The 243,793-nt window shown below is 39.0% G+C and overlaps 1 protein-coding gene across 2 annotated transcripts; it reads left to right on the forward strand.

The window, feature by feature from the left end:
- The first annotated feature begins 109,848 nt into the window (after positions 1-109,848).
- smox (spermine oxidase) lies at positions 109,849-236,702 on the forward strand. 2 transcript variants are annotated; one of them, XM_039751818.1, is made up of 7 exons: positions 109,849-109,937; positions 208,183-208,417; positions 224,875-225,101; positions 225,637-225,810; positions 226,196-226,904; positions 233,852-234,012; positions 236,239-236,702. In XM_039751818.1, the coding sequence occupies exons 2-7, from the start codon at positions 208,210-208,212 to the stop codon at positions 236,389-236,391; spliced, it is 1,632 nt and encodes a 543-aa protein (XP_039607752.1). In that variant the 5' UTR covers positions 109,849-109,937; positions 208,183-208,209; the 3' UTR covers positions 236,392-236,702. The 2 variants fall into 2 exon arrangements, with proteins under 2 accessions (XP_039607752.1, XP_039607753.1); XM_039751819.1 differs by lacking the exon at positions 109,849-109,937 and adding an exon at positions 112,194-112,302.
- The last annotated feature ends 7,091 nt before the right edge of the window (positions 236,703-243,793 follow it).

Raw genomic sequence — 243,793 nt, forward strand, 5'->3', positions numbered from 1 at the left:
CGGAGTGCAGCCAGAAACTTTTAAGTGCCAGGTCTTAGCTAACATTAAATTAAGCCGTGGACATCGCAACATCACACAAGAGAGCAGCTCACGTGAACTTACTGAACGCAGTACGAGTGATCACTTCCATGCATCAAACCCGTTCAAAAAACGCATTACACAATTGACAAGGTGATGGCTTTATATGACATTCGTTTATAAAGCAGCGGAGGGGCTGTGTGAAGGCAGCTACACAAAAAAACAGAGCGTCACACTCTGAATGTATTCCTGGCATCACCGTTATACCCTCTGATCTCCCATTTCAATTAAAATGCCTCAAATTTCCAGTAAGGCTCTGCTTCGCGATGACAATTAGTAAGTCTCAGTGACACACCCTACAAAAGGTTGCCATTGATTTGAAGCAACATTGCTTTCCTCCTGGACAAAACTATACATTGCATTCAATATATATATCAGCGCTTCCCGATTCATTTTACCCTCGCACCCCCTTGGTTTGGGAAGAAGTATGAAAAAATATGAGGTTAACGCAGAAAAACAGATCACCAATTTAACCTTTATGAATAATAGATACTTTATTTACCATCAATAATTGTTTTGGTAAAGCCATACTCAGTGTAATCCTCCTTCCATGTTATAATTTTTCCGTGACTAGCCATGATTAAATAAACGGTAAAAAAGTAAGAGCGAAGCGAGGGTGACTTATTCAGGCAGGCAGGCGACAGTTCAATAGCTCGAATTTGAATATAAGTAGGTTCTATTTAGTCGGCAGAAATATCTTTGGTAGGAATGGAAGTTGGATTTAGTCTTTAAATTTCTATGGTGAAGAAAAATTAATGCAATGATGATTAAATTTAACTTTCATTCCTACTAAACATATTTCTGTCGACCAAATAAAAATTACTTATATTTAAAATTTAAATAGAACCTGAACAAATACGATAGTTCGTAATACCCACGCAGCACTAAGTGCATGTAAGATTAGGAGTCATCCGTTTTAACAAGCAGTGTATTGCACTGATACGAAATAGCCTGCCCATTTAATTATTTAGGAATGGATAGATAAATTAAGATTTTGTACAAAAAATGTTTTTAATTTTTCTTCCTCAATGGATTCTGGCACCCCCAGCAACAGCTGCTCGCATCCCAAGGGAGATATATATATATATATATATATAGTGAACCCTCGTTTATCGCGGTTAATCCGTTCCAGACTCTACCGCGATAAATGAATTTTCGCGAAGTAGGATTCTTTATTTATAAATCGAACATTTTCGCAGTTAGAGTATAGAAAACCTGTTTACGACCTTTTAAATACGTTTTTTAACATTATTAGAGCCCTCTAGAATTGAAAAAACCACCGTTAGTCACCATTACATGCGTATTACCCAATATATTACACAAAATAAGAGAAAATAAGACATATTAGATGTTACAAATATAATATTATTATTGTACTGTACAATTAATTACACACACACCGTTCTTACACACAACCACTAACCTATGAAGGCATGACCTCAGTAGGAGAGTCTTAAGGTGGTTCAGTATCTTCAGCATGTGCATCATTGCCTTCTTCCGCTGAAGCTGTACTAGGAGTAGGCAGTGGGTGTCTGGGTGCGCGGCTGAAAAACATCGTGATAGGCAGTTGCTGGCGCTGTCTTTTCATTTGCGCGAGGAGGCTTTTGTATGGTTCGATCGCTCCATCAAGCGCATTCTGGAACTGCAATGCATGCATCATTTGTGGGTCCCATTCGCCAATCATGTCCTGTACTATATATATATATATATATATATATATATATATATATATATATATATATATATATATATATATATACAGTAATCCCTCGCTATATCGCGCTTTGACTTTCGCGGTTTCACTCTATCGCGGATTTTAAATGTAAGCACATCTAAACATATACCACAGATTTTTCGCTGGTTCGCCGCTTTCTGCGGACAATGGGTCTTTTAATTTAGGTTACATGCTTCCTCAGTTTGATTGCCCAGTTCATTTCATACAAGGGACGCTATTGGCGGATGGCTTAGAAGCTACCCAATCAGAGCATGTATTGCATATTAACTAAAACTCCTCAATGCTATAAGATATGCTTCCGCGCTGTGCTTGTTTGCTTCTCTCTATCTTTCTCGCTCTCTCTGCCTGACGGAGGGCGTGTGAGCAGAGGGGCTGTTTGCACAGAGGACACGGACGCTCCTCTACAAAATGCCGCTTTATCGCGGTGCTTCTGTATACTTAAAAGCATGTATTGATTTTTTGATTGTTTGCTTTTCTTTGCGAGCGCTCTCTTTGACATTCTCTGCTCCTGACTCGCTCCTTTATGACGGCGCTCCTTTGAAGATAAGATATGTTTGCTTTCTTTTAATTGTGAGAAAGAACTGTCATCTCTGTCTTGTCATGGAGCACAGTTTAAACGTTTGACTAAAGGGTGTTATTTCATGTCTAGAGGGCTCTAATAATGTTAACAGGGTGGGAGAGTTTATAAGGGCTTAAAATATATAAAAATAACCACACAAACATATGGTTTCTACTTCAGATTTTCACCTATCGGGGGTCTGGAACAACCCCCAGATCGAGGAGGGATTACTGTATATATATATATATATATACAAAGTATATAGATAGATAGATAGATGGATAGATATATACATAGATAGATAGATATAGATATATAGATTATATAGATAGATATATACATATAGATAGATATATAGATATAGATATATATATATATATAGATATATATATATATATAGATATATATATATATATATATATATATATATATATATATAGGTGTATGTATATGTGTGTGTGTATATATGTAGATATGTATGTATATATTAATGCAGTTATATTGAATGAATGAATCAGTAAGTGTGGTGGTATGCATGAAAGTGGCCAAAGACTGACTTGAATCTCTCTGCATTGTTGATTTCTGTGTTGAGCCTAATGCTGTCAGAGTAAAAGATCCTTATAAACCTTTAAAGAGGAGTACTACAATTACCTAGTGTCCTGGAGTTTCTCATAGCAGGTAAAGAATGAAAAACACCCTGCATAAGGAGGTCCTCCTGGAGGATTACAGAATCTGTCCAATTAATGTAAGTTAGGAGAGACTATGTACAGCAGAGAAATTGAGGAGGCAAGAGTCAAGATCCCTGAGAATTCACATACTGGAGTAGGGACCTTTTAAGGATAGCAAGCCACCTAAAAGAGCCATGTAAAGCGGAAAATGGATTCATCCTGGCACTCAGCACTGGTCGAGGAGAAGACCTGCTGTCCAATTTAGCAAAGCACAGAGTGCCTCAGAGACCACAAAAACATTTGCTTGTCTCTAGTAAGGAGCTGCTGGAGAGTCTCAAGGTTGACATCCAGGATCCTGAGTGATGCTTGGAGTTTTTGCAGAGGAAGACAACTGAGAGATTGCTACCTCTGCAGCTCCAACAATGCTTCTCTAGTGGCTAAGGTCCATTGGCCTTGGTGTATGGTCGCCAATGTAGGTTCTGTTTCACACAGCTAGGAAAAGGTGTGGCAGATCAAGTTATCACTGACCCCAGATTAGCCTTGTAAATCAAGACTGGTGGTAAAACTGCAATTTTGGCAAAACTGGGCAGCAATGGAGACAGAGGGAGAGTCTCAAAGGTGAGATCCAGACCTGGAACAGTGTTTGCAATGTTAATTGACTGAAGTAAGACAGCCAAGAGACCATTTGCAGCTCCAGACACCTGCTCACTTGCATTTGATAGATCATTGCACAGAAGTGCAGCAATACCCAGCCCTGCTGCACCACATTCAACACCCTTCTGCATCACCTAGCAACTCAAGACCCCTACTGATGTGCTTTTGTCACCAGTGACAAGACCACAGCAGAAATGAAGATCCATTCTGGCACTCAAAGCTAGGCTATATATGTAATGTGATTGACCCAATTGATGTATTAGCATTTCAACTGGGATGGAAAGTGGTGACTTACCTGGCTGGGAGGTGATTACAGAAGGATGGCACGGTTGGTTGTGCTTCTCAGCCAAGATGGCTGCCATTCTCTTACCCTGGTGGGGAGAAGATGTAATGGAGAGATGTGGGGAGAAAGCCTACCAATAACAGTTGTTCCACCAGTATGATTGGTGGCAGAGCTCCTCTCTGTCTGACTCCAGTTGCAACACTCACAGGGATGCTTGGGACTTGTAGTTCAGAAAGACAGCCCTGTTGGGGTCCCCAGGAGCCACCAGTGGGTACTGCTGGGAGAAGACTTCTTTATTCTATGGAAGTTGTACCTGACCTGGAATTACTTCCTTGAGGCAATGTTCTGGCATCAGAACTACCAACAGGTCTGGCATACAGGCAGTCATCCCACCTTAATCACGGAGTTGGAATACGGAGGTGGACAAGATTTGTCTTGGTGGAGGGAAGGAAAAAAGAGAAAGACAAAAAGGAAGGCTAGAAAATAATGGAGGAATCACACAATCTGATTGTGTTGACTTTGGAAAAATAAGCCTGTATAGGGCATGTTTCTTTAAAAATACTTATTTAAACCTGTGACTGAATCTATGTGGTTATATCTGGGGTGTACGGCTCTTCTATTACCCCTTTAGACCACAAAAAATATATACACTGCATATTTAACAGTTTTATGTAGATCATAAAACTTCCCTAATGACAGTACAATAATAATGGAATATTGAAGGTGAAGCACAACCACAAACCCAGTTTCTGTTTCCTTTGGAGTGGAGGAGAATGGCCCAGAAGATACCTTTTGACATTAGCTCTGTCAGCCCCACCTCATCCACATTGTCTTGGAAGTCGTTGATCATCAGAGGAGCTGCTTCTGAAAAGCACATTTTTTATAGCTCGGAGAATCTAACCAGAGTGACAGACAATGCTACATTTATTCATTTTTCATTTCATTTTTTATTTTTTCAATTGGACATTAACTGGTGTGGATGCTGAAGTCGAAAAAATGATGGGAGACAAAATACCAATCTAAAATAAAAAAAAACAATTTCTTTATTCTTGGTGAGTTTTAAAGAGACTGCAGACCCCCAGCTCAGTCAGCCTGGTCAGATCAGACAGCCTCACATTCCAAGGAGTTTCTCTCTTTTATAGTAGATATGTGTTACATGTTCAAAGCAGCACTTAACATAGCAAGCTGATTTCGTAATATAACAGGTTGTTCTGGTATTATCAAGAGGTCAGCAGTTTCTTATAAATGATGCAAGTTAGTCACTTAATGTTGTTCAAACAGCTTAATTCTTTTTCTGCATAAATGAGGAACAAATCATATAGCTCTCTGCAGCATGATTAATTCAAAATACAGTCCTTGATATCGTGAGTTAAATACTGATAATCATTACAGTTAATAATGTTTTTCTTTCTCACTGGGGTGTTCCTTTGGATTCCCAACTTTTTATCTTGTCATTTGTGTTTCTTTCAGTGTTCTTATAACAAGATACCCAAAATTTAACAAAGTAAATTGCCCAGCATTAATAACTTTCAATTTTTATTCCTGCTTTACTGCATACTCTAAATGGGATAAACATTTTCTAAAAGTAGTCAGGTATAATGACTTCAAGGGTTTATAGAACAGCAGGAAGGATTTGAAAAGAATTTTAAAAGTGACAGGAAACTGATGTTATCTAATCAGCAATGTCACTTGAGTCTTATGCACGTCAAGTCTCTAGTAGAAGCATTTTGTACCAATTATAGCAGTAACTCTCCTGTGGGAGGACCACTGAAAAGAGCCTGACAGTAATCCAAATGAAAAAGAACTTCTATTTCTAAGAATGACAATAAAAATATACTTCCAAAATACTTTATATACAATATACAATAAAGTTTTAAAAAGAACTGAGCTTGGAAGTCAAAATTCAGACAGCTGTCTAGGAGCAAAGCCGAGCACAAATCTGACCTAATATTAGTAGTATTTTGTTTTTTGACATCTTCAGAAAATAAGAATATCTGGAATCCATGGCAGGTAAGTTCCAAACAAGAAAGCAGAAATAAAGTGACCTGTGATTGTGTGTTTACTACGGCAAAGTGATTGCAAAACTGTGTGACATGGCAGAAAGTCAGAGAAGGGCACTGACATCTACAAGTACTGAGCAACAAACAAATTGCAAGAGCCAATTATGTGATGATGAACACCATTATAGAAAAAAGATGAAAAAGCACAGCAACACTGGATGAGTGTCAGGTGCAGGATACAGAATACAAGAACAACAAGGACACAGAAATGCATGCCAATAATCAAGAAAATGATCAATTACACATTCAGAATTCATAATCAAGTGTAAGTTCTTACATGTGTAAACAACTGAGAGTTCATTGCTGCTTATATCTAGACTGTTGTTGTATCACACAACTCTCCTCCTAACTAGAAAGGCTCCTTACTTTACCAACTAAAAAAAGTGTGCTTATAACAACATCCTATTTTTAACGTATTTATTGAACATTGAAGATTTAACTTCATATTAAACATACACAAAAGATGTATGTTTGTGGCAAAGTGAGTGAAAACCACTATAATGTTAGAAAGAAGATTATATCTGCTGAGGGTGAAGCAAATCACAGAAGACACAAGTGACAAAAAATAAGAAACAATAAGAAGACAAGACATTGAAACTCAAGCATTACGTTATTTTGAATCCAAAGTAGTTTAGCAGCCGGCAAACACGATGGGTCATAGACATACAAGAAAAAGTCCAAGATACTGAATGCAAGAATGAAAACAAGAGAGAAATGCATGCAGACAAATGAGAAGATCATGAAATGCTCTAAACTTCCAACCCTATTCAACCATTGTTTTTAAAGTGTGCCTTGGGCAGTTAAAAGATAACCTAGAGAGGTGGAGCTCCCATTCCAACATTGTAGACAATGGACTTTTTATAAACTGAAGCCTCCATGAATGCAAAAAGGGTGTGATGCCTCCAAAAGGCTCTGCTGGCCAGGACAAGTGTCATCTGCCTGCATGGAATGAGCCTCATTCTGATGGGCTAACTCCATACTCCAGTGGCCTGCCTCTGGCTTCACAGGCCTAAAAGGGATGTTAGCCACAAAATAATTTTAAATGTCCCTAAACATTACAGAAAGCCCCACAAATGTAGGGTAACTTTCAGCCTTGGCTTGTGTACAGATGAACAAGCAAATAATCATCATAAATAAAAGGGTTTATTTTCAAAAAAATGTAAAAAGAATTAAACAAAATCTCACAAGAGCAGAAAAGAGGCACAAAGGAGTAACCAAAAAGGCAATCTACAGTGAACAAGTCAAAAAAACACAATTGAATACAGGCAGAAACAGAGAAATAAATAATCAGAAAGACAGAAAATTCAACAACAAACAGTAATACTATACTTACAACTCCAACTCACATTTACAATAAAGAATGATTCCCACTTGAACTGCCTGTCTCCACCACCTTTATAGGGCTATGGGCACTTCCCCAATGAAGACAGGGGGCCCAGCCTCTTGGGATTCCACCCACAAAGTACATGGAGCTCAGAAACAACAAAACAATAAAATACATAAACACATGAATGTAATACAGTAGCAGGACTACTCTCAGCTTTGTATTAGGCTGAGAGTTTGAAGTTTCTCACTTCGCATTGTTAAAACTTGCCTTTGATCATATTGCTTGGATATTGTGGGTTATAGTTTTGTAAGGGCTTCTTTAATTTTTTCTGTGGGTTATGGACTTTTGCTTCTGTATGGATTAAGATTTCTGCATTACAAACTGGCTTTGTTTGCTTTAGCTTGCCTTTTATTTTGTTTATTGCTTTTTAAATATTTGTTAAATAAATGTTTAAATAAAAATTAACACTTTTTGTTATTTGGAACAAGGGTTTTGTTACTCCTCTCTCCCAATTCTGAAGTTCTTTTTTAGCCTTTATTCCTTTTTGTTCAGTCGTGCAGGCAAGAAGCCTGCTTTCAGATTTTGATGTAGGGTTATTTTTTGCTGATAACCCTCATTGGACCTTTGGATGCAAAGTCTGAATCTGAGTTTCGAGAGCCAGGCAATAACTATTTGATCGGATGTTAATGGCAGAGATATGTTTTTAAAATGAAAGCCAAGTCTTTATTAAGAATTATTATTCCTCTATTTTATGCAAAGTTTGAATGAGTTCTATGGCCAGTATTATTTCACACTTTAATGTGTGTGTATGTGTGCACACTAGGCAATGAAGGCCATGTTTGTGGAAATACTTGTGACTGTAAGAATGTCAATGACATCATGGAAACATGATATCAGAAATTGATATTTTCTCAAATGTTAAGGTTTTATTTAAAAAGTGAAAATGTTTACAGAATCTGACACAATTACTTCAACTTCCTTCTTAGCATAACGTTTGATAATATTCCATAACCTCCTCTTTCTACTATCACAGAGACACCAAACTTGAACTCCACCTACATGCCCCATCAATATCGCTTAAGTGCACAGGTGAGGAGTCGTCCGCATCCATAATTGATGCCGGGATCTGCTAATTGCCACACCTGATCTACAGCCCTGTGATAAATAATATTAGCACAAGGTGGTTAGGGAGGAGAAAAACGGAAAAAGATAAACAGAGGTTACATGAGAAGAAGGAGAAGGCAGGAAGCAGGGAGGAGAAAGCTCGCTCACAGTATAGAGTGGTTGGCAGCTGGACAGTGAGCCCTTGGTGTTTGGACAGTATCTGGGGGCAATCAGTAGTGGTCACTCCCACTGAGCGTTAGTGAGGAGCGGGAGTGACTGGAAGATGGATGGTTCGTCGCATAAGGCTGAGAAAACAGCGGGAGTCGGGACTTGGGAAGTGAAAGCCCCAGTGTGAGCGCCCTGGTCACTGGGGAGCCCAAGTCACAGTCTGATGATGCCCAACAGAGCCAGGGGTTGGAAAGGCTAACAGACCAGCAGTAGAAAGCAGAGAGAAGGTCAGCTGCATGTAGGGTGGCTTTCCTGGTGCATAGCTTGGACGGGAGAAGCAGGGGAGGCACCAGTAGAAAGGCACTGGGCTTTGTTTTTAAAAAGGATTGCTTCCAGCCGTTATTTTAACCTCATCAGATTTTAAAGGAATTATTTATTGTGTTTTAACCTCCACTGTTCTCTCATTTCTATTGGATTATTTATCTACACTTTGTTTTGATTTGCTGCTTTAATAAAAGCACTTTTGCACTTTTTGTACCATCCCCTTGCTTTATTGTTGTGCCTCACTGTCCAGCTCATCGGTGACATTACCAACGATGTAGGGTTCAAGAACTCCCAGAAGGAAGATGGGAGCATGGAGTAGAACCCACATCGTCACAATGGTTCAATAGTTTGTTCCAGATTCCCACTAGTCTTTGCTCAAAGTGCTTCCTGTCTTCAGTCCTAAATGCACCTCCTCTTAATTTCCAATGTTTCCTTGAGTACTTGATTCATAATTAATTTCAAAGAATTTTGCTGGATCTACTTTATCAATGCATTTGAGAATTTTGAAGACTTGGATTAGGTCCCCACACAGTCTCTTCTTCTCGAGTCTAAACAGTTTTAATTCCCTGAGTCTGTTGGAATGGGGCTTGTCCTTAAGTCCACTGCCTTGCTTTCCTCTGCACAGCTTCAAGTGCTGCCTTGTCTTTCTTTTAGCATGTTAACCAGAACTGTACCCACTAGTTCAGAGGTGGTCTCACTAGTGCATCATGTAGCCTCAGCATAACATCCCTCAAGTTATTTTCACATTTTTACAATATAACCTACATTTTTTTGACCTTTAATAGCTTATGAGCATTGCTTAAATGATAAATACTGTATGTTGTATTAACATAAATTGCAAAATCCTTTTCAGAAGTTGCTTCCTGTAGAACAATGTCTGGAATCTTGCATTTAAAGTTGATGTCCTTTTGCCCATGTGTAGCACTTTGTACTTTTCTACATTAAATTGCATCTTCCAAGCGTTTACTAAGTTCCAAACTTGTCCAAGTCTTCTTGAATTGTTTTTATTGCCTCCACAGTGTTTGCCATCCCTCAATTTTAGTATGAACTGCAAATTTCCCAAGTTTACTAACTATAATGGAATCTACGATAGTAGCATAAATCAGAAAACGTAATGGTCCAAGGATAGACACCCCCGAGGGGCTCCACTGATTACCTCACTCAGCGTGGAGCATTCCCCTCATATCTGCACACTTTGCCTCCAGACAACCAGCTTAAGATCCAGTTTTGTATGTTACTTCTGATATCTGCAGCTTCTACTTTCTGAATTAATCTTCAGTGTGGGACAGTATCAAAGGCTTTTTGAAAGTCTGAAAAAATTGTGTTGTATTGCTTTGCTCCTATCATCTATTGCAATTGCCTATTCAAAAAAATCTAAAAGATTGGTTTGGCAAAATCTTCCTCTAATAAATCCATGTTGGCTTATATTTAGTATATTATTACCATGGTGATACTTTTCTGATTTATTTTTCATTACAGTCTCCATAAATATGCATGGTACAGGAGTACGACCTATTGGTCTGTAATTACCAGGATCCATTTTGTGTCTCTTCATGAAGATTTAAGTCACATTTTCAACTTTCCAGTCTTCATATACAGTACTTCTCCTTTCTATAATATAGACAAGAATAAGTTTACTATTATGAAAATAAGGACGTCTGAAGAAAAAAATGAAAGCAAAATAAATCAAGAAGAAAATCTTAGTGGAGCAACTTTATTTTTGAGAGAAGCAAAAAAAACAAAAAACAAAACACAACAAACCATTGTAATTTTGAAACGGACAGTCTTTACTTTATTACGATAATTAAAATTAAATCATCCCTGGACCAAGGTGTCATGGATTGTCTTATAAGTTTAATTTTTTAATATATTTTTTTCCTTTTGGGCATTGCCATGTTGTAGACAGGTGGCCAGGTTGCCAGTTGCTGAGATTGGTTCCCAAAGGTTGTGTGTCATGACATCACTAGCGCAATGTTAAAACAAAAATCGGAGTTACGCATACCAATCATCCAAGACTTTGATTCACAAGAGGAAAACCTTTGTGTCATTATTAGTTTTTGAATTCACTAGTTACAACTTTTTTTTCTGTCCTCCAATTAAGAGTTATGTGTCTTGTTTCTTGGTATTGGTTATGTGTTCCATTTTTTGGCTAACATACCACTCTGTTCTGTAAATCCTGTTCTGGGTAAAGCTGAGCTTTGTTATTTAATTATTGTCTTCCTGGTTACAAACCCTGTGTGAATTCTGACTTCTCTTTGCCATCTCCTGATTCTATTTTCCCTCAAAACTGTTCTCAGTTTTGCACAAGTAGCACACACGGTGTAAATTAAGTAATTTGTTTCTCATGCATTTATTATTTTTCCAAACTCCCATCCTTCCCAATTCTGTATTCCAATGTAGAACTGAGGAGCATGGGAGGCTATTCTGGCAGAATCTGTGGCACGGCAGAACCTAATCCTGGATGGTATACAAGTTAATGCTATATGACACACTCATACCCGCAATCAGACCAGGCCAATTTTAATTTGGAAATTAATTTAAAAGCATGTATTTGAGATGTTGGAGGAAACCTGAGTACCAGAGAAAAGTTAAACACAGACGGTAATCAGGCTAGAAAACAAGCCTAGGTCCCTGGAGCAGTGAGGAAAAAGAAAAGAGTTCATAAATACTACTTTGGAACATTTCAATCTCTGTTTTGCATGGTATGTATGGTCTGACCATTGCCTAACTCTTGACAAAATATTTAAATATTTTTCTGGTTGAGAAAACAGCTAAATAATTTATATTCCATAATTAGCTCCTAAGGTGTGTGATCTATATATTTTAAAACTTTAATAAAAGCATAACTGGTGATAGTGTACTAGGCAGATATTTTCTCCAAAAACAAAACTTCAGTCATCCCACATTGGAACTTACTTTACGCTTCCCATCCTATAAAAGCAAATTGGTGCCAAAAGTGAAAATAATGTTAATTGGGTTTGCTAACATTAATGATCTCATTCATTTATACAAATAATAAACTATACAAAGATTCCAGAATGAAGAAAGGCAAAGAAAGCTAAATACTAATGTTGAATCAGAGAGCCAAAACTACAACAAAACCAAATCTGACAGTCAAAGAGTAAAAACCAAGAAGTTCAATATATTGGAGACCAGAAAATACAAACAAATATGTCAGAGACAACCCAAACTTATTTTGGAATAATCAAAAGAGGAGCCAAATAATACCAGAAGCAGTTAATGGCTCAGCAATAGCCTTATAAAGGCCACTTACATCATAAGAAGGACCTGTCCTCTTAAGCTCAATATGCAAACAACAGGAAATGTAACAAGTAACAACAGCAAAAACAGAAGGCAAAAGGAAAAGTGCTAAATATTGAATAAGCACTAAATAACATGCTATTGAATATCACAAGAAAAAAGACAAAAACATATGCAATCCCATACATTTAAAAAAGCAAAACTATAACAATTACAGTAATGCTCTTGAATATCAATAGTTCCTTGAATTTGGGGTTTTTGAGCATATTTTTGCTCTGTTTTTGATACCTTTTTTTTGTTTTGTTTTGTTTTTCAGTTTAATTGGTTTCCATTCTTTGTTCTGCATGAGTGTTGGGAATTGTGGCGTTGCATGTTAATTATCTTACCCGGGCACACAGTTGTTAGTGCCTGCTTTGCCATGTCACGTACATCATTTTATGGCATGCATACAGTACATGATTTTCAGGTGTGATGTCACAGCAGGAGAAGAGATGACTACTACTAAAAAAAAAGAAAGAAAACAACAGTAATGATGTAAAAATACAAGCACAGCCCTCAAAATCCAGACAGTTAGAGGGAGACCGCTTTAAAGTGGACAGCTTGGGGAACTCTTTAAAATGACATGAGTTTCTCTGTTAGCCTAGGACAAGTGATAAGAATACATATTTTACTTTAATTAATTTCATTAATCATTAATTACAATTGCCATACATAAACTAGCATCCCAGCTGTGATGAACTTCCGTACCTGGCAAACAGAACAGTAAAATGAATGGGCAGGAAGAGAGGAATGGCATTTCCTTTCTAAGCCAGCAGGCAGGTATGAAGGGGCACTTTAGCAGATGGTACACTCGAACTGGCGTCCTGGCCGCAAGGGTGGGAAACCTTTTACTTGCATTTTTAATACAGTATCTTTTAGCCCAAAATATGCCCTTAGATTTTGTTTCATAATAGAAAAATCCATTTGCATGTTTAATCCCAAGTAAAGAAGGAAAATCTCAAAATTATTTTTCAGCAACTGACATGGTGCAGAATGTGACCATTCCTCTGGCCATATGGAGGCTTAATTAAAAGTAATACGGTATGGGTTTGGGGGTTATACCACTTCAGTAGTAGTGACATGCCCATCAATTTTCGTTACACCCTAGAAGTCATTGACCTGGAGGAAGTCCATAAAAAGGTTGATTTTATTTTATTTTAACATCATCAAGGAAACAGAAATGATCAACGCTGAGAATGTCTCTGATGGCTGCACCAGTGCTAGTTCAGACACACTTTATTTTTTCCATTCTATACACACATGCAATAAACAAGAGTTTTTCCAATTTGGGAGTCCAACTATCTTTAGTGTACTTGTTATCTTCACAACACGAATATATAAATATATAAAAAAACATGCTTAGAGAATCATACAAGGAGCTGCATTCACTGTAACATAAATGACATGGAAAAGGATGAAGAATTCAAAGAAAATATACTGAAAATGCACTTTACAGACAACATCTTACTAGGCTTCCACAGGCCCAATTTATGTCTTGAGTCAGGCCTTCTGCAATTCTAATATAACAATTTCAGACTCTACTTTTTCAGATTCCCCAAGCTCATCTAAAAAACTCTTACACTAAGTGCAAATGAGCTGCAGTATAAGCAACTAGTTTGGGACCATTTAAACATTATGGCAGAATATCATATTCCATATCTACACTTTACTCTATTGACTACACACAGGAGGCAGCAGTAAAAGTGGAAATTAGAAGTACTGTAGTCAAAATGGCAAACCAAAAATCACAGCCAGAAAATCAAGATACTAAACAAGGCTCAATATGTGTGACAATTATTGTTCAAGTCAAGAGAAATAGCACATAGCCAGAGCTAAATTAGTAGTTTTAGGTCATAGTCAAAGACGGAGGTGAAATATGTTAATTGGACTTTCAAACACACCAAAAATCTACAAATGTTTGGTGTGACTCCACAGTTTGGGACCAAAAGCCTAAACAGCATCACCCTAGTGATGTCATGTGACATGACTTCAATGAGTGTGGACGAACTGCATCTTAGCAATGGGGACCCAAAATGGTGGCTCCATTATTAAAAAAAAAAAACAGATTATTACTCCTAACAGCTAAACATGTGAAACATTAGATTGAACCATAACAGGTCTGTGATGCACACAAGTGTCTGCATATGCACTACACTGAATGCATCAACATAAGTCATTCACTGTGCTGAGAGGTGTGTGTAAGCTGTTGATCCTCATTTGTTACTGATACTGGGGCTTGCACTGAGTAACTCTCTAATCTTTGTTCACACTGCCAATTGGATGATGTTGTGAGGTCCTCGGATCAACCCTGCCACATTTTCTGGCAGAGCACCCAGAAGATGATCACACTTGACTATAAAGGCAGTAAAAGTCATAACAAGGTTTCCATAGTCGAACCTGTGGAAGGATTGTTGCCAGTCCTCGACGGATGAGAATGATGGGCCAGCACATCCACCTGATCCCATCTCCCCATGTTGGTCCTCTTCCTGAGCTGGCATCTCTTTGGAAAATAATTAAATTCTTCCCAAAGAACTAAGGCTTCAGTATCTTTAGAGTTTTTCAGAAACATAACTCCAACAGATAATGAGATACAGACTTACTGTTCATAACATAAATATTTTAATAGAAAACACAAGTCATCTTACCTTATATTCTCCTTGTCTGTTAACTTTTTTATGGCTCTACATATTTTTGGAGAATAAAACATTGATATTTTCTAGAAAAAAATGCCTGTTTTTTGAGGTAACAGTGTCATAATATACAGTCCTTGCCTTTCATCTATCTATCTAATGTCATATTTTGATCTGTTCTAAAGTTTTGAAATAACTTTAGGTGGCTTTAAAGTCACACTCTTTCTTCTATATAAAACAAAAAGTTATTTTTACACCTACAGACTTTTTAAAATTTATATAACAATAAAACATTTCTTTATTTTTTTGTTATCCATCACCAGTACAGGTCTAAAAAGCAGACATGACTCTCTTATTTTGTTTTGTTCCTTAACTATGAATTAATTTTTTAAACACATTGCACAATACAGGACATGACATGACTTATTTCCTTATCAGCTGGATAGGAGGATCCCTTCCTTGAGATTAATGATTGTGACACCCATATCCTGGCAACTGTCTTCTATATAGAATCTTTGCTTTTTCGGTTAGCACGCCAGAAAATATGCAGTGCAAAGAAATGATTTATTGTTGTGTTCAAACTAAAAAAAAGTCTGTCAAGATGAATTACTTTCTAACAATAAAACAAAACCTAATGCTTATAATTAAAAGCATACAGAAATTTGCATTTACTAAGTTATTACACTCCAACTTCTCAAATAAATTTCTCTTAAACTTATTATGGACTCAACTTACTATTACACTTCCAAAATAAATTCAATATGGAACAAAAAGGTAATAAATGACAAATAACCAAATAAAGCAAATAATTTATAAAGAACAAAATGATGACACCTGCACTCTTCAATATTCTGTCATGCTGGTAAAAGAAGGGAAAGAGAGAAATGTATTGTTTCTGTATTTCTTTATCCCCCATTTTGGTAAGTGTCAGTTCAGGTGGTAGCACACTAATGCAACAAATATTTGAAATTAGTGTTAAAGGTGAATTCTGAAAAAAGTTATTGCTTTTACCTAAGATCACAAAATTTCCCCTAAAGCTCAGACACAGTAGATTTCTGATAATCATTGAACTTTGCAAGCTGGAATGTCAAAGGTCTCAATCACAACCTTAAGAGAAAAAAGTATTCTCCAGTCTCACTGGCTTAACTTCCTTAGTGTTGCATTTTATTCCAAAAAAACATGTAAAAAGCATTGTAATTTTTTTGGCATGAAAAATTACATTTAAATCTCAAAAGAACAATAATGATAACAAATAATAATAGTGATGATGAATAAAAATAATAATATGACATGAACAATAATAACAAAAATAATAATGACAGTAATAATATTATTACGAATGATGCCAGAACAGTATATAATCTCAAAATTGAGTTCTTTGTGTGGTAAATCTTAAAGCACAGGGATAGAAAGTCAATTCTTGATCCACACGATCTGTGTTGCCCATCGTGTTATTGTAGTCGACCACAGCACAAGGCTTCGTAACCTGCTTGTTGCCTTTTGCCTGAACAGTGACCGTAGCAGCATTATGTGCAGTGCTAAAAAGACAAATATGTTTCTTGTCTTTCCATTTCAGTGCAAGTACTTCACCCTTTTGCCAAGCTATTAGCACACTTCTCTGTAATTTAGCTCCGCCATAAATCTTCAGACATGCCATGATGGTTCATGTATCATATGCGTCAGTCTTTCTTTGCAGCAAGATGTCAAATAGCTCTGGCGAAGTATTAAAATTGTCCATGGTTACACAGTAACCTTAATCCAGCAGAGCATCTATCAAAGTCATCACCAATGATGTAGCAACGCTCTACTGATTATATTTTGGATTAAACATTGTCCCTTTCCCTGTGTACAGAACAGAATTTCAAATGTATCCCATTTTATATTCATAAAGCTCATAAAACTTTATGCCAAATCTTGCTCTTTTTGACGCATTGTACTCTATCCATGATAGTATGCCCTTACAATCCATGATACTTTCATAAATACTGACATCATGGTCCGGAATGTAAACGCTCCAAAATTTTGCTGCAATGGCCTGGTAGCTCCCAAATTTTCTTCGGTTTGGGTGCTGGATGGGTATTCTCATCAATGTGTTCATTATTGGTAAAGTGCAGATATTTCATAATTAGTGAAAACCTGCACTCAGACATAATTTCTCCAAAGAACAGCAGCACTGACAGCATTTTTACATCCCGAGTGATTCTCAGTTCTAACGCTTACACGAGACACATATGTACAGTTGCCTGAATGACACTCGGAACTAATGCTTTTAGCACGGTTTTTGCAGCCCGAGCAACATTCTGGTCAAACACTAAGGAGGTTAACGGAAAAGACAGTTTTCACAGGAGGCTGAACTTAAGGATCACTTTCAAATAAAAGGAGAGTGAATTGGCCACTTTTTTTCATTCCAGTTATAATAAGAAAACTAGAGCAGTAGGAATTTTAATCCATAAAACAATCTCAATGGCAGCAACAGAGGTAGTATGTGACTCCAAAGGGCACAATCTCATAGTTGTGGGGAATCTATACGTTGGTAAATATATTGTGGACAAAAGAGAAGGTATGCAAAATGTATTTGCACTGGTTCCCTAATATACTCATAAAATTATAAAATCATAAAATTATAATGGCTAGAGATTTTAATTGTGTTTTAAATGCAGACTTGTTTAGGTCCTCAACATCATTTACCACAACATCTAAAGCTGCTGAAATAATTTCACATTATTCATTGAGGACCACAATCTGTCAGATTCCTGGAGACTTTTAAATCCATATTAAAGAAAAATATTCCTTCTTCTCACCTCTACATCATAGTTAATCAAACATGTATTAGTTATTCATTGATAATAGTTTTGTGCCCACTTTCAAATCTTATAAATATGACTCCATGACTCCATTGTCATCTCCGACACGCTCCTCTTAATCTGGACCTCAATTCACTTTGCAGTACATATTCGACTCCCAACTGACTGAAATTGACTGTTTCATTTAAGAGACCAATGCATTCTCAGAATTTTCTGTAGGAACATTTTGGGAAACCATGAAGGCTGTCTTAAGAAGACTAATTATTTCTCATTTCTTTCACAAAAACAAACTAGAGACTTGGAAGGTGTCAGAACTACTTAAAGAGATTTCCAGAACAGATCATGAATATGCAAGATCTCCTAATGAAGCTCTCTATAAGAAAAGACTGACTTTGCAATCAGAATTGAATCTCTTCACAACAGCTGAAGATTAACAGATGTCAGTTATCTCTTTAAGTTGTTATGCTCCTCTCAGTGTAGAAAAGATAAGACACAAGCTAAGGTGTTTTTGCAGGCCCAGATGGGTACCCAGTTGAGTTTTATAAAAAAATTCTAAAATAAGCTGGCTCCTTTATAGATAGCATTTACAGAAGATAAAGAATGCAAAATTTTACCCCAAATATTCTGCCAAGCATTAATAACGGTTTTACCAAATAAAACGAAACACTTACTACAATGTGCATTATTCACCCATTTCACTCCTGAATGATGATGCTCAGATACTAGGGAATGTCCTACTTAGAAGAATTGAGAAATCTCTAGGTAATATCACAAGATCAAACAGCTTTATTAATGGCAGACATTGAGCATCAAATTTTCAACGCCATTTTACGTAATATAAACTCTCACAAAATTTCATTCAAGACAACAAGTCTTAATAATAATAATAACAACAACAACAACAACAACATTTATTTATATAGCACATTTTCATACAAACAGTAGCTGAAAGTGCTTTACATAATGAAGAATAGAAAAATAAAAGACACAGTAAGAAAATAAAATAAGTCAACATTAATTAACATAGAATATGAGTAAGGTCCAATGGCCAGGGTGGACAGAAAAAACAAAAAAAACTCCACACGGCTGGAGAAAAAAATAAAATCTGTAGGGATTCCAGACCATTAGACTGCCCAGTCCTCTCTGGGCATTCTACCTAACATAAATGAAACAGTCCTCTATGGATTTAGGGTTGTCACGGAAGGACTTGATGATGATGGTCACATAGACTTCTGGCTTTTAATCCATCCATCATTGTTGGAGCATCATGATGCTTTGAGTAGGTGGTGGTGGTGCAGGCCGGAAAAAGTAACAGAAGAGAGAGTAGGGGTCAGTACGGATTTTAGTGCCACCATGAATAGTTATTATGATGAATTGAACATACAGAGTATCAGGATTAAGTTAAAGTGAAGTAATAATACATTTTATTTATATAGTGCCTTTCCCATGCTCAAGGCACTTACAGAATATAAGAAAGAACGGCAGGGTATACAGTATATATCCATCCATCCATCCATCCATTCTCTTCCGCTTATCCGAGGTCGGGTCGCGGGGGTAGCAGCTTAAGCAGAGATGCCCAGACTTCCCTCTCTCCGGCCACTTCTTCCAGCTCTTCCGGGAGAATCCCAAGGCGTTCCCAGGCCAGCCGGGAGACATAGTCCCTCCAGCGTGTCCTGGGTCTTCCCCGGGGCCTCCTCCCGGTTGGACGTGCCCAGAACACCTCACCAGGGAGGCATCCTGATCAGATGCCCGAGCCACCTCATCGGACTCCTCTCGATGCGGAGGAGCAGCGGCTCTACTCTGAGCCCCTCCCGGATGACTGAGCTTCTCACCCTATCTTTAAGGGAAAGCCCAGAAACCCTGCAGAGGAAACTCATTTCAGCCGCTTGTATTAGCGATCTCGTTCTTTCGGTCACTACCCATAGCTCATGACCATAGGTGAGGGTAGGAATGTAGATCGACTGGTAAATTGAGAGCTTTGCCTTACGGCTCAGCTCCTTTTTCACCACGACAGACCGATGCAGAGCCCGCATCACTGCAGATGCCGCACCGATCCGCCTGTCGATCTCACAATCCATTCTTCCCTCACTCGTGAACAAGACCCCGAGATACTTAAACTCCTCCACTTGGGGCAGGATCTCCCCCCAACCCTGAGAGGGCACTCCACCCTTTTCGGCTGAGGACCATGGTCTCGGATTTGGAGGTGCTGATTCTCATCCCAGCCGCTTCACACTCAGCTGCGAACCATCCAGAGAGCTGAAGATCACGGCCTGATGAAGCAAACAGGACAACATCATCTGCAAAAAGCAGTGACCCAATCCTGAGTCCACCAAACCGGACCCCTTCAACACCCTGGCTGCGCCTAGAAATTCTGTCCATAAAGTTATGAACAGAATCGGTGACAAAGGGCAGCCCTGGCGGAGTCCAACTCTCACTGGAAACGGGCTCGACTTACTGCCGGCAATGCGGACCAAGCTCTGACACCGGTTGTACAGGGACCGAACAGCTCTTATCAGGGGTCCGGTACCCCATACTCCCGGAGCACCCCCCACAGGATTCCCGAGGGACACGGTCGAATGCCTTTTCCAAGTCCACAAAACACATGTAGACTGGTTGGGCAAACTCCCATGCACCCTCCAGGATCCTGCTAAGGGTGTAGAGCTGGTCCACTGTTCAGCGACCCGGACGAAAACCACACTGTTCCTCCTGAATCCGAGGTTCACTATCCGGCGGACCCTCCTCTCCAGAACCCCGAATAGACTTTTCCAGGGAGGCTGAGGAGTGTGATCCCTCTATAGTTGGAACACACCCTCCGGTCCCCCTTTTTAAAGAGGGGACCACCACCCGTCTGCCAATCCAGAGGCACTGTCCCGATGTCCATGCGATGTTGCAGAGACGTGTCAACCAAGACAGTCCTACAACATCCAGAGCCTTAAGGAACTCCAGGCGTATCTCATCCACCCCCGGGGCCCTGCCACCAAGGAGTTTTTTGACCACCTCGGTGACTTCAGTCCCAGAGATGGGAGAGCCCACCTCAGAGTCCCCAGGCTCTGCTTCCTCATGGAAGGCATGTTAGTGGGATTGAGGAGGTCTTGAAGTACTCCCCCACCGACCCACAACGTCCGAGTGAGGTCAGCAGCGCACCATCCCCACCATATACAGTGTTGACACTGCACTGCTTCCCCTCCTGAGGCGCCGGACGGTGGACCAGAATCTCCTCGAAGCTTTCCGAAAGTCGTTCTCCATGGCCTCTCAAACTCCTCCCATGCCCGAGTTTTTGCCTCAGCAACAACTGAAGCCGCATTCGGTACCTATCAGCTGCCTCCAGAGACCCACAGGACAAAAAGTCCTATAGGACTCCTTTTTCAGCTTGACGGCATCCCTCACCGCTGGTGTCCACCAACGGGTTTGGGGATTGCCACCGCGACAGGCACCGACCACCTTACGGCCACAGCTCCGGTCAGCCGCCTCAACAATAGAGGCACGGAACATGGCCCATTCGGACTCAATGTCCCCACCTCCCTCGGGGCGTGGTTGAAGTTCTGCCGAGGGTGGGAGTTGAAGCTACTTCTGACAGGGGACTCTGCCAGCCGTTCCCAGCAGACCCTCACAACACGTTTGGGCCTACCAGGTCTGACCGGCATCTTCCCCCACCATCAAAGCCAACTCACCACCAGGTGGTGATCAGTTGACAGCTCCGCCCCTCTCTTCACCCGAGTGTCCAAGACATATGGCCGCAAGTCCCGACACAACCACAAAGTCGATCATCGACCTGAGGCCTAGGGTGTCCTGGTGCCAAGTGCACATATGAACACCCTTATGCTTGAACATGGTGTTCGTTATGGACAATCCGTGGCGAGCACAGAAGTCCAATAACAAAACACCGCTCGGGTTCAGATCAGGGGGCCATTCCTCCCAATCACGCCCTTCCAGGTCTCACTGTCATTGCCCACGTGAGCATTGAAGTCTCCCAGCAAAACGAGGGAATCCCCAGAAGGTATGCCCTCTAGCACCCCCTCCAGAGACTCCAAAAAGGGTGGATACTCCAAACTTCTGTTCGGTGCATACGCACAAACAACAGTCAGGACCCTTCCCCCCACCCGAAGGATTGTACAAACCACATAAATAAATAAAGAAGATTATGACAGTGAATTCAGAGAAAAAAAGCCTAACAGACAACACAATTGATTGTCTAACACACACACATACTTGCTATCTTTGAATGGATAAAAAGCCTTTGATTGAATTAAATGGAATTTATCATTTAACTATAATGCAGAGATTTGAATTTGGCCCTAATATACCTGCAGGGATTAAATTACTGTGTACCAATCTAGATTTTAGACATGGTGCCCACTTTCACCAATGCTTTTTTCATTAACGATTGAGCCACTGTCTATTTATCTTCAGAGAAACCAGAGATAAAGGGATTATTGGAGAAGGAATCCAACAGAAAATATCACTATATGCAGACAGTTTGGTGCTTTATATGTCAGACTCACAGTCATCTTTATCATTAGTCTTAAACACATTAGATGAATTTCATAAGATCTCTGGATTTAAAGTTAATCTGAATAAAAGTGATCTTTTCCCAGTAAACTCTATAGCATATCATACTAGACTGGCTAATCCTCTATTTATAGTATCAAAACAGTATAAATATCTGTGGATAACCATCACAAGTAAATATAAAGTTCTTTTCCAATAGAATTTTGGAAGTACCATGGATAAAATCAAATAGGATGTTAATAAATTGTCCACCCTGCATCTCACCTTAGTGGGGAGAGTTAATACTCTCAAATGAACATCCTCCCTAAGCTGCTGTGTTTATTCCTATACGCATAAATAAAGTATTCTTTAAAAAACTTAGACTCAGTTGCAACAAATTAGTCTGGAATCTGAAAAATCCATGCATTCAAAAGGCGACTCTACATAGATCTAAGGCAGAAGGTGGCATGGTAGCATATATCTTTCAATTCTACTACTAAGCAGCAAATATATACTCAGTAAAACCTTGGAAATCATCAAAAACTCATATACTCACTCCAGAATGGCTTGTAATGGAAATCAAATTGGGTTATAATAATTACTTGCATTTATATAGCACCTTTCTCACTATTCAGCAATTGCAGGTTAAAGGCCTTGCTCAAGGGCCCAACAGAGCAGAGTCCCTATTGGCATTTACAGGATTCGAACCGGCAACCTTCCGATTGCCAGTGCAGATCCCTAGCCTCAGAGCCACCATAAATGTTCCTTGTATGCCCTGCTTTGTGCTCTATTCAATATGTAAAAATATTTCAAAGAATCTTGCTTTCAAAGATCTTAGGTAATAGTGGAAAAGGGATTTCTCAATTAGCATTTGAGAAAAAGAGTGGAACTCTGCCATATATAAAAATGCACTCCAGTTGTATCTATGGCAAGCATTCCATAATTCAGTTAAAGGCCACGTCGTATTTATCTCCTATAATGCCATCCAAAATGTACCCAGGACAGGACTTAACTTGAGGTTGGGAGCATGCGCAGATAGTGCATTGCCACACCCACCACACAACAGACCAACTGGATTGGGATCAGAGTGCAGTGGGTGACACCTCAGCACCATACTGGAACAGTGTGAGGTTTTTACGGTTGCTGGAGTGCCAATCCTGTCACCAACCTCCAACCTGAAAGTGTTGACATCTAGCTCCAGTGTCAGTAGGTCGTTTTACAATCACTTCAAACTCATTAACAGCAACATTTGGCACACTCCTTAATGGCATTACAGTGCATAAGGAAAAGTTGTTTGCAATAGCGTACACGGAATTGCCAGGTCCACAGTTTTCTATCCTAGTTGAAAATACAGTTGTGGGTAAGTATTAGGAGGTCGCAGGTGGAGGATTTTTGGGCTGTTTTCGTGATGTTCCACTGCAACGGTCTCTAAGGGGAAAATCAAATTAATTATTTTGGATGCAAGTGGCTCCTAATGCTGAATAATACTGAATCACTAGCAAGCGAAAGTCAAAGAAAGACCCACACGGAAAGGAGAATGCATCCGTCTGCAGGACATCATTCATAGTGTAAGTCTTCACCCGGTACTGTTAGCTAGGGTTATAAAGACAACAAGCAAAACCTCTGCTTACTGTATGCGATTTGAATGAGATCAAGGAATTACTAATTGGCTGTGACATCATATAAAAATACACACAAGGGAAACAGAGACAAGAAGTGAGCGAGACAGGAGAAGACAGAAAGAGAGAGAGGCAAACCTAAAAACATTGCAAGGTGAAAGAGTGACGTTAGTTTGAAATCTAATGTTAATTGCTTAACAATGCCAGGTAAATGGGGAATATATGGGAAAAAGTATGGCAAGGATTATAAAAAAGAAAGGGGTTTAATGGAGTGGACAAGTGATGCAAATCAGAAAAACGGGCATGCTACAACAGAGAAGCATGAAAAGAATGCTGCACCATTTTCAAATGTAAGAACACTGTTTGATACGAGCTGTTCATTTATTAGAATTAATGTTCCTGTGAAGGAGGTAGAGTTGCAGCTGGCTAGTCAGTTTGCTTGTCATTTGCCTATCTGTATTGATCATTTTTAGACGTGTAGTGGAAGAGTTTTCCAGGAAAGGGATAGGTTTATATAGAATGAAATGTACAAAACTAATCAATTCAGTGTTAGGGCCTATGGCACCTGAAGATCTTCTAGATGATATAAGGAAGAGTCTGGTGACCCTGTGTCATTCAGAATTGACTTTAAAATTCTGCTTATGGTTTATAAAACCTTAAATAATCTCGCCCCATCTTTTATATCGGAATGTCTGACACCTTATATTCCAAATTGTAACCTCAGATCCTCAAATGAGTATCTCCTTAGAATTCCAAGAACAAAACTTAAAAGTGGTGAGGCGGCCTTCTGCTGCTATGCACTTAAAATCTGGAATAGCCTGCCAATAGGAATTCGCCAGGCTGATACAGTAGAGCACTTTAAAACACTACTGAAAACACATTACTTTAACATGGCTTTTCTATAACTTCAATTTAATCTTAATTTAACTTAATCCTGATACTCTATATGTTCAATTTCCTCATAATAACTATTCATGGTGGCTCTAAAATCCGTACTGACCCCTACTCTCTTTTCTGTTTCTTTTTCCGGTGGCTGCGCCACCACCACCTACTCAAAGCTTCATGATGCTCCAACAATGATGGACGGATTAAAAGGCAGAAGTCTACGTGAGCATCATCATCATCAAGCCCTTCCGTGAGAACCCTAAATCCAAAGAGGACTGTTTCATTTATGTTAGGTAGAATGCCCAGAGGGGACTGGGCGGTCTCATGGTCTGGAATCCCTACACATTTTATTTTTTCTCCAGCTGTCTGGAGTTTTTTTTGTTTTTTCTGTCCCCCCTGGCCATTGAACCTTACTCTTATTCGATGTTAATTAATGTTGATTTATTTTGTTTTATAATTGTGTCTTTCATTTTTCTATTCTTTAATTTGTAAAGCACTTTGAGCTACTGTTTGTATGAAAATGTGCTATATAAATAAATGTTGTTGTTGTTGACCCTAACTGAAAAAACAAAATGAAATTTGGCAAAATAATAGGTGTGTTTAAGCACAACAAAGGCTTCGCTGTGAAGCACTACTCTTCCCAAGCATTTTACGTTCCCACATGTGGGAAGTTTCTATTCCAAGAGGTAACAATGTTCATGGTGGTCAGAAACTCAGGCATCTTCTGCAGCTTGTACCTCCAAGCTGTGGGTTATGTTGTTAGCATCAGCGCCCCCTCCTGGCCCAGAATGGTATCACTTACTTCGTCAGAGCCCTTCAGGTGTCCCCTGTGTGTGAATGTGTGACACTTTTAAGGTTGTCTTTTACTGTTTTTTGCAGTTCTTGCCATCTTACACTGTATTTCCCTGTTTAGTTTTTCCTAATAATCTGTTTGGTGGCGTTTTATGAATATTCCATTTTACTTAGTACTGTCCTTGTTTCCATTCCATGTTAAGGGATGGGATAACTGTAGAAATAATTTAAGATTAAATTGATGGTGAGAGAAATGACCACCTATGCATACTGTTCACTCATTGCACCAGAAGAAGGAAAAAGAAAAAAAAATCATTATTGCTACTTCTGTATTTACATAACAGGAAATGTATCACACGATAGCAGCATCAGGGCATATGCATACATTAATATCTCAACAGGTACTTTTTTGGTTCCTTTCAGTTTTTTTCTTGAATCATCCTTTTAGTCTTGCATTTGAAATTGCAGTTATTCATAGTTGTCATTAACATGTGCTCTGGCTTCCTTGGAGTCTTTAACTATATTTTTGGAGTCTTTATGAATATATTTCTTGTTCTCCATTATTTTAATATTATGATGGTGTTGTTAGTACTGTGCAATTTTGAATGTATTTCTTGCATTTCATTTTGGGATATTTTTTCCTGATCATGGCCATATTGTTTCCAGTTTGCTATGGTCATTTTCAGTCATATGACATAGACGCCATGTGACAGACTACATAATCTTTTTTCACAAATTAAACATATTGATGCACATCTGGAACAATGTTAGACCAATTTTGTACGTACTATCTTCATGCTCATACTAGTGTCATTTAAGGGATAGAAACCCTTTAAGTCAGAAAGGCAGCCTTAGAATATTTCCAGAGTTTGTAGACTGAGTGCCATCATCACATTTTATCTCAATCTGGCTTTGTTTTAAATTTTTTATGGTTGTTCCTTGGCCTCTAAAAATATTTTATATACCATTTTAGGGTTTTTATATTTCATGAAATACAGTTTACATTTACTTTTAGATATGAAATGTTTTCACTATTTTAAAACAAATTACTTTTCTCAATTTAAAGTAGGTCTCATCCGTTGTGAGATATGGATGTCTAGGACAGAGCTCCACTGGTGGTGGTGTTATTTTACTTTTTTACTATTATTCAGAATTTTTGCTGAATTTAGGCAACACGACAGGATCTAATTACAAGTATATACAAGTATTAATGGCAGAGCAAGGGTTCAGAAAGAGAAGTAAAAGACAGATAATGCTTCATCAAACTCTTAATCAGCTTCAAGTTCAAGTTCACGAGACAGCCTGCCAGAGAGTTGGAAGCAGCATTGGCTCCGGCACAGAGCAAAACTGGGAGCAAAGCTGCGTGAGGTAGGCAATGAGAATTCACTGATCCCAGGCGAATTATCAGAACTAAGCATGGCCTCTTCATCTCCACTGTCAACTACTACCAACACCTTGAGTGAGCCAACAGCAACAACTCCACTATTGGAGCGTGGGGAAGGTGGAAATGAACTGTCCAAACTGAAGGTAATGATTACTGCACTCAGGGGGAATATAAATGATATAAAGAGTGATATAAAGAAGGATATGAAGGATATAAAGAAGGATAAACACATGAAAAATGACAAGCTGCTTCAAGATATAAAAGACCAGGAGGTCCGCTTACATGATAAATTTGCTGAAACCTTTAAAGAAATTCTAGCAAGAATTGATAAAAAATAGGGCAAAATATGAATAAGTATGACAATAAAATGAGTGTACTTGGTGCTCAGTTTGAAGAAGTTAGGCAAACGTTTATGAATCGTACTAGCGTAGTTGAAGAATGGACATCCACCACTAATAAAAAAGCAAGTGCTACAGAATCCAAATGCAAAGCCCTCCATGATTCTGCTTGCAACTGTGTCTATTTGTAATGCGACATTTGCTATGACCATACATTCCTTTTTGGTCATTATTTTTTTATTTTAAATTATACTATTGAATTGTTTTCTTGTTTTGTATATTTTATTTTTGGCAACCACTAAGTAACTAGTTATTTACAGTGTTATTAGACCTTTTTTCTAAGGGGTCTGTTTAACATTATACACAGGTTTATTGCATCTGGACTGTACTATCATAAGATATGTCAGTTTCAATCTTTACTACACCGCTGCTAGGGGTTTGTTTTGTTTTGGACATGTTCTATCTCTTGGCATGTCAGAGGACTGGGACTTTGTAAAGTCTGGTTTAGCCTCATTTGGGAATGCAAAATGGGGGAGGACTGGATAGGGAAAAGAGAGCAAGTTACTTCTTATTTATCCTTCTTACCCTGAAAACTATAAGTGCTAACATGATAAATGGCTCTGTAGCCACAATACTCTGCAACAATATGAAATCAAGGTTAAAGCTGTTGTAGAAGACAATGTGATACTTTTACAAGTTTACAAAAAGGTCTTAAAGGTTCATAAGCAGTGTCTCTCTGACTGAACAGTGAACTCTGTGAGCTGGAATGTCAAAAGTCACAATCATGACATAAAGAGAAAAATGTAGTTTCTTACTTAACAGGTCGAAATGCCAAGATATTACTTTTACAGGAGACTCACTTAATAAGTAAGGACCAGCTTCTGCTGGAAAGAGATTGGATTATCTTTCACTCCAGCTACACAAAGCAAACTAGAGGTGTGAGAATCTTAATACACAAAACAATCCCATTTGCAGTATCAGAAATAGTATTTGATCCCAAAGATCAATTTGTCATGGTGATGGGTAATCTATTTTAATCTAAAGTAATTTTGATACATATCTATACACCTAATGTGGATGATTCAAATTTCATCCAGTGTTTTTTAACTATTCCTAATATGAACACTCACACAATTATAATGGCTTAAATTGTGTTTTAAACCCTAACATGGATCTTCATCTATGGTGGCAATAACATCTAACACTGAAAACATAATCACGCAATGTGTAATAGATCATAACTTATCAAACTTATGGAGATTTTTAAATCCAAACTCAAGAGCATATTCTTTATTCTGACCAGTACACCACAGTTATTTAAGAACTGATTATTTCTTTTGATAATAATTTATTGCCCTCTATCAAATCTTGCAAGTGTTTTATTGTTATCCCTGACCATAGCCATCTGATCATGGAACTTAAATCACAGCACTCTACACACTCATCTTGTAGCTGGTATCTTAACCTTCTGTCACTAGCTGATGACAACTGTACAAAATTAATCTCCGACCAAATTTGGTTTTTGTTGGAATACTCTGGGAAACTCAAGGGTTTTTTAAGAGAAATGATTATTTCATATCTTTCCCACAAAAATAAATTGGAAACCAAGAAGGCTTCAGAGTTAATTAATTAATGAATAAATGAAGAATAAGCCAGGTCTCCAAATGAGACACTTTATAGGATAAGGCAGTTCTTGCAATCAGAATTTAACCTCTTGACAACAAACGAAATGGAACAGCTCATCTTTAAATCACTGCATCAATAGTATGAACATGGAGAAAAGGATTATAAGTTTGCAACACAATAACAGAAATTATCAATGTAGATGGAAATACAATCATTGACCATACAAAAATAACCCACACATTTAGAGAATATTATAAGTCCTTATATTCTACCCACTTTAAAGATGTTAAAACACACTCTAATGAGTTTTTTTTGACACATTACAAATACCACAGCTAGATACTCTTAATGCAGAGGAACTGGTCAAACCTCTGACACTCTCAGAACTACTGAATGGTAAACTCATTCCAAAGTGGGAAAGCAGCATGCCCTGATAGTACCCAGTGGAATTTCAAATAAATTAGCTCCACTATTATTAGCAACATTTACAGATGCTAGAAACAAAATATTCTACCTCATCATTTTCACCAATTGTTAAATACTGCCTTTCCAAAGAGAAATAAGGACTTACTACAGTATGCATCATACAGAGCAATTTCACTTCTGAATAATTATGTTAAGATACTCTCCAAAGTTCTATCTAGAAGGACTGAGAAAGTGTTTACCTCTATAAAACAAATTACTTTTTCTGCAGTTCCTTTTTATTTTTGTTATGGGTACCACCATTTTGTGCTCTTTGTTGTCTCTGTGTCTAGAAAGTTGCTAGGCAAGGCCAACAGTGTGTAATGCTTGATCATCATATCTTATCACACCACTGCCGTATCCAGGTAAGAGCAGCGTCATTAACATCCTTAAGATCTTCATCGGTACATGTAGGGCCTCAGGAACATTCATGGAGAATGTGGTCCATTGTTTGGGTGGGCTCACCACAGGGACATTCAGCGCTTGTTCTGAGGCCCCATCTAAATAGGTTGTCACTTGTTTTGCCCACCTTTGACCTAGCTCAGTTAAGTGCGACCCAGTCCTTCCTACAGAGGGATGTTCCTTTGGGTAGATGCTCTTGAGGTGTAGGAGGGCTACAGTCATTCTCTTGCCATCTCTCGAGCCTATGTTTTGTGGACGCTTTGGATTAAGGGGTTCCACTGTGGCAAAATTCTGACAAGAAGGTAGTCAGCGATTTACCTCCTGGTGATGGTGAAGTGGGTGTCTGGAGTCCATCAGTTGCTTGAACCTTTCTACTCTTGAACTACTTTCTCATTGTATATGGGGAGGCTTTCTGAAAGTTAAACCTTGGTTTTGATTGTGTATCTCTAGGTCTTATTATGGGCTTGATGTCAATTAGGATCGGTAGGTGTTGGGATTTAGGTAGAGGAATTGTGGTGGACTTTTCGAAGTTTGGGTAGTGTCTTGATGAGGCAAAAACCAGGTCTGGAGTGTACCCTCGTTTCCAGCAAGCAAAGGATGGCTTGTCTTTACCATTGTAGAGAATTGTGAGGTTATTAGCTACTGTCCATTCTTTATTGATTATTAGCTAGTGCCCAATCTGTACTGGTTTGACTCTATCTCCAGATGGTATTATGACTATTAAAGTCACCTACTGTGAGCTTTTGGTTCAAGCTGGACTTCCTGGGGCCAATTAAATGGGGTTGGAAGTGGCTTGTACATGATGATGTTCAGGTGTTTCATTTCCACAGACTGGATCTCAGTCCCCTCGTTTGTAAAATCTCTGCTTGTCAGGATGGTGGATTTGTACTGGATATATATCGCACTTCCATGAACCGAGCTTGGATGGAAGATGACAAGGTCCACTCCTGGTATTGTGGGAGGTGCAGAGGTCTTATGGGTCTCCTGCAGGCATATAACGTCAGCATTGAGTGATTTAAGGAGTTGCGTTTTGTTGGCAGACATGCCTTCATCATTGAAGGTAACAGCTCTAAACTTGGACAGCTTCGGTGCTGAGGGCTTATCCTTTTACCTCCCCTGGATGAGTGCAGTGGACTGTGTAGTGTAGCAATTGGTCTCTGTCTGGCAGGACAGATTAACAGGGGCACCATGAGAAGGTTTGCTACATGCCCCCTGTAATGCTTGATGAGGTCATAGATATAAAACTTGCCATTGGCCACTTCCTATTAGGTCCAACTTTGTTGTTTCAACCTAAAAATGAAAAAGGCATTTTTTTTCTGTATATTTTAGTTTAAATTCTGGTTTCAAACTTTTTCTATCCCTTTGACTTGCACTTTGGCTGAGTTTATGTGCAATTTTGTGGTTTTGACTCTCTCTCTTTTGAAAACAGGCTCTACTTTTTGCTTCAGTTCAGGGCTCTGTTACTTCATTCTCACTTTCTGGTTTTAACCTTTGATAATTTATTTTACCACAGCCATCTGCTGATTCCATTTCTCTCTGTCACACATTTCACTACTTTCTAAAATCTATTAGACACCACACAACTCAATATTGTCAAAGGCTGAGCTTAAACTTAAAAATATACTCCTGTAGATTCCTATGACCATTTGTATACAATACGTCTTGAATGCAGTTTCTTTTAATAATCTTAATTATGATATGAGATTTGCATTTTAATTGTAAATCTTCTGGATCACACTTAGTATAGTATAGACAATTTTTGCCACAGTTTGCTTCCTTTGCAATACATTTAACAATCTGTCCATTAAGATTGCCAGGAATACTGTTATTTGAACAGGAGAATACCAAAAGGCATTTGATATTTTGAAAAATTGTTTGACTGTTTTTCTGTTCTTCAATGTCCAGACTTTCAATAGAAATCTGCGCTACAGTAGGATGCATCATCAGTGGGCATTTGAACTGTACTGAATCAAGTGAAAATAGAGGAGGAATGTACAGTATTATATCTGAGTTGGAAGCGCCTTCTATGTGAAATCAGATACTCTACCACAGAAAAGCAATGCTTAACAATATATTGATCTTTGGTGAAGAATTTGATTTGTACACAGATCACAGAGTCCTTACCTGGCTTTAAACACTGAAAGATCAAAATGCCACAGTGACAAGGTGGTAATTAGCATTGCAGCCTTATAAATTTAATATTCAGAATGAGACTGGAAAATTGAACATAACTGAAGACCTGGGCATTACAGGAAAAGGAGAAGGTAATGTGGGAAAAACTTCTGTGTTAGCGTATGTTTGTCATGTTTCAGCTAGGTTTTCTCCTCTGGCATCGGCTTATATGTCCCCTGGTTGGGGTTCAAAGTCATGTTTCTTGTCTGTTTTGTCCATTTTTGTGGTAATTGTTTTATGTAAATGTTGCTTTGCTTTATTATGTGCATTATTCTTTGTTTTTGTCTATAATAATAAGCTGCATTTGTTATCTTTCATGTGTTTAGTTGCTGATTTCAAATGGGTGTGGAGTGTTTACTTATGTTTTGTGTATGTTTTGTACCTTTTGCGATTACTGGATTTTTGAACTTGTGCTCTGTTTTTAACTTCCTTTTGTATTCTGTTTTGGTACTGTGTTTGCCTTGCTTTCTCAGGCAATTCCTTTTGTACTCCACAGAGTTTCTTGTGCTACTGAGCATTGTTTGTTAAAAATAAATCTTGTATTTTTTAAAGATTCTTCAAGGCCCTTTTTGTTTCTAGACATGGTTTTGACAGTAACCATACCGTGGTTATTTCTGGTATACTATTATAGGAGCATGCTTAGTATACTTTATTAAGGTTGGATAGATATTTTAAAAATCTTTTAGCTAGGAGGAGGTAAAACTATATAAAGAAACTCTTCTGAGGGTAAAGGGGAGTTTTAGAAAAATTGGTAGGTAGTTTAATCAGGAGACGTGGATCTAAATTGATTTATATATATATTTATGTTTACTGTTATTTGGTTTCTTGCCTTACATTTTAGTTTTGTCTTTTGTCTCAATATTTTTATTGCTTCCCTTAAATTTTATAAGTTTATAAGCACTGTGAAAATAAATTTAAACTTTAACTGGCAAAAAATGGCCAAAATAGTGTTAGATAAAATCATGGTCACACCCTTATACAGTATTTTCATCAGTTTACTAATCTTAGGAAAACCAATTGGTTCAGTGCAAAAAAAAGATTATAAAGGATTTGCTTATGTTTCACAATGACCAATGCATTATTTAATACATCACTTTGCAGCAGTATGCAAAAGTTTGGGCACCCTTGCTTAAAATTCCTGTTACTGTGAATAGTTAAGTGAGCAGAAGATGAAACGATCACCGAAAGGTATAAAGTTAAAGAAGACACATTTCTTTAATATTTTAAGCAAGATAACATTTTTATTTTCATCATTCACAGGTAAAAAATACCAAAAAAATGAAAAGTGACAGAAGCAAAAGTTTAGGCACTCGACATGGTTAGTACTTAGTAACACCCCCTTTGGCAAGTGTCCTAGCTTGTAAACGCTTTTTGTAGCCAGCTATGAGTCTTTCAGGTCTGACTTGGGGTATTTTCGTCCATTCGGTCTTGCAAAGGGCTTCTAATTCTGCAAGATTCTTGGGCCATCTTACATGCACTGCTCTTTTGAGATCTATTCACAGATTTTCAATGAAGTTTAGATCAGGGGACTGTGAGGGCCACGGCAAAACTGTATTTTGCGCCTCCTGAGGTATTCCCTGCGGTGGGCTGGCTCCGTGCCCAGGGTTTGTTTTCTGCCTTGCGCCCTGTGTTGGCTGGGATTGGCTCCAGCAGACCCTCGTGACCCTGTGTTAGGATATAGCGGGTTGGATAATGGATGGATGGATGAGGTATTCCATTGTATATTTTGAGGTGTGTTTCAGAACATTATCTTGTAGTAATACCAATCCTCTTTTTAACTTCAACTTTTTGACAGAAGGTGTGATGTTTGCTTCCAGAATTTGCTGCTATTTATTTGCGTCCAATCTTCCCTCTACTAATGACATGTTACTTGTGCCACTTACTGCAACACACACCCAAAGTGTGATCGATCCACCCCATGCATAATAGTTGGAGAGGCACCCTTTTTTTCTCCAAACATACCTTTGTGGCCAAAAAGTTCTACTTTAACTTTATCAGTCCATAGGATTTGTTTCCAAAATGCATCAGACTTGTATAGATGTTCATTTGCAAACTCCAGGCACTGAATTTTGTGGCTAAACCACAGGAAATGGTTTCTTCTGCTAAATCTACCATGAAGGTCATATTTGTTCAGGTGTTGTTGCACAATAGATCAGTGCATCACCACCCCAGAGTCTGCTGAATCTTCCTGAAGGTCTTTTGTAGTCAGATGGGAGTTTTTATTTGCCTTTCTAGTAATCCAACAAGCAGTTTTTTCAGATGGTTTTCTTGGTTTCCAGACCTCACCTTGTCCTCCACTGTTCCTGTTAACTGCCATTTCTAAATACAAATAACATTACGAACTGAGGAAACAGCTAGCTGAAAACACTTTGCTATCTTATTGTAGCCTTCTTCTACTCTGTGAGCATCAATTATTTTATTTTTCAGAGTTCTAGGCTGCTGCTTAGAGACATTTGCATTATGTGACACACATTACATATGTTAAACCTTAAAATGATTTCAGTGGGGTTACTACTAACACGTTAGTATTTAAAGAAGACATTTTATTACATACTGTAACACAGCAAAAGAACCACTATGAACTTCACAAAATGCATTCTGTTGACACAATGTGTAGTCATTCCAAATTTCAAGAGGTTTTGTTAAAGCTTATACAGAATATCCATGTACTGTATTTGTATTCTCACTGTGACTGTGGCTGCCAAGTATTCGTTTGTCTCAGTAATTCTGGTGTGTGTTGAGACCACAGTGTGCATGTGTGTATATATATATATATATATATATATATATATATATATATATATACACTACGGGGTTTGCCCCTTGCTCGCTTTGCTCGCCAACAATGGCCTGTACTACGCCCCAACCACTTCGCGTCTCTGACACTCACATTGTGAAGAGGGGGGTTGAACGCACCCCAAGCAGACGCGGTTACTCCTCTGAAGCCCCATCTTAAACGGTGATAAAATTAGAAACAAATACAGTTTTTTTTTTATCTCCTCTTTGCTCGATCAGCTGCTGGATTGCTGATTTGCATCTCGCACGGTGCTTCGAATATTCAAAAGCCTGTACAGCTGTCCTACTCTTTGTCTTTTATTTCCAGCCCCGGGCGTGGTTACATCTCTTGGCACAAAATCTCGTCTCATGGGATATGAATTCTTGATTTGTTTTAGTTTATAATTTAAAAACAGAATAAATATCTGAAAATCTAACAACATTACATTAAAGTTCGATAAATTCTGAAAAGAATGATACCAAACATATATATGTAGGTTTTAAAGTAAGCCTGATTTAAAGCGTGACAAAAAAGTTACATATAAACATCACATACAATCGTTTCATAAAATTGTTGCACTTTTAGACTTAGGATTTTATATATATATATATATTTATCTAATTATGTATTTATTTAGTTAAACACCTTCTGTAAAAAAACACATTTAAACAAAATTCTCTTTATCTAGCACAGCGGTTAGGACTGCTTATTCAAAAATCTAGCATACTGGTTTTCAATTTTGCACCGGGTCATAGTTTAAGCATTAATTGCTATTAGTATAAGTATTAATTGGTTGGGTTTTTTTATGCCAATGCTAAAATCAGTAGTTTATTTTTCCTTCTATCTTTTACTGTAAACCTATGTTTCTTATAGAAGCATACAATAAGGCAGAGGAAGGCAGTTATTAAGAGAATGTGGCAAAATTTATGTTTGCTTTTTGAGTCAAAATATAAACTCACCATGAAAAAGATAAACTATCTAATTTTATGTGTAGACTTATTGTTAACTAGCAAAATACCCGCGCTTCGCAGCGAAGTAGTGTGTTAAAGAAGCAATGAAAAAGAAAAGGAAACATTTTGAAAATAACGTAACATGATTGTCAATGTAATTGTTTTGTCACTGTTGTGAGTGATGAGTGTTGTTGTCATATATATATATATATATATATATATATATATATATATATATATATATATTTACACACACATACATATACATACACACATACATACATACATACACACACATATATACACACAAATACATATATATATACATACACACACATATATAAACATATATATACATTGTGAGCTGGAGGGCCGATCGCACCCCAAATAGAGACAGACGCCCCTGGGAAAACCACAAACCCTGAAACACTGACTACACATTGCTCCTTATCCTTGCACTATAACGCGTAATACAAGCCTCGCGTACTCCTCCGACTTATAAGCCTTGCGCAGCCCTGTCAGTTTGGGAATTGATTGTTTGCTTTTATCTCTCTCTGCTCCTAGCGGAACTGTTATATCTGACTTGTCATGGAGCACGTTTAAGCTCATGTGTTTGCGGTGTCTGAATAAAAATCCTTCTTTTTTTCTACGACCTTCTGTGTCTCTGTGCAAATCTGTGACCCAAGCGTGACAAGTGGTACCAGAAGTGGTTGCACAGATGGATGCCGCCGAAGACTTATTTCAGAAGTCTAAAACATTTGCACTTAAAGACTGGAAACTAAACATGGATGACCCAATCCGTGCGCAAATTCAAGATTTGATACATAAAGTGCACTGTTGGTTTGAAAGAGACGTGATGGAAACAGTTGTCGTGAATATATTACTGGCGGCATACCTGAAGTTCTTGAGATGAATTTCTACGCCATGATATTAAATCATTAACGATTATGTCCAGGCGATTAGAGGGTTCACAGTCCACTTGGAGAAAGAGCGGTGGATTTCGTGCTGCTTCGCAACCTGTGAGCGAGCGTCCAGGACATTCTCGCGCTCGATCGACAAGCTGCAGGACCTGAAAATCTAATGGGGTCAGGTAGGACCCGGAAATCCAGTCGTAGATGGGGCGCCTGTTTCTGGGGAGACAGCGGCAACAGCGGTCGACAAGACCGTGGAGGCTACAGAGCACGTCGGCGTGGGCGTCATGAGAGGATATTTCGAAACGGAGCCGACCGTAGATGTTTCCGATGTGATCAGCTCGGCCATTTGGCAAGAGATTGTCGCTTGTCTCCAGCTCATTCAATGGGATTGGACTGGCGAGATTTGTTGCTCAACTATTACATATCCGGATGGAAAAGATGGCTTGTTGATCCGGTGAAATTGGGACACAGAAATCTCAGCATTGTTAGATTCGGAAGTGACCTTTGTATTGTGAGACGAGACTGTCTTAATGAACAATGCCTTAGAGACTGTGAGACTGTAAAAATACGCTGTGTACATGGTGATGTTAAAGATTATCAGACTTTACTTCTTCCTTTAACTTATAGGGGCCACTTTAAGGTTTGGTCTGCCGTTTGGACTCGTGCCCTTGGCCATTACTCATAGGACGGAGAAATGCCCTTTTTCGAAACTGATTAATAAATGTAAGGGACCAGTAGTCCAGTCCACTAATGAACTTGGTGGGGGGGGAGAAGAAGAAGAAATCCAAGACGAAGAACTGGTAGCGGCGGGGAAAATCTAGAGCCCAACTTAGATATTGAACCCGATCTCTCCAGCGAGACGGAGGAGGTCACCCCCGACAATCTTCCAGAATGGGCTGCTCCTTCTACATCTTCCCAGATTGCAAACGCCTCGAACACAAACCGAGTGTTAACGAACAATCAGATTTTGTGCGTTTGCAGCATACTGATAGCTCATTAGAATATGCATTTAAACAGGCTCGCCCTGCTAATGACTCTTATTACCAAGAGCGTAATTCGGGGTGTGAAAACCCCACACTTTATAGAAAAGGACGGTTGCCTTTTCAGAGTGATCTCAGATCATTTGGAGGGAATTTATTGAACAACTGGTGGTACCTGAAGCACATAGGGAAACTGTTTTGCATCTGGCACATTCACACATCTTGGGGGGGCACCTCGGTGCCGACAAAACTAGAGACCGGTTATCAAAACGATTTTATTGGCTTAATATGGGAAAAGATGTTGAACGATTTTGTACTTCATGTCCAGACTGCCAGATCGTCTCTGCTTATAAGCCTCCTCGGGCTCCCCTTTGTCCTATGCCCATATTGGAAGTTCCCTTTCAGCGTGTGGGATTAGATATTGTGGGACCATTACCTAAGACTAAGGATGGGTACCAATATTTGCTGGTGTTGGTTGATTATGCGACACGATATCCAGAAATGATCGCTGAAAAGGCCAACTCTTCGGCTGTAGCCAAAGCACTATGTGAAACTTTTACTCGTATTGGTATCCCTAGAGAAATCTTAACTGATCAGGGCACACCTTTCACTTCTCGCGTGATGAAACAATTGTGTGACAGCTTTGCTATTAAGAAATTGAGTACTACTGTTTACCATCCTCAAACGAATGGTTTAACCGGCGATTTAACAAAACATTGAAACAGATGATCAGGCGAGTTGCTCATAATGATCCCACAACATGGAACACTGTCCTACCGTTTGTTTTGTACGCGTGCGAGAATCACCACAGGCGTCCACTGGCTTGAGTCCCTTGAGTTGTTATTGGCAGGCGGCGCGAGGCATCCTTGATGTGATTCGTGAGGAATGGATAGGAAACGAGAGAGCAGCTAAGGGTCCAAGCTTTGCAGATCGACTAATTTCGTTGCAAGACAGAATTTCTATGCTTTCCTCTATTGCTGTGGAACACCAACAACGAGAACAGGAAACTCAGAAGCGTCTTTACGATAGGCGCAGCAAGCTCCGTGAGTTCAAACCTGGCGATCGTGTTTTGGTACTGGTTCCCTCGGATCCACACAAATTCTTAGCTAAATGGCAGGGCCCGCCATTATTGAGGAGCGTATGAGTCCGTAAATTACAAGGTTAGAATACCGGCGGCGCAAACCATTCCAGATTTTACACATTAACCTCTTGAAGGAATGGCACGACCGACAAGAGGTTAACACTTCCTTGGCTGCTGTTTCTCAGTCCGATGTTACCATTGGTAACGATCTTACTGACACGCAAAAGACAGAACTGTTATCTTTGATAGAACGGAACACTGATGTCTTTTCAGATTTACCAGGCAAGACTAACATTACAAAACATAAAATTACCACTGCACCTGATGTTCGTACAGATGCGGCCGTTCGGATACGGAAGCGCGAAATATTGTGCTTGAAGAGGTAAAAAGATGCTGACACTGGGTGTAATTCGTGAAAGTAAAAGTGACTGGTGCAGCCCAGTCGTATTAGTCCCAAAGCAAGACGGTTCGGTTCGGTTCTGTATCGATTTCAGGCGCTTGAATAAGGTCTCTAAATTGATGCTTATCCCATGCCCGTGTCGATGAACTGTTGGAAAAACTGGGTCAGGCGAGCTATATCTCCACGCTAGATCTCACGAAAGGCTATTGGCAGGTGCCTTTAGAGGCTAGCAGTTGTGAGAAAACGGCATTTGCGACTCCTGACGGACTCTATGAATTTACAAGACTCCGTTTGGTCTTCACGGGCACCTCTAACTTTTCAGCGTATGATGGATCAGATCCTCGTCCTCACTCTGAATATGCTGGGGCATACCTTGGCGATGTCGTGATTTTTAGCAATGATTGGAAAACACACTTAGAGCGGCTTCAAGCCGTTCTTGAAAGCTTGAGACAGGCTGGCCTTACTGCTAACCCTAAGAAATGTAAACTAGGCATGTCCGAGACTCATTACTTAGGCTATTCTATGGGCAAGGGTTTACTTAGGCCACAATTAAGGAAAATAGAAGAAATGCTTGTTTACCCGAGACCTGAGACACAGAAACAAGTACGCGCTTTCTGGGACTCGCTGGTTACTACAGAAAATTCATTCCAAATTTTGCACATAGAGCTGCTCCTCTTACAGAACTTACTAGAGGCAGAAAAAACCGACCTGTCCTGTGGACAGAAAATTGCGAACGTTCTTTCAACGATTTAAAAAAAGCATTGTCTTCTTACCCGGTTCTAAGGAACCCGGATTTCACAAAAGATTTTATCTTGCAAACAGGCAAGTGCATTTGGTGTGGGCGCAGTCCTGTCACAAATTTTTGATGGAGAAGAACATCCAATCACATATTTGAGTAGGAAATTACTTCCTAGGGAACGCAATTATTCTACAATTGAGAAAGAATGCTTGGCAATTAAGTGGGCTGTGGAAGCGCTTCGCTATTACTTGTGGGGACGAAACTTCACTTTGGTAACTGATCATGCTCCACTCCAGTGGTTGTACCGACAGAAAGATACAAACTCGTCTAATGAGATGGTTTCTGGGTTTACAACCTTACAGTTTCACAGTAAAGCACCGACCAGGTTCTGAACACGTCAACGCAGATGTATTATCACGACTAAATGAACCTAGTACAGAGAGTTGCTTGATTCACAGGAATGTGAATAAAGCTGAGGGGGAGGGTGTGAGCTGGAGGGCCGATCGCACCCCAAATAGAGACAGACGCCCCTGGGAAAACCACAAACCCTGAAACACTGACTACACATTGCTCCTTATCCTTGCACTATAACGCGTAATACAAGCCTCGTGCGGTACTCCGCCGACTTATAAGCCTTGCAGCGCCTGTCAGTTTGGGAATTGATTGTTTGCTTTTATCTCTCTCTGCTCCTAGCGGAACTGTTATATCTGACTTGTCATGGAGCACGTTTAAGCTCATGTGTTTGCGGTGTCTGAATAAAAATCCTTCTTTTTTTCTACGACCTTCTGTGTCTCTGTGCAAATCTGTGACCCAAGCGTGACAACATATACATACATATCTACATATATACACACACAGCTATTTCGTATCAGTGCAATACACTGCTTGTTAAAACGAATAACTCCCGCTCTTACGTGCAAGTCTGCGTGGATATTATGAACTATCGTATTTGTTCAAGTTCTATTTAAATTTTAAATAGAAGGAATTTTTATTTAGTCGACAGAAATATCTTTGGTAGGAATGGTAAAAACAGACAGGAATATTATTCCTGAATAAATCAACTCAAACCTTAAACAACTTATAATATTTTGCTCTCCATAAAAATATATCCTGTCTAAATTATACAAGTTAGAAATAAAGTAAACGTTAAAAGAACAAACATTCAAATTTCTTTACTCTTATGTAATTTTATATAAAAAATAAACTTAGATTTTAAATATCCCAAAAGATTTTGCTCTCCATAAAATATATCCTGTCAAAATTATACAAATTCAAATATGAACATGCTGCATAACAAAACCTGGAAATATAAATAAAATGTGTTCCTTTCAGCAATAACAAATCAAATCATTCAGTTGTCTTTGCTCATATGTCATTTTAGAGCTGGACACCTGGCATCTTTTTTTGGCCACAGGTTCGTTTCTGTTTGGTGTGAGGTTCTGTGTTGTGGAGATTCTCAGGATGGATTGCAGGTGCTCATCAGTGAGGCGACTCCTGTGTGCTGTTTTGTTAGTCTTTATCACTGAGAAGAGCTTCTCACACAGATATGTGCTACCAAACATGCACAAGGTTCGAGCCGCATGTAGACAGACTTTTTTTGTTCTTCAAAGTCACCAAAGCGTGCAAACTCAGTGCGCGCGCTCAGTTTATCAGCAAAGTGCGTATTTGGGAACACCGTAGTGACGACTTGGTTTAACATTACTTGGCAACAGGGAAAGTGGGGCAAGGTGCAAGGGTGCATTTGTGTCTCCCATAAAAGCAGCTTCACTTGAAATCACTTTGTGATTGTGCACGGGTAAAACGTCCGCTGAAGTGTCAGATTCTTATTTAATTATTCTGCTTTCTGTATCTTCTGCATTGCATTCAGGTTACCCTGATGTTTTGTCTCATAGTGCCGTCTTAGATTAAATTCTGTAATTACAGCCACATTAGCTCCACAAATGAGACACACGGGTTCAGTAAACATATACTCAGCCTCCCATCGGTTTTAAAGGCTCTATTTTCAGAATCAACTTTTCTCTCAGCATCGTGTGAGCTAGCTTCGCAATAACTTGCAGCATCATAAGCTAGACTTGATTAACGCGGTAAGTGTTCGGCAAGGCAGCTGAAGCGCTGCATTATGGGATCTGTAGTTTATTGTGTTACCAGCGCTTCATATACCCGGGCCATTAATAACAATAATACAGTATATAAAATGATCTCGCGGGCTGGATATAATTACACGCCGGGCCGGATGTGGCCTGTGGCCCTTGAGTTTGTCACATATGGACTAAATAGAACTTGAAAAGATATATTTTTTCAAATGTGATCGCGCAATTCAGATAGAGTTGGCGCACTACAGCCTGCATGCCTCAATAAGTCATCCTCCCCTCGCTCTTACTTTTTTACCGTTCATCTAATGAATACACTGAGTATGGCTTTACCAAAACAATCATTGATGGCGAATAAAGTATCCATTATTCGAGTATGTAGATCGGGATATATATATACATATATATATACCCACGTATCAGCGAGAAGTAGTGTGTTAAAAAGCTAGAAAAGAAAAGGGAACATTTTAAAAATAGCGTAACATGACTGTCAATATACAGTATTTGTTTTGTAAGTGTTACTGAGTGTTGCTGTCATCAAGGATTTGATTATCATTATTTCTTTCAATCAGGTTCGTATTTGTAGGATGTGTTGTGTTCAAGTTACATTCCGTGTTTGTCAATCGTTGTAAAGATGACAGGTTTCTTTCATCGATTCGTTTCTTACTGCATCAATAAACAGCTTGTCTTCTTCTTTATCTGAGACCTGACACACTGCATGCACGGGTTTTTTTTTTTTTTACACTGTCTTCCTTTAGCGGGACATTGACTTTTTCCACTGTGTGCTTTGTTTCCGCAGTAGCTGGATTTATGAATATGCTTATCAGACGCTTCATATTTTTTGCTGCCTTTTCAATTGTGTAATTCGGTTTTGTTCAGCTCTTTGGAACTGTTGCTTTTATCTGTGCACTGTGTCAGTTCACGTGAGCCACTCGGTGTACATGCATCGAAGGTTCCCAGCTGTGCTGGTGCCATCTCGTGCTATGTCCATGGCTGTATTTAATGTTACCTTAGTCCTGGCACTTAAAACTTTCTCTCGCAGTTTCGCTGAGTTTGTGTCAAATACCACCCTGACCATCTCATCTTCCTCTCCATAAGCACAGTCCTTAACCCGTGAATATTTAGTGGGAGTTTGCTATTGGATTGCCGCTGACGGACGGCCTTATATGGGCAGGCACTAAATTACAAGCGCCAGCAGCCTGTCTATGAACTTAATTTAAAGTGTAGGTTTACATAGTGCTTTGTTTCCAGTAGCAGAACTCATGAATATGGTTGTATATGTCACTTTCGCTTCGCTTCTTATTGTTTCGCTGCCTTCTCAATTATATAATACATGTTTTCTTCAGCGCTTTTTGGAGGTCTTCCTGGTTTTCTATGTACTGCGTGATTACGTGGGAGGCGTGATGATGTCACACGAAACTCCGCCCCCACGGCGTTCAAGCTCATCTCCATTACAGTAAATGGAGAAAAACAGCTTCCAGTTATGACCATTACGCGTAGAATTTCGATGTAAAACCTGCCCAACTTTTGTAAGGAAGCTGTAAGGAATGAACCTGCCAAATTTCAGCCTTCCACCCACACAGGAAGTTGGAGAATTAGTTATGAGTCAGTGAGTGAGTGAGTGAGTGAGTGAGTGAGTGAGGGCTTTGCCTTTTATTAGTATAGATTACTCCTTTCCAAAACAGAACTGGGTTTTAAACTAAACAGTACTTAAACTATGTAAGGTTTTATTCTCTGAACTATAAAGGAACTCATTTTGGTGATAAAAAGCCTGCTGGCATTGATTTGTAAAGTAGGTTTTACAGATGTGGCACAGCAGTGCAAGATCTGCAGTATTAAGTGAAGCAGTACCTCTGAATTTTAATTTTCTTCATTTGGTTCATTAAGGAGAGATTAGTAATAGCAAATGTTTTCTGTAGCTGGGTAAACTGTAAAGATGCCACAGTCTGCAGTTTGTGTCTTTTGGAGTATTTTGTCTTTGTTTTTAAAGAAGAAACATATTAATTTCTAATAACCATTTATTGTTTACCAAAGTATAATTTTGATGATTTCTATTCATTTTAAATGAATTGCTCATCTCTTGAAACTCTGGTTATTACATTTTATATCTGTATATAGGTTTTTTGGGTTGCAAAAATCAATTATTTCCATTCAATGTTGGGTTAGACATTGCTTTGTATTATTTGTATGTTTTTGTGTCTTTTTACAGTACTGCCTTTGTTTTCCTGGGTGCCACTAGTTTGAACATTAATTGTTATGGCATTACTATGCAGTGACAGTTAGAGGTGACTGATGTTGATATTATCACCACAACAGGATAAAGGTTGGCACCTTACACTTTCTTATCATCTAAGATTTCAGATAAATCAAAGAGAAATCTTTGTGCAAGGTTGTTAGCATTCTTTATCAGTGCTACAAACTCTTTTTCTGGTTTTGACTTTGATTTTTGATTTAGCAATTTGATTTAGACAATAATAGATCAGTGGCAGTTTGCAATTAGGGGTGCTGGGGTGCCCAGTCCAAATATTTTAAAAACTTTAATTAGGTAATGTGAAATAATCATAAAATATATTTTTTTATTTGTACAGTGTGCCTGAGGTCAGCGCATGTCAACATGCATTAAAAACTGGTTCTGACTTGTATTTGTTTAATTACTGTAGGAATAAAAAAAAAAATCTGTGTGCATACCTATATTTCAGGAGTGAAGGATGCCAGCCGAATGAGAGTTTATGTCAGTCCTTCATATTTTGACAAGCAGGTAACCTGAGGCTCCCCTTTAGTTAATTGCTTTCAGATTTTTCTGGGGACGCAGCTCTGTGTACTCCAAACGCTCCCACATTTATTAGCAGTGACTTATCGTTGTTTTAGATTTTTTTAAACTAATGTGATTGGACAATCGTCAGCATACTATTTCATGTTCACGTCCATTGGTTTACACTTCACACCCACGTAACTAACGTACATAACTACAGATTAGCAAGCTGTATTTTAGGGAAATAGCAACTTCAAGTGGCACTTCAGAAATGAAGGAAAATTTGGTTATTTATTTAACGAAACACCCCTCCAGAAATCACTCACTTAAAGAAAAAACAAAGAGCTTACACATAGACATTTTGTCACTCTTGTTATGACAAATGGACTTGGAAAACTGGATGCCTTTTTTGCTTTTCCTGTTTGCTGTTACAACTGGTGGATGGTGGGCATACGAGTTGCCTCTTAGCCATAGAGGGGTGGGCAAGGCAGCTTGGAGATGCCACCAAAGTGGTCACAAAGTACCGCGTCTGCAAACAATGATCTCAGAGCTCAGGGCAGTTGAACAATGGTATGAGATATACTGTATATGTGTTTTTGGTTTGTAAGATGGTGGCATGCCTTGTGCCACTACAGGATAAAAATGTTTGTAAACATTGATCTAGACAATAGCATGAGGATACATTTTTTGACATGCTTAGTGAAATGACTCAATTTAGGCAGAAAATAACTGATAAGTTTTCTGGCCAAAATTCATGTTCAAGGAAATAGGTATCCTAACCATAAAGACAGAATATGGTTGAGCTTGGACTTGTCCTGTAGGTGTAGTTCAAAACAGGTTTTGCAAGTTATGTTTTAAGATGTGGAGGGTTTGTGGATCTTACAATGTGAATTTGTGCCCAAGTGCAATGAGTTAATCTGGACTGGACAGACGGGCACCATGTGTAGAATAAAATTAGGGCGGAAATGACTCTGTTGGCACCCTAAATGATAAACTGGGGTAAAAGACTTGAGAAAAATCAGAAAACTAGTAATTGTATGATGTGGATTTATGAAATACAGTGGAAATGGCCAAGGACTGAGCTCTCAATTAACAGAAGCAGAATAAGATTTGGATTTGACTTATGCTATGGATGTGTTATAGGACAGACAGAAGTCCTTGTTATTGGAAGATTACGGAGGTGGGGTTGCAGACATTATGGTGTGGGTTTTGGCAGAATGGATTTCAAAGGCAGAACTATGGGCAAGAACTAAGAAGGGCAACTAGGCAGGTTGGCAAAGAATTTGGCAATTTAGAGACAGGTGTAGTATAAAATTTGGGTGGCAGGTGCCCCTGTTTCTTTCCACATCTATAGGGCAGGTTATGGGAAGAATAAGGGGACTGTGTATGTCACGGACTGAAGTTTTGCAGCACAACAGAAATGGGAACGCTGGCATCAGACTGGGCAACGTGGTGGAAAGGGTATAATACATTTTAATCTGGATTTGTCCTATGGGTCTGGTACTGGACAGTCCAAGTTGTTCATTGACACTATGGTGAGGACCATGAGAACATGTGGAATGACCAGATAGATATGAAAGGCACTATGGAATAGAGAAGTGCTACTTCAGTTTGTCTCTACCAATACTGCGCCCCTGCCAAAATTTTAGATATATAACATTTTCGGTGTTGACTCTTTTTCTGGTTTTCTGATGTTTTTTCTCCTGGTCACCTACATTATTTCTAGTTTGCCCTTCTTTCTTTCAGCAAACATAACAATACAATGATGCCTCATACTTTGAATGATTCTAACTTTGAATGTTCCAGAGTAAAGGCTGTAAAACTACCTTCTTAAGTTTGAGCTAGGCTGCTTGGGACCTGTGATGAAAGGCAGGTTTTGCTTTTGTTATTATGAACGCGCAACATTACAACATTTTAGTAGTTTCTGAAAGACCGTTCTACTTTTGCAAAATTATAAATGATAGTGAAAGAAATTCAAGAATATCATCCTTAACTATTGACAGCCTCTTAAACCCAGCTCAGTTCATGGAATGGATGCTTAAACTGTCAGTATCAAAATGGGAGGCTTTTATAACATTTTGTTGCATTTAAATAAAGAATATAACATGTAGTATAACACAGTTTAAGAACAAACCTAACTCAATCACAATGTAGTGAACATAGTGAATTAAACATTTTTTAGTAAAATAAGCCTACCTGATCTCTCAGTTAACATTATAAATGGGTGTTTGTGTCCCTACAGGCTTTCTTTGAAAGAAATTACTGTCTCAATAATCAATAGTGTACTCAACATAGATACCAGTTCATTGGTTCTGGAATTTTCCAAGATTCCTTTAAAAAACAGTATTTCATAACAAAAATAGCCTTGACATTGCGGCCTTGGACGATTTTAGACATACAGGTATCTCCAAACAGCCATTTTTGAATAAAAATTCTGAAAAAGTCATTTTTCAACAGTTTAATGATTACTTGAATAGCAGTTCTCTTCTGGATAAGTTTCAGTCAGTTTGTAGATTGAAAAATTGTACAGAAATAACTTTGGTTAAAGTAGTTAATGACTTGGTGCTTATTCTATTGCATCTGTGTAAAGCATTCAATGCCATTGATCACGGCATTCTTATTAATAACTAGCAGAATACCCGCGCTTCGCAGCGGAGAAGTAGTGTATTAAAGAAGGTACGAAAGAGAAAAGGAAAAATTTTTAAAATAACGTAACATGATTGTTAATGTAATTGTTTTGTCATTGATATGAGTGTTGTTCTCATCTCTCTATGTATATATATATCTATATATATATATCTATATATGTATATATATATCTATCTATCTATCTATATATATATATATATATATATATGTTGTTCTCATATCTATCATATATATATATATATATATATCTCTATCTATATATATATATATTGTCACGCGACGAGTAGGAGGCATGGATTGATTCGATAACACCTGGGAAACCATTACGCCAGGGAATGGTGGGGTATTAACTTTCTCCCTCTGCTTCCTCATAGAAAGAAAGACCTTCCTGCACCATAGGCTGGATTGACCGCAGTCGCGTACTTCCGCCCTTCCTCCGCCATCTTGCCCTGGCGTCATCCTTCCCATCCTCCCTTGCGGTCCTTCCCAGCATTCCTCCACTTCCGGCTCCTCCCCAATAAAATGGCCGCGGCGCCAGGAGTCGGCGCGCGCATTATGAACTGTTTGTTTATAATTTTGACCTTTTTTTTGTGCTGTGTACAATATCACGGGGCGGAAACCCCAACCCTTGCTGTCTCCTCGGTCCTTTACATCTGGCGTAGCGGCAGGATAGAGATCCCGGAATGCGGAGGGACAGGACCTCAACACGTGCTGCAGGCGATGAATGACCAGCTCCAGGCGCTGCAGCTGCGCAAGCCGCCACCACCGGGAGCTGGAGGCCACGAAGGCCAGGTTAGTGGAAGCCCAACGGGCGAGACCAGACCCGCCCAGGCAGCCGCCTCATCCTTTAGTCCGATGGGCCCTTCGAGGACGCCGATGCCTACCTGGGCATGTTTGAGAGGACGGCCACCGGAGCGAGTGGCAGCGGTCAGTGGGCGTCCATCTTGGCGCCATACCTGAAGGACCAGCGCTGCGGCCTATTATGACCTCCCTGAGGAGGAGGCGCTAATTACGACCTCCTCAAGCCCGAAATACTGGCCCGCTACGGCATTAGCCGGGCCAGCAGGCGGCGAATGGCGGAACTGGGTCTTTGACCCGAAAAGCCCTTCGCGCCCAGGCGTTGAGTTCTGGGGCAAGATGGGCGCTGGCTACGGCCAGAGGCCCGGCAGGCGGAAAGTGGTCGGCGGGTGGCCTGTGAAGGCCTGGTCAATCGCATGCCCAGTTCCCTCGCCCAGCAGGTCGGGGACACGCCTATCAGAACATGTCGGGCCTCCTCGGCGTCCTGGAGCGTCAGTTGGCGGTCCTCCGACTTGGGGTCAGAAAAGCCTGCTCGCGGGAACCGCAGGGGCGGGCGGCCACCCCGAGCCCCCGGCGCGCTGCAGAAGCGCCAGCCAGAGCCAGAGAGAGGCGGGTCCGCGCTGTTTCAAGTGTGGCGAGACCGGCACCTGCTACCAAACTGCCCCATCACATCGCCCGGAGCCTATGGACTGCAGCTGGACATCGTCGGAGAGGTATTGTACCCGCCGCATCCCTTGGCGAGTCGAATCTGGGAGTGGTGTTGCTAAATGGAGCGCGCCGTGGTGGCTTTGTTTGATTCCGGCAGCAACATTACCATTGTTGCTCGCCGTTTTGTCTTACCGCAACAGTGGTTAAAACAGCATTTGTTGGTCACCTGTGTGCATGGGGGGACTAGGTCATATCGTTCAGCTCACTGTTATGTCACCTGGAAAGGGGAACCAATCAAATGGCGGTCGCTGTGTTACCTGACCCCCTTCCCAGTGATTTGGGACAAGACTGGTCTAAAAGAATCAGCGGTAAGCCATTACGCGCTCGGGGCCTCGTTGGCTGTTGTTATGAGGGGAAAAGGCACCGCTCCAGCGGCGTCCACGCCGCTGCACAAGGGCAGGCCCTATGGCTGGTGTCTCGGGGACCTTTCGTGGCTACGGACCTTGACCGGAAGATTCCGCGGAGAAGGGACTAGCCAGGAACTCTTCCCGGGCCCAGGCCCCAAGACCCTCTCGGCGGCCTGGACCATCAATTTCGGTCCACGCCGGCCTCCTTTAAGAGGAGCAGTGGAATGATGACTCCCTGCGCTTTGCCGAATGCGTCGTTCTGCCTAACAGCTCAACAGCGGACGGATCCACACCGCGGGAACCCTTCTTTGTCCTTGAGAATGATCTGTTGTACCGGTGGCTACCCATGAGGCGAGGTGCGGAAGTTGTTGCTAATTCAGCGTACCTTCCGGCGGGAGATATGCGAGTTGGCACATGCTCACCTCCTAGGCGCCCACCTCGGGGCCGAAAAAACACTGGAGAGGATTAAGCTCCGCTTTTACTGGCCTGGGATCAATGAGGAGGTCCGGCGGTTCTGTCAATCCTGTCCGGAGTGCCAGACCCGCCAGATTCCTAGGAGGGACCGTGCTCCTCTAGTCCCTATTCCCTCGTGGACATCCCCTTTGAAAGGATAGGGGTCGATTTGGTGGGACCCCTGGAGCCCTCAACCCGTGGCCACAAGTATATCCTAGTCATGGTGGACTATGCCACCCGGTACCCAGAGGCGGTTCCCCTGCGCTCGCTAATACTAAAAGCATCGCGGGAACTGGTTAATTTGTTTTCACGCGTGGGCATACCCAAGGAGGTCCTCACGGACCAGGGTGCGCCCTTCACTTCGGATCACGTTCAAGGAGGTAGCCAAATTACTGCAGATAAAGCACCTGAAAGCGTCAGTCTATCACCCGCAAACTGGCGGGTTGGTGAGCGTTTAATCAGGCGCTTAAGCAGATGCTCCGCAAGGTAGTCAGCGGGGACGGCAGGAACTGGGACCAGCTCCTCCCGCTCGTGCTTTTGCCTACGGGAGGTACCCCAGGCCTCTACAGGCTTCTCCCCTTTGAATTACTATACGGGCGACAACCCGGGGAATCCTCGACATCCTAAAGAAGGCTGGGAGGCGAGGCTCTTCCCTCCTCTAACATTTTGGATGCGTGGCGCAACTGCGACCGACTCACAAAGATCAGGCCCCTCCTAAAAGAGCACGTGACTCGTGCGCAAGCAGCGCAGGCCGGTGTTACAACCGCAACTCCGTCCTCAGGGAGTTCGCCCGGGGACCGAGTTATGGTGCTCGTCCGACCTCCCACTTTCGAAGCTGCTCGCTCACTGGCAAGGGCCTTACGAGGTTAAGGAGAGAAAGGACTCGTCGACTATTTGGTGAAACAGCCCAATGCGTCGACCGGTGAGAGGATCTATCATGTCAACCTGTTAAAGCCCTGGAGATAGAGAGGAGCTCCCAGCTCCCAGGTCACTCTCCCTTTCGCAAGCACAACTGCCCTTAACCTCGGCGAGAGCTGACCCCAAGCAGCGGCAGGAGTTAGCCCAAACACTCCGAGCCATCCCGAGGTAGTGGCGAGTCACCCGGCGGACGCTGATTGAGCACGATATAGTCACGGAGCCGGGGTAATCGTCCGGGAGAGGCCCTACCGACTCCGGAGGCAAAGCAGCGCAGAGGTCGAACTGGAGGTGAAGCGTATGTTGGACATGGACATAATTGAAGAGAGCCATAGTCCCTGGTCCAGCCCTATTGTCCTCGTCTCCAAGCCAGGCGGCTCCTGGAGGTTCTGTAATGACTTTAGGCGTCTGAATCAGATCTCAAGTTCGATGCCTACCCCATGCCCGCATTGGCGACCTCCTTGGCGGCTGGAGTGCGGCTCGATATCTGACTACCCTTGACATGACAAAGGGTATTGGCAAATTCCTTTAGCGGCATCCGCAAAGGAGAAAACGGCCTTTAGCACCCCTAGCGGGCACTGGCAGTACAAGGTCCTCCCATTTGGGCTGCACGGGCCCGGCGACCTTCAGCGTCTGGTAGATAGAGTGCTGAAGCCCCAAGTCCTATATTTAGGCCCCACCAGTCCTATAGTGCCGCCTACCTGGATGGCGTTGTCATCTATTCCGGCACCTGGGAGGAGCATCTACTGCAGGTCGCAGCTGTCCTCCTAACACTGGCTAAAGCCGGCCTCCGCATAAACCCCGGAAGTGTTTTTGGATTAAAGGAGGCCAAATATTTAGGCTACCTCGTGGGACAAGGACAGGTGCGGCCACAGAGCTCCAAAGTTAAAGACATCTTAGAATGGCCCGTCCGAATACCAAGAAACAGGTGCAGGCTTTCTTGGGGCTTGCGGGTTACTACCGCCGGTTTGTTCCCGTTTCTCGAAGAGCAGCACCCTTGACTGACCTGACAAAAGGCTCCCTATCGTGGTGTGGACCGACAAAGCAGAACAGCGTTCAGTGACCTAAAGAAGGCCCTAACGTCGGCACCTGTGTTACGGACGCCCGATTTTGGGCTCCGTTTATTCTCCAGACCGGCGCGGACACAGGCCTGGGTGCCGTGCTGAGCCAAAGCGTCGATGGTGTCGAGCACCCTGTGATGTACCTTAGCGGAAACTGATGGACGGGGACCGGTGCGCGGCAGTGGAGAGGGAGGCCTTGGCCATTAAGTGGGCAGTGACCCACCTCCGTTACTACCTGCTGGGTGGCATTCGCTCTGGTGACTGATCCGCTGCACTTCAGTGGATGTCCCTACACAAAGAGTGAATCCGCGGGTCACCAGGTGGTTCCTGGACTTACAGCCGTATAAGTTCACTGTCACTTATCGGCGGGGCACCCTTCAGGCCAATGCCGATGCCCTCTCTCGTCTTCCACGACCTCTCGGTTAGGTCCGCCCGACCTGGCGGTCCTGGGCTAAGGGGGATCGTGTCACGCGCCGAGTAGGAGGCAGCGGATTGATTCGATAGCACCTGGGAAACCATTCGCGCCAGGGAATGTTGGGGTATTAACTTTCTCCCTCTGCTTCCTCATAGAAAGAAAGACCTTCCTGCACCATAGGCCTGGATTGACCGCAGTGCGATACTTCCGCCCTTCCTCCGCCATCTTGCCCTGGCGTCATCCTTCCCATCCTCCCTTGCGGTCCTTCCCGCATTCCTCCACTTCCGGCTCCTCCCCAATAAAATGGCGCGGCGCCAGGAGTCGGCGTCGCGCATATGAACTGTTTTGTTTATAATTTTGACCTGTTTTTGTGTGTGTACAATATCACGGGGCGGAAAACCCCAACCCTTATATATATCCTCGGTCCTTTATATATATATATATATATATATATATATATATATACTTGCAGCGGAGAAGTAGTGTGTTAAAGAAGTTATGAAAAGAAAAGGAAACATTTTAAAAATAATATAACATGATTGTCAAAGTAATTGTTTTGTGTATTTGGCGGCAGCGTCACAAAGTTTTTTTCGTCTAGCTGCATCAGAAAATGTACCACGACGTCTGACACGCCTCCTTTTAGTGTTTTCTCACAGCTTGGATTGCTGCTGTCATATATACACACACACACACACACACACACACACACACATACATACACATACATACATACATACATACATACATACATATATATACACATATATATACACATACATATCTTCATATCTACATATCTATATACATATCTACATATACACACATATATATATATATACATACCTATCTACATCATATATACACACACACATACATACATACACACACACAAATTATATATATGTGTGTATGTATGTTATGTATGTATGTATGTATGTATGTATGTATGTATGTATGTGTGTGTGTGTGTATATATATATATATATATATATATATATATATATATATATATATATATATATATATATACACATACATACATATATATACACATACATATACTTGTGTGTATAGCTTTTATATATGTGTGTGTATAGCTTTGGTCACTGAGTGCAAGGGAGAAATAATAAAATATAGTCTATAAGTTATTAAACAGTAAAACATTAACGTTTTAAGAAGTACAGGTACATTGAGCACTACTGGAGTGGTTTGGGTAAACTACATTTTAAAGACTGTGTAACACAACAGGTAAGTAACTAACAGCAGCTAAAATATATATGGATCATCTCTCGGTAGTAGATCCCTTTTGAAAGGCGCTACACGACGGCTGTGGTATAGAAATTACATTTTCTATGTGAGCGTTCAAATTTGTGCCTCTGGTAATGTGCCTTACCGGCATTTAAAGAAAATTAGTTTTGTGTCCTCTGCAGTGTTAAGCGAGAAAGGCTTTAGTTTGGGATAAAAGGAAAAAGTTGTAAAGAAAGGAAAGTTGCCTTTTCCTTTTATATAGTATAGAGAGATGTGTTCGCTGGCGTTATGATCGCCTTTTGGCGACAGTCGCGTGGGTCTTGTGTAGACTGGTGAGACGTCCTCGCCATTAATCGGCTGTGATGGCACTGTCAGTCCTCTACTCGTGTGCGTGTCTTCATAATCCGGGGTGAGAACCTCATAATCGTATATGCAAAAGAAAGTGTGAATCACCTTAATATTATTTTGCCGTGGTGTAGAAAAGGGGTCCCGTGTTTGCACTTGTCTGGGCTATAGCGCAGGGGGAGGATGAAAAAAATTAAAAGTGCTCACTTTGACTTAAGGCAGAAGCGCAGTCAGCGTCTCAAAGGCCGGCACAGCTATGCACGCAGCGCTGGCTGCTCGACTTTTGCAGGGCAGGAGACCCCTTTTGTACACACGTTCATGATATCAAAAGTCTCAGCGCTTTGGAGGTCATTCATATATTATATGATATATATGTATATATATATATATATATCAAAATACCCGCCCCTCGCAGCGGAGAAGTAGTGTGTTAAACAAGTAATGAAAAAGAAAAGGAAACATTTTAATAATAACGTAACATGATTGACATTGTCATGAGTGTTGCTGTCATATATATGCCTGCCTAAATAAGTCACCCTCGCTTTGCTCTTACTTTATTTACCGTTCATTTAATCACGGCTAGTGGCGGAAAAATTATAAAATGGAAGGAGGATGGCTTTACCAAAACAATTATTGATGGCGAATCGATTATTCATAAAGCTTGAATTGGTGATGTTTTTCTGTGTTAACCTCATATTTTTTCATACTTCTTCTCAAACTAAGGTGGTGCGAGGGTAAAATGAATCGGGATGCGATGATCAAAGTAATCGGTGTACCAGGAAATCATGCATTGACAAAAGCTCCCCTGTGCTTGTAATGCAAAGTGTGATTAAATGCATTATTTTTAACGCGTTATGGAGCACATGCATGAAGCTTCTCAGCTGTGCTTGTGCTAAGAAAAGGAAAGATTTTAAAAATAACGTAACAGGATTGTCAATGTAACCTTTTGTAAGTAGTGCCTGGAGGATTCAGTGTGGAGAAACTCTATAGAGACAGCGTGTGTATTAACTTGTGGATTTTTCTGTGAGTATTTGGTGGCAGTCTGACCAAGTTGCTTCGGAAGACGGCGTTAGCTGCAGAGCTCAGCTCAGAGCCAAATGAGATGAATGGGAGGGGAGATGATGACGTGACTCCCCCACCCGCCTTAACTGTCAATCCCCCACAAACACAGTCTCTCGGAATTTGCATAAGCACACCCCTTCACCTACAATTTTAACTTAGTTATAAAGTGATCAAAACTCGTTTATATCCTGCGTCCTCTCATTAAACTTGTATCCCGCATTACCTGTGGGCATGTGAAACGCCAGCTGTAGCCTGTCTATGAACTTAATTTAAAGTTTAGGTTTACACCTTGCTTTCTTTCCGAGGTAGCAGCAGTCATGAATATGGTAGTATATGTCACTCTCTCGCTTCTTATTGTTTCGCTGCCTTCTCAATTATATAATGCATGTTTTCTTAAGCGCTTTTTTGGTGGTCTTCCTGGTTTTCTAGGCACTGCGTTGACAGTCAGTTCACGTGATTACATGAGAGGCGTGATGATGTCACACGAAACTCCGCCCCCCCACGTCATTGCCAGCTCAACTCCATTACAGTTAATGGAGAAAAATACCTTCCAGTTATGACCATTAGGCGTAGAATTTCGAAATGAAACCTGCCCAACTTTTGTAAGTAAGCTGTAAGGAATGAGCCTGCCAAATTTCAGCCTTCTACCTACACGGGAAGTTGGAGAATTAGTGATGAGTGAGTGAGTGAGTGAGTGAGTGAGTGAGTGAGTGAGTGAGTGAGTGAGTGAGGGCTTTGCCTTTTATTAGTATAGATCTTAGATGGTGGGAGGGTATTTTTTACACTGCCATGAGCTGGTTTGTCTCCTATACAATGAGAAGAAAATTATTCTGTGGTGATTTTACTTCAGAAAGTCAGGATATTACTTATAGTGTGCCACAGGGGTTTATTTAGGTCCCTTAATATTCTCAGTCTCTAAACTACCATTAGGTTGGATCATTTTAAAACATAAAGTGAGGACCACACAGATTTATTTATTGATAGCAGCAGATGACCCTCAGGTTTTAAATCATCTGATCCTGTGTCTTAGTAGCACCATAGAACTGATGAATAGTAATTTCCTTAAACTAAACAAGAAAAAAAACAGGAATATTAATAGGTAGCAAAACAAAAATCAAACATGTGAACTTGATTCTCTAGTTTTACAGATATGTCTAGAAGCAAAGAATCTAGGCATCTGTATGGACTTTGACTTAAATTTTAGATCAGACATTAAATATATTAGTAAGACTTTGTTCTTTAATTTAAGAAACATAACAAGGCTCTTATAACTCTTATATCACTGCAAGATGCTTAGCATTCAATACTCACTTTTGTCTTTAGATGTCTAGAGTATTGCAGTTGTAAAAGACGAATCAAGACACAGCATAAAGGTTTGGGGTTTCCGGCCCCGTATACTGTAAAATTCTCCACAGCAAAATAAATCAACTGGTCAAATACATGAAACAAAACTTTCACATATGCACGACACCAAAGATGGCGTCGGCGGACATTTTATGGAGGAGGAGCCGGAGTTGGAGGAATGCTGGGAAGGAACCGTGGGGGATGATGGGATCGATGATGTCAGGAACTATGGACAGAGAAAGGGCGGAAGTAACGTGCTGTGGGAAGAATGAGGCTTATGGCGGCGGAGCGTTTTTTTTCTGCAGGAAATAAAAGGAGAAATGTTAGTACCCGCCACTCCCTGCCGGCGAATGTCTACCCAAGCGTATTAAGGTCCGTCCGCGGTCCCCTACTCACGCATGCGTGACACGACCCCCTCAGCCCAAAACCATCAGGTCGGGCAGACCTAACCGAGAGGTCGTGAATACGAGAGAGGGCATCGGCATTGGCCTGAAGGTTGCCGCGACGATAAGTAACGGCGAACTTATATGGTTGCAAATCCAGAAACCACCTGGTGACCCGGGGATTCGACGCTTTGTGTAGGGACATCTACTGAAGCGCAGAGTGATCAGTCACCAGAGTGAATTCGCGACCCAACAGGTAGTAACGGAGATGGGTCACTGCCCACTTAATGGCCAAGGCCTCCCTCTCCACTGCCGCATACCCGGTGCCCCGGTCCAACAGTTTCCGGCTTAAGTACATCACGGGGTGCTCGACACCATCGACGCTTTGGCTCAACATGGCGCCCAGGCCTGTGTCCGAAGCGTCGGTCTGGAGAATAAAAGGAAGACCAAAATCAGGTGTCCTTAATACTGGTGCCGACGTTAGGGCCTTTTTTAGGTCACTGAATGCATGTTCCGCCTTGTCGTTTCATACCACGTATAAGGGAGCACCCTTCTTTGTTAAATTGGTCAAGGGTGCTGCCCTTCGGAGAAGCGAGTGCGAACGGCGGTAGTACCCGCCAACCCCAAGAAAGCCTGTACCTGTCTCTTGGTATTCGGACGGGGCCATTCCAAGATGTCTTTGATTTTTGAACATTGTGGCCTCACCTGTCCTCGTCCCACTAGGTAGCCTAAATACTTGGCCTCTTTCAAGCCAAAAAAGCACTTACAAGGGTTTATGCAGAGGCCGGCTTTAGCTAGTGTCGCAAGGACAGCGGAGACCTGCAATAGATTCTCCTTCCAGGTGCCGGAATAGATGACTACGTCATCCAGGTAGACGGCACTATAGGACTGGTGGGGCTTCAGCACTCTATCCACCAGACGTTAAAAGGTCGCCAGGGCCCCGTGCAGCCCAAATGGGAGGACCTTGTATTGCCAATGTCCGCTAGGGGTGCTGAAGGCGGTTTTCTCTTTGGCAGATGCCGTTAAGGGAATTTGCCAATACCCTTTCGTCTTATCAAGGGTAGTCAAGTATCGAGCCGTACCCAGCCGCTCAAGCAGGTCATCTATACGGGGCATTGGGTAGGCATCGTCTAAAGTCGTTACAGAACCTCCAGGAGCCGTCCGGCTCTGGCTCTCCTCAACAATATCCATGTCCAACATCCGTTGCACCTCCAGTTCCACTTCAGCGCGTTTTGCCTCCGGGAGTCTATAGGGTCTCTCCCGGACGATTACTCCAGGGTCCGTGACTATGTCGTGTTCAATCAGCGAAGTCCGGCCTGGTGATTCGCTCACTACTTCGGGGACGGCCAGATTTGCGTGGGTTAACTACTGCCGCTGTAGGGGTGTCAGCTCGTCACCGAGGTTAAGGGCAGACGTGCATGTGAATAGGGAGAGGGATCTACGAGTGTCGGGAGACTCCTCCCTGTCTTTCCAAGGTTTTAATAAATTTACGTGGTAGATCCTTTCAGTCGACCGACGATTGGGCTGTTTAACCAAATAGAAAATTATATAACTGAACAGCAGTTTCTGCAAAGTGAAGCTGCTAAAATATAAAATATAAAAAAATCTGAACACATCAGACCAGTCTTAGTATAAGGATTTTAATGGTTACTTGTGTCCTTTAGGATTAACTCTAAAAAATGCCTCATCCTATTTAAAGGAACTACAAGAGTAATGCATGAAAGTGAAGTGTGTTCATGTGAATTTCAGCTTTACTGGAGACAAGATTGACCAGTAAATAAGGTAGGAGGCGCATCTTAAATTCAGAAGCTTCAATTTGCTTGAGCGCAGTTTACTTTCAAGGAAATGTATGGCTCTGTTTATTTAACAATATTTTAACAAAAACATCTCATGTTTTGGATGTTGTGAGCAAATAACCGGGTAAGTGATGTGAATTTTGTGACATGGGTAACGTAAGATTTTATTCATAGGCATCTAAATAGCATTTGTTCTTTTTCATCATTGACCCCATTTGAAGCCAGTTGTATCAGAAACTTTATTTCTCTTCCCCATGAAAAAATGTAAAACGTTCTTGGACATCACTACGAACAACATGAAGTAACTGTTTGGGTGGAGTAGTCCTGTGAGGCTCTGAACAATTTAGCACCTTTCTTATATTTTGGAGTGTCCCAACATAATGATGATTTAATTGATGGTTGTTATAAATGCAATTGTTTGATAGACTAGTCACTAGTCACTAATTTTGTATTTTTAATGAGATCATTCCTGTATCTGGTGGTGGTGCGCTGTGCCACTTCCACTTGATCAAAGCATGTTCCACCTATGATGCTGGGAAGAAATAAGAAGCTTAAACAAGGCTATTCACATATTTCAGTAAAAAATAATACTTGACATATTAATGCCAGTTCAAAAGTCCTGAGGGGACTGGTCAGTCTTCACAATGTTTAAGTTCTCCAGTGTCTTCACAGGGTGGAGATTTTCTTTTTTTCTCCCTCATGCCATCTGAACGTAGCATTTCATTATAAGCTGGATATTTACTGTTATTTTTCTAAATAATTGCACTTTAGTTTTTTACTTTCATTCTCCTGCTGTGGGCTGGTGCCCTGCCCAGGGTTTGTTTCCTGACTTGCACCCTGTGTTGGCTGGGATTGGCTCCAGCAGACCCCCGTGACCCTGTCGTTAGGATATAGCGGGTTGGATAATGGATGGATGGACTTTCATTCTCGTTATCATTGTTAAGTGCTTTGAGATACAAATGGGTATGAAAATGTGCTATTTAAATAAATGTTGTTGTTGTATAAAAGTGTGGAAAATTTATATAATGGTAGTTCATCAGATACAAATACAAAACTAGTGGTGATCCAAATAACAATGCTTTTAATGAAAATACAGAAAATGATTCTTGATATTCTGTTCAACCTTCTAGCAGAATTTTAATAACCCGCTCATTCTTATCCTTGCATGATCCTTTGTGAGATGTTCAGTTTCACACTGCATTAGTTTTACTGTGACATTGGTATGAAAATAGTGAGTTAATTTGTAAACCCTGCAAAAAATGAGATCTAAGCAAGTGATAAGTTTTTATATCAACCCAGTAAATCTTGTTTTCTTTTTGTTAGGCTTATTGACTTATAAAGAAATTTATAATTAAGGTTACGTAACTTAGTTTAAGAAATTATATTAAGTACATTTTGCCTACTCCATTGGATTTTTTTTATTGCTACATAAAAGGAAAACAACTCCCTTTTCAAATTTGTGTATAGCTATATGTTAAGTCACAAAGGGCTAACCGAGTCATTTAGAGAAATGAAATCTAAGGAAGACAAAAAACAGCAAGAAAAGGGAGAACTTGGTCAGGAACAGGCAGGAGTCAATACAAAAAAAAACAGTTAAATCATAATTAATGAATCAGCAAAGACATCAGAGGCATCAGAGCAGAATAAACAAAAACACCCAACCACTAAGAGGATGAATGGAAAATGGACTGAGAGAAATCTGAATGCACGTTACTCACTTCAATAGTTCCCTAGTTAAAATATATTTTAATGATACAAAAACAGAAACACAAAACAAAGTAGAATAGTGCAGTAACTAAGATGTCTTGAAATTTTAAATCCCTTGTAAGATCCTTTTGTTTTCATTTGTAATTTTTACAAGTCTCATTTTCCCTCTAGAGGCACACTTCTTAAAATCTATGTTGCTTTAAGCACAGTGATAAGTGTGTCCTGAGTTTCATGTTGTAAGGTGTCGTGCTGAAAAAGACATAAAGTCAAACATTTTGAATATATAATGTTAATTGGACATCCTGTATGTTAATTCTTTGTTTTAAAATCCATCTATCTTTTTTTCAAGCCTGTTTTACTCCAGTTAAAGGTCCTTTGAAGGGCTATGCCTTGCATGAGCCTGGGCAAAGCTGAGTAAAAGATGGGAGTACATTTTCAAAAGATTTTAGACTAAACGTTTTGCTACGCTGAGCATTCCAATATAGTAGTTTTTCTGACATTGCATCACTGGGGCTTCTTCAGAGGATATGGAAAGCAAAAAATGTGAAAGACACAATGTTGATTTGGACTGTGCTACTCCATATGTTAATAATAATAATAATAATAATAATAATAATAATAATAATAGTTCTTGTCAATCCTGCAAGAAGTACTGGGCTCTAAAGCCATTCTGACTGTTTACAATTGTTCTATTTCATCTCATGATTCTCTAAATTTACTTGCTTCTTTTACAATTATCCTTTACCAAGTATGAGATGGTCTTTCTATTCTCTTGGATTTTAGTAAAGTACTTTTTTGTTGGGTATATTGTCTCCGTTATGAATTAAATGCTCTATCCAACCCCATTTATGTCACTTGACTTTAGTCGTAATGTTGCCCTGCTTAGTTCTTGCACATAGTTCTGCCTTTGAAATCCATTCAGGTCTAAATATTTGACAGTTCTTCTCAGGCATCAATTTATCTTTATCTTAGAGGTGACTTGCTTTGCCATTTTCTATGACTCACAAACATGCTCAAAAGTAGACACTGATATAGTGGAAGCCCCTGCAGGGCCACCAAACCCAAAGAGCCCTCTCCACAAAGTCAGCCAAACTATATCTAATTTTTAAACAAGAAAAAAAATAATTTGTGCATGTGACATTACAGATAACAGATGGGTGAATGCAAGAAAATCTGCAGCAAAAAAATAATTAATTATAAGAAAAATAACTAAGCAGAAGGTGCACAAAACAAGCAACTGCCACAAAAGGCTATTGCCAAACTATCAAAGATAACATACATGCTTAAAGCATCAGTTAAAGGGAGAATTGGCTAAATGCTTCCTGTGTCATAAACGGAGCGAATTATTATACTATACATCAAGTGTTGTGGCAAGTGTGACAGGCATTTACTGCTTGTCCTCCTGGCTCACGTCTTCCCATTGCAGAGAATCAAAATCTTATTTATGATGGCCTGTGGGACAGACTGACATTGTTCATGTTTTGCTATGGCTAGACCACAAGTCCTGGCATAAAAGCCAGGGCCAGACATTCTTAATACCATCTAAAAAGTCTTGGTTTACCTGTTGGAGCTGATCTCTGTAATGCAAACTCCACGTCTTCTTCTGATAAGATGATCGATCACAGACCAAGTAACATTTAAGGATAGCTCTCAGAGTTATAAGCTAGATAAGCTAGATACTAAAGTTCGAACAAAGACCCATATCTCAAGGGCTGGCAGCCTTGAGGGACAGGACATTGCACCAAAGGTCAGCCTTAAAAGGATGGGCTAATGTGCACCCAAGAAGCTAATGGCAAAACCTCAATTCCTTCCTTTAAAAACCCTAGTAAGACCCTAACTCATTGCTCTCTTCTTTCAGCTCACTGCTCAATCTGGTTGTAGCTTCTGCTGTGTAGCAGAAACCCCAGCCCTTAGGGTATGGCGAAGTTGGATCAATCTGAGTAAAGTGCTGCAGCCACCGCTTCATGAAAAGTTGCCTTTGCACTCTTTTTGCTTTTTAAGTAGTTATTTTCTGTGAGTAATGCAATAAACAAGAATCTATTTGCACTGATTACAAGAATTAACAAAAACAAACAGTGGGACATCAAGCTTTTAGTCACCAGGGGCCTCATGCATAATGTTGTGCGTAGAATTCGCACTGTAACATGACGTAAGCACAAAAGCCGAAATGTGCTTACGCACAGAAAAATCCAGATGCAGGAATCTGTGCGTACTCCAGCTTCCACGTTCTTCCGCTACATAAATCCCGGTCAGCGTGAAAAGTAACGCATGTGCACGCGCCTGCTGTCCCGCCCCAATTCCTCCCAGAATTACGCCTCTTTGAATATGCAAATCAATATAAATAGCCCTTAAGCTCAGCGTTCTGTGAAAAGACAATGGGAAAAGCACAGGGGAAAATATAAGAATTTCGTTGGTTTAAACAGTGGTATAATCAACAAAAGGAAGTGGATCGAGTGACATAACGTGTCAGAGAAACTCGAAAGCTCAACTTCACAAAGTCGCACAGTGCCAAAATAAAAAAGAAGTCACATATCAAAGTTACCGTGAAAAGGGGAGTTGTAGCCCACCATCTGAGCTTATTAGAGTACAGACACACAGTGGGAAAAAAGCACGAAATGTCAACTTTAATCTTGAAATTTCCACTTTAATCATGTAGTTTATTTTGTCATTGAAGTAGAACATCATAAACTTCATCTTAAAATCATTTAATTTACTAGATTCTCAAATCCCATCATAACTAAAGTAGCATGTTAAATGCTTTGTTTTGTATTTGATCTTCAATGTGCTCTATGTGTGTGAATCACTACGTGCTTCCGTTCTTTCTCTGTCTCCGACAGTAACAGAATCCATTACATTCGTGATATACAGCTCGCTGAATAATTAAAATACTGAGATGTATACGTGATATCATTTTCATGATGATTGGAATGAAAGCATGTTATTTAACATGGGAACACGATGGCGCAGTGATTGTTCATGTCTCACACAAGATGCTTCCTGCGCCATGCGCGACCTTCAATGAAATAATTTATTGCAGCAGTACTGTCTCTTTCAAACGTACTAACCTCCAATTCCTGTCCTTACTTTTCTTTCCCCAAATACCCAATCGCCACACAATCAGCTCTGTAATAGACGTTAAGCCACCTGTAAGCTTACAATGACAATTCTTCAAAACTTTTAAGGAACATTGAAATATCTTCGTAGTATGTGTTTAATTATTCTATCCGTCTATCCTTCCAGTGTCGCACCAGCCTCAGCAAATATACAGCGCAAGGCAGGAGCAATACGTGAACTTGCTAGCGCTGCGGCACCGTGTCCTCACATGTTTAATCATTAACAATACAGATTATTTAAATGAAGTTAAAGTTTTATCTGTATAATATAATCAACATATTTTGCTGTATTTCATCTTAAAAATGATATTGTCATCATATGTAAATACGCACTTTACAAAGTGGCGCAGGTTGTGCAATATTATAACTGTAGTGCAAGTTTACAGTGGGGTGATTATACTTATAAGTACAAACAGTTCTACAAGGAGCAATTGATTGAGTGCGTTTATAGTTCTTGGGATGAAACTGTTTCTGAACCGCGAGGTCCGTACAGGAAAGGGTTTGAAATGTTTTGCTGTGACTGAGGCAGTGTGTGTTTGATGCTGTATACTGATAATTCTCTTTCCGATCAGCTGCTGCTGTGATTCCCCACTCAGATATAGTGATATAAATACTCCGACTGGTGCAGTGAGAGTAATATGGAAAAAGATGATCTGCTGTGGCAACCCTTAAAGGGAGCAGCTGAAAGAAAAAAAGAAGAAGAAGAAGAAGGTGCAGTGAGAGTAACAACGCTAAAGCAGTTATGGTATTTGGAATACTACGGCTATTCCCTGGGCCATTATAGTGTTACAGGTTAATTGCAATCAGATGCATTACACTAATAAACAATATGCGGTTAGTTTTAGTGTATTTATAAAGCCGCGTCAGGAATGTGGTTCTAAGAAATAAAGGGTAACCACACAGGAACACTAGCACTGCTTTGACACTGGGTGCCGCCAGTCTACAAAACTGAGTAGAGAACTTGCGTACGACAGGGTATGAGGTACCATGGAAAAGTGTGTGGCTTTACACTAAGTGTAGGTTTTTATACATCGCGATCTGAACGTGGAAACGTTCTTACGCAACATTGCTGTGCGTTCGCACTGTTTATACATGAGGCCCCAGGTGCTGAAGCTGTAGAATGGTCTGCCTGATACTATAAGAGGTGCCCCTCCACTCTCAGCCTTTAAGTCCAGGCTGATAGCATACCCTGACTAGACCTGCCAATTAGAGTAGCTTTGTATACTGCATCTCTGTTGTTAGTCATTAGTAATAAATTATAAATAATACAATATTTATAAACTGTTACTTACCCTCCCCTATTCAGTTTCTCTTCTCAGTATCCTGATGTGGTACTTGGTGCCACTGCTCTACTACAGACTTCCCGCATTCCAAAATTAACGTTTGGAGTAGTGAGCTGCTCTTATTGATACTATTATACAATAAAAACAAACATTTGATTTGAGTCTGTAATCAGCCAGTGTAAATGTATGGTACTTGTAAAAGTTAGCATTTTTTTTTTTTATTCAGTTTTATTTTAACAGTCGCGTTCAAGGTTCCCCCGATCTGACACTGCTGTTTTCAAATAAAGACGTGCTATAACAGAGGTGAATCTCAGATGAGGACGAGGGTTCTACATTGGAAAAAGAGAACAGAAGCCATCCCCGCAAGAAACGTCCACTCACATATAAGAACAAAGCAGCTGCAGCAGGCGTAAATGCAAAAGATGGCACTGTTGGGGTGCAGTAAGAGGTTCTGCGTCATCCTGTCAGTGAATCTGCCACATGCATGTCCTTCAACAAAACAGCACGGCTTACAGAGCTCGCCAAGGTATCATGCAAAGTCCAGTTTGTGATTATGTTTTGTGATGATCTTTATATAAAAACATTTGTATGTTACTTATATAAAATCCAGATTGAATGTTATCTACCTTGAATTATTTACATATCTTCCTACAGCGTAAAGTCACAAGTAAACTGCAGAGCTTCCTGTGTTTGATTGACACGGGCACGCTCACAAATTACATGTGTATTGAAGTGACTTCAGCTGCAGGTGGAAGCTCCACACAATTGTTGTTGAAGTTCTGCCTTTGTCCGGAAACAGTTTCATAATCTTTATGACCTTAGTCTCGGAAGGTCTTTCTCCCATGGGGCGACTGGGATCTTTTCCTGAATAAGATCAAGCACAGTTACTGTATGTAGGGTGCGACAGGAGCTTACATTTTTGTAACATTCTAATGGGTGTAGTTCTTTGCTGGTTAGCATTCTTTTTTTCTTTTTTAACTTTGGTCATTAAGTCTCCATGGGCTTACCCAACTACATAAGCTATTGAAATATTAATTCATTTTTAAATTGGTATGTTACTGAATATGTTGACACAGTTGATCTGCTTTTTTAAAACTGTACATGTGGTTAAAATCAGCACTACATTTCAAATTCAAGGTGTGAGCACAAACACTGAAAATGATTCCTTCATTCATTCTCCCAGCTCTATTTAATTTAGTTCAGGGTAACAGAGGCTGGTATCATTAACTAGGCAGGTACCAACCCAGACCAGAGCAGCAAACCTTTTCAGGCTCTTGAACACATTCATTTTGGACAGTCTCTAAACATTTGTCTGACATTGTTCTCAATCAGGGTCCAATCCCTGATATACTGTGCTTTGAAGAAGTGTGTCTGGTGTACACTTTCCAGCTGAATTACAGTAAGTATGAGCATTGGTGAAAGATTAGCAAAATTGGGATAATTCTTTTTTAAAAAGTTCCTAACTTATAAATAGAACAATAATGCATGTGTTGAAAGAATTCCATATTTACAATCAAGCTAATCAAAAGGCGCAAGCACATAAAGATCTCTAAAGGTTGAGATTCCTAATGACTTCTAAGACTTAAATACTTTGCAAATGAGGAGGGCTTGAAAGACAGAAATGTCTTTTCCTTAAAGCAGAGGTGTCGAACTCCAGTCCTGGAGGGCCGCAGTGGCTGCAGGTTTTCATTCTAATGATCTTCTTCATTAGTGACCAGTTTTTACTGCTAATTAAGTTTTTTTTTGCCTTAGTTTTAATTAACTTGTCTCAGGCCCCTTAGTTTTTCCTTTTTTGTTAAATAGCAGCCAAACAATAATGAGACACAAAACAAGCCACCACATTACCAGCTCACCTCTGCCCCTCACACAATATCTGAAAATAAAGAAAGGTGTAGGTCTCGGTAAGGCTTATCTGCTCAGGTCACCATAACATCTTGATGGCATTCTTAGAAAAACTAGAAGATGAACTGTTTTGTAAATGTCTACTGTGGCAGAATGAGAGCAGCAACAGGCCACAGAATTAAATAGCGGGTTTAATGAATGACAAGAATCGGCTTCTCATTAAGAAACTGGTTGGAATGAAATTGGTTAGAGTTTGGAGAACAAAGTCATCTGTAATCTTGTTTCACATCTCATTTCTGCTTAGCTGTCATTTAATAAAGAAACAAATCAATTCAGAGGACTGAATCCTTAAAAACAGGGCTATTAAAATGAAGGGAAAAGGAGTTAATTAGCAGTGAAAACTGGTCACTAATTAGTTAAAGGGTTATAATGAAAACCTGCAGCCACTCTGGCCCACCAGGACTGGAGTTCGACACCCCTGCCTTAAAGTTTTTTCTACATTCATTATTTTGAGTGATTGTAGCACAATTTTATTGCAAGCAAATTGGAAATAATTATTCATGACTGGAGTACAGAGAAGAGCAAACAGGGTGACTCCATGTTTTTCTTTGCAGTTCCAGCCAAGTTGGTGCAGATTCAGCACTTTCTTTTTCTTTCTATTAAATTTAATTCTATTCAATTTAATTGTTTATATTTGTGTAGCACTTTTCACTGTGTTTCACTATGACTGGTTCTCAGGTAAAATGCAAGTATAAATTCTACAAAGTAGTAATTACATAAGGAGTACACATAAAGATACAGATTTGTTTAAATTGACAGGGAGACAGAGAACTTTGAAGCTTATTAATGTAAATTCTGTCCAGCAGTATCTGTCCATTAATTCATTGTTGTACTATTGTCTCCATTTATGGATATTCTCAACCCAGTAGTACAGCTGAAGGTAATCTCATGCCATACCACTTTTTGCTTTGAAATGTTAATTTTTTAAAATGTGGTCTTTTTGCCATCCACATACAGTACAGGCCAAAAGTTTGGACACATCTCCTCATTCAATGTGTTTTCTTTATTTTCATGACCATTTACAGCACTCCATCACTCTCCTTCTTGGTCAAATAGCCCTTACACAGCCCGGAGGTGTGTTTGGGGTCATTGTCCTGTTGAAAAATAAATGATCGTCCAACTAACCTGACTTCTGCACAACACAACTGCTGGTCCCAACCCCATTGATAAAGCAAGAAATTCCACTAAATAACCCTGATAAGGCACACCTGTGAAGTGAAAACCATTTCAGGTGACTACCTGTTGAAGCTCATCAAGAGAATGCCAAGAGTGTGCAAAGCAGTAATCAGAGCAAAGGGTGGCTATTTTGTTTTCAGTTATTTCACCTTTTTTTGTTAAGTACATAACTCCACATGTGTTCATTTAAAGTTTTGATGCCTTCGGTGAGAATCTACCAATGTAAATGGTCATGAAAATAAAGAAAACACATTGAATGAGGAGGTGTGTCCAAACTTTTGGCCTGTACTGTATATACAAGCCTTATAACAGAATCAAGCTTTTTTTAAAAATAAGCACGACAAGGCTGCCCCATGGGACTACAGCAACTTCTGGGTTTATGGGTGTCTGTTTCAAGAGAGGTAAGTGTCTTCAGGTCTAGATTTCTATTAGTGATTTGTACTTGTGCATTTCAATTGCATCTTTGTTTGTTTGCCTGCTTACTGCATGGTTTCGATCTGTTTAATGAGTGCTGCCCCTTTCGTTAGTGTTGCTAAATCATTCAAGATTTGCAACTGAACTCACTCTGCTGCACCCTACTTAAGGCGACTTAAGGCACTATTGCTAAAACACTGTGTGAAGAACTACTTGTGTAAACGTTGCGAGTCAACCTGTGAGAGTCCACCAAGCAAGGACACCAGACAAGGTAACAGTCACTCCTGCTTGAATAAGGTAATATTTTTTGTTTTTCTTTCAATGTCTTTTTCAGCATGTGTCAACAATATTCCATTAATAACACAAGATGCTTCACTCGCCCCTTTAGCAGGAAAGGGAGAAATCCAGACCACCTTCGTCCGCTGCGTAAACCAACACTTCAGACACCTTCTTCTCCTTTGACTTGTGGAACTGTCAGTATGCAGTCAACAAAGCAGACTTTATTTCCAGCTTTCGCCACCCAAAGGGGTCTTCAAGTGGTATCTCTGATAGAAAAATGGATTTGACCAGAAAATACAGTAACACTGATAGCACTCCATTGATAGGGATGGGTGCTCCATTGGTAGGAGTAGGGGGACAAGTATCCTAATGCCTATGAGCTGGAGATTCACTCTCCTACGTAATGTATGCAACTTCACTACTTTTGTATACCATGCAATTACTGTCTCCTTTCCAATTAACATGAACTTTCTTTTTATTTATCGCACTCCAGGTTTGCTAATTTTCTTGATGAGCTGGATGGACTTCTTTCTTCCCTCCCATATGACAGAAGCTCACTTCTAAATCTCGGGGACCACATCCATCTGGATAGCCCTCCAGCTGCTGACTTTTTCATTCTTCATTCCTCCTTCAACCTCACACAGTTCCATACCCCACCAACTCACAAGGCTGGCAATCTGCTTGATTTTGTTCTCTCTCACAGCTGCACCCCACAAATGTAACTTCTGTACACACACCTGACCACTTCTTCATTCAGTTCTCCCTGTTTCCTTCTTCTCACTCTTCTTCTTCCCCCACTGTTTCCTTTCACTGACCCCTCCATTTCTCCTCTTCCACACATTTCTCTTATATAGTTTCCTTTGTTCTACCTCCTCCTGACCACTTCTCCTCTCTTGACACCAGTACTGCCAAAGACACCCTATGCTTGACTCTGTCCTCCTGTCTTGAAAATGTTTGTCCTCTCTCTTCCAGGCCTGCATGTGAAAGACCCTCCTGTCCCTGGCTTTCTGAAGCACTCCACAATCAACGGACTGAGCTTAGGAGAGCCGAAAGGAAATGGAGGAGGTCAAACGCTCAGGCAGACTTGGCTAAGAACCAATCCCTTTTTGCATCATTTTCTTCAGCCACCATCAATGCTAAGATAAGGTTATATCAGAGCAGAATTAACAGGTCCACCAACACATGTTCTCTGTTCTCTGCTTTCACTTCCCTTTTTAACCCTCCTCCCCAAATCTCCTTGCCTGCTGATGACTTTGCCACTTTTTTTCAGCAAAGGGTGGCTGCTATCAGCAGTCAGTTTTCACCTTCATTGCCACCTATTTTCCTCCTCCGAAGCATCATCCAACATTCTCTCCACATCCTGCCACTGATGTTTCCGACCTCCACTCCAATCACCCCACTACCTGTCCACTTGACCCCATCCCCTCACATCTCTTCCAGGCCACCCCCAAGCACCCCCACTCATCTCTGTAATTCCACACATCATTAACACTTAGGTCAGGCACATTTTCTACCATCTTCAAACACACTCTGATAACTCCTTGAAAAAGCAACACTTGATCCATCCCAAGTTACAGTGCATCCGGAAAGTATTCATATCACATCACTTTTTCCATATTTTGTTATGTTACAGCCTTATTCCAAAATGGATTAAATTCATTTTTTCCTCAGAATTCTACACACAACACCCCATAATGACAACGTGAAAAAAGTTTACTTGAGATTTTTGCAAATTTATTAAAAATAAAAAAATTGAGAAAGCACATGTATATAAGTATTCACAACCTTTGCCATGGAGCTCAAAATTGAGCTCAGGTGCATCCTGTTTCCACTGATCATCCTTGAGATGTTTCTGCAGCTTAATTGGAGTCCACCTGTGGTAAATTCAGTTGATTGGACATGATTTGGAAAGGCACACACCTGTCTATAGAAGGTCCCACAGTTGACAGTTCAAACCAAACATGAAGTCAAAGGAATTGTCTGTAGACCTCGACCTCTGAGACAGGACTGTCTCGATGCACAAATCTGGGGAAGGTTACAGAAAAATGTCTGCTGCTTTGAAGGTCCTAATGAGCACAGTGGCCTCCATCATCCATAAGTGGAAGAAGTTCGAAACCACCAGGACTCTTCGTAGAGCTGGCCGGCCATCTAAACTGAGCAATCGGGGGAGAAGGGCCTTAGTCAGGGAGGTGACCAAGAACCCGATGGTCACTCTGTCAGAGCTCCAGAGGTCCTCTGTGGAAAGAGGAGAACCTTCCAGAAGGACAGCCATCTCTGCAGCAATCCACCAATCAGGCCTGTATGGTAGAGTGGCCAGATGGAAGCCACTCCTTAGTAAAAGGCACATGGCAGCCCGCCAGGAGTTTGCTAAAAGGCACCTGAAGGACTCTCAGACCATGAGAAACAAAATTCTCTGGTCTGATGAGACAAAGATTGAACTCTTTGGTGTGAATGCCAGGCGTCACGTTTGGAGGAAACCAGGCACCGCTCATCACCAGGCCAATACCATCCTTACAGTGAAGCATGGTGGTGGCAGCATCATGGTGTGGGATGTTTTTCAGCGGCAGGAACTGGGAGACTAGTCAGGATAAAGGGAAAGTTGACTGCAGCAATGTACAGAGACATCCTGGATGAAAACCTGCTCCAGAGCGCTCTTGACCTCAGACTGGGGCGACGGTTCATCTTTCAGCAGGACAACGACCCTAAGCACACAGCCAAGATATCAAAGGAGTGACTTCAGGACAACTCTGTGAATGTCCTTGAGTGGCCCAGCCAGAGCCCAGACTTGAATCCGATTGAACATCTCTGGAGAGATCTTAAAATGGCTGTGCACCGACGCTTCCCGTCCAACCTGATGGAGCTTGAGAGGTGCTGCAAAGAGGAATGGGCGAAACCGGCCAAGGATAGGTGTGCCAAGCTTGTGGCATCATATTCAAAAAGACTTGAGGCTGTAATTGCTGTGAAAGGTGCATCAACAAAGTATTGAGCAAAGGCTGTGAATACTTATGTACACGTGATTTCTCAGTTTTTTTATTTTTAATAAATTTGCAAAAACCTCAAGTAAACTTTTTTCACGTTGTCATTATGGGGTGTTGTGTGTAGAATTCTGAGGGAAAAAAAAGAATTTAATCCATTTTGGAATAAGGCTGTAACATCACAAAATGTGGAAAAAGTGATGCGCTGTGAATACTTTCCGGATGCACTGTAACAATTATAGGTCTGTCTCTTGTCTTTCCTTTCTTTCCCAAACACTAGAACATTCTGTTTCTAACCATTTCCCTTCCTTCTTTGTACAGAATGGATTGCTCGATACCAACCAGACTGGCTTCAGAGGAACCATCCAAATTTAGATGGCTCTACTGACAGTGGTCAACCACCTACAATTTGCTAGAGCTACCAACATGTCATCGGTCCTGATCCTTCAAGAACTCTACGCTGCCTTAGAGAGGGTCAGCCACAACATCCTTCTTACCACCCTCTCTGATCTGATCCGATAGTTTTAGTCGAGCAGCTCCTTTAGACATGCACAAGGGTGTCCCAAGGTTCGGTGCTGGGTCTTCTATTTTTCCCTCTGTACACCACCTCACTCTGCTCCATCCATCTAATCCCATGGGTTCTCTTATCAGTGTTATGTTAATGATATGCAGCTGTTCCTGTCTTTCTCTCTTAAGGACAACCAACACATTATCAGCAAGAGTCTCTGCTTGTCTTAGTAATATCTCAACCTGGCAAAAACCAAGCTTCATGTTATCCTTGCCAGCCAGTCTGTCCTGCCAAGTCAGTACGCAACCTTGGGGTGGTGATTTATGAGCTGTTATCTTTTTCTGACTACATTTCTACAGTTTCTCGTTTATGCTGTACAACATCCGCAAGATCAGATTTTATCTGATAGAATATGTAGCACAACCTCTGTTCCAGCATTTGGGCTTGTCATGTATGAACTACTGCAACTCACTTCTGGCAGGAGTACCCACATGTGCTATCAAGCCACTGCAGATGATCCAAAATGCAACAGCCTGTCTTGTATTTAACCAGCAGACACGGGTATATGTCACTCCTCTCTTCACGTCACTACATTGACTCCCTGAAGCAGCATACATCCAGTTCAAATCCCTGATACTTGCCTACAGAAGTCAGTGGGTCAGCACCTTTGTATATGGAGACACTGGTAAGGTGCTATGCTCCTTCTCACCCACTCAGATCTGCCAGTCAATAGCATCTGGTGATGCTACCTCTGTGTGATGCCAAGTTTCAAGCCAGACTCTTTTACTGTGTAGTTCCTAATTGGTGTAACAAGCTACCTACCTCAATCCGAACTGATGTCTCCTTCAATGTACTGTATTTAAGAAGTAATTGAAAACCCAGCCTGCTGTGAATATCTAATTGATTGAAAAAAAAAAACAACCTTACCTCTGTGACCTTGCATACTGTTGGTTGATTTGTTACATTAAGTTTATTTGATTTATTGATTGTAATTCTTAATTGTATATTTATTAGTTATTACATCTGTTCACTTGTGGCAATCATCTTTTGTTATCTGTCCTACTACACTTGCAGAACAAACAGGCCCTAGCCTAATGTTACTCAGTTATGTTTACCTCTTTTGTAAGTCACTTTGAATAAAATAATTTGCCAAATAAATAAATGAATGTTGCCAGCTAGTGTATTGGGGAGCATGTAGTCTTGATAGGCTGCCCTCCCTGTTTTGCATCACACTGGCTTCCCAGAAGGGTATTGATCCTTCCCCATCCCAGACAGGATGCGTGCTGTCCATCACAAACTATATTAACTCTTCCCGCTAGACAGAGGTGAAGTGTTACCCTTCAATTGAACTCTTGTATAGTGATTTTCATGAAAATGACAAATTGACTTTAAAAAGATCTTTAAGCCTTCTTTTAAGTCAATGGGTATGTTCATGGTTTTTTCCTGGTTAAATCCAGTATGAAAGTTATTTCAGCAAACAGCAGCAAACATTTGATGATAGCAGCCTTTTAGTTTGACAGTTTGGTGATGTTAGTATAGGCAACAATTTCTCAGTTTTATGGTCAATAAGATGCACTTTCCAAAGAGTGATTTTCAGTGTCTGCTGTAGGTTGTGGGTAGAAAACTGTTGTTGTCTTTTGTTTCTTCAAACATGGCTAACATTAATGGAGGAAGTTTAGATAGACTTTGTTTGTCCCCAGGATAAAATTTGGCTTATTTCAGAAGCACTTTAAATAAATAAATAAATGCATAAGTAGGTAGATAAGTAAGTAAATAAATGAGCTCACATTATGGTCTGAACACACACCAGAATGACTAAAAAGGAAGAAAAATTTATAAAGAAAAGAAAATTTCTAACGGCAGTCATGGTCACAGAGATGCATTATGCATATTTTTGTTGAATAATTTATTGGCTGAAAGTCCTCAGTGTTGGTGTGTCAGAGAGAGGATGTGCAGCATTGTTCATAATGGCACTCAGTTTTCTTTTATTTCTTTCCTTTGCAATGACCTCCAGGGGGCCCAGAGTGTGCCCTGTAACTGAGCTTACCCTTTTAATTATCTTGTTGATTTGGTGGGCCTCTCATAAAGTGTAGTTATCAGTCCAGCACACCACAGCTTAGAAAATTGCATTGGCCTTCACAGAGTTAAGGAAGATGTGAAGGATGTCACTTTCCACATTAAAGAAGCGCAGTCTCCTAAGGAAAAAGTGTCTGCTTTGCCCTTTCTTATATATTTCCTCTGTGTTCAGGGACCAGTCCCACCTTTCTTTAGTGTGATCCCCAAGTACTAGTAGCAGTAGACCACCTCTACATCCACTCCCTAAATAGTGACCAGACATTGAGGTTCTTTGGTGCTGTGAATGTCAATAACCAGTTCATTGGTTTCCCTGATGTTAAGATGCAGACACTTCTCTTTGCACCATGAAACAAACTTCTCTACCTGACTCCTATATACTCGGTTTCATCCCCTTTATCAGTACACCTCATAAGTGCAGAATCATCTGAGAACTTCTGCAAGTGACATGCCTTGGTGTTATATTTATTGTGAGAGGTATACAGTGTGAACAGAAAAGGAGATAAGGAGACTTTATCCTTTACTTTTCAACTTTATACGTTGATTGTCTCTGACACTGTTTTTCTTTAAGAACATTTCTATGTAAAGTATATTTTCAGCTAGATTTTATCATTAACGTGCATATGTGCAGAAAATATATGTGCTTTTGAACCCATGTAGTCCTTTACAAGGTTCACAGAGTCCCAGATCAAGTTCTTGTAATAAAATGAATAGCAAACATTAGCAAAACATGGATGGAACACCAGACCTGTGCAGGCTGTATTCACACACATCTCCAAACTTACTTATACTGGGACAACTTAGTGTTACCAAGTAGCATAACACATTTTGCATGTAGGAGTAAATGCAGAATCTTCATATAGTGAGAATGTGCAAATCCCACCCAAACGGACACTAGGCTGGGGATTAGCCTGACAATGTGGAGCTGTAAGGTTACAGTGCTAATCACTTGCACCACTTAGCTAACCTTTTTGGCATGGTGCAGTAGTCCAAGACAGAATGCTTGAAACAGTATGCTGTAATCAGAGTCTGTTGTATGATATTCTCAATAGCAGACATCATAAATTAATATTAATGAAAGGATGTGAAGAAGGACAGCTCTGTTAGAGGTTACAAATTAGGTGAGGAGAAGTAGAAACCTAAAGTGGTAACACTGTATTAGCATAGTATTAGTATTAGTTTTACAATGAAGTTGTACATTTCTGTTCTTAAATGGTAAAAACATTTTGCATGACATTAATATGATAATGATATGGTATGTATGAACAAATAATACAGTAATATTATGCATCACGCAATGTGATACAGTTGCTGATTTGCTTTTACTTTTAGGTGATAATGATTCCATATGATACATCTGCCTGTACATTTTAAAACCTGTTTAAACCACCTCAGGTTTGCTGGAGTTCAGAGACTATCTATACAGCATCACACACAAAGCAGGAGATTTAAGGAAATTTAAGAAATCAGTCTACTGTATACTGTGAAATGTACAATTAATATATTTTGTTAGATAATGGGGACTAATATTTTTACACTTATAAAATATGCTTATTTTTGAGAAAAAAATATTCTATCTTGTTTGAGAGCTTCTATTAATGCCAGTGGTTCTGTGGATGCAGGCAATGTGGCATAGTGGTTGAGGCTTTGGACTTCACACCCTGAGGTAGTGGGTTCAAATTATGCTACTGGCACTGTATGACCTTTAGAATATCAACTCACCCGCTTGTTCCCCAAATGGAAAAGCAAAAAGAAATGTAACCAATTGTATCTCACCAAATAAGTAAGTAATAATAATGGAGTGTGCACAAAGTATTCCAACAAATTAAAAAAGCATGATACTTCAACTTCATATGTATAGTCTCTCACAGACAAGGTAAGAACATATATATCACAGACATGCTATCTAAAAGGTTTTTGTTATCAACCAAGGGATATGTATGCAATTATACATTAAATTCAGTAAGCTTTGTGTGAGTAATGCAACACCAGTCTTAAAAATAAGTAAAACCATACAAGATGCCTTCACATCAAAGACGAATTTGTTGCTTACAGGGTCCTTTTTCCATAGTATGGTCTTATTCTTCCTTTCTCAGTTTGCTGATAGGCTCTTTGCAGTGTCCTATGTAATTTCATAGAGAAAACTATTACTCTTTCTGGCACAAGATTATAGGAGTTGAAGTTCCCTTGTTGAAGTAATGGCTGCTTTCCAGTCATCTCAGACAGGACTCCGTCACTTATACATAGAATGGGTTGGCAGAGTGGATCTTAGAGCTAAATCAGGGTGTTTATCTCCAGTGTCCTGCCAAAGAAAGTTTGTGAGCTTTTGGCTCCAGAGAGAGTGGATGGCGTCTTACCCCAAAGCTTTCAGCACACAAACAAAACAGATTGTCAGCTTTTCAGTTTCCTCATAGCTTTCTGGTCCCCAAAAAGAATGGACCTTATAAAAGCAGAAGGTGTAAACTTTGGTAATTAAATCAAGGTTCCTTACAGATATATATCCAGTGCTTGATTATTGGAGTGTTATATTGTCTGTCACATCCAGCCAGAGTTCAGTTTGCAGTTACAAGCATTATATGAATGTTCATTTATACACCTTTTTTGTCTGAAGTAGCCTCAATAGAGATGTCAGCTCAAATTTGATTTACTCTTTTGTTATCAGGTACAGAGCGGACCAAAGTGATGATGGAGCCAAAGTTCAGCCATTTGCTCTTGAATGCAAATGGATGAAAGGGTGAGGATGCAGATGAATGTCCTTGTTAAATTTGTTTAACAGGCTTAGTTTGTCACTGAATGCCTAGTAAAATGGGCAATGCCCACCTTGTCCTATACTACTGAACATTGGCTTATTGATATGTTGTAAGATATATGAGAAATAGGAATTCTTTTTTGTTAATGAAGATAGCTTTTCACACTCTTAGCACTTAATTATATAATAATGTATAATTATTCATCCATTGATCAATATATCTTTAGTGCTTTTTACAAATTTTGCACTTTGAGATTTTTTTTCTTTTAAAATAATATTTTTTCTCTAGCCCCTTCTATGTGGGTTCTTCAATGTTATGTTTCCTGAATTTAATGATTAATTATTTACAGTACTTTTGGTCTCGTCCGATGCGAAAGATGGACGTCTGAAGTGGAGCTCTGCTAGCAGTGGTGTTATTTTTCATATTATTTGCTTATTATCCTGAGATATCCTGTATTTATTCAACCCGAGAGGGACTGCTACAGTATATGTAAGCACATATAAACATGGCCAACAAGAAGGGGGGTTTAAAAGAATCAAAAGCTAAAGCTACCTCCAAGCTGCGATCAGCAAGCCCCAGTTCAAGATACAGCCTTTCAGAGACAGACCTGGATCAGATGGGCGAAAGCACAGACTCCTCGGGACCACGGTCTACTACATCGCCGGCTGAAAGCGAAAAGGGGAGCGAAGGTGCGATCGTGAGTGCAGATCTGGATAGCTCGGCGATTGGAGAAGATTACCTGAAACTGGAAAGGGCCGTGAAGTCCGCGGCTTCAATTACGCAATTACGCGAGCCTGGAGCTGCGGGGACACCGGCTACAGCAAAGTCTGCTTCATCTACGGTACAAGAAAGCACAATTGAACTATCTGAACTGAAGGTGTTGCTCGCTGAGCTCACGCAAGATATAAAGAAAAGCGAGAAGGCTAATGAGAAAGCAACGGCAAAGGCACTTCAGAGACTGAAACAGGAATTGAAACAGGAGATAAAACAGGCCAATGAATGGCTGCGACAGGAATTCCAACAGGCAAATGAAAGGTTGCGACAGGAACTCCAACAGGCAAATGAAAGGCTGCGTCAAGAGGTGCAACTTGAGCTTCGACAGGTGCTGGGTAAAATTGAAGAGCGCATTCAGGAAAACTCGGTTAAACTGAGCACGCTTACTGATCAATTGGAGGATTTCAAGGAGACATTCACGAATCGGATTGAAATGGCCGAACATTTAGCTGCCAGTGCCAAGGAAAGAGCAGTAAATGTCAGTTCCGAATGCAAAAAACTCGGAGAAAAACTTGGAGACAGACTGGCTGCTTTAGAAGATGGGAGTAGAAGGTATAATGTCAGAATCGAAGGTCTGCCGGAGAATCGAGAAAGTTCAAACCCTGTGAAATTCGCAGCTGAACTTTTTTCTAAAATAATCGGAGACGACTTTAAAGCAGAATCTGAGATAGCAGCGGCTTACCGCGTATGCCGATCAAACACCGTCAGACCCCAACCAAGATCTTTTATAGTTAGTTTTGAACGATTATCATTTAAGCTAGAGGTGATGGCACTCCTCAGAAACAAGGAAGATATTATTTATGAAAATAACCACATTCGTATCTTCCCTGACTTCTCTCCAGCAACAGCTACTAAACACGCAACCTTCTATAATATGAAACAGCGGCTACGCAAGCCAGTGTCAAATACAGCTTCCTGTATCCGGCAAAACTGAAAGTGGAATGGCAGGGTCAATTCTATGTCTTCGCTAGCAAGGAAGAAGCAGAAAAGGAATTAAGAAAGCTGATCCCGGGACTATTCTGATACATAATAGCGAGTCATGGCGGTTAATTATAAAGCAAAGATTAATAATCTTTTGTCTGATCTATTCGTTTTAAAATACAGGTTTTTATCAGCATATATTCTAATATATTCTCATTATTACTTAGTATTACTAGGGCACTATCTGTTTATGTTTTATTGTGCTTAATTATTCTTTTTCCTCCTTTTTTTCTCTTTTTCTTTTCTAATTATTTCATCTCTACCCTAAACGAGACTGTTCAATATCATACCCTTGGTTTACTGTTATTGCTATTACTGCATTAAGACTTGTTATGCTTCTTCTGGACACATTTTTAACACCATCCCCCGGGTTTATTATCTGGGTGTATCATCTTAATGCACTAAAATTGCTGAAGACTATATATATATTTTAAGTGCAAAACTCCTTTTTTTTTAGAGATATCTCTATCTTTTAACCCTAAAGCACCGCTGCATTGGAGCTTGTTTTGCTTTGGACGTACTCTGTCTCTGGGTATGTCAGAGGACTGGGACTGTGTGAAGTGGGTTTTAGCCTCACTTGGGAGGCAAAAAGGGAGGGTGGGGGGTTAAGGGGGGGAGAGAAAGAGAGCAGGCCTGATCTATACCTAATCTATCCTCTCAATCTTTATAATTATAATAAGACTATAAAATGACATCAAAAACTCAGAATCAGTGTCTCCATGATGGGACAGTTAACTTCGTAAGCTGGAATGTTAAAGGCCTGAATCACGAATTAAAGAGAAAGAAAGTACTCTCTCACCTAACAGGTCTAAATGCTAAAATAGTATTTTTACAGGAAACCCACTTACTATGCAAGGATCAGTTCCGCTGCAAAAGACTGGACTGGCCAAATGTTCCATTCTAGTTTTACAAAGAAAACTAGAGGTGTGGGAATTCTCATACATAGAACAGTACCATTTGTAGCATCAGATGTAGTATTGGATCCTGAAGGGAGATATGTAATGGTCATGGGAGACTTATCTAACTGTAAAATGATTTTGATAAATGTTTATGCACCTAATGTTGATGATAAGGAATTTATACAAAATTTATTTGCATCCATTCCCAATCTGAACACTCATAAAGTTATAATGGCTGGGGACTTTAATTGTGTTCTAAATCCACTTTTAGATAGGACTTCCTCCACAGGGGAACGCATCTAACACTGCAAAATAATTACAAAGTTTATAACTGATCACAACTTATCAGATCCCTGGAGGTTTTTAAACCCAAATTCAAGAACATATTCTTTCTACTCACCAGTACATCATTGCTACTCAAGGATTGATTACTTCTTTATAGACAATAACTTCTTGCCTAAGATTAAATCTTGCAAATACGATGCTATTGTTATTTCTGACCATGCACCTATGATCTTGGAGCTAAAATTACTAAGCCCCATACACTCACCCCGCAGATGGGCCTCAACCCGCTTCTATTAGCTGACGAGAATTGTACTGAATTTATATCCAAACAAATCAAATTCTTTCTAGAGACAAATACATCCCCGAGATCTCTGCAGGAATACTCTGGGAAACTCTTAAGGCCTTCTTAAGAGGACAGATTATCTCATATCTTTCCCACAGAAATAAATCCGAGGCCAAGAAAGTAGCAGAGATAAAAAGCGAAATTACTAAAATAGATGAAGAACATGCCAGACTACCAAGCGAGACTCTACATAGAGGAGGCAGGCTCTACATTCAGAATTAAACCTCTTGACAACTAAAGAAACTGAACAACTAATTTACAAATCCAGACATCATTATTATGAACATGGAGAGAAAGCTAATAAGCTTTTAGCTCAACAAATTCACAAGCAAGAAGTGCGCAACGCAATCTCGGTAATCACTACTACGAACGGAGATAAAATCATCGAACACAAAAATATAATGCACACTTTCAGAGACTACTATAAATCCCTATATACTACTGAGTTTAAAGAAGACAATACACAATCTAATGCATTTCTGGATACATTACAGATACCACAAATAGACGCTTTAGTGTGGAGGAACTTGATAAACCTCTGGCATTATCAGAATTACTAGATGCTATAAAGTCACTCCAAGGTGGAAAGCAGCAGGCCCTGATGGCTACCCTGCAGAATTTTACAAGAAATTCTCCGCTCAGCTAGCTCCTCTCCTATTAGCAACATTTACAGAAGCCAGAGATAACCAATCTCTTCCACAAACCTTTCGCCAAGCACTAATCACTGTCTTTCCAAAACAAAATAAGGACTTATTACAATGTGCATCATACAGACCAATTTCACTTCTGAATAACGACGTTAAAATACTCTCTAAAATCATAGCTAGAAGGATGGAGAAAGTGCTCCCTCGTAATATCACAAGACCAAACTGGATTTATTAGGGGCCGGCACTTATCTTCAAATCTTCGACGCCTGTTTAATGTAATATACTCAACAACTAAATCAAACACCCCAGAAATATTATTATCATTGGATGCAGAAAAGCATTCGACATGATTGAATGGAAATACCTTTTACTACATTGGAGAAGTTTGGGTTTGGCCCAACATTTGTGCATGGATTAAATTACTGTATACTAACCCAGAAGCTTCAGTTTGCATCAACAACATTTGCTCAGACTACTTTAAACTAGAACGTGGCACTAGACAAGGATGCCCTTGTCACCGCTGCTGTTTGCATTGCCATTGAACCACTGGCAATACATTGTCGAAATACTGATCAGATAAAGGGGATTAGCAGAGAAGGACTGGAACAGAAAATCTCATTATATGCAGATGACATGGTACTGTATATATCGGACCCAGAAAATTCTGTGCCTGCAGTCTTAGCAGCACTCACAGAATTTCAAAAGATCTCTGGTCTCAGAATTAATCTGAATAAAAGTGTACTCTTTCCAGTGAATTCTCAAGCATATAATATTAGATTAGATACCCTACCTTTTATCATTGCAGAACAGTTTAAATACCTAGGGTAAACATCACAAGTAAACATAAAGCTCTATATCAACAAAATTTCGTCTGCATGGAAAAAATTAAACAAGACTTGCATAGATGGTCAACCCTTCATCTCACACTAGCTGGAAGAATTAACACTGTTAAGATGAATATTCTTCCTAAGCTCCTTTTTTATTTCAAAACATCCCAATATACATTAATAAATCATTTTTAAGCAATTAGATTCAACAATAACCTCATTTATTTGGAATTCAAAACATCCACGCATCAAAAGAGCGACCCTACAAAGACAAAAGGCAGAAGGCGGCATGGCTCTACCTAACTTCCAGTTTTATTACTGGGCAGCAAATATACAGGCGATAAGAACCTGGACACAAATAGAAGAACATACACAGGCTTGGACCGCAATAGAAGTAAAATCCTGCAGTACTTCTTTGTATTCCTTGCTCTGTGCTCCAATAAACACACGTTATCGGCAATACACTAATAACCCAATTGTGCTCCACTCACTTAGAATCTGGAACCAATGTAGAAAGCATTTTAAGACGGAGAAGCTTCTATCTGTGGCACCCTGCAAGAGAACCACCTCTTTCAACCTTCACAAACATATGCAGTTTTAATATCTGGAAAAATTTGGAATTAACTTGCTTAGAGATCTTTATATAGACAACGTCTTTGCATCCTATGAACAATTACATTCCAAATTTAACATTCCAGCTACACATTTCTTTCACTATCTTCAAATCAGGAACTTTGTTAAACAGAACCTTCCAGATTTTCCTCATCTTGCACCCTCATCCATGCTGGAAAAAATATTGCTCAATCTCAAGGACTTAGACTCCATCTCTACAATATATAAAATCATTTTACAATCCCTCCTTTCAAAGATCCAAGAGGACACTGGGAAAAGATCTCTCAATTAATATATCAGAAAAGGAGTGGAAAGTAGCAATGCAGAGAATTCACTCGAGCTCCATATGCAAAGCATACAATTATACAACTTAAAATTATATATCGAGCACATCTGTCTCGACTAAAACTCTCCAAAATGTTTCCAGGGCATGATCCAACCTGCGAACGTTGCAACCAAGTCCCAGCGTCACTAGGTCACATGTTCTGGGCCTGCACCAAATTAACATTATTCTGGACAAAATTTTAATTACCTTCAGACAGCCTTGGACTCACAATCCCTCCTAACCCATTAACAGCTGTGTTTGGGGTTCTTCCAGATGGGTTTAAAGTGGAGAAAGACAAACAAATTGTGATTGCATTCACTACACTTTTGGAACGCAGACTTATTCTCATAAACTGGAAGAACCCAAACTCTCCTCTTTAAGTCAGTGGGAAACTGATGTGTTATATTATTTGAAATTGGAAAAATCAAATACTCAGTTAGAGGATCTACAGACTTTTTCAAAACATGGCAGGATCTAATCAGTAATATTTTAAAATAAGTTCATAAAGCACAGAGAATTTATTAATTTTGGTATGTTTACAAGCCTTAAATTTAACGCTTTGGCTTGCTCTCTCTCTCAGGGGTGGGGATCGACCTGTTCTTAACTTAATTTTTCTCTTTGTAAAAACTTGATTGTTATAAAATTAATAAAAAATAAATACCGTAATAAAAAATAAATAAATAAAAAAAATTATTTACAGTACCACCACAATTTTTTGCTTATCAATAGGGCCCTATAGGGTAATTGTTTCTGTAACCATTACGTGGTTCAGTGTTACCACAGAAGTTACGTAGCATGACACTGCTCCTTGTGTCATCAGTGCGGCCCTTTAAATCCAGGGTATTCATGATGGGGATTATAAGAATATCAAACAAAATGTGTATTATTTCTCTACTTTCTAGTTTCAGATTGTATATGTCTCTGACTTTGATTTCTGGTTAACGGTTAAGCTTTGATTTTTAGGATTTCATCTTTACAATTTTGACTCATTTCTGGTGTAACAAATCTCCTAGTCTTCTTCTCACCTTTGGGCAGAATAAGTGTGGTATAAACATCATCAGGATAGAGTTTGGTAGCCTCTGTACAAAACCCAGGTAAGTGTCTACTGTATGAATTTCAGCTACTGTCACAGATCTCTAAATGGCCTGTTTGTTCAAGTGCAATGATTATTTTTCCATGCCTTCAGTGTTGTAGATCAAAGTGAGGCCATCAGATATTTGCAACCAAAGAATTCTGAAGTACTAACGAATAGCACTGTTGTCCCTTCATAGTTATGCACTATGTAATTGTCTGGGATTTTTGCTGGATCTCATAAACATAACATCTTTAAGCAATCTAATAGCTGTTGATGGTTATCTCAATTACTTTGCAGTCTTAAACCAATATGTCAATAAAAATGGTAATGTTGTTGGAGGTGCAATCATGGATGAAGAGTGAGTGTAATTTTGGGTTTAATCAGTAGTCTTCAAAAGCTGTAGTGTTCAGGTTCTATAAGGGTGACAGTTTATTGATAGATAGATACTTTATTAATCCCAAGGGGAAATTCACATAATCCAGCAGCAGTATACTGATACAAAAAACAATATTAAATTAAACAGTAATAAAAATGCATGTAAAAGCAGACAATAACTTTGAGTAATGTTAGCATTTACTGCCCCGGGTGGAATTGAAGAGTCGCATTGTGTGGGGGAGGAACAATCTCCTCAGTCTGTCAGTGGAGCAGGACAGTGACAAGAGTCTGTCACTAAAGCTACTCCTCTGCCTGGAGATGATACTGTTCAGTGGATGCAGTAGATTCTTCATGATTGACAGGAGTTTGCTTAGTGCCCGTCGTTCTACTACAGGTGTTAAACTGTCCAACTTTACTCCTACAATAGAGCCTGCCTTCTTAACAAGTTTGTCCAGGTGTGAGGCGTCCTTCTTCTTTATGCTGTCTCCCCAGCACACCACCTCATAGAAGAGGGCACTCGCCTCAACCGTCTGGTAGAACATCTGCAGCATCTTATTGCAGATGTTGAAGGACGCCAACCTTCTAAGAAAGTCCTTTCTTACACAGAGCATCAGTATTGGCAGTCCAGTCCAATTTGTCATCCAGCTGCATTCCCAGGTATTTATAGGTCTGCAACCTCTGTACACAGTCACCTCTGATGATCACAGGGTCCATGAGGGGCCTGGGCCTCCTAAAATCCACCATCAGCTCCTTGGTCTTGCTGGTGTTCAGGTGTAAGTGGTTTGAGTCGCACCATTTAACAAAGTCTTTGATTAGCTTCCTGTACTCCTCCTCCTGCCCACTCCTGATGCAGCCCACAATAGCAGTGTCATCAGTGAACTTTTGAACGTGGCAGGACTCCGAGTCGTATTGGAAGTCTGATGTATATAGGCTAAATAGGACCGGAAAAAGTACAGTCCCCTGCGGCGCTCCTGTGTTGCTGACCACAATGTCAGACCTGCAGTTCCCAAGACGCACATATTGAGGTCTGTCTGTAAAATAGTCCACAATCCATGCCACCAGGTATGAGTCTACTCCCATCTTAGTCAGCTTGTCCCTAAGGAGCAGAGGTTGGAGGTTGATCTTTATCTTTACTAAATATGGCACATACAATAAAAAATCCCACATCCCATTGCAGCTGGAGTTTCAAAACCTCAGGTCACTATGCTGTATTTCTAGACCAGTTTTGAGGAATCATGAGTATTACTACAGAACAGTTTCCTAACATATGTAACTCATTTGTCAAGCTGTTCAAAGGTAATGTTTAGAATCAAATTTATGGTGACATCCAGCAGCTTGTTGTTGAGTTGGAAAGTGAAATTGAACTAAATAACCTGGAAAAGTTATCGCCACATAAGTATATGCCAAAATGTGGCAGCAACTCAGGTATGTTAGTTTGATTTTCAGGTTACAACAGTAAAGGCTTGAAAATGTCTGTGAATACAAAATTTAGTTGATTAAAAAGACTTTAGAGAAGTAAGGTGAAAATCCATTTTGTAGGTTTCATTTTTTAAGCATCCTGCATACAATATATTCACTAAGATACTGCACCACACAAGATTACTGGGTTCATTGGCAGCCCTGATGGCACACTTGGAATGTTGAGCTTTTAAATGTGTGCAACATTTATTTGTCTTATCTGAACAATGTCAGTTTCACTGGAATCCAATGTATAGGCTGTAATAGTATACAGATTCTGACAATTTTTAAATGAATTAGCGCACTAAACTGTGCCACTACCATGATTGCACCAAAGGCATTATTGTGATTAGCAGAAGTCATATTTACATCTCCAGCATCTCACCAGCTGGAAATTTTACTTTCCTCACCTCTCTCGTCATCTATTCTGAGCATTGGACTTGATGTTTAGTAATTTATTTAGTACTTAAGGACAGTTCTGTTGCTTACTTGTTTATCTGTACCATGTATGTTTGTATTAATTTATTGTTTTTATGTATTTTTTGATTTATTTAATTTTATATTATTTTTGTCTTCTTTTTTTCTTTAAATGTTCTGTAAAGCTCTTTGAGCTACATATTTTGAATGAAAAATGGGCTATATATGTTTTTGTTAACACATACAATCAATGACAATAAAACTATATGACAGGTAATGCTAATACTGATCAGTCATAACAGAATGAATTATGTAGAAACATGAAAATAAGAAAACAACTTATTCTCAACATCTCAGTATTTTCACTTGTATTGTTTTGAGTAGAGAATCATTATTTTAAATACCATGTTTGCTTAAAAGTGTAATCTTCAAATTTCTTATATTTTTTTCTAATCTTTCCTAGTTATTATTAAGTAGCGTTTATGCATTAAGGGCAAGTGGGTCTGTGGCCCCATCCATCTGCAGCTGGCTCTGTTTTGCAAAAACCGAATAAGCGGTAAACTCACGTAAGTGATTTATGATATTTTAAAACAAATTTGCAGCAAACTCAACGTAATAATCATAATCAAATTTTCAGATTTTTCTATTAAATGCTCAATGCAATTTCTCATCTCAAAAAAAAAAATTCTTTTTTGTGTCTGGCACCACCAGCCTTTTTCTTGCTTCTTTGGACATTTTCTTTGAACGACTATTGGACGATTAGATTGAAAATAGACTCAAACTCCTGTATTCCTCTTTCATAGGTTTTCAATATCAGATGTTTTCAAACAAAGACCTTTGTTTGTCTGCCAAGTTTGTTGTATACCAGGCTATGTGTGTCTCCACCTTTGAGACATGGACGCTTTATTGCCATCACATAAAACGTCTGGAAGCTTTTAAAAAATGTTGCCTCCAAAAGATTCTGGGATTCATGTGGCGAGAAAAAGCCCCCAATATTTAAATTCTCAAAAGAACATGATCTTAGAAAATGGAGTCAATGATAATCGGTAGCCTGCTTTGGCGAGTCGAACATGTCATACGGATGCCTCAATGTCATTTAACTGGTATTGTTTCGTGTTGAGAACTGCAATCTGGCCCCAAGAGACCTGAAGAACAGCAAAAGTGATTTAAAGACTATCTGAAGAAAACACTGAAGTTACAGTATGTAACTTCTCATCAGATGAACTAAAGAAACTCACAGAAGATTGTAAAATTTGGAAAATGGTAAGTAAAAAGGACATAATGTGTTTTGAAACAACAAAAACATGACTTGGTGAGGAGCATCACAGAAGGATTCAGCAGCAATGAATGAATTATCTGATGAACCTATGTTTGGGAAAGTTTTCAAAATCAGAATTCTCTCTAGACATGCATAATGTTAGTTCATTTATTCACAATTTTTGATGCTAAAAAAATTAATTGTAATGGTTTATAAAGCATTGTGTCAATGATGTCAGATAGTGCAGCTTCTGGAACTGCATCTCCTACAACCAGCAGCTGCCTCTTGATTACAGTAACATTAAAATGGTTGTGCTCAATAAACAAAACAAAAAAAGAACAAAACAAAAGAAAATGGTGTTACTGTAATGGAAAAGTATAACAAAAATAAAATATATTTCATTTCAGAAGTGATCTATATAAAAACACAAGATTACATCTTGCCTGAAGAAGGGGCCTGAGTTGCCTTGAAAGCTTGCATATTGTAATCTTTTTAGTTAGCCAGTATAAGGTGTCATTTTGCTTGGCTTTTCTCTACAAAACACATCCAGAAATGATTTCCAATATTCAGAACCTCTAAAACACCAAAAGAGATTCCCAGAAAAAAATACACATTACATACATAATACATTTTTGAAGTAGTCTGCTCGTATAATATTTTGATGGCACTTTATCTATTAACTTAATACTGTATACTGTTTCTCCCCTGTTTCTTCCCAAGAGGTTTACTGAAAACTATCTACTTCCTCAGCTGCCTTCCAATGCCATTGCCGCTGTTCCAATCTCTCACAGCACTTTCCATGCAGCTCCAATAATCTTTACTCTGCAGTGTCCACTGCCTGCCAATTTTCACTGTGGACTCTGTCACACCACTCACCTGCGAACATAGGCAACATCATCTGTACTTTCCCCAACTCTGTCGGCTGAACAAAGCCAAATTCTTTCCCAAACCTGCCAATGGCCACTTGCTCACGCATAATGGATTCAAGAAGTGGAGTGAGTCTCTTAATTGCTGTCCTTTCAGTGCTTGATCATCTCTTTTTCTCACACTCACACACTTGTAGTGCACACACACAAACACACATCCTCTGCGTAGCTTCTCAAGATAGTTCTGTCCCTCCTGACAGCATCACTTCTCCAGGTCTGCATGGTGTTACCAGAATACTCACTCCACAAACACCACTGTTAGTGTTAGCGGATAGCTGACTGGGTTCATCACAGTCAATCTTCCTGACTTTAAAACTGGTTCAGACCTCCTTTTGTTCAATTCCTAAGGGGTTCAAGGTCATCTAAGATGTATAATTTCCCCGAGAATAACCTGGGTCTGCCCATGGTTTTCTTCCTGTTGGTTGTCTTTAATATTCTCCCCAGTGAAGATGCCCCATCCCCAGTTACCTAAATCACTTCAACTCACCCCTTTATATCCAAAGATGTAGTGGTTCTACTTTGAAGACCTACTATACTTCACATCCAGTGACAAAGAGTGAGCCCCGCAATGATGTACAAGAACAATGAATTCGGCCACTTCTATTCATGATCTTTTTCTTTTGGTCACTACTTAGAACTCTTAATGACTTAACTCCAGCTTCACCACCTCCACCATCCAGTACAACACCCACAATATAATGGGCGCTGCACTGATTGATTAATCAGCTGTCTCCACAACACTCCTTTACAAGACCATCAAGATTTCCACTTATGACAGCTATTCTAGCCTCATTCACAATGGGCTAGCCACCGTTGTCTGGGCCATTACAAGGAGATTATTCTCTTCCCAGCGATATCACACATGGCTCCAAACTACTCTAATATGCATTGGAAATCTCACTCAAATGTCAATGGCATGTCCATAACATCACAAACTTGAGAAGCTGAGAAGAACCACCCTTGAAGTGGAGTTGTGGCCACTTTAAATTGATCCAATTTATTGTTGTATATTCAAATACAATTCCTTGCGCTTAAATATACTGTTTGTTTTGAACAATGTATGACACGCACTGAAATATAACAACAGTTTACAACTCTCATTCACATTTCTCGGTCATTCCTCAAATGAGTCTTAAAGCTTTCTAATTATACTACAAAGTATGTAAATGATATCCATGTGAGAAATGAGTTCAGAAAAGTATACAAAAAGGCTGAATATTTCCTTGGCTCATACTGTACACGTGAACAAATGTCATAGCTTCCGTTACTGCAACCTCCACTTATCTATCAGAACTGTACAGTAAGGTGTTCATCCAGGAGCTTTGGAGTATCCCCATACCTGTCCAGGGGTCCTCCTATGTGGAAGCTCCAAATCAGGAGAATGACCTTCTTTGATTGATGTAAGACATTTTATGTTAGGTAGAATGCCCAGAGGGGACTGGGCGGTCTCATGGTCTGGAATCCCTACAGATTTTATTTTTTCTCCAGCCGTCTGGAGTATTTTTTGTTTTTTCTGTCCCCCCTGGCCATTGAACCTTACTCTTATTCGATGTTAATTAATGTTGATTTATTTTGTTTTATAATTGTGTCTTTCATTTTTCTATTCTTTAATATGTAAAGCACTTTGAGCTACTGTTTGTATGAAAATGTGCTATATAAATAAATGTTGTTGTTGTTGTTGTTGATGGGCATTGAGGTCTATCTGACTTTCCAGGTGTTATTTTTAAACTTTTTACATGAGCCTTAGCCAATCCTGCACATGTGTTATGTGCCAAGCTGTAAAATCCAGTTTCAATTACCAAGGAATAAAAACATCCATATTTGTCCTGGACAGACCCTTCACCCAACAGGCATGGGATTGACAGGGGACACATATTCCCTGAGAATGTGTTCTTTTTAAAATTGTAGCTAATAATTTGAAACTACACATATTCATTCCCAGTAAACATGGAAGAGCTATTAAAACAAGAGAAATATGGTACAAAAGAAATGATATATTTATCTTGGTTTAAAATGCAGCTTTCACTCCTAAAATGTATTGCAGAATAATAATTTTTATACATATATACAGCTAAAAAGAAGTTATTGGAACAACACAACTGTCTTACACTTCTTCAGTGGGGTCTTTAAAGATTGTGTTTTCCATCTTTTGGTTGAGACTTGAGACATTCTTCTTGGCACAGAGTCGATTTCACATCTGTGCTGATGGGATTCTGGCTGCCTGACAGGATTTTATACCCACACTTTCCACTGACCAATACTATGTATGGATTAGCATCTAATTTAGATAATTCAGTAAGCTATTTGCAAGTTGTACTAACCAATGCTATGTATAGATTAGCTCTCCAAGACCCTAAAATAGCACATTCTTTCATTCTTTTTATCTGCTAATGGTAAATCTGCTCTAATTACTTAACATCGCAGCTTGAAAGAATTGTCATCTTCACTTCAGTATACTAAACCTTAGACTTTTAAACAAAGCCATGCTCACGAATCACAGTATCACACAGTTATTTTTCAACTCTAGTTACATTGCCTCACCCGTGATCTCGACACTTCATATTGTTAGTGCTTGCCCCAAATGATTTGTTAGGGCTGAAAGTCACCTTAGGCCACAGGAATCACCTGGACACTGGGTATTAATGCTCCTGGTGACATTTATGAGATTTATTGAGAACCATTGTGAAAAATGTATTTTTGGGTGGCTGTTTGTCTGGCTGCTTCCCTAACACCATCTTGTCGTGAGTAACATTACAAGGAGACTACAGCTCCCAAGAACATAGCTTTAAAGATCACTGAGGTGCACAAACCACTCCATCTTGCCATGGTCACAGTCCCTGAAGGGAAAGCATAATCTAAATAATTTAAAAAATAACAAAGTTTTTAAGAAGTGTATTGAGATTCATTAGGCTATGAAAAAGATATAACTGAATATTGTGTTACAGCCAAATACTGTATGCATTCTTTGAAAACGTAAGTAGCTGTTCAATTTCAGAAAGGTGTAAACAACATTTTTTCTTATATCAAAAAGAATAAATGCAAGTAGTCTGAACCTAGTCAAGAAGCAACAAGAAACATGGCAGATATTTTCTCTGAATAAAACAGACATCTGCCACAGGTTAAGTGCCACACTTTTGATCATTTAAAGACACTCATAATATTGGCTTCAAACTGTATTCAATCTGATAGATTGTTCATTTAAGATTACTCCCTTATTTCTGTGCTCAATATGACATGTGTATCTGTGGAAAAATATTCACCCAGAGAAGAGTATTATATTGTCATTATTAACTGCAAATCATTTTAAAAAACCAAATGCTTGCTTCTATCTAAATAGTTTCAAACAAGAGCCAGCTATAAATCTCAAAGGTATAAAAGCAGCAACTGTATCTAATCACAAATGCTGGAACCAACATAAATCTCTGCATATATTTTCCAACTCATAATGTCAGTCACTGTTGAATACAAAAGAAGTAAAAAAATAAAAAGTTAACAAGCTATTAATTCAGTGCCATGCATGATTTAGACACAAATTAAAAGATGGTCCCAATGCTGCATAGCCGAATTTTCTCATTTTTAACCTGAATTGTTTCAATTCCCCCTTATTACAAGCAAAATTATAAATCAGGAATGATTAATAACTGCACATCTTAATTATGGCATATCAAAATCTTTATGACTTTTTAGGCCCATTACTTGAGATAATGAAGTAAGATGTTAATGGATCACGTTCTTTACACACTATCTCTTTATTTCCAAAGATTTTTATTAAATACCAATCAAAGTGGAATACAAGAGCCATCTCTGAAGTGGCCAGTGTCAATAAAACCTACCTGAGCAAATGCAAACCTGACATTTTAGTTTACAGAATAAACTCTAGTAACTATTTCACAAACATTGTAAGTGTGCTCATAAATGTTTAATACAGAAAATGCACTTGTGAGCTGTTACAAGTTTGCCATCAATGACCAGCCTTATCTATACTAATAAAAGGCAAAGCCCTCACTCACTGACTGACTGACTCACTCACTGACTCATCACTAATTCTCCAACTTCCCGTGTAGGTAGAAGGCTGAAATTTGGCAGGCTCATTCCTTACATCTTACTTACAAAAGTTGGGCAGGTTTCATTTCCAAATTCTACGCGTAATGGTCATAACTGGAAGCTATTTTTCTCCATGTACTGTAATGGAGTTGAGCTGGATGGTCGTGGGGGGCGGAGTTTCATGTGACATCATCATGCCTCCCACGTAATCACGTGAACTGACTATCAACGCAGTACGCAGAAAACCAGGAAGAGCTCAAAAAAGCGCTGAAGAAAACATGCATCATATAATTGAGAAGGCAGCGAAACAATAAGAAGCGAGCGACTGACATATACAACCATATTCATGAGTGCTGCTACTTCGGAAACAAAGCACGGTGTAAACCTAAAGTTTAAATTAAGTTCATAGACAGGCTGCCGCTGGCGTTTGTAATTTAGTGCCTGCCCATATAAGGCCGTCCGTCAGCGGCAATCCAATAGAAACACTGTCGCTAAATATTCACGGGTGAAGGACTGTGCTTATGCAGAGGAAGATGAGATGGTCAGGGTGGTGTTTGGCACAAACTCAGCGAAACTGCGAGAGAAACTTTTAAGTGCCGGTTCTTAGCTAACATTACATACAGCCTTGGACATCGCACGAGATGGCACCAGCACAGCTGGGAACCTTCGATGCAAGAACACCAAGCGGCTCACGTGAACTGACGCAGTGCACAGATAAAAAGCAACAGTTCCAAAGAGTGCTGAACAAAAACCAAATTACACAATTGAGAAGGCAGCAAAAAAATATGAAGCGTCTTATACATACAATCATATTCATAAGTGCAGCTACTGCGGAAACAAAGCACACGGTGGAAAAAGTGAATGTCCCGCTAAAGGAAGACAGTGTAAAAAAAAAAAACAGTGCATGCAGTGTGTCACATCTCAGATAAAGACGAGCTGTTTATTGATGCAGTAAGAAACGAATCGATGAATGAAACCTCTTATCTTTACAACGATTGACAAACATGGAATGTAACTTGAACGCAACACATCGTACAAATAAGACCCTGATTGAAAGAAATAATGATAATCAAATCCTTGATGACAGCAACACTCAATAACACTCACAAAACAATTACTGTATATTGACAATCATGTTACGTTATTTTTAAAATGTTCCCTTTTCTTTTTCATAACTTCTTTAACACACCACTTCTCTGCTGCGAATATATATATATACTCTGATCTACATACTCTCAAATAGACAAGCCACATTCCGTGGCGCAATTGTAGAGGCTTCGCCTCTAGCGCTGACATCTGAGGTTCAATTCCTCAGAGGGGATGCACTGAGTATGTACGCGCGCTTCCTGATTCATTTTACCCTCGCATCTCCTTGGTTTGGGACGTATGAAAAAATATGCGGTTAATGCAGAATCATGTTACGTTATTTTTAAAATATTTTCTTAGTACAAGCACAGCTGAGAAGCTTCAATGCATGTACTCCATAACGCGTAAAAAAAAATAACGCATTTAATCACATTTTTAATTCCAAGCAAAGGGGAACTTTTGTCAATGCATGATTTCCTAATACATCGATTACATTGATGCACACTTCACAGCTACAAAAATGTTAGAGTCGGAATAAAGCGCGTTCCTACGACTGATCGGAGGAAAATTTTCATTTCAAAAGACTACCCGAGCGAAGCCTTGATAAAAGCATGGTTTTGTGCACAATGAAAACCAAGCAAAATTAGATGCATTACAGAAACGGACTTTGTGGCTCTTACTGGGGATCATTGGACTTCCGTGACCGTTAGTAATTCTAATTACATCTAATTACAAAATGTTCAATGATCACACTGTTTTAGCCTAATGTACAAAATAATTTTGGCTAATGTTACTCAGAGTTTAAAGAGTAAGCTGGTCAAATTACCTTTTATGTTTCTGACTTATTTTTTTAAGAAGAAAAACTGCACTTTATGTTGAAATTTTGGTTATTATTATTTAAAGACAATACCATTCTGAAAATGTACTTAAAGTACTTAAACTACCACTTTATTTTTAAGTCTGCCCAATTTTAACCAGGGATGATATTTTTGTTTCTGTTTTGAATTCAAATGCAGTTTAAAAGCATTTTTTTTCAGAAATTAAAACAGCTTGAGTTTACAATATTCATGTCCATGTCTATTATTTGATTCTGTCGCCCACTAAAACCCTTTTAAATTAAAAAAACATTTGCGATTTGGGGCAAATTTACGTGTGCGATTACATACGATTAATCAAGATTAATTCTTACACAGCCTCTAATTAATTGGATTAATTTTTTTAATCGAGTCCCACCCCTAATATATATATATGTAGATTTGTATATATATGTGTATGTACAGTATATATGTAGATATGTATATGTGTATACATATGTATATATGTTTGTGTGTGTATATATATGTGTAATATATATGTATATATGTATATTTATTTATATGTATATATAAAAATATATGTATGTGTGTATATATATGTTTATATATGTGTGTGTGTGTGTGTGTGTGTATATATATATATATATATATATATATATGCCAGAAACACTCATGACAATGACAAAACAATTACATTGTCAATCATGTTACGTTATTATTAAAATTTTTCCTTTTCTTTTTACTTCTCCGCTGCCAAGCGCGGGTATTTTGCTATATATATATATATATATATAATAGATAGATATTGATAGATAGATATGACAACAACACTCCTATCAATGACAAAACAATTAAATTAACAATCATCTTACGTTATTTTTAAAATGTTTCCTTTTCTTTTTCATAACTTCTTTAACACACTACTTCTCTGCTACGAAGCGCGGGTATTCGGCTAGTTCTTAAATATATTTTGTTAATTCAATGCATTGTGACCCCCAGGGGGCGCCAGATAGTCCCAAGCCACTGACTGATGCAACACTCGATGTATGAATAAAATAGACTATTTAATCAGACAGGCACCTTAAAACACAATACTCTCCAGATATAAGCCACCATACCACAATAAATCAATACTATTCTTCCCCCTTCTCTCCGCTGAGTGTCACCTGCTGCCTCCCAACTCTGACTCGTTCATGTGTGGCAGCAGGCTTCCTTTTATGCCAGACCCGGGAATCTTTCCGGTGTCATGTCACATCTCCCATGAAGCATTTCTGGCCCATAACTCCAGAAGAGATATTGATCAGTCTGGGGCACTCAGACAGCATTTCTATAATATATAAAATCATTTTAAAGTCCCTTCCTTTTAAAGATCCCAGAGTATAGTGGGAAAAGGATATTTTACTCAACATTTCTGAAACAGAGTGGAAGGCAGCCAAGCACAGAATTCACTCGAGCTCCATATGTGCAAAACATTAAATAATTCAACTTAAAATCTTTTATCGAGAACATCTGTCTCGTTTAAAATTGTCCAATATGTTTCCAGGGCAAGATCCAACCTGTGAATGTTTCAATCGAGCTCCAGCTTCACTGGGCCACATGTTTTGAGCCTGCACCAAATTAACATTATTCTGGATGAAAATTTTTAAATGCCTTTCAGACAGCCTTGATGTCACAGTTCCACCTAATCCACTAACAGCTGTGTTTGGTGTACTCCCAGATGGACTTAAAGTGGAGAAGGATAAACAAACTGTAATTGTCTTTACTGCACTATTGGCACGTAGACTTATCTTGCTCAACTGGAAGAATTCTAGCCCACCTTTTTTAAGTCATTGGGTAAATGATGTTATATACCATTTGAAATTGGAAAAAAATCGAATTCTGACTTAGAGGATATGTTCAAAACATTTTTAAATCCTGGCAGGAACTAATCAATAGCATTTTTAGAAAGTAGAGAGGTCCTCCTCTGATGACACCCTCTATTGGAACATAGGGACCCCGAGAGGCCTGCACCTGCAGACTTTATATCCCAAGCACCTCTGTGGGAGTTCAAACTGGGTTCCCATATGAGGACCACTCCCACCTTGCGTATGGGAGATGAAGCCTATACCAAATCTCAGCTTCCACTGTTCTGTTCATTATCTCCTGCTATCCAGTTATTTCTCTACTCTGCTGGCCAACTTGCCATTGCTCTGGCCTCCTGTCCGGCTAGTGTATTTTTCCCTGTCTCATCCTGGATGCCCGTTCTCCTCCTACAACATACAAAATGCCGTGAAGAAGTATTTACCACTCTGATGCTTAATTTTATTATTACATTTTGTTAGATTTTCAACCATAGCTTTGGCAAGTTGTTATGTCTGTGACTTCCTGGTTCTGCAATTTGATCACATCCACCTGCTACACCACATTTACTAGGTGGTAGATTAACTTTCTTTTTTCAATAGAATGAAGTTATGTGTTTTAATAATTTTTTTTCTCATTGTGCTGGAGAGTGACAGTGTGTTTGTTGGACATTTTGAATGAACTCTGTACATGTTACACTACTACTACTGATACCACTACTACAACAATAAATGCATCCATAAACTTCCTATAGTTGCTGGTCTGGTTACTGTATCATAGTATACCATGATCATCAGGAACATTCTAGTAGAACAATGTGAACTCAGTGAAGTTTTTACACATGAACTGCTCGTTTCTGACCCATCCCAAGATGTCAATAGGGTTTTGGTCCAGAATTGACTAGGCCATTTAAAAACTCTGAGCTTGTTTGTCACGCATGGGTGTCGGAGGACTCCTCTAAGGGAAAGGTACACAATAACCCGAGACAAGAGGGGGGGCTCCCGCTGACTTTGTCCTGTTGTTCTTCTTCCCTCACAGCTCTGAAAAGGGCACTTAACCCCTCCCGTTCTGGTAGTTGCGCTATAAAAGAAGCACCGGTAAAGAAAAAGGTGTTTTTGCCGGGAGATCGGAACAAGCCCCATGGCAGAGCACGTGATTCTCAAAAAGATTCCTAAGGAGAAAGAAATCCCTGATCGGCATCGCACATTGGTGCCATTTTCGTTGCTTTTGTTTCATTTGCTTGTTTCGTCTTACGATGATTAAAAGGGACGACCCGGTTGGCGTCCCAACATTTCGACTGTTTCCAGTCTGTCCTACCACTGCCCAACTACACTGTTTTACTTCATATGTTCTGATATACACTTGCTTGTGTGTTTCACAATATTTTCTTTCTGCTGCATTCTCAACTCATCAAAAGATTACCTTGCATTCCCTGAGAAAGAAATTATCCAATCATGACCAGCCAAAGATCTTGGCAATTTTATGAAATTTTTACGGGAGCCAAAAATAAAACAAAGATGCCTGTTTAACAAAAAAAAAAGAATTATTAAAACACATTTGCACAATAGATTTGAATGTTTTCTGTGATTATATCTAATATTTTATTTTAAACTGTGCTAACATATATATTGTGATAAGAATGAGTCGGAGACATCATAAAGATTTGGGGAAGCCACCCGTATAATTGAATTGGCTGCAAAAGTAGTTTTAAATTGCACGATGTGCTTAGTTCAGAGTTCAGAACAGAACTGCCTGTACTGAGGCAAGATGGCAGTTTTAAAGGGCTGGAAGGGAAATGACGTCATCTATGCCAGAACTGGGAGTGGTGTCCTTGTGCCCAGAAGTGACGTCATCCATAGGGCCAGCAACAGGCGGGATTTCCCGGAAAAGGTCTGCAAGGGACTGAGAGAGATAGTCAGTACATTCCGCCACCCACTGGCCTGGCGTAGAATTACTAGTGTTTAGGCCCTTCAGCTGATTCCCATGCGCACGTGTGTGACAAGGCCCCACCCCTTAGCCCAGACCCACCAGGTCGGGCGGACCTGTCCGAGAGGTCGTGGACTCGAGAGAGGGCATCAGCATTCGTGGCCCAAGAGGTAGTACCTCAACTGTGTAATTGGACATTTTATCGCAAGAGCCTCCCGTTCCACTGCTGCATACCTGGTTTCCTGATCCAGCAGTTTCCGTCTCAGGTACATGACGGGGTGTTCAACACCATCAACGCTTTGGTTCAGCATGGCCCCTAGGCCTGTGTCCGAAGCGTCCGTCTGGAGTATGAAAGGAAATGAAAAGTTGGGTGCTTTCAACACAGGTGCTGACGTAAGGGCCTGTTTTAGGTCACAAAATGCAGCAGCAGTCTTGTCAGTCCATACCACGTGGTTTGGAGTCCTTTTCTTTGTTAAGTCTGTCAAGGGTGCTGCTCTCTCAGAGAACCGGGGTACAAACCGGCGGTAGTACCCGGCCAAACCGAGGAAAGCCTGCACTTGCCGCTTGGTAATCGGATGGGGCCAGTTTAACATGGCAGTAACTTTGGAACACTGTGGCTTCACGGCACCCCGACGCAACAGGTAGCCCAAATACTTACCCGCTTTTAACACAAAGAAACAGTTCTTGGGATTAATTCGAAGCCCGGCGTCACCCAGCGTCCGCAATACCGTTTCCACCTGCCTCACATGGTCCTTCCATGTGCTGGAATAGATGACAACATCATCCAAATAGGCAGCACTGAACGCGTTATGAGGCTGGAGCACTCTATCCACCAGAAGGTTGCTGGCACCCCATGTAACCTGAATGGGAGGACCCGGTACTGCCAGTGCCCACTGGGAGTGCTAAACGCGGTCTTCTCCTTCGCGGAGTCCGTTAAAGGAACCTGCCAGTACCCCTTCGTCATGTCAAGTGTGGTCAAATATTCTGCCTGTCCCAACCTCCAACTCCCGTCGGGCTTACTGACCAAGACAATTGGACTGGACCAGGGACTATAGCTTGCTTCAATCACACCTAGATCCAGCATGCACTTGATCTCAAGCTCCACTTCTGCCTTCTTTGCTTCAGGAAGCCGATATGGGCGTTCTCGCACGACAACCCCAGGTTCTGTCACTATGTTGTGCGCAATCAGAGAGGTCCGTCCAGGCTGCTCACTCACTACCTCCGGAACTGACGAGATCGCTAATTCTAGCTCACGTCTCTGTTTAGCACTCAAGTCGGGTCCGAAGTTAAGGCGATCGGTCTGAGCCAAGAAAGAGCGGGGCTGAGCAGATGAGGGATCAGGATCCCTCTCCTTCCACGGCTTCAGCAAGTTGACATGATACACCCGCTCGCTCAGCCAACAATTGGGTTGTTTTACCAAATAATCAACGAGCCCTTTCCTCTCCTTAACTTCATACGGGCCTTGCCAGTGGGCAAGCAACTTAGAATGTGAGGTAGGAACCAACACCATGACGCGATCCCCCGGTTGGAACTCCCGGAGAGTCGTGCCACGGTCATAATAGTGGGCCTGTGCTGCTTGCGCATCTTCCATGTGACTTTTTAACAAAGGTCGGATTTTTCTGAATCGATTATGTAACTGCGTGATATACTCCAATATACTGCTAGAGGGGAGAGCTTCTCCTTCCCATCCCTCTTCTAAGACATCCAATAGCCCTTGGGGTTGTCGGCCATATAACAGTTCAAAAGGGGAGAACCCCGTAGAGGCTTGTGGAACTTCCTGATAAGCAAAGAGCACGAGGGGGAGGAACTGTTCCCAGTTCCTCCCGTCCCCGTTGACCACCTTGCGTAGCATCTGCTTGAGAGTTTGGTTAAACCTCTCGACAAGACCGTCAGTTTGAGGATGATATACTGCGGTCTTTAGGTGCTTTATTTTTTATTTTATTTTTTTTTAATTTTTTAAAATTTTATTACAATCCATACATAGAAATCAAGTTTTTACAAAAAAAAAGAATTATGTTAAGAACAGATCGATCCCCACCCTGAGAGAGAGAGCAAGCCAAACGTGTAAAATTTAAGGCTTGTAAAATACCTAAATTAATAAATTCTCTGTGCTTTATAAACTTATTTTAAAATATTACTGATTAGATCCTGCCATGTTTTGAAAAAAGTCTGTACAGATCCTCTAACTGAGTATTTGATTTTTCCAATTTCAAATAATATAACACATCAGTTTCCCACTGACTTAAAGAGGAGAGTTTGGGTTCTTCCAGTTTATCAGAATAAGTCTGCGTGCCAACAGTGTAGTGAATGCAATCACAATTTGTTTGTCTTCTCCACTTTAAGCCCTCTGGAAGAACCCCAAACACAGCTGTTAATGGGTTAGGAGGGATTGTGAGTCCAAGGCTGTCTGAGAGGTAATTAAAAATTTTGTCCAGAATAATGTTAATTTGGTGCAGGCCCAGAACATGTGACCCAGTGAGGCTGGGGCTTGGTTGCAACGTTCGCAGGTTGGATCATGCCCTGGAAACATTTTGAGAGTTTTAGTCGAGACAGATGTGCTCATATATAATTTTGAGTTGTATAATTGTATGCTTTATGCATATGGAGCTCGAGTGAATTCTCTGCATTGCTACTTTCCACTCCTTTTCTGATATATTAATTGAGAGATCTTTTCCCAGTGTCCTCTTGGATCTTTGAAAGGAAGGGATTGTAAAATGATTTTATATATTGTAGAGATGGAGTCTAATCCTTGAAATTGAGCAATATTTTTCCAGCGTGGATGAGGGTGCAAGATGAGGAAAATCTGGAAGGTTCTGTTTAACAAAGTTCCTGATTTGAAGATAGTGAAAGAAATGTGTAGCTGGAATGTTAAATTTGGAATGTAATTGTTCATAGGATGCAAAGACGTTGTCTATATAAAGATCTCTAAGCAAGTTAATTCCAAATTTTTCCAGATATTAAAACTGCATATGTTTGGAAGGTTGAAAGAGGTGGTTCTCTTGCAGGTGCCACAGATAGAAGCTTCTCCGTCTTAAAATGCTTTCTACATTGGTTCCAGATTCTAAGTGAGTGGAGCACAATTGGGTTATTAGTGTATTGCCGATAACGTGTGTTTATTGGAGCACAGAGCAAGGAATACAAAGAAGTACTGCAGGATTTTACTTCTATTGCGGTCCAAGCCTGTGTATGTTCTTCTATTTGTGTCCAGGTTCTTATCGCCTGTATATTTGCTGCCCAGTAATAAAACTGGAAGTTAGGTAGAGCCATGCCGCCTTCTGCCTTTTGTCTTTGTAGGGTCGCTCTTTTGATGCGTGGATGTTTTGAATTCCAAATAAATGAGGTTATTGTTGAATCTAATTGCTTAAAGAATGATTTATTAATGTATATTGGATGTTTTGAAATAAAAAAAGGAGCTTAGGAAGAATATTCATCTTAACAGTGTTAATTCTTCCAGCTAGTGTGAGATGAAGGGTTGACCATCTATGCAAGTCTTGTTTAATTTTTTCCATGCAGACGACGAAATTTTGTTGATAAAGAGCTTTATGTTTACTTGTGATGTTTACCCCTAGGTATTTAAACTGTTCTGCAATGATAAAAGGTAGGGTGTCTAATCTAATATTATATGCTTGAGAATTCACTGGAAAGAGTACACTTTTATTCAGATTAATTCTGAGACCAGAGAGCTTTTGAAATTCTGTGAGTGCTGCTAAGACTGCAGGCACAGAATTTTCTGGGTCCGAAATATACAGTACCATATCATCTGCATATAATGAGATTTTCTGTTCCAGTCCTTCTCTGCTAATCCCCTTTATCTGATCAGTATTTCGACAATGTATTGCCAGTGGTTCAATGGCAATGCAAACAGCAGCGGTGACAAGGGCATCCTTGTCTTGTGCCACGCTCTAGTTTAAAGTAGTCTGAGCAAATGTTATTGATGCAAACTGAAGCTTCTGGGTTAGTATACAGTAATTTAATCCATGCACAAATGTTCGGGCCAAACCCAAACTTCTCCAATATAGTAAAAAGGTATTTCCATTCAATCATGTCGAATGCTTTTCTGCATCCAATGATATTAATATTTCTGGGGTGTTTGATTTAGTTGGTGAGTATATTACATTAAACAGGCGTCAAGATTTGAAGATAAGTGTCGGCCCCTAATAAATCCAGTTTGGTCTTGTGATATTACGAGGGAGCACTTTCTCCATCCTTCTAGCTATGATTTTAGAGAGTATTTTAACGTCGTTATTCAGAAGTGAAATTGGTCTGTATGATGCACATTGTAATAAGTCCTTATTTTGTTTTGGAAAGACAGTGATTAGTGCTTGGCGAAAGGTTTGTGGAAGAGATTGGTTATCTCTGGCTTCTGTAAATGTTGCTAATAGGAGGGGAGCTAGCTGAGCGGAGAATTTCTTGTAAAACTCTGCAGGGTAGCCGTCAGGGCCTGCTGCTTTTCCACCTTGGAGTGACTTTATAGCATCTAGTAATTCTGATAATGCCAGAGGTTTATCAAGTTCCTCCACACTAAAAGCGTCAATTTGTGGTATCTGTAATGTATCCAGAAATGCATTAGATTGTATATTGTCTTCTTTAAACTCAGTAGTATATAGGGATTTATAGTAGTCTCTGAAAGTGTGCATTATATTTTTGTGTTCGATGATTTTATCTCCGTTCGTGTTAGTGATTACCGAGATTGCGTTGCGTACATCTTGCTTGTGAATTTGTTGCCTAAAAGCTTATTAGCTTTCTCTCCATGTTCATAATAATGATGTCTGGATTTGTAAATTAGATGTTCAGTTTCTTTAGTTGTCAAGAGGTTTAATTCTGAATGTAGAGCCTGCCTCCTCTTATGTAGAGTCTCGCTTGGTAGTCTGGCATGTTCTTCATCTATTTTAGTAATTTCGCTTTTTATCTCCGCTACTTTCTTCGCTTCGGATTTATTTATGTGGGAAAGATATGAGATAATCTGTCCTCTTAAGAAGGCCTTAAGAGTTTCCCAGAGTATTCCTGCAGAGATCTCAGGGGATTTATTTTAAGTAACTTGGCCGTTTCCTTGAACATCGCTGAGGTAAATGGCGTCCCTTGATCCGTAAGGACTTCTTTAGGGATCCCTACACGCGCAAAGACTCCCACTAATTCCTGTGCGATCGCTTTACTGGTAGGAGAGTGCAACGTAACTGACTCTGGATATCGGGTAGCATAATCCACGAGGACTAAGATATATTTGTGTCCTTGGGCTGAGGGCTCCAGAGGTCCTATTATATCGACCCCAATATGCTCAAAGGGAACATAAATCTGGGAGGGGAACGAGAGGAGCACGGTCCCTCCTAGGAATTTGCCGTAATTGACATTCTGGACAAGATATGCAAAAACGGCGAACCTCCTCGTTAATTCCTGGCCAATAAAATCGGAGCTTAATTCGCTCTAATGTCTTTTCGGTGCCTAAATGGCCTCCCATGAGGTGGGCGTGTGCCATCTCGCAAACCTACCGCCGGTAGGTTTGTGGGATTAGCAACAACTTCCGCACCCCGCCCTCATGCTCTGTTATTCGATATAACAGATCATTGTCTAATACAAAGTGGGGCCCACGTGGCATGTGCTGATGAGTGCGTTAGCAATTGACAAGCACGACTGCAGTTTTTGCAAACTTCAGGGAGTCATCATTCCATTGTTCTCTCCTGAAAGATGCCGGTGTTTGGTTGAATTGGAAGTGCATGTCGGAGAGAGGGTCCGGTCTGACCTCAAGGTTGATGACGTATCTAAGTGCGACAGCCTAGGAGCCTCCCCATCCTCCTCGCAGTCTTCCGTACCCGTCTCTGCCGGCTGTTTACACGGCGTGGAATCAGCTTGAGTCGGGTTATCCCCTTCCATGACTAGGCCTACAGGAACAAGGGGAGCAGTTATCCGCACTCCGCACTTACTGTCAGACCAGTCCCGCTCTAGGATCACAGGAGAAGGTGGTGGACCGCCACGGGGAACTTTTTTACTAAGCCTTCGTAACTAATAACACAGAGGGCGGTTTTGTATGTCCGTGTTTCCCCATGTATGCAGTGTATACTGGTCTTTTTCCTCGTCCACTGTCATGGTAGTACGTAACAGCAATCAACAATGGAGATGTTGCTGCCGGAGTCTAGAAGGGCTGTAACTCGAAATCCATTCAGAATCACTACTCCCATATGACCAGTAGCCAGGGGGTTCATAAGTGCACATAACCGTCCTCTCCCCTTCCACCTGCATTCCCCTGCTCTCCCGTGTGAGCGGCCCACCCCACGCCCCGGGGACATCAGAGCAGGCTTTGGTTTATGTGGAAGGGACTTATATGGTGGAACGTAATCCCTACGGAGTCCTCTAGAGGACCGTTCTGCTCTCACAGATTGTGAGGCTGGCTTAGCTGTTAATTGAGTTATTAACTCATCTATGGAATTAAAGTCTCCCCAGACCGGCTGGGTAAAAGTAGCAGGAAGACCATTAATTAAGATGAAGCAGGCCACCTGCTGCACAATTTGCAGGGTAGTTAATTCGAATGGCTTCAGCCATAAACCTACTGTTTCCTAGAGAGCATAAGCTTGCTCCCGGGTTGATCTCTCCGGATCATATTCCCAGCTTTGTAGGTGCTTTACCTGCTGGTCTGGGGACAGCCCGTATGTCTCTGGAACCGTGGTCCCAACGGACGGCTCAGTCCTCTTCTCTGAGAGAACATAGTAAGCCCTTTTCGTTTTCCCCACAGGAACCAGTCCACGTCGGTGGGTATCTTCCACATTCTTCTTGTGTAGGGCTAGGGGCTCGTTTTCCCTTGCTGGAAGCGAAGTCTGCACCGTGTTGCTCCGGACCGCTGAGCGTGCCCCCCACCCGGAAACACGGCCCCGGTACTCTCCTACCTGAGTAAATCCATGGTTACTTCCCGGTTTCTTCTGGGAAGGTTTCATCCTGCCAGCTACGCCACTGTAATAAGAATGAGTTGGAGACATCATAAAGATTTGGGGCAGCTACCCGTAAAATTGAATCGGCTGCAAAAGTAGTTTTAAATAGCACGATGTGCTTAGTTCAGAGTCCAGAACAGAACTTCCTGTACTGAGGCAAGATGGCAGTTTTAAAGGGCTAGAAGGGAAATGACATCATCTATGCCGGAACTGGGAGTGGTGTCCTTGTGCCCGGAAGTGACGTCATCCTTGGGGCTGGCAACAGGCGGGATTTCCCGGAAAATGTCTGCAAGGGACTGAGAGAGATAGTCAGTACTATGACAAACATGTGGTTCGTTTATTTGACAGCCTGTAGACCCAGAGTACCTGGTAGGTAACCACCCACACAATTCAGGTCGGGACACAGACTACAGGCTGTCAAATAAACGAATCACATGCCGTGGCGCAGCGTAAAGGGGCTTCATGATGCCTGAGAGGGGAGCAGTACAGTGTGTATGCCTGATGAGCCCAAATGAGGGCGAAACACGTGTTGCGTACTCTTTGCATTATTTGACAGTAAACTATGCAACATATATATTATATATATATATATATATATATATATATATATATATATATATATATATATATATATATATGTATATATATATATATATATATATATATATATAAAATCCAACATCTGTCTGTCTGTCTATCTGTATGTCTGTCTGCTTTTCACGAGAGATAGTTAACAGATTCAGATCAGGTTTTTTCGTATAATTTGCTTGAACATTTCGGTTGCTTTTGCGACTTCTTTCATTGTGCTAAGTATTATAGTTTGCTTGCGGTACAGATTTATTTGCATGAATCTGAGAGAAAGGCTGCGGGCTGAGGGGAGAGGGACGGGGCCCTCCTCACTCACCCACCAGCCTCCATTCCATTTGGTCTACCTCTCACCACGTGTTGGAGCGTACCTTGCCTCCACTTAGCTAACGATACCTGTTTGTTCAACAGACATTATCATCTACAGATTGTTAAGGAGTAACATTTGACATTTTTCAGAGAGAGACATCACAGCTACATGTGTTTTAGAGGGTAGCTGCTGATTGCCAGAGATATCACGGCAACATGCTTTTCTACCCACGCAGGGGACACTCTCCTGTCAGAGCTGAACACGATCAGATGCGGTGACAATGTTTGATGTTGTAGCTTACCTACCTTCCACTTGGCCAGAATTACATTTTTTTTAAATTTTTGTATTGATTTTTAAAAGTTTCACTACTATATGGGCGGAGCCATGGGGGGCAGCTAGTCTAAAATAAAATGAAATTCGCTATTTTCTTGCCCTAATTGGATAAATGATCTTTTCCACACTCCTTTAAAAAAAAATAGTCATTTGGCACTTGCAAAGCCTCGACAACCGCATAAGTCATAACACTTAGTTTGGTAAAGGTTTATGGATGCGTCCAGTTATGTGCCCTGTTTAAAAATAAATAAAAACATTCTCCAGTCTATGCAGAATCGTTTTTCTCACAAACGGATCTACAATCCATTCACCACAAAGTGAAAGTCATTTATGGTTCATTCAAAACAGACTTCTTCTCATTTACATTGTTGACAACAGAGCTCAATTGTAATGTATATCGAGGGAGAATGTAAGTTCAGAGGGAAGAAACGCTGCTGACTGCGATTTACAATGGATGGAAATTTGAAGGGAACAAGGATTTCTATCATTTCTCATGTTTACGTTGAATTGGTATGCTAGAAGAGAGAAATGATGAGTACCCTTGCTACGCCACTGCAGCAGTGCAGCTCAGTGTTCAAAATAACTGAATGATGGCCATGCAATAACCATCTGAAAAAAAGTTGAACAACGAAAATTACAATTCATTCTGCTGATTATTTTGATATCAACAGAAAGGTCCAGTTCAGTGCTCCACTGAATGAAGCAAATAAACATAGACTTATGACTATTGACATTAAATAGTTTGTTAAATCTATCAAAAGCATTTAAATGGCTTAGCAACTCTTCCAACTGAACACCAATTAGCTCAAGAAGTTGGTCTGAAAGAAATGGTTAATATATATGCACACCACAAATCACAAAACGTATCCCTGGAACACCAGTAAAAGGAAAAAATATACTTGACACTTTATAGGCCTACCTTGTAAATAATCTATATATATATAATTCACTAAGGGCACGCAAGACAGTGAGCGCAAAAGAGAGTGCTACGCCCGCCAACTCACAGAGCCCCGCCCACCAACTCTAAGACCATGGGATACGCATGACAGAGCCCCGCCCGCCATCTCTAACCCTCCTCCCGCGTCATGGGATACGCAAGACAGAGCCCCACCTGCCAACTCTAACTCTCCTACTGCGTCCACCCTCGCTCTCAAGGCATGTGTACTGCCTGCTCATGTGCCTGCATGGAACACCTCACCAAACACAGCCTCAGTGGCTTTCGTCTCTGCTACAGTCCATATGAACCTCAGAGCCATGTTGACTTTTCATTGTTCTTTTCGATACTGGCTGCTTTTCTATATATATAATCGACCAAGTGGCCCGACCATGGGGTATGCAGGACAGAGCCCCACCCGCCCACTCTAACCCTCCTCCCGCGTCATGGGGAATGCACGACAGAGCCCCACCCACCATCTCCATCTCTAATCCTCCACTGTCGCTTTCGAGGCTAAAGAGAAGGCTAAATCAAACAGCTATAATTAGCAAACAAACAAAGATAATTGGCAGTAATAGTGCAAAATTCACAATTGGTATGCCAGTTTGAAAAGATAAGTTTTGAGGGTAGTTTTAAAATGTGTTATTGAATCGAGCTGATGTATATGAGAGAGAAGAGAATTCCCGAGTTGAGGAGCACTTTGAGAGACGCTCATTTAATAATAATAATAATTATTATTATTATTATTATTTAATAATTGCCATTATTAGTGTATAAATGGATATAAATAATTGCATGTAAACGATTCACCAAAATCTGTTCTATGTAAACGATACTGTTTAAAACGTTATTGTTTTTTCATCAGAAAACCCTGTTTCCACGTCTACCTGTATTAGTTTAAATGGCATTTTTAACACTTGCAATAGGGCAGACGCGCTGACTTATCGTGTTGACTAAGCAACACAGTGAATGCGGCGTCTATCTATATATGTCTATGTTTTTCGTAGCCTGCTACAGGAAGGTACTCTCGACCATTGGCATTGGTTTCGCTCCTTGCTATTTTCGTTATACTGCGACGGTGGTTTCCTAAGCCTTTGTTATACTGAATTCCTTTCTCACCGTTTTCCGTTCCTATTCTTACACCACCGTATGCTACGGCAGGCTTCAGCTAGTATGTTATATTACCATGCAGCTATAACAAGACTGTATAGCATAATGCTAACTGGTATGTGATTGAAGGCCAATTTTGAATAAAGTGTTTTCTGTCAGCATTTTCTTATTTAAAAAAACTATAATAGAATATGTTTCTGGGAAGACCAAATGTGTTCAGAAAGCTAAAAAAATCCATAAGAAAAAGGCATCATTTTCTAGATGGTCCGGACCCTTTAGCTATTCTGTTGGAAAACACGTGGGCACTCCTTGGTTGTATGAGCCTCTTTCACACTCTTTCAGCAGCTTGGATGTCCTCCTCATTAAATTATCTTGTCTAGTGTTCCAGAAATCCCTGAGCCAGCCAGGTCCCTAATACACAGTAGGAGTAGGATTCTTGGTTCCAAAATGATTGGAAGTCCCTCAGCCACTGATGGAGCAAAGCGTACCACAAACTCCAACATGTTCACTACTATGCTTGACTGATGGTATGAAATTCTTGTTTGGAAAAACAGGGTTAGTTTTTCTCCAGACACAATGGGGTGTGCAATAGTTCAAACGTCACTAATGAGCTGTCTGTTACCTGAGTATATTTTCAGACATCTTGAAGATCATGTAAGTGTATTTTGGAATTCCACATCTTAGAGAGATTTTGGTAGGATGACTCATTTTGGAAAGATGGACTACTGTCCAAGACTCACCTCATATGAACAACATGGCTATGAGTATGGTTTGGTAATACCCCAGGTCCTGTGATACTGATAAACATCAATGACATTTTTTCAAAGGATTTAATGATTTGAATGATATGCCTCTAGAACCTGTCTGCAACAACACTCACTCTGATGGTAGGAGACACAGCTATTGAGATTTACATTCCGCAGGCCTGGCCTAAATCGGGCTATGTAGTTAACCAGTGCATTAAAACTGGCGACCTTAGTTAAGATATTCCTGTAATTGTTTTAATTCCATATAGAGTGTAGAATGATGCCTTTTTCACACTGGAAAAGTGTTGATTTGATTGCTTTGTGCACCATACAAATGAAAGAAACCCCACAGTTTGGCAACATTTTTATTTCTTGGCCTCGACTCACAAAAAGGCTTGAGAACCTCATTATGAAAAATATATAAATATGAAAAAAATCAGGTGGATTTAACATTTTTCATAACATTGAATTGCTGAACTCATTATTAAGTTTGAAAAATGAGAACTTACATTAACATTAAAGCACTGTAATATAGACAGGCTCACACTTGACACATGCATACTCTTTGACACATGTGTCCTGCATTTCTTCATATACAAAGTGCCAATTTCACCAGGTATTTCTATTAATAATTTGTACAGACTCTTGAATGCTCAGATTTTAGCTTGTAAAGTCTATATTAATGGAACACAATGATTGGAAATGCATTGCATTTTTTTACTATTCAAATATAAACTTAAATACTCTGGTCGAAATGATTTATGCATTTTCATATTGTGGTTTACTTATATGAGATTTTTTCTTTTATTATACATATTCTAAAATTATAATTGATATTGTGATGTGATTCAGCAGTACACAAACCTGTATAGCAGATTTTTCAAATGATATATATAACCATTTTAGAGGTAAATTGATTCTGACAGAAAAGTGGCTACACACGGCAGTAGTGCTATTGGAAACAGCTGCAAAAAGTACAGAAGAGTCTGACGCACAGTCAATTACGGTGTTATCTCATATGAAGACAACAATATGTTTTATTAAAATGCACCAATTTGTACAAAACTGCATGTACATTTGTGTTACTTTTATTAAACTCTGATGGAAACCAAATCTTTATATCTGAACTAGCTACTTCCAAAAAGCACAACTTTTCACCTTTACTCTCTTTCAGATCTGAACCACAGTATAAGACCTCTTGACTTGGATGCTTCCTTGTAAATTTAATAACATTTGTTTTATATATTACACTTGGTCTAAAACAGTTCTAAGTATTTTTTATATTTCTCAGCTTCTGGAAGATAAGATGAGCTTCAAGGTAAGTTTTGATGATTTAGACATTTGTGCTGAATTGTAGTTCATATCATTCATTGATAACACCTCTTTTGTCTTTCACAAGCGTAATTAACATTTTACTTGAATTCAGAAATCTGTGTAGTTCATAAGTCTTTTAAGGTTAAGGGTCGTTTAACTTTCTGACTTAAGTAATGAAATGGGTTTTCTTATGCTTTACTATTTCAATACATACATATACTATCCACACCAATACTCACACACGCACACACATATAAAATATACACGCATCTTGGAGTGGAATAACATATTATTCAAAACACAATAGAGTATAATTTTGGCTTTTACTTCAGAAATCTGATCTCTATGCAGAAAACTCTAGGAATTACTGATCGAACGATGGCGCGCCTGAGCCAATCAAGTGCGCGAATTGCACACAATGTGCTTGCGAGGAATTCTGCCAGTCGGCTAAAACGCTGTAAATTGGCCACGTATATCATAACTGTGAGGCGAGCGACGAAGTCACCAACTTTATTCCCTTGTTATATTGTAAGTTTTCTCTACCTTTTTCATTTTCGGTGTATCTGATTTCTTTTAAAATTGCATTTAAAACTTTAAAGTAATCTTTTTAGCAATCTTATGAATGCTTTCAACTTGATTTAGGAGTATTTAGCAAGAAGTGCTTCTCTATAGGTGCATGATGACGAAACAAATAGTACTGAAATGCAAGGCTATTTTGTTGAACTGCATTTTTGGAATTTTTCCATTGCGTGTTAATGTTAACGTGTGCGTGTGTTTAGCAATGTTATCTAAAAGCTTTATATGAAACTTTTTCATATAAACGATTTTTTTCAGCTTGTATACGGACAAATCAGAATACACACTAAATTATGCTGATTTAAGTTTTTATTACCTCCAGTAACTTGCAGCAGTGCTTAACATAAGCAATGCTAATGTCGTTGTTAATCGTTGTTTGTATTTTAGCGTGTGTAAAAACCCGTTACAAATTATACGCAAAGTTGGCTTTTCTCATATTTTCTGATTTTTATTCATATCGGTGTCCTTTAGATTTCTTTTCATTTTAACTTTGTTAGTCAGTAAAGAACTGCAGCCCTGCCCAGGGCTGCTTACTGCCTTGTTCCCAGTACTGCAGCCCCGGCAAGTCTAATATGAACTAAAAATAACTTGCAGAAAGTTCTGTTATTTCGTTTAGTATGGCGTCCCGCTCAGGCCAGGTTCCTGCCTTGTTTCCATGTCTGTTGGGATTGATCGTGGCTCCTTTGGAATTCTTGCTTGAGAAAGGGGCCATGAAAATGCAGATTGGAAAGGGAAATCATTGTCATAATGTAAAAGTTACGAAATGTTTTCTGTGTAAGTGCTGATTTTGCGTAACTATGCATGAGCGGCAATGCCACTGAACGTCGCATTCCACGTGTCACTGTGTACTGGGATAAGGGAAAGTTTCAATAACTGGTCTTTCTTAATGAATGGCGAGTAGTGTAGTGTAAAAACAAATCTTGCGTTTTTCCATGGCATGTAAAAAGAATTAAATAATTACCAATGATATAAATAATTACAGATGTGTATACATTTAAACATAAATAAGACCGCGATATAGGCAACGGGGTGTCATTAAACTAAAAGGTTGGTTGTTGTTTATTCCAAACATACATGTACAGTACTAACTTTTTTTGCCAGTCTTTACCTTGGGGGTTGAGAATGCGGACACGGTTTGGGTATGTAATATAATATAATATAATATAATATAATATAATATAATATAATATAATATAATTTTGAATTGATTCCGGTACCATCAGCTTCAAAGCAACAACCATCATAGGACTGTCCGCCACTCTCCCGCCAGGCATATACTGTATTAATGAATTATATTGTGTTAAATTCCCTTGTCAGACTGGCACGATGAATAGCGATTTGCGATTTCTGGCTCTGTCTAACAATGTATCGAATTTTCAGGTCATGCTGCGTGTTTTCTTTCTCCGGTCACGTCACAAAATGACGGGTGTGATGTTAGGTGGATTAGTTCTGAATTGACAAAGTTCGCGCTAATGTGCCACCGGCAAAGTAGCGTGCCGTTAGGGTTAATTTCTGTCTAGTGTCAACATAGTTCCCTTTTAGTTATTCTGTATTAGAATAAGGTGCTCAACAAAGGGGTATGTGGATTTTATGTAACATTTTGCACTACTTTTATGAAATCTACTGTACTTTTCAAACGGAACTACATTCTCCTGACTTATTTTTCAAATACTAAATGTATTAGGAATTTTTGGAAAAACTCTGGCTGGATCCATTCCAACTGTCTGATCATTTTGAGGTTCCCAATTGCCAGGGGGCGCGAATTCCCTGTGGACCTTTCATAAAAGCGCAGAGTTCCCCGCCCCCACCGGTCATTGGCAGTTGAGGGAGATTTTTTTTTTTTCGAAGAAGGTATTACATAGGCAACGGGAAAACAGATTAATTTTGTGGCCGCCGTAAGGGTAAAAAGTAAGTTAACTGAAGCAAGAGGTAGTGACAGCTGCTGCTGACTTGCAAAGTACTGCACTGCACATGTATGTTAATAAGCAAACTCCTATTCCCCCGACACTATGTACGTCTCCTCTCCTTCATGCTTTTCAAAAGACCATCGCGATGCATGTGTCCGTCCATTTATTCTTTTTTAATTCAGATTAAGAACTGTAAAGAAGGGCTCAGATTCGTTCGCAAAAAGGGGCGGTGAGTAGGCGTGCCCTTCGACGATGACGTCACCACCACTCATGATTATTTAGTGACACATAGGCAAGCAGGACTAGGAACTGGCTGCTTCTGGTTTGTCTGCGTTCAACTACAGGAGCTGGTGGGGGGGGTTCCAGCCACAAACAAAGAACCGGCTTTCTGACGACGATCGGAGCGAAAGGTACCTTACAAATGCATGTATCTTTGAATAGTTTTGATGAGTGACATGAGTTGTGTTAGTGAAAGGCGAACCGGAGCTGGCGACAAGAAAAAGAGCGAAGCACACGCTACTCCGCTCTGTAGCGTCACAACTTATCCATAGCCTTTAGGCACTTATTTTGTTAGCACTAGTCAAACTGTATTTTCTTGTGGATTGGCTTTAAGCTGTCGGGCATCGCCTTTTTAAATGTGGAGGAGTGTAATCAATGCGGTTAACTTGATTGCCCGAAGAGGGCACGGTTCCATTATTTGTTAAATATACGTGCTTGACAGCAAGTGACAATAATCCGCGGTTGGTTAAGAACAACAACAATTATCAATTATCCTGCGCGCGCCGTGACGACACTGCGGACTGAGTTGTGCGCCTAGCAGCCTCTCTCACGTTATTTTCATTATTTAGACGTGAGAGTGAAGAAGGGGGCGGGCGCTGTTTTCTGCAATTCTACTCTTTATTCAGATTTCAGCCTTCTATATAGCCGGGAACACTCTGTGCCCTACCTGCTATTCAGACCCTAAATGTGCAGGAAGCGCGAAGATCGCACCTTGCGTCTCGTAGCATCTGATAAGACGTGTAACTGGAGACAAAGGAACTAGACGTTTTAATTTACATTGTTGCTAACATAAGGGAAACTTTGGGAAACTAAGTTGGCATCGTCGATACAGAAACGCGAGCTCATTTTATTGATTAGCTCTGAAGTGTTACAAGCTACAAATAAGATTTATGCCAGGTGAGTGGCAAACCGGGCACGCACCTGCAGTTTATCTGAAGCAGATGCGCACGTTGTGTCCTCCCGAGTGTACCCGCGGCGCTACTGACTCGCAGGATGCTGCTGCCTGCTGTCACTCACGCATTAAAGGATTTGTAGCGTACTTACTACAAAAGCAAGCGTTTACCATTCCGAGTAAACATTTGCAGAAAGTAATCTTCTATGTTTTATGTCGATAGCGCTGTCATTTCCACAGTAAAGAGAACTCTTGAAAATCGGAAGCAGAGAAACCCCAAGTGAAGCGGTCAAGAAATGAAGCCACATAGGCGTAGTGCACACGGAGGATTACATATCTTTGTAAACATCTGTCGTTTTGAACAGTATGAGATTGCAGCTGTGAAAAGACAGGAAATGTGAAAGAAATTTGGGCTCTACAAGAAGATGTACATGTGCGCATCTCTCCAATTCAACTGCTTTAAAATAATATTTTTAAAGGGAACTCAAAATTGTTTCCCCAAAAAGAAAAACATCTGCGTAAGTCGTGATCCTCAGGGCACTTTCCAAATACACTACTGTTCTCCATGGTTTTTAGCAACAGCATCAAATGTAAGTGTGAGGCAAGGAGTACAACTGGACTGTGAGCTTGAGGTGTGTAAGAACAGCATTATAGAGAAAAAGGAAAAAAAAAAGTATGCATTGACCTTTGTGCCTCTTTCCAGCTGCACTATTTTAGATTATTACAGGGCCAAAAGTGTAACCGGGCTGGAGACTGAGATGAAGAAAAAAGAAAATGTATGTAGTGCTGGAGAGCTGCAGTTAAATGTTTGTTTGAATTTAGGTAAAGGTGCAAATTTTGGTGATGTTATATAATCAAAGGTGACAGGCTTCAACATTACCATTGAACACTGCAAACCACTGATGCTTGTAGTTTAAAAAGCTTGCACTGATGGAGTGTATAGAACATTTCTAGTGTTTTGCTGCTTAAACAATGTTTAATGTGCTAGAAGGAAAAAATATATACAGTATATATAATTTTACAATTATTTGAAAAAGGCTGTGGCTTTCATATGGTTCAAAACGTTGGGTTTGGATTATTAGTGTGTTAAGTGTTTTGTCATATGTGGAGTACAAACTGGAACAGAAATGTGTGCATATTTTTATTGTTATTGGAAATTTACTATTTATTATTGACAGTGTGAAGTTTTCCTTTTTGTGTGTGTGACCCAGGTTTACATTTGATTTAAATTCTGTTATGACAGCAATAGGTGCAAGTCTGTAACTAACCCAAAATGAAAAACCAGTCCCCTGCAGAGAACAACTGAGTACACCTTGGTTCTCATTCACACTTGAATAGTTTAAACTTGCCAGTTGACACAATAGCTTGTTTTTAGTGTGTAGGAAGGAAGAGCAATTTATTTGTACATCTCACAAATATTGTGGATGGGAAGTGAACTTGGTATTTTAGGTGGCAGCAAATACCTTCTTCATCACCATGTAACCTATATTATTGTGGAGTGTCATATACATTTTTTTTTCAGAAAAAATGTATTTTAATAACAAAAGAAAGTGTTCACATGATTTCTTTTTATGTATAACCCACTACCTTTTTAAATGTTTCTGTTAAGGTTATTCTTAGGTCAAAATGGCCCCGCATGAGTGTGGATTGCTGTGTGTGAACGTGGCCTGTAATGGGGCTGTACTCCAAGTGCGGCTGGTTGTCTGGCTGCTGTGATGGACATGATTTCAAAAAATGAATGAATCAGTCAAACTAAATACATATTTTTATTAGTAAGTGAGAAACACATAATATTAGGCATTTACATGTTCATTTCTGACTGAAAAGTATATCTGAAGGTTATGCTTTCCCTGACATTGGTAAGCAGCACTTGATCAGGTTTTTATTTTATTTTTTTACCCTGGATACTTGCAATGTGTTAAGTATATTTAAAGTGATTACTCTTATCAGATCTGTTGAACTCCTTACAAAAATAATCTTGCACATGTGGATTCCATCCTTAAGTTATAATTTCCTGTACTGAGTTCCTAGGCGTATACTGTCAGGCAGTGTTTTTTATTTTTTATTTTCTCTCTGTTCCCTTCCTGCCTCTTGTTTGCCTATCATGAACACTTCAAAGCAGGGCTGTTTGCCGTTTAAGTTTGTTTGCTCTAGGGCCTACATTTTTTTTTTTATTATTTTGTTTAAATAGTGTGGAGAAACCAAGGTAGCCTGGCAGTAAATAGGATAATTGCTGGGTTTTTTTTTTGTCCCATTGTCCATGGTTTAAAATGCCTTGTTCATGCTGCTGTTTTTACTCGCTGACTTCTTATTGTCCAAACAGATGAATGGCAACTGTGTTTATCATCCCGTTCTGTGCCAGCTTTTCATGTGCTTGATACTTGGTATGTGTGCCAGCTGCTGGATGACTAATGAGTGTGTGCATGGTTGTTGAGTGTACAAGAAATCCCTTCATATTGCCAGGCAGCGCGTATTCAGTTTAATACATGACTCTGCTGTGTTTGCTGACCCAAAGGTATCTTATTACAATTTTCCTTTTTATGGAAGCACAGATTTAAAGAAAAAATTAAAAGGTGTGCAGCATTATAATGGAAGTTTAAGTAAATAGCCTTAAAACCTCAGGACAGCAGATTTAATCTTCAGTATTGACTGATGCTGTGACCCCTTAAAACTTATCAGTTACAGTATATACTGTAGTTGTAGGATCTAAATTTCTAAATTGTGATAGAGGGAGGAATCCTCATATAAAGCACATGTAGGGTATTTAAGTTTGAAGTTTGCAAAGCATATGGTCATCATTGATTATTTTATTTTAACATGTGCATAAATTATTTTGTTTCAGTGCTTAAAAAGTAACTTAAATGATGTTTGTTTAGTGCAATGGAAGGCAATTATGTGTTTAAATTGCAGTATGTAGGCCATGATTCAGTTTTCCTCAGTATCTATCTATCTATCTATCTATCTATCTATCTATCTATCTATCTATCTATCTATCTATCTATCTATCTATCTATCTATCTATCTATCTATCTATCTATCTATTAAATTCTATTAATTTTATTTTTTAAATGTTAAGTTTACTGATCTATTGTTCTCTGTTACCATTAATAAATTTAAAAGTTATATCGCAGGAAAAAATACTGAGGCTCAATCAACCTTAACAACCCCTTCTACTCTTCCTTATGGGAAACAGAGCTCTGCTGTACATTTCGCAATAAGTTGCACTTTTTAGAAATATATTAGTATTGCACAATAGGAATTAGTTGTATATGCAGTGTAGTAGTAGTCACTCTTCATACTCCATTCTCCCTGCTAGAGAACCATCACTTTCTGTATATACAGTATTGCCTACTTGACACTGCCACAATAAAATGTATATATGAGAGTGATTAAAAATTTTCATGTTTAGTACAAATTGTGAAGTTTCAATTATGCCACATTCAAAGGGAACTTGTTTAAACATATTGAAATGTGAACACCATTTGTAAATATTGCTCTTGTTGAAGGACATTTAAGTGGGACTACAATATTTGAAACTCGGGACTACTAAGAAGTGCCATAAAATGGTTTAACAAACACTTGGTATTTGAGGTTATCAACTCAATTTAAGTGCTCCTTATTTGAGAGCATCAGAAGATTCGAAATATGTAACAATGTGATTTATACTTGAACTGGATACCCAAATGTAAGCAGTATGGTATCCATTTTATAAGGAACACTCAAGAAATGGTAAGGGGAAACTTATGACAAAGGGGTTTTTGTGTAGCAGGATCTTTATTACAGAGATACTTTAATATTGTAGACTGCATAGTACCTCTGATGATTTTAACCAAGACAGACATTTACAGGAAGAATTGTGATGTTACTAACTGTAGAGTCTTTGCTTTAAATAATAAAGGATAAAGATGGAAACATACTCACGAGATGGAAAGAGTACTTTGAGAGGCTGATGAATGAGAGAGAGAAGGTTGGATGATAGTGAATCAGAAGGTCCGATGGATTAAGGAGGAAGTAAGGACAGCTGTGAAAAGGATGAAAAATGGAAAGGCCATTGGTCTAGATGATATACCTGTGGAAGCATGGAGGTGTTTAGGAGAGATGGCAATGGAGTTTTTAACCAGATTGTTTAATGAAATCTTGGAAAGTGAGAGGATGCCTGAGCAGTGAAGAAGAAGTGTACTTGTACCGATTTTTAAGAATAAGGGGGATGTGCAGAGCTGTAGTAATTACAGGGGATAAAATTGATGAGCCACGGCATGAAGTTATGGGAAAGAGTAGTGGAAGCTAGGTTAAGAAGTGAGGTTATGATTAGTGAGCAGCAGTATGGTTTCATGTCAGGAAAGAGCATCACAGATGCAATGTTTGCTCTGAGGATGTTGATGGAGAAGTTTAGAGAAGGCCAGAAGGAGTTGCATTGCATCTTTGTGGACCTGGAGAAAGCATATGACAGGGTGCCTCAAGAGGAGCTGTGGTATTGTATGAGGAAGTCGGGAGTGTCAGAGAAGTATGTAAGAGTTGTACATAATACTGTATGTACGGGTTAAGTGTGACAGTGGTGAGAACTGCAGTAGGAGTGACGTGCGTATTCAACATGGAGGTGTGATTACTTCAGGGATCAGCTCTGAGCCCTTTCTTATTCGTAATGATGATGGACAGGTTGACAGACGAGATTAGACAGGAGTTCCCGTGGGACTATGATGTTTGCTGATGACATTGTGATCTGTAGCGAGAGTAGGGAGCAGGTCGAGGAGACACTGGAGAGTTGCAGGTTTGCTCTAGATAGGAGAGGAATGAATGTCAGTAAGAACAAGACAGAATACGTTTGTGTGTGTGTGTGTGAATAAGAGGGAGGTCAGAGGAATGGTGAGGATGTAAGGAGTAGAGGTTTTTGAGTTTAAATACTTGGGATCAACAATTCAGAGTAATGGGGATTGTGGAAGAGAGGTGAAAAAGTGAGTGCAGGGAGGATGAAATGGGTGGAGAAGAGTGCCAGGAGTAATTTGTGACAGATGGATATCCGCAAGAGTGAAAGTGAAGGTCTGCAGGATGGCAGTGAGACCAGCTATGTTATATGGGTTGGAGACGGTGGCACTGACCAGAAAACAGGAGACAGATGTGGAGGTGGCAGAGTTAAAGATGTTAAGATTTGCATTGGGTGTGACGAGGATGAACAGGATTAGAAATGAGTACATTAGAGGGTCATCTGAAATTGGAAGATTGAGAGGTGAGATTGCATTGGTTTGGACATGTGCAGAGGAGAGATGCTGGGTATATTGGGAAAAGGATGTTAATGATAGAGCTGCCAGGCAAGATGATCCACTGTGGCAACCCCTAACAGGAACAGCCGAAAGAAGAAGAGTCTTTGCTTCAAATAGTAATATGTAACCCATTCCTTCCTTTTCTAGGTCCATTGTGGTTACTATTGATTGTCTTCCTGTTGCACACAAAGTATTTGGGTGCATTTAAATGTGTAGGAATTTATATTTTTATAGCCTTATTTACAGACACACAGTGGGAATGAATGCAATCTGTTTTCAAATAGAATAGAACCTGAAAGAGTGAATGTACTAGTACTAGATACTAGGTAAATGCAAGAATATATAGATGCTAATTGTTTTTTTTTTCTTTTAGCAATATACAATATGTTCATCTAAGCTGACAGTGTTACATTTAAATACTGTGAAAAGAATATAAAAAAAAAAACAAACAAAAATGAGTACCATTGTGGAAAGTAAGGAGAACGTGCAATTATACAACATGTTGATCTCGGACTAAGAAGATATCTTTCAAGTTTCACTGTTTTACTAGCTTGTGAATATCAAATCCACGACATAACTAGTGAACAGAAGTTTTTTTTTCCAAATATCTTATTGAAATTGGAGATCAGCTGAGATTTTTCAAATATATGGAGTGGCATGTTTACTTACTTTTGAGTGAGGAAACCGACTGTGCTTTGGTGAAAAGTTCAGAAAGAGAAAAATATACTCTTGTGAGATTACACTTGCATCACTTAATATATTGTCAGTTTAGTTTGTCTATTGTAGCTAAAGTAAATTATTTTCTTGTGGAAATACTTAATTAGAAAAAAAAAACCCTGACATTTAAAATGTATGAGTCTAGAAGACTTGTCTGACATTTAGCACTGTTAAAAGTATTTATGAATATTGTTATAAGGAATTTGCAGATGCCACCTTAGGGGTGCATGTTCAATACATTTTTCTGTGTGGAGTCTGTATATTCTTCTCCTGTTTATGTAGGACTTTTTAAAAGTTTGCTTTAGAATATTCAGGTTATACTAATTGCAGAATATAAGTTGATCAATTAAGTAAGTATACCACTTTAAATTTTCATCCACCCAAGATTAGCTTGTGCTTTGAAGCTAGAGCTTCCAAAATATTTGTTCAATTTTTTTGACTAAGTAATGAATAAAATATGTAAAGATTACATGAATGCTTGGTTGTTTAATAATTAGATATTACCTGCTTGTAGAAGGTTGAATGCCACCACCAGTTCTTTTTTTTTTTTTTTTTGAGCTTCATCCAGTTTCAGAAATGTGCAGATCTGTTTACTTTGGAGCCAAATGAATAAACATCCCTCACCATTGTAGCCTCACCTTGGTCAGTCACAGATGCTCTGGTTAATGAAGTGGTGTGTATGGTATGAAAGTAACAATGTATTAGGGTAGGTTTATAGACTAGGCTATATACTTCTCTTTATAACTTGTCCTTCTCCCTTTCACATATGCAATACCTTTTCTATAATACGTATGACTACAACTTTCATTTTTACAGTATATACAAATCACATATGTAGTATATTTACTCTTGGCACTCAAACATAAGAAAGAATAAAGAAACATCTGTTTGCATATAAAGCAAAAATCCTGTATTTCACTGATTCTGCGTATCTAGAAATTTGTCAATTGTTCTCTGGCGAGTTATCTACTCTGTCTATCTGTCTTTCTATCAGTCTATCGCTATATAGAAAATATGATATATACACACACACTAGGAGGATCATGCTCGCTTCGCTCGCCCACCCCCGGGTTTGGTTTACCGGATATACGATTTTAAGAGATTGTTAATTTCAAGGAAATTGTTACATATGCTTTACTTTCACTTCTTCTTTAAAACTTTTTTGTAAAACAATACTTGTCCTTTATTTCCAGTCCCGTGCATGGTTACATCTCTTTCTTGCAGGATGTATAACGCTGCTCGTTTTGTGAAGGTGTTGTGGATGAAGGCATGCTAAGGAGATGCTGTCGGATCATCTGCTGTATTTCTGTTGCTGTTGCGCTGCCCATTGATCATTTTAAAGCCTGTACAGCAGTTGCCCTTTTGCCACTTCGTGTATCTGCTGCTTGCTTTTTGAAGGGGGGGTTAGGTAGGGTGGCTGAACGCACGCTAAATAGAAGCTGTCAGATTATCTGATGGCTTTCTGCTCCTGGTGAGCTGCTTGTTTTGCTTATTGTTGTTTTGAGAGATGGGAGCAAGTTAAAGTGTCTCCCGTGGGACTTCAAATTGTCATCCGAGAAGATCACGTCTTGTCTCCCTCCCAAAGATTCTTTTTTATAATGGAGAAAAATATTTAAAGCATTGCAAAAAAAGTGACACAAGATCGTTGCAGTTTTAGGCTTAGGATTTGAGATATATATATATATATATATATATATATATATATATATATATATATATATGTATATATATATATATATATATATATATATATATATATATATATATATATATCATGCATGCAGTGGTACCTTGAGATATGAGTGCCCCAACCTACAAGTTTTTTGAGATACAAGCCGTCACTAGGTCAATTTTTTTTTTTTTGCCTTGAGTTAAGAGCCAAAATTCGAAATACAAGCCATCAAAGAGCTTGTCGCCGCAAATTCCAAGGCACTGATGACGGAGGAGTTCACGGAACTACAGACGCAGCAACATATGGAGGTTCTGCAGGAGATCGGTATCGCAGAGGAGCCAGAGGCAGAGGAGGTCATCTGTTCAAATGAGATAAAGGAAGTGTTGGCAATGTGGGAAAAAGTTTTGGACTTTATTGAAAAGAAACACCCTGAAAAAGTTGCAACTGGTCATGCAGTGGTGCTATTTAATGACACCTGCCTAACTCATTTCAGAAACATTCTAAAGGAAAGGAAGAAACAAAGCTCTTTGGACAGGTTTCTATTCAAACGCCCTGCGAATGAAAGTGAGGAAAGCGTGGCAAAGAAGAAAAAAACTAGTGAAGAAGAAAATTAAATTAAACAAAAGTGAAGTGAAAGAAAAAACATTACAATACGCTAATTGGCTCTGCCAACATCTGTTTATTTAGATTCTCTTTTATTACAATGGGGAAAATTGATTTCAGATACGAGCATTTTGTAATTGGCTCTGCCAACATCTGTTTATTTAGATTCTCTTTTATTACAATGGGGATAATTGATTTCAGATACGTGCATTTTGACTTACGAGTTTAATTCATTCCGTGACCGAGCTCGTATCTCAAGGTTCCACTGTGTGTGTGTGTGTGTGTGTGTATATATATATATATATATATATATATATATATATATATATATATATATATATATATATATATATATATATATATATATATATATATATATAATATAAAATTTATCACGTTTTTTGCAACGCATTTTAAATCGGGCTTATTTTAAAGCCTACATATATATGTTTGATATCATTCTTTTCAGAATTTATCGAACTTTAATGTGATGATGTTGTTACATTTACAGATTTGTAAATTATAAACTAATAATATATCAAGAACTCCCGTCCCGCGAGATGAGAGATTGTGCCAAAAGATTTAAACATGCCCGGGGCCGGAAATAAAAGACAAAGAGTAGGGCAGCTGCTGTACAGGCTTTTAAATGTTTGAAGCGCTGCTCAAGATGCAGATTACACAGCATGGTGGCAGCCACAGCAGCAGCAATCCAGCAGCTGATTGAGCAAAGAGGAGGTTAAAAAAAACTATTTGTTTCCCATTGTATCTCCATTTTAAGAGGGGGTTTTGGAGGAGCAACTGCGTCTCCTTGAGGTGCGTTCAGCCCCCCTTTTCACAACACGAGTGCCAGAGACGAGCGAAGCGAGCAGGGGGGAACCCCCTAGTTTTATATAATTATTCACCTTTTAAAGCTCTGTACTTACATTTTACTGACACTGATTTATCGTACTTTACACTGGACCAAAACATAGCTCACCTTTCTGTATGGGATGATAACCTTTATCTGTAAATGTTTAACCAATATGCGCTTTTATATCATTTTTAATGCTGTCTTTTCAACTCTTAAAGATACAGTAGAGATGTTTAACTGCACTGTCAGATAAGAACTGCCTCTTTATTCTCTTGTTGTTAAACTGTAAGAGCTCACAATGATTGAACACAAACTGGTATAAGAGGCACAATTGTTTTGCTACTCACAAAGTTATCTGGTGTTCTCCAGAGATGGTGCTGCTCTAGACAAAGCACAATCTGGCACCTCCTTTGAATTGGTGGCAATGCAACCAATGGGCAATTACACAGAAAGAACAAATATTGTAGATTTTTAATTTCCACTTTAAACCTTCATTAAGTGTGCAATAGGTTAGCTTGAGCCCTGCAGGAATGATGGTTCAATACACACATCATAAATACACCATCTCTCTGAACAGTATCAACACACAGAAAAATATCTACTGGGTCATTTTGCCCAAACCAGACTGCTAGCATACTGAAAACAACTTAAAAAGCAATGTTACGTTAATGACATTATTATATTAAGCTTGCCTTTCAGAAGTGTGCACACCGGACCTTCATGACTGGATGAATCCTAACTGCATCTTCTATTTCAATTTTCTGCACCAGTTCATGATATATGGAAATTATAGCCACTCCATTAAGACCATTTAAGACTGTCCTGTGTTGTACAATGGAGGTATTTCTTTACTTTTTTTTTTTTAAATCATTTTTAAGCTGTTCTCTCCTAAAGCCACCAAGATGGTGAATGCTGAGAGGCACTTTTAATGCTGTTGTCTAAAACAATGTATATCAAGAATGAGCCTTTGTGTTTTTTGGAGTGCCTGCTCTTTTAATTGTCTCCACTTTTTGTATTCACAGCCATTCAATTTTGATCATTTTATCGTGCTCCAGTTTGCTGTCGATTGACAGCTCACTCCATTAATCAGAATTGGTGCCTTTGCCAAAGAGGCCCGGGTGGATGGCCCTGTCTGGACTTGACACATTTCTCAGCCATTTGACGTGACTGGGGAGAGCGTAATATATGTTGTGCTTTGTCATCACGTTTCCAGTAGATCACATAGAGGTTTAAAGTGATGCATTTGGCTGCCTCCACCTGTGCCCAAGTGCCACTCTAGGCTGTCGCCTAATTTGTTTATTTGGCTCTGGTCTTCCGACCTTTGACACAGAAAGAAAAATGTTTGCCAGGGCAAGGTTAAGGTGTATATGCCCACAGAGGAAAAAATTCAAACGTTTTGTGAAATGAGAAAACTTGTTCTTGCATGTATATTTTCACAAAAGGTTATAGTTTGTTTAAGACCATCTGACCAGCAATGCAGCTAGTGCAATGAGGCATTGCAATTTAGCAAACACATGACCACTCATTAGATTTGCGTTTTCCAAAGAAGATCTGGGTGGAACATAACTGCATTACTACAGAGCTTAAGCCACAGCAAACAAAGGACAGAATTAGCCAGTTTTCTGCGTATTCCATAATGCCTCATATGTCTCCATAAACAAGTGACATGCTACAGGAAGATGGATCACATGCCAGCATTATCAGATAGTATGGATTAAGCCTTCCACTGTGACTGCAAAAAAGGTTTCAGCAGACAGGCAGGATACATGACTGTCCACAATGTGGTTGCCATTGAGTGACTATACCAGAGCACCTGGACTGATGCATTAGAGTGGTTCATCTGTGAGATTATTCCATATCCATCACCCATACTGTTGCTGAAGCTCCTGGCATACATGATGAGTGAGTGACCACACAGTGATGTGCAGGCTTCATATTGCAGGCTTTAGATCAAGGTGAGCTGTCAGAGACCCTCTGTTAGCGCCTTATGACCCCACATTAAAGTAATAGTAGGCCACACACATTTGCTGTTATCAGCCATTCTGAGGAATGAATGTAATGTTTAAGAGCTGTCTTGGCTGGAGCTCAGCTGAACACCTTAGGCTGCCTGGCATTACAAAATCTGGAAATGTAACACTTTGCCTGCCAAAGGCCAGTAGCTTTATGGGGCCGTACTTCACGTCTGGATAATATCAGTAAATGCAGATTTAGAGGCTCATTTGCAGTGTTAGCTGAGGGAGGCAGTCATACAACATACTGGAGACGTGCAAATCAACTATTGTTCATAGTTGGCATTATTATTATTTTTTTTTTTTACTGATGTAAAGTTTAGATTTTTTATAGTATTCTCATGTTAATTGTTAAAATGAAATTTTAGTGCAACAACAAATACTGTGCTTCTTTTTTCCATCGTTATATTTATTGGAGGTCATAAAGTTAATTGTAGTGCCTTGCTGAAAAATATTAGTTATTTTAACCTGTCAAAAAGGTGGGTCTTTCATTCTTCCAAACTGTAATTTTGCTTCTTTCTTTCAAGGTAAGGTTCATGCTTGCCTCTCTTTACTTGGTCTGAAGCTTCCACCTATTTGTTTTTCCCTCTTTAATGTGCCAGACTTTCCCTCATGTTTCAAACACACAACCTGATTTTCTGTTTTCTGGTGTTATTAATTTGTGTACTGATTATTTATATGCTTATGATGTCATTTATCTAGCTTATCTCCTTTTTTTTTTTTATACGTGAAAAGCTTGTATTAGCTGTTCCTATGGTGAAGTCATGACTCGTCTCCATTTCTCCTATTTTAATTTTGCCTTCCCTGCTTATAACTCTTGAATAAACTACTTCTTCTTCACTTGCCAAACATCTATGTGTGTTGCCATTGGGGTCCTGATTTGCCAACATGCCCTCATTCTTCTGTCTTATTCTGGCCTGACATGAAGATTGTAAAGAGTAGAATTACTTCTTATCAAAATCTCAGCCTCCACTCAAGAAGCATGAATTATTCTTTTCATATAAGGATCCTGACCACCTACTAAATTCCTTGGTTTCAGGTTTGATGGTGCCTTGAATTATTCATCTGACATGTCGTCTATCATCAGTTATTTTTAACTTGTGAAAAATATTTCCAGGGACAACCCTACTTCTTTGTCTGAAATATGAAAATACGCTGACCTGCCTTCATGTTAACTTTTTTGGATTACTGCAGTTCTTTTCATTAGTTTGTTGATAACTTGGAGGCATACAAGATGATACAAGAGATGCTGCTTTGAGAATCCTGATGGGAGATGAGAACAAATACTGGTTGACTATGTTGGCTTGGGGGAAAAAAACTGCTGCAAATTCCAAAAAACACATGTCACACTTGGAGAAGCATGTGGTCATATTAGGTTTGTGACTCCTTCTGTACAGAACAGTGTCCTAAAGTGAACACCAGATGACCCACATAGTGCAAATGTTATGCCTGTAAAACTTGGCTTATAATTGAAATATGTACTCACCAGCCACTTTATTAATTACTCCTTGCTAGTACTGGGTTGGACCCCTTTTTTTGCCTTCAGAACTAACATAATACTTCATGGCATAGATTCAACCAGGTGCTGGAAACATTGCTCAGGGATTTTGGTCCATATTGACATGATAGGAGCACACAGTTTCAGCAGATTTGTCAGCTACGCATCCATGTTGAATGGGAGATTTGCATCAACATCCTAAAGGTGCTCTATTGGATTGAGATCAGGTGGCTGTTGAGGCCATATGTGCATAGTGAACTCGCTCTCATGTTCAAGAAACCAATTTGAGATGATTTGAGCTTTGTGACATAGTGCATTATCCTGCTGGATGTAGCCATCAGAAGATGGGTACGCTGCATTCATAAAGGAATGGTATTTAAACGAAGTTCAGTTGGTACTAATGGGCCCAAAGTGTGCCAAGATAGATCCATGCTTTCATGTTGTTGATGCCAAATTCTGACCCTACCATCCGAAATTCACAGCAGAAATCGAGACTCGTCAGACCAGGTGAGCCCACGTGAATTGTAGCCCCAGTTGCCTGTTTCTTAGCTGACAGGACTGGTACCTGGTGTGGTCTCCTGCTGCTGTAGCCCATCTACTTCAAAGTTCGATGTGTTGTGCATTCCGAGTCGCTCTTTTCCATACCCCAGTTGTAATGAGTAGTTATTTAAGTTACGGTTGCCTTTCTATCTGTTCGAACCAGTACCGCCATTCTCCTCCAACCACTTGCATCAACAAGGCATTTTTGCCCATAGAACTGCAGCTCAGTGGATATTTACCCTTTTTTTGGACCATTCTCTGTAAATACTAGATATGGTTGTTGTGTGAAAATGTCAATAGTTTCTGAAATACTTGGACCAGCCCATCAGGCACCAAAAACCATTACATGTTCAAAGTCACTTAAATTACTTTTCTTCCCTTTCCTAATGCTCTGTTTAAACTTCACAAGGTCATTTTGACAATGTCTACATTCCTAAATGCAATGGTTTGCTGCTGTGTGATTGGCTGATTCGATATTTGCGTTAACAAGTAGCTGAACAGGTGTACCTAATAAATTGGCTGCTGATTGTATAATCCCTGTGTGTAAATCTTTTTAATAACTTTCCAATATGTTGAGTCATGTATGCTTTCTATAAATATTTACTGTATATCCGCTCCTATTTACATTCATTTTAAAGTTTCATGTTCATTTGATGGCTTTTAATTTTATTGTTTCTTAGTGTTATTATTTTCTAGTAATTTGTCATGTAAAGTGACATTACTTTTTTTGATGACCAAACTGCTATTCATATACCCCAGCATAAACATTAGAGTAAATCTGGAAAATTACTGGTTAATCCATCAGGATTAGAGATTATATTAACAGGCCACATGTTCACACTACAGTTTGTTTTATCAGCAGGAAGACTTTTTCTGCACATGTTTTCCACAACTGTGACATCTAAGCATGCAAGTTGTTTACTGTACTTTACTGGGATTCATCAGTCCTCACTTTCAAAAATAACTACAAAGAGTAACACGCTCTGCCAAAAGACACCACTTTGCTATCACTTCACTTTGTGTTAATTTTACTTGTTAATTTTGTTATATCTGATGGGCTGAGGGCACCCTGGCTGTCATCCATTTTTTTTATTGTTACTTAATGCCTACAGTTTAAAGCTTGTTGTGTTCAGTACCCACCAAATGTCTTTGCCATTTGTAAGGGGCTTTTGTTGCTATGAGATACAGTTAAAAATACACTAAACTCCTTCTGCTATACAGAGATGACTGTAGCAATGTATGTAAGATACTGGTCGACATATTAAGATTTATTTGACAAATTATAGTTAGTGTAACTGGTATAAATACAATACTTTTCATTTAGATTTGTTTTTCAAAGATATCATCCTTTACAAAGTTCTAATTTTGGTGAGCCTGACTGTAGCCAGGTTTGTAAACACAGAAGCACTTCATGTGTCCTTGGAAAACTGAGAATTTGTTTTCAGACTTGGTATGAAACACATGAGCCGGAATTTTTTAGAATTATTAAATTCAATTAAAATGAATACATTTTACACATTTATTTAAATAAAACAGTCATATTCATTAAAAACATAAACCAGCATGTAATGATTGCAGAAAAATCTATCTTTATATAATTCACTAAGGCAAGAAACCGATGGAAAGCACGCGGGAAGGGGCGTAGATTCTCTAAGCCACCGACAAGTAAGACACCTATGGCGCACACAGGAAGGAGCCACGGCCACCAACTCCAAGACCATTGGACACGACGACAACTCGCAGAGCCACGCCCACCAACTCGGACGCGACGACACAGAAAAAATGGCATCATTTATATTCGTCTGTCGTAGAGGCCACATGCACCCCTGAGCCATGTTGACTGTTTATAGAGGCATGTTTCTCCCGGAGGTGAATCGCCATATGCAGTGTGTAAAACGGTTTGCGAGGGGTATCCCATGGGATCCTTAAAACAATCCTTTATAACTGAGGTTAAAACACAATTAAGTAAGCAGTCTTTAAAAACCGAGTTTTCGGTTATGACACACGACCACGTGCATCATAGCAAACTTTTACACGCTACATACAGCAATTCGCATCCGCGACAAACTGCGTCTTCTTAGATGCTCCTGCAGGAACACGGAAAGTCTACGTGAGTCACAGGTGCATCTGAACTGTGCAATGACGACAATGACTCAAGTGACGAGTTGGAGATAGGCACATGAGCGATGGCGGTCCGCCAGTTTTCAGTCACGGACGATTGTGTGTTGGTTCGTTCCGTGCATGGTTACAATGTTGCTTTTCTTTCTGATTTCTTACATTAACGATTTTACAAATGTTAATTTTCTCCCTGTGCTTAAAAATCATTAAAAAACTGGCCTGATTATAGCGGCGTATGGTACTCTGCGGGTTGGCTAGTATACATTAATCCAGAGATGTATTTAAATATCTTTTCTTAAATTTCATAATATTAAATATTGTGAGGTTTTTGAGACCCCAAAACTCCCCCAGCTGTGTGGTGCACTGAAATTATCAACGCAGGTAGGTATTGCTTGTCCGTCGCCGAGGCAAACACAGGTTCGCAGCTTCACCACATAACACACCAGTCAGCTGATGGTTGATGCAGGCAACAGTCTAACCCCGCCATAAACCTGGCACCATTATTGCTTGTTTTTTTGGGTCTGTGTGTATGAAAGTGGTAGTTCCATTTGAATTAATACCCTGACTGTGTCTGCTTTAAAAATAAATAATTTGGTGTTCCTGAAACCTGTGGACTCAGTGTCTTCTTGTGGGTGGAAGACAGTGACTTGTGCGTCACATGGTACCAGGAGTGGAGTTTTATACCAATGGATCCTCAACAGACATACAATTTGAACACACAGCAACACTGATGTGCTGGAACAAGAGAGGCTGGGTCTCAATTTTTGCTTCCTTTTTGACCAGGGAGGCCCTACAGGTGATGCAAAATGATCCTCCCGAAAGGCTTGATTATTTTGACTTTCTGAAGCAGCAGATCCTCCTCTGCACAGCTATGAGCTACTTGGCCAAGTGATGTCCATTTTGGCAGTGGCAAAATGATTCAGATCGACTTATACGGGGACAGGTCCAGGACTTGGTAGATCTGATTCAAAGCTGGTTTCGTGGAGACACCTTCAAGAGCATTGTGGAAAAGCTTGCTATTGACGCAGTCTTGTTAGGGATAAATGAAGACCTTTGTGATGAGATGCTTCAGAGTGATGTCCACTCAGTGCTGGGCCTGACCCACAGACTGGAGGGCGCCCAAGCCACCTGGAAACAGAGGGGCAATCCTAACTTGGCAATAACTTTGACCCAACCAGTGTGTGCCTACCATTTGCTAGAGCTATGGGTTGCAGCTTTCACCTCATCCTCTCCTCTCCTCGGAGCAATGTTTGACGCCACCCCCTTGCCTCGGTTTCTCCTGCTCAAGACCACAATCCTAAAGTCATTAATGCCACTGCCTGGGGACACACAGACCAACATCACGTGTAGAAGAATCTATCGTAGGAAACCCACAGCTGGCATCGAGCACAGGTGGTTTTGCTGTGAAGAACCGGGGCATCTGACTTAGGATTGCCACCTCTTGCCTGTACAGTCCATGGACCTTGGTCTGGCTCAGATATACAGCTCTCAGGTTCTCCCAAAGTGTTGAAGAAAGACCATTTCAAGGTCTCAATTAAGTTGGCTGGACACAAAATACCCACCCTGTTGGACTTTGGTAATGACCTCTGTGCAGTCTGCTTTGATTTGCTCCAGCAGATTACCTAGGCAAATATGGACTGTGTTAACATTCGCTGTGTTCATGGAGATGTTACATGGCCTTTTTTTTAAAAGGAAAGAGGAATGCCCTATTCTCATGCGTCTTAGTCACCTACAGGGTACCTCTCTCTGCAGTCGAGAGGGTGGTGCTCACCTCTAACAACGCTGAACCTGATTTGTCCAGTGAGGTAGGAGCCGACCCCTTGCCTAAGGGTCTGGGACAATTGGAGGACACTTTGCATCAGGTGTCCACACCTTCATCCTCCACAGGCCAGACAGCAGCTATGGGCCGCAGAGAAACAATAGCTGGAATAAAGCAGGGTTCTGCATTGGGCCCGGGAGAAGTTGGGACTGATACTCAAACTGAGTTTGCGGACCTGCAATGGGCTGACCGCACCTTAGACTTTGCATTTAAACTAACATATGTCTCAAATGACTCACTATATGGAACAGGAGGGCCCAAATTTCAAAATACCACACTTTTTGATTAAAGATGATTTCTTATATTGGGTGATTCTGGTTGTATAGGGAAAGGGCTGATTGAGCAGTTGGTGGTCCCAAGTGGGCAAAGAAAAATTTCCAACACTCATGTCTGGGGGTCATCTTGGCGAAGAGAAGACCAGGGATTGCATTTTGAAATGCTTTTATTAGCTGAATATGGGCCGAGATGTGGAACAGTTTTGTCTTGCCCCAATTCTCAAGTTGTTTTCACTCATAGACATCAGTGAGAGAGGAGCTCTAACGGGTCTATTTTCGATGTCCCCTTTGAGAGGGTTGGGTTAAACATTGTTGGCCCACTTCCTAAGAGCTAGAATGGGCATCAGTACATGCTCATGATGGTTGATTATGCAAAAAAGTACCCTGAGATGGCCACGCTGCAGAAGGCCAACACCCAAGCTATTGTTAAGACTCTGCACCACTACAAAGTGGGCAGTGCACCACTGTTTATCACCCACAGATAAATGGCCTGGGTGAACCATTTAAGATTTTAAAACACGATTCAGCGGATCTGATCTCCTGGGGCACCATGTCTTTCTCTTGTTTGCTGTTTGGGAGTCACCTCAGGCATCCACTGGCAATAGTTCATTCGAATTGTTATTTGGCCACCCACCATGAGGGTTGTTGGATATTTTTCAGAAGGAATGGATGGGGGTTCACAGTGCAACTCACTGGGTGAGATTTTCTGTCGGTTCGTTTTGCTCCAAGAGCAGATTTCTAAATTTTTCTCTATTGTGATGGAGCATCAGCAGTGTGAACAGGAGGAACAATAACAAAAGTACGACAAGAAAGCAAATTTTGCAGATCCAAAAAAGTTGCTCGAGTCCTGGTGTTGATCTTATCTGACCCCCAAAAATTTCAGGTGAAGTGGTCGGGTCAAGCAGTAGTGGAAGAGCGTATGAGTCCTGCAAATTACAAGGTCAGAATGCCTGGCAGACAAAGGCACATGCAAATCATATATGTTAATCTTTTTGAAAGCGTGGCACAAATCACACAAAGTGTTGGCCACATCAGCGGCAGTCTTTCAGACAGAGATTACTATTGGTGATTTGACGGACACCCAGATGGTTGAGTTGCTGTCACTGATCAGGAGGAACTCCCATGTCTTTTCGGCCATGCCTGGCTGGACTGAAATTGCTGAACACAAGATCGTAATTAAACCTGGAGTTAGAGTAGGTGAAGAAGATGCTTGAACTAGGAGTAATTTGCAAAAGTAAAAGCAGGTGGCGAAGCCCAATTCTTTTGGTTCCAAAGCTAGATGGTTCTATTCGGTTCTGTATAGATTTTAGATGCTTGAATGAGGTTTCTAAGTTTGATGTGTACCTGATGCTGCGTATTAATGACTTGTTGGAGAAACTCAGACAAGCCTCGTATTTTTCCACCCTGGATCTCATGAAGGGATACTGGCTGCTACCCCTGGAGGCGTCCAGTTGTGAAAAGATTACATTTGCTACCCCAGATGGGTTGCTTGAATTCACCAGGCTCCCATTTGGGCTGCATGGTGCGCCATTGACTTTTCAGCAAATGATGAATCAGACCCCATTCTGAATATGCTGGGACCTATCTCAATGATATGGTCATTTTCAGTAATGATTGGAAGTCGCATCTCGACTGCTTGTATGTGGTGCTTGACAGTTTCCAGAAAAATCAGCTCCAATTTGAGCTTTTGAATTGAAGATCAACTGTACACTGCTATTCTATCAAACTTTTTTTTTTTTATTTTACTTTATTTCCCTTCTCCATGAAAACATTAGATTACAATTTTTTCTTGATCATCACACCGAACACATGGAGTAAGTAACATAATATAAAAAAAATCATTTTTGAGTGGACTATCCTTTTAAGGAGACTATAACACCATTGAGTGAACACATCTGGGGCCCATGCTCATTAGGACAAGGTAAGTCATATTTTACTGGGCTAATACATCTGACCACCCAGTTCCTGCATATCTAAGCATTATACAGAGTACGTGGAGTAGTACTATTCTAAATCTTTAATATATACATATGTCATTTAATTTGAATTTGTTCTGTATGGTACTTTATGATGGTGTTTGCATTAAATGACACATTGTAAAGCAAAAATAAAATGTGAATGTTTTTATCACTGATAAAATTGTGAGATTATACCTTTTTGTTTTGACTGAGCTTCTATGATATGGCATTGGCATTACTGATTCAGCGCTTTTCAAATCCTGCTAGCAATCTCTACTAAAATGAATCTTATTGTAACTTGAAAAGTACATCCATGCTTTGAACAGTCATGCTATTTCAAGTCCTGATTGATTGCATCCCTTTATCTTATTAAAGATGCACGTGATCTGCATCTCAGACATCCTGTTTTATCCAGAGGTGTTGTACTTTGTTTTAAAATGCCATTTTAAAATAAGAGGTCAGCTTTATACCAACATATTAGATTCACGGTTAGCAAATCATAGGCAAATCATTGGAAAAATGTTTTGGATGGATCAGATTGTGCAGATGTAATGCTATGTGTTTTGAAAGTGAGTGACTTATTATATATATTTGTATGTTTAATACTATTTTTTTTGTCATTTTACTTGTAACATAAGCAGGAAAATAATGTATTATGGAAAAAGAAGTTTACCATGACCTTGAAATTGGTATTTACATAAAAAGGTATGTTTAAAAGATATATTTTTGCAAACATGCAAGCTTCATTTTTGTAGACCGTCTGTTTGAATACATGACATAGCAAGTACAGCTGTGTGACCTACATAACAAAAGGAACAAAGACCATTTATTCAGTTTCCTAAAACCTAAGAGACTTTTTTTTCAATTTATGTATTAACAAAAGGTTAATTATAGTCAACTTCTGCCAACACCTTTCTAATTTGAATTCATTTTAATTTTTAACTTGACATGTTTTAGTGCATCTCCTGATACTGTGGCAAGGTCAGTGGTGGTTAGCAGCAACACATTGGAAATAACAAAAGAACTAAAAAATGTTTTTTAAAAAACGAGCAAAATGAAAAGATGCCATTAATTACAAACAGGTTACTTTATAATAATGAAGGTATATTTTTGGAATGGATTTTTTATGGAAATGATAATTATGATAAATAGCCATTTAAATCCATTTATCAATGAATGGCATAAATCAATGTACAAAACAAATACCACAAGTATATATATTTTCAAGCTGAAATAAGTCATTAATTACATAACACTAAATATTGTAGCATGTGTGAGATAACTCTGCTTTACCTTCCATATGGACACTGGAACTATGAAGATGTTTATGAATGATGTTCATAAATCAATGAAAGCCTACATTATATAACTTTCACTTTCTCTGTTGCGATCTGGACATCGTGATTAAATGTTTTTCTACAAATAACCCAAACACGTTAGCTGTAATAACCAAATAATGCAATTATTCATAAGGTTAATATATGTATTAAATTATATAATATATATATATATATATATTGTCACACACATGTGCATGGGAGGCAGCTAAAGGGCTTGAGTGAAGGCAGTTCGGAGGCATGCTGGGGTGTGGCAGAGTGCACTGACTCTTTTTCTCCCTTGCCTGTAGACCATTCCGGGGATTTCACCTGGCTCTCCTGACATCACTTCCGGGACTGAGCCAATGGAAGTCGGCCACACCAGCTCCAGTCCCTCTGATGTCACGTCCGGCTATGACCCAATGGTGGAATGACCACGTGCCGGATCCATATGACCTCACTTCCTGTCTCCCCCTTTAAAATCTGCCCCTTTTCCTTTGTTTCCTCAGTCTTGTTTTGGACTCAGTTGAATGCACTTCAGTGCTGATTATTTGTTAAAAGCGACTTTTGCAGTCAGGATACCACATTATACGGGTGGCGGCCCCAAACCTTTATCTGTCCATGTCTCGTCTTGTGTTATATATATATATATATATATATATATATATATATATATATATATATATATATATATATATATATATATATATATATATATATATATACAGTACAGGCCAAAAGTTTGGACACACCTCCTCATTCAATGTGTTTTCTTTATTTTCATGACCATTTACATTGGTAGATTCTCACTGAAGGCATCAAAACTATGAATGAACACATGTAGAGTTATGTACTTAACAAAAAAGGTGAAATAACTGAAAACATGTTTTATATTCTAGTTTCTTCAAAATAGCCACCCTTTGCTCTGATTACTGCTTTGCACACTCTTGGCATTCTCTCGATTAGCTTCAACAGGTAGTCACCGGAAATATGTGTGTGTGTATATATATATATATATATATATATATATATATATATATATATATATATATATATATATATATACAAACCGGATTCCAAAAAAGTGAATAAAAACTGAATGCAATGATGTGGAGGTGCCAGCTTCTAATATTTTATTCAGAATAGAACATAAATCACGGAACAAAAGTTTAAACTGAGAAAATGTATAAATTTAAGGGAAAAATATGTTGATTCAGAATTTCATGGTGTCAACAAATCCCAAAAAAGTTGGGACAAGGCCATTTTCACCACTGTGTGGCATCTCCCTTTCTTCTTACAACACTCAACAGACGTCTGGGGACCGAGGAGACCAGTTTCTCAAGTTTAGAAATAGGAATGCTCTCCCATTCTTGTCTAATACAGGCCTCTAACTGTTCAATCGTCTTGGGCCTTCTTTGTCGCACCTTCCTCTTTATGATGCGCCAAATGTTCTCTATAGGTGAAAGATCTGGACTGCAGACTGGCCATTTCAGTACCCGGATCCTTCTCCTACGCAGCCATGATGTTGTGATTGATGCAGAATGTGGTGTGGCATTATGTTGTTGAAAAATGCAGGGTCTTCCCTGAAAGAGATGATGTCTGGATGGGAGCATATGTTGTTCTAGAACCTGAATATATTTTTCTGCATTGATGGTGCCTTTCCAGACATGCAAGCTGCCCATGCCACACGCACTCATGCAACCTCATACCATCAGAGATGCAGGCTTCTGAACTGAGTGTTGATAACAACTTGGGTTGTCCTTGTCCTCTTTGGTCTGGATGACATGGCGTTCCAGATTTCCAAAAGAACTTCGAATCGTGACTCGTCTGACCACAGAACAGTCTTCCATTTTGCCACACTCCATTTTAAATGATCCCTGGCCCAGTGAAACGCCTGAGCTTGTGGATCTTGCTTAGAAATGGCTTCTTCTTTGCACTGTAGAGTTTCAGCTGGCAACGGCGGATGGCACGGTGGATTGTGTTCACTGACAATGGTTTCTGGAAGTATTCCTGAGCCCATTCTGTGATTTCCTTTACAGTAGCATTCCTGTTTGTGGTGCAGTGTCGTTTAAGGGCCCGGAGATCACGGGCGTCCAGTATGGTTTTACGGCCTTGACTCTTACGCACAGAGATTGTTCCAGATTCTCTGAATCTTCGGATGATGATGTTATGCACAGTTGATGATGATAGATGCAAAGTCTTTGCAATTTTTCGCTGGGTAACACCTTTCTGATATTGCTCCACTATCTTTCTGCGCAACATTGTGGGAATTGGTGATCCTCTACCCATCTTGGCTTCTGAGAGACACTGCCACTCTGAGAAGCTCTTTTTATACCCAATCATGTTGCCAATTGACCTAATTAGTGTTAATTGGTCTTCCAGCTCTTCGCTATGCTCAAATTTACTTATTGCTACTTGTCCCAACTTTTTTGGGATTTGTTGACACCGTGAAATTTTGAATCAACATATTTTTCCTTTAAAATGATACATTTACTCGGATTAAACGTTTGATCTGTCATCTATGTTCTATTACAAATAAAATATTGACATTTGCCATCTCCACATCATTGCATTCAGTTTTTATTCACAATTTGTTTAGTGTCCCAACTTTTTTGGAATCCGGTTTGTATATGTTTGGTATCATTCTTTTCAGAATTTATTGAACTTTAATTTGATGTTGTTAGATTTTCAGATTCTTATTCCGTTTTTAAAGTGTAAACGAAAAAATATCAAGAACTTGCGTCCTGCGAGACGAGAATTTGTGCCAAAAGATTTAACCGCCCCCAGGGCCAGAAATGAAAGACAAAGAGTAGGACAGCTGCTGTACAGGGTTTTAAATGTTCAAATGTTTCCTGCGTTGCGCCCTGTGTTGGCTGGGATTGGCTCCAGCAGACCCCCGTAACCCTATAGTTAGGATATGGAAGGTTGGATAATGGATGGATGGATATCCATGTATATAGATACAGTGATATGAAAATAACACAAAACATAAATTTACGCTAGCTTAGTTAAACTTTTTCTCTCCAACAGAAAAAGGCACATAACTAATAAAATCTGATCTTTTAATTCTTATGGTCAAGTTGGATACATTCTTTTGGTATTTATTAAGTTTCTAGCATCTACATCCTGGCATTCATTTGCTCACAGCTAGTCCACACTGATTTAAGCCAAGTTCTGTGGGTGGGAGATGTTGCTCTGAACTTTCCTATTGAGTTTAAGAAAATAAACTTGTAACAGTTGGTAGCTTAAGATTCATTAAGGTTATTATATTTCAGTTACAGTGACCCCAGTACCATAATACATCAGCTGGCTTTATCCCAACTATTAAGATACAATTAATATTTCTCTGAATCCAATAAGGTGAAGTTATAGTTTGGAATAGGGAATGCTTTGCTCCTTCTGGATTAGCTTTCTCTGTCACTGTGAAAGGAAGTTAAGTGTGCTTCTTTATTTTCAGGAGCTCTTGTCCTTCTTCACCTTGGTTGTACCTTCTGGTTACACACACTGTCTTTTCTTCTTTTGCTAGCATAGTTTTTTTTATCAGCTGGACAGTTGATGATCAGTCAACTCCCATCTTTAGCAAGATGAACATATGGCTTTTACATATAGTCTCACTCTTACTTGTGCATCTAGCTTTACTTTTGCTATGAACAGTAAGCTTGCACTGGACTGGAATAGTGGAAGACTTGCTTGTATTGGACTGTGGCGAGGGTGCTGCAAGTCCAAACCTTGCTAAAGTAATCAGTCCAATCTTTGTTATGGCATTTAACCCTTGACAGTAGGGTCCCTGCTATGGAGCAGAACTTTAGGTCAGGTTGGGAGCATTGAGTCTTCAGAGAGAGCATACAGTGGTGTGAAAAACTATTTGCCCCTTCCTGATTTCTTATTCTTTTGCATGTTTGTCACACAAAATGTTTCTGATCATCAAACACATTTAACCATTAGTTAAATATAACACAAGTAAACACAAAATGCAGTTTTTAAATTATGGTTTTTATTATTTAGGGAGAAAAAAAATCCAAACCTACATGGCCCTGTGTGAAAAAGTAATTGCCCCCTGAACCTAATAACTGATTGGGCCACCCTTAGCAGCAATAACTGCAATCAAGCGTTTGCGATAACTTGCAATGTCTTTTACAGCGCTCTGGAGGAATTTTGGCCCACTCATCTTTGCAGAATTGTTGTAATTCAGCTTTATTTGAGGGTTTTCTAGCATGAACCGCCTTTTTAAGGCCATGCCATAGCATCTCAATTGGATTCAGGTCAGGACTTTGACTAGGCCACTCCAAAGTCTTCATTTTGTTTTTCTTCAGCCATTCAGAGGTGGATTTGCTGGTGTGTTTTGGGTCATTGTCCTGTTGCAGCACCCAAGATCGCTTCAGCTTGAGTTGACGAACAGATGGCGGACATTCTCCTTCAGGATTTTTGGTAGACAGTAGAATTCATGGTTCCATCTATCACAGCAAGCCTTCCAGGTCCTGAAGCAGCAAAACAACCCCAGACCATCACACTACCACCACCATATTTTACTGTTGGTATGATGTTCTTTTTCTGAAATGCTGTGTTCTTTTTACGCCAGATGTAACTGGACATTTGCCTTCCAAAAAAGTTCATCTTTTGTCTCATCAGTCCACAAGGTATTTTCCCAAAAGTCTTGGCAATCATTGAGATGTTTCTTAGCAAAATTGAGACAAGCCCTAATGTTCTTTTGCTTAACAGTGGTTTGTGTCTTGGAAATCTGCCATGCAGGCCGTTTTTGCCCAGTCTCTTTCTTATGGTGGAGTCGTGAACACTGACCGTAATTGAGGAAAGTGAGGCCTGCAGTTCTTTAGACGTTGTCCTGGGGTCTTTTGTGGCCTCTCGGATGAGTCGTCTCTGCGCTCTTGGGGTAATTTTGATCGGCCGGCCACTCCTGGGAAGGTTCACCACTGTTCCATGTTTTTGCCATTTGTGGATAATGGCTCTCACTGTGGTTCGCTGGAGTCCCAAAGCTTTAGAAATGGCTTTATAACCTTTACCAGACTGATAGATCAATTACTTCTGTTCTCATTTGTTCCTGAATTTCTTTGGATCTTGGCATGATGTCTAGCTTTTGAGGTGCTTTTGGTCTACTTTTCTGTGTCAGGCAGCTCCTATTTAAGTGATTTCTTGATTGAAACAGGTGTGGCAGTAATCAGGCCTGGGGGTGGCTACGGAAATTGAACTTAGGTGTGATACACCACAGTTAGGTTATTTTTTAACAAGGGGGCAATTACTTTTTTACACAGGGCCATGTAGGTTTGGATTTTTTCTCCCTAAATAATAAAACCATCATTTAAAACTGCATTTTGTGTTTACTTGTGTTATATTTGACTAATGGTTAAATGTGTTTGATGATCAGAAACATTTTGTGTGACAAACATGCAAAAGAATAAGAAATCAGGAAGGGGGCAAATAGTTTTTCACACCACTGTAGATCTGGTGCTTGTAATGGTTTTTAAAGAATGGAGTAGACGTTTTGCCATGGGTTTCTTTGGGGTGCATAATTCCAACCTTGTGGTTGACAACTGTTGCAAAGTTTTTTTCATCAATACTCCCTATAGTTGAATCAAGTTCAAGTGTTTAGATTTTGCATTGAGGAGGTACTGTATTTATGGGATGTCACTTTGTGATCTCTTTATCAGAAAAGGCCCAGAGGCTCCATTCTAAAGAGGCCCTGTGAGGAGAAAAACTTGATGATTGAGTTGGAATTAAGAGTGCTGGCAGTTTGCTTTTTACCAAAGTCTTGCATGTCCAAGCATAGCAAAACTGGATAATGTCAGTGTGTCCTGCAAAACCTTAGTTCAATTCAGTGCTCTTTGTGCCCAGAGCCTGACATACCAGAACTTGGAACTAGGCCAGTCTATTATAAGGTTCCACTTTAGCACACTCCGACTTAGACACAGACACTTGTGAATTATCATTTAAGCTGATTTGCTAATTTTGAACTTGTGTGAGGGACGTCTGCACAGGCACTGAGAGGGTGCTGTACTAACCAGTACACCAATAGATTTTTTGATGAATACATTATTAACCACTGGTTGGTGGCTTAGGTAAGGTGGTTTGATTACTCATTAAAGAGATGCAGTTGCTAAATTCAATGTCAGTTCTAATCAATGACTACTAAATATTTTGAAGCTATTACTGCTTAACCCACAATACACTTCCTCAGAATAACCAGTTACAGCTCCATTTTGCATTTTAAATTCAGTGGTTCAAATGACAGTGACTAAGTCACATATCTGTTCCCAGCTTTGGAACCTATTGTATGAAGAGGACATCTTTTTCATGTGTTGACATAGGTTTCATCCAAGTAGTCCATTTTATTTAAATAAGCCAAGGTGACTGTCTCTAGATGTCCTCAGTGTGACTGATTTAGATATGTTATTTCATGTTCATGGTGGTGGATTGGCCTTCCCATAAGTGCAGAGTCATCTGAGAATTTTTGCAAGTGACATGACCGGATGTTATATTTATATTATGAGGGGTACAGAGTAAAAAGAAAAGAAGACGGGATTAATCTTGTATTGCTCCAGTGATGCTCACATTCATATCAAAAACTGCAGTCTGCCTGACCGATAGTCCATTATCCAGGACACCATAGGCTCATTCACCCACATATCTCTAAGCTTACCCCTTAAAATTGAAACCCAGATGATACTGAAGGCAGTAGAGAAATCAAAAAACATAAGCTTCAAAGTGGTGCCAGGTTTGTCCAGGTGAGAATAAGGTTTGTGGGGCAGGTAGACGATTGCATTCTCCACTACAATCTTTGTTTGATAGGAAAACTGCAGTAGGTCCACGTGGCCTACCACAAGAGGAATCCTATAGTGCAGGATTAGCCTCTCAAAGAGTGCCATGATGCGAGGAGTGACTCCATCTCATCCCACAGCTTTTCCTGTGTGTAGCTTCCATATTTGTGTTCTTTACTTGGTGTTTAGTCATGGACAGCCCATACTGATAGTTGGAGATGGACTCATCAATGGACATTCCAGTTGACATGGTAGGAATTGTTGCTGTAGTAGAGAAGGTGTGGGGAGACTAATCATTGGAAGAAGGTGGCAGTTGGAGGGAAATTAAGTTAATTAAAAATTGTGCTCTATAAATGTTTGGGGTGCCCTAAAAGTCCTATTGCTGGGAGCGCCGGAGAAAGGTAAAAGAAGGTGGAATATTTTCCAAAGACGCTATAGGATAGGCACCTTCACCTCCACATATTATAACTCGAGCTTGGAGGGAGTGTAAAGCCATAGAGAGAGCTGGTAAGAATGTAAGCTGTCATGATATGTTAAGTGAAAGAAATACCAGGCTCGCAGGATAAGGACCAAGTTGCCTGTTTAAGAAGAGCAGCAATAGAAAAGCTGCCTTTTGGTACAATTCCCCTGGATGCATGTGTTTACACAAATCAAGACCAAGAGAGAAAGTAATAATAAAAAAGGTGTGGTTTAGGAAGCCATAACTTGCCAGTAGTAGGAGGAGTAGTAGTAACGTCCTGTGAACAGAATACAGTGACATTCGTCTTTCCATCTCCAACCAGCATGGTAAATATTGCCACTTTCTGGCACCATGATAAACAGAGCTAAGATTTCCTGGGAACATCGCACTACATGGTCACGGGCACATGCCACTTCTATTCATAATTCTGTAAGAACATGTACTGTAAATACAGGTTTGGAGTGGAATCATAGGAAAACTGTAATATGATGGGGGTTTACTGCAAATATTTCTGGAATGTGGTGGGAAGCCAGTGTTCGCTGGTGACACAACTATACACACGAGGAGAACATGCTAATGCCACACTGGAATTGAGCAGACTTAACTCCTGATATTTTAGGTTAAGTGTGTAGTGCAGCTTTTGTGGCAGCTACTGTTGCACTGCAATTATCCAATTGGGATAAATAAAGTATCCTATCTTTCTGTCTCGCTCTTTTTGCCACGCTGCTGGAGAATGGTGATGTGTTGTATGTTGGTCAGATGTGCCAGTACTGTATAATTAAGAAACAACTACATTTAGAAAAATAGAAAACATAAATCATCTTACCACTTATGCCTAAGGAAATATAAGTAAACCCTACTGTTAGATACTGTACCGTTATAAATGGAGAAAAGATTTAATTTGAAGAGTTCCAGAAAGGGAGTGAACTCACACTTTCGTTACATTCTGTAGTATGATTAAGGTCAAGAAAATACATAAATGTCTAAGGAGAAGAAAAGCCATCGCCAGCTCTCTGCCACAGACTTCATATGATCACATATGATATGAACACGGAAATGCTAACATGTAGAGTACTTTATAATTTAATTTAATAATAATAATAATATACTTTACATATATTTTAGCTTTTTTAATTTTCAAGTTGCAAATAACTGCTTTTCTTTCTATGGTACGAGTTCCAATTCCTGATCCAGCCACCTTCTTTATGAAGTTTCATGTTGTCTTCTAGGAACAGTTTTTTCTTTTTCTTTTCCTTCAGATATGTTTGTGTTAAATTAAATGGCGACTCTAAAGTAGGCCCTGTTGTGAGTGTGGTTGTGTGCTTGACTGTGTTTCTTTGTGATAGTCTGAAACCCCTTTGTGGTTTGCTTTCAGACTTCTGCAAAGTTGCTATTATAGGTTCCAGACCTTCTTGTGTAAACTAGATTAAGTAGGGTTGATAATGGATAGGTGGATGGAGGTCAGAGGATGCTGTGCTAAATAAATAAAAAAGATGGTTTATTTTTGTACATGCTGTAGTCTTCAAGCCAGAGCAAGACTTTTGATTGTAGGAAATGGAATGAATGCAATAGAACATTTTCTCACATATTTTACATTTATTTTAGAGTTACATATGTGTATAAACAAAAAATTATAAAGGTTACCAAATTTCCTTTTTTATTTATTTATTAAGTAAAATTTACAGAAGTAAATGCTGTTTGCAACAAAATGCTTGAGAATGAAACTGTCAACACTTGTTTGCTGCCATCTTGTGGTTAAATACTATAAAAACAGAATCTAGGCCACCAGCAAAATTATATCTTTTAAATAAAATTGATTATCTGTGCATTACAATGTGTGCACATGTTTAAGTATATACACCATATTTATATGTTACATCATTTACCGCAAAAATGTTTTGACACCGTTACCACAATTACAATTTATCGGTCAGTCCTCTTTACTGAACTTTCAATTAATACAGAATGATGCAGCAAAACTACTAACAGTTCCTAAGAAACAAAATGACATCAGAACAGTTTTAGCAGCCCTTCTTTGGTTCTTCGTTTGTTGTAGGATTCATTGCAAAGTGTTATGTTTTGTCTTTAAAGCTTTAAATAGCCTGACCACATCCTATATTGTTGACTTTGTATGAAGAGGATATGCTGACTTTGCCCAGAGGCTGTGGAACAGCCTACCCCTCAATGTTTGAGCTACTCCTTTCACTCCCGATTTTAATTGTACATTTAAATTATACCAGTTTCCTTCAGCTTTTGGGTCTGTCTAGATGCATTTTTATATACTTGGCTTTTTGCTTGATGTTTTAATGTCTCTTTACTAATGAATATATACTTTGTGAATTTGTTGCCTGTTGACTTACCCATTTTATTGTTAACTCACCAGATTACCTACTGAATACAGGTAATTGAATAAATTTAAAAATATTTGATATCTCTTGCTCTACACGCACCTTCAGCGCCATTTGCCTGAACCTTTCTTGACCGCCTCTCCTACTCAGACTCTGTAATGTTGAGTGCTTTGCTGAACTCTAGTCCACTGTTGTACTTTCCATCTTTGAACTTCAAAGTTTAAAGGCGACTGTTAGTGTTCAGCGTGCTCAGGGTAGCACTTCCTCTTTCGATCGTGTTATCAAAGCCAAACTGACCAATCAGATTGCTGTAAGGGACTCAAAATAAACACAGACATTAACATTTTCTTCTTGTATAATAGTATTCTATTGTGGCTGTCCGTTTGTCTGTCCAGGATTTTAAATCACCTGTAGCTTGCAAACCGTTTGACCTGTTCACCTGAAATTTGGTACACATATACTATGTGACGTCTACTGTCCACTTTCGAGGAGATGATTGGCTTCCAAGGTTATTCCTCTTTTTATTTTTATTTTATTTCATTGTAGAATCAGCTCTCAGCAGCGGCCAGCAGGGCAGCCGTGCAGTGCATGCGTATGCGCGCCGTTCTCATCACTACCTCCTTCGCCGTCACTTCCCCTACTTCTACATATCTTAAATCATTCTTGAGGCAGATTAAAGACTTAAGTGCCAGCTTAAGTGAAAAATTAACGAAAACATACTAAGTACAGTGGTACCTCTGTATACGTCTGCTTTGGAATAAGTCCAACTTGATATACATCCTGTTTAGAGGCGAAATATTTTGCTTGGTATACGACCTTTGTTTGGAATACGACTCGTGTGCTAGAACAACACGTAGTATACCGGCGCGCTTCAAAAAAAGGGCCAAGTTTTAACCTGTACAGTAATCCCTCGCTATATCGCACTTCGACTTTCGCAGCTTCACTCTATCGTGGATTTTATATGAAAGCATAACTAAATATATAACGCGGATTTTATGCTGCTTCGCGGGTTCTGTGGACAATGTGTCTTTTTACTTCCTGTACATGCTTCCTCAGTTGGTTTGCCCAGTTGATTTCATACAAGGGACGCTATTGGCGGATGACTGAGAAGCTAACCAATCAGAGCACGCAGTTAAGTTCTCCTGACTGAGAAGCTAACCAATCAGAGCACGCAGTTAAGTTCCTGCCTGCTGAATGCAGTGTTAACCAGGAAGTCTCGTCTCGCTCATTCAGCATCAAAGTGTTTCTCTGTATAAAGAGTTGTGCTCTTTTGTGTTTATCTTTGTGCATAGTCAAGCCCTTCATTATGGCTCCAAAATGATCTGCTACTGCTTCAGGGGCCGTGCCCAAGTGCAAACGGAAGATGTTAATGATTGCCGAAAAGGTAAACGTTTTGGATTTGTTGAAGGCTACGATTCTTTTTATTTAAAAACTAGGAAAGGAATATAAGATCTACGGCCGCAGTGTCCTTTTAACCAGGGTGCAAAACGAGTTGTAAGTGGATGTAATAAGGCAGTAGTCTGGATGGAATCTGCTTTAGGGATTTGGATTGAAGACTGCCAGAAGAAGAACAACGGCAGTGCTTCATAATCGCCTGAAGAGGCTCCTTTGGAAGAGTTGTAACGCTCTCCTCTGTTGTGCAGTAAAATTAAACTCATTGTTATCGGACAAGTCATTTTCATTTATTTCATCTAATTGCTTTTGTATTTATTTATTTTAGTATTAAGCAGTGTTTAAATTATTTTATACAACCCCATCAATGTATAATATGCCAATAACAATAGGATTTTTTTTTCATGGGAACGAATTAATCATTTTTCCATTATTGCTTATGGGAAAAATTTGTTTGGTATAAGTCCAAGGATCTGGAACGGATTAAGGACGTATACCAAGGTACCACTGTAATTGCACTACAAACATTAATTTAATCACTTTTAACGTGAAAAGATGCAGATGAAAGAAGAGAAGAAGCGGGTTGCTAGAGTGGAGAAAAGAAGAGCTGCTCTGGAAGCAGCAAGCACATCAAACATTGAGCAAATGAATGCTAAACGTACAGAGAAAGAGTCTGAAAACTACGAATACTCAAGTCAAGTGTAATGTGCAGTGCACCGTTACTGGTATTATATAATAGACGTGTACAAGCGTTTTGGTTAACACAATTGTGGATACTGAATGCAATTTGCTTGCTTGCTTGCAATTTCTTAAACAATAGATACCGTTGAATGTAAAAGAGAAAATGTTTTTCTTCCATGACCATGGCAAATCTGTGACACCACTTTTCTATCTGTATTCAGTTGTATTTAAAATTGATTTAATGTCAATTTGTCTTTATTTTTGTGACAGTTTCACAGTTGCCACTATTACAACTTAAGTAATTATTATTAATTCTGTTCAAAAACAAGGTTTTTGTTCATCCTTTCCAATACAGTAACTTTGTTAAGATAATTATTTATTCTACTTGGAGCTTGCAACTGCATTACTTGGTATGTCACATAATTTACTTTGTTTTTGTTTTTCCATCTAGCATTCAGAATAAACCCTAAACCTGCAGTATGTTTTGTAGTATCATACTTATGTTTGGGGGCCAGTATAGGGAAGCAAGGAGCTTGACATATTTTAACAGGAGATACAACTATGTCAGAGTTAAAGAAGAGGGGAGCCAATAACACAGAGGAAAGGAGGACAACAAAACAAAACAACAAAAAGTCAAGTCTGTTTTGGTATTTTGTTGATTTGCTCTTTTTCTTCCATCTTACTGTATGCCTTTTTCCTGATATGCTTTTGCACAGAAACTGGATTATTACAAATTCTTGTATTTACCCTCCAAAAGCATGAGCAGAAGGTGAGATCATAGGCATCTGTGGTTTAGGATCCTACACTTTACTTACTTTAGATATTCCAGACATTAAGTGTTCAAGGTCTAGATAGTTGCATTTGGTGGTGGATTCTGTGGCTTAATGATCTACCAGATGTTCCTGGAAAACACAGTGCCTGGGTCCCCAATCCTTGTATGATAAAAGGAGCACAGGGTTGGAGTGTGGGATACATTTTGTGAGCTGTGGTTAGTGGAGCTAGTATGAGTACTACCTTCTGTGGGGAACCATTAGCCAAATACATAGCCAAAACACTCAGACAGCCCACTGATCACTATAAAGATTTCTTTATTCCATTTAGCAGCCAAGGTCATACAAGATGTATGGATCCCCTAAAGGTTTATTGTTTTCCTCTCCATCATTATAACCTAGCTTGATCATCTATTGTGAATTCATGTGAGAAAAAGCAAAGCAAAAAAACTAAGGACCCAGTCAGAACTCTGTGTTTATTGTTGTTTTTAGGATTAAATGAAGTCATTTGCACAAGCTCATTGCTGACTGCCACTCCTACATAATCCAAACTCTTCCATTTAATGCTGTTGTTACAAGATGAGCTGGCCCATTCTCCCTCCTGAGTAATCGGACTGGATTTTAAAGAATAGAGGTGGCTTTTAAAGTAACGCTGGCAGATGGAGTCAGAGTGACTTAAAACTGGTAGAAAGTAAATCGATTTGTTGTTCTCCTGGTTTTAAACAGCAACTCTTCCTGTATCATCTTTGTTTTGGTCCACAAAAGGGCAGTAGACTGGTGACAATGCTGTTGTCTAACCTTCTTGATCCAATTCATGGACACGTGAGAAACAATGCAGAAACCACCATTAAAGATGTGGAAGTATCTTGATTACTTTTTTACAGAAAGTCAATGGATCATTTGTATTACTGTTAGTATACCAATTATGTATTTAAAATGTCGTGATTATGTGTCCATCTGTTAATTTTTATGTTTGTAAATGTTTGTAAACAGTTTGAGTCAGTCAGGTGAGAGTTATATAAGAATACATTTAAAATAAATGATACTGAATTGTGCTCATTATTGAATACCTTAGTCAACTGACTGCTTCGAATGTCAGCAGAACATGAGAATAATAGAGGAGCCCAAGCCCTAGAAAAGCACTGCTCCTATTAATATGGGCAATATTTTGGCAGAAGCAGAGCTGTTTTGGTGATTGAAGCTCAGTGTGCATTACTGACTCCCTTTCTGTCCCAACTAATGGGTGGGGTGTGCATGTATGTAATGATTAAAATCTCCATTAAAGATAAATTGTTGGGCAAAATTAGTAACACTGAACCCTCATATTACTTGGTTTAATTCCCTGTAGTGGTACCGTCTTTCTGGAACTTGTGTGAGCTTCTACCAGGTGTGCTGGTGTTCTTTCAAATGTCCCAGAAACATTTTGTTTGTTTGATATTGGTCAAAATACAAATTTAAGGTTGCATCCTGCAGTGAAATGTCATCTTATTCGCTGGTGGTTATTCAGGTTCCTTTCTGCTAAGATGGTCTGTGGCCTCGGGAACACATTTGTGCTGTTTTGCTGTCTACATTAGTGATCGGGTAGATAACAGTCAAGTCAAAACTTTCCACTCTGTCAAACAATCCTGTCACTAGGTTCCCTGCAATTTCTTGAGATTCAGTCCTAACTACATATAGTTTAATAATACATTAAAAGATCTTGTGAAGTACACATTACATTTCAAAATAAGCTGACTGCTGTCATGATGGGTTCCACACAATATAGGTAGTGATGAAGATATGGTTAGAGCAGTGTGCCAGTTAAGCCAGATAGAGGGCTAGTGTGTGTTGCTGATTATTTATTTCTTTAGTTTTTCAATTTTTTTTTTTTAATTTGGGGAAATATTATTCAAGAATTTGTTCTTCTAATCAATTTCAAACTTAAAATCAAAATTCTGCAATATCACTTTGAACACTTGTGAGTTGTATTCATTAGGTTGACAAAGGACCTCTTCTTGTGTACATGGATATTTATGCCTTGTCTTTCCCATCATTCTCCTCTTAGCTGATTTATCCATTGAATGCCTGCCATCAGACTTGTTGACATGGCACAGCAATTAGGAGTGAAGTGTTCTTGAAAATAGCTACCAACACTTCTTCCTTCAGACATGCATTTTAATTGCATTTAAAGCTTTCTGACATTTGGAATCATTTTGGTTACAAATCTTTCTTCCATTCTGTGCTTTTTTGAATTTTAATGTTTTGGTTTCATTTAATTTCAGATTTTAGCTCTGTCGTGACACTGGGATCAACAGTTCAGACCGACTCCATATATATTTCCATTTATTTATTTATTTTTTACTCTCCAGCCATCTGTGATAAGCAGTGCTTGAGAGATTTTGTAATTTGTCTGCTTATCTCACACTCAAGGCACAGTAGGTTCAGTGCAGGGGATGATGCTAATCATTTCTTCCTTCATAGAATAAAAAGCACAAATTGTTCTTTTTTGCAGGAGAGACATGCATTTCTACAAAACAATATTTGCCTGTTTCCTAGCACTGTTATTCTGAAATTGTTGTTGGTGCTTTAATCAGTTTTTTGGAAATTGTTGTTGCTGCTTTAATCAGTTTTTTGCTTTGTAGTAAGTCCTTGCATGTTAGGTAACAGGCATATCTCTGGCCTTACCTTGTAGATCTCTGGACACAGACTTGAATGTCTTCTTTGAAATCACTATTCCTGCATGTGCCCAACAGTATCATCCAATGCCTACACATACATTACAATCTTTTTCTGTTTCTGATATTCTGGTAGGTCTTATTGTGGCTAATATTGCCCATGAGCCACTGTGTGCTAGAGCATGAAGGTCATAACTGCCCCCATTAGTCATTATTTCTTTGAACTGAAAAGAAGCATTACACAAATAAAAATAGAAGTATCAGCTGATAATCTACCTGGGGTGCAAATTGTTCACTCAACAAAACTTATTCATTCAAGTCATGTTTAATGTCTTAATGCCAGGTCATCAATTCGTCATACAACCATATCGCAGACAGACAGACAGATGTCCTCAAGGGGTTTTTTTTTAAAGGTTGTGTACAAGCTTATTTCTGTTCATGATTTGTACTTATTGTACCTGCAGCTAGACAAACAAGTCTCTTAGAAATTGTGCAAGGCTATTACTTTGTACTTGATTAGACATTTTCCATTTTTGTTGTTTTGATATCCCACTAACCTTGTAACTCACTGTCTTTAATGATTAAAAAAATGTTTTTTGTTAGTGTGCAGTGTTATGTTTGTTGATGTCTTGCGTTTAACAGGTTTTAAGATTTTCATCTTGATTTCCTGAGTACTTCCAAAAAGATTGTTTCAAGAATGAACAAGGAGACAAATGTCTGTATTGAGCATAACACCACTGTCAATAATCTGGCAGAATAAACTGTTAAAGTGGTGAGGTGCTACTGAGGCACTGCATGCCAATACACATCCTGCTGCTACACATTTTTACACACATATTGTTGCACCACTTCAGATTCCCCTTAGAATTTTTTCCATGTACCCTTCTTTGAGAATCACTGTGCTGAAGGACCTCTTGGATTTCTGTCATTTTGAAGAGGTATAGAACATGACAATTGGGGGCTTGTGTTTTATTTTTGGCTACATCTCCTTAAACTAGGGGTGTACGGTATACTGGTAGAAACAAGAAATTTCCATATAGAATTTTGTCATGGTTGAAAACATCTGGTAGCCGCCTGACAAAGGAGACGATATATGGTTGGTAGTAGGCATTTGGTTACCTTCTGACACAAGCAGCACTTCTTACAATGCACAACCACAACCACCCACCTTCAAAAGTTTATAATCACATCTTTGAACTTTGAAGAAAACTATACCGGCCCTCTGTCCTATTACCCACCCAATCCACCCTCCCTCTGCCACCACTGCTGCCACAATTCGCTCTCCGAAATTATTTTTAAGTTTGATTGTGTAGTTGGACTTTGCTAGGTGATCACTGGACCTGGCTTATGGCTATTTGTTCTACTTGAAACAATGATAAAGATAACAAGGTAGCCCTGGATTAACCATTTGACAAATAAGCACATGCATAAGAGTACTAAAGGAAATGGAGCACTACAGAGGTTTTAAATAAAGTAGGCGAAAACTTGAAGTATAAATAAAATTATAAGTAGACAAAAATCTATATATATAATTCACTAAGGGCACGCAAGACACTGAGGGCACGCAAGACAGTGAGTGCAAGCAAGACAGAGACCCGCCCGCCAACTCTAAGACCATGGGATACGCTCCACAGAACCCCGACCGCCAACTCTAACCCTCCTACCGCCTCATGGAATATGCACGCCAGAGCCACGCACGCCAACTGAAACCTTCCTCCCGAGTCCAGCGTCGCTCTTGAGGCACGCATGCACCTCTGAGCCACGTTGACTTTACACCGCACGCAAGACAGAGAGCTACGATCGCCAACTCTAACTAAGGGCAAGCAAGACAGAGAGCCATGCCCGCCAACTCAGAGCCCTGGCCACCAACTCTAAGACCATGGGATGGGGAAGACAGAGCCCCGCCCGCCATCTCTAATCCTACTTCTGCGTCCACAGTCGCTCTCGATCAAACAGCAATAATTTGCAAACAAACAAAGATAACTGGCAGTAACTGTGCAAAATTCACAATTGGTATGCCAGTTTGAAAAGATAAGTTTTGAGGGTAGTTTTAAAATGTGTTATTGAATCAAGCTTATGTATATGAGAGAGAAGAGAATTCCCAACTTGAGGAGAACAATGAGAGACGCTCGAGCTCCCATAGCACAGAGTCTGATGTGTGGTACAGAAAGTACAGCTACAGATGAGAATCAGAGTGAGCGACACAAGTGTCAGTCTGTAGGAGATCAGTGAGGTTGTGGAGAGCTTTAAATGTTAAGAGCGGTATTTAGTATTGTATTCTGTGGTTAACAGGGAGCCAGTGAAGTTGAGAGAGAATAGGTGTAGTATGTTCAGTGGATTTAGAACAGCAGGTTATTATCCTGGCAGCAGAATTTTGAATAAATTGTGTTTATGGATACATTTTTGTGGGATGACAGATAGAATACCATTACAGTAATCTATACGTGAGGTGACTCGGGCATTAACCAATACTTTAGTACTGTGTTGCATAAGAACAGGACCGTCTAGAAATGTTTCGGAGATGGAAGAAAGCAGTCCGAGAAATATTACTTTTATGGGAGGAATTATTATCTCTATATATAATCTTCATTTGGATCTTGATCTTTGTCTGTCTGCGAATGAATTAGAAGAAGAAGCACTAGATGGCAGTAGAGAGACAGCTAAAACATAGGCATTGCATTAAGAATTTCCTCCAGGCTTATACTACTGAAGACTGTAGTACTCCAGTCACACCTCAAAACACAGACATTCAAACTAAAAATATTGTGCTTTAAATTAACTATCTTCATTTAGATCTTGATCTTTGTCCGCGAATTCCACGCATGCGTAGACCACCTTCCAGTTTAGTACGTTGTTGTTACTCACGGATGTCAACAATGTGCCGGAATAATGAAAGTGGTGGTGGACAGTGTTTACTCTGGTTAGCTCCTGATGCCTGGTTAGAGAATGAGATTGCCGAAGATAAAAGGTATGTGGCTACGTAACATATGAATGAAAGAAAGACAGTGGGTAAAATGAATGACAACGTAACAGCACGTTCCGGAAATTATTATTGTTACGTAGTAGCCGGCGAGTGCTGCGCGTCTCACAGTTGTACCCATGGCTTGCTCACATGTCAGTGAAGTGATCCCTATTTATGCTTTAAAGAGCCTGGATACCTATGTGTCCCCCTTTTATAACCATTGCTCTGCATATATTGCCTTACTCTTTGGATTGCCACAAAGCAACCTGCGAGATTGGAGAAAGGTTGAGAAGACATCGTGAGAGGAAACGATAGTGTTGTGAAAACGAGACGGACTGTGAATGGACAGAAGCAGAAATGCTCCTTCACCACCACATTATTACTATTCGGACAGTGATTCCGAGTAGGCCGATCCTATTGAATCAATGTCCAAGGGTTTTCTTTTGTAATTTTGTTTCCCTTATAACAAATCATAATGCTGTGCGACGAAGGGTCCAGTTCACGACTGGCAGCCGCGTTTAAACAGGGAGCCCGTCACAGACAACTTTAACACGCGCAACATAGTTGGGCGCACATGGCTAGTTTAATATTAATAATAATAATAATAAATTATTATTATTATTTAATAATTGCCATTATTAGTGTATAAATGAATATAAATAATTGCATGTAAACGATTCGCCAAAATCTGTTGTATGTAAATGATACTGTTAAAAACGTTATTGTTTTTTCATCAGAAAACCCGGTTTCCACATCTACCTGTATTAGTTTAAATGGCACTTTTACCACTCGCAATAGGGTGGACGTGCTGACTTATCGTGTTGACTGGGCAACACAGTGAATGTTGTATCTACTTATATATGTCTATGTTTTCCGTAGCCTGCTACAGGAAGGTATTCTCTCGACCATTGGCCTTTGTTATACTGAATTCCTTTCTCACCGTTTTCCGTTCCTATTCTTACACCGCCGTATGCTACGGCGGACTTTGGCTAGTAAGCATTATTTTTACATCTTCAAAGTCAGAAAGTAGCAGAAAGAAGAAGAAAGTCAGAAAGCACTGGAATGGGAAATGTTTTTTCCATAAAAATTATGTTTCTTTATTAGAATGTCTTCTTAAAAAATTGTCCACCAGTATCAGTTTAGGCAGAAAGAGTATTTTGAAAATTAGTTGTGTGATAACTGCAAAAGCATTTTTTAGAAGACTGTATTATAGTGCTTGGTTTGATGCTGTCTGCTGAGGCAGTATTCAGCCAGTGGAGATCTATAGTTTCTTTGGTTTTTGTCTTTATAGAATTTTTCCTTATGTCCATGAAGATGTTTTAAAGGACAGTGTTAAAGTCAGTTAGGCATGCTTGTTTTTGTTCAATGGGGAAGCAAAGGAAAAGGGAAGAATGGCTCTTTTGAATATATGTTTTATTATCAATCTTGTTTCATTGTTTTACTGCATAGACTACAGAGTGCACATTTTCAAAGATTCTTTTTAATGGTATATGCAATGCATTGTATATTTATTTATTGCTCAGTTTTTCTTATTTTGTATTTTGCACAATTAAGATATTTTGAATATAAATAAATTTGATCAGCCGATTCAATTCATTCTTTTGAAAAAGAAGGAATTTGTTCAGGAAGGCATTCAACTTACCCCTCTCTCCATTTTCCTTCTCTTAACAAATTCTGTTACATATGCAGGGTTTTCTTGTAGTATTTGTATATGTGTATTAAATTGTGGTTTAGCCTGTTATTTGAATTCAATGCTTTTGTGTTTTCTATATTTATTTTATTTTATGTTTTATGCTGATATTGTTAATTTATTTTGTATTCAATTTTGTGCTTTTGATCTTTTTTTCTGCTTTTCTGTATTTGAGCATGGGAAAAGTGCTATATGAATAAAATGTAGTATTATTATTATTATTCTTACTTTAGTTGATTAAAATAGTCCTTACTGTATGGAAAGAAAGATCACAGTAGAACTACCCACTGTTAACCTATAAAATTGGGCCAACAGAAGCACCTAAACCAAATTCAGTCAATACAGTCCAATTCAGTTATACAAAGTATGTACAATACTGCAATAAATACTGCAACTGTTGTAATTTTTAATTATATTGTGTTAAATACATTTTTGGACATACTGTCCACTCTCAACTTACACTATCTGCTGAGATTTCATTTTGTGAATGCATTTCTTTAGTGTGGGAAAAGGGAACTACTCCTCCTGGGGCCAAGGTGAAATGTTAAAGGAATGCTCGATCCAAAAATGATCATTTTTTTATCTGACCCTCTGTTGTGTGTAGTGATGGCCAAGAGAAACATTTATAGGAATTATTCAACAAAAAATTGTATTTTTTTATGTTACTTATACCATGTAGCATGTAATGATGGCTGAGAAACATTTTTAACACTATAATCCTTGAAACCTACAAAAAAAGTCGTAATCCCAGGCCACCTTAAATTCAGTTTCACTGGAAGGATGACGCCTAACCTGTGCATCCAAACGGTGCCATCTTTCTTCTTTACTCATGGTGCAGCCGCGTTGTTCTTATGTGTGACTGGACGTTTCTTGTGGGGAGGTCTTCTGTTCTCTTTCTCCGATATGGAACCCTCATCCTCATCTGAGTTCACCTCTGTTATACCACATCTTTATTTGAAAACAGCATTGTCCGATCGCGAGGAGTGTGAACATGACTGAGAGATTAAAACTGAATAATAAAAAAAAATGCTAACCTTTACAAGCACCATAAATTTACACTGGCTGTTAAAGACTCAAATCAAATGCATGTTTTTATTCTATAATAGTAACAATAAGAGCAGCTCACTACTCAAAACGGTAAATCTAGGAAAGACCCAGAATTGAACTGACAACCTCTTGATTATGAGACAGCAGTTCTTACCTCTGCACAAGCCAAGTGGTCATGTCATCTTACCCTAACCCGATTTATTTTTCTTCAGTTGTATCTATACTAATAAAAGGCAAAGCCCTCACTCACTCACTCACTCACTCACTCACTCACTCATCACTAATTCTCAAACTTCCCGTGTAGGTAGAAGGCTGAAATTTGGCAGGTTCATTCCTTACAGCTTCCTTACAAAAGTTGGGCAGGTTTTATATCGAAATTCTACGCGTAATGGTCATAACTGGAAGCTGTTTTTCTCCATTTACTGTAATGGAGATGATCTTGAACGCCGTGGGGGCGGAGTTTCGTGTGACATCATCACGCCTTCCACGTAATCACGCAGTACATAGAAAACCAGGAAGACATGCATTATATAATTGAGAAGGCAGCGAAACAATAAGAAGCGAGCGAGTGACATATACAACCATATTCATGAGTTCTGCTACTGAAACAAAGCACGATGTAAACCTACACTTTAAATTAAGTTCATAGACAGGCTGCCGCTGGCGTTTGTAATTTAGTGCCTGCCCATATAAGGCCGTCCGTCAGCGGCAATCCAATAGCAAACTCCCACTAAATATTCACGGGTGAAGGACTGTGCTTATGGAGAGGAAGATGAGATGGTCAGGGTGGTGTTTGACACAAACTCAGCGAAACTGCGAGAGAAAGTTTTAAGTGCCAGGACTAAGGTAACATTAAATACAGCCATGGACATCGCACGAGATGGCACCAGCACAGCTGGGAACCTTCGATGCATGTACACCGAGGCTCACGTGAACTGGCGCAGTGCACAGATAAAAGCAACAGTTCCAAAGAGCTGAACAAAAACCGAATTACACAATTGAAAAGGCAGCAAAAATATGAAGCGTCTGATACAAGCATATTCATAAATCCAGCTACTGCGGAAACAAAGCACACGGTGGAAAAAGTCAATGTCCCGCTAAAGGAAGACAGTGTAAAAAACCCGTGCATGCAGTGTGTCAGGTCTCAGATAAAGAAGAAGACGAGCTGTTTATTGATGCAGTAAGAAACGAATCGATGAATGAAACCTGTCATCTTTACAACGATTGACAAACACGGAATGTAACTTGAACACAACACATCCTACAAATACGAACCTGATTGAAAGAAATAATGATAATCAAATCCTTGATGACAGCAACACTCAGTAACACTCACAAAACAAATACTGTATATTGACAGTCATGTTACGTTATTTTTAAAATGTTCCCTTTTCTTTTCTAGCTTTTTAACACACTACTTCTCGCTCGATACGCGGGTATATATATATGTATATATATATCCCGATCTACATACTCGAATAATGGATACTTTATTCGCCATCAATGATTGTTTTGGTAAAGCCATACTCAGTGTATTCATTAGATGAACGGTAAAAAGTAAGAGCGAGGGAGGATGACTTATTGAGGCATGCAGGCTGTAGTGCGTCAACTCTATCTGAATTGCGCGATCACATTTGAAAAATATATCTTTTCAAGTTCTATTTAGTCCATATGTGTCAAACTCAAGGGCCGGGCCACATCCGCCCGGCGTAATTATATCCGCCCCGAGATCATTTTATATACTGTATTATTGTTATTAATGGCCGGGTATATGAAGCGCTGGTAACACAATAAACTACAGATCCCATAATGCAGCGCTTCAGCTGCCTTGCCAACACTTACCACGTTAATCAAGTCTAGCTTATGATGCTGCAAGTTATTGCGAAGCTAGCTCACACGATGCTGAAGAGAAAAGTTGATTCTGAAAATAGAGCCTTTAAAAACCGATGGGAGGCTGAGTATATGTTTACTGAACCCGTGTGTCTCATTTGTGGAGCTAATGTGGCTGTAATTACAGAATTTAATCTAAGACGGCACTATGAGACAAAACATCAGGGTAACCTGAATGCAATGCAGAAGATACAGAAAGCAGAAGAATTAAATAAGAATCTGACACTTCAGCGGACGTTTTACCCGTGCACAATCACAAAGTGATTTCAAGTGAAGCTGCTTTTATGGGAGACACAAATGCACCAGTGCAACCCTGTTGCCAAGTAATGTTAAACCAAGTCGTCACTACGGTGTTCCCAAATCGCACTTTGCTGATAAACTGAGCGCTGCACTGAGTTTGCACGGCGCTTTGGTGACTTTGAAGAACAAAAAAAGTTCGTCTACATGCGGCTCGAACCTTGTGCATGTTTGGTAGCACATATCTGTGTGAGAAGCTCTTCTCAGTGATAAAGACTAACAAAACAGCACACAGGAGTCGCCTCACTGATGAGCACCTGCAATCCATCCTGAGAATCTCCACAACACAGAACCTCACACCAAACATAAACGAACCTGTTGCCAAAAAAGATGCCAGGCGTCCAGCTCTAAAATGACATATGAGCAAAGACAACTGAATGATTTGATTTGTTATTGCTGAAAGGAACACATTTTATTTATATTTCCAGGTTTTGTTATGCAGCATGTTCATATTTGAATTTGTATAATTTTGACAGGATATATTTTTATGGAGAGCAAAATCTTTTGGGATATTTAAAATCTAAGTTTATTTTTTATATAAAATTACATAAGAGTAAAGAAATTTGAATGTTTGTTCTTTTAACGTTTACTTTATTTCTAACTTGTATAATTTAGACAGGATATATTTTTATGGAGAGCAAAATATTATAAGTTGTTTAAGGTTTGAGTTGATTTATTCAGGAATAATATTCCTGTCTGTTTTTACCATTCCTACCAAAGATATTTCTGTCGACTAAATAAAAATTCCTTCTATTTAAAATTTAAAAAGAACTTGAACAAATACAATAGTTCATGTATGTATATGTATATATATGTATTTGTGTGTATATATGTGTGTGTATGTATGTATGTGTGTATGTGTGTATGCATATGTATGTGTGTGTCTGTATATATATATATATGTATATATATGTGTATATATATATATATATATGTATATATATATATATATATATATATATATATATGACAACAACACTCATCACTCACAACAGTGACAAAACAATTACATTGACAATCAGGTTACGTTATTTTCAAAATGTTTCCTTTTCTTTTTCATTGCTTCTTTAACACACTACTTCTCCGCTGCGAAGCGCGGGTATTTTGCTAGTTCTTGAATAAAAGCATACTTGTTTTGTTATACGTGTACCTTTTGTGAAAGTGTTTATGTGATATTTGGACTTCAGTCTTCATATATTACACACTTCATGTCAAAATGTTGTCATAATTAATATAACATGAAAACAGTTTCGGTTTTAGCTATGTGTTCAACACTTCTTGCCTCACATTTACCCAGATCATTGTAGACACGGAACACACATGAAATGCATATGTTCCAAATAACGATATGTTATTTACCCTATACAACTCCAGGCATCTCACACCCAAATGAAGTGACTTGAGCTGGGAGTACTTTTTGTCCGACTTGAGTTGCAGAAGTGGGGGGTGGGGGGATGGGGTTAGGATAGCAAGCTGCTTGCTGCTTGTGGTGATCTATGCATTTACAAAACAAAAGACGCTAATGGAGAGGTGCGAAAGAATTTAAGGTGGCCTGGGATTATGACTTTTATTGCAGACATTAGGGATTCTAGTGTCAATCTCATGTTTTCATGGAGCCAATGGTGACCAATGTTTGACAATAGCAAAGAAGATAAAAACGTCTATAAAAAAAAAATGTTAATCTTTGTGCATAATTCACATGTCAAGTTATCCAATTGTATGCTCACAATATTCAAAACACATTTATTTTTGGGTTAAATATTGTTGCATATTCACACATGGGTCGCATTTTTCAATGGAAGACCTGCTTCTTCCCCTTATTCGTTGGTCAAGAGCCCTGTCTTCATTTCAAAAGTGCGATACTATGTAAAGAGGCTTCCTGTTTGTGGACTATCATTTGATTTACTATTTAGCATGAGAGAGAAAGCCATACAAGCAACAACAAGGTTTTGAATTGAAGACCCACCTCTTCTGTCATTCATTGGCCAGGAGTTCTCATGATATCAGCATTGCATAGCATGGCTGAGAGAGGTGTACAATTAAAGATTAAAAGTTAACTAAAAGTGAATAAAAACATTATTAGGTGGAAAATATACCTCCTATTTGTGCAGATATGATTTGCTTCAACAAACAGATGAATAAACCATAAGAACTGTAGGTGTGGTTTGATAAGCAGTGAATTAGGGGAGAGCAGAGTCTTCATATCAAAACCTTGATGTAATTTTAATGTGTATCAAGACATTTGTGACTTCAATTATCCATGGAATCATAAAATTACTATTTTTTTCTGTCATTGCTACAAACACTTAACTAAGTAACTAGTAATAATAACTAAGTAACTGATAATAATTTTTGGGTGGAGTATTCCTTTAAGTAACCCTCTGTTGCTTTTCACATGTTAAAAAGGATTTGTTTTTACTTTATTTTTTAAAAATTTCCTTTACAACAGGATTATGGAAACACATAAGAAGACCACATATTACTTTAATATATTAAAGTTTGTGTTAAGATGTTGGATTATTTTTTATTCTTCCTTCGTCAGATTCAAAAACAACAGCAAGAAGCTTATGCTACAAAACAGGCATTTTGAAGCAAGTGCAATGTCAAGTGGCTTATTTTTTCCTTTGTCATAAACTCAATCCAATTAGATGCTTTATAATTCTAAAAGTCTATCCAGTGATGGATGATTATTGGCAGCAGTGAGCAGATGATTTTCTGTAAATGTGTTAATTGCCAGATGTTAAGCATATTTTAGTTTATTTTTCCACCCAAGGGCAGAATTAATTTTTATTTTAATGCGAGATCCAGATTGTACTTTGTTTATATATGAAATTGAACTTGAACTTGTTCATAATATTTCAAAAAAGAGAGGTCATTTTTGTTATCAATACCGCTGTGTATTAGAACATATTTGACCCCATATTCACATGCATTGCAAAAATAGTAATTTCAGGCACAGCTGCTTATTTCATGATTCATAGAGAAACATAAGAAAATATGTATTTGGCTGCCCTTTACCTGCTCTGTTGGGTAGCATCCAAAAATTAGAAACAGTAGCAAAACGTTGTGTTTGTTTATGCCAGTTTTGTGCACTTTGGCAGCTTTCTACTTTTTCCTAGAGGTCCCCAGTCAATTCTGTTCTTTCTTTCTTTATTTATTTTGTATTTCCTTGCAATAGAGCAGACAAGTGGCTAAAATAGGACACATTTGATTCTGGAGTTGTGTCTTGAGTGGACTTTCATTTCTTGTAATGCACTGTTCAGGTTTATAGCTTAGTTTCCTTCCCAAGAGTCCCTAATGTACTTTAAAACTCTTTTGTTTCCTGTTTCTTATAGCTTTCCCATATTACCTTCTTAAGAAATTCTTTACATATGGCACTTTTAGCTACATGCTCTGATGTTGTAATGGATTTTCTTGTAGAATAACCATTTGTAGTTTTGTTTGCCTCTGTCAGGAAGTTTTTTTTTGAAGCTGTTTGGCTGTTTATTTGACTGTAAAACTTGAGCAAACGTAGAGACAGAATAGGCTGTGTCAGAGTTAGCACTTCATAAATACATTCATACATATAGTATGACTGGAATGGAGTATAATATGGTTTCCTCCCACTATAGAAAGACAAGGCTCAATCCCAGTAGTTATGCTTAAATGCATTCAGCGACCTTTTAGGTCTTCTGAGAGTGGCTTTTTTGATTAAATTTCTTTTCCAAGTTCATCATCACCACCTACAAATAAATGATCTCTGCTAGTGTTAATGTGATTTTCTTTATCTGACAGTGACATTGATTTTGTGGTTGATGCTAATGGCTGTCCTAATTGGTATGCGTCTGATACTCTTACCAATCCAGCTTTGAACTTTTTGATTTACTTACCGTATATACTCGCGGATAAGTTCTACCGCTGATAAGTCGGGACTTAATTTTACTGTATAATTTCTGGTATTTTATAATGTCAGTCGTATAAGTCGAATGTGGAAAAATAACCCTATTGGTCCAAGAAATTATGATATGCTAACGCCCACATGAGAGAGTAACCATGGAGCACACTGCCTTGTTTTTATGTATTGTGCCTACATGACCATATGGTAATACCCAAACTATTCTGAAGCGATGTTTGAACTGTTTTGTGGTTTTTTTGTATCTCACACCCTCATACACCTTTATCGTAAGAGCATCCCTTATCTACGATGGAGCATTTGATCAGAAGAAAATATGAAGCTGGTTTTATATTAAACATTGTTGAGGTAGCAAATGAAATTGGTAACTGTGCTGCTGCAACAAAATTTGATGCGTCTGAGAAACTAAGATTGGAGGAAGCAAGAAGATTTTAAGTGTCGCATTTTTGAACGGGCGTATAAGTCGGGGTCTGATTTTATGACCCAACTTATACTTCAGTATATATGGTATATACACTTTGGCAAGGTAAAGCATTTTCCCAGTCAGAAGCACAAATATGTGTCTGAATTTAATTTCCTTTAACATATTTTGCACACATAAATCAAACCCATCTCAGTGAGCAACCTTACAAAAATGGCAGAGGAATCTTTGTACAGTAATCCCTCCTCGATCGCGGGGGTTGCGTTCCAGACCCCCCCGTGATAGGTGAAAATCCGCGAAGTAGAAACCATATATATATTTGTATGGTTATTTTTTATATATTTTAAGCCCTTAGAAACTCTCCCACACTGTTTATAAATATTCCCCGCAGAGTTATACGGCATAATCCCTTTTGTATTCTCTTAGATATTAGGTAAGATTCATTGAAATTATGTATATAAACACACTGTTTATATACAGTAAAATCTAAATATTATTTTAAAGATATCGAGTGTCTCCGATATCACATGTTACAGCCATTACGATAGACAGGCCACCAGCAATAAATACTTACAATGCAAGAAAAATAGTATACAGTAAATGTGTGTACAGTGACACTAAACATAGTACATGTACTACGTACTGTAAGTAGAAAATTAATTATGGTTACTCACCAACAATAACACGATGACTTGTCCGATAACAATGAGTTTAATTTTACTGCACAACAAAGGACAGCGTTACAGCTCTTCTAAAGGAGCCACTTCAGGCGATTGTGTAGCACTGCCGTTGTTCTTCTTTTGGCAGTCTTCAATCCAAATCGCTAAAGCAGATTCCATCCAGACTACTGCCTTATTACATCCATTTACAACTCGTTTTGCACTCTGGTTAAAAGGACACTGTGGCCGTAGATCTTATATTCCTTTCCTACTTTTTAAATAAAAAGAATCGTAGCTTCATTGATGCTGTAATGTTGTCCTACAGCGGTGTAAATTTTCCCTTCCTTCAACAAATGCAAAACGTTTACCTTTTCAAGCAGATCGTTTTGGAGCCATAATGAAGGGCTTGACTATGCACAAAGATAAACACAAGACGAGACTTCCTGGTTAACACTGCATTCAGCACACAGGAACTTAACTGCGTGCTCTGATTGGTTAGCTTCTCAGTCATCCGCCAATAGCGTCCCTTGTATGAAATCAACTGGGCAAACCAACTGAGGAAGCATGTACCGGAAGTAAAAAGACACATTGTCCGCAGAACGCGTTATATATTTAGTTATGCTTACATATAAAATCCGCGATAGAGTGAAGCCGCGAAAGTCGAAGCGCAATATAGCGAGGGATTACTGTATTTAGAATCATCACCTAAACTGGCCTAGATTGGGTGTGTTTGTGAGTGTGCCCTGTGATGGACTTGCACTTCATCCAAGTTTGGTTCCAGCTTTCATTGCAATGCTGATTGGGTCAGTTCCTCCACCATTACCCTGAACTGGATTTGATAATAGATGCATTGCAGTATTAGAAATTAAGTAACCCTTACTCAATTTTGCAAATTTATCCAGTTGCGTTGCACTTAAAATCTGCTGTTGTGTCTTTTTTCTTAACAGATGTTCATGTATTATATTCCATTTGATTTAGTAATAATTACCAATGTATTGACTGGCTGAAAAGAATATGAACATCAAAGATTACTTCCTTCTGGTGGACTGGTGTGTAGAGAGTTACTTGTTGCCGTTGTGTTTGTTGCTGCAGGGTTAGACTTAATGTCCTTGTGGTGGAAGACTGGGTTCAAAAATGGAAACTGGATAATAAACGTGATGTCATTAATGCAGTGCACCTGCAGGGGTTAGTCAGGAGCTGGAAAATAGAAGGAAGCATTAGTTGAGCTAAGTAATGCAGTGGCTGAGATGATTTTTGTTTCATGCTTTAAAGCTTTAATTGAATAGAGAAGCTTAAGCTTCAGTTGGGGATGGCAATTAGTAGTTCTTACAATTTACCTGTTAGAGACGGTATTTATAAAACTGAAATGCAGTTCTAGCCAATATCTTGTGCTTCCTATCTATTATTTCAGAAAACGTCTCAATTTACATTGATTGTGCAAGAAGTAGCAGTAGTAATAGTATTTTCATGTGAAAAGAATACAGTGAAATTCACATTTCCAGCCAGTATGCAACATGTCACCACTCTCTGTTTCCATGATGAACAAGAATATATTAGAAAAGACAAGTCTGCTCACCTCATTGAGGTTCAGTTATGCTCCCATTACATGTATCACTTAACCTGGGATGAGCTTCAGGTATAATGTGCTCACTGTGATAATTGATGTACCATGTAAAATTAAGACGGACAAATAACTGATAGATATTAGCCACATATGCACGTAAATAGGTTGACCATACTATTGAGGTTCAAACAGTTTTGCAATTTATAGTATGTTTTACAATTTCTAATATATAATGTTTTATGTGGTGTTTCTTTTTAAATACATAACATATATGTATTCTTGATTATCTGTGCCTGTGGATCATTTAAGTTTGCTCTTTGCAAACCTCTGCTTTACTGTGCCTGGAGGTTTAATCATTTCTAAGCCAGTGAAGATTCTGATATACACAAATGATGAAAAAAGTTGTTACTCTGTAAAAAAAAATATTTTTAGAATGTTTTAATGTTTTGTATTTAATTTAAGCTGTAGTTAACCTATACTGCCTAATCTTCCTGGGGGATAAACAGTAAAATGTTTTATTATAAAATACTGTTCTGTATGTCCTACATGAGTATACATTGCATCCAGAAAGTATTCACAGCGCATTACTTTTTCCACATTTTGTTATGTTACAGCCTTATTCCAAAATGGATTAAGTTCATTTTTTTTCTCACACACAACACCCCATAATGACAACGTGAAAAAAGTTTACTTGAGATTTTTGCAAATTTATTAAAAATAAAAAAACTGAGAAAGCACATGTACATAATTATTCACAGCCTTTGCCATGAAGCTCAAAATTGAGCTCAGGTGCATCCTGTTTCCCCTGATCATCCTTGAGATGTTTCTGCAGCTTAATTAGAGTCCACCTATGGTAAATTCAGTTGATTGGACATGATTTGGAAAGGCACACACCTGTCTATATAAGGTCCCACACTTGACAGTTCATGCCAGAGCACAAACCAAGCATGAAGTCAAAGGAATTGTCTGTAGACCTCCAAGACAGGATTGTCTCGAGGTACAAATCTGGGGAAGGTTACAAAAAATTTCTGCTGCTTTGAAGGTCCCAATGAGCACAGTGGCCTCCATCATCTGTAAGTGGAAGAAGTTCGAAACCACCAGGACTCTTCCTAGAGCTGGCCGGCCATCTAAACTAAGCGATCGGGGGAGAAGGGCCTTAGTCAGGGAGGTGACCAAGAACCCTATGGTCACTCTGTCAGAGCTCCAGAGGTCCTCTGTGGAGAGAGGAGAACCTTCCAGAAGGACAACCATCTCTGCAACAATCCACCAATCAGGCCTGTATGGTAGAGTGGCCAGACGGAAGCCACTCCTTAGTAAAAGGCACATAGCAGCCCGCCTGGAGTTTGCCAAAAGGCACTTGAAGGACTCTCAGACCATGAGAGACAAAATTCTCTGGTCTGATGAGACAAAGATTGAACTCTTTGGTGTGAATGCCAGGCGTCACGTTTGGAGGAAACCAGGCACCACTTATCACCAGGCCAATACCATCCCTACAGTGAAGCATGGTGGTGGCAGCATCATGCTGTGGGGATGTTTTTCAGCGGCAGGAACTGGGAGACTAGTCAGGATAAAGGGAAAGATGGCTGCAGCAATGTACAGAGACATCCTGGATGAAAACCTGCTCCATAGCGCTCTTGACCTCAGACTGGGGCAACGGTTCATCTTTCAGCAGGACAATGACCCTAAGCACACAGCCAAGATATCAAAGGAGTGGCTTCAGGACAACTCTGTGAATGTCCTTGAGTGGCCCAGCCAGAGCCCAGACTTGAATCCGATTGAACATCTCTGGAGAGATCTTAAAATGGCTGTGCACCGACGCTTCCCATTCAACCTGATGGAGCTTGAGAGGTGATGCAAAGAGAAATGGGCGAAACTGGGCAAGGATAGGAGTGCCAAGCTTGTGGCATCATATTCAAAAAGACTTGGGGCTGTAATTGCTGTCAAAGGTGCATCGACAAAGTATTGAGCAAAGGCTGTGAATATTTATGTACATGTGATTTTTAATTTTTTTTATTTTTAAAAAAAATTGCAAAAACCTCAAGTAAACTTTTTTCACATTGTCATTATGGGGTGTTGTGTGCAGAATTTTGATGAAAAAAATATTTTTATTCCATTTTGGAATAAGGCTGTAACATAACAAAATGTGGAAGTGATGTGCTGTGAATACTTTCCGGATGCACTGTATATGTGATTAATAAAAGGTGTCTGTTTGTGTACTAGTTTTTTTTTTGGGTTTATCACTCAGTTGCTTAACTACAGTTGTCATCTTATATTGAGATGGACATGTAGCATCTTGATTTATTTTTACGTAAATTAATTTCTAATCTTTGAAAAAATCAGTTAATTTTCTGAATCATTGTGATGACCACCTTGTCATAATGTGATACTTGAAGGATGCTGAGCAATTTGTTGGTTCACTAATATTCTTGTTTTAGCAAAGGCCATTCCAAAGTGAACTTATTCTTTCCTCCATAGAGAATTTCAAGAAAAGATGGATGTCTTTACAATTATAACAGATGGGAATTTGCAATTTATTTTATTTGTGTATATTGCGTTGCATATATTTATTCTAATATGGAGTTTTGGGATTATGTGACATAACACTGTCAGACTTTCTTAATTTATTTTAAGGTTGTAGGTTGTAAGTTCCTATTTGCACCAGGAGTAATACAGACCCACCCACCTTGAGCAGGACACCTGTTCATTACAGAACCCACTCATAGACACATTCTAAAAATAGAAGAGGATAGGACAGAACAGAGACAGAAAATAGAGATTCAGCCACCACCACCACCAACCTCCACCATGGAGAGAAAGGGAGAAGGAACAGAAAGAGTAGGATTTTTCAGGAACAGATAATACAGTAGTTATGGCCAGTAAAGTGACTGAATTGAAATGAGGGAGCAGGGCCACTCTGGGGACCTTTAGAAAGCTGGTCCCTGACTAAATTCATTGTACAGCTTCACTTAACAATATTAGAGCTGAACGGCTTGCTGAAACTTGCAGCTGAGAGCTCCAAAGATTAAAAGGGTGCATGGATGAAAGGCTTGGATGAAAAGCAACAGGAGGTGATACTGATCATGTTTTTTGCAGCTGTTGGCCTTAAAGCAAATAATGTTTGTTCTATAGAGGAAGAGTAAGAAGAAGAAAGGGACTATTTATTAAAGAGATAATCAGAAAACTCGATGACCATCCTGCAACATTTGTATGAGGGTGCCTGGAGCATTCATGAGGCACAAGTTACAGTAGCAACCCTAATTTAAGCCAGTGAAGCCTATCTTCTGCAAACTAAAAGACATAGACAGTGTTTCATTTTAAACTAGGCAAGTAATTTTTGGAGATCAACGTAACATTTTTTAAAACTGCTCCATGAAAAAGACAGAGCTATAGGGAGACCCTGCTGCCACATCACATTGTATAGGCAAGGGGTGGCATTATGCTTTACAGAGTACATTAAGTCATGTGTGATGAAAATTACAAAGGTGTTTGAGAGGGAAGATCCGTAGAAAAAGATTGTACACCCCTTGAAAACAAACTTCTTCTATATACAGAAGAACAAAATAGCACACGGTAATGGAAGAGGTAGACTTCAAAGGGTCCACTTCCTCAAAAATATCCTCATGGTTTAGGATACCTCCACATCCCCAGTGATAGAAAACAATGGGATTACCTTCTGTTTGTATGGCATAGTTGTTAAAAAGTTGGATATGCTTCTGTCAGTATGGCATAGTTGTGAAAAAGTTGGATATGCCTCTGTCAATATGTTTTTCCACCACATAATTAGGTCCTATTTAATTAGTAAATTAAGAGTGAATGAGTGTGCTGTCACTTTGAATTAAATTAAGAGAAGGTAAGGATCTAAGAGATGCCAGATTCATTATATCTACTCTCTATATATAAAATCCTAAGCCTAAAAGTGCAACAATTTTAAATGACGTTTTTATGTCACTTTTTTATCACACTTTAAATCTGGCTTATTTAAAAAAAATATATATATATATATATATATAATATATATATATATATATATATACCATACAGTATATACTACTGGTAGCATGAGGCGATACCTGGACCCTACAGAGGTTGCACAGGTAGTCCAACTTCTCCAGGATGGCACATCAATACGTGTCATTGCCAGAAGGTTTGCTGTGTCTCCCTGCACAGTCTCAAGGGCATGGAGGAGATTCTAGGAGACGAGCAGTTACTCTAGGAGAGCTGGAGAGGGCCATAGAAGGTCCATAACCCATCAGCAGGACCAATATCTGCTCCTTTGGGCAAGGAGGAACAGGATGAGCACTGCCAGAGCCCTACAAAATGACCTCCAGCAGGCCACTGGTGTGAATGTCTCTGACCAAACAACCAGAAAGACTTCATGAGGGTGACCCAAGGGCCCCATGTCCTCTAATGGGCCCTGAGCTCATTGCCCAGCAGCATGCAGCTCGATTGGCATTTGCCATAGAATACCAGAATTGGCAGATGCACCACTGGTGCCCTGTGCTTTTTACAGATGAGAGCAGGTTCACCCTGAGCACGTGACAGAAGTGAAAGGGTCTGGAGAAGCCATGGAGAAGCCATGGAGAACATTATGCTGCCTGTAACATCATTCAGCATGAGCAGTTTGGTGGTGGGTTAATGATTGTCTGGGGAGGCATATCCATGGAGGGTCACACAGACCGCTACAGGCTTGACAAAGGCACCTTGGCTGCCATTAGGTATCAGGATGAAATCCTTGGACCCATTGTCAGACCCTATGCTGGTACAGTGGCTCCTGGTGCACGACAATTCCTGGCCTCATGTGGTGAGAGTATGCAGGCAGTTCCTGGAGGATGAAGGAATTGATACCATTGACTGGCCACCACACTTTCCTGACCTAAATTCAATAGAACACCTCTGGGACATTATGTTTTGGTCCATCCAATGCCACCAGGTTGCACCTCAGACTGTCCAGGAGCTCAGTGATGCCCTGGTCCAGATCTGGGAGGAGATCCCCCACAATACCATCTGTCATCTCATTAGAAGCATGCACCGATGTTGTCAGGCATGTATACAAGAACACAGGGGCCATACAAAGTGCTGCGTACAATTTTGAGTTGCTGCAATTAAATTTTGGCAAAATGGACTAGCCTGCCACATAATTTTTTCCCTCTTGAGTTTTGGGGCGTCTTTGAATTCAGGGCTCTGTAGGTTGATCATTTTCATTTCCATCAAACGATGTGGCATCCTTTCGTTCCTAACACATTACCCAGTCTATATCAGTATAGATATCCAGGAGGATTTCTTTTTCCCATTGAGATCTGATGTGTTTTCAAAGTGTTCCTTTAATTTTTTGAGCAGTTTATATACAGTATATATATATATATATATATATATATATATATATATATATATATATATATATATATATATATATATATATATATATATATATATATATATATATATATATATATACATATATATGTGTATATACAGTACAGGCCAAAAGTTTGGACACACCTCCTCATTCAATGTGTTTTCTTTATTTTCATGACCATTTACATTGGTAGATTATCATTGAAGGCATCAAAACTATGAATGAACACATGTGGAGTTATGTACTTAACAAAAAAAGGTGAAATAACTGAAAACATGTTTTATATTCTAATTTCTTTAAAATAACCACCCTTTGCTCTGATTACTGCTTTGCACACTCTTGGCATTCTCTCGATGAGCTTCAACAGGTAGTCACCTGAAATGGTTTTCACTTCACAGGTGTGCTTATCAGGGTTATTTAGTGGAATTTCTTGCTTTATCAATGGGGTTGGGCCAGCAGTTGTGTTGTGCAGAAGTCAGGTTAGTTGTACGATCATTTATTTTTCAACAGGGCAATGACCCCAAACACACCTCCAGGCTGTGTAAGGGCTATTTGACCAAGAAGGAGAGTGATGGAGTGCTGTAAATGGTCATGAAAATAAAGAAAACACATTGAATGTATATATGTGTGTGTGTGTGTGTGTGTGTGTGTGTAAATATATATGTGTGTGTGTGTGTGTGTGTGTGTGTGTATATACTGTATATGTATGTGTGTATATATATACTGTATATATATATGTGTATATATATGTGTGTGTGTATATATATATATATATATGTGTGTGTTTGGTATCATTCTTTTCAGAATTTATTGAACTTTAATTTGATGTTGTTAGATTTTCAGATTCTTATTCCATTTTTAAAGTGTAAACAAAAAAATATCAAGAACTCACGTCCTGCAAGACGAGAATTTGTGCCAAAAGATTTAACCGCGCCCGGGGCCAGAAATGAAAGTCAAAGAGTAGGACAGCTGCTGTACAGGCTTTTAAATGTTCAAAGCACCGTGCGAGATGCAGATCACGTGGCACGGCAGCAGCAGCAAGCCAGCAACTGATCGAGCAAAGAGGAGGTAAAAAAAAAAACTGTATTTGTTTCCCATTGTATCATCGTTTAAGAGGGGGTGTCGGAGGAGCAACTGAGTCTCATTGGGGTGAATTCAGCTCCCCTCTTCACAACATGAGAGGCAGAGATGCGAAGTGGCTGGCGCATAGCACATGCAAGGGGGGTTGCCGAGCAAAGTGAGCAGTGGGTAAGCCCCCTAGTGTATGTGTATATATATATATATATATATATATATTGTGGTCCCGGCCGGGCTCCCAGGAGGACCAGAGGAGGGCTTGTGCCTCCTCCAGACCACGAGGGGGCGTCCGTCCTGGTTATGTTGGGGGCCTCGGGTACAGGGCTTGGAAGCCCAGCCCTGTAGGGGCCCGTGGCCACCGCCAGGCGGCGCCCGGTGCCTGAGGAACCCTGGAGCCCAGCACTTCCGCCACACCAGGAAGTGCTGGGGAGAAGAAGACAGGAGACACCCGGACGGCTTCCGGGTGCACAACCGGCACTTCCGCCACAAAGGGGTGTGTTCAAGAGGGAGTTTCCAGGAAGCAGCTGGAGCCCATCCGGGTTCCCATATAAGGGGCCGCCTTCCTTCAGTCGATAGTGGATGTCAGGTGGAAGAGGATAGAGCTGGAGAGAGGACGGGAGGCGGTCAAGAGAGAGGCACAGTGACTGAGAGTGTGGCCTGGACTTTGGGGAATCTGTGCAAGAGGCACTGGGGTTTGTGCACATTCTAATTGTAAATATTGTAAATAAACGAGTGTGTGTTGGAACTATATCGTCCGTCTGCCTGTGTCTGGGTCCCAGTCCACAATTTATATATATATATATATATATATATACACATATACACTGTATGTATATATATATATATATTAGTAAGTGGACGCTTGGTGGCACTGTTGCCCACCTTTTTCCTAACAAACAGACGCAAGACACAGGTTAAATGCACAAAGAAGACTTTTTAGTATTTTTTCTTCTTCAAAAAAGTGCCTCCAAAACACCACAGCCACAATAAACACAACAATCCATCCATTATCCAACCCACTATATCTTAACTACAGGGTCACAGGATAAACACAACAATAAACCACAATAATCTCTCCTCCACACCACCCAGCAAGCTCTGTCACATTCCTCCTGACTTCAGCTCGCTTGCTGGGTTCCCAACAGTTCTTTATATAGTCCTTGACCCGGAAGTGCTTCTGTCCTTCTGCTCACGTGACTTGCTAGTACTTCGGGGCTCCCGTCCTCATGACTTAGGAGTACTGTACTTCCTGGCTATGGATGAAGCATGGCTCCTCCGGTCCTCTCACAGCTCCTCCTGGTGGCACTCATGGTACCCAACAGGGCTGAGAAACTGCGGGAATCCTGTGCACCATTACACTGCCATCTAGCGCTTTAGGGGAGGCAGTGTCCTGGAAAGCTGCCTTCCCCCATCCTTCCATCTCAGGGGCGTCCCAGCCGGGATGAGCTGCAGGTTATATATATATATTTATATATATATAATATAGTGTCATTGATGGCCAGGACACCTCTACAGGGGGAGCAAGTGTGGACAGAGCATCACCTTCCCCAGAATGCTAGATGGCAAACCCCCTGGATGACATCGACACCTCAGACTCCCACAGGGCTTCATGCGAATTGGAGTTCGTTACAGCCCTGTTGGGATCCGGGGGTGCCGCCAGGATGTGCTGCAATTGTCCCTGAGCCTGTGTGGGTAGTTCTTACACCACACCCTTAAGTGCTCTAGGAAGCACTTCTTGTTGACCTATATAGTGGACCAGCAAACACTACTCTGAAATCCATAGTCAGGAGGAGAGGGACTAAGCTTGCCAGAGAAGAGTTGAGGAGATAAGAGATTTGATTTGTATTTATTTGAGTTTGTGCTTAGTGTGGGGCTGTGTTGTGTCTGTGGGTATGGGGAAGGTGTAGCCCACAGATGAAGAAAATAAAAGTTTATTTCTTTTATAAGTGTGCCTACCATGTCTGTCTGTGTCGGGTCGGTGCCCATATAGTGCCTTTTGTTACTAATATATATATATATATATATATATATATATATATATATATATATATATATATATATATATATATATATATATATATAATGGTGACTGGCCCGGACACAGACCGGTAGACACGTTAATGTCACCAAACACATGTTTATTGCTCATATTTACAGTGCCACACAACCCCAAAGTCCTGGCCACAACACAATGCCTTTCCTTCTTCAGGCCGCCTCCTTGCCTCTCCACCAAGACCTTGTCCTCTGCACTCCTGACTCCAGCCATCATATGAAGGAGGTGGCCCCTTTTATTATCACCCAGACATGCTCCAGGTGTGTCCCGGCATTCTTCCATCGACATGCTCCAGTGTGGCGTTAGTTCTGACTGCATCCTCGGAAGTACTCTGGGTGTCCCTGCTCCTCTTCCCGATCGGGACTTCCGGGTATGGCGGAAGGGCTGACTTCCAAGGCTCCAAAGGCATAGGGGCGCCCCCCGGCGGTGACCATGGGCCCCTACAGGGTTGAGCTTCAATGCTCTGTACCCGTGGCCCCCAAAGGTACCAGGGCGGTCACCCCTACATGGTCTGAGGATAGCATAAGCCCTCCTCCGGTCCTCCTGGGCGTCCCTGCCAGGTCTCTCCCCCGAGCCATCTCTAACAATATATATATATATGTGTATATATATATATATATATATATATATATATATATATATATATATATATATATATATACTGTATATATATATACAGTATAACCTCGGTTTACGAGTAACTTGGTTTACGAGTGTTTTGCAAGACGAGCAAAATGTTTTAATAAATTTTGACTTGATAAACGAGCGATGTCTTGCAATACGAGCAGTAAGGATACACTGATTAGCGTCATGTGATCACAACTGAGCTGATGGTTCCTCTCTCTCTCTCTCTCTCTCTCTCATCTCTCTTGCTTGTGCGCATGCGTCTCTCGCTCGCACACATCTCTCTCTCCTTATCTCACTCACTGCTGCACAGCGCCTGCGCTCTCTCTCTTTTCTGTTGAGGTGCAATCGTCTCCTATTCTCCGTCTGAGTCTGTGTGCCTCTCTCATATAGTAAACATCCGTACGATCGTATACTGTTTACTACAGCATTATGACTGTGTGTGTGTGTGTGTGTGTGCGCGCGCACGTGTGCTGTGAAGTGTGAGTCCCCATCTTGCTCCACAAAGCTGAGTCTCAGTACTTTAACAACACCAGCTTTATTACAGCGCTGTTATTTATTGTAGCGGGATCTTTATTATGTTCCTTGTATCACCCATCGACGGCAGGCGCTTGTAGCATGTCTGCGATCTTATTGGATGCGCTTATACGGCGAACTGCTACAGCGCTGGGAGACTGTGATTACTTTGGGACACTCTTCTGCGTGTCGTCCCGTTGGGTGGAATCCCACATGAGTTTATAAACTCCACCATGTTTCTTTTTAAAGGTAAAGTGCAGGTTAATTTGTTTTATGTATTTTTACTTTATATTTTGTATTAATCATTTTTATATGAATAGTTTTGGGTTATGGAACGAATCATTGGAGTTTCCATTATTTCTTATGGGGAAATTCGCTTTGATATACGAGTACTCTGGATTGCAAGCACGTCTCCGGAACGAATTATGCTCGCAAACCGAGGTTTCACTGTATATCCTTATATATATCCTTATATATAATTTGATACTATCCGTATGTATGGTGTTTGCGTCAATACCCTGTATGTATGGTGTTCGCGTCAATACCTCGACTCAATACAAGTTAGAACCATGCAATGGGACTCTGCCTCTGTAGTTAGAACATAACGTGGCAAACGTGGATGCAGTATTGCATGATTGGCTAAGAATGTTTGAATGCTTCAGTGACACCGGTTGACAGCCGAGTATAGTAAGTCGGTGTTGGTTCGAGCAGATAACATTAAGTTCGGTTGGTTTTTGGAATTTTGGTTTGGTGGGGCGTACTTTCCAGGACTAACATCATCGACTGACTGAAACCCTTCAACAGCTCCGGAACCGTAAGTAATTTAGAACGTATCACCATTTGCTTGGTACGTCGAAGTCTATCTTTGGGCAGTTCGGTTTTGGCATCTGTCCTTCTGACTTCTATTGGCAAACTGAGTAATGATGGCTGAGTAATAACAATGGTCATTGTTTAAATTTTAGCCAATCTCAGATCTAAAATGACTACGGCAACATAATTATTACTCCGACTCTGATTAGAGTCGTAAAATACGGTTTGTTTTAAAAATTTGTTAGCAGGAAACAAATGAGGTGTGCTGAAGAGCTGAGTTCACATCTCACAGCCCCGTTTAAAAAGGAAGCTCTTCATTACATCGGCTGAAAAGGTCTATTTTAAGCACAAATCAGTGCCATGATAACCAAATCATTTCAAGGACTTAAAAAACAAATAATTCTTTGCAGAGAAAGTATGAATTTCACAAACATGAATTTTTAGCCCCGATTCGATCTGGCTCCCAGTCGCTAGTATATATACTGTATATATGTGTGTAAAACCAAGAAGATGGGTTGGGGTGGGCCAGATTACCTATAGGACAAAAACTCTCTCTTGTAAATTCTATTTCCAGCTTGGACAATTCAACTTTGAATCTTCCACAGATTAAAGTCAAATGTTTACTAAATTCCCCACAAAGAGGTAAAGAGAAGGGACTGAATATTTGCCCAGAATTGTGCCAGCAAAAACAGTGGAAGCAAAGGATTTCTGAAATTAAACTGGCAAAATATATTTATTTTAACAGTTGCCAAACTAAAATGAAAAGTAATTGGGACAAGGGGCCTTTCTTGTACAAATATTTTTCTGACAAGGTGGTGTAACCTCCCAGAAATGTGGCTTGATTACGTAAAATACCTTTTGTTACATTTGATCAGAAAACATACAGTATTTACTAGTTAATTTGTAGCTTATTAAAAAGAAGCATGAACATCTACAGTATATTCATAACTCTGCTGCATGCAGTTTGAATGAAAGTGATTTCCAAATTCAGCACTTTAGTGTATGTCATGTTTAAGAATATTTCAAAGATAAAGATAAGATTTCCCGTTATGCCATAGGGTAGCACTGTTCCTTCACAGTAGTTCCTGGACAATCGTTTTTTTGGTTGTCACTTGTCTCTCCTGGATTTATAATATACCTAATACATAAAAAAACAACCTTAGCACATCAGTCATATACATAAAATCTGGACACACAATCCAACACATATGAAGATACTTGGAATGGAAAAAGAAAAACATTTTGGAGATTTTCTGATTCATTTGCAGAATAAATTTTCTAACAAAAAAGCAGTATGGTTACAAAAAATGGGCCTGATGTCCACTAATCAATGTGTTTTTTAAGAGGAAATCACTGAAGCTAGGAAAAGCATTTGTACAGTTATTTACATACTGAGACCAATGTTTAAGGGGAGTTGCGTTGATTTTTATGTTGCACTGTAAAATGCTAGTGATCAAGCCAAGCAGTCCAAAATGTAACTTTCAGTTAATAAAAAATGTCTCATTTAGAGAGCTTCAGAAACTAGAGCAAAGCCATATGATGCATGAAATTGAAAAGGAGGACTGGCTGATCACTAAGGAATAATTTCAATGTATTTAATCTGGCAAAACACGAAAATCTCTCTGACCTTTCCTACATGAACACCCGCACATTTCATTGTAAAGTAATATGATATTTTTAGTTTTGACTTCAACATAGTTATATTAGAACAGCTCCGTACAAAACTTGAGGAAGTCAGAAGTAGAACTATCCAAGTGCAAATGCAAGACTATGTATGTAGGCAGTCATGATGGTCATTAATCAGCAGCACAGGGTTACCGCAGATATGAGCTCTATCTGGCCTCCTTTTCTTAAACTTTTCCAATTACTGCATTTCTTGTGAACCATCTATAAAAAAAGGCTACTGTCTTTACCATACCGGTCTGCTTACAAGTAGAAAGGAGCCGTACAAACTGGAGGGGTATCAGTTGTCTAGTTAGTGTTCCTTCAGAAACCTGGACCTGAACACTTTGATAGCAGTTGAAATACTTATACATTCCTGGAGACACCCTTAATCCCACTTCAGGTTATAAAGAAAAGCAGAAATAAATAGTTTAAATTGCTCACAATCTGGACTTGGGTGAAATTCTCACTTGATTTAACAAAATATCAGAAAGAAATTATTTCCCTAAACTTAAAACATTTAGTCTGACAAAATCACTGCTGGTGCAGTTTACAGGGTAACCACTGGAAGCATCTCTACTTCTCTCTCAAAGTTTTGTTTTGGCTATGTGTGGTTTCACTCAAAACCCAAATTACAACAAGTTTGGACACCAGAGAAAACTATGTATCTCATACTGCAGCCATGTAGCAGCTGTTCACTTGGGGGAAATTGTACAAGACTATAGGCACTCAGACCACTAGTTTCAGGGACAGTTTCTATCCACAGGTTGCTAAACAGTAAATCATAAGAATTCAAATATTGTGTGGGCATTTATAAAAACACTGAATCCGTGAAGAAATAACTTTTTCACTTCTGGAACAACTTTTCTGTGGAGAGGTTCAATGTATTGTGGTGAGCATATCATGCCCTCAACTGGATGCAAGCATCCAATGCCTAATAATAGCTGAAGCAACCCCAAAATATCTTCTTTTGTGGGTATTTCACGTGATTCAGTGTTTTTCAACAAGATCTTGTCACACATCGAAAACAAGTAAAGACATTTTTGATGAGAATCAAATGGACATACTGGAGTGTCCTGGAAATTCTCTTGATCTGAACCCAACTAAAAATATGTGGTCTATTTAAGAAGCAACTTTGTGGAATAGACTGCACCGTGGAGAAGATGATTCAGGCAATAAGTCAGGTTTGGTGCAGGAACCCCGAAATCCTCTTAAGACTGTTCAAAATTGGTGGATTCCATGCCAAATCACATCCAGATACTTCTCAAGAGTTGAGCAGATCATATCATGTACTGATGTGAGTATATGAATATTATTCAAAATAAAAAATATTATAAAATACATACACACACGAGAGTGAGCCAAAGCAAAACATTAAAATTGCAATAGAAATTCTATACATTATACCATTGTTATACCATTGTTAGCAGTTGAACATGGTACAGACAAGCTACACGGCATTATAGTAGCAGTGTAAAGATGACAGCCCTCACTGGAAACACACAGCAAAGAGAAGCAGCATTCTGCCATTCATTTTATTTATTTTTTTTAACAGTGAATGGGTGAAAGTTGTTGAAATTCTTCACCAAATGAAGGTGCATTATGGTAATACACGTCCATCACTCCAGAAAGTGTATGAGTGGATTTAGAAGTTCCAAAGTAGCGTTAGTTCTGTGACAGACTAGCCTTGACTGGGTCAGAAACCTAGAGTAGTGACACGAGAGCCGACTGCAGAAATTGAATGCACTGTGATGAAAAATCATTGTGTGATGGAGAATGAAATAGCAGTTGAACACAGTGCAGACAAGCTGCATGGCAACATAGTAGCAGTGTCAAGATGGCAACCCCTACTGGAAACATGCACCAAAGAGAAACCGCATTCTGCCATTTGTTTTATTTTTTTTTTTAGCAGTAAATGGGTGAAACCTGTCGAAATTCATCACCAAATGAAGGTGCATTATGGTAATACATGGCTCTCACTCCAGAAAGTGTATCAGTGGAATAGGAAGTTCCAAAGCTGTGACAGACTGACCTTGACCGGGTCAGAAACATCAGGTAGTGACACAAGAGTCGACTGCAGAAGTTGAATGCATTGTGATGAAAAATTGTTGTGTGATGGAGAATGAAGTAGCTGTACTTGTAGGCATAAGTAATGATTCAACACACCACATCATCCATAATGTGCTTCATTTTCAAATGTATCTGCAAAGTGGGTGCCACAGCAGCTAACTCCAGAAGGCGATGGATGGGAAGTCAGATTAAGAGGTGCTAGAGACATTTTTCTAAAGGAATTCATGCAGTTTACTAGTGCTGGAGAATTTGCATCAAAAGCCATAAAGATTATGTAGAAAGATTAAAAACAGCTGTATGACACCTTTGCTGCAATAAATTATGAAGAAAATAAAATGTTTTCATGTGACTCACCCTTGTCTCTCCCTATATATATCGATATATAGTAGTATGCAATATATTATTATAATTTATTATCTACTTATTTAGTTTTTGTATTGTATTTTTGTGAACTGTTCTGGGTAAACATGCAAGTAGGAATTTCATTGTACTGTGTAAAGCACACATGACAATAAGCCTGACTAGATTTGACATAATATAAGAAATGCGCAAGCAATCTCACCAAAGAGATGCCCCTATAAGTAACCACCTTAGTGTGACATTCCATTTCACTGCACAAAAGGGAAATAATTATCTTAGAATGACTGCCAAGGTGAAGCTTGATAGTCTTGTGCTTCAGCTGTGAATGCTATTTAATCACTTTTGAGATAGATCTGTAATTGGGATATGTGGAGTGCTTTATTTCATCTAAATGTTATAAATGTTCTGCATTGATGGCAATATATATCCAATTATAAACTATGCCTTTTTATTCACTAGCTTCAGGACTTTATGGTTTGCCACAGTGCAGCTGCAAGTGCATACTGGTGCATTTCCGGTAAGGATACAATTGCCGGTTGTTTATGGCACTGCTTTTCAATGCATTAATCTAAACAACAATGCAGTAGGAACATTTTTAAAAATGAAAGAATAAAAAATGTAATTGGCAATAAAATGAAAAATGAGAAAATCTACTTCTGAATTAGTCATCATGTAGGCTTTTTTAATAACATAAACAATGACAATAAAGTCTTCTTTTGGCTGCTACCGTTAGGGGTTGCCACAGCGGATCATCTTCTTCCATATCGTTCTGTCCTCTGCATCTTGTTCTGTTACACCCATCACCTGCATGTCCTCTCTCACCACATCCATAAACCTCCTCTTAGGCCTTCCTTCTTTTCTCTTGCCTGGCAGCTCTATCCTTAGCATCCTTCTCCCAATATACCCAGCATCTCTCTTCTACACATGTCCAAACCAACGCAATCTCGCCTCTCTGACTTTGTCTCCCAACCATCCAACTTGAGCTGACCCTCCAATGTACTCATTTCTAATCCTATCCATCCTCGTCACACCCAATGCAAATCTTAGCATCTTTAGCTCTGCCACCTCCAGCTCTGTCTCCTGCTTTCTGGTCAGTGCCACTGTCTCCAACCCATATAACATCATTTACATCTTAAAGTGGCTTTCCACTTCATTGCAGAGGAACCTCTTCTAATGTTCCATCTGTCTCCTGGAGTCCTAGAGACATTCTCAAATTAAGCCTAAGACAGTAGGACAATGGCTTATAAAATGTGTATAGTTTAAAGGACTACATCAGAATGTTACTGAGGTGTTGTAGCCTGATTTTGTTGAAGCACAACATACCAGAAAAAAGGAACTCTAGGGTGCTTTTGCACAATTTGGTGTAGATTACTGTTTACCAAGTTCATTCCCAGAGTATCTCTATGGCTGTGGATTGTTATTCCAACCAGTTTTACAATACATCCATCAATCATACTTTTAGCACTGTCAGGACAAGTCTGTGAACTCAACCTGGTCAGGGCACCAGTCCAAACCAGTCCATGCTATGAAATCCCACACTTACTCACAGCAGGCCAGTTTGGAGCAGACAGAGTTTTGAGTTGACAGATGTAGCTCAGATACTTCTTGTGATTCATGCCTGACTGTGTTGACTCCATGTGGATAAACTGCAAGTGTTTTCCATGACCTCTGACACTGTTAGTCTAATCCAGTGTTTGCGACAGTAGACCTTCAAAGGGCTAAACACTGCATTGTTGTATTATTCTTATGTTATAACTTATAACCTTTAATTGCTGTGAACTTATTTTAAAATATATCTCTGGCTCTTCATGACCCCAAATTGGATTAAGTGGGTTTTAGCATTGTGTATGAAGTGTTACCTCATCAAAAAGAGTATTTTGCAACTAGGTTTTATTTAATTAAAAGGTTGAAGGAAAATGAAAATTCCGAGGACACCATGGTACTTGAGAGACCCCTGTTGTCTTAGTCCATTGGTTCAGAATGTTCCACAGTTACCTTTCAGTTTGCATTACCCTGGGGTCTCATTTGTGTCATTTTTGTAGACTAAACCATTTTGTTTTGGGCCTTTGGTATGATTATGCCTCAACTTCAAGGAGAAATAAGCGAGTTCAAACTGGCAAGTCTGATGAATACTGCTGCCAGCTGCGTAGTTTCTGTGGCTGCTCAGGGAAAATGAATGTTTCTTGATTGTTTTTCTTTTGTAACTCGTATTATTTTGACATTCTGTTTATCATAATCCATTCTACAATCAAGTATTTGCCGTCTGTTTTGGTACATCTAGAGCAGTTTGATTTTTACCTTTTAGAATGTGGATGCTTATCAGCATGTTTTTGTGTTTTTTGACTCAAGTCGAGACATTAAACCTTGAAATGAGGACTGTGATGATGTGGGTAGAAGTCGGTGATTGGGAAGGACCTTGATTTTATTTAACAATGGTCTTTTATGGGACAAGGGCTTTTAAAAGCTGCAAATATCTTTTTGTTTTGGACTTTACCTACCATTTTTCGAAAATCTGTTATTTGGAACGAACGTTAATTTACTTTATTTTCCACATTGTGTTCCAAATATTCACATGGAGATCATTGTTGAATAATATTACTTAAAGTTTTATTTTGTCTGTATAGATTTTCTCACTTTGTATTAAACTTTATAGTTTATTATAAAGTGAATTTCTGCATTTTAAAAATTACAAATTTGTAATGGATGTGTGTCCTGCGTGTAATAGTTTTTTGCCAGTGCTGCAGAGATTGGCTTCAGGCCTATGACGTGCCTGAAGCGGATCTGACAGTTTTTATCGACATTAAGATTATGTTACAGCATGCTGCATTCTTTAGTATCCAGACCAGCACAAATGGCTACATGTTTCTGGTTAGAATGACTATCTTCTTTTTCTTTGCCTGTTAGGACTGGAAATCTGAGGATTATGCATTATAGAATATGAGCATGTCCATGTTACACAAATAGAACTTTAATCTTCTAGTCAGACTCGGGAAGTAAACTGACCCTGTTTAAAACCTCTTTGCATTAGACGGGGTATGTAGTTAATGTAAAGAGGAAGGTCTGAGGTCTTTGCATAAATTTATTTTTTATGATAACATGAAGTGGGCACTGCATAAATGAAATCTATTACATTTGTATGTAAGTTTTGAGCATGGTTTATTTTAAATGTTTTAGTGACTTCCATATTTTATTAAAATGCATACGATTACTAAAATAAACTGTAATAATTTTAATCTGAGCAGATGACCCTTCACCCACAAACCTGTAGACTGCCAAGAAAGATACCATTTAAATAAGTAATTGCTCAAAAGACTATAATGTCCAAAATGAAAGTGCCAGTTTTAGTAACTGCTTTGCTAATTTATTCACATTTACAGATACGACATTGCACAGTACCTCAGGGCATAGAGGGACAGAAAGCTCATGGTTGCCATGTTCAAAAGGCCTGAACTGTCAGACAACAATCAGAAAATTGACAGACAAGTCAGACTTTGGTTTATTCTTAGTTCATCAAATTATCTTAATGTCCAGTATTTATGACTCTTCTTTTACAATTAAATCATAATGGAAACTTGAGCCTAAAAAAGCATCGACAGACAAATTCACAGAAGACAGTCCTGGGTTAACTTTATAATATATTAGACTTCCTCACATACTCACACTAGGTGATTTTAGAGAAAGTTTTGAAACATCAGTCAGCCTAGCAACATGTTTATAAGCAGAGATAGAAACCTGAAGTCATGGGAGGAAACAAACATGAACACAGGGAGAGTGGGAAAGTTTATTTTATCCAGTATGTAGTCTACTATCCTGGCAGTATCGGGTGTGAGTCCAGAAGCCTCCTGGACACTGCAGGGCATCATAATGTACAAGTGCTCCTTCAGGACAGATTTGAGCCTCAAATTCTTCAGGAGCATAATCCAGAGATGCAACTGGTGTTGTCAGTTAAATACAAAAGCACTTAATGTATATAGTGTATAATAAAAACCAAAAACATAGTAATTAAGTTCTTTTGATCAATGAGAGGAAATTCTAGTACCAAACTGAACCCTTATGATTATGGTGATAACCCAGCCAGACTTTTTAAAGCAGTCCAGTTGATCAATATTTCCTCTCCAATAAACCTCAATTACATCAAATTATAGCTGAAACAATGAAATCAATATACACTATGAGTATGAAGATGGATATATTTACATCTTTAACATTGGGGAAAATAATGTTTTTATTATTTGCAGAAATTATGATTCTCCATCAGATCTTAGAATATCACATTCCCTGCTGTTCTGTTTTTAATATGCATCAATGATAAATTGTCATTACAATTTTTCAGTATAAATAGCTTAAGGAAATTACATATTCCCATTGTTATTTCTATCAAAGTCCCATTTTCAAAGATTTCTACTGCTTTAGTCCAAAGGTAAATTTGAAAATGTTTGCTATATTCACTCATAAAAACTGTAGCCTACAAGTAAGTGTAATAATGACAAAAGAAACAAATGACTATTCTGTAAAATGAGATTGGTTTCAAAGAATATGGCATGCTGTGCCCTTAATAGCATATTCAGTTACATTATTACTATCACTTTTTGAAACAAATAACTGAAAATAACATCTGCTTTTGTTGATCGCTTATGCTTGGAGTGCTGTGGCATATGATCAATGAAAAATGCTACACATGCTCTGTCTGACACACTAACAGTGAGGACATTCAGCCAACAAATTATTCCGTAGAAGTGTGTCAAGAAATACAACTGGGCTCCTTTATGCCAACAGCAATACTCCTGTGTAATGCCTGAATGAGACTATGAATGCCAAGACAGAAGGATTCTTTATTTTTAATCATTCTGAGGTGTGTTCAGACCATTGTGTGTGTGTGTGTGTGTGTATTTATCTACCTGTTGATGTAGTTATTTATTTAAAATAAATATAATAAATATAAAAATAAATATTTATTTATTTTTTGTAAAAAGCCAAATTTCCTATTTCCAAATGAAGGTCTATCTATCTATCTATCTATCTATCTATCTATCTATCTATCTATCTATCTATCTATCTATCTATCTATCTATCTATCCACATTATGCTTTGTAAATGATTTTTAACTTGTTTGAATTGCTTTTGCCTTTTACAGCCATTTTCATACAAATGTATTAAAATATTTAAGTTACACACATTAATTTTTGTGCTATACTTTGTCATACAGAGAATTTACTTACTTAAGTTGGATATTAAAACAAGCAGTATGTTATTTTTTGTTAAATGCCCATTTAGGCATACCTCTACAAAATATGAGCAAATGCTCAAATTCTATGTACTTACCACAATATATAAAAGTATTTTCATAGAATTAAAATTTTAATTCTATCCAAGCACATTTCTAACGTTTCACAGTATTTTGTTAGCGTCTTCATTTATAAATTATGTGTGCATTAGCTGCAGTTTATAATGCAGTCACTTCTGTGAGGTTAAGGCTTAGAAATCAAAGCTGACATTGGTTTTCTCTTCAGCAACAAGAAATTCACAGTGGGGAACATTTACCAGACATTTTGGGGTTTCTTCTTCAAGTCAGGCTTGCTTAATATTCCTACATATGGGAGGTATTTTCTGCAAAAAAGGAAAAGAAAATTAAAATTATAAAATGAAAATGCAATCTTTCTTATGCAAATTCCTTGTCAAAGTCTGTGTGCAAAAATGAAAATTAAAATGAAACCCCCCCATTTGCAAATTCATTTTCAGCCTAAAACACAATTTAGCTGTAAAAATGAAAAATAAAATGCAAATAAGAACCGGGGTCCGTGTACTTTTTGGTATTTAAAATTTCATTTTTGAAGCAAACATGAAAAAACGAAAATGAAAGGAATTTTCAGATTTTGATTTTTGATTAAAGAATAAAATGAGGGAAAATAAGGTATTTTGTAATTCTGTGGTAACAAATAGCAGTCATAAACTTAAAGTTACACATACTTTTCTGGATTTATTTGTGATTCAAATAATGAAAGTGTAATAGCTCAAAAACAACAAAACCAACGCATTTTCGTTGTCTGAAAACGGAGGTACTTCTTCTTCTGCGCGATTTTTGAAGACACGTGCGATCCTCCCAACGTATTCCTCACAAGACATCGATCTACGGCCTTGAAGTTACACTGCATGGCATCAGCAGAGGATGGACCGTTACGTTGTTTTTCAGAACAGTAAAAGAGTGACACTCCAGGACGAGGACACTGAGTCGCATCTTTCAGGTAAAAATACAAGCTTTGCTTCATTGATGTAACAGCTCTTATATGAACATTATTGTTGTTACTTACTGTGAAACAGCCAACATTTGGTGATTTCATTTACTAACACTAAGTCTGGCAAGTTTTAGAGTGCTAGCATTTTGAATGGTTGCTCATTGACTTTTACCGGCTACTATAGCTAGTAAGCGTTTGAGTATTAACAGTGCGCAAAAGTGTAACACGTTAGTAGAGCGACGTGATTTACAGAAAGTTTTCTTAACATGTGTTACATTTGTCAATGAGAAACCATTCACACATTTACACACATTCAAAATGCTAGCACTCTATAAATCGCCAGACTTAGTGTTAGTAAATGAAATCACCAAATGTTCGCTGTTTCACAGTAAGTAATAATAATAAAGTTCATAAAAGAACTGCGACATTAATGATGCAATGTTTGCAAGGCTTGTATTTTTACCTGAAAGATGCGACTCAGTTTTTCTGCAGTCATGTCCTCGTCCCGGAGTGCCATTCTTTTACTGTTCCGAAAAACAACGTAATGGTCCTTCCTCTGCTGATGCCATGCAGTGTAACATCAAGGCCGTCGGTCGATGTGTTGTGAGGAGGACTGTCAGGGCTGGATTTAGATGAAAAGAGGCCCTAGGCTATTCCATATATGAGGCCCTTTAACCTCCCATTTTTAAGTTTGTTCAAATTGCTAACAATTTGAATGTAGGCCCCTCTTGATCTTGAGGCCCTAAGCTGAAGCCTAGTTAGCCTATAGGAAAATCTGTCCCTGAGGGCTGTTCACACATGTCGTCAAAAATCACGCAGAGGAAGTACCTCCAGTTTCAGACAATGAAAGTGCGTCTGTTTTGTTGTTTTTGAGCTATAACACTTTCATTATTTGAATCACAAATAAATCCAGAAAAGTATGTGTAATTTTAAGTGACTGCTATTTGTTACCACAAAACTAAAAAATACCTTATTTTCCCTTATTTTATTCTTAAACAAAAATCATAATCTGAAAATACCTTTCATTTTCGTTTTTTCATTTTTGCTTCTGAAATGAAATTTCAAATACCAAAAAGTACAAGGACCGACCGTGCCACCTGCTGCTTATTGAATTTTCATTTTCCACTTTGCATTTTCTTTTTTCAGGTTCTCTATATGCAAATAGCTTGGGTCAATGGGTGGGACTTGGCAATTGTCCACAATTTTTTGGCCTTCGTAGCTATAGAGTTACTTTGATAGAATACTTCTCACTTTGACTGTGTTTAATTCACGTGATTTTTATCTTTTCATCCCCATAGTGTGAGCTTCACAGCAAAGCTGTCCCCCAAAATTCGAAGACCACACATAATTGTATTCTGAAGAAATGAATGTGCTATTTAATTACAATATTTAACATCACAAAAATTAGCCTTTATTACGTCATATTTTACATTTATTTACAATGAGGTGGAAATGGGACTCTTTATATTTTTGTAATATTATATTGTACTGGTGCCCTGCCCGGGGTTTGTTTCCTGCCATGCGCCCTGTGTTGGCTGGGATTGGCTCCAGCAGACCCCCGTAACCCTGTAGTTAGGATATAGTGGGTTGGATAATGGATAGATGGATGGATGGATATTGTACTGTCTGCTCGGAACACTGTAATGGCTCTGCGGCAGCGGTGCTGGAGAGCCTCGAGGCTCAAATTTGTAACCCGGAGTGCCATTTGCAGCAGCAGTATAGGGATGGAGACAGCTGAGAGACGGACACCTGTGCAGCTCCATCTGCTAAGGTACATTTTTCCTGGTGCATGCACACTGATGGAGCATCAGGGTCATGAAGCTGGAGAAAAGTGTGGCAGATCAAGGTGCCACTGACCCCAAGTGAGCCGTGAGAAGCAGGGCCGGTGGGAAAAAATGCATGTGCAAAGGCAGATCGTAGAGGCATTGTGAAGCGGCTGTGAAGGAAGAGCCTCGAAACTGAGATCCAGACTTGAAACACGGTTTGCTGCACCAGTTCAGTAAATGAAAACAATAAAGAAACCAGTACATCTGCAACTCCACAACAGGATATTCGTCTGCTTGCCTATAGCTGACCAGCATACTGAACACACCTTCTGCACCAAACAACAGCACTGCACTTAACACCCTGGATGTACCAGTGCAACACGCAACATCTGACAACACAGCGCTTCCAAACCCTACTGATGTGCCTTCAGCACCAGCTGCATGACCGAAGCAGGACAGAAGACCACCCAGCCGTTTTGACGGGATTGTGCACTGTTGCAAGGAGTTGAATGTGGTCGTTGGGGACAGTGACTTTGAAGGGAATGCAATGCAACCGCACAGGACAAGTTACATCAACTAGAAATGAGTCACCAAAAGTTTGAACTGGCATTGTATCATCAATAGCAAGAGTGCCTATAAATCATTATAAATGTACTGTAGATTATGATATAATAAAGGCTAATTTCTGTCATGTTAAACATTACTTTAATTATGAATGTTCCTCGGATTTTGTGATACAGTTTTGCTGTGAAGCTTGCAGTCTGGGGGTTGAAGTCCACATGTACAGCCGCCCTAACCCAACATAGACAGGCAGAGACAGAAGTGCAGCACCCAACACCCTTTATTCAATGCTGGGGAAGCACTTTTTCCTTGCTCCCCAGAGCATTGCAAAGTACACGATTCACAGCCCTTTCGCCTCTTTGCCTGTCTCTCTCTCTTTTTCTCTCTCTCTTTCTGCCTCCACTCCTCTTCTGGCAAGCTTCGTCCTCCTTCTCCCGACTCTGTCTTCTTGAATGGAGTGAGGTAGCCCCTTTTATAGGGCACCTGAAAATGCTCCCGGACCACCTAAAGGAAGTGCTGCAACCAAGGGCTCAGCAATCATACAGGCGCATCCTGGGTTTGGCCACAGGCCCCATCATGGTTGAGCTTCCATGCTCCAAACCTATGGCTCCTCTGCAAGCATGGAGGGCTACCCTCTAGCATTCTGGGCGAAGTAATACCCTGAATATGCTCTCTCCCGGTCCTTTCATTATAGGAGCGTCCTAACCAGGTAGGGACCCCAGCTGTCTGCCACAGGGTGAAAAGGTCAAAATTACATTAATTAAAGACAGTCGAAGTGAGAAGTATCCTATCAATTAAAGGGGTTCTGCAGCTACAAAGGACAAGGACAAGAATTGTGGGAAATCAAGGTGCAAAGCCCCGCCCATTGACCCACACCATTTGCATGTTGAGAACGTGAAAATGAAAATGCAAAGTGGAAAATGCATCTTATTTTGCCATTGTGGTTCAGGCTGAAAATGACATTTTCATTTTTGCTGCATTTTTGTGTGAAGACTTAGAAAATGAAATTGCAAAAGAGAGATTGCATTTTCATTTTATAATTTTAATTTTCATTTCCTTTGTTTGCAGAAAATGCCTCCAATACCTAAAAAGTCTCACAGGTCTTTTTAATGCAGAGCATCTGGTTTTAATAGCTGGGTACATTTACAAGTTATTTATGAGGTTGCCCAGCTATAGTCTTTCTTAATTACTTTATATTACTTGTAATGTACTTTAGAAATACCTTCATAAAATATGTCCCTTATTAACTTCTATTTTATGAGTGTTTTTGGGTGGCTTGAGGTAATATCTGACAAATAAAAGGAACTGGGTGATGATGCATGGACCAGATTGATCTTATAGACTTCAGGGCTATTCTGCTATTAGTTAAGCAGAACACCATGCTAATAAAAAAAGACATTGTCAAATGATGCTTGTTTTAAAACCAAAGCTCCCTGCTGTAATCATTAGTCCCTTTTCTCCAAAATACTATCCTAAACATTGGACCAAAACAAATCTTAATTATGTTTTAAATGCAAATAGGAATTTAAAGTGATGTACTGTAAACTTAAGTCATTTTGCTCATAAAACTTTCAAAGGGCATTCACCGCCACCAACAACAAAGAAAAAAATAATGCCAAATATACATAGCCCATGTGTTGAATACCCTTGATTTATCATAACTTGTGTATTAATGGAGAACATGTTTGTGCTTTTGAAATCCACTTAATCATTATGTTCTCCGCCTTTAAAAGACTATTAAGATTATCAAATTGCATAACAGGATTTGGGAGGTTACATATTATATTCATCTCTGCACTGGTTTTCTAACACAGATGCAGTATATTGCATTGCCTTGAACATGAGATTTTCTTTAACCTTAAATCAAGAGTGCCTCTGGTAATAGTCAACTATCAATTCTTTGTCTAAATTTGAATTTATTTTAATTAAAGGCATACAGAAACAGGAGCTCTTCCCAGTATCTTAGGGCAAGCAAAAGGCTGGAGCCAATTCTGAACACCATCAGTAAAAGGCAAGGCACACCTCCACATGCCTACAGTCACTCACTTCACTCAGACTTTGCCAGTTCAGAGTCACTATTGAACCAGGCCCAACTGTCTGAAATATTAGCAGAAAATGTTAATTCCACATGCATAGCGACTAGGCTTGTATTTGTCTAGTGATGTGAAACAGCTTCGCTAACAAATACATTAATGCTACAAAATAACAGGATTCTTTTGTGGTAGAGGGGTAAACAATAGTCTAAGTTTTTATATTGAAACAAAAGAAATAAACTGCGTGCACCACCAGGCTGGCACCACCACCTGAACCAGATACAGACAAGCGTGGGACACAAGTTCAAGGCAGACACTGATTTTTATTTTTTATTTTCGCTTGTGGGAAACGTGTTCCCCGTCTCTCACAAGCACACCAACACAGTCTAAGCACAGCAAAATGCACAAACAATCCTCTTCCTCTTTCTTCCTCCACTCTTCCCGTCAAGCTTCATCTTCCTCCTCCCGACCTCTAGCTCCTTGAGTACTGACTGCTGGCTCCTTTTATAACACACCCAGAAGCGCTCCAGTTGCTTGATGACTCATTTCCAGCAGCAGTTCCGGGTGTGGCAGAAGAACTGCCCAAAAGGACTCAGCAGCTCCTGCTGCAGCACCCCCTGGCGGCGCCTGCAGATCCCAACAGGGCTGCACCAAACTCCAACTCCCATGGAGCCTTGCGGGAGTCCGAGGCACTGCTGCAAACCAGGGGGGTTGCCATCTAGCATTCCGGGTTAGGTAACACTCTTTTTTCTAACGCTCACTTTCTTTTTTTAACCATGGCAGCAAGGATCAAAACTTTTCCATAAGACATTCTGTGTCAGGTGGTTTTATTGATATATTTATAGAAGGCTGTACATTGCTTTCTAATTACATTATTATATATTCACATTATAAAATATATATAGTGGAATATTCAGACCCGGACACAAACAGGCAGACACCACATGTCTACAACACACACGTTTCTGATACTAAAAGTATCAGAGAGCTGGCTGAATCATGGCTATCAAACGAAAATGCCATTAACAAATGCTTGGACAGCAAACCAGCATATTCAGGCTTTAAAAGAAGAACATCCTCATATTAAATAAGACTTTATGACCAACACAGTCTGAACCCCACCTTAGTAATCCACCCCTCCTACACCCACCTACCCCCCGCTTTCTCATTTACTATATATTGCCTTTAATTCTGGTATGTATAATTATTTTCCTTTGATGAAGACTCCTGTTATGGGTTGAAAGCTTAGGAATAGAAAGCTTAGATTCGTGGCTCAATTTGTCTCTTTGTGGATTTTTAGCTACAAGCATATTTAAAAACACCTTTTTCTGCAATATATGTTTTAGTTTTTCACATGTAAAATCACACTCCAAATTATACTTGTTAGTAAAGTGGGAAATTTCATATTCATACCACTGCCTCATCTGCACAATGAGATTAAAAGGAATGTGATGTGCAGAACCACATATCATCAGTGACATTTTTGGCTTGAAAATTCTGATGAGGCCTGTGAGACTTGCCCGGACACCACCAGTTGGAGACCACATCTTTATAAAATTCAAACCTTTATTAAACATAATAAACACAGTCCCGAAACACCACACAATGCTCACACAGCAATAATCACCCCAATTCTCTTCAATATCTCTGTCCTTGGCCTCCAATCTCCTCCTGGGAGCTTCGTCCTGCTCTCTCTCCCGACTCTAGCTCCCCGACTGTTAGGAGGGGCCGCCATTTATTCCCGCCTGGATGTGCTCCAGGTGGCTGGTGACGATCTTCCGGCAGCACTTCCTGGTGTGGCGGAAGTGCTGCCCTTTGCCCCGGAAGCACTCTGGGCATCCCTGGCAGGTTCCTCCACCATCTTGCCAAGTGTGGCGGAAGTAGTGTTCTCCCGGGTTCTAGGAGGCTTAAGGCGCCCCCTGGCGGTGGCCACGAGTCCCAACAAGTTGGAAAGTCTCTCCTCCTCTCCCGTGGTCCTCTCCTGCTCCAGGGCGGTTGTGTCCTCCTGACCCGGAAGCTTTTAATGCCACCTTCTGGTCCTTCTAGGTGTCCCAGCCGGGTAAGAACCCCAACCGTCTGTGACAGGCCATACTAGAACTTTCCTATATGTGTGCAGACTTCTCTGACATTACCATTATCTTACTAAGAATACGTGCCCTTCTTTACTAATGAATAGCGAGGTGTGCACTTTCATACGTTATTTGTGTCATAAAAAAAATCAGTTGATGAGATGCAGCTGTCTGGTCTATCTTGATTGTCCTCCTCTGATAAAAAATATAGTGATATAGATTTAAACATTAAGGAAACTGGGAGCCTCACTACCACCCACCGTCCAGGAAACTAGGTTGGTTATGAACTGCCTTAACTGTAACAGCAGCAACTCAAGTATAAAATCAAACAACTGAGGTGAAAATGGCTAAACCACAATAACACAGACAACATTCAGTGCTAACCACTTTGCGGCCAGGTGTTTGATGGACAGTGCAAGGACAGCAAAGTTGAAAAAAAGACTTTTTTTTACATATCTGTTCTTTCCACATTAGGACTCTGTACATTTTTTAAACTGGGGCATCATACTACTGAGATGAGGAAGGAGCACCCATAAGGCTTCTTTGCTGATTTTGTTTTTAGATTTAATGCCATTAAGTAGTCACCCTCAGCAGTGGTTGAAGATCAAAATGCTGCTTGGCCCCATTTTGATCATCACAATATCTTATGCTTGATGAATTCTGCATAATAACATGATTTAAGTAAGCAAGAAGTACTGTACTTTTTATAGTTCACTGGCTTGCACTGCATAGACTTGACCTGATAATAGAGAGAGGAGGAGAGGTTAGGAGCAATAGCTCAAACCAGAAATTAAAAAAAAAAAAAAAGATGATCCAAAAATAAGGGTCTCTAGCCTTCAAGCCCCATAACTAAACTGGAAAGTTCAGGAGACATATGTGTAAACCTAGAACCCTGTAGGTTCAATAGACCTACTATAGTCACATCGGCCAGAAACAAAAGGCTTGCAGTACCTGGCATGAAGGTAGTACAAAAAGCAATATTTTTCTAGGTAAGAGATTACATTTAGCATATGATGGAAATTGAAAAAATACATAGGAAGACAAAGTTGAGGGTTGTCATAAACATTTAATAATAAGCTAAATTACTGAAAGAATCTTATTACTTTATTTTGCACAAAATATGGTGTGAGGCTCAGTCCAACTGGCCCTTAGTACAGAAATGTAATATTTTTATTTTACTCTTGTAATATTTTTTATTGGGGTGGCACAGTGGTAGCGCTGCTGCCTCGCAGTTAGGAGACCCGGGTTCGCTTCCCAGGTCCTCCCTGCGTGGAGTTTGCATGTTCTCCCCATGTCTGCGTGGGTTTCCTCCCACATTCCAAAGACATGCAGGTTAAGTGCATTGGCGATCCTAAATTGTCTCTAGTGTGTGCTTGGTGTGTGTGTGCCCTGCGGTGGGCTGGCGCCCTGCCCAGGGTGTATTCCTGTCTTGCACCCTGTGTTGGCTGGGATTGGCAGACCCCCATGACCCTGTGTTAGGATATCGTGGGTTGGAGGATGGATGGATGGATGGAATATTTTTATTTTACTGTTATGTTGTATTCAGGATTACTTGTGTTCTGTTCTGTGTATTGTACTGTATTGTATTGACCCCTTTCTCTTTGACACCCACTGCACACCCAGCCTACCTGGAAAGGGGTCTCTCTTTGAACTGCCTTTCCCACGGTTTCTTCCATTTTTTTCCCTACTAGGGTGTTTTTTGGGAGTTTTTCCTTGTCTTCTTAAAGAGTAAAGGCTGGGGGGGCTGTCAAGAGGAAGAGCCTGTTAAAGCCCATTGTGGCACTTCTTGTATGATTGTTGGGCTATACAAAAATAAATTGTATTGTATTGTAAGATGAAAAGTCTACAAAGGCAGTTTCACTGTCTGATGAATAACAGGCTGGTGTAACTGGAGCACTTTGGGGTGCTGAGCCAGTTGTCCCCTTTTACTTGACAAGCATGCAAATAAAAATAATGTGTGATGGTGTTTAAGAATAATATTAACAAAATAAAGTTGTCCCTCTGCAATCGATTAGTCGAACCTTCTTTCCTTTAAAAAAATGAGTGATATCATCTACTTTTGAATTCTGCTTTGTACTTGTAATAATTCTATTGCTTTATGATATTGTATTGAGGATTACTTGTGTTCTGTTCTGTGTATTGTATTGTATTGACCCCTTTTTTTGACACCCACTGCATGCCCAACCTACCTGGAAAGGGGTCTCTCTTTGGACTGCCTTTCCCAAGGTTTCTTCTGTGTTTTCTCTACAAGGTTTTCTTTTTTTTTTTTCCTTATCTTCTTAGAGAGTCAAGGCTGCGGGGCTTTCAAGAGGCAGGGCCTGTTGAAGCCCATTGTGGCACTTCTTGTGTGATTTTGGGCTGTACAAAAATAAATGGTATTTGCATTGTATTGTAAATGCCACTGCGTTTCAGGTTCTGTTTTCTTAGTTTCATTTTCTTCCTTAAAAAACTTGCCATAACAATCAGGACAAGTGGACATCACATAAAAAAAGAACTTTCATGATTACGTTAGAACATATATTGCAAAAAGCATTCTGATATCCGAGATAACAGACGAGTGGAAAATGTGTGTTAAATTACAATGATTGGCTGTATTCTGTGGTCCTTAAGTATAAGTATTATATGTAAGTAACACCTACAGTACATACAGTAAATAATTACATCTAAAAGTTAAAGTGTATAGTGAAGGCACAATTGCCCAGTATGCGCTGATCCACAGTGGTTTTGACCTGCAGCATTTTGGATTGTGTATTAAATCAGGTAAATTCAGAATGGAATGTCATGTGGTTGAGCTAAATTCAGGCTGCAACTATGGCTAATCTTGTTTGCTTTTGTGGCCTGACCCAGTTTACTTTGGTTACAGCGCAGGCAGTTGTGTCAACTGAGCATTTAAATAATCCTAACCACATTCATATACCTGTTCTTGTTAAAGCTTACATATACAGTGCATTCAGAAAATATGCACAACTTTGTTCACATTTTGTTATGTGGCAGCTGTACGCTAAAACTGTTTTCATTCATAAAATTTCCCTCATCAAGTAAGCTCAGAATGGCAAAGTGAAAACAGGATTTTACACATTTTGCAAATCTATTAGAAATAAAGAAACTAAATTTTATAACTTTGGCAAGGAACTACGGTGTGCATCATCAAACCCTTTATACAGTATTTTTTTATTTAAAAGTGAAATGTGCTATACGGTATTACTGCGGTGGGCTGGCGCCCTGCCCGAGGTTTGTTACCTGCCTTGTGCCCTGTGTTGGCTGGGATTGGCTTCAGCAGACCCCCATGACCCTAGGATATAGCAGGTTGGATAATGCATGGATGGATGGATGGATGTGCTATATTAAAATGTCCATGGACAGTTTCCCTGGAGCTGTTGTATCCCAGCTTTTCTCCTAAATGACTCATAGAATTCCGTCCTCTACTTTTTTGTTTTGTAATGTCATCTGATAGTATCTACATAGGCAGTGCATTTCATTTTGTTATTTAGAAGTGCATTTTAAGGCGCATAAACACACATGTGATCTGGAAACCTGATAAAAGTATTGGATATATGTTTATGGATAGTTTTACAGTATGTATGTTTTATTGTATAGCACAGTAAAGTATTTAAGTCCAGTACTTTGTGTGGCTTGTATGGTTTCTAAAATGAAACATTTGAAAAGAATCGATGTTTTGCTTCAGTGATTTACCTTACTGGTCTTACGGTCTCACTTACAGAGGGCACTCTCTCTGCCTCCTCACTCACACCACAACATGTAGCACTACTGCTAGTGCTGGGCCATGGTGTCATCCTTTCCTTTGTGGAAAAACAGTGTTTTAGCAGGTAAATCTTGTGTTTGAATATATGGTAGGTGAAATTATAATTATGGGGGAAAACAAATAATAAAATCTGATTTGTAAAACTGGTAAAATGTGCCACATTCAACAGCAAATCTGTGTGCATTTTTTTTTAAAACTAAACATTCAAATATATTTATTTTTAATTACATGGATCACTCATGAGAAGTCGGATGGAGCAACAAAAAAGCTAAAAGAAACCTATTGGTTGCTCTTTCACACACAGACAAAAAAAAAAAGAGCTTTTTATTTTAATGCCTTCTTTAGCCTGCCAGGGCTAAAGCAGAATATGCTATCACTAGACCTGAATGCTGATGAAACCATCTGCTAAGGTGATGCTTATCCTGCAATTCATTTTAAATGCGTAGGTAAAATGCATTAATATCTACTAATAACCATGCCATGTAATTAGAAAAATGTAATTTATGTAATGGTGCTGACATCTAACCATTATAATATGATTCCACAGTTAATATTCAGTGCACTTGTTTAAATTCAGTTTTCTCCTTTGTACTAGAGTGGAAGTTAGCAACAGCAGATGTTAGATGCCATAACTTCCTAAAATCCTGAGTGGAACCCTTGAAAAAACATTCAGTACTTATTATTACTGTAGCTGAGCTTAAGCTACCGCAACACAATATACAGTGCATTTGTGCTAGTACATCTATGTGTATTTATATCAATGTGTGCATAGTTTGTTTTTGCTTTGTGTGTTTTTTTTTTTTCTTTTCTAAACTTTGTAACAATCTAAGGTACATTTAGTGTTTCCCAGCTATTTATATTAAAGTTCCTTTTCAGATTTAACTTTATGCAAACTTGACCGTATACTATATGTGTGGCTCTTTAAAGAGTAGCTTGAAGAACACATGTATACAAAAAGATGAGAATGTGGTCTAATTCAGCTAGTGTAGTTGTATTCCTCCAATAGTACACTCATACACATTAAGTGTGATGTTTTGAACACTTCTTTGAGCATATTTTATCAGCATGTACCTGGGACTTTGGTGGGATTACTTAGTCTTTGTACGCTGTCTATGATTTCAAATGTTTTACTGTTTGTATATAATCAGATTGCTGTGGCTTAGAGTGATTCCTTTGTAAAGTCCACCAGACACATGGGTTTCTATAGTCTTGCTTCTGAGGGCCTCCACATGTTCAGTGAATCTTAGCATATGTTACCACACTTCTGTAACGTTATGGCCCAGTTAACATCATGTTCTCAAAAATGATGGGCTCTTCAACTTATGTGATTTGAAGTAAACTTATAATCAGTTCAGAAGATGGAAAAAAAAAAACAGTGGTCTACTTGGTTTGGTGTATAAACATAATCTTTTTGTTTTCAATGTCTTTTTTTATATAATTTTCTCTAAATAATACATAAGAAGTGCTGATATGTGGTATTTTATGTAGAAAAATAAAGATTTGTCTTAAATAAAAAGAGAAAATTGCAGTAAAATTTCAAGGGATACAGACTGGGGTGGAAAATTTCCAAACCCTTAACAGAAAAAACATGTTGGTCCAGGTAGAAAGCTCATTTTATCCATATTAAATGTTTGTGCTTTTTTCTGATATTTTACATGCCTGTGATCAAATCCACTTTTCTAATGTAGCATCAACAGTAATTGTTTAGATCAGTGTGAATTTGAAATCACTGCATAACATAAATTAACAAACAACAAGGATACTTCAGATTCAGTGTGTAACCAGAGTTGGAAAAATGGAAATGTGATATTGTGATTTATGAGCATTGAGCATGCATACATACATACATCAATTTATCCATAAATACTAGGAGATTCACTCGAAAGAGGCCCTGATTATTCAAATTTGTAACTCCCGTTAGGATGAAGCAATCTGAACCAAAAAAATACACCATAAGCCTTGAGGTATGTGTAATCGATTGCATTACATGCGATGCTGGAAGTGGTTTCCATTTTCTGCCAGACACATTTCGACACTGCACTCCATGATCCTGAACGTATCAGCAAGCGTCTCGCGTTTGGGCGACAGCAGCAATTTCGCTTTGGAAGTTTTCCTTCAAATCTTCCACAGTGTAGGGCTTGTTCTGATAGACTTTCACTTTGAGCATACCCCAAAGGAAGAAGTCTGGTGGTGTCAGATCCAGCGACCGTGGTGGCCAAAGCCCCTTTGAAATTACCCTGTTGCAGAAGAAGGACTCAGTTTCTGCCATGCTTCTTGTCGATGTGTGACATGTTGCTCCATCTTGCTGACATTGCTTAAACAAATTGGTGACCCCATAAGTTTGGTTCATGAAGACGCGCTGCTCAGTACTGTACACCACCATCCTGATGAGAAGTTGAGCGACTGAGTAAAGGGGTACGGGCACTATGCACTCAGACGTTACAAATGGAGGTTAAACATTGCAACGGCTATCCAGCACCTTAACCTCATTGCTCCGACGCAGGTACGGATCCCGGCTTGTGTGAAGCTCTACTGTATACAGTGCATCCGGAAAGTATTCACAGCGCATCACTTTTTCCACATTTTGTTATGTTACAGCCTTATTCCAAAACAGATTAAATTCATTTTTTTCCTCAGAATTCTACACACAACACCCCATAATGACAACATGAAAAAAGTTTACTTGAGGTTTTGCAAATTTATTAAAAATAAAAAAATTGAGAAAGCACATGTACATAAGTATTCACAGCCTTTGCCATGAAGCTCAAAATTGAGCTCAGGTGCCTCCTGTTTCCCCTGATCATCTTTGAGATGTTTCTGCAGCTTAATTGGAGTCCACCTGTGGTAAATTCAGTTGATTGGACATGATTTTGAAAGGCACACACCGGTCTATATAAGGTCCCACAGTTGACAGTTCATGTCAGAGCACAAACCAAGCATGCAGTCAAAGGAATTGTCTGTAGACCTCCGAGACAGGATTGTCTCGAGGCACAATTCTGGGGAAGGTTACAGAAAAATTTCTGCTGCTTTGAAGGTCCCAATGAGCACAGTGGCCTCCATCATCAGTAAGTGGAAGAAGTTCGAAACCACCAGGACTCTTCCTAGAGCTGGCCGGCCATCTAAACTGAGCGATCGGGGGCCTTAGTCAGGGATTATTTTGTCAGAACTCCAGAGGTCCTCTGTGGAGAGAGGAGAACCTTCCAGAAAGACAACCATCTCTGCAGCAATCCACAAATCAGGCCTGTATGGTAGAGTGGCCAGACAGAAGCCACTCGTTAGTAAAAGGCACATGGCAGCCTGCCTGGAGTTTGCCAAAAGGCACCTGAAGGACTCTCAGACCATGAGAAACAAAATTCTCTGGTCTGATGAGACAAAGATTGAACTCTTTGGTGTGAATGCCTGGCATCACGTTTGGAGGAAACCAGGCACCGCTCATCACCAGGCCAATACCGTCCCTACAGTGAAGCATGGTGGTGGCAGCAACATGCTGTGTGGATGTTTTTCAGCGGCAGGAACTGGGAGACTAGTCAGGATAAAGGGAAAGATGACTGCAGCAATGTACAGAGACATCCTGGATGAAAACCTGCTCCAGAGCGCTCTTGACCTCAGACTGGGGCGACGGTTCATCTTTCAGCAGGACAACAACCCATAGCACAGAGCCAAGATATCAAAGGAGTGGCTTCAGGACAACTCTGTGAATGTCCTTTGAATCTAATTGAACATCTCTGGAGAGATCTTAAAATGTCTGTGCATCAACGCTTCCCATCCAACCTGATGGAGCTTGAGAGGTGCTGCAAAGAGGAATTGGCGAAACTGGCCAAGGATAGGTGTACCAAGCTTGTGGCATCATATTCAAAAAGACTTGAGGCTGTAATTGCTGCCAAAGGTGCATCGACAAAGTATTGAGCAAAGGCTATGAATACTTATGTACATGTGATTTCTTAGATTTTTTTATTTTTAATACATTTGCAAAAACCTCAAGTAAACTCTTGTCACGTTGTCATTATGGGGTGTTGTGTGTAGAATTCTGAGAAAAAAATGAATTTAATCCATTTTGGAATAAGGCTGTAACATAACAAAATGTGGAAAAAGTGATGTGCTGTGAATATTTTTCGGATGCACTGTATATTGAGGAGCACATTGCACATTGTTTCATTCAGATTGCTTTGTCCTAGCGGGGGTTATTACAAAATATTCAGGGCCTCTTTCAAGTGAATCTCCCTGTACATTTTCTAATTAAAGAAAGCAAAAAAAATCCTTCCAGGCAGGTGTGAAGGTTAGTGATTCGATTAGGTGCACTGTTCCAGTTTGACAGAGGAAGGCAGAATGGTCTAAAGGAGGCTAATACGTATATAGCATTGGTCAGTCGATCCTGCAAATAGCTTACTAAATGTGCTAAGTTGGTACTACTCCATACATAATATTGGTCAGTAGAAAGTATAGGTTGTGAGATATGACCGACCAATACCCCATGCCTCTAGATGGAGCCCTTCCGGCAACATGGAGGTGCCACGAATTCCAACAGGGCATCATGGATATTGGAGTATTCCGTCACAGCCCTGCTGGATACCATGGGGGCCGCAAGGGGATGCTACAGAGAGGCTCAGAGACTCTTATGTTCCCTATAACCCGGAAGTACGTCCTGGTCACTGGGACAGAGGAAATTACGTACTTCCGGGATGAATAAGAAGAGCTTTTGATCTGAGCCGGAGGTACTGGGGAGTCGCATGGACTGAGGGTTCAGAAGCACTTCCGGGTCATGGATGATAAGAGCAGAGAGGCTTAGATGTTACACTTCTTCCTGGATTTACATTGTATGTTCAACTAGATTGTTTCCACTGATACATAAAATTAATTGAAAAGTGCAGAACAAGTAAACATTCTGTATCAGCATTTTGTTTTTTAAGTAAGTGTCACCAACCTTTCATAAAATTACAGAGGCAGTGCAAGTCAAATGAGATGCCCAAATCAATGAGAAGATAAAAATTCTATGCATATGAGATTAAAAATACTGGAAAACCTGTAGTATCTGCATCTAAATGCCTCAGGGATAGGGTGTTGGTTGGAGTTTGTTTCTTTCAGTTCAAGCATATCAAACCAGTTTAATTCCATCGATCCATCCATTATTAAACCCGGTATATCCTAACTACAGGGTCACGGGGGTCTGCTGGAGCCAATCGCAGCCAACACAGGGCGCAAGGCAGGAAACAAACCCTGGGCAGGGCGCCAGCCCACTGCAGAGCACGCACACACACCAAGCACACACTAGGGACAATTTTTAGAATCGCTATTGCACCTAACCTGCATGTCTTTGGACTGTAGGAGGAAACCAGAGCACCCAAAGGAAACCCACGTAGATACGGGGAGAACATGCAAACTCCACGCAGGGAGGACCTAGGAAGCAAACCCAGGTCTCCTAATTGTGAGGCAGCATGCTACCCACTGCTCCACCGTGCCGCCCCAGTTTAATTTCATAAAATGTAACTGATTCTTACAAAACTAAATTCCAATTATAATTCTATCACTGCATAGTGCATAAATGAGGGATAATCGGTATACCTGTGTAACTAGCCGTTGCCCGTTCTGTGGCTGGATCTCACGTTTCACTTACTTCTCTCCATGAGATTAAAATCTGTAAAATTTAGAAATGAAAGGGTGGATGCATTTTGTAAGATTTATTTTGATAAATATGAATTATAACAATATTAGATAGGGCTGTTGAGTATTGAGCCTTGTGGAACTTGGTGCAGATCTTACCTGGCAAATGAGAGAAAAGCCTTGTGTGGTAGTTAAACCAAAAGGATCGAATGACATGTGGTTTGTGCTTTGTGTTTGTGTGTATGTGTGTGTTTTTCCCTCTTTTAAAAAAACAAGTAATATTTTTATAGATTTGCAGGCTGCTTTTGATGCATTTACTGTACATCTTCTTTATGAAACTAAAACACTAAAGTTGTTACCACTAATGAGTGATCTAAATCTTTTCCTTTCAAACTGAATGTGAAATAGGTTTAGGTTTTTTTTTCTCTTTTTCACTGAAGGAACCTCCATTGCGTATCAAATTATTCTGTTGTCATGGTATTTAAGTGTGCTTGCTTTGTGTTTCCACCACATGCATTTTTATTTCTTTTTCACTTTAGGTATTGGGTCGAATTCCTTTTTTTTTCTTTTTCAGCCATTGACACCTTTTTTGTTTTTTCTCCAAAAAAAATTGAAATAGTTCTGGCACCCGGTGACTCTCTTTCTAAGCCAGAATTGCTAAATGATTTGAGTTGCATTAATGATGGATAAAAAGATTTTCATTGACGTTCACTTTCCTATTAAACATCACTTAAAATGTGTCATATGAATGGGGATGCCTTTCTTGATAAAGAGGCTTGTTGCCTGGGTTACCTTCTCTTATTTATTTGCACAAAAGATTACTGTGTTTTTTTTTTTTTAGTTAGTTTCCCGATGAAAAAGCCTTGGTTTGTAATATTCATTATGTTGCAGATTGTTGGGTTTCATTTTGTGCCTCTTTCATAATTTGATTTTTGATTAAGGCATTTTGGCAGCACTGCAAAGAACGAACTATAACACTATAATCACATTTTCAAGCATTTGTGATGATGCAGGTGAGACTAAGATACAGAGAAAAATCTTACCCTCCTGGGAATTTTAATCTTTCATTAAGTGGATTTATTTGTCTATGAGCCGGTTTTGATGACTACAATCCACGTAAGCCAAATCTATGAAATAGATTGATAAAGTGTTACCTGTTATCCTCTGTAAAGATTTTAAAATAAATGGATTTGTTAGTAATTGAATGAAAAGCATGCAGATTTGTTTTTCCTGTTCAGCACTATCACCCCAAGGCATTCACTTGCGTATTCTTTGTTATTGGCACCAGTATTCTGTTCTTCATCCTTTTTCTGGATCCATGCGTTTCCAGTTATGAGGTTGCAGATAGTCTATAGTGTGATCCATGAAGAATCATTTTCAACTAAGGAATTCACAGCATATGGAGTACCAGTCTGTTACTGGGTACACTACACACACGCAATAAACCTAATATGCATACGAGGTGTGGCAGAAAAGTAATGAGACTGATTTTTTATTTACCAAAGTTTTTATTTTTTTCAAACATCAATGTTATCCCCTTCAAAGTAGTTCCCTTGGGCAGCTACACACCGATGGAGACGTTGTTCCCACTGTTGGTAGCAGCGCTGGAAGTCTTTAACCGGTATGGTCTTCAGCATGTCCGTTACACTCTTTTGGATGTTTTCTAAAGTCCAGAAATGACGTCCTTTGAGGACATTTTTCAGTTTAGGAAAAAGGAAAAAGTCACACGGACTGAGGTCAGGTGAATAAGGGGGCTGGGGAACCACAGGAATGCCTTTTGAGGTCAAAAATTCTGTTATGGAGAGGGCAGTTTTTCTGCACCATTTTGGCACAGACCTTTCACATGTGCAAATGTTCAGTCAAAATTTGATGAACGGTAAATCTGTTCAAATTTAATTGTTCACTCAACATTCTTAATTTAAACGACGGTCTGATCTCACAAGTGTGTTCACACGTTCGATGTTTTCATTGGTTTTCGAAGTTGAAGTCCTCCCTGAACGGTGTTCATCTTCAACGTGTTTTCTGCCTTCCAAAAATGATTTGTGCCAGCGAAAACCTTGAGCTTGGAATAAAGAATGTTCCCCATAGGCCTGTTTTAACTTTTCAAAGTCACACTTGCCGATTCTCCAAGCTTAACACAAAATTTAATGGCACAACGTTGCTCCAAATTCCGCTGTTCCATTTTGCGTGGCGCACAACCAAAAACACAACTTCGCTAATAGCAGTCACAAAAATCACGTATTTAACAGAAGGAGTTGAAACTCGCACTGAGCTATGGAAGGGTACTGATACACGTGGTCTATCAAGGACAACAGCGCAGCGTTGCCAGATCGCTTGCAGTGTTGCCAGTCTCATTACTTTTCTGCCACACCTTGTATATTTAGCATGTGTGTGAAAACTGAAGAGTACAGAGTAGACCCAACTCTGAGAACTCTGCTCAGATGGTGACTGGGTCAGAGGTTGAATCCAGGTCCCAGGAGCTATAATGACACAGCAGTAACCACTGTGCCATGGTGTTTTTAACTGCAAAATCAATAAATCTGTTTTGTGTATTGTGTGTTTCAGGGTGAGCACTGTGTCAAAGCTATTACATACTGGGATTTTTTTCAGCTCATGTAATTCTTTTACCGAATGTTTAAAATTAGGCTTTCTCAGATTACAATACACATTTAATAATACAGCACAATGTTACATGATACTCTCAGCTTGCCATTCTTGTAATAGTGAAAAATACCAAGATAATTCAGGTTATTAAGAAGAAGTGTGCTGTTTGAACAACTAACAATGTTTGACAAACAAAGGAATAAAAAAACAAAATTGGGTACCAAACCAATCAAAAGCCTGCTGCCTTCGTTTTATGGACTACACCCCAGCACCCATACTGATCAGAGCTCCAGACCTCCCCTGGTGCTAAAAAGGTGGGGCTAGCAAGAAGAGTTAAGGTTATTGTGAGAGATTGACAGGAGCAGTGATTGAAAACCTCACACCGAGAATTGGAGGCCACATCTAAAATATGGCCAAACAGGAATTGGTAAGGCCAATTTATGCTTGCTATGTATGTGAACCTGCACGTGTGTGCAAAGGGAAAACTATGTCATTTTCATGCCAATCTGGACAGTCTGGAGAGCTGCCTATATACCTCTGTGAGGACTTGTGCTAAAAACAACACATGTCGTCATATACCTCCCAAACATCAATGCATATGTGCACACTGTGTGACAACTGCATAATCAAGTGTAGCATGAAGTGATAACCATCTCATTTGCACATATTTGTTGGTTTGTGTGTTTCATGTCTGCTGAAGCATGTCAGAGCTCTAAGCCAAGATACACCATAAAGGACTTGCTGAAAGTGAATGGGGTGGGCCCCATGCATATTGAGATTACAGTGACATGTAATAAACATAACTTCCAAATCAATAGGAAGTAGTCTATAGTATCTTTCTGAGATTGGTGGAAAGATATTGTTAACTGTAAGGGGGCAAGATGAAGCAACATAATTTTGGTAATGTAATGGAGGTCTTTAGCAGCAATTAGTTGAGTGCAGAGACACCATTTAGCATCTCGGAGTAGGCTATTAAGTCAAAAATATACTTTTTCCTGCACACACCCAACTTCTTCTGTATATGTTTTGGATTCCTTAACTATATGGGGGTATTTTTTTGTTTTAAAGAGCAAGGGACAAAATCACACAATACTCCTAAAGGCACACTAATACTTCTACATTAATATCCGTGGTTCATGTTTCTATTCACCTAAATGTCTGTAATCCATTTTAGGTAGACTGCCAGTGAACCAGTGACACTTTATAATTTTGTTCCTTATGCACTGGGCCACACTGATTACAGCATTCTTAGTCTTTAATGTTTCAATTTTTCTCTGAAACTCTCCCAATGTTAGTAGTAACGCATAACAACATACAGTATGTACCCACTCCATATTTTCCCTAAAATATTATTTTCCTGTTGTCCTTGTTAGGAAAAAAATAGCAAGAATGATTGAAAATTGTATTGTTTCAACATGTGTTGTAGGTGAATGGATATTTGCTCAAGTTGCTTTACCAGTATAGGATTGTGATATGCTATCTATCTATATATTTATTTATTTAAAGAGCTTCTCGTAAAAGCCAAATATGTATCTACCAGTAACGGCGCACTGCACGTTACTTGTCTTGAGCATTCATAGTTTTCATAATCTTTCTCTGTGCGTTTAGCATTCGTTGATGTGCTTGCTGCTTCCTGAACAACTCTTCTTTTCTCTGCCCTAGTGGCCTGCTTCTTCTCTTTTTTGTCGGCATGTTTTCATGTTAAAACAGAGTAAGTCAGTGTTTGTGTTGCAGTTACTTACAGTAGTATCTTTTCCTTAATATTTTACTTGAGCTGGCACTTAAGTCTTCAATCTGCCTCAAGAATGATTTAAGATATGAAGAGGTAGGGGAAGTGACTACGTATGCATGGACCTCACGACCGCCCTGCTGGCCGCCACTGCCGAGAGTCGATTCTACAATAACATAAAATAAAACTTAAAAGGGGAATAAACTTGGAGGTGAATCATTACCCCGAAAGCGGGTAGAAGACGTCACATAGTTAAACGGATTGCGAGCTACAAGTGATTTAAAATCCTGGACAGACAAACAAACAGCCACGGTAGCATATTATATAAAGAAGATAAAGTGGCCTTAAAATTGACCAAATGTCAATCCCATGTCAGTTTTACAATTTGCAGCAGGGACAGGCTTTGCCTTCCAGTAATCCTAAAGTGTGTTTGTAAACGGTGGTTAAAAAGTGAAATTGGCCATATATCCACTGCTTGGTTTATCAGTTACTGAATTCACATGTCTTTAAGTAATTGCTTTTTTTAATTGATTTTTAAACTTAATCACCTCCAAATCAAGTCTGTCAAGAATGATATGGTTGTATACATTAAATTAACAATGCAGGTCTGAGTTGAGGAAGAGCACAATATTTCAGCTTTATGGAGGTGAATTTAGATCTGCAGTTGGTAGGATACCACTTGCTAAAATGTATCAATAAAGCCTATAAATACAGTGGATTTAATATATTCTTCTGAATGAGTACAAGAATCTTAACAAAAAGACAGCTGAGCATTTAGCACTGCAGCGCAGACATACATGTGTCCTTCAGATTATCACCCTCCTTGTCAGCCTCTACTACTACTCAACCTTCCAATGTCTGTCTATCTATCTATCTATCTATCTATCTATCTATCTATCTATCTATGGTGTTTTGGGCTCAAAGTGGGAAGCTAAACTTGGAGAAGATGCCTGCCTGTGGCATGGCACACTTTTGCTCATATTCGCAAAGTCTTAATTTGGGAAGACCAGTCAATTTAACAGGAATTGTTTGGATTGTGGAAGTACCTATTTATCCATTATATGTACCTGCTTTTTTCCAGTTCAGGGTTGTGAAATAGGAACCAGTTCTGCACTAGGTGCTATTTCACTTCAGGGCACACTCGTGCATAAACTCACATTCACTCACACCAGACTAATTCCCCATTTGCCCATCTGTTCTATACCATTTAAGGTCACATTTCCACATAAACTCACACCAGACTAATTCTCCTGTTACACTAACACACACCCATCTTTGAGATATGGACTGAAATTGAGAATAATCGTAAAAAACACCAGGAAGACATGAAAATCCATCCATCCATTTACCAACCCGCTGAATCCGAACACAGGGTCACGGGGGTCTGCTGGAGCCAATCCCAGCCAACACAGGGCACAAGGCAGGAACCAATCCCGGGCAGGGTGCCAACCCACCGCAAGACACACACAAACACACCCACACACCAAGCACACACTAGGGCCAATTTAGAATCACCAATCCACCATGTCTTTGGGCTGTGGGAGGAAACCGGAACGCCCGGAGGAAACCCACGCAGACACGGGGAGAACATGCAAACTCCATGCAGGGAGGACCTGGGAAGTGAACCTGGGTCTCCTAACTGCGAGGCTGCAGCGCTACCACTGCGCCACTGTGCTGCCCAGACATGAAAATTTGGGATTGAATTCCCACTGCACATATGGAATTAGCATAATCTTCTGAGGAGCAGCAGTAACCACTGTACCACTATGTCACTGTAGAGGTAATGTAAATTAATTAAAAAAAACAATATTGCACTGAGTAATTTTTATATATTTTAGTGGTTAGTTTGCAAATAGGTGTTTACAACCAGTCAGAGTTAATAAGCTTATGAGTGGACGTTTTTCAGCAAAATGGGAAAAAAAATGATATTAATGCCCAGTTCCAGTATTATAGTTTTTAGACACTGGCTCCTTTTTTTGCCTTTCCAGTCCAGAGGGAATGCATATGCTGCAAGTGGAACTGGTGAGTTGATGCAATGTGACCTTCAGAAAATCTATTAAGAAGAACAAATCAAGGCTCATAAATCATTAGTGTGGCATAAAAGCCTGAAAGCAGCTATATTATTTATGCATAAGGTGACATGATTCATAATTATTTTAATTTAAAGCATGAATGGCCACCAGAGAGATGACTCCCTCCTGCCAGGAGCTGAATTCGTCCTATCTGTGTGGCTGGAGCTGTGTCCAGTAGCAGTATTTTAGATTTTCTGCCTTTTTTTCCCATAGCAGTATTCTTGATGAACACAATCTCTTTCCATGTACAGCATAGCACAATATCATAAGGTGTGCAGGTTCTACAGCAGTTAGAATATAAGCCTGAGAAGTGGCTTTTTCAGAATTGTATAGCGAGTCAGAGATATGGTTTGAATCTGCATTCTCAGCATTGGCAGTTTAGCTCTTTTTCCATTCAGTCATACATTGTGCAGAACAAAGGTCTCAATCACTACACCATGCTAAAAAGTACATAGTGCAGATGGCTAAATTTACCTGCATAATTTCAATAAAAAAACATTTTAATTACCCCTTTTAAATTTGTTTGCTTGGGAAAGAATAAACCTGTCTCATTCATAGCATTTTATTCTGCATACATGACTTGCTTGATAACTTTATATCTGTTCAAATAGTCCCTAAATAATGAACAAGAAGTTGAAAACTAAGGTGAAATGGATTAAAAAAAAACATTTTTTGTACAAAAGGACCCAAACAAATCCCCAGACATGTATAGCAACTAAAGTGAATACCCCTATGTCATTCAACAGCCAAGTTCAAGAAGTACTTGGAGAAGTCCACAATCAAAGTTAGATGAACTGGTCTGCTCTGGTTTCATACTTTCCACTATTCTCAATTTGCTACTCTCTTTGTGGAGGTTGCACATCCCCTCTCTCTTTCTTTTTTTATTTTTTTATTTGCAGATTAATTGAATTACCACTGCATTAGTGATCTGTTATTCCATCTTGAACCTGCTTTGTTTCTTATGTCACTGGTATAGATCGTGGCTCCCTGCAACCATGTACTGGCCTCAGTTTGTCAGGAAAATACGTTGATGGATTGATTTTTGGGAGCATTCTGGTTTAGAGCTTTATTGGGTATACATGTCCAGTTTCTGTGCATTTAAATTGGAATATTGTCGCCCATTCTTATTTACAGATTTACTCAAACTCTGTTAAGCTGAATAGACAGCTTAAATGAAGTATTGTCTTCAAGTCTTTTGAATAGGTTTTTGTAAAATTCTAGGGGCAGGGGTGGGGTTGATTTGTTTTTGATCTTATGTTTGTAAAAATTGATTTATTTGTATGGAATGTTGTGTGATTTCAATAAAATCAAAAAAAAAATTCTAGGGGCATTCATGGGCATCTTTCCAGTTATAGTGAAGATGTTCCAGAATTGCTTTGGCTGTTTACTTAGTTATTTTGCTTTTTAATTTAAATTGTTCCTGTAGTATCATTCCTTTTGTAGTATCGAGTCAGGTTGTCCTTGAAAGTATTTGTTTTTACATTTTAGACTGATGCCCTGTGGACACTATTTATAACCACCAGAACCAGCATTGTATTTTTTAAAATGTATAAAAGAAAAACATACTTAAGAACACAATTTCCCATGGCAAAATAACTGTGAATAAGTATCTTTAACTTGAACAATATTGAATTTAACCTTTCAGGGTCTGTCATGTCTGAATTATTGTTTTTGCTTTGTTAGTTCAGTCCTAACAAATACCCTACTTCATTTACTTTAAACGTATCCCATTGACATAATGCTACTGCCCTAACTGTAGAATGGTCTTACACGATTAATGAGTTCTGCTTAGTTTGCTCCACCATAGTGCTTTGGGTGCCGGCCAACTGTTTAAGCTTTTTTTTTCTTCTGAGCTGATACATTTTGCACTATATGGTGTTTCCTGAGATATGGGTATTATTAGGGACAGTGTGTCTGATGTAATTAAAAAGTTTAATTGGTGAGTTTTGAAATGGATACTTTCTAAAAGAGTGAGCTGGAAGGAGGGTGGATTTGTTAAATTCAGCATTAACTTGTTTTACTTTCTTTTACAGATCCCTTAGAAGCAGTGCTTGGACGGCATGCAAAGTTGTGAAATATCTTCAGAGAGTACTGATGATCCCCTTAGTAGTGGCTTACAGCGAAATCGACAGCCTCGAATAGTAGTGATTGGCGCTGGCCTAGCAGGTCTTGCAGCTACCAAAACCCTCCTAGAAAACGGTTTCACCGATGTCACTATCTTAGAGGCGTCTGACCGAGTTGGAGGAAGAGTTCAAAGTGTAAAGCTTGGTGAGTAAACTCCATCAATGTGAAAGGAGTACTACACTAAAAAAGAAAGAAAGTGTTTTTAATCTGTTACAGTGTGTCTTCATTTCAGGCAAATGTAAATATTTTGCGGGGTGTGATTCTTTTCTCTACCTCTGTAGATAAAACTGTGTCAGAAATGAAAACTTAACAACAGTAACAACAACAACATTTATTTATATAGCACATTCTAATACAGATGATGTAGCTCAAAGTGCTTTACAAAAATAAGATTAGGCAATACTAATTAATCAAAAACTCAGAATCAGTGTCTCCTTGATCAGACAGTTAACTTCGTAAGCTGGAATGTTAAAGGCCTGAATCACGAATTAAAGAGAAAGAAAATACTCTCTCACCTAACAGGTCTAAATGCTAAAATAGTATTTTTACAGGAAACCCACTTACTAAGCAAGGATCAGTTCCGGCTACAAAAAGACTGGACTGGCCAAATGTTCCATTCTAGTTTTACGAAGAAAACTAGAGGGGTGGGAATTCTCATACATAGAACAGTACCATTTGTAGCATCAGATGTAGTATTGGATCCTGAAGGGAGATATGTAATGGACATGGGAGACTTATCTAACTGTAAAATGATTTTGATAAATGTCTATGCACCTAATGTTGATGATAAGGAATTTATACAAAATTTATTTGCATCCATTCCCAATCTGAACACTCATAAACTTATAATGGCTGGGGACTTTAATTGTGTTTAAAATCCACTTTTAGATCAGACTTCCTCCACAGGGGAACAGCAACTAACACCGCAAAGATAATTACAAAGTTTATAACTGATCACAACTTATCAGATCCCTGGAGGTTTTTAAACCCAAATTCAAGAACATATTCTTTCTACTCACCAGTACATCATTGCTACTCAAGGATTGATTACTTCTTTATAGACAATAACTTCTTGCCTAAGATTAAATCTTGTAAATACGATGCTATTGTTATTTCGGACCATGCACCTATGATCTTGGAGCTGAAATTACTAAGCCCCATACACTCACCCCAAGATGGCCTCAACCCTTCTATTAGCTGACGAGAATTGTACTGAATTTATATCCAAACAAATCAAATTCTTTCTAGAGACAAATACATCCCCGAGATCTCTGCAGGAATACTCTGGGAAACTCTTAAGGCCTTCTTAAGAGGACAGATTATCTCATATCTTTCCCACAGAAATAAATCCGAGCGAAGAAAGTAGCAGAGATAAAAGCAAATTACTAAAATAGATGAAGAACATGCCAGACTACCAAGCGAGACTCTACATAGAGGAGGCAGGCTCTACATTCAGAATTAAACCTCTTGACAACTAAAGAAACTGAACAACTAATTTACAAATCCAGACATCATTATATGAACATGGGGAGAAAGCTAATAAGCTTTTAGCTCAACAAATTCACAAGCAAGAAGTGCGCAACGCAATCTCGGTAATCACTAACACGAACGGAGATAAAATCATGAACACAAAAATATAATGCACACTTTCAGAGACTACTATAAATCCCTATATACTACTGAGTTTAAAGAAGACAATATACAATCTAATGCATTTCTGGATACATTACAGATACCACAAATAGACGCTTTTAGTGTGGAGGAACTTGATAAACCTCTGGCATTATCAGAATTACTAGATGCTATAAAGTCACTCCAAGGTGGAAAAGCAGCAGGCCCTGATGGCTACCCTGCAGAGTTTTACAAGAAATTCTCCGCTCAGCTAGCTTCCCTCCTATTAGCAACATTTACAGAAGCCAGAGATAACCAATCTCTTCCACAAACCTTTAGCCAAGCACTAATCACTGTCTTTCCAAAACAAAATAAGGACTTATTACAATGTGCATCATACAGACCAATTTCACTTCTGAATAACGACGTTAAAATACTCTCTAAAATCATAGCTAGAAGGATGGAGAAAGTGCTCCCTCGTAATATCACAAGACCAAACTGGATTTATTAGGGGCCGACACTTATCTTCAAATCTTCGACGCCTGTTTAATGTAATATACTCACCAACTAAATCAAACACCCCAGAAATATTATTATCATTGGATGCAGAAAAAGCATTCGACATGATTGAATGGAAATACCTTTTACTATTTGGAGAAGTTTGGGTTTGGCCCAACATTTGTGCATGGATTAAATTACTGTATACTAACCCAGAAGCTTCAGTTTGCATCAATAACATTTGCTCAGACTACTTTAAACTAGAGCGTGGCACTAGACAAGGATGCCCTTGTCACTGCTGCTGTTTGCAATTGCCATTGAACCACTGGCAATACATTGTCGAAATACTGATCAGATAAAGGGGATTAGCAGAGAAGGACTGGAACAGAAAATCTCATTATATGCAGATGATATGGTACTGTATATTTTGGACCCAGAAAATTCTGTGCCTGCAGTCTTAGCAGCACTCACAGAATTTCAAAAGATCTCTGGTCTCAGAATTAATCTGAATAAAAGTGTACTCTTTCCAGTGAATTCTCAAGCATATAATATTAGATTAGACACCCTACCTTTTATCATTGCAGAACAGTTTAAATACCTAGGGGTAAACATCACAAGTAAACATAAAGCTCTTTATCAACAAAATTTAGCCTGCATGGAAAAAATTAAACAAGACTTGCATAGATGGTCAACTCTTCATCTCACTCTAGCTGGAAGAATTAACACTGTTAAGATGAATATTCTTCCTAAGCTCCTTTTTTTATTTCAAAACATCCCAATATACATTAATAAATCATTCTTTAAGCAATTAGATTCTACAATAACCTCATTTATTTGGAATTCAAAACATCCACGCATCAAAAGAGCGACCCTACAAAGACAAAAGGCAGAAGGCTGCATGGCTCTACCTAACTTCCAGTTTTATTACTGGGTGGCAAATATACAGGCGATAAGAACCTGGACACAAATAGAAGAACATACACAGGCTTGGACCGCAATAGAAGTAAAATCCTGCAGTACTTCTTTGTATTCCTTGCTCTGTGCTCCAATAAACACACGTTATCGGCAATACACTACCAATCCCAATCTCAAGGAATTAGACTCCATCTCTACAATATATAAAATCATTTTACAATCCCTTCCTTTCAAAGATCCAAGAGGACACTGGGAAAAAGATCTCTCAATTAATATATCAGAAAAGGAGTGGAAAGTAGCAATGCAGAGAATTCACTCGAGCTCCATATGCGCAAAGCATACAATTATACAACTTAAAATTATATATCGAGCACATCTGTCTCGACTAAAACTCTCCAAAATGTTTCCAGGACATGATCCAACCTGCGAACGTTGCAACCAAGCCCCAGCCTCACTGGGTCACATGTTCTGGGCCTGCACCAAATTAACATTATTCTGGACAAAAATTTTTAATTACCTTTCAGACAGCCTTGGACTCACAATCCCTCCTAACCCATTAATGGCTGTGTTTGGGGTTCTTCCAGAGGGGTTTAAAGAGGAGAAAGACAAACAAATTGTGATTGCATTCACTACACTCTTGGCACGCAGACTTATTCTGATAAACTGGAAGAACCCAAACTCTCCTCTTTAAAGTCAGTGGGAAACCTGATGTGTTATATTATTTGAAATTGGAAAAAATCAAATACTCAGTTAGAGGATCCGTACAGACTTTTTTCAGAACATGGCAGGATCTAATCAGTAATATTTTAAAATAAGTTCATAAAGCACAGAGAATTTATTAATTTAGGTATGTTTACAAGCCTTAAATTTTACACCATTTGGCTTGCTCTCTCTCTCAGGGGTGGGGATCGATCTGTTCTTAACTCAATTCTTCTTTTTGTAAAAACTTGATTGGTTTGTATGGATTGTAATAAAATTAATTAAAAAAAAACAAAGAATAAAGTAAGATCTGGTGGCTAGGAGGACAGAAAAACAAAGAAAAAATCAGCAGAGGGCTGAAGAAAAAAAACAAGATCTGCAGGGGTTTCAAGGCCATGAGACCCCCCAGTCCCCACTGGGCATTCTGCCTAACTACTCTAACTAACTCTGTACACTAAAACTCTAATTCTGACTTAACCACAACATATGTTTCAGTGCATTTTTGTTTTTATTCCTACAGTAGATTAACTTAGTAGATTTTTCATTATGAGGAGACAGTTGTATTAAAAATAGCAATTGCGCACCAAACAAGAATGTTAACTGTAGCAAATTATTTTGGTCTAAAAGGAGCCTGTATTTTATCCATTTGGCAAGGTAGCAGTTAAATGAATTACGTCAAGCGGTCTCTAGATTCATATATATTTATATCTGAAGGCAAGCACACTTGAAAAATTCATTAAGGTAACAGAGCACCAGCAGTTTGCTCACAAATCCCTTTTTAATGGGGGCACACTCAGTGTTGTGTTTGTTATCCTGGCGATTTATCAAAAAATGGTTAAATGATCCAGTTTCCAAGAAGACACACTGGGTACCCAATCTTTGCATTGCAAAAGGGATAAAGTTAGAAAATGAAGCCCAAAGGGGTGGAGTGGTGGCTCTGAGGCTAAGGATCTGCGCTGGTATCCTAAAGGTTGCCAGTTCGAATCCCCGTCACTGCCAACAGAGATCCTACTCTGCTGGGCCCTTGAGCAAGGCCCTTAACCTTCAATTGCTCCAGGGGCTCTGTACAATGGCTAACCCTGTGCTCTAACTCCAAGGGGTATGCGAAAACATACAAATTCCTAATATGAGAAATTATATAAGGCAAAATAAATAAAGAAAAAATGAGAGCTTTGTGAAATACATACTGCTCACTGCATTTTAGTGAGTGCACTAATACAACATTAGTGTGAAGGAAGAATATTCTATTCTTTATTAGTGAGAAGTCAAGTAAAATTACACCTTTTATTGGCTAACTAAAAAGATTACAATATGCAAGCTTTCGAGGCAACTCAGTTCTTCTTCAGGCAAGCATAATGGCTAACACAGTACAAAATCCTAGTACTACGTGATATTTATTTAGAAGACTATGAGAATAGGGGAACCAGGTTCTTACATCGTGATATCCTCTCTTCACACTCGGTGCTTTAAAACAATAAATACAAATTATTAATTAAGGAAACAAGAAAAAAACAACAGCTACTTTTTTTCCTCAAAGTTCAGCTTTCAGGTTGATGAATGAGTTTGTATTCAACTGTGATGGACAGCATTCTCTTGTCTTTGTGTTATAATAAACATATAGTCTCTGGCTGCAAGTGAAGAATAAATTGGGTTCAGACAATTGATGGAAAGGTACAAATAATGCGTAATAGGGAACTTTGTTAAAGAGTATTGTAGGTGAAGGTAAATTTATTGGAATATTGCATTGAATAATGTAATTTAGTCAGTTTAATTGGGAGCAATGATGGGCAACTTAACTTAAAGATATGAAAGTATCTACAGTGCATCCGGAAAGTATTCACAGCGCATCACATTTTCCACATTTTGTTATGTTACAGCCTTATTCCAAAATGGATTAAATTCATTTTTTTCCTCAGAATTCTACACACAACACCCCATAATGACAATGTGAAAAAGTTTACTTGAGGTTTTTGCAAATGAATTAAAAACTAGCAAAATATCCGCGCTTCGCAGCGGAGAAGTAGTGTGTTAAAGAAGTAATGAAAAAGAAGAGGAAACATTTTAATAATAACCAATCAATCAATCAATCAACATTTATTTATATAGCACATATTCGTACAAAAAAATGTAGCTCGAAGTGCTTTACAAAATGAACAGAAAAATAGAAGACACAATAAAAAATAAACATAAGTCAACATTAATTAATTAAAAAAAACTCCAAAAGCTGGAGAAAAAAAATAAAATCTGTAGGGGTTCCAGACCACGAGACCGCCCAGTCCCCTCTGGGCAATCTACTATATAATATAATAATATAATAATAATAATAATAATAATAATAATAATAATAATAATATATAATAATATCACGTAACATGATTGACAATGTAATTGTGTTGTCATTGTCATGAGTGTTGCTGGCATATATATATATATATATATATATATATATACAAACACCCACACACACATATAAACATATAGATATATAGATTGTCGGGGAGCACCTGGAGCTCATCCGGGTGCGAATAAAAGGGACCGCCTCTCTCCAGTCGACAGCAAGAGTCGGGTGGAAGAGGACGGAGCTCGGAGGAGAGGCGGTCAGAAGGACTGAGTAAAGGCATTGTTGTGCGACCAGGACTGTAAGGGGCGATTGGTGCTGCGGCACTGGGTTAGTGCACTTATTTGTAAAATATAGTATTGTAAATAAACACGTGTGTGGTGAACCAACATGTCTGCCTGTCTGTGTCCGGGCTGTACCCCACAACATATATATACATATACATATCTACATATATGCTTTATATACACACATATATATATATATATATATATATATATATATATATATATATATATCTACAAATCTAATATATATATATATATTAGGGGTGGGACTCGATTAAAAAAAATTAATCTAATTAATTAGAGGTTGTGTAATTAATTACTCTTGATTAATCGTATGTAATCACACATAAAAATTTGCCCCAAATGTTTTTTTTTTTTAATTTAAAATGTTTTAGTGGGCGACAGAATCAAATAATAGACATGGACATGAATATTGTAAACTCAAGCTCTTTTAATTTCTGAAAAAAAAATGCTTTTAAACTGCATTTCAATTCAAAACAGAAACAAAAATATCATCCCTGGCTAAAATTGGGCAGACTTAAAAATAAAGTAGTATTTTAAGTACATTTTCAGAATGGTATTGTCTTTAAATAATAATAACCAAAATTTCAACATAAAGTGCAGTTTTTCTTCTTAAAAAAATAAGTCAGAAACATAAAAGGTAATTTGACCAGCTTCATCTTTAAACTCTGAGTAACCTTAGCCAAAATTATTTTGTGCATTAGGCTAAAACAGTGTGATCATTGAACATTTTGTAATTAGATGTAATTAGAATTACTAACGGTCACGGAATTCCAATGATTCCCAGTAAGAGCCACAAAGTCCGCTTTCTGTAATGCATCTAATTTTGCTCGCTTTTCAGTGTGCACAAAACCATGCTTTTATCAAGGCTTCCATCGTGTAGTCTTTTGAAATGAAATTTGCCTCCGATCAGTCTTAGGAACGTGCTTTATTCCGACTCTAACATTTTTGTAGCTCTGATGTGTGCATCAATGTCATCGATGTACCAGGATATCATGCATTGACAAAAGTTCCCTTTTGCTTGGAATTGAAAGTGTGATTAAATGCGTTATTTTTTTTAGCGCGTTATGGAGTACATGCATCGAAGCTTCTCATCTGTGCTTGTGCTAAGAAAAGGAAACATTTTAAAAGTAACGTAACATGATTCTATGTTAACCGCATATTTTTTCATACGTCTCAAACCAAGGGGATGCGAAGGTAAAATGAATCGGCAAGCGCGCGTACATACTCAGTGCATCCCCTCTCGGGAATCGAACCTCGGATGTCGGCGCTAGAGGCGAAGCCTCTACCATTGCGCAATGGCGTGTGGCTTGTCTATTTGAGAGAATGTAGATCGTGGTATATATATACATATATATCTATACTAATAAAAAGCAAAGCCCTCACTGACTGACTCACTGACTCATCACTATTTCTCCAACTTCCCGTATAGGTAGAAGGCTAAAATTTGGCAGGCTCATTCCTTACAGCTTCCTTACAAAAGTTGGGCAGGTTTCATTTCAAAATTCTACGCGTAATGGTCATAACTGGAAGCTATTTTTCTGCATATACTGTAATGGAGTTGAGCTCGAAAGCCATGGGGGGCGGAGTTTCGTGTGACATCATCACGCCTCCCACGTAATCACGCAGTACGTAGAAAACTAGGAAGAGCTCCAAAAACCGCTGAAGAAAACATACATTATATAATTAAGAAGGCAGCGAAACAATTAGAAGCGAGCGAGTGACATATAAAACCATATTCGGCAGCTCACGTGAACTGACGCAGTGCGCAGACAAAAAGCAACAGTTCCAAAGAGTGCTGAACAAAAACCGAATTACACTGCTGCGCTCAAATAGACAAACCACACGCCGTGGCGCAATAGTAGAGGCTTCGTCTCTAGCGCCGTCGTCCGAGGTACAATTCCCAAGAGGGGATGCACTGAGTATGTACGCGCGCTTCACGATTCATTTTAGTCTCGCATCCCCTTGGTTTGAGACGTATGAAAAAATATGCGGTTAACGCAGAAAGACAGATCACCAATTGAAGCTTTATGAATAATGGATACTTTATTCACGATCAATGATTGTTTTGGTACTCAGTGTATTCATTAGATGAACAGTAAAAAAGTAAGAGCAAGGGGAGGGTAACTTATTGAGGCACGCAGGCACAACCACAATAGCACGTGGGCTTGATGTACTGTAGTGCGCGTCAACTCGATCTGAACTGCGCAATCACATTTGAAAAAATATATCTTTTCAAGTTCTATTTAGTCCATATGTGTCAAACTCAAGACCCGCATGCCACATCCGGCCCGGCATGTAATTATATCCGGCCCGCGAGATCAATTTATATATTATTGTTATTAATGGCCCGGAGATATGAAGCGCTGGTAACACAATAAACTACAGATCCCATAATGCAGCGCTTCAGCTGCCTTGCCGAACACTTACCGCGTTAATCAAGTCTAGCTTATGATGCTGCAAGTTATTGCGAAGCTAGCCCACACGATGCCAAAGAGAAAAGGTGAGTCTGAACATAGAGCCTTTAAAAACCGATGAGAGGCTGAGTATATGTTTACTGACATTGCCGGTAAACCCGTGTGTCTCATTTGTGGAGCTAATGTGGCTGTAATTACAGAATTTAATCTAAGACGGCACTATGAGACAAAACATCAACAATGCACAAGATACAGAAAGCAGAAGAGTTAAAGAAGAATCTGACACTTCAGCAGACGTTTTTACCCGTGCAAAATCACAAAGTGATTTCCCACTTTCCCTGTTGCCAAGTAATGTTGAACCAAGTCGGCACTACGGTGTTCCCAAATACGCACTTTGCTGATAAACTGAGCGCACTGAGTTCGCACGGCGCTTTGGTGGCTTTGAAGAACAAAAAAAGAATTTTGAGTTGTTTCGCAACCCATTTGCCATCGATGTAGAAACTGCACCTGTGCAGATTCAGATGGAGGTGATTGAGCTGCAGTGTAATGGCACACTGAAGGTAAAGAACGATACTGCACGGCCCGCACAGTTTATTCACTCCATTCCCGCAAAAATGCTCCAGCTCCGTCTACATGCGGCTCGAACCTTGTGCATGTTTGGTACCACATATCTGTGTGAGAAGCTCTTCTCAGTCATGAAGACTAACAAAACAGCACACAGGAGTCGCCTCACTGATGAGCACCTGCAGTCCATCCTGAGAATCTCCACAACACAGAACCTCACACCAAACATAAACGAACTTGTTGCCAAAAAAAGATGCCAGGCGTCCAGCTCTGATAAAATGACATAAGAGCAAAGACAACTGAATGATTTGATTTGTTATTGCTGAAAAGAACAAATTTTATTCATATTTCCAGGTTTTGTTATGCACCATGTTCATATTTGAATTTGTATAATTTTGACAGGATATATTTTTATGGAGAGCAAAATCTTTTAGGATATTTAAAATTTAAGTTTATTTTTTATATAAAATTACATAAGAGTAAAGAAATTTGAATGTTTGTTCTTTTAACGTTTACTTGTATAATTTAGACAGGATATATTTTTATGGAGAGCAAAATATTATAAGTTATTTAAGGTTTGAGTTGATTTATTCTGGAATATTCTGTCAACTAAATAAAAATTCCTTCTATTTAAAATTTAAATAGAATTTGAACAGATACGTTCATAATATAGAAGTTCATAATATCCAGGCAGAGCGTGGAGGTAAGAGCGGGAGTCATCCGTTTTAACAAACAGCGTATTGCACTGACATGAAATAGCCTGCCCATTTAATTATTTAGGAATGGATAAATAAATTAAGATTTTGTACAAATAATGTTTTTCATTTTTCTTCCTTCATGGATTCTGGCACCCCCAGCAACAGTTGCTCGCACCCCAAAGACTGTATGTATATATATATATATATATATATATATATATACTGTATATATATATTGTAATAAATAAAGAGTCTTTCAAAATAGAAAAAGATTTGGGGATCGTCCCCATATATTGTCGTCCAGACAAAGGGAAAATACGGTTGATTCAAAATGACTTTTCAGTGCAGAATGAATGAATAACTGTAACAAAATGGCGTTTAAATAACAGATGGGATGATGGGAGAGGAAATGGTTGGCAGGAAGTGAGGATTGGAGGCGGGACCACGGAACCAACGTCATCGTGAGTAGACAGGAGTAGTTGAGTGTGGAACCAGAAGTGACGTCATTGGATGGGAACCGGAAGTGACGTCATCGTGGCCATTTTGGAACTGAAAATGGATGGGTTTATTTTTCTTCCAGTTTTCTGTAGGTAGAAAGAGATTCGGGTAAGTACCACGTGATAAACCCTTGTCTTGCGAGATTTCACTCACCTTTGGGCTCTTTGACTGCCTCCAACTCGCACATGTGTGACAATATATATATATATGTGTGTGTGTGTGTATGTAGATATGTATGTATATATATGTTTATATATATGTGTGTGTGTATATGTAGATATGTATGTATATATATATGTGTGTGTGTGTGTGTATATGTAGATATGTATGTATATATATGTTTATATATATGTGTGTGTATGTATATGTATGTGTGTATATGTAGATACATTCACATATATATACATATATATATATATATATATATATATATATATGTGAACTTTGCCCGACACAGACAGGCGGACATGTTGTCTTAAAACCACCACACGCTTATTAAACACAATATTTTACAATAAAGGTCACAAAGACCCAGTCCAATGGTCACACAGACCTTAATCACGTGCACAAAACCCCCAAATCACACACAAAGTCCTGGCCACAATGCCTTTCTTCGGGCCGCCTCCACTCTCTCCTGCCTCGTCCTTCTTCCACACGACTCTAGCCTCGAATGAATGGAGACGGCCCCTTTTATAGAGGACCCGGATGAGTCCCAGGTGTTCCCGCAATCTTCTTCTGGCCACGCCCCAGTGTGGCGGAAGTGCCGCTGTCCTCCCGGCTGCTCTCCGGGCGCCGTCATAAATCTTCCCCAAGGCACTGGGGCGCCTCCTGGCGGTGACCACGGGCCCCTACAGGGAAAGGCTTCCATGCTCTTGACCCGTGGCCCCCAAAGCAACCCGGAAGGCAAACCCCACGTGATCCAGGCAGGGCTCTGACCCTCTTCCGGTCCCTCCTGGCGTCCCGGCCGGGTCATGGCCCCTGGCATCCCTGACAATATATATGTGTGTGTGTGTGTGTATGTATGTGTATATATATGTATGTGTAAATATATATATATATATATATATATATACCGTATTTACTCCTATACCACGCGCACATTTTCTCCCGAAAATGAGCGTTAGAAGATCAGGTGCACGTCATACACGAGGAATACGGTAGTTTGGCGTTGTCATTCAGCATGGATAGCAGCAAGCGTTTACGCTCCTTCACGGCGGAAGAGAAACTAAAACTGATTTTGGAAGCAGAGAACATAAGAAAAAAGCCGCAGGTCGCATGTACGATGTTCCAGGGTCATGTGTTCGAGATTGGCGACAGAAGAAAGAAAAACTTTCGTCTTGCAACATAAACAGACGGGCATTTCGCGGAAAACGTGCCCAGTTCCCACAAGTTGAAGTTGCACTCACTGATTACATTCAAGGCAGGCGTCAGCTTGGATATGCAGTTTCTACGGAAATGATTCAGGTGAAAGCTCGTGATATAGCAAAAGAACATGGAATACCAATCACTCAGTTCAAAGCAAGCCGCGGATGGGTAACGCGCTTCATGAGAAGGAATGGCTTATCAATAAGATGCCGCACGAGCATTTTGCAGCGTCTACCAGATGCATATGAAGAAAAGCTACTAGCTTTCCAAAAGTACGTTATTCAGTTGAGGCAGCAGAAAATGTATTTAATGGGGCAAATCGGTAATGCTGATCAAATGCCAGTTTATTTTGAGAACCCCTCAAACACTACTGTTAATCCAGTCGGAGACAAGAGTGTCCCAGTACACACGGGAGGCAGGGAGAAGCAGCGGTGTACAGTGATGTTGACAATTCTTGCAGATGGAAAGAAACTACCGCCGTACGTAATATTTAAAAGGAAGACCTTGCCGAAAAATGAGAAGTTTCCTCCTGGGATCATTGTCAGAGCTCAACAAAAGGGTTGGATGGATAATGATCTCGTAATCGATTGGCTGAAATGTGTGTGGCAACGTCGGCCGGGCAGTCTCCTGAAAATGCCAAACATGTTAGTCATGGACAGCTTTCGTGGCCATTTAACTAAAGGTGTTAAAGAAAAACTGAAAGATGTGAAAACAAATCAAGTGATAATTCCTGGAGGCATGACTTCGCTCCTCCAACCTCTAGATGTCTGCATTAATTGACCGTTTAAGGCTCATGTATCTAGAATGTACACCGATTGGGCTGCAACAGCGGTACACGTAAACAACGGCAACTGGCAAAATGAAAGCCCCAACATTGGCGCAGATGTGTGGCTGGATCATCGCTGCTTAGAAGCTTATTCCAGAGGATTTGATTGTGAAAAGCTTCAAAAAGTGCAGCATATCCAACAGCATCGATGGAAGCAAAGACGGCACCTTATGGGTAAGCAAAGACGACACCGTATGGGACGTCGGTAGCGGTGGCGAATCCAGCAGCGAATCAGAAGATGATGATTAAAATGGAATATTCTGGTGAGCACAATAATTTTCCACTTGCCGTTACAGTCCTTTACCGATTGTCTCTATACGGTTCTTTCTTTTCTCATTTCACAGGGCTATTTGTGATTCCCACCTGTCGCAGCATGGTGTGACAAACACTGAACTTTCTGCAGTAGGGGTACTGCTTACAGTTAGTACAATATACTGTATCATGTGCAGAAAGAATTAAACGAGACGTAATTATTCTCCATTACAGTTATTTACGTCTGTGTCTTACTTCAACCTCACTCGCTTCCTATACAATCACAATGCGTGTCATACACAGGGCAAAAGATTTTTTCCCGATTTTCTTTGTAAAAATTAGCGTGCGCGTCTTACACAAGGGCGCGTGGTACAGGAGTAAATACGGTATATGCATGTATATATGTGTGTGTATTTATATATATCTGTATACTGTATACTGGTGACTTTGAAGAACAAAAAAAGTCCGTCTACATGCGGCTCGAACCTTGTGCATGTTTGGTAGCACATATCTGTGTGAGAAGCTCTTCTCAGTCATAAAGACTAACAAAACAGCACACAGGAGTCGCCTCACTGATGAGCACCTGCAATCCATCCTGAGAATCTCCACAACACAGAACCTCACAGCAAACAGAAACGAACCTGTGGCCAAAAAAAGATGCCAGGCGTCCAGCTCTAAAATGACATATGAGCAAAGACAACTGAATGATTTGATTTGTTATTGCTGAAAGGAACACATTTTATTTATATTTCCAGGTTTTGTTATGCAGCATGTTCATATTTGAATTTGTATAATTTTGACAGGATATATTTTTATGGAGAGCAAAATCTCTTGGGATATTTAAATTCTAAGTTTATTTTTTATATAAAATTACATAAGAGTAAAGAAATTTGAATGTTTGTTCTTTTAACGTTATTTTTATTTTACTTTATTTCTAACTTGTATAATTTAGACAGGATATATTTTTATGGAGAGCAAAATATTATAAGTTGTTTAAGGTTTGAGTTGATTTATTCACGAATAATATTCCTGTCTGTTTTACCATTCCTACCAAAGATATTTCTGTCGACTAAATAAAATTCCTTCTATTTAAAATTTAAATAGAACTTGAACAAATACGATAGTTCATAATATCCACGCAGACTTGCACGTAAGAGCGGGAGTCATCCGTTTTAACAAGCAGCGTATTGCACTGATACGAAATAGCTGTGTGTATATATGTAGATATGTATGTATATGTATATATATGTTTATATATGTGTGTGTGTATGTATGTATATATATATATATGTATTTGTGTGTATATATGTGTGTATGTATTTATGTGTGTGTATATATATATATATATATATATATATATATATATATATATATATATATATATATATATATATATATATATATATATATATATATATATATATATATATATATATATATATATGACAACAACACTCATCACTCACAACAGTGACAAAACAATTACATTGACAATCAGGTTACGTTATTTTCAAAATGTTTCCTTTTCTTTTCATTGCTTCTTTAACACACTACTTCTCCTGTAAGCTGGTATTTTGCTAGTATATATATATATAGAGAGAGAGAGATAGAGATAGATAGATATGAGAACAACACTCATATCAATGACAAAACAATTACATTAACAATCATGTTACGTTATTTTAAAAAATTTTCCTTTTCTTTTTGTACCTTCTTTAACACACTATTTCTCCGCTGCGAAGCGCGGGTATTCTGCTAGTTATAGTATATGGACGAAAAAATAGGTTCCAGTTATGACCATTACGTGTAGAATTTCGAAATGAAACCTGCCCAACTTTTGTAAGTAAGCTGTAAGGAATGAGCCTGCCAAATTTCAGCCTTCTACCTACACGGGAAGTTGGAGAATTAGTGATGAGTCAGTGAGTGAGTCAGTGAGGGCTTTGCCTTTTATTAGTATAGATAAAATAACTGAGAAATCACATGTACGTAAGTATTCACAGCCTTTGCCATGAAGCTCAAAATTGAGCTCAGGTGCATCCTGTTTTCCCTGATTATCCTTAAATTGTTTCTGCAGCTTAATTGGAGTCCACCTGTGGTAAATTCAGTTGATTGGACATGATTTGGAAAGGCACACACCTGTCTCTATAAGGTCCCACAGTTCATGTCAGAGCACAAACCAAGCATGAAGTCAAGTCTGTAGACCTCCGAGACAGGATTGTTGCGAGGTACAAATCTGGGGAAGGTTACAGAAATATTTCTGCTGCTTTGAAGGTCCCATTGAGCACAGTGGCCTCCATCATCCGTAAGTGGAAGAAGTTCAAAACCACCAGGAGCGATCAGGGGAGTAGGGCTTTAGTCAGGGAGGTGACTAAGAACCCGATGGCAACATCATGCTGTGGGGATGTTTTTCAGTGGCAGGAACTGGGAGACTGGTCAGGATAAAGGGAAAGATGACTGCAGCAATGTACAGAGACATCCTGGATGAAAACCTGCTCCAGAGAGCTCTTGACCTCAGACTGGGGCGATAGTTCATCTTTCAGTAGGACAACGACCCTAAGCACACAGCCAAGATTGAACATCTATGGAGAGATCTTAAAAACCCGATGGAGCTTGAGAGGTGCTGCAAAGTGGAATGGGCGAAACTGGCCAAGGATAGGTATGCCAAGCTTGTGGCATCATATTCAAAAAGACTTGAGGCTGTTATTGCTGCCAAAGGTGCATCAACAAAGTACTGAGCAAAGGCTGTGAATATTTATGTACATGTTATTTCTCAGTTTTTTTATTTTTAATAAATTTGCAAAAACCTCTAGTAAACTTTTTTCACGTTGTCAATATGGGGTGTTGTGTGTAGAATTCTGAGGAAAAAAATGAATTTAATCCATTTTGGAATAAGGCTGTAACATAACAAAATGTGGAAAAACTGATGCACTGTGAATACTTTCCGGATATAGTGTAAATCCTTCTGTTATGTTTCTGTACATTTATACTGATTAATAATCAAAAATAGAAAGAGATGATTCTCAAGTATTAACAGCAAACATGTAGCAGCAGTCTGATTGATTGTGAGGCATGTAATGTTACCCTTTAAGGTGACAATTGTCACTATTTTACCTAAAATTACATACCTTTTTTTTCCTTAAGCAGATGACAGGCGAATGTGTGTTTTTTCTTTATATTTAAAACACCAATCCAGCATCCCATTACAGCTGTCTTCAAATAGTAGTGAAAGGTTTTCAAGTCTACTGTTTAATCATCCATAACAAGTAGTGACCGCACATTCTTTTTGTTTAATCTTTTCACCTGCTTGTTGTCCCACAGCTGAAGTTTGCATTGTAAAAGCTGTTTTAATTTAGCGGATTATCATTTTCTACACATCCTAAACAGAATCTTTACAACTTTCACATTAACAGAGTATCCCTTCTCATTAAAATAATATGTGAAACCCTAAATTTATAGACAGTGAACAATGTAGGAAACAGTATATTATTAATATGAAAGATGCAAGGGGAAGAAAGGATAGATTTATTATCCATAAGCTATGTATATACTATATATATATATATATATATTTATTTTTTATTTTTTTTTTTTTTCTTAATTCTGTCTGTTTAGGGCACACTATTTTAGACCTTGGAGCTACTTGGATTCACGGAACCATTGGAAATCCTGTCTTTCACCTGGCAGAAGACAATGGCCTCCTGGAAGAAACTACTGAAGGGGAAAGGAGTGTTGGACGCATCAGCCTCTACAGCAAAAATGGAGTGGCCTACCACCTCACTAACAGTGGTAAAAGAATCCCAAAGGACTTGGTTGAGGAATTCAGCGATCTATACAATGAGGTCTGTTTTCAGTGTTCTATGCATTTTAATTGGTTTCACTTGTTAACCTCATAATGAGAAAAATATACAGTACGTGTAATGTGGTTGAAAATATTATATTCATTTTAACACAATTGCTTTTAACATGCTGATTTTTAACAGATATCTATAAGATTGGATTAATTCAGATATTTATTTTGATTGCAATTTATTCTTTAAAAATATTATACCAGCACATGTGCATATAATAAGGTGATGGTGGGATGTTAATTAATATGATTAAAGCAGGCGTGATTGCATTATGTGAGTGAAGAAAATCATAACAAATCACCATCTTTTTACAAACAAAATATTACATACTGAATTAAATGTGTAAGGTTAAATTGAATGTATTTTCTATAATAAAGTTTAACTGATATTCTTTCTTTAAAATGGTTGTGGATAGTGTCACATTTTTTGCAGAAGTACATTGTCTATGAGCAATAAGCCACCCCAGCGACGTTTTTCTTTTGTCAATTATACTTATATTATTATTATTATTATTATTATTTTACAGGTTTATGAGCTGACTCAGGAATTTTTTCAGAGTGGTAAACCTGTTGGCGCCGAGAGCCAAAACAGTGTTGGCATATTCACCAGGGATGTGGTTAGAAAACGCATCAAACTGGACCCATATGATTCAGAGACCACCAGGAAGCTCAAACTTGCCATGCTGCAGCAATATCTAAAAGTATGAGGACTGTTTACTTTAAGTGTGATTTAAGGTTTAATTGTTAATTATAATTATTTTGTTCATATTAGATCTCCTTTTTATTTAAATAGCTTTTACGATTCCCTCACAGTTTGTGTTTATTTTTCCTGTTGTTTTAATAAATTATTAATATTATTACTAGAATTCCATCCAAGGTCAGTTCCAACCTAAACCCACTGTTAATACAACAGGAATTGGCTTAAATCAATGCTGTAACTTAAAATGCTAATTCAAAGAATTATTATTATTACATTATTTGTTAGCATACTGTTTAAAATCTTGGGTTACAATTTACCTGCCAAGTAAGAGACTAAAAAAAAAGTATAACTTCAGTTTTTTTATTTGTACCATCATGTATTCTTAGGTGGAGAGCTGCGAAAGCAGTTCCCCTAGCATGGACGAAGTGTCCTTGAGTGAATTTGGTGAATGGACAGAAATCCCTGGCGCACATCATGTCATTCCGAGCGGCTTTATCAAGATTGTGGAGCTTCTGGCACAGGACATCCCTAAGCGGATGGTGCAGCTAAATAAGCCTGTTCGCTGCATTTATTGGAACCGTTCAATGCGTAAAGAAATCACTGAGAGTGAAGATCACAACAATGACCAGTGGCATTCATCGGGTCAAGATCAGGAATACCCTGTCTACGTGGAGTGTGAAGATTGTGAGTCCTTTCCTGCAGATCATGTTATTGTCACAGTTTCTCTTGGTGTGCTCAAGAAATGTCAAGAGACCATGTTTGTCCCCGCTCTCCCAGAGGACAAAGTAATGGCCATCGAGAAGCTGGGAATCAGCACGACTGACAAGATATTCCTGGAATTCACAGAACCATTCTGGAGCCCTGAATGCAATAGTATTCAATTTGTGTGGGAAGATGAGGCACAGCTGGAAAACCTAACATATCCAGAGGAGTTATGGTACAAGAAGATCTGCAGCTTTGATGTCCTCTACCCACCAGAGCGTTATGGGTACATGCTCAGCGGATGGATCTGTGGTGACGAAGCTCTTATTATGGAAAAGTATGATGACGAAACAGTTGCAGAGACCTGCACCGAACTTCTCCGGAAATTTACAGGTGCTTTGTTTTCTTCTGCTTTAGAAACGTGTTCTCAAGTAAATGGTAAAAACCACAAACAAGTGAAAATATTAATCTATAGCTATGTTATTTATGAAAAGAAAAATAGTCTCCGCTCACTGAACTAATTGCCTTTAAGCATGGGTCAACAAATTATTTTTAAATTCTTATGGATAGCAATGCACAGAATTTCAGTTCCATTTAGTTTTGTCTGTTTTACTATCTCCCATAAAATGATGAGCTTTTTCTTTTTAAAATTACAATTTCTAGATGATGTATGAGACTCATTTGTGAAATTCCGATAAAAAAAATGGTCACTAACATACAGTACCAGAGCGTCCTGCTGATAAAGTAGATGTCATCTGTTTGTTTTGGTTGTCTGCTGCAATTTAATAATAATACATTTTATTTTTTAGCTTATTTCATTTCATCAAGCAAAGAATAGCTATAATCCTAAAAATCGGTTTCATCTGTCAGTTAGCATGACTTATGAAAATCTGTCAAAACACTGTATGAGGATGCTTCATTCTTAAAAATTTTATTTTTGCTTCCTTATATGTGAGTCATCAGATTTTGTAATTCTGGTCACTGCCTAGTCTCAGTTGTAATGCTTGGTATGCATAGGATTAACAATAATCATGGGTAATCTCTCTACTTATTTTACTTATTTTTGTAGGTTTTTTATAGACAGCAACTGTTCCAAGAATATATTTAAATGAATAAAGACAAAAATTATGTTTTATCAGAATATGGAGTATGACATATAATTAGGTACTGGCAATAATTATTTTAAGCAAAACACTATCTGTTTTGAGAAGTGATTTCTGTTGATTTGTAAAATTCAAAACACCAACAGTACTTGTGAGGGAAAATCTATTTTGGACATCCATAATGTGCTTGCTGTTGCATTTATTTTTCTGCTACTGTGCCTATAATAATAAGCTTGCAAGCCACACTCACATCTCAGTTCAATTTGAGTGAACAAGGCATTTCATACATCACATTTTGAGATTTAATTAAAGAGTATGTCAGGTCTCATTTGAAAACTGTTCTTTACATTTCACATTTTGGGGTTTGGCTTCAATGCAATTCTAGTATTACTGTCAACACATTGTTTAACATTTCACACACATTCATTTGTGTAATGCTTGGGCGGATTTAAGATAACTGTGTGAAATGCAGTCCTTTTTCTTATGTGGTTTTTATGAAGGCCCCACCCTATCCTTTGTAGACTTCTAAGTGTTCATGTATTCCCTGCAAGGTGGTTAAAAGTGTTACTTCAAAGCTCCAGAGATCTGGAGTTTATTTCTGGCGCTTTATGAATTGTGCATGCTCTTGTTGTGTCCTCCCATATGTCCATAGTTGGGTTGTGCTATAGTAATTAGTCATGGCCAGTAACAGTGCACTGAACGGATAACGTGCAGTGAATACACCTGACTTACAGTTTTCATCCTCTTTCTCTGTACGTTTAGCATTAGTTTTCTCCGAGGTTGATACACTTGCTGTTTCCTGAGCAGCTATGCTTTACTCCACCCTAGCAGCCCGCTTCTTCTCTTCTTCTGTCGGCATCTTTTCATGTTAAAACTGACTACGTCGGTGTTTGTGTTGCAATTACTTAGTACGTTTTCCTTAATTTTTCACTTAAGCTGGCACTTAAGTGTTCGATCTGCCTCAAGAATGATTTAAGATATGAAGAGCTAGGGGAAGTGATGGCAGAGAACAGCGCCTGTACGCATGCCTTGCACGGACGTTGCTGAGAGTTGATTCTACAATAAAATAAAATAAAAATAAAAAGAGGAATAACCTTGGAGGTCGGGCAGCACGGTGGCACAGTGAGTGCCTCGCAGTTAGGAGACCCGGGTTCGCTTCCCGGGTCCTCCCTGCGTGGAGTTTGCTTGTTCTCCCCGTGTCTGCGTGGGTTTCCTCCCACAGTCCAAAGACATGCAGGTTAGGTGGATTGGTGATTCTGAATTGGCCCTAGTGTGTGCTTGGTTTGTGGGTGTGTTTGTGTGTGTCCTGCGGTGGGTTGGCACCCTGCCCGGGATTGGTCCCTGCCTTGTGCCCTGTGTTGGCTGGGATTGGCTCCAGCAGACCCCCGTGACCCTGTGTTCAGATTCAGCGGGTTGGAAAATGGATGGATGGATAACCTTGGAGGTCAATTATCACCCTGAAAGCGTATAGAAGACGTCATGTTGTATATGTGTACCAAATTTCAGGTTAATAAGTTAAACAGATTGCGAGCTACAAGTGATTTAAAATCCTGGACAGACAAAGAAACAGCCATGGTAGCATATTATATAAAGAAGATAAAGTGGCCTTAAAATTGACCAAATGTCAATCCCATGTCAGTTTTACAATTTGCAGCAGGGACAGGCTTTGCCTTCTAGTAAAAGTGTGTTGGTAAACGGTGATGAAAAAGTGAAATTGGCCATATATCCACTGCTTGGTTTATCAGCTACTGAATTCACATGTCTTTAAGTAATTGCTTTTTTTTATTGATTTTTAAACTTAATCACCTCCAAATCAAGTCTGTCAAGAATGATATGGTTGTATACATTAAATTAACAATGCAGGTCTGAGTTGAGGAAGAGCACAATATTTCAGCTTTATGGAGGTGAATTTAGATCTGCAGTTGGTAGGATACCACTTGCTAAAAATGTATCAATAAAGCCTATAAATACAGTGGATTTAATATATTCTTCTGAATGAGTACGAGAATCTTAACAAAAAGACAGCTGAGCATTTAGCACTGCAGCGCAGACATACATGTGTCCTTCAGATTATCACCCTCCTTGTCAGCCTCTACTACTACTCAACCTTCCAATGTGTACGTACAGTAGAACGTAATAGGACCTGTGAAATGGAGGCAATTCTAATAACTATTAACTCAACCAAACAAGCTTATTTTTCACTGTTGAAGGGACAGCAAAACAACAAGTCAACTTTAAAGTACATGTTGTTGCCTGGGTGAGCAAGTAGCATTAAACTCCATGATTTCCTGATTGATCAATGGCTCCCCTTCACCATATGACATTGACCAAGTTGGTCAACCCACCTATGCTACACCTGCAACAAAAAAAACAACAGAGACTATCTATTAAGGGTACGGTCACATAGCAAAGAAGATTAGGGAGCTGAACCTGCACCCTTGTGGATTACAGTCTAATGCTTTAGTTGTTATACTAAAAGCACTTTGCTATCTATCTAATCTTAAAATCATGAAATATTCCTTACCTGTAGATATTGACAGGGTATTAATTTTCTCACAGCTTACCTGCCCTAGTGAGATAGGCCTATATTTAGAACTATCTCCGGTTAAATTGTGCACAGCAGGATGTCTTTTTTGGAAGTCTGGAGAGAGAATCTGACAGGATTTGAGAGGAGCAGTAAACATGGTTGACAGCAGATAATGAAAGTGAGTGTCCGGCTAGAAATCTTCTAGCTAAAGTAGGAAGTAAACAAGATTAATGGATAAACAATGTGTTAAATTAAGGGATGCATGAACATTTTAGAGAGCCAAATACTGAGGATTTAAATTTACACATGACTGAGGTAAGCCACACTTTAGCTTTGCACATTCCAAAGCACCACTGATCCAAGACTTTAATCAGATTTTATCAATCAGTATAACTGATTACTTAGCTATATACAGTACATCTGTCTAAGTAAATGCTGAGAGTTACACCCATTTCTGTTTTTTTGCATTTGTATGTCTTTGTAAGCTCACTCAGCTTGTATTCAGTCAAGACGGCTATTTAAGAATAAACTGAATTCAAATGAGTTGAAACTAACTGAACAGAAATATAGGGAGCTAATTTAACTGCATTTCAGATCATTTTCAAATTTAGGATCTTTTCTGTTTAATAAAAGCATTGCCATATCTACTGCATAGTGAAACCTTCCTTATTCAACCAACATTCAATCTTTCATCATTCTCCCATACCATAAGCAACTTTAATTTTGTGGAAAAGAAGACAAAAATTAATTACTTGTTGTTATCCTCGTAAGCTGATTGAACCTTGTGATTAAAACTCCAGTATTGTTATTGGAACTCCGAAGTAGAGGTTAAGGTGACCAGAACAAAATGATTACTTTGAGGTCCAGGATATTTCATTGATTTGGGTTTTCTGGTCAGTTCAGTGCTGTTCAGCTGGAAGTCCATAGTCAGTGTCCTTTCCTGGCTCTCAGTAGGCCAAGAAACTGTTGGAATCAATGAGTACTGAATTAAGTCCACCTGTGCCGGATATCATGTCATATGTACATTGTTTTGCAAGGAAAGACTAATTAGGGTTAATGAAATTCAAAGTGGGCTCAGGTGGAGAAGCTGCTCTTCTATAAAGAGTATCACGGGACGTCAGGAGAATTCAGCAGATGGACAGCAACTCAGAGGTTGACCTCTTGAATTATACCGACATCCTGTAAAGTCCTGGCTACTGTTCTGTGCTGTTGGCAGCAACACTGTATTTATTATTGACACTCAGGTGCTGCATAATTTTTCTGATCTACCTTTCACAATAATGACTAACTTTTTTTTGTCACACATAAAATATTCCGTTATACTTAAAAGTTAACTCAAAATGTGCATTGACAAGTTAATTATATAGCATATACATTTAATAAAATAACTAATTCAGTGTAATTAGTATCTGCCATAACTGATGATAGCTTACAGTGGCCTGAATTTGTCACTCAAGACACAATCAAACATGCAAATGGCTGAATGAAACTTGATTATTTATGAAACTTTAGAAAAAGAGGAACTTGTGTTCTAAGTCATTTGTTAAACTAAAGCAACCCTATTACATATTTACAGAGTTAAGGGGTTTCAAAACCTATCAATGCCACATTGGGTGCAAAGCATAAACCAGCCCTGGAAGGGACTCCAGTCTTTTGGAGGACATACTGTCACAAGACTGGTTTATAGTTGCCAATATAGTTAACATTCACATCTTTAAAGGAAGACTCCAACCCAAAATGTTATTTATTTTGTTTGTTGTATGCCCTGTGGTGTTTGAAGCAATTGCAAAAAATGTTTTAATCTGTTTTCAAGGAGAACGGTTTTATGATGGCTTCTTACTTTTGAAGCTTGTTGTGTCATAAGCTTTGTGACCTTCATTCTCCAGGAAAACTTGAGATTATAAATGTTTCTTAGTCATTTTTACAGACAACACAGGGTAAGTAACAGATACAAATGTATAATTTCGTGGAATATTCCTTTAAGAGCTTGAGAGAAACCAGACTGTCTGGAGATACTGTATGTGAATATGAGAAAATGCAAACTCCTCATACTGTTTAGACAATGAACAGGCCTTGATTTTAACCCAAATCCATGATACATCGACACATCAGTATTAACTGCTATGGCGTACACTTCATGTTCCTGTATTTACTACAACAAAAAACATAAAAGAAATACAATTTCAGAGTTGAATAAGTTTGATTTAATTTTTTCTGCTATTTGCAATTGCTTATATATCGGTGGTGTTATCCACTGTGATGATTTGAGTTTCATCTGATTATGGTCATTTTTCTCATCAAATTTTTCTTTTGGACCAAGATATGATTGTTGTTATTACTATTTTAGTCTCATAATCAAGATCTTGCTCTCTGTGTTAACACTCACAGTTTTGTGTATGTGTCCTTTTGAACTGTGAAACTCTCACCCTCTGTCAATTAGATATTCTGCAAGCCATCAGACTACAGATGTACGTGGCTTCCATTTTGGTCTCATTTGTTCATGATTGCTTCTCAAACTGTATAAAACAATCAAGTATACTCTGCATTTTTATAATCTTCAGTAATTGGAATTTGAATCCTCATTACCTTGCTGAGAGTGCTACTAGATTATTTTGCTAATTCCAAGTGTGTGTGCGGCGTGACACACTAAGTGCAAAAGCTGAAACCTGTTGCTTAATATAATCAGACTAGTAAATACAATAATTTCTAGAAAAATGAGTATCGCTTTATGTCGTTTCCTACATCTGGCAAAGTAAGAGGTAAAGCAGTAATTGGTAAATTGAGTGATGTTGCTGACAGTTGCTGCTTGCTTAACTGAAAGGAATAAACTGAGTTTAATGTCAAATTTTCGGGCTTAAAATGATGGAATAATAGTATTTAAAAATTGGATTTACAGAGTTAATTTGTACTGTATGCTGCTTCTACTGCAAAGTTCTTAAATTTACACATTTCACAGTTGTATATTTGATTCATCTAAATCTTTCATTATATTGAAATTCTCCATAAATTCAATAGAAGATAATTCTTGTCACTGACAGATTTTCTTGTCTCCTATATATCGCCTTTAAAAAAGGAAAAACTTCAAAATATGAGATAAATTATCTTAGTTTTTTCATTCTGATTAATCTTTTAACAGCTATGTAATGAATAAAGTAATACATTTGAAGGGTGACATTTTGCTATTAAGCTGAATTTATATTGGCATCCTGCTATGGCATTCTTTTGATAAAAATATTTTTGTGGTGTCACTTAACTGAATTATAATTTTAGGCGAATTAGCATGAAATCACTTCTAAGCAATTTTTAACTTAATTGTGACAATAAATGTTTTTCAGCTTATTAATAGGTTTTGCAAGACTTTTTACATTTCAGAAGTGGAAAGGCAGAGATGTTAATTATATATATTTAATTTAGGTATATGTATGTTTGTGTGTATGTATGTGTGTGTATGTATATGTATATATATCATTTAAATATGACTGAAATGTATAAAATACAATATATTGCTTTGAAATGTAACTTTAATTGTAACTTTAACTGTCCCCAGAGTTTGTTTTCAGTTGACTTGTCACCAACAATAGAGAGAAAATAATTGTTGTTGAAGTAATGCAATATAGAAGTGAAGTTTCTTCTACTATGATAATTACATTTAGTTACTTTTTTTTTATTCATTATTAATTTTGTATTTTGCTTTTGTTTTTTCTTTCCAGGGAACCAAAACATTCCAAAACCTTGCAGGATCTTGCGCTCTGCCTGGGGAAGCAACCCCTACATACGTGGATCCTACTCTTTCACTCGTGTGGGCTCAACTGGGACTGATGTAGAGAAGCTTGCCATGCCATTGCCTTATGCTGAAAGCACAAAATCACCTGTAAGTGTTATAAAAAGAACATTGTTGTATGTTTTTCCCCAGTGTGGCTAAGCACATTGTGCAGTTACATGTTTATTATTTCAGGTGAAGACAGATTCCCTCTACATGTTGATCTGTAGAGCCCATCAAAAACAATCAAACAATAATACTGTCTATACATCCATCAGTTCTGGGTTTCATTATGTGGCTTGTTTGTAATAGAGAAGCCAGACTTTGATACTGGGAAGTACATAAATAATGCATTTGTGGGATCACTTTATTCTCCATTGTGTCATATAATGGGTAATGTTTAATTGTAGCACGACTTATCCAGCATGTTTCAAACCTTTAGGAATTAATTAAAAGTAATTATTGAACATTTGGTGGTGCCTATACCAGTTGTGGTTTGCAACTTTATAAAGAATGTAGCTTCAGCCTAACAAAAAAAATAATATTTTTTTTCATGCTACAAAGTATAGCCAAAGTTTTACTTAGATTTTTTATTTAAGAAATAATTTTGGTTATGAAAAATTGAACTAGCAATGTATGAGGATAAGATGAATTTTGGCTCTATGACCTGGCAGGCAATTCTTACATTCTCCACACCACCTGCCATGGTTGGTGTAGTAAGATGATCTGCTGCATTGCCTGCAATTTTTTCCCCCATCACTGTATAATCTTCTTGAAAAGTCCAGATAGAAGATTGAAGAGTCTTTTAAAAAGTAAGTAAAGTTACCTTTACCTGCCCCATGTGAGTGTGTGTCTGAATTTGTTTGGTCGAGTGGTACACCTTAAATTAATTCATGTCTTGCACCTTATCCTGCTGGGATAGATAAAGCATCCGGCGGACCATGTAATGGAAGAGGTCCAGTCAGAAACTGTGTGAATAGATACAGCCTTTAGTGTTTATTATCAATAATCTTTTATAGGAGAGGATTATTGTCATTTGTCATTGTCTTTCATGGAGTGATCTATTAATATAAAGATGAATAATGGCATAAATTTAAAATCCACACACTGTGCAAGTTGGGCAAACGTTACATTTGCCCAGATTGAGAAGACTGATAGTCTGACAACCTGGCTGACCCAACAGCATTTATGGTTCATCACAGATGCACTAGTTGTGGTACCTGCTTTCAAGAAAGCATTTAAGTAGTTGCAATCGTCTTCACGTGTGATACAGCGGATCTTCAACAGGGAGCATTGATGGGTATGTTATAAATTGTAATGAAAGGTTGTGCTGTAAATGGAATTAAAATCAAAGAAATTCTAGTAATTTGCTCATCTGAAGAAAGAAAAATGTACTCAATGATATGCAGCAACCACCCTTCCATTTTATAAACTCATGTAAATACAATTTTGTGGTTCACAGAGACCTGGTGACTATCCTGGTAACATCTTTGAGATGTGAGAGTAAAACCCTCACTGACACAAGTAGAACATACAAACTTCACACTTACTGTTACAGGGCCTGTTTTCAAAGTCATTGTCTGGAAACTGTCATAGCATCCTCTATTATTGTGTATTAATTTGTTCATGTAACCATGTAATACACCTGATCAGTCTCTCGAGACAGACACATTGCCGATGGTTGTGCCCCAGGGGTCATTAAAGGCCTGAATCTAGGTATTTATGGTGGACACTCGCAAGCCCAGACACTCAGACTCCTCGCTCAGTCTCTCGAGAGCCCCGATCAGAGCCTCCATTGACTCTGCGAATATCACAGCATCACTGGAAAAGTCCAGATTAATAACTTTTTGGTGAATCTTCACCAACAGATGCCACACAGCCCCTGGATACCATGACCCTGCCCAACAGCCAGTACATGAAAGCACTGAACAGAGTAGGAGCAAGAACACAACACTGACAAACCCCAGAATAAACTGGAAAAAACACAGAGGTTCTGCCTCCACTCTGCACAGCAGTATTAGTATACAGGCTGGCCTAAAGTGACTAAAGTAGTGAAAAAAGAATACATTGATGGAGTTTCAGATTAATTTTGTTATTAAGAATGCATTTTTGCAAATAATTTCAGATATTCCTTTTAAAAACTTTTTCTTTTTTTGTGCCTTGTACATCTATTCATTTCACTTTAAAAATAATTTTATCCTTCAACAATGTAATTGTGCCATTTGTTCCTGTCAACAAATCATAACTGTGTAAAGAATAAAAATATCTTACTGCACTTTTCTCTTGTAAGTAATGGCCACTATTGTATATCTAAATAAATAGTTTTGTTTTTCATAGCCTCTGCAGGTCTTGTTTGCTGGAGAATCCACCCACAGGAAGTATTATTCCACAAGTCATGGTGCTTTGCTGTCCGGCCAGAGAGTGGCAGCTAACCTCATCGAGATGTACCAGGACATGTACAATGAAGACACTGCAAAGCCTAGCATTTAAAGAACCACTGACTAGTGATACGGATGTGTGTCTAATGTGTCTTTTTTATATTTAGTAGGATACTTTTTTAATCTTCTCTGGTTTTTAAACTAGAATTATGTAGAGCTTATTTTGAGATGTACTGTAATGTTAGCAGAGAAAAGGTGCTTTCATCCGTCTTGTACTATTTTTCCTGATTGATACATTCTTTTTGTAAGTTGAAAATAATCGATTTTAACATTTCTATCATTTTTCTGTTTTTGTAAGTGCCTTCTGCATTAAGTGTTATAAAAAGTAAATCTAATAAAGCATATCAGATTATTAATGCAGAATTAGATTACAGTGAATCCTTTAGTGTCAATAAGTATTAGGGGAAAAAAAGTATTTCTTTGGTTCTCTAAAGCACCTTGCAGTTGTGTGCAGTATGAAAGGTGCTAATTAAAATAAAAATTGCTTGAGGAAGGAAAAGTCTTTTAAAGTCTATTAAAATGCCAAAAACCTATTTCTGGGTAACAAACATGCACACCCAAAATATATATCTTATTACAATTGTGATGGTTGAACCATGGCTTTGGAGGAGCCTTGCAAGAGCTGATGGATCTACAGCTACAGTATATCACCTTTAGTCTTGTACTTCTGGTGAACAGGTATAGAAGGAGGTTTTAGGCAAACAGTAATCCAGCACTAAAGTCATTAACGGCAAAAGAAGAACCTGGATTGTTTCAACATCTATGGTGGTAGAAGAAGGCTGCTCTGGTACAGTGATCTCTGATTGTTGTGGCATCTCCATTTCACCAAAACAATTTTATTAACCTGTCAAAATTGTGTGGACACCATATGCATCCTGGCTTTTCCAATTTTAACAGTGCTGGCTACTATCAAGAGCCCCACCCATCAATTGCTCTGTTCTAGCCCCAACAGAATGGGTTTGTGATAAATAGACTATTAATCTGGAGGTCCCTAGTTATGAATCTACACATAGATTCTGGTCACTACAAGGTCATCTGGCACTCCGATTGAGGTAAGTGTATTGTGTGTAGTGTGGCAGACCTATTGAGGATCCCTTTTGTTCACCCTCTAAGGAAAGGAGGCTAGAAAGAATATTCTGAACATTTTCTCTCTCATTGTAAATGGCTAGAAAACTAGATTTGGTAGAATCACCTTTCTGTGGTCAAATCTCAAACTGAACCTCTAGTTGATAGACAGTGGCTCATCAATGATCATATACTGTATGTTCTGAGACACTTATTTGATTTTCAACTTAAAAGGGAAAAATGAAAAACGCTAAACAGTTACTTTTTTCCTTTTGTTCTTTCGCACATCAGAAAAGAAAAATGCAAGAAACGAGAAAACACCCTGTATTTATTTTGTCTGAACCGGATGTTTTTGTAGATCAACAACCTGGTCAGGTAATGCGCCACTTGCAGCAAACACTGGTCACTGGTGTGTAGACTGGACCATCATCATGATGTTGGAACAGTACTCGGACGTGATTTTAGAGATGGTAAAACAAGACATGCCATCGAAAATTATATCTGAGCGTCTGTCATATGAACACGGAGAAGCGAGAAGGATTTCTGCGAGAAATGTTAGAAAGTTTTGTGCTGAGCAAATCTCAGGCTGTTGACTCTTTGACACACATTTGGAGATAAAGGTGACAAACTTCAAGGCTGTCGATCAATGTGTTGTGAGGAGGACTGTTCGCACTTGTTGTCAAAAATCACGCAGAAGAAGTACTTCCAGTATCAGACAACAAAAATATGTTTGTTTTTGTTGTTTTTGAGCTATTACACTTTCATTATTTGAATCACAAATAAATCCAGAAAAGTATGTGTAATTTTAAGTTTATGACTGCTATTTGTTACCATAGAATTAAAAAATACCTTATTTTCCCTCATTTTATTCTTTGATCAAAAATCAAAATCTGAAAATCCTTTCATTTTCGTTTTTTCCTTTTTGCTTCTAAAATAAAATTTCAAATACCAAAAAGTACACGGACCATATGCAGCATATACAACCTTGACAGGCAAGGTTTTTATTTCAAACCACCACGAAGAGACACATAATTTGTAAATTATTTCTGTTTTCTGTACAAACCCAAAATGAAATAAGAGAAGCAAGGTTTAACCAGTCATTAACTTTCCTAGTGCAGTTTTTTTGTGATTTAAAAAATATGACATATCACACAATTTACACTTTGCGTGCAAAAACTCTTTAATAAAAGTATTGTCTTGGCCAAACCTGTTTCTAACTCAACTCTGAGACCCTGAGTAAGTCATTTTACCTGCCTGGGGTGTAGTTGAAAAAAATACAGGCTAGGAGGTGGATGGAAGTTTAAGTGTCTGTGTACCTTTCTCACTTCATAATGATTTGACGGCTTCCTAGTTTGGGACATTTTGGCTTTTAAACTTTTAAGGAACTTGAGTTTAGTTTTTATTTGATTCAGAACAATGTAAAACCTATGTATGACTGCTGACCTGTTGATTTAACTTTCATACAGTGCAAGTCCTTACAGTCATCTTCTCATGCTTTCTAGCTGAAGAGCTCTTGGACTAATTACAAGAGATAAAACCTTCTTTGAAATGTTGACCAAACACTCAGACTCCCCTGTAAGTCCTCAGATGGATGCTACTCTTTGACTCCCTGGCCTGGAATACTGTAAGGTTTCTGTATGTGCAGATTTTTTGTACACTGCTGGTCACACTCACCTTTGGATACATCTCCACAGGAATGATGATGGATAAATGATAAACAAGGACCCATGTATCTCTTTAACACTTAAGTACTATATTAGAACATATAATGTATACACACACTGTATCTGATGATTTTTATGGTACTGTTAACACTAGAATTACCAGAGCCTACGAAAAAACTTGTAGATCCGGCCCACCTTAAATCTGTTAGCAGCTCTCCGTCAGCGTCTTTTGTCCTGTAAATGTGCCGATAAAGACAAGCAGCAAGCAGCCTGGTATCCCATCCCCCCACCGCCGCAGAACATGCACAATGTTCTCCCAGCTCATGCCTTGATTGATTATCTGGGAGTGAAGTGCTGGAGTTTTAGAGTGGAAATAATAGATCGTTATTTGGAGCACATGCATTTCATGTGTGTTCCGTTTCTACACTAATCTGTGTAAACACATTGTTAAACTAGAAACGTTTTTCATGTTTTAGTAGTAAATGACAAAATGTTGGCATAAACTATATAATGTGTAAAACCTAAAATCCAACAATCAAATAAATACTTTCACAAAAAGTTGAAGAATGATACAACAGCTTCTGTGGTGTAGTGGTAAGATTTGCTGACTTGTAATCAAGAGTCCCCGGTTCGATCCTGACTGCCTCCTATAGTTGCTGTTTTCAATAGATAGCTTCTGTTATTGTTAATATTATACAGTACACAAATACATTTGGTTTGAATCTGTAACAGAGGATGAAAACGGATTTAAGGTGGGCCGGAGTTTTTTTGTAGGCCCTGGTAATTCTAGTGTTAACACTACTTATTATTAATATTATTATAATTATTACTATTGCCATTTTTACAGAAAAGCACTGTACTTCAGAATTACTTCAAATTTTCTACTGATTGGTTAACTCGACTCTTCAGTTCCACCCGGGGGTTAAACGCTAACATTACTCAAAGTTTTTGTCTGTTTTTACCTGCATTTTTATTACTCTTTAATTTAATATTGTTTTTTGTATCAGTATGGTGCTGCTGGATTATGTGAATTTTTCCTTGGGATTAATAAAGTATCTATCTATCTATCTATCTATCTATCTATCTATCTATCTATCTATCTAACCCTGTTAAAACATCAGAAAACATTGGCAATAAAAAATGTTTCATCAATAACATTTTATAAAGCATTTAAGTGTTTGGGAATAGTTTCCACAAAGAATTTATATCAACCAAAGGAGGTACATGCCTCCTGGATCACCCAGCAGAGTAACTCGTTTTCCCCCTCTCTGTTCATACTGGGTCTTAGTTTTGCATCTCGCCATCTTGGAGGCTGTAGGCAAGCTGTAATAACTAATAACACTCTCTGAAACAGTTTCTCCACATAGGGTAGTTGTACCTACCCCCATTAAATATTCTTAAATTGCATTATCATACTTGTTTTCATAATTTTTTACTGGTAAAATGCATAATCAAATGATAAATGTCATCGATCAGTTCCTAAAGTTTTCCTCAGCTTGGCGTTTTAAAATCACTCCTTTCCGCAGGCTGGTGAAGTCAATTCCATCTTTGTCATTACCATACAGCCATCTCTGTTAATAGCTAAACTCAGATATATGTAAGTGGATAAGCCTATGGTGTCCTGCATAATAGACTATCACCCAACTGACTGCAGTTTGTGAGACTCAAGGACGGTATGTCTGCTATGGATGTAACACTGAAGCACCACAGGCAACAGTTCTGTCTCCTTCTCCCTTCACTCTGTACACTTCTAACTACAAATATAACACCAGTCTTGTACTGTCTGGTGAAGAGGTATAGGAGGAGGTTTTAGACAAACAGTAATCCGGCACTAAAGTTATCAGTGGCAAAGGAAGAACCTGGATTGTTACAACATCTATGATGGTAGAAGAAGGCTGCTGTGGTACAATGGTCTCTGATTGTTGTGGCATCTCCATTTCACCAAAACAATTTTACTAACCTGTCAAAATTGTGTGGACACTATATGCATCCTGGCTTCACGTGCAATCATGTATATCACCATGTATAGAATTCACACTAAAACATGGCGTATGGACAAAAGTTAAAATGTGCATACGCACAAAAAAATTCAGATTCACAAATTCATGCATAAGTCGCCGTCCACACACTTCGGCTCCTTAAATTCCTTAAATGCTGCCCCACTCTGACTACTCCCAGAATTATGCCCCTTTAAAAATGCAAATCAATAGAAATAGCCTGTTACTTTCAGCGTTTTGTGAAGACAATTTCAAAAGTATAAAAAAAAAAAACTTCAGCGAATACAAAAAGGAGGTAATGAAAAACGCACTATTTGTTGGCTTAAGCAGTGGAATAAGCAACAAAAGGAAAATGATGGAGTGATACAGCATGGCAGAGACAATCGAAAGTTCAAATTCAGAAAGTGCCCGAAATAAAAAAGAAGTGGTCAGATGTCAAAGTTGAGGTGAAAAGGCGAGTTGTAGCCCATCGTCAAAGTGTCATACGGAAGCGTATTAGGGCACAGAGAAAAGAAAAAAATAGGGACACAGTGAAGAAAAAAAAGGTTGAAATGTAGACTTTAATCTCAAAATTTCCACTTTAATCTCATAGTTTATTTTGTCATTAAAGTAGAACATTGTAAACTTCATCTTAAAATCAATGTTTAATTTACTACAATTTCTCAAATACAATTGTATCAAAAGTAGCATGTGTTCCCCGAACCTGTCATTAATCACTATGTGCTTCTTAAACAGGTCCTGTCTTTCATAGACAGGAGCATGTAGGCGCCACACAGAATCCATTATATTTATGATATTACAGCTCTCTGAACATTTTAGAGTAGTAAGATGTATACTTGATATCATTTTCACAATGAAATGCATTAAAGCATGTATTAAACTTGTCGGGATACATTGGCACAGCGATAGTGATGAGCTGGTGCCCCATCCAGGTATTGTTCTTGCCTTCCCTGTCCAGGGATTGTTCCTGCCTCCCGCAAGATGCTTGCTGCACTGTGCACGACCCTGAGTGGACTAATTTAATGCAGCAGTACTGTCTCCATCAAACATACTAACCCCTAATTCCTCGCCTTTCATTTTCTTTCTCCACGTAACTATTCACCACCTAATGAGTTCTGTAATAAATATCTTAGCATGCTGATCCTTCAAAACTTTTATGGAACATTGAAAAATCTTTATCATACATGTTTAATTATTCCATCCATCCAGGGTCGCACCAGTCCCAGCAAGCATCAAGTGTGAGGCAGGAACAAGTTCAAATAGACTGCCGCATGACTGAGTGGAATCCATGCAGATGCTGGTGGATTTCTTTAAGCAGTGTGTGCTATAAATGTCCTCCAGGGCTGAAAGGTGTATCACAATAATCCTCTGCACTCTCGACACAACTGCCATGCAGCTTCCCGATCAGCTGCTCTGTAGCTATAATACCACACACACATACAATGGGATGAAATACTCTAAGTGGTGCATTGAGAGTAACAAAGCTAAAGAAACTATGGGATTTGGAATAGTTTGTTCATTCCATGCACCATTATATTGTATATTAGAATGATTAAAACCAAGTGAATTAAATTTGTATCTGATACGCAGTTAATTTCAATATATTTGATAAATCCATCGTCACTGATGCGAATTTGGTAAAAGGGAGACCACAAAGGAACAGTAGCACTGGCACTGCTTTGACACTGGGGACAGCCAGTTTGCAAAACTGAGCAGAAAAGTATGTACGCAGAGGGGGAGGCTTCTGTGAGAATGTGCATGGCTTTACGCCAAGTTTAGTTTTTATACATTGTGATGTGAGCATGGAAATGGGCGTATGCAACATTTTCATGTGTATGCACCGTTTATGCATGAGGCCCCAGGTCATTTGCAGAAATTCTCAGATGATTCTGCGCTTATGGGTTGTTTCCATAAGGCACATGAGGTTCAGTATAAAAGTCATGTGGAGAACATTGTTCCTTGGTGCAGCAAGAATTATCTCCAACTTAGCATCAGCAAAACTAAAGAACTGGTTATTGAGTTTCACCACACCAAAGAGCCTCTATTCCCGGTCACTATTCAGGAAGTTGGTGTAGAGGTGGTCCCCTCCTACAAGTACTTAGGGACCCACATCAAAGACAGGTTGCACTGCTCTATTAACATACTTATACTTCAATATAAGTAGGGACATCCTTCATTACTTCTGCAACTCTGTGATGGCCAGTGTGATAGTCAAAACTGTGGCTTACTGGTCTGGTTACATCACTTCATGAGAGGCCCACCAACTTAACAACCTAATTAAAACAGTAGGCTCTATTATGAGATGCACTCTGGACCCCCTGGAGTTAGTAGCGAAGGAGAGAACTAAAATCAAACTGAGCGCCATTATGAACAATGCTGCACATCCTCTCTTTGACACATTAACTCTGAGGACTTTCAGCCAATGAGTAATTTTTAGCAGAAGTGTGTCAAGAAATGTTACTGGGGTTCCTTCATACCAACAACAATAAAACTGCATAATGCCTCAATACAACAATAACTGCAAATTCAGAAGTTTCCTTTCTTTTTAGTTTTCTTTCCTTTTAATCCTTCAGTTGTATATTTAGGAGGGGCCTATTGTTTGTCATAATATAGTAATATTATTTACTAGGCAACCCGCGGCGTACCATACGCGGCATAATCAGGCCGTTTTTTTAATAATTTTTAAGCACAGGGAGAAAATTTAACATTTGCAAAATCGGTAATGTAA

The sequence above is a fragment of the Polypterus senegalus genome, chromosome 4 (assembly GCF_016835505.1).
Source record: "Polypterus senegalus isolate Bchr_013 chromosome 4, ASM1683550v1, whole genome shotgun sequence".
NCBI lineage: Eukaryota > Metazoa > Chordata > Cladistia > Polypteriformes > Polypteridae > Polypterus > Polypterus senegalus.

Excerpts from the sequence above, each read along its gene's own strand:
- smox (XM_039751818.1), top strand. The coding sequence starts at position 208,210 with ATGCAAAGTTGTGAAATATCTTCAGAGAGTACTGATGATCCCCTTAGT. Across the intron at positions 208,418-224,874 it reads AGTTCAAAGTGTAAAGCTTG|GGCACACTATTTTAGACCTT; the intron begins GTGAGTAAACTC and ends CTGTCTGTTTAG. Across the intron at positions 226,905-233,851 it reads ACTTCTCCGGAAATTTACAG|GGAACCAAAACATTCCAAAA; the intron begins GTGCTTTGTTTT and ends TTTTCTTTCCAG.